A 288,358-nucleotide genomic window follows, 5' to 3' on the forward strand; every position below is an offset into this window, starting at 1 on the left:
TTTGCCAAGGCAGTCTCTTATTGGAGCTGCTGTTCCAGAAATGTTTTCTTTTTTTCTATTTTTATTAAATAGTCATGATACTTTATCTGCCATCACATGAGCATTTGCGGCAAATAGTAATAAATAGGTCCCAAAATATATTTAATAACACACTGCATATAAAAGCAGCTAAGTATAGACAAACAAGCACTCCATCATGAACGTATTTTAGCTAAGCCACGTCACGATCCAGTGCAAGAATTCCTCTGTGGAGGACGGTGAACCGAGGGGTTCGGGTGACTAGGGAAGTGACTAGACTAGGTCTCCTAGTTGCGGCCAAACCCAGGTTTGGCTAGACCTGCCCAGAGGCGCGGAGTCTAACTCACTTGGTGGTTTTCTCCAGTGACCCCTCCAATTGGGATTTGGTTTTCAGCTGCACCAAGTGAGCAGGTCGTGGCCCTCTGGAAAGGTACCTGGGAATGGCAGAAGACCGGAAACTATAATGAATGCAATATGACTGGAGGTGAATGGAATGAATGAACTCTGGAAATGGAACTGAATGCTATAACACAGGCAATGACTGGAAACCATTAAGTATGCAGAAAAACACAGACATATACTGGGGATTGCAAAGGCAAGAGCAAAGAGGACTCAGGGAATATATGGAAATGCTGGAAATGATTGGAGCTGATTACCGGAGACAAGACACTGAGCAAAGAACACAGACATATACTGGAGATTGCACAGACAAGAGCAGAGTGGACTCAGGGAATATATGGGAACGCTGGAAATGATTGACAGAGACAAGACACAAAGAGAAGTCAGGCATACACTAGGAGAGTGCTAAATGCAAGTGCAGATTTGCACTGACAAGACACAGGGCAGATTGACACAGATATGTGCTGGGAGGTCCAACTGTGGGCTAATTAATACCAGCAGGTAATCTGACACCTCAGTGACAGAAGGAAGCTGCAATACTAGCAGCACATATACAAAGACACACAGACATAGAAAACAAAACAGCCTGGATACTGGGAGAGAACTACTCTCAGACTAAGAATAGCTTGGAAGCTAATACTGGAAACTGGAGAACTGTGAACAGGCTGAAGTAACTCTCTGAAAGATTAGCACAGAGCAACGCTGGTATCACTGGAACAGAGAAGAAGTTGAACAGCAACTTCCTGGAGTTCTGGTGTCAGATTTATACCCAGGGGTAGCAGATTACTGGAGCACAGCATCAGCTGACAAATCATGCTACCATAGGTTAGGAGTACTGTCACATGAGAGGAACTGTCATGGCGGCGCCCATGATGGGAACTCCGATCCCCAGCACACACAGCCGACCATGGAAGCTCGCAAAAAGCACCTAAGGCAGAATAACTCAGCCCCACATCCATCACTGCACCAGACGTCTGACCGCAAAGAAGTCAGGGGAAGCCGGCAAGGAGGTGAGAGAGGCTGATCCTAGGCTGAACCCTGACAGTACCCCCTCCTTTTAGGGTGGGCACCGAACACCCATAAAGACTCAACTGGAACTCCTCAGAAAGACACAAAATATATATTTGAAAAACACAGGAAATTCGAAAATCTTGATTGAAGATACAATAAGAACTGGAAAATTTAGAAGAACAAGGTTCTCAATACCAGATGGATTCTGAGACTAATAATTGGAAGAAATAGTCAACTTGGTCCAAGAAAGGTTGGTCACCAGGAAGTCATCGATTCTTCTTCTTTTTCCGAGACTTTTTCGAACCACTTGAAGAAGACTTAAGTTGCAAAGTGTCTTTCATGGGAACTACCGAAATTGTTTTTCATCGTACTCAGGATCATAGTCAGAATCTGTGTTATAATTCATCATCCTTATTCCTCCTTGAGTCTTATCCTTCTGGACAGGTTGTTTTTGTACTGGATCTTTTTGAGGACTCAAAGAAATGCATCTGAGCTTAATAGCAGTACCCCAGCACTTGAGACTTTGTTGAGATGAGTATCCTCAAGAAAACTGTAAGGATAAGTTGGACCAAATTCTTTAATGACTGCCGCAGTAAAGGCTACTAAATCTGACAGCATTGGATCCTTTGAATCATAAATAGGCTCAACCCAGTCCCAAGCTTTACCTCGGAAAGATGAAATTATAAATTTTACTACATTAGTAGGCTTGATTTCAGACCATGGAGAGGATTTCATAATAGCGATGAAATGATCCACCAAAGCATAATACTGCGTTATATCTCCATCAAAAAAAAATGGACATAGAAACATCAGATGGATCTGAGGTATACCTTTAAATGTAGTGGTAGCATCATCTTGTGAACCTCTTAACAGATTGGGCACTAAAACATTTGACTTTGACACAACACTAGAAGATTCTTCCTTGAGTAAAGAACCGGAGATCTTTCCTTGGGATAGATTTTGAAATCCCTTTTTGAGATGTAAAACTTGAGACTTTCCCCTGGACTATGAGACTTGATACCCCCTGCCGGGGTACATAACTAGAAACCTCCTCTGGAGGTATAATGCTTGAACCCCCATCTTGGGGAGTAACACTTGGAAACCCTTGTTCTTGGGGTACAAGACTTGAGACCCCCTCCTGGGGTAAGACACTTGAACTCTTCTTCGGAAATGTAATACTCGAAATCCCCCCTGGGGGATGGCACTAGGAATCCCATCCTGGGGTGAGACACTTGAAGTCCCCTCCAGGGGAATAACACCACGAACCCCATCTTGGGGCATTACACTGGGAACCCCGTCCTGGGGTAAAACACTTGAATTCCCCTCCTGGGGTATAACACTGGGAATCCCATCTTGGAGAATAACACTTGAAATTCCCCCTTGGGGCACAACAATGGGAACCCCATCCTGGGGTGAGACACTTGAATTCCCCTCCTGGGGTATAACACTGGGAGCCCCATCTTGGGATGAGGCACTTGAAATCCCCTCCTGGGGTATCACACTGGAAACCCTATCCAGGGGTGGAATACTTGAAATCTCTTTCTGGGGAAGAATATTTAAGGCTCCCTCCTGGGGCGTAATACTAGGAACCCCCTCTTGGAGTATAGCATTAGAGGCCCCTCCTTGGGGTACGACACTTGAAACCCTCTCCTGGAGTATAGAGTCAGGAAACCCCTGTTGAGGTACTTGACTTGAGGCCCCTTCCTGGGAAACAAGATTTGAAATCTTCTTTTGGGGTGAGAGACTCAAGGCCCCCTCCGGGAGTACAGAACTTGACACTCCCTGTTGGAGTATGGGACCTAAAACCCCCTTCTGGGGAAGCTGACTTGGCTTTTCCTATCGGGGTACGCAATATGAAACCCCCTTTTGGAATGCAAGAACACAGACTTCCTCCTGGGGTGAGTGGCTCAGAACCCCCTTTAGAGGTATGGAACTTGAGACCCTTTCTTGGGGAGTAACACTTGAAATTACGGCCCGCTCCTAGGGCATAACACTCGAAATGAAGGCCTCCCCTTGAGGCATGAAACTCGAAATGATGGTCTCCTCTTGAGGCGTGTAACTCGAAACGAAGGCCCCCTCCTGGGGCATGAAACTCGAAACGAAGACCCCTCCCTGGGGCGTAAAACTTGAAATGAAAGCCCCCTCCTGGGGTACAGCACTTGTAACCCCCTTCTGGGGTGAGAGATTTGAAACCCCCTCCTGGGGCATGAAACTTGAAACGAAAGCCCCCTTCTGGGGTGTGGAACTTGAGACCCCCTCTTGGGGTGCAAGACTTGAGACCCCCTCCTGGGGTGCGAGACTTGGGACCCCCTCCTGGGGTGCAAGACTTGGGACCCCCTGCTGGGGTGCGAGACTTGGGACCCCCTGCTGGGGTGCAAGACTTGGGACCCCCTGCTGGGGTGCGAGACTTGGGACCTCCACTCGGGGGAAAGAAGTTGAGACTCCTCCTGGGGCTACTGACTGGAGTCCGTATTGGGAAAAGCAGAATCCAGACTGGGACCAATGGAAATGGAATCCGGGCCGTGACCAGTAGAAATGGAATGAGTAGTGTCCCTGACTTTAGAAGGTTGAAATATCCTCCCAATATTTCTTAGATGAGGGTTGAAGCATCTTGTAGCAGGGCCCCAATCAAAAAACTTGTCCACTGAGCAAAAGAAAGTTCATCACCTCCTTATCTGTAACTGAAGAAACGGGAATCACTGATGGATGATGGGGAGCACTGAAAACGCAGACATTGGGAGTCACACACTTGTCACCACTTCTCAGTGGGCGCAGAGTACAGTCCTTAAGAAAGTGATTGTCATAACCGCAATATAAACAGAGATGCAGTTCCCGGCGTCGCTGACGTTCAACCTCAGTAAGTTTAGGGCGCAGGAAACTTTGATGCTTTACTTTAGTTTGTTTGGAAAAGCTGTTAGTCAAGTCAGGAGTAGCACTAGAAAGCTTGGGAATAACTTGAAAAATTTTGGGACGGAGATTTTGTAGTTGTTCTAGAAGCCAGTAGAAACTCTTGAAAGGTTCAGGGTCACGCATATCAGAAAATTGGGAACCAGAGGACACTTGAGAGGTTCACTAGCTTGCACAGAAAAATTTTAATCTGTAGGTGTAATTGAAACTTCAGAACAAAACTGTGGAGAATTCACTGGTGGAACTTGTGGTGTGTCTGGGGACAAAGCATCTAGAACTGAATGAATAACCATCATTTGACTAGAGAGTTCTTGCAGCTGCTGTCTGATGGATTGCAAAGCTGTCTCCTGTGCAGTCACACGAAAGAGTAAATCCTAAAACCCTGCATCACCCTGGAACCCGGCGGCTTGCATATTGGGCTGTTCAAACTGTCACGATCCAGTGCAAGAATTCCTCTGTGGAGGACGGTGAGCAGTGGGGTTTGGGTGACTAGGGGAGTGACTAGACTAGGTCTCCTAGTTGCGGCCAAACCCAGGTTTGGCTAGACCTGCCCAGAGGCGCGGAGTCTAACTCACTTGGTGGTTTTCTCCAGTGACCCCTCCAATTGGGATTTGGTTTTCAGCTGCACCAAGTGAGCAGGTCGTGGCCCTCTGGAAAGGTACCTGGGAATGGCAGAAGACCGGAAACTATAATGAATGCAATATGACTGGAGGTGAATGGAATGAATGAACTCTGGAAATGGAACTGAATGCTATAACACAGGCAATGACTGGAAACAGTTAAGTATGCAGAAAAACACAGACATATACTGGGGATTGCAAAGGCAAGAGCAGAGAGGACTCAGGGAATATATGGGAATGCTAGAAATGATTGGAGCTGATTACCAGAGACAAGACGCTGAGCAAAGAACGCAGACATATACTGGAGATTGCACAGACAAGAGCAGAGTGGACTCAGGGAATATATGGAAATGCTGGAAATGATTGGAGCTGATTACCGGAGACAAGACACTGAGCAAAGAACACAGACATATACTGGAGATTGCACAGACAAGAGCAGAGTGGACTCAGGGAATATATGGGAACGCTGGAAATGATTGGCAGAGACAAGACACAAAGAGAAGTCAGGCATACACTAGGAGAGTGCTAAATGCAAGTGCAGATTTGCACTGACAAGACACAGGGCAGATTGACACAGATATGTGCTTGGAGGTCCAACTGTGGGCTAATTAATACCAGCAGGTAATCTGACACCTCAGTGACAGAAGGAAGCTGCAATACTAGCAGCACATATACAAAGACACACAGACATAAAAAACAAAACAGTCTGGATACTGGGAGAGAACTACTCTCAGACTAAGAATAGCTTGGAAGCTAATACTGGAAACTGGAGAACTGTGAACAGGCTGAAGTAACTCTCTGAAAGATTAGCACAGAGCAACGCTGGTATCACTGGAACAGAGAAGAAGAAGTTGAACAGCAACTTCCTGGAGTTCTGGTGTCGGATTTATACCCAGGGGTAGCAGATAACTGGAGCACAGCATCAACTGACTGAAATCATGCTACCATAGGTTAGGAGTACTGTCACATGAGAGGAACTGTCATGGCGGCGCCCATGATGGGAACTCCGATCCCCAGCACACACAGCCGACCATGGAAGCTCGCAAAAAGCACCTAAGGCAGAATAACTCAGCCCCACATCCATCACTGCACCAGACGTCTGACCGCAAGGAAGTCAGGCGAAGCCGGCAAGGAGGTGAGAGAGGCCGATCCTAGGCTGAACCCTGACAAGCCATACTTAACTACTCCAACATAATTTGTAGAAGACTTACACATTTCTCCCAGCTCCCAGGAGAGGAAGCAACCCTTACACATCGGCATCCCACCCACTTCTCTTGTAAAGTGGGCAGAGGGCAAGATGGAATGATTCACTATGCCACACCCCCAACCCTCTCACCTTGACTTTTTCCTTGTTGGATCTCCCTTAAACCAGAGGGGTCAAATTGGTAAGTATGAACTTATCTCTGTTAATATTACTGAGTTAAAACTGGGCATTTCCTGGAGGATCAAGTGAGACAGTGCAGCTGCTTAATGAATAGGAAAATAAATAGTAGTCGGACAGCTTAGGCTTACTGAACACCATATAATCTAGGCCACTGGCAAAATGACCTAGGATGTTTAATAGCCAAAAAAGCTGTGATAAAACAGGAAAGCACAGTAAATACTGTAAATATATGCTCTTTATGTATTTTTCTGACTTCACAAGAAGCTGCAAAATGTGGAACACAGTGGGAGGGCCACAATAAGTTTTAGGGTTAGGCACCAAGGGGAGGGTTAGGGTGAAGATTAGGGTTAGAAAGTAAAATTAGGTTGACCATATGCATGTCAACCTTTTGACCCTGTCGACCATTTGTAACTGTCGACCTTTAGTATGTTGACCTTTTGTCCCTATCGACCTATTGTCTGTCTAATATCTGGTGTCTATCTAGACATTGTCTACCTTTTTACTGTAAATCTTTCAATCCATAACCCCCTACTGCTACAATGGCTGTCACCGCTGTTAACTCTGTGTACATCGCTGTTGCCAAATAAACCATCCAGACTAGTTAAGGAAATCTGTGTGGACTAGCATCCATTTCACATTCTGTTGACACCTATTGCAACCAAACAGGCTCTACCCACAGATTATTCCAATAGGTTATGTGAACACTGCCACGAGTGTGAATAATACACAAAAGTCCTCTATTTGGATAAAGATAGAAGATGCACAGTGCAGTAGCTGGTATGAGCTTTGTAAAACTGAGAAGCTCAGAGAATTATGCCAGGTGACAATCCAAATTCTGATGAAGTGGATAGAGCCATGGGAACAATTGGCCTAGCTGTAGAACAGAACGTTTATTGCATCATTCACGGGAAAGTGTCAACACATGATATGTGGATAGCCCTGCAGGTAGCGTATGCAGATAAAGGTCTGATGATATACCTGAGGCATACACTGTATGGTATCAAACTGGGTGCATGCAGAGACATGAACAAGTACATTTACAAGATGTCCATATATCAGAAACTGATACCTGTAGGAGTCCATGTGGACAATGAGGAGATTGCAATGGAGATCCTGCAAAATATGACCCCGAATGTGAAATCTTAGTGGATGGTGGCTATGGAATCCTGTGCAACGAAGCTATCATTGGAGATCGTGAGGACTAAGCTGCTGCCCTGCTGATGACCATCGCAGCAGGACCTGGTAAGTGCATGCCGCTGTCCGGTGAGCTGTGACATTACCCTTTGCTCTAGGGGTGCGCACCCCACAAATGGCTTGCCAGGGAACTTCTGGTACAATTTCCGAAGAAGTTGAGGTGCATGAATACCCGAGGCCTTGACCCAACAGCATTCATCAGGGCCATATCCTATCCAGCCAACCAGGTTTTGAACTTTACCTCGAGAGATTCTAGAGTCCAAAATTTGTTTTACCTCATATTTCTCTTGGTAATTTACTGGACTAGCCACAGGAGGATTACCAGGTGTCAAAAACCGATTTATGACCAGTGATTTGAGAAGAGAAACATGAAACATATTAGGTAGCCTGAGAGTGCCAGGAAGTTTCAAACTATATGCCACTAGGTGAATCACTTGGAGGATCTGAAAGGACCAATACACCTGGGAGCAAATTTCATAGTGGGTACTTTTAGGCGCAGATGTTTGGTTGATAACCAGACTTTATCACCAGGACTCAACAAAGGAACCTTCCTCCTCTTGTCAGCAGAAAATTTGTACCATGACGACAGTTTGATCAGATTCTTCTTTATCTGTTTCCAGATGTTGAGGAAATGATTCTCAGTACTACGAACAGCTGGAAGCAATACTGATCCATAAACTGGCAAATCTGGTAACACTGGGTGCAGACCACGCAGAATAAAAATGGAGAGTGACCCGACGTTTCATGAAACAAATAAGTATGGACGAATTCAGCACATGGTAGAGAGACCCAATTATCTTGATTGGTGAAAACAAAAATCTCATTAAATGTCTCCAAATTTTAGTTCACTCACTCTGTCTGGCCATTACTTTGGGGATGGTACGCTGAAGAGAAGTTCAGGTTGACATCAAAGCACTTACATAGTGCTCTCCAGAATCTGGAGGTAAACTGTGACTCTTATTTAGAGAAAAAATCCTTGGGGAACCTGTGCAACCTGAAGATTTATCCTATGAATGCTGCTGCCAATTTTGGTGCTGAGGGTATACCCCTTAAAGGAACGAAGTGAGCGGCCTTGGACAATCTGCCCACCACCTCCCAGATAGTATTGATCCCTTGGCGGGAAGGTAGATCCATCACAAAGTCCAAGGAGATGTGGGTCCAAGAACGATTAGGCGGCGGAACATTGTGCTGAGCGCAGGTAAGAAAGGCTGCAACAAAATCCTTGACATCTCAACGGACCATCGGCCACCAATAGCCCCTGAGGATTAGCTCCAAGGTTATTTTAACACCTGCATGACCACTGAAGCATGATGAATGTGCCCACTGAAGAAGCTTTGCATGATGTTCAGCTACTATAAACATTTTTCCCCCGAGGAACCTTGCTTGTTACCGCTACAAAGCAAACAGGATTAAGAATGGGCTTATCCTTCTGAAATTCATTCTACTCAGCAGAACTGAACGCCCGAGACAAGGTGTCAGTTTTGGTATTGTTGTCACCAGGACAGTATGTGATGACCAGGTTGAAGCGATCAAAAAATTACAACCATCTGGACTGATGGTAGTTCATGCAGCAGGCTGTCTTTAGGTACGTAATATCTTTGTGGTCAGTATAAACCGTCACAGGGAAGTTTGACCCCTCCAGCAGGTAATACCATTCTGGTAGGGCCAGCTTGATGGCTAACAGTTCCTTATCCCCAATGGCATAGTTCTTGTTTGAAGCTGAGAATTTACAAGAAGTCACAAGGAGTACCATTTCCCCTCATCTTTTTGCAAGAGCACTATCCCAACCCCAACTGTAGAAGCGTCCACATCTAAGAAAAATGGCTGATCACAGTTGGGTTGTTTTAAAATGGGTGCTGAGATGAAACACTGCTTTAGACAAATAAATTCTTCCGCTTCAGAAGGCCATACTCTGGTATCTTGAGCCTTCTTGGTAAGAGCGATGATGGGAGCTGCAACAGACGAATAGTTCCTGATAAACTGAAGTTAAAAAGTTACAAAAACATAGAAAGCGTTGTATTGTCTTCAATCCCACCTGACGAAGCCAATTAACTATGGTGGAGAGTTTTTCTGGGTCCATTTGAAGTCTAGAACCTGAAATTATTTACCCCAGGAACGCCAGCTTCTTTTGCTTAAAGGAGCACTTCTCTAGCTTGCAGAAGAGCTGGTTAGGCCAGAGTTGTGACAGCACCTCATATACCTGTTTAAGCTGCCTCACTACATTTTCAGAAAACATCAGGATATCATCCAGATACACCACCACGAACTTGTATAAAAGGTCTTGGAAGATGTTATTCATGTATTTTTGGAATACAGCTGGGGCATTGCTTAATCCAAAAGGCATGACCAAGTACTCGTAATGACCGTTTTGAGTGCAGAAGGCAGGCTTCCACTCATCGATTGGATCCTGATTAAGTTGTATGGTCCAACATGGAAAAAATCTTTGCCCCTTTATGCAGTCAAAGAGTTCATGGACCAGGGGTAGTGGGAATCAGTCCTTGATGGTGATGGCGTTTAAACCCCGGTATTCGATGCAAGGTCTTAATCCTCCATCCATTTTCTTAACGAAGAAAATACCAGCTCCTGTGGGTGATTTGGACTCTCTTTTAAATTCGCGTTTCAAGTTTTCCTTGATGTACTTGGACACAGCCTTGGTTTCTGGAAGCAAGAGAGGGAAGATTCTTCCATGAGGAGGCATTTTCACAGGTAATAGGTGTATACTGCCGTCCCACTCTCGAGATGAGGAGGTAGTGTTTCAGCGGATTTCTTATTGAAGACATCCCTGAAGGACTGATATAGAGCTGGAAGAGTGTCATCTTGAGAGATGGTCGAAGTCTGGATGACACGATGTGGCGGTCGAATGGTTGGCATGCACCTATTATGGCACTGAAATCTCCATGACAAGATTTGCGGTTCAATCCAGTTTAAAGTAGTAGCGTGCTTGTGTAAGCATGGAAGGCCTAGGATAATCAGACTCTCAACTGATGGGAGAATATAGAAAGAAATCAACTAAATGTGGAGAGCGCCAATCTGCATGGCCACCTCTGGAGTCCTGAAGCGGATGGTAGCTATTGGAAGTTTATTCCCTTCCACTCCGATAATACAGAGTGGAGTCTGAAGAGGCACATTAGGAATTTCCAACTCCTGGACTTTCTTGGCTGTAACGAAGTTTATTCCCGGAGTTTATTCTCCCGGCGTCCGGCGACAATGTGGACACTTCGGCAGTACTGGAGCGGATGGCTAACATTCAATCCAGGACATTTTAGAAGTTGCCGTCAGATGCCAGGAGAAGTTGAACTACACAGCAGCGGGTGCCGAAGACTCCCCACCCGCTGCCCTGCTGCAGACCAGCACTGCCGGACCCGGTAAGTGTGCGTGCCATTATCCAGCAAGCTGTGACAAGAACTAGTTGAGGAAACTTGTATGGAACCTCCTGAGTATTATAATGAGGTAATGTTCCAAGAAGGAAAAGTCTGTGTTGTTGAAAAAGGCATTGTCTAAAACAGAGTGGCCATGAAAAATGTTGAGAGTACGCACTTGTGCTGTCTTCGCCTGTACAGTGACATGCCAGTGGGATGATGCCACTGCCGTGCTAGTGAGGATGTGTGAACTCTGTTCACACCACTGTGTAGAGTGCCACAGTAGTGCAGAGACTTACCATGACCAGTATTAAGACGCCCACAGGTAGATTGCAAATCCGAGCGACTGGCATGCACCAAACTCTGGGATGTCTTTGGCGGCCCGTGGGGGTACCTAAGGCCAGAAAGCGTCAGTGCCTCATCTGGTAATGAGGCTTGGAATCCTGAAGTGTGACACTGGCCCTTATCTCCTTACCTGAGATCTGCTGTTGTTACCTCTATTACGACTATTACGTGTTTACAGCTGTTAATCCTGTGCCTACTGTTAACTCTGTGTACACCCGTCACCAAAAAAAACCATCAAGACTGGTTAAGGACATCTGTGCGGATTAACATCCATTTCAAATTCCACTTAAACCCATTGCAACCAAACAGGTTCTATCAAAAGGTTATACCAATAACAAAAACACTGGAAAGGTTGTCAAGGCGAGATATATATGCCCCAGGTTTTTAGCTTGTCTGGTAGACAGAAGCTGATTAGCAGCCTTGATTGCCAGACCACCTATGGGAGGCTGATAAAGGGTGTGCCAATCTCTGTAGTCAGTATCTCACTTCCTGGGGAACAGGTCAAAGGCCTGTTGAGACACTGTAATTACTGAATGTAAGTGCTGTACTAAAGACTTCTGATTTGTAAGAAGGACATTAGGTCCTTCCACTTTGAGAGAGGGAATCATTTTGTTTAGTTAGAGCCAGGCAGGCCAGGATTTTCTTTCATGTTTTGTTTATTTTTGTGCTGCGAATAAAACTAGCTGTGTATACTAAGGCCCTGAACTGGTGCACTACTACTTGGCTGCTGAATGACAAGTGCAACTGTTTACCCCAGGAGCGGCATCCTTACCCTGATCTTGCCACACAATATTCATATAACTTCAATTCAGAGAATGTGTGGTATTATGGTTTATTAACAAATTGAATAAACAAAGTGGACCTGCCAAATCACATGTGAAAAACATGTGACACATAGTTTGGGACCATGTCACACAGTAATGTGTTGAAAGGAACTCGTCACAGGTCAAGCTTCACTCATAAGGAAAATTACAGATATGTGCCAGCTGCTCACCCTTGACAACACTAAGGATACTTACTGGTAACCAGAAAATGGCATCCATATTTCAGTGTTGGGGAGTGTGAATACTGTCTGTGCATAGTGACATTATACATTTATATGATGACATGGGACAATAATATATGGAGTTGTTGTATTCTTCTCTATATGGCACTATGATATATGGTGGCATTATTCAGCTATAATATTATTTATATGTTGGAAATATACAGGCTATATGGTGACAAAAATTCAGCTGATTGTGGTAGTATATGGAGTGGGTATTAACTTGTCTGTAGGCCATGTTACAGTATCTAGGGCTTGATTCAGATGTGGACGCAAATGCCATCGCAGCTGCAATTTCTCACGGATCACAACTGCTAAAATATGTTAATGACCCACCATCCAGTGCTTAGAGACACCCACTGAATATCACACATCCGCCGCTCACACACACAACCGGAAACATCGGAAACATAAAGTCTAATTCCGAGATTTACGTTTATGCAATCGCAAACTGCAATCTCTTACGGATAGCAGATGCTAAAATATGCTAATGACTTCTAAAGCTTATCCGAGCATAGGGACGATCCCCACTGTCCGACAATGTACAACAGCGTAACCATCGTTAACATTGACGCAGATCGGTCAGCAACGCAACTTGTACGTCAAGCATGACCTGCCTCAAACACTTCGGCACTCCTTACACCCAGAGAGCTCTCATTCTGCGATGGAGATCGCAATTGCCTACTTACGAGACTATGCTAATTTGAGAATCCGCTTTTATAGTATAATGACCAGAGCATCTGCATATGAAAGCCGATCCCACACACTGGGCCTGATTCAGAGAGGGATGTAGTTTCAATGTTTGTACAGATAAGCGATTTTCAGTTACTGCTATAGTGCATATGTACCACTGAGTGTACACAGAGATCTCTGTTGCGAATGGACTCGCTTGTAATAGAGCTGACAGGAGACAGCCACGGGCGTTCCTGGGAGGTGGCCTGAAATGAATGCAAAAAACAGGTTGTCTCATGGGCGTGCTATGGGAGTGTTTAGAATGGGTTAGTGAATGCGCCTGCATTCTCAAAGGCAGAGCCGCAGCTAAAGAGGCCATGATGAAGCTCAGAAGGAGACACTGAGCCAGCCATAGGGCATCGTGTGGTGTGCCCATTGTGGAGTGTTTGAGTTCAGCGGTAGATTTCTACTGTCCACGAACAACGAAAGGGGACGTCTCAGGGTTTTCAATTTCCGGCGCTCGCAATTACACAAGGGGTAGGCTGAGACTAGCATTTGCATATTATCGCAGCTGTGAATTTAAAAGAAATCACAGTCGCGATGGCATTAGCGTCCATCGGGCCCAGTGTCCTTACAACTGCAGCTGTAGTATTGGGGGTGCAAAATATCCACCTGGATCGAGCAAGGAAGTCGGCTTACACACCCACAACACGGAAGACTTACGTGCGATCGTACAGTTGCTACCCAGAAAAGTAAATTTCATGGAAAGTGTGGTAATCTGCATGCATAGCGATCTCCATCCATGTATGCAGAAGTCTATTTCTTTCTTTGCATGAAATCCGCCAATTCTGTTTACATCGCAACCTGTGTGCGACTCCAAATCAGGCCACATATATGTAATAACAGCAGGCAGCCTGCTACTTCATCCATACATCACACAGTCTTATCCCTGCTCGTTCGCCTTTAAGACTCTGGCTGCTGCTGCTGCTGCCGGCTCCTCTCTCTCTCTCTCTCTCCTTCCCTCTCACATTCTCCACCTCTGAACCTCAGTGAGTGACAGCAGAGAGGGAGAGGAGGGGGAGGGGAGTGACCTGTGAGGCCACCTATTCCAGGCCAAGGTGGGCGGTTCTCTAACCGTCATTGAGCCAATCAGCGCGCAGAGGGCGGGAGCTCCGTCTCCATTCTGTGTGTCAGCTCTAGAGGAGAGAGAGAGAGAGGGACAGACGCGGGCGGGAGGGAGGAGAGGAGCAGAGTCTCAGCCCAAACAAAAGCAGGACACCGAGCTGTGTGCAACTTCCTCGCTTCGGTACAGACCCCACCCTCCGGGAGAGCTCCCGGTGTCAGCCCGCCTCCGCCTGGATCATTCCCCTGCTCTGCTGGACTTCTCCGGATCTGGACGGATTCCTGCGCCCTGGGATTAAAAGGAGGGACCCACAACAAAGGCAGGAGAGAGAGAAGAACAATAAGAGTTCCCTGTGCGCTGCAACAGCACTGCACAGGGTGCTGCAGAGCAGGGCTCGCTCCTGGAGATGGATGATCAGCCCCGGCTAATGCACAGCCACCCTGGGGTGGGGATGGCAGGTCACCCCAGCCTGTCCCAGCACATGCAGGATGGCACCGGGGCCAGCGAGGGGGAGGGGGGCAGAAAGCAGGACATAGGGGATATATTACAGCAAATTATGACCATCACTGACCAGAGTCTGGATGAGGCACAGGCCAGGTGAGCACACCTTCCACATACATGTACTCCCCACACACTAGTATGTCCTGGGGATCTGTGGGTTTCCGATGACTCTTCTATTTCATTTTCTGTGCCTTTTAGACCCCTGTGCCTATAGTTTATACGACATGGTGCATACAGATTCTTAGCAGCACAGGATATTGTATGCATTTGGAGAAGGGAAATGTAGATGATTTATTGTATCACTCACATATGCATCTCATTACAAATAACACATTATACCAAACATATGGACACACTGGTTGCAATTCCTGACCAGCAGAGCTGACACTTTATTGGTAGGATACATTTACCAACACGCTGTTCATGTGCAAATAGGGGTCTATTGCACAGTCTTACGTGCCTGTTCGTATGTTATATTGTCTGTGTGGATACTTGAGCTACAAACTTACCAGAGGCTGGGTCACAAGTGAGACTTTCTGTAGTTCATAAATAAGTGCTGTGTGTTTTAATAGTCATTTAACACAAACTTGGCTGTGCCTTTACTATAAATAGGATCCTGAAATAGATGGTCTCCTAAAGTTTTAGTGCACTCATAAAAGTACTATAGAGGTCAAGTTTGCCGTCAGGCCTGTTATGTTGTCTTTGAGCTACAAAATGGAATTGTCACATAAATAGAAGAATCCGATGTAACAAAGCAGCACTCCATATGCTGGACATAAACAAGGGTTTTGTGTATTAAGGTATAGTTTAAACAGATCTGTAATTCCTGGTTAGTTACATACTATCCATAACGCATCTGTGCATGTGGTACAGTACATGGTATTCTATAGGGCAATCTGAGGTGATGTGCTCTGGAAGGAATGTATGACAACCAGCATCCTTACAAACTATATCATGTAAGGACTGGCATGTACTGTAATACAAGGGTGGCATATGGAGAAATGAATGTTTTCATTTAAAAGCCGTCGATAGTGAAGAGTGGCAAGAACTTTATTCAGACTATTTCAGTAGCGGTGTGGTGTATACAACTTTACGATTGTACCTGTATATAAATATATATTAAAGAAAGTTTTGAATGTTGATGATTTGCCAATCTATTCTTCTGCTACCAAGTATGAAGTTTTAAGGTGTTAGTAGGTTCGTTCTCTTCTCCACCTTTTTTTTTTTTTTTTTTGTTTTATGAAGTTGCCTCAGTCTTTCATGTATTATAAACAAGCAGCGAAATCAGTCTGGCAATGTATTAAGAAGTTTTTCATTAGTCTCAAAACTGAAAATACCCAGCCTGTGTAGAAATATATATTCTGGGAACTTATTTTTTTATTAAGAGTTCGGTTTTTACTGCACCTATTCCAGAACTAGGCCTTACCTGTATTTCTTTTCTTTATGGTATTTAAGGGTGCCGGCATTATACATCTTTTATTATTATTTTACCCGGTATGTTATGGTCTTCAACTTGTATAAAATAGTAATAATAGCAATTACTTTTTAAACTATTTAGCTATATGCTGTTATGAACAATTCATCTGTGTACAAAATGAAATTCACAATATACACTTCATAAACAGAATGTTGCTGTCTCTTACATGTTTTCATATTGGCCTATGCAACATGCATACTTTCTATGTATGGCACACCGCTATTTAGTGAACCCAATACAATGGAGAACAGTACTTTATCACAGCAAAGTGTATCGTTATAATTAAAAATGTAGCCATTAGTGTAATAAGCTTAGTACAGCAGCTTGCACCTTTTTAATATAAGTATCCCTATTATTTCTATGTATTTCTGGCATACGTTGTATGTTATTGCAATGTACAAATATGTAATATTAGTGTAAAATGTTATTCCTGGTTGATAAAATATATCAAATCCTTTGATTTTATGAGGATGTAAGTTTCCCTTTTGGTACTAAGGGATATTATAGAAGGCTGTGTCTAGGAATTAGACATAGGCTAAAATGGTTTATATAAAGTTCAGTAAGAAATACAGAATTTAGCACGTATTTATTAACAGCTGTTTTCCACAGTACCGTCCGCGCTGTGGCCTATAATACTACAATGTAGACAGTCACACAGTGACGGGTTGTTGGGACCATGTTGTCATTGGCAGTTACGTTAAATTAACTCATTTCCTCCAGCGTTATTTCTTGGGTCTAAGCTGAGATTTTGAATGACACTAAAATCGGACCACAGTGTCACCCTGTGAGTGAGCCATAAGAGCTACACAATGTAGATTTCATTGCCAGTGTATTTTGTCATGGCAGATTCATTGGCTGTCATTGTAAATAGAGCTAAAATTGACACATTGGTTGTTCAACTTTATATTCAATGTATATTTAGAGAGGTAACTGAGGTTTATGTGTCTGCTGTCTAGATGATAGATTCTCACAAATCAGGTTCTTTTTTGTGATTGAAGTTAGTTTCTACCTTGATATACAGCTTAAATCACATTTACCCTTTGGAGTGTACAAGCTTCAGAGTGATGCAATCATATTGTTTAAGTAGTTAATAATATCTCCCCCTTTTTATCTTTCCTAATAAAATATTCTCATTCTCTCTCTCTCTCTCTCTCTCTCTCTCTCTCTCTCTCTCTCTCTCTCTCTCTCTCTCTCTCTCTCTCTCTCTCTCTCTCTCTCTCTCTCTCTCTCTCTCTCTCTCTCTCTCTCTCTCTCTCCCTCTCTCTCGTCATAAATAGAACACTAGATATATATATTTATTTTTTTCACTTCACATTTTGAAATATAGTGCGAACATGATGGACAGTATATGAAGAGATATATATATATATGTTGGCTCCATTGTGGATAAGGGACAACAAAGCAATGTGTTTTTTTTTTTTTTTTGGTTTACTACATTTTAAATATTTGCCTCTTTAATATTGTAAATGTTCCTACATGATTAATACAGTGTACAGAACACTAATGTGGCGTTGTACTGCACTTTTAAAGAGACATTGTGTAATGTAAGTCATATTCTAGATGCATAGAATAGTTACCACTAACATCACATTGCAGCTTACCAAGGGAGATCTACATACAGTATGTAAAGTACACATTGTTATTGGACACTCTCTCTTTATTCATAAATATTTATATTGAAAGCTAGACCTATTCTAAGAGAGCCAACATCTGTTTCAAAGAAATGATTGATAAGTCCTACACAATATCCTTAAATCTTTAAGACCATTACAATCTCTGCAGTACAATGCAATTGATGGTATGTACATTAAGTAATCAAGATAGCTTTTGGAATACTTTTTGCTCCCCTTGTAGAGGTCTATGTGTACTTGTTTACGTATAGATGTAAAAAAAAAAAATGTTATATATAATGTGTGTTTAAAATGCTCATACATCTTATGTTTGTTATGTGGGGCGCCCCCAAAAACGTGATCCACGATAACCTACATTTTGATTTACGACGAGTTTAATACCTTAGACTATTCTAGATAAGCTCTTGAAGGTTGCTTACTTTGATCTCCAACAAAAATCAGTATACTTTTGTTTAGAAAAATAAAGCAATATTAAGTAATTGTGGTTTAGTGTATCAAACATCAGTTTTGTTGTGCTTTAAACTGGTAATACAGTGTGTATTTTATATTTGAGTGAGTTCATATTTGTACAGAGTTTTAGAAACCCTTTAAGAAATGTTTTAAGTGAAACAACTATTAGCAGCATAGAGTATAATTCATACTATACATATATGAATAGTCTGTTGATGGGGGCTGGGGGAATCCTTATGTCCTTTTCAATTGTGGAAGCCTCTTTAGTACTTCGCTATTGTCCATTTTGCTTCTTGTTGGGGAGGAAACCTGTTACATTCCGCGTAGTAATTTGTTAAGGGCACTCCTAATCGGGGTGGTTACTCTATTGCAAATATGTAATATCATAATTCTTTTCTTGTTGGGCTAAAAGGTGCATAAAGATAATAAAGGTTAACTAAATAATAATGCTCTATTTCTCTGAACTCTTTTAAAATTCTATGTAATGTCTATATACCGTACCAGCCGTGTGATGTGAAGCACTTGTATCTGCATGGTGCAAGTGAGCAGGTTTGTGTTGCTGAGCCACTGTGACTGAGGGGGAGAATGTGAGCTCATTATAAGTGGGTGGCGAGTGCACTTTTGCTTGCTGTATGCGGGTGTAAATCACTTGGATAAACATTCAGGTGTATGTTATTGAAGCTCATGCTTCTGAATTGGACAGAACGACAAGGTGCAAAACTGTAAATAAAATATATATTATTACTAAAATGTTTGCTTCATATATCTATTTCCTAAATTCAGAGCTACACAGAAGTGTTTGGAACATAAATTTGTACAGTTTGATAGGTTTTTTTTTTTTTAAGATATTGTAGGATGTGACGAGACCCTACCGCAGGGTCTCGTCGCAAGCCCGATGGTCGCAATGGTCTTGACCATCGCGACCATCTTTTTGGCCGCTCGCATAAGCTGTGGGTGGTCACCCACAGCTATGCGAGCGGCCAGGAGGCCGCTTCAATTTTAGGTAGGAGGGCCCTTTATTCAGAACGAGCGCTCTTGTCAGAGCGTCTGGCTCTGAATCAGGCACTGAGTCGGTAAGCGTTGACTCTAGGGAATTCTGCAAAGGCTAGATTAGGTGGCATGTAATATTACGTTATTAAGTGGTGCTGCTCTGGAAACTCAAATATGGTTAAACAACGGGCTCGATTCAATTCAACGCAAATTGAATATCGCCGGGAGGGAGCTCCCGTAGCTACTCTATTCGGTGCGCTGTATTGTCGGAGAATGCTGGTTCCCGCGCCTTAAACATATTTAGTCGCGAGAACCGGCATTCTCCAATTAAACTGCTCTGTTTCCGTGGCGCTAAGGGCAGAAAACAGCATCGCGCTTTGAGTTTTGTCGGATTTTGGCTGGCACCCCAGGAGGGATGCGAGAAGTAATCCTTAATAGTACGCTGCATTGAATAGCTATTCAATTTGTTTTGAATTGAATTGAGCCCAAAGTGTCTAGAATTCCCTAAACTAACGCCATTAATTAGTGGTTGATATTTTGCTAAACCCTCACATGCGTTGTAGAAAATTGTTTAATTTGGCCTACGATTAGAATTTTTTAAGGATGTAGGAACTTCAAAACCATAGTTACAATAAATGAATAGTGGTGCTTACCATATGGGCAAAAATGTGTTCTATCCATAAAGTTCACTTTTTTTATTAATTTTTTTATTTTTTTATAAATAGTGATTTTTTTTTTTTTTTTTTTTTCTTGTCATGAGTGTTGAAAAGGTCATGTCAATGAGCTTGGCCTTGGAATAATCCTATCCAGTCTGTGACATTGTTTAGGTCTTTGGTCTGTCTTCCTTTTGAGCTTTGCAAATTATCAATCAGTTTTTGTACTGTATACAGTGATAACAGACTGTTGCTATACAGAGCAGCTGAGCTCAAGATCCACATCGTACAATGTTTACTAAATCCCAAATGGTCCACATCCAACCAGATCTACATTGTGTAAAAAATATGTATTGTACTTATTAACTTTTTTGCATTTCTATTTATTTTTTGGTGAAGTTTAAAATTGATTCTTTCTTTAAAAAAAAAAAAAAAAAAAAAGTTATCAGGTAAATAAATCAGATGGGGATTTACACAATCTCAGCGGGTGCAATCATGGTTTTATTTATTTTGGCCTTTCTAGAAAGGCCATGCCCCCTTGGTTTTAATATGTGACTGAAATTAGCTGTTCACGAGAGTTGTTTAATTTCCCCAGTGACTCAAACAGAGCAGTATCTTTATGGTAATGCATGTATTTTGTTTATCTGTCATTTCCCCTGTTATTATATAAAATGAATTGATAAGTTTGGTGTGGAGCAGAAATAACTAATTATTTTTATTGTGTTAGTCTTAACGTCTTAATAAGCGGCAGATGTTCACAAATTCATGACCTGATCAAATTTTAGGTTTTGGAATGAGTCTTTACATGTGATCAACAGGCTATTTATTACCATTTATTTATATAGTGCACCGCACATGTTCCACAGCTCATTACTGACAATATTTTAGTTATTTTTGTTTTTGTCAGGTCAGTCCCTATCACATGGACAAACGCTAGGGTAATTTTTTTTTTTTTTTGCTGCTCAGAGGTCAGTTAACCTACCAGTGAGTGTATATAATTTTTTTTTATGGAGAACCAGAGCACCCTAGAGGTGTGACATGCAGCTCTACTCTGTTGGGCCGTGACTAGGATTTGTACTCGTGACCTCAGTGCTGTGTGGTAGTACTACGCCATGCATGCAGAGTTTAAGTACAGTGATGTGCAGAGTCTGTATAAGTCTGCTAATTTTAGTTTACACTTTTAATAATATTATATATCATTTTCCACTTCAGGGTCCATAGGGTATCCACAGGATACCTTGGGGTATAGGTGTGACGTCAGTCGCAGGGCACCAAAGAGTTAAGCTTTCAGCCTCCCAGGATGCACTAGGTCCCCCTCCTATACCCCGCCCCCGGGCCAAGGCACCTCAGTTTAGTTTGGTGCCCGGCCGGAGTCGGGTGCACCTGTTGGAGTGGGGGCTAGAAGAGCCCCTGAAGCTTTTTCTTCATGCAGCTGTGGCTGCACATCTGGATGAACAGCATGGACAGTCAGTCCTGACGTCCATGCTGTCTTCCCTACACCCCGCCGGTACCAGAACGCCGGTACTGATCCGGGGATGCTGGTGGGCGTCTGGGGTCACAGCTAGCGATGACCCCAGATGCTCCGGACCATGGCCGGATTCAAGGGGGACAGAGGTAAGCAGCGGGGTCCCGCGGTGGGTCCCCGCTTATCACATGGTCCTAAGTCCCCAGGCAGGGGGTTCCCTGGGGACTGGCTGCAGCGTGGAGCCAGGCGACCAACCTGCGCTTCCACTACCCCCTGGGACAGCGGACCGCAGCAGAGCGGTAGCGCTGCGGCGTCCCAGGGGTTAAATGCATGCCAGGGGAGCGCGCCTTCCCTGTCTCACAGCCGGCGCCTCCCCCGCTGCACACAGCCCTCTCTGCATGCTGCCGACTGGTCCTGTGGCAGCGCTCCTCCCCCAGGCCAGCCTCCTCTCTGCTCCTCGGCGGCCATCTTCTCCAGAACGCATGGTGAACGCTGCTGGAAGCGCTGGACGGAAGCATCGTGGTCTGGGTCCCCCCGCATACCTCTCCTCCGCTGTGGCTCAGGTCTGTGTATGCAGCGCTGTGTCCTACCAGGCCCTGTGTCTGTGTAGTTGAGTAATCAGCGCTGTTAGTGCAGGAATTGTTATTTCTCTGCATTGTATGTGACTGTGCTAGCGCTGCCTGTAACTTTTCTTCTCTAAACTGTCAGCTTTATTACTGTCTCTGTTCTTCTGCTAAAGCCCTTGCGGTGCGGTGCTGCAGGGTGGTCTCTCGCCTATTTAATACTTAATTGGTGAGAGAGGTCACATACGTGGTGCCATCATGTCTGAAAGTGATTTTCCCCTCCGGCTACAGTGTACCACGTGCAAAGTACCGTTAGCGGAGGGGGAGGGTAGCGCGGAGGGCCTTTGCCGGCAGTGTTTGTCCATGGCGCGGCCTATTACGGTTACAGCACCGGTACAGGAGCCGCCCTGGGCTTGTTTCGCTCAGGCGTTAACAGCTTTAGTGGGCCAGTTAGCTCCGCAGCCCGCGTTTACTCCGAGGGGTTTGTCCCAGCAGTCTGTGGTGTCGTCACCCATGCAGGGGTTCCCACGACAATTGGTGGTACCCCACAGTCTCCCTATTTCCCCGCTCCCGGGTTCTCAGGAGCCAGCGTGGGTTAACTCCCTGATGAGTTCTGTACAGCACTTGTCGGATGTGTTGCAAGGGGAGTCTGTGATGCGGCCTCATAAAAGGCCGGTGGCGTCTCTGTCCGCTCCTTATGAGGATGACGAAGGGACGTCTGATGATGGGGAGATTCTTGATCCTTACGATCAGGAACCTCTCCATACTAAGGACGCTGATGCTAAGTCCAAAGTATATATTCCTGGACTTATTCGGGCGGTCCGCACAGCCTTGGTGATTGAGGACGAAGTTCCCCCAGCGGCTAAATCTAAGTATGCCTTTTTCAAAGATGTGAAGGGCGATGCCACAGTCTTTCCTCTTTCGGGTCAGTTGGTGGACCATTTAGAGGAGGCGTGGAAACAACCTGGCAAAAGATACCAGCCGCAGAGACGCCTGGCGGTGGCTTATCCGTTCGTGGATAATTATTTTGCTAAGTGGGAATCCCCTCCACAGGTGGATTCTCACGTGACCCGTCTTGTCCGTAGTGCCACATTGCCGATGCCATCCATGTCCTCCCTTAAGGATGCTACGGACCGCAAGGTAGAAATCTGCCTGAAGTCCGCTTATTCCCTTGCAGGGGGGGCAGCACGGCCGGCTATGGCCATTTGCTGGGTTGCCAGAGCGATGGAGCGCTGGGCGGATTCATTAGAGGCTTCTTTTGAATCCGACTGTCCGGCCGAACAGGCGGAGTTGATTGGCAATCTCCGTGATTCGGCCACCTACATCAACGAGGCGGCTCTAGACATTAGTACTCTGGTGTCTAGAATTTCTTCAGCAGCGGTAGCTGCTCGTCGCACCTTGTGGCTGCGATCCTGGAAGGCGGACGCAGATTCCAAGAAAGGTCTGGAAGCGTTGCCGTTTACCGGAGAAGTTCTCTTCGGTCCGGATCTGGATAAGATTGTGGCCACGCTGGCGGCAGCCAAATCTGCTTGTCTCCCGTCGGCCGCTGCTCCTTCTGGTTCGGGACCATCGTCCTTTCGGTCATCTAGGGCCCAGGGCAGGCCCAAACCACAGTCGTTTCCTCGACAGGCTGGCCCTAAGAAATCGGTCAAGCCCCGGAAGCAGGCATGGAGTACCAGACGTCCGGCCCCCAAGCCAGATGACAAGCCTGCGGCCTGACGGTCCGGGCCTCCCTTTGGGGGATCCCAGGGTGGGAGGCCGCCTGCTACAGTTCGCCCAGTGTTGGTCGACCACTACGACAGACACTTGGGTTCTGGAGGTGGTTTCCCACGGATACGCCCTCTCCTTCCGGCACAGACCCCGGCTCGCTTCTTCACCACGGGTCTCCCATCAGACCGGAACAAGGCTACGGAGCTGCGGAAGGTATTGCACACTATGCTCCAGGCTGGAGTTATAGTGGCGGTTCCATTCTCCCAGAGGGGCCAGGGTTTCTATTCAAATCTATTTTTGGTACAGAAACCCAATGGGTCATATCGTCCGATTCTCAACCTCAAAGCACTCAACAAGTCTTTGCGGGTCCCGAAGTTTCGGATGGAGACCCTACTGTCCATCATTCTGGCGCTGGAACCTGGGGACTGCTTACCTGCATGTCCCTATTCTTTTGCGCCATCAACAGTTCCTCAGGTTTGCAATCCGCAGCGACCACTTCCAGTTTCGGGCGTTACCTTTTGGCCTGGCAACAGCACCACGTGTTTTCACCAAGGTGATGGCGGTCATGGCGGCTTCTCTGCGGCTGCAGGGAGTCCGCATGTTGCCGTATTTGGACGACCTGTTATTGGTGGCAGGATCTCCAGAGCTCCTGTTACGCCACTTGGACTTGACCATTGCACTGCTGCAACGGCACGGCTGGCTAATCAACTGGCAGAAGTCCACTCTAATCCCGTCTCGGAGGATTCTGCATCTTGGAGCCTTATTGGACTCGGGACAGCAAAGGATCTTCGTGACGGAGGACAAGATCTCTGCTTTACAGTCAAGGGTGCGCAGTTGCCTGCACAGCCGCCGGGTGTCCTTACACTCGGCGATGAGGTTACTGGGCTCCATGGTGTCGGTGTTCGACATGGTGGAATACGCCCAGTTTCACTCCAGACCTCTGCAGCACCTGATCCTGTCCAAGTGGAACGGGCTGACTCAGTCTCTGAAGTCCCAGACGATTGTGCTCACCCAGGAGGTTCGCCTGTCCCTTACGTGGTGGTTACAGACGACCCACCTCAACAAGGGACGTCCGTTCTGGGTTCCAAATTGGGTCCTGTTGACAACGGACGCCAGTCTTCGGGGCTGGGGAGCAGTTTCGGGTCCACACTTGTTCCAGGGCAGGTGGACGCCGACAGAAGCGGAGCTTCCAATAAATATCTTGGAACTCCGTGCGGTCTTCAATGCTCTCCAGCAGGCACAGCGGTTTCTCCAGGGTCGCCCGGTGCAGGTCCAGTCGGACAACGCTACCACCGTGGCCTACATAAACAGGCAAGGAGGAACTCGCAGTCGGGCGGCTCTCGTAGAGGTCTCTCGGATCCTGGTTTGGGCGGAGCGCAATCTTCCGGCCATATCAGCGGTCTTCATCCCGGGAGTGCTAAATTGGGAGGCGGACTTTCTAAGTCGCCAGGACGTTCATCCGGGGGAATGGTCCCTGCACCCGGACGTTTTTCAACTACTGGTGGACAGGTGGGGTCTTCCAGAAATCGACCTCATGGCGTCCCGGCACAACAACAAGTTGCCGGTGTACGGGTCTCGCACAAGAGACGAAGGGGCGTCTCTGGTGGATGCTCTGTCCGTCCGGTGGACGTTCCGGTTCGCATACCTGTTCCCTCCGGTCTCCCTTCTTCCACGGGTAATCCGGAAATTCAAACAGGAAGGAGGGACGCTCCTGTTGATAGCTCCCGCGTGGCCCAGACGGCACTGGTTCTCAGACCTTCAGGGTCTGTCCGTGGACAGTCCTCTGCGGTTGCCGCTACGACCGGACCTTCTGTCTCAGGGTCCTTGCCTTCACCCGGACCTGACTCTGCTGTCTTTGACGGCGTGGCTGTTGAGACGGCCATGCTGAGGTCCCGGGGGTTTTCCAGCTCTGTGGTGCGTACCATGTTACGAGCTCGGAAACCGTCTTCCGCGAGGATATACCATCGCGTGTGGCATACGTTCTTCCAGTGGTGTCGACCGAGAGGTTATGCACCGCGGGAGTTTGGTCTGTCTCGCCTTCCTGCAAGCGGGACTAGATCATGGGCTTCGCCTTGCTTCTTTGAAGGTACAGGTTTCGGCCCTATCTGTCTGGTTTCACCGTAGGATTGCTACAATCCCGGATGTGCGCACCTTTATGCAGGGTGTTCTCCGCATTCAGCCGCCCTTTGTTCCACCTGTGGCGCCTTGGGATTTGGCTGTGGTCCTGAGGGCTCTCCAAGGACCGCCGTTTGAACCACTGGGCTCAGTGGATCTTAAATGGCTAACAGCTAAGACTGTTTTCCTTCTGGCCATTGCTTCGGCCAGACGTGTTTCTGAGTTAGGGGCTCTTTCTTGTAGACCCCCTTTCTTGGTTTTTTATGGGAACAGGGCAGTGCTCCGCACTCGGCCCGAGTTTCTTCCCAAAGTTGTTTCCCGGTTTCATGTTAACGAGGAAATAGTTTTTCCGGCCTTTAACTCACCGGGTCTTTCCGTGGGTGAGGCCTCTTTGGATGTTGTGCGGGCCTTAAGGACTTATGTTGACCGCACTTCTTCGTTTAGGAAGTCGGACGCTTTGTTTGTCCTCTATGGCTTCTGTAAAAAGGGTTGGCCTGCTTCAAAGCAAACTTTGGCAGCCTGGATCCGTATGGCTATTTCTGAAGCTTATCTCCATGAAGGCCTACCGGTCCCTCCTTCTCTGAAGGCTCATTCCACTAGGTCTGTGGGTCCTTCGTGGGCAGCTCGACGTGGTGCCTCGGCAGTTCAGATCTGCAAGGCTGCTACGTGGTCTTCTGTCCATACCTTCGTGAGGTATTACAGGTTTGACACCTTCGCCTCTCAGGATGCTTCCTTCGGGCGGCGGATTCTCCTTTCTGCACAGGAGCGTCCCCACCCTTAAAGGATACTGCTTTGGGACATCCCCAAGGTATCCTGTGGATACCCTATGGACCCTGAAGTAGAAAATATGAGATATGGTAAGAACTTACCCTTGTTATCTCTATTTCTATGAAGTCCATAGGGTTCCACAGGACTCCCGCCCTGTCGCACCTGTGCTGCAGATGGGCTTTGCTCTGGTCACCGGTTTTCCGTCTCCCTCTGGTGAGAATGTGATTCTTGTATGTGTCCAGATCTTTGTTCTCTCTCTTCCTTCTCCTCCTCCGGTCTATGGCTTGGTAACTAACTGAGGTGCCTTGGCCCGGGGGCGGGGTATAGGAGGGGGACCTAGTGCATCCTGGGAGGCTGAAAGCTTAACTCTTTGGTGCCCTGCGACTGACGTCACACCTATACCCCAAGGTATCCTGTGGAACCCTATGGACTTCGTAGAAATAGAGATAACAAGGGTAAGTTCTTACCATATCTCATATTTTAATATTTCTTATGGTTTATCACAACTGCCCATGGGGGGGGAAAGCGTATAGTTGATGGTGTGTTTATGGCCTTTAAAAGCCATTAAATTGCTGTAGGTACATTTTACTTTCTATAATTTTATATTTTCTGTTAAGTAATTATGTTATACTTAATTATTATAGCTTTTCTTTTTTTTTTCTCATCCTTTCTTGTTTTTGCATCACTCCCTTGTCCTAGTATGGGCAACCCCTAAAGTGTAAGTTCCATAAAGGCCGCCGGGTTTCCATGACAACCCCAATGCACCCATAACTGGGAATGCAATGACTCAATATAACGGATAGGTGGAGATATAAACTACCAGACAAAAAGCAAAAATTATCAGGATTGGTGAGTTCGAGTTTTTTAACGCATATTTTATTTTTTTACCAATTCAAATAATTGATTATCAGAGTCAGCGGATCGGCATCAGGGAATCATGGACTTTCCTGTTAGATGTATGACCTGCATTATGTAGTATATTGTGAATGATATTGTTAAAATGAGAAACACATTGGTACCTTGTAAACTGAGATGGGCCAGAGGGATGACTGGAGGGGTTGCTAAACTAAATGGGAGAATTCTGTATTAGAACGTGCCCATGAGACAGAACCTCAGTAATTGTTTGTTAACACTTGAACTCTGGAATATGCAGGTAAGCATCTTTTAAGTCCAGGTTGGCCAACCGGTCTCATGATTTAACACTTATGTTGCTGATGTGATGAATTTCATTCTGAATTAACTTCTTTTTAAGAACCCATTGAGGAAACCAAGATTAAAAAATTACTCTGGCCTCTTTATCAGAAGTTCTCTTATATCTTGGCTGGTGTTAATTTATCAGTGACCTTTTTACTCATGGTTTGAAGAATTTCTTGTAGAGTAGGTTGGACCTATCTATATTTTGAAGTACTTGATTCTATACTTTTTTCCTCTCTTAGATGCCAGATATCTACTGTTTTTAATCCACAGATCAATATCATCATCAGCCTTTATTTAGAATTACTACATGAAACAAATACATATGACGTTGACAAAGACGTGGGAGTTACTTGTGAGTCTTAGGGGTCAATCCAATTAGGTGCAAGGTGCGAGTTGCTATTTTCTCTTCGAATTTGCATTTTATAGAATGTACTTTATAAGTGCTAACTAGAAGTTGTTTTTTTGCTATGGACAACTTCTCCACTCTTTTTAGAAACTTTGGTACATTTCTCCCTTAAGGAGAGAGTGATGTGGTGAGCAGGATTAACAGCATTCTAAAATCTAGTTTTAAACTTGCTGCTCATTGACACCAGCAGTTGGCTTTTGGAGGGTGACTTACTGTGCCTGCTCCCCTTCTCTATGCAGTACCTGAACTACAACAGCTATGCTTCTAAAAGGCTGGGGGGGTTATATAACAGACTTAAGCAAAGAGCAGAGGCTGAGGTTCTACCCAAAGCACTTTAAAGGCAGACCGATGTGTATTGTGAGGTACAAAGATTTAGGAATAGGGGAAATGAGGCCACATGGCGGTGGGAATTAACCTGTACCACTGCAGAGTTGGATATCAATGGAACGTTGTATATCCATATGTGTGTGTTGATTTCACAGACACCAATTGTGACTGATGCCTCGGTGTACCTGAGTCTGTAGTGGTGTGAACACTGGATTAAGAACTGGGTTCCAGCAGGTTACTGACTATATGTGAATAGTTTTCAGAAACCATACAAACTGTGTTTGGTTTAAAAATATTACATTTTTATTTGACATGGAAAGTGAGCGCTCAGATTAATATGAATATAGTAACCACATTAAGGAAGGTTAAAGTGTTTCATTGTAAGTTCCCCAGAGTAAGGCCCTCCATACCATTTTTCATTAACCTGTGTGTGTGTGTGTGTATAGCGAAACATTATTACTTTTGTGCCCAGCTGTACAGTGCTATGGGAAATGGTCTATAAATAATCCAGTTTTTAATTTCAGTCAACAAGGAAGTTGTTATATATTGATATGCTCTAAAAGGGGAAACATCACTGCTAAACAACCGGTCTTTTCTGAATTATTGTCACCTTTTTCCTTTAACTCAAATCCCCCCCACTTGTGTTTACCATGTCAGTTTTTTCTCCGTGATATCTCTGATGTTTAATGGGTCACTACAACTAATATGTATCTATTTTGCTATGGGAACTTTTTCTAACATTCTTGATTGTGTGGGGGTGATTCAAATGTTTTGCTGGCGGCTATATTTTTTCTTAAGACGCCTGACTGAGCAATGCAATTGTTGCTCCGCCTGGGCGCGATAGCCTCCGGCATTTCTGCTCGCACCCTCAGGAGGGTGTGAGCATAAATGTGTGAGAAACCCCCTGGCTAGAGCGTGCTAACTGCTGTTAACCAGATCTTTAGACTGGTTTGGCCGTTTTACACAGCTAAACTCGGTCTCATAGGGGGTGATAATGAGTGCCCAGAACAACTGAATTAAGGGCCTGATTCAGAGCCGGACGCTCTGAACGAGCACCCGCTCTGAATCAGGGCGCTTTTTATTTTTTTTGGTGCGTCCTCCTGGACGCTCGCATAGCTGTGGGTTACCACCCACAGCTTATGCGAGCGTCCATGATGATGGTCGCGATGGTCAAGACTATCGCGACCATCGGGCTTGCAATGAGATCCTGCGGTAGGGTCTCGCTGCCGCAAGCCCTGGAGTGATTTCTAGCAGAGCCAAAATCACTCCCACTGGCATCACTAGTGATGTCAGTGGGGCCGGACCCAGACGGTAGGCGTTTCTATGGGAACGCCTCCGTCTGGGCAGCCACGCCCTGGCACGCCCACCAAAGGGGGCGTGCTGTCACTCACCCCCCTTTGGTGCGAGACCCCGAGCTCGCCGGGTCTCGCGCATGCGCATGATGGAGCAGCCTCCGTCGTGCACATGTGCATTTGGGTACCATCGACCCGCTTGCGAGCGGGTCTGAATGTGACCCAAAGTCTATAAATGTATGGCATTTCCAAAATCTGGCTCCCCCTCCCCCCCCCCTCCCCCCGCCCTTTTCAGCCAAGTCAAAGTATAGACCTCAGCCCAACTGGGTTGCTCTAACAGGTCTTTAACAGAGCTATGCATGGGTAAATGCCCTCAAACATCTATGTACTAGAGCAGTGGTTTTCAACTCCCAAGTTTTCCCAGCAGGTCATGTTTTTGAGGATTTCTGTCTGTGGAAGCAGGTGGGATAGTAACTGACTCAGCAAAATCTATTAACCATCCTGTACATGATTAAAGAAATCCCCAAAACATGACCTGAGTTACTTGAGGACACGAGGTGAAAACCACTGAACTAGAGCGGTGTTGTAAGTGTGGCCATAGTAACAATGGGGCAGAAGGAGCTACAGGTCCAGGCCTCCACATAAAAATAGGTCCATCATCATGACCGCATAATTGACAGATGTCTAACGTAAACAGATAGAATAGTGCACCTTTTAATGTTTTGAGCTACTTCTTCTTTATAAATAATAGGAAGTGAACAATACAGGTAATGGGAAAGCGCTGTGTGTTTAATTGAATTAGAGGGTGTGACGTATAATAGTATGTCGTAAATTGGTTGAAAATGTATAAATGTGGTATATTTCATGTGTGAGAAATTGGGTAATGAGTGAAATGGTAGTCATCAAAATACAATATGAGGAAAGAAGAAAACAACATTTTTTTTTTTTTTCTTAAAATCTCATAAAACCTACTTCCAAATTATAAAAAATAGGTGGTGGAAAAACAAGGTTATAAAACAAGTTAAAAAAAAAAAAAAATGCCAATTTTTTTCTCCTAGGAAATGTACCATATAATGTTAGAGCTCTTTTTGCAGGGTGGGGAGATTCCTGCTGCTGTAGTGCAATGCTTCAGGAGACTATCTCTCTCTACCTTACCCTAATTGATGCCTTCTCGTCTCCATTGGTAGTGTGGCTGATACTTCTGCCGCTGCTTCGGTTCTCTCCCTGGCGCTTGTGTCTTAAATAGACAAGCTGCTGTGCAGTGTGCGCTCCGTCTTCAGCGCAATGGATGAGGTGGCATACAAAGAGTGCTAAACAGATCGCCCAAGCAACGCGAGCACTGTGCTTTTCCCGATCTGCCGGTGGCTTGGTGCTTGCTAATAGATGCAGGCTCCAACTAGTTTAGTTCCTGTATGGCCTTCTGCGCGGCCAGGACACTGAAAGGCAGGGCGTGCAGCGAGGCCACACCCCGCGACTCGTGGCATGCCCCCATGAGGTGAGGCCACACCCCCTTGAGTGAGGGCACGTCCCCTTTGTGGGAGAGGAGGACTATTAGGCTTGCAAGGTAGTTTTTCAAGCTACTAAATCATGGGGATTGTTAAATTTTTGGATGTGGTGAGGAGTAGACGATGTTAACTAGTTTATTATGTGCTCATATGTTAATGAAGATGTGAAAAAGGAACACCTTTTTTTCACATCGCTGTTGTATGTATAAATGTTTGTGTGTGTATATTTTATATATTATTTTAGAGAGAATGTGTGTGGCATAATTTTAACTGCAGAAGAGCATGGGCATGTAATACAAATAGATTTCCCTACTAACTCCTTTCCCCCCTTGTCACTGTGGTTTGCAGCCTTATACCCCTTTTCCACCTAAATTCCCGAGTCAGCGCCGCTCACACCGCAGTCGGATCTGCATAGACCCGGCTTTTGCGTAGTGAAAGTGGTCGCTTGGAGATGACGTCATCTCCAAGCGCCACTGAAGCCGGACCAATCGGCCGGCTAGCAGCGCACTCCAGGTCATTGTGACCCGGAGTGTGCTGTTCTCACAGTAGGGTTTCACGGGCTATGCCCGTGTTAAACCCTGCTAGTTACCTGGGTTGGATTGCCGGGTCACTCGACCCGGCGATCCAACTCTCTCCCCTTTTACACCAGGGAGCTGCCCGTTAACCCTTCAAAAACCCGGGTTTTACCTCTGGTTTAAAAGGGGTATTAGTGATGCTAGCACAATGGCACAGCTGGGGATGTGGACTGTATATTCATTCCTCCCTAGTATTAATCTTTTTCCATGGAAATTGTTACTAAAAGAGGGAAAGAAGCTGTAAGATGCAGTTTATTGGAGTTGTATCTCAGGGGTGCACTTAGGGACATTTCTAGGTACACCCTACTTTTCTTATTACTTAAACTGTGGGCAACCCCAAAGGGGAGAGGAGAGACTACCATTTATTTATCACAGTCTTTCAAATGACAACAGCTGATTGGTTGCTTTGGGCAACTTCTTCACTCTAGTAAAGACTTGATACATCTCCCCATTGCAAGGTGGCATGATGATGCAATTTATGTCTTAATGAACCTGATCCTACTGCTTAATGATATGTATTATGCTGCAGGGGTGGGGGTGTAAATTGCATCTTCAAGGCTTGTTATTTTAATTAGGTGTGAGGGAAGATTAATATTGGCTTTATAGACTAATGTCAATTTGTTAATCAGTTTTATTTAAATGGATTAATATGATTCTCTTTTTTTTTTTTTTTTCATTAAGGTACTGCTTTATACAGATGTGTCCTCATACATAGCCCTTATAGGGGCACCAGGTCTGGTACAACTATTGTTACGTCGGGCATCCTTTTTGTTTGGGTGTACATCTTTGCGCAGCAACAATGTGACAAAACAGCTTCCTGAGACTGCACTGATTCATTTGCTGTGACCCTTATATTCAGACTCTGTCGCATACAGATATACATGAAGTGCTCTTGCTTCTTTCACACCAAGTTCCATTGTACAGATTTAGATTCCGTCGCACACAGCTATACAAGTGTTTCATTTAAAAATAGTCGGCACAGTCTTGTGAAGCAGTGTCGCAACTATCGCGCACATTTCAGTGAAAAAGACGCTACATCGCTTGACGTAGCTCACAGTCGCTGGGTCTAGCGTCTCTAGGTGTGTCAGGACACATCAGTATCTTTTTTTTTTTTTTTTTTATTGATTAAATTTTAATTTTCTTAATCTAGTTTTCATATCTGACTACTGTCTATTTTCTGCATGCAATTCTGAAAGATTTTATGTTTTTCTTATTTATATCTCACAGTAATAAGTAATAATGATAATGTTGATATAGCACTTTTTTCCAAAAAGACTCAAAGCACTTTACATTTTCAGGAACCAAGCCATATTACATAGAAGGCAGCCCATAGGTTACAATGAGTGGGATCAACAATATGTGGAGATGTGATATACTTTTGGCAAATACTGACTACAGAAAGTGACATACTACATACTGAATACAGAAAGCGACGTACTAAAGGCAAGATAAAAACAATACTAATCTTTACATATTGGAAATGGCAAGATAAACACAACCTTAAAATACATTAAAGCCAGAAGAAGAGGCAGTCAATTATGGCACTCCATATTGGTATAGAGGACAAAATATGGATTTCCTAGAACAGACAAAAGGTCCAGGCTAATATTGCTGCTGCAGGCAAAGGTATTGTTAGAGCTGGGACCAAATGTTAGACCTTGAAGGAACTGTTAAATGCACAAGTCTTGCTGAATCAGGGGCCTAAGGTGGTGTGAGGGGACCTACGTTGTTTTATAAATAAAATAAAAAAAGTTTACAACAATGGCATAATAGCTCCAGTGCCACATTTCTTGTGTCCTTTTCATTCGCTTTCTTGAATAGTCAAGTGCATTTCCTTTGTTCTGCAGTATTTTTTTTTTTTTTTTTTTTTTAATGTAGAATTGTAGCTCTATGGAGGCTCCATGCTTGATATTTGCTCTGAACCTGTTCTGTTTCTTTAACTTTGTAGTAGGTCCAGCTGCTCGTTGCGTGGACTGAGTTTACCCATCGGAGTATAAAAGAACTTCACTGTCTAGATAATCAATAGGCTGACACTAAATGGTCGACAGGCTTAAAAGGTCGACATGGACTAAGGTTGATAGGGTTAAATGGGTAACACAGAAAAGGTTGACACATGGTTTTTATGTATTTTAACCTTAATCCTCGCCCTAACTCTCCCCTTAGTACCTAACGCTAACAGTCCTCTTCTGCAGCCTAATGCTAACCCAAAAATCATTAATTACCACGTGTCAACCATTTGATCCTGTTGACCTTTTGCCTGTTTGCCATCTGGTGCTGACCTATTGACTGTCTATCTATACCAGTGGTGTCAAACTCCGGCCCTTCAGCTGCAGTGGAACTACATGCCCCAGTATGCACTGCCAGAGTTTTGCTATTAGGGCATGCTAAACTGTGGCAGGGCATGCTGGGATATGTAGTCCCACAGCAGCTGGAGGACCCGAGTTTGACACCACTGATCTAGACACTAGATACTTCACCTGGATAACTACCCCACGTTCACACGGAAATCTCTGGCAGTGGGCAATCGCGAAGCTCTTTCAAGCAGAGGGTCACCTGACAAATATATTTGTCTACAGGTTTTCTCCTATACATGAGTTCGGACACATCATGAACATTCTTTAGTAGCTAATTCTGCATGAGTTCTCTTCTCCGATGTAGTCACTACAATCCTGTTGTTGTTGTATGACATCTTTCACTTTTTTTCTTTTTTTGTAGAAGCAATGACTCAACCGATCTTGTAGTTTACCGAAAAGCAATTTGACTGCAAAATACGGTCTACTGCAGGCTTATTGCCGCAAGTTCTTTGCTAAGTTCTAGAATAAGCGCATTTATTCATGCAACTAAATCTATTCTTTAGAAGAATGAAAGATGCAAAACAATCAACCTTGTAGGTAGTGGGGGTGGACATTTTCTCTGGCAATGTACTCTTTGCATTAGGTTTACCATGTATGATGTACATTTATAAGTAACTCTGGTGGCGGAACCTCCGCTCCTGTGTGCAAGAATCCCAATGAAACTTGAATTTTAAAAAAATGAACAGAAGATACTATGTGATGCTATAATTGGGTATGAGATATATATATATATATATATATATATATATATATATATATGTATGTATGTATGTATACTCTCTCTCTAGCATGGATAGATCTTTAGACACATTCCTATTTGCTTTGCTGTATTCTTTAATCCTGTATTACACCGGAGAGCTCTGAATCTACAGCACTATAAATTATGTGCAGTTTGTTTGTGTCTTGTGGAGGTCTTAACGGAAGTGTGTGAGGCGCTAATAACCACGGTGTGATTAATGATAATTTCTCTGTGTGAGATTTCCCCTTGGTATCATCTGGCAATGTCCTGGGGCACAAAGCAGTAAAAATGAGAAGTACTCGTCTTTCTGTGTGATTGTCCCATTTTTGCAGGGGCTGCTACCTTTCCTGTGATGTTTGTACTTCTTATCTGTCTAGTATATAATTTGAGAATATTTTTGTTCCTACGTTTTCCCCAGAAGTTTGTTTTGATGCATTAAACAGGGTGTATGTAATGATAACACAAATACCATGACTATTTGTAGATTTTAAATCTACTGAATTTGATAATATTTTTTGAAATTGCCTTATGTGCTCTGTTTGTGGGAGTCATCTATATTAGTCTGTACCTGCATATATGGAAATAGAACTCTGGCTTAAGGTAGGTACACACCTGAAAGATATATCTGCAGATCGAGTGATCTGCAGATCTATCTTTTTAGATGATGGTCGTTCATACACACTGAACGGCCATCATCTATCCCGCAGCCATGGGTCCCGCTGGCAGGGAGGCGGGGCCGCTCCCCGCGACTGCCGCTGTGTGGGTACAGGCCGTCTGCAGTCCGCCAGTACACACTTGCTGATGGACAGGTATGTCTGCAGACATAACTGTCCGTTGGCTGTGCAGCACAGCCAATGCGATATGTCTGTGAACGACGCTGTTCACAGACATATCATCTGTACACACTGGCCGACGGCCAGCAGTTATATTGGCCGATCAGTTGATCGGCCAATGTGTACCCAGCATTCGCTTCATCAACGAGTGATAATCTTGATATCACTCGTTGCTAATCTTAAATGGTGCTCCAACCAATCGGCTCCTAACTGTCAACTGTTATGTGTTTGAAAAATAACAGGAGCTGATTGGTTGTAGTACCATTTTAAGATCAGTAATGAGTAGATAAATCTGTGCCTCGGTGTGTTAGATACGTTTTGCTGCACATGGTGAGATTTTTATTCATACTGCTTCTATTCCAATCTGTGTGGATGAAAAAATCGGGGCTATAAACTGAGTGGCCGCACCCCCTCCCCCCTTGCAGGTTCTAGGCTGCAAAAAACTTAAATTTTTTTAATTGAATACTGCGGGTATCAGGAGCGCGCATACCTGCGGTAATTAAAATATGATGCAGGCGATTGAATATTCCCCTAAAGCTGGGTACACACTTACCAATGCGTGTACCCAGTGATGCAACACCCAACGGGCCAACCAATTGCGCAGGCGGTACACATTACATGATCCGGTGACACTGACCTTTACATCGGCAGCTGGGCCGTTCTGTCGGCTTGCATGTAGGGCCGACAGAACAACCCCGATGGACTACGAGCGGATGCGAGCGTGGTCGTCCTTCGTGGGTACACAATTGCTGATGTGGACGATATGTCGACCCGATCCGCCGGATCGGGTGACATCAATTAAGGCAGGTGTAGCCACCCTCGGTCCTCGAGAGCGACTAACAGTTCACGTTTTCCAGACCACCTAGCAGCTGCACAGGTGTAATCATTACTCACTAACACATTTGAAAAGATCCACAAGTGGAGCTAATTAGATCACTTAATTCTGTGAGGAGACCTGGAAAACATGCACCGTTGGTAGCTCTCGAGGACCATGGTTGGCTGTCCAGCAGTTGTGTGCTACATGCAAAAGCAGTCTATATTTACCATACATGCAAATAAATAAAATGTTGCAATGCAAGGGGTGCAAATACATGTCTGTTTTCCCTTTACTCCCAATTCTGAATCAGCCAGAGTCTTCCGTTACTATGGCATGTATGAGCCATATGTATGAATATTTTGGTGTTTCTTCACATATGTCTATTTCTCCATAGACTGACAAACATGTATATAATTTATTTAGATAAGTGTGTAAACATTTTTTCTGTGTGAATGTGTAAAGTGCTATCACCTAGGATGTTGCTAAGATTTTCTGAGCTCTATGCAAATGAGTCCTGTATTTAAAGAAAATAAAAAAGGAAAACCCTTTCTGCGTAAAATACAGCTTAATTTCAAAGCCACCAAGGGAAAGTACCAAATAATTTTTATTTTATTCTTCCTCATATTTAGAAAAGAACTCTATAATTTTCTCTCAAATTGTAGCTGGGCTAATTCCCCCCTTTTTTTGTTTTTTTGGTGGGTCGGGGTGAAAGAAAACTTAATAGATGCAGATGTAAGTGGAATTGTAAAGGCACTAGTTAATAGCTATGTTAACCAATAGCTGGTATATCTTCTTAGGTGTCGGTGCTCTGTATGTGTGCAGCTTAATTAATCTTCCCCTGTGCTGGTGAATACTTGAGCGGGCATCATTACCGACTGTTGTAAGGTTGGACCTTGTTGAAATATGATTTATCTACCATAGTTGTATGGGATCGTTTACACAGGCATTTCATGTGATGTCTGCTGCTTTCCGCCTCTGAAGCCTGTGAGAGAGCGCAGCCCCCATCTGTCCCTCACATCCAAGCCATGTTTACAAGGTCTTGTCATACTGCCCAGTATGCCAGACTCCATAGATATTACTTTATAAATGGCAAACTGGAACAGGGATAGCTTTGTAAAACAAAAGAAAACGAGACAGTGAATTTTATGTTTGACTAAACATAAATTAATTTTCATTGCTGCCCTAGGCCTGTGCCACCTGGGACAGTTTAGCTTTAGTATTCTGTAACGGACCTCTTTATTTTTCTTATCACATACCATTGGCCTATCTGTAATGGGTGTAGGGTGTGTGATGCACACGTGCCCCTGGGTCAAAGGGGACTTAAACCGCACACCCTGCACAATTGCGTTTACTTACCTGTCTGGCTGTGCCCTTATTCTGGCGCTTTCTTTGCACGGATTCCATATTTCTTGAGTGTTTTTATTTTATTTTTTTAAGTGTGGGAGGAAAATGGGCATCTGCACATGAGTTCTTGTTTTGCATGCATATTTTTTTTCTGTCTGCAGAATCGGCAAGCATACAGATGTGCCCACCTTCATCTATCCTCCGTGTGCTAAAGTCGTGCCACACAACGCGGGAGCTCAGTGTGACTCTGAATAATTTCTCGCTCACACGTGCGCAGTGCCCGGCCATCGGCCCGCTTGCGAGCGGGTCTGGATCAGGCCCAGTGTTCATGGAGTTGGAAGAAAGCACTAATCTCTGAATTTGTGACATTTTTCTGGCTTTATAGTATACGCAGCTACTTTTTAAGTTTGTGCTTATATGTGATCAGTATAAAGTTATTATTTTTCATAACTGCCATTCAGAATTGAAAGTAAAATTATGGTAAAAGTATACTTACTGCTGCAAATTTTTAATATTTAAACCGGTATTGTATGGACACTGCCACCCGCCTATGAAACTATTATATTAACGTCCCCTAGCCGCAGCCACGAGGGCTGCTTTATGCAGCGTCTTGCGGCCCTGGTAGAAGTTCTATTCTCTCCCTCACATGTTACTTCAACCATATATTGTTAAAGCAATAACTAATAGTTCATTACATTTATTATCAATTACTAATGGATACATACTAATTTCTATTTAATTTGTTCTGTCACCTCTGCTCCAAAGTCTTTTCTTTATAACCAAAATTGATCAACACAATAAAAACTTTTTTTTTTTTTTTTTTAAATATTTAACTTTTTCTTTTTAAGGCTGATTCTTTTTACTCTTATTCTGTGAATCTATCTTTTGGTTGTTTTACTATAGGAGTGGCCATGCCAGAAATATTACCAGGAGATTCCAGGTTCTATTTCCAATGACCAACACACAAATAGATTTCTCCAAAAGGAGTAGGGACTTCTGGGTGATTCCTTGTGATCACCTGGCCTTGTTTAGAATGTGAGGTGCTAGTTTACAGGGAATGGTAATTTAATAAATAAACACTTGATACCCTTTTGCATGTAAACCAGTATCTACTCCTTACGTGTCAGATGCAGTAAACATAATTCAGATTAGTGATCATAGTGTGTGTGTAAATGTCACGGGTGTGTTGTGACTTAAAAACATTCACTATGTCGACACCAGAATGTCATTAGGTTCTGAATATCGACAGTCAGAATTTCTGCATGTACTATAGGTTGACAACCAATATGTTGAATAGGTTCTGAATATCGACAGTCAGAATTTCTGCATGTACTATAGGTTGACAACCAATATGTTGACATACAATTAGGTCAAAACATTCAGAATGTCGACACCAAACTTTTTTTTATTTTTTAGGTATAGGCTAAATTAAGAAAAATGTCGACAGTCTGATGTCAACACGTTAAATGTTGACATTCTAAGCGTATTGACATTGTCTGTCAACCTATGGTACATGTAGACATTCTGACTGTCAAAATTCAGAACTGGTTGACATTCTGAATGTCGACTTTCTGACTATAGCATATGTCACCTGCTAGATGCTAATTAACTAAAGAGTTTGCTTCCGACGTGGGCATTATGTACGGATGGGCTCTACACAATGAGTCAATGTGTTTTTGTTGGCGCTATTTTGGAGTTTTCTTGCTAATACGTTCCTATTGCTTAGCAATCAATAGTCGAGTTGGGGGATATTTTGGTAATGTGGAATGAGAGGAGTAGGAGGGAGAATGCTGCATATGTGATGAAACTGGCGGAGACTCTTCTCTCATGGAGAGTTTAGCGGCAAAACACTGGACTCATTTGCTTATGTTGGAGAGTCCATGATCTGTGTAATGAGGATTTAGCTATAACCCAGTAGCAATAAAGTCAACAAGGGACTATTTTCACTGACACTCTTACGAAACTTTCTTTTCGCTGCCTGCAGTGATTGCTTTTCACATTTGTTCATTTTTATGGCGTTGGACTTGTTTTGATTGCCCCATTTTCAGTTAATGGAATTATATTCTCACCTGAGACTCCGGTAATTCTTCATGTAGCATTTTTATGAGGTATCTAATAGCATGTATGGAATGATATGATCCACCTAAGCTATATGCTCACTAGCGCCTGCAATGCTATTTATTTTTAAATTTATATTGGCTATGCAAACTGCTTTGATTCTCTTTGTGTATTTTCTACACCTTTTTAATAGCTTGATCTGCAAATACATTCATTGTTTGTGTGTATCTTTGTTTTTTTAACATAATGGTGCGTACACACTGTACGATACAAATGCACGATATTAATGACATCTATCATAGCGTTATCGTTGGTATCGTGCATTTTTTTGGTGCCTCCAACCCACCAACGACCTGCGATGTGCTGGCACGTATGGACGATAAAGATATCGTCCATCGACACTGCATGCAGGCCAACCTGGTCGATATCGACCAGGTTACTATAGGGACCCTCGTTGATCGCGGGTCGCTGGCCGTGGGTGGGTTGGTGGTGTGCTGGATGATTGATCTTGATCATCCAGCACTGCAGGAAGGTGCAGGTTGATCAGTCAGTGATATCGTTATCGCTGACTGATCGTACCGTGTGTACGCACCATAAGTCTGTAACAAACCAATTGTTAACCCCTAAACTCATATGTAAACACTTCTTACAAATGAAATGATTGCAAGTTGCCAACTGCATTTATGAACTGAATAAAAAAAATACTTTAAAAAAAATATATATATATTTTGTGTGCTTAGCGAATGTATATTACAGTAATTGATATGTGCAGCCATCTATATAATGAGCATTTGTTTAAAGCAGACTTGCAAAGAATTCTCAAGTAATGTATAAACAATATTGGCAGCCATTTTGTGACATAATCATGAGCCAATATTCATGAATATGCCGTTATCGAGAACTGCAAAATCTACCCTATTATCTGTACAATAGTGGTTCTCTAAGTGCAGATTTTAATTTCTTTTTATTTATATTTCATTTTTCTTGCATGTGACAGAATTTGGGTATGCTCTCTTGAACTACAATGTGTTTACTTCTTGCAAGGTTATTGGTTGAATGAATGAAAGCCTGCACAGTGGTATTTGCACATGGGCAATTTGGAAAATGAGTGTGAAAGGGAAATGTGATCAACATTAAAATGTTCCAGGGGAATCTAGAGGGCACCAGAGTGAAGATAAGAACTGGCACCTGACACCCCCCTATTATGAGAAGGGAACAGTGCCCTGCTGCAAATGCGTGACTGGAATGAGGGAGGGTTGCCTCTTTAAATAAGTGGGTAAGATCCCATATTAAGTCCCCCCCAGCAGCAAGTAAGAGGGGCTCACTACTGGCAGGAATGTATGTACTCTGAAGCACCATGTTACCAGCAAATTCTGCTGACACAAGTGTAGAGGACTGAGGCAGGGAGAAGGAACCCCCAGAGTGAGGTTGGGAGACAGTTTGGCATCCAAGTTATTGATATCTATTGTGCAGCGCTGCTTCATCAAGTCCACATGTGTAAAGCTTGCAGGTGCGTGGATGACCTGGCCACTTATTGCTCACAAGGTGAGGGCAGACAGGAGTGTTTGGTAGCGTTGCGATGCCTACCCATGTACTCTCAGGCTTCCTATGCAGTAACGGGGTTACATGTAATCTTTAATAAATGGCCTAATGCCAGTTGCGCAAACAATAAGATTGTATTGAATTGTTTCTATACAATTGAATTTGTAAAAGGAAAGCTGGTTGGCTCAGTATGTGAAGGGAAACTTGCAAACCTTTTCTAATCACAAAGATTGAATTGAACAGGTCACAGTCATTGACTTGTTTTTCTATTCTGCGAGATTGGATCCAGTCTAATTGTTTAGAATGTGGCCTCACTGCAATAGGCTGGGTGAGAAAAAAACTGCTACATTGACTATATCAATTCATACTGTATGTTGCCAGCATAAGTGCACCAAGTAAACCTCATGCTTATTTCAGAAATCTATTTTTCTTGAAAAATGAACTTTTGTAGAGTAAAATAATTGTTTCTTGAAATTAATTCTCAAAGTGATGGATCTACACAAACTTGCTTGGTTTTAAATAAAAGTAATGAATTTCACATCTGGAAGGAAAGTTTTATCAAGATTATGTTTTGCTGATATCTGCACTTTTGGATCCAGATCTGATCTTTCTTTTTATGCAATTTGCAGAAAGCACGCCCTGAACTGCCACAGAATGAAGCCCGCGCTCTTCAATGTGCTTTGCGAAATCAAAGAAAAGACGGGTAAGGTCCTCTTACTGCATGCTGTTACATGGGGTCTGCTGGGTGTTACCAGGTGTTTAACCAAGGAGCAGGGACACTTATCGGACGGACACTAACCCAGAGTATAAGCCTTTGCTTAGATGCATAGTCAGTCTCCTTTAATAAAGCAATGATCAACATCCATGATCAAGAGGAAGGTCATAGCTGTGGATGTGGTAAAGGAGGACGCTGTTCTAATATAGAATACTTTCTAGTGTGAGTAAGTCTGCCACTGGCTGTGATGTTATTATGTTGCCTATTTTGGGGCTATACCGCATTCTGCATTCAATTTGGAGTGTAAATGAACAGTGTGATAGAATACGGACAATGAAAATCAATACATGCTTCTTATTTAACATAAAATTTCCAGTTCTAACTCTGCATTCATATTCAGGAGTTGGGTTGTCCTGGTCCATGTCCTCTTTATATCTCAATGGGATCCCCTTTTGCAGACTGCCCGCAAATTATGATTGTTGTATGTGACTGGCTCCTGCTCTGCATTGATTTCATTTTTGGAAAATGATTTACTAGATTGTGTTTGGCTCCTGATAGCTTGTCACCTAACACCATTTAAATGTCTACTGCTTAGGTATATTCAGGCTTGCAGATTTATTAATGTTTTTCTGTTTTGTTGTATTATGTATACAGATCTGATTTGAAGCTTAAATCTGCTGCTGCTGGGATCATGAATGTAGACTACTTTGTGTCTTTTTGTTTTGTTTTTATTTCAATACTAGTTTGTTTCAAACGTTTACCCTTATTAGTGACAACAAAAACGACCCCCCCGCCCCCTCCCCTTTCTGGTCAAGGCAGCTGCACACTGCCTATCTGTCACCTCGTTCCCAACTTGCGCTGTATTTCCCTGCTCCCATAGCGAGCTGCAGGCTGAAGGCCAGTGTTTAACATATTTGGAAAGGTTATTTATGACAGAACATGGAAGTTTAGAGGTTATAAGCTGGTTATGTGCTTAAGCTTTGTTTTTACCCTCAGCCTTGAAGTCCCACAGTGTCCCAAATTGCAATGCCTCTCTAATACTCCTGTTCCCAATTGTTTCTTTTTTTGTACACCCACCAGCTTTTTTTTTTTTCTTTTCTTCTAAATCTAGTAAAGCAAGTGAGTATTTAATTGTATATCATGTGCTAGGACCCCTAGGGGAGATATCAATTCCGCGTAATGGACCTGATAGGCCCTTCCAGAATGGTCAATCATGTCCATCTACATCTCAGGTTTTGCCTTGCTCTACATAAGTGTTGTTGCTGAAATGTGTGTAGCTGGGCATTGCGCCGTTGTCGGTCGGAACATCACCAGTAATTGAATTCCCAACTAATAATGCCATTTCTAGGTAGAAATAATTTTATATCATCAGGGGACTCGTAAAACAGATTCTGAAACCCCACTTGGAATACTGGCCCACAGGTTGCCCACTCTTGTGTTAAGTCTTCATTGTGAACCCTACTGTAATTTTATATGTGCACTTTTTCCATACCTTTCCCTGCTGTCTTGTAGAATTCTATAAATTGCTTAGAGCTTTGTCCCTGGCAGAATACAAACCCCTGTTATTTACTATCACGGTTGCTCTCTCTTTCTCTCCGTGACTCATTCTCCTCAACTATTGCATTGCTTACTGGTCTCGCTTCATTATCTGATCGTGCATTTTGTTCTCTCCATTATATACTTTTAGTTCCCTTCCATTTTCTCCTGCTCCCACATTACGCTTATGCCTAGCCTTCTCTTCCCTCCTATCCATTCTCTCCCCCTGCAATTGCTAATAGTAAGGCCATCAGTCCATTGGAGTCAGGCATGATTTAATGTGTGACAGGCAGCTCGCAGGAAACGTTACCTGTTTCTCTACATTCCAGGCTCTCGATTTGCCTCCAGCTTGTTTAACCCTTTTATGTCAGAACATAAACCACTAATGACAGTGTGTGTATAATATGCTGAAATGTGTTCTTTAATATAAATGTAAATCTGTGGCACAGAACATGGACATATATTACATTTGCTGAAGAGGGGTAAATCAGACATCTAGTACTTCTAATGCGTTACTGCAGCATTTGTCATATATCTTATGTGCGCTCTGCAGTGTATGTGAGGGCTCACATTGGTTGCTGGTCATTATATGTGGCCTGCTTGTGATTTGCTGTGTGTAACCAGTATATATTGTGCAGAATATGATGCTTTCGTGGTGCTTATTGAGGTACAAGGTTAATAATCACACATGCTTAGGCTATTTTGGTAGTGATGCTATCAAAGTTGATCATGGGAAGGTCAGAAGCTTGATATTAGGGCAGAGTCATCCGCTCTCCGCCTGTCCCTCTGGGTAGCAGGTTATGCATGGACATGTAGTCCCACAGCTTCCACTAAGCTTCAGCTTCTCTATCCCTATTCTAAAGCACATGTATAGCCAGTGAGCAACCAGTAATTCATTTCTTAAAGGAACACCCTCCAGCAGAGCTGTTAAAATTTGCACTTAACTCTATACTCAATACATCAGTTGTTTTCTGTAGGCCTCTTTACACCTATCAATCAGGTCCAGTCGTCCGAAAATAACTGCCTTTGCTACTTATTGGTCACCATGCGCACTAAGTGATCTCTAAAAGGAGAATTCAATTCAGTGCAATGCTGCCACAGTGTTCGGCTGCGCACTTCATGTTAGAATACAATAGCTCAACACACTAATGAGATAGGGGTCTATTTACTAAGCAGTGTTTGGAGACAGAGTGAAAAGTGATAAGAAAGTGATAAGGTGCCAGACAATCAGCTCCCAACTGTCATCTCACAGGCTGTGTTTGAAAAATGACAGTTAAATCTCTCTGCGCACTGCTATGGGGTGCTAGGGAGAATTGGCTATTTGCTCTCTGCAAAGTGTCTTCCATCTGCTCCAGAAACACTTTGCAGGCAATCTGCTTCATTGAATCCCACCCCCTCCAAAAAAGAGAGTAGCTCTGCTTTTCTTGACTTCGTAGTCCCCTTGACCGGATACTTGCCTTGGCCTGGCAGCCATGGGCACAGTTTCCCCCCACTATTCCTGGCATCAGCATACATGTCACCATCCCAGGTGCTATATTGCACATACTGTTACTGTCCTGTATCCATGGAACCTGTCCTGTGTTTGTTAAACTCCCTCCCCTCTCTTTCCAGTGCAATCCTTCTTATTTCACATATCAGGATTTGGAGAGATTTAAAAGCTGTTATTTTGCAGCTCCCAGACTCTCCTCCTCTCCCTAAGTTCATCCAGAGTTCGCTTGTGGTGGTTTAGGCTTTTCCCTGACTTTTTCACCTTCTGTCATCATAACTCAAGGGCAGACAGAGCTCCATCCAAAGAAGGAGAGGGAACCATTGCAGGGAAATATGTACTCTTTACCTCTGTACAGGAGTGATCACACTGAGTCCTGCTTTATTCTACTCATTGCTTCACAATCAAAATCACTTTAAGCTTTTTTCTATTAGCTGTGCATATTGCGATTTTATAGTTGCTTATAAACAGAATGCAATACCAATTTGTTAATACGTAAACCAAACTTGACAATTCTACCCCTAATAAGGGGGTAGCATACTCTCCACCTTTTGCAGCATGTATGGTGATGCAGCCGGGCAACTGTCCAGTAGCTGGGCAAGCCTGGTGGTCGTTTTCATTACATCCAATGAGGCAGCTTGTACAACACATTGCTGACCAGGACAACCTCCATGCACTAGCAAAGCCCAAGCTGGCCACAACGGATATGTCTTCAGGCGGATGTTCTGTGTCGTCAGATTTCTTTGTCCTGTTTTAAAAACCCGGTGGGAGAGGGTTATGGACTCCCAGACCTGTCATGTATTTTGCATTTTCCAGAAGTCCCTTCTGATTTTTCCAGAAAGTTATTTGCATCTTATTACAAATAATGCAACGTGGCTCTGCTGTATGCTACACAAAGCCATCCTAAACCTTTCCTGAACCTTCCTGTCAAATGTTTTATGACCAAGTCTCAATTTATAGAGCAGCGAAATTCCAAGACATAACAGAACACAGCATCCAAACTTTTCAAAGTTCCCTAACTCCCCCACATAGTTTAATCCTTAACTGTTTCTGTCCATCTTCTTTCCTTCCAAATCTGTATTTCAAGGCTTGGTCATAGAAAGGTTTTAGAAGAACTTTCTCATGAGGGCTTTGTTCCAAATGGAAAGTAATTGAGTAAGATGCTGTAAACCTAGTGCATACGCACTGCCTCTGTTCACATGAATGGCAGTATAAAACGTGCATGATTTTCCAATTTTTCAGTCATGCCTACGGTTCCTGTAGCTGTCCACGTGAGCAGCTATAGTTCTGTAATGGTTTGGAACAGCCACCTGAACAAACTCTAAATGCCTAATTTTTTTTTTTTTTACCAAGTACTGATTATATGTCACTGTGCTTGTTATTGTTTACAAATATGACCACTCTAATTGACAACTCTTGAATATTTAAGTACATTGTGTATTTGTATTTCTGTATTCACTTGGTAACCTATTGATGAGAATATTTTAAGAGCACTATGATGTGCATTTTTGTGCATGTGGTCATGAGAACTTTTAAGCAGATTCATTATACCTTCTTCATATGTAATCTGCATTTATTCTTGGCTTATTGACACAAGGTCTTGCCATTCTTGATGATAATTGAACAGTGTAGTTCTCTTGGATTGTATAAACCACAATTTGTCCATCAGCAGATTTGTAGCCCTTCCTTCTGACGCAGCTTTTTATTCTCACTGTCCATGTCATTAGGCAAAGTGAAGTCTCCACTCCGCCTCATATATGTTCTTTCATGACCTTATTGCAGTTTGTCTGACGTCCAAACTCTATGCAGTTTCACTGCTTGTTACACTGGTGAACATTTCGGTCAAAAAATAACGTCGTTGACTTGGATTTTTTGGAAAGTAATGTTAAAAAAAAAATACAAAAATTAAAGATCACCATTTACATTCTAAATCCAGTTCTTTATCTGGCCAGCATGTTCTACAATTGTGAGGCCTAAGCCCGTCATTTAGTTCCTAGGCTGTGGTTAGGACTCAGTGGGAGTCATTGCCTGCTCTTACACACGATGTAATTCTGCAGATCAAGAGCAGAGCCTGATGTATAGAATGTGCTTGGATAATGGGGCTTGTGAGAGAGGCAGCTCCCGACGCTGCATTGTTATGCTAATAGGCTCTCTGCAACACTCATTGTGAGGGCTGAGTGTTTTATTAACACCATAATATTGTTATTAATACATGCAGAGAGCAGCCATGGAGAAGCTCGGATCCCTCAGGCATCGGATCAGTATTCCAGCTGTGCTAGCCACTAAAGAAAGAAACACAAAGGAGACAGTATCTCCCATATCTTGCATTTAAAACTCCAACACACTAAATAGCTAGGCCCATAGTAATGCTTGAAGAACAAGGTGCTTGCACATGAGGGCTCTTTGCTTATATTAGCTGGAGAGTTGTGAATGACTGATATGGGTGTTTATAGAGGTGCGTTGTGAATGAGGGTTCTCTGTAAGTACAGCATGAAGTGAAATGTGATGTTTTGCGTGATTAAACTACAGTGTCTTTTGGGTGTTAAATGTTACACCACAAGGAGGATACGTGCTATGCTAGAAATTTATGTAAACTTTAATACGTGGGCTCTTTGTGGCAGATGTTATAGATATATTATTAGCATAACTAAGCTGCCTATATTGAAAGGAAACCATACTCTTGTTATGTGCACTTATCTCCTTACTATACAGGACTGTGTGTTTACCACACTGTGGTCCTCAATATACAATATAAAGGGGCACATTTCAAGACTCCTCCAGTTTGATGTAAAATGAAACCATTATTCTTCCTCTTGATCTGTTTTACTAAATAGATTCACCTGACCGTAATAGTTATGTAATCTTTTGCCCACTTCTAGTGTGATTATGGCGCCTTTATAGTTTGGTGAACCCAGACATATTATTGGCTTTAGAAGAAGAATGAGCATGCGAGTATAATGAACTTCACAGAGTAGCTAAGGTAGCCTGGCGCATGGCCCTACAGCTGAATGACCTTTCCTAGCCCGACCAGATCAGCTGCAGAAGAAGCAAGCTTGAGTGGCAGGGCTACCAAATGGGCTTAATACTATACAGCGGTAATCTGTTTATTTGTATGCAATTTTCCTGTTGGAATGTGTGTAGTTTTTCAATAGTCTGTTTTGTATCCTATTTAACAAAAAGGTTTGTGGATGGATTGTTCATATTAATTTGTTTAGTGTGCATTATAAAGTCGTTGTCTCAAGGATGAGTGCTATTTGTGCTTACTTTACCATGTCTGAATGTGTACTATGCATCAATGTCTTGCACAAAATCTATGTAATGGATTTGGATAGTGAATGACCAAATAATAATGTCGCAGCCTTAGGGTAGTGTGCATTTGTGTAGTAATGTCCATGTATAAAGGCCTATATGTGCCTGTGGTTTGTCAGTGTGTGTGCTTGGCACCTGTATCCTGTGTGTCAAGAAATGGACTGTTTGCATGTTCAGTAATAACTGAGTGTAAGATCTGCTCAACACACATATATAATATACAATGCTGTCTGTATAATGTTGGTCATTCAGAAAATGTATAAGGGTGTTCTTATTATATGTTTACTGTGATGTTTGTTGTAAATCTCTGTATGACTGCATAGCCAAATCTAAAAACAATAAATTAGCTATATGCCTATATAAATAATTTACAGCGGTTTATTTTAATGACAGCCCTTTGGGTCATAGCTTTTGCCAATGTTAAGATCTTAACCCGACAGTCTTATAGTGATACATCTGTCCACTTACAAACAACTTGTTTTACCCTTGTTAGGACTCCTGATTGTAGGATTATGTATGGTTTACATTTGAAAGACAAAAGCGGATGCTTTATTAAAATAATGTAGGTCAGGGAGATCACCAGTATGTACCCAGCTATATATGGTGGAGACATGCAAAGACGTGTCTAGTAGTGTCCAAGAGATGGTTCCAAGGGTTGGGTGCGCGATGCTAGCCGTCAGAATTCCGACGCTGGCATCCCGACATGGTTAGGATACTGATACCTGTCGGTAAGTATCCTAACCCTCCACCCTGCAGCTTTAACCTAATTCCCCCCCCCCCCCCCTCCCCAGTGCCTATACCTAACCTTCCCCCCTAGTGCCTAACTTTAACCCAAACCTTCCCCCTAACCCCACTACTTACCGCCGGGATGCTGGCTGGTGATGGGATTCTGGAGCTGGCATTCTGAGCGCCGGCATCCTGACAGTCGGGATTTAAACTACATCCCGGTTCCAAGAGCAATAAACATCTGAAATAAGCTACAACCCTCGTGCTTTTCCTTATACATTGCAGCTCTAAGTTGTGTTTTATCTATTCTATAATATTTACTGTTGGCTTTTTCTTTTAAGTTTGAGTGCCTTTATACAGCATCTTTATGTTTATCGTACGTTATGGGGAAGTGAGCAAAGCCACCATTTTAGCAGGCACATGATATGGCACACTAACACACCTCCCAGCGATCCGTCTGTTACCCACTGTCTCTGGACCTTTTTTGTTCCACATTGTCCTACATGTAGAATGGGCCTCATTTGGGCTTTCAGTAGAGGTTTTTTTTTACCTCTTCTTAAATTGATCCAATAAAGTTTTTTGTGAATTCTAGATAACTAATGCTGGCCATACACTGCTACACGATTTCAACACGATTTATCGCCCAAAATCGCGCTATTTAGGTAGGAATACGATCCGATGTGCGCTCCCGCAGCTCTTAAAATGTATCATTTGATCAGGTGTGCAGCCCATAGATAACTATCGTGATCGTATGCCGATCGTGCCATGTATTTGCGCATGCAATGCATCGTGCATCCGACCGGCATCATTTGTGAAAAAAAAAGACTGATGCACGCACGGTTGAGGGAGATCTTTAATAAAATTAATACAGATGCAGAGATGGTTCAGTGAGAACCATCCATGCATCTGTGAAACCCCCCCCCCCAAAGAGCAACCAGCCCCGGCTTTTAGTGACCCAGTGCTAGTTGTGCAACATACGGGGGACAAACAATGTAGGGGTCCCCCGTATGTAAACACAACCAGCACCAGGCTAGTCAGAACCAGCCCTGGTTGCCAAAATACGAGGGGGCAAATGACGTAGAGGTCCACCGTATTCTGCCCAACCAGCACTGGGCTCTGATCCGGTCCTGGTTCTGGAAATACAGGGGGGGAAATGCGTAGGGGTTAGCCTGTATTTTCCAGAACCAGCACCAGACTTTTTCTAGCGGGGGGCTGATGCCACAGCCCGGGGAGCCCTTTCACTGGGTTACCCAAGCTGAAGCATCGACCCTGACCGCTAGTCAACCCAAGCCGGGGATCCGTGGGCAGCTGGGGACCGCCCCCTATAGAGGTTCTGACTAGCCCTGTGCTGGTTGTGCTTACATACGGGGACCCCTATGTCGTTTGTCCCTCATATGTTGCACAACAAGCACTGGGTCACTTAGAGCCCACTCTTTGGCCGTTTTATTTATTTTTTCACAGATGCAAAGATGGTTCTCACTGGACCATCCCTACATCTGTGTTTATTTTGTTAAAGACAGATGCATGCATCACGGATCTCCCTCACCCATGCATCACTTTTTTCTTTTTTTTTCTTTTTTAACAAATGAGACAGGTCGGACGTACGATGCATCGTACGGGAGATCGTATGTACATCGTGTGTCAATTGTGTGAACGGGACTGCCAGGGAGCTACCGGCGAGTTTGTATCAAAATGTCCAAGAATTGCATATAATTTAAGCATCCGCACAAATGAATGCGAGAGTAACGAAATTGTATAGTAAATTCTGAAGCCGGTCAGAATTTTAGGTGACAAATCTATTTCCATCCCCTAAAATAATGGCCAGAATGCTTTGCTCCCTTCACTCATTTAGCGTTTGCTTTATTCCTACTCACTTCTTATTGTTAAACATTCCAGGAATTCAGGAGGCAGAAGAGGCTGTCATGGAATTATAAACCATCTGCTTCCAAGTTTCTGAAAGCATTTTTGGAAGAAACAGATGCAGCTTTTTTCCTTTCTGTGTGTAAACGGCTACACAAGGAAGCGTGTTACCGATGCTGTCTGCTCAGAGTGGGAACTTCTTATGCACCGTCACATCGGTATTTCCTAGAGTTATATTGAGACTGGCATGATGCACTGATATACATGTATTACAAACTTGGGGTGGGCAGCCTAATACAATCACTTTCAAAATACGGTGTTTTGCTGCCATTTCCGACTCTCTCAAATACTATTGAGAAGACAGGAGCACACATGAAAATGCGAAGAACATTGCTTTGCTCTATATGAACAGATGCAATATACAGGTTGAGTCTCCCATATCCGAAATGGTTGGGACCGGGGGTGTTTTGGATATCGGAATATTCTGTATTTTGGAATATTTGCATACCATAATGAAATACCTTGGGAATGGGACCCAAAGCTAAACACAGAATGCATTTGTTTCATATACACCTTCTACACAGAGCCTGAAAGTTATTTTATACAATATTTTTTATAATTTGTGACTTAAACAATGTTTATGTACATTGAACCATCAGAAAGCAAAGGTTTCACTATCTGTCATACTAAAAATATTCCTTATTTCGGCATATTCCGTATTTGGATATGGGAGTCTCAACCTCTATAGATAGCATTGCAGCTTTGTTAGGTTCTTCGCATAATTTGAGCTAAGACACCATACTAAATGAAACTGTACACATATTAAATGCAGCAATATGGCTTTGTTAGGCAAATGAAAACATCTGTGGTCTGACAGAGAAAGGTGCTAAAGCATAGGTGGACAGTCGTGGTGCCTAGACTTAAAATGAATGAAGTGTCCATTGCATACGTTCTTTCATGTTTGTTTAATCTATTTCTATTTTGGGCTGTATATGCGCTGCAACCGCTTTAGCGTCCTTTGTTGTAGACGCGTCTGTGATTATATACAAATACTAGTATAAGCCTTTCCCCTGGTGTTCGCGCGTGCGTCTGACTGTGGCATACACTTTCAGCGTCTATTGATGCTGTAATTCTCCTTGATGTGTTTTTAGCTTCCCCCATCGATTGCACAACCAACTTTTGCACCAGCACTATGGGGGCAATTCAATCCAACGCGATCCTGAAGGGGTTCCCGGAGCTATTCAATTCACTGCATTGTCAGCCAGACTAAAGGTTTTCTTTTTACACCCTCCTTACGGCGCGAGCAGAAATCTGACTAATGTGCTGGCTACGATGCTGTTTTTCAGCTTTGCGCGGCGCTAACAACATCGCAGACAGCACTTAAGTCAGATAATGTCTGTTGGCGCGTCTAAACCTCCCAGTTTAAGACATTGTAACCACTGACTAAAGCTGGCCACACACATGGCGATGTGCACATGATCAGCCGATGTGTACGATTTCCCTTGAAACTCTCCCCGGCAGCTCTGCACACGATCTTCACACGATTTGGTTTCCAATCTTCATACGATCTCTCCGGCAGTCAGACTTTCACAGTGCATCGCCTCCTAGATTGTCAGATCTGCCCTACTGCACGGCAGATCTGACGATGCGATGTGCGACCAGCGGGGACGTGTATCGCATTGTGATCGTGAGTGGGGACTCATGATTGACTCAGGATTTGGCCATATTTTACACAATCTGTCATTCCAATGTGTCAGAATCGGCCAAATCGGGTAAAATATTGCCATGTGTGTGGCCAGCATAAGTGCCAGGCGTGGGGGAAACAATTGAATAGCTCTGGGAACTCCTAGGTGAGCAATTAAGTGTCTGTGTACGCATGTAACAATCCCGTAACACGTCTATAAGATGGACCATCTCCGAGCTTCTGAATAGCCACCACCCAGCACATTTCCAATACATTTCTAATACGGGGTATCTCAATTTGCAGCTACGCTTCTGTGTGGTCCACACAGTAACTCATGCACCATAACAGTTTTCTAGGGCTTTTGCACATGCGCAATAGCAGAAGATCACTTAATGCCATGAATTTGGGTATTGCATGCAACTCGGGAATCAGGCACTTTGATCAGGAATAATACAACCTTTTTCTAATGCTGGGCAGTGGCAGTTTTAAAGGCGGGCAAGCAGGGCAACCGCCCAGGGTGCTATGGCTTGAGTGCGCGGCCGCAGTCAACCCGCCGGCAAAACTGACTGCGCCGGCCACACTTAACTGCTGGCGGTGACTGCCATCACCTTCCCCGCTGTTGCCCGCAGCCAGCTCTGACTCGGGAGTACCAGTCACCCATTAATCCTCCCAGAATGCCGTGCGTGACGACGTTGCGCATCGCATTGTAGGAGCGGGCGCGGAGGAAGATGGAGAACTGGTGGCTGCAGTTAGAAGAGGGCCCGTCTACCTTCAGAGGAACCCGCCGCCTGATAAGACCGGCTCCTGCTGCCCCCTACTGCAGACTGTGCACCCTCCCCCTGCAAACCCGCTGACTGCCCGTACACTTGCTGCAAGGACCTGCGGGCACATTTAAATGCCGTCCAGTTGTGATTTCAGTCCAGCCGTGAGGAGGGGGGCAGGACACGCCCCCTGGTCGCTGGGACCTGCGGGCGTGCGCAGATGATGGTGGTTCAGTGTGTACGAATAACCATCATCTGCAGATATATCTGTATAGTGTGTACCCACCTTAAGCCTGCATCACCCAGTAAATATTTACCAGATTAAAAAACCAACACTCGAGTTTAGCAGCAGGATTGTACTATATGTGACCAAGGTTAGATTATCTGCAAGACGAGAAAAGCATTTACATCTTCACATTTCTAAAGGAAAAACAAATACTCGGAGTTTGTACATTTAATGTGTGCTCAGGAGTTTATTGTCCTAAAATAGAACAAGAAAATATGTGGTTTACAAAAGAAAAATCAATCTTGAAAGCAAATGCTGTAAATGTAATTATTATTTTTTTGTCATGTACAGTAGTCTCTTTACGTATTGGCAATCTTGTGCAGCACTTTGCAATCTGAGAAATGTTTGTGAAGAATGAGAACCTTTTGATTCAGTGGTGGTGATTCATTTGTTTACGTGCTCTCCCCCCTTCCACACAATTTCCCGTCACTTTGGACAGGAGATCGGAAAAGAGAGAAAACATTTGAATATCCCTCAGTCTTTGGCAAGGGTTGTATGAGTTTGCATATAAGTTTTAACTGATATTCCGTTGTATGGAGTAAATGTATACTAGTCATAATCCATAAAATTACTATATATGTGCTCTAGCATTACATAACACTTTTATATTCACAATTCTGATCTTCAGGAACCATTTTATTTCTTAATTCAAAATCACTGCACTCTGCAACAGCCTTTGGGAACTGGGGTCTCAATGTTCGGCTGCACATATCCCTGAGAATTACTGTAGGCCAACATTGCACATTTGAAGTCACACCATTTAGAGTTAATTGTGCTGTGTTACTGGCCGTGGGTTGCTGAAACTGCTACTCCATCCTAATTGCGAACATCACTTTCAGTTGAATTGCTTCCTACATATCATGTCTTGCAGACTAGTAATAGTTTTGTTTCCATATTAATATGAGCACCATGCCACTTGACACTTTTTATTTATTCTTTAAATGTGGGTAAAACCAATCCGTAGAGTGCCCACTACGCATGTAAGTATATAAATATGCTTATCAAACCTCCTCTTATAATGACTGGTTTTGTAGGCTTATACTTGTCTTTGTATTGGAATGTTCATCCGGCTGCACCTGTCTGTACTGTGGTAAGGAACTTTCCTGACACTGGATCCATTGTCAATGTTTTGGAGTGACATGCTCTGTTATGCTCAACCCCTTTTTCTAAGTACAGTTTTTATCTATCAACTTATACAACGCTGAGAACATAAGCACTGAGTATCCAACATCAAAATGAATATGGCATCCTCAATTCCTTATGTATGTATATATATATATATATATATATATATATCTATGTGTGTGTATATATATATATATATATATATATATATATATAATGTATATATTATGGATTGACTATTTGAGCTACATTATGTGGCTTGAAGTTCATGAATGAGAGGGAATAAGGAATAAATATGTGTAGTAATGAATTACATGAGGAAGAACAGCAGTGAGTCAAATCATTAACCAGCCACCGGCCTCTGAGCTTAGGCTGCTATTGGAAAATAGTGGGTAAAACGGCGTGAGGTCCCCCTTGTTTTTTCCAATGGCCAGCACCTGGGGTTCCCCTGTCAAAACTGCAGCCATCCCCAATCTAGCCAATCCATTGCTGGAATCCCTATGGAAGTGGGGACCCCCCCCAAAAAAATAGGTTTCAGTCTCCCCATGGACAACCAGTAGCCCAGAGCTCTTCTCCGCACTCCTTTTACATGTAGGCTACAAGTCCCTCCAAGGCTGCCTGGGCATGATGGCACTTGTCGAACCACAAGTGCCAGCATGCCTGACATTAAGGGTCCGCTGGCACCGGTAATCCACCTGTAAAAATAATTATTAAACAAGAGACGCACACTGTGAATATAAAGGGGGGGGGGAATCCAGGCAGTAAGTACAAACATCAATGAACTAGAACAGTGGTTCTCAACCTCAACCCTCAACCCTCAAGTTTTCCCAACAGTTCGTGGGGTCTATTTACTAAGCAGTGTTAGGAGACGGAGCGAAAAGTGATAAGGTGCCAGCCAATTAGCTCCCAACTGCCTTTTTTTTTTGTTTTGTTTTCAAACACAGCCTGTGAGATGGCAGTTAGGAGCTGATTGGCTGGCACCTTATCACTTTTCACTCTTCACTTTTCACTTCTCCTAACACTGCTTAGTAAATAGACCCCTGAATCTTAAATGGTCATGACAGTTAAGGACTTGTTCACACTTGCTCTTTTTCTCCTAACACTGCTTAGTAAATAGACCCCCATGTTTTGATTATTTCTGTCTCTGAAAACAGGTGGAATAATTAATGACCCAGGAAAATAGACTACAGGCCCCCCATACATCAGCAATTGATTGTGGCAATTCAGCAATTTGCAATCGATTGTGTATAAAAATCTTTCCCTTTTTCAATCGACTGCAGATTTGCCGCAATAAATTGCTGATGTATGGGGGGGGGGCCTTACCTCCCCTGTGCGTGATAAAAGAAATCCACAAAATATGACTGATTGATTGGTGGTACTGGAGTTGAGAACCCCTGTCACAATTTATTAAATCTTCCAAAATCATAACCTTTTAAATTTATATATGAATTAGGGATGTGCAGGCTCGGATAGGTTCGAGTTTGCACGTTGAGTTCGGTTTTTTCCCTCCAAAAAAACGGAACTCAGAAAGAGGCTAAACGTCATCTTACATTGACGAACATCATCATTCCTGGACAAAAGTCCACCCCCCCCCCCCCCTCCAAATCAGGATGACAGATCAAACAATCTTTTTAGATCTAGCACCATCGTATATGTCAGGGAACTTTTTTACCTTTTACCCCTAAAATATATTTAGATACTCCGACGTTACCCCCTTGATTTGAAAGGAAGGAAATCCATATAGTAGTGCCCCCATATAATGCCCCTGTAGTAGTGCCGCTTGTACAAAAATACCAGTAACCTTAATCCCCGCTCCTGCATCCGCCGCCGTCCTGTACGCCCGACTGCTCCTCGGAACTATGGGAGAGACGTCATGACGTCTCTCCCACAGTGCGCATTGAGAGAGGCAGAAGCTGAAGTTCAGAAGAGAACTCCAGCCACCGGCTAACACGGCGCTGCAGGGAAGAAGCCGGGCGCTCGCTGGTAATATCTCAGCGGGCGTCCGGCTTAGCCGGGCATGCATATGAATCATTCTATATTATAGACTGATTCATATGTGTGCCCTGCTGTCCGTCCATTACCCCCCAGGAATTTCATTATTACCCCATGTGGGGTAATTTACCCCTGTTCCCTGACCACTGGTATATGTAATAAGTCAGACTATAGTTGAACTACATCTCCCATAATGACCTGCAATCAGAGCTTAGTGTATCGTTAAATTCTTGTTTGGCATACTCAACAGAGTTTCTCGATCCCTCTGTTGTTGGGTATGGTTTTATGTTTGCACAGTACCAATATCCTACTTTTTTTTTTTTTTTTTTTGTCTAGAACCCCTAGAATCTATGAGGTAACCTGTGGTGTACAAACCAAGTTGAGAAACTGTGTATAGATTAAATCTCTATGTTTTCAGAATGTTCCAAGTGTTCTGTGTCACTCAGAACCTAACTACAATCTTTTCTTCATGAATACGGATATTTAAAACTTTGTATCATGCACTTAATCACTTTATATGATAGAAAGTTAACTTTCCCTTTATGTATATTGCATTATAGGCTTTGGTAAATATATATTCTAGGTTTCCTTCTACGCAGTACTTTTAATTTACATTATGACCAAACAGCATGATCATCCCAGTTTTAGCGTTTTTTTATTATTTTTCTCAACTTTCTCTTTAATGTGTTACATTTACATCCCATTCATTTCCTCTGTCATAGGTCTTTGGGTCCTGATGCATGTTGGGATATTTGCTAAACCTCTGTCTGAATTTTCATTACCCACTTAACAAACTCGAGGCCTGTCTAACCAAGGACGCCTCATACATTATGCTAATGATCAAGAGACATGTTAATGATATTTTAGGAGCCTAATTAGTGGAATATATAACTATATGCAATTTGGTAATGGGCTGTGAAGCAGTTGAGAGGGCGGCAGGAATCTGTGAGGAAAATAATGTGGGGGATGGGGGCAGGGAATGTATTCTGGGTGTGTTCCAGGTCATGTTCAGTTTTAATACTTCTGTCGAAAATAGACAGTAGGGGAAGCTAACAAGGTGAATGGAATGTTATTTTTGTGGAGGGTTTGTCTTACAACTAAATTCAGGTAACATTTAGTACTTGGCGAAGAACAAATTAGCTCCAGGATAATCTACTATTCTATGCATAGGAGCTCATTTAGGAAGCACGCCCCCCCTGCACTCTGGCTTTGCACTGAAAGTGCGGCTCGGTGTATGGAGAGATGATAAACTCTTCAATATGTGCACTGGTAATGTCACATCAATGTCCAGCCATGGACCACATTTCAGTTATAGAACCCTTTCCATATTTGTCTTAAAAACTTTTTTCCTTGTTAAATTAGTATTTTAATAGGTTATTAGGTCAGTAAAACTTTAATGTATATTAATGGATTTTCTTTTTTAATTGTGATTTTTTTTTTTTTAAATATGGTCTTAGGCCCTCATTCAGAGCCACTCGCTAGCGGCAGTACGCTCGTTCCGAGCGATGTTCGCACATCTGCACATGCGTACGGTTTTTAGTACGCATGCGCGAACCAGTCAGTGCGGCCGAAAATCGTTGGTACGCAATATAGCGAGGGCCTGCTATTTTGAGTGACAGAATGAGGCATATGTGGGTGGTAACAGGGGAAGGTGCTTGAAAACGGGGAGTGGAGATCCGAACGCAGGCGTGCTTAAAGGTCAAAACGGGCGTTTTAAGGGAGTGCATAATTAATACAGCAGCGTCATTGACCACGTCACTTGGTTTTTTTTAACTCAGAACTGCTCGCAAAATAGCGGTTGAAAACACCAACCACAAGAATAGCGAGCAGTTCATACGCTGTACGATGTACTCGATTAATCTAATAAATAGCGGACATGACGTATGGTGCGTGCGGCCAGGGGGCGTTTTTATCAAAAAAACGAGCGTATGTTTTGCTCGCTCGTTCAGACTTAGAGGTGGGAACAGACTGCAATTTGCGAACGGATCATTTGAATAGCCACCCCTTGTTTTTGAACGAACGACCACAAATAGCGAACGGCTCTGAATCAGGCCCTTAGTCTTGAGTTGCAACTCCAAGGTTTTCAATCTTATCACATCCCGTATAGAGACCATTCTTTTTGTCACAGTGCACTGTGTGGGAACTATTATTCTGTCTCATTAAACGTGTCCGATGAGTCCCAATCTACTGCAACTATAAAGTTGCGCAGAAGGCCTTTTTCTAGGTAGGGTAGTGCATAGGTATGCCGCTTCCGTACATTAGTTGGGAACACCTCCACTCCATCCAACTTCTGCTCTGTCACAAATGCTCTGCACACCTATTTGCAATATCTGGGAGCACAGCAGGTCGAACTGCTGTTTTGTCCTTTGTAAAGGACCTAAAACAAATAATAAAATTAAATAACATTATTTTTTTTTTAGTAGTGTGATCTGTAGGATTTAGTGTGCGCCAGAAAATATGCGGCATACACTCAGACATCTGCAAAGTAATACAACAGTCAATATCCCCTTTAGTTAGCGCTATACAACCTAATGGGGGCAATTCAATTATTTTATAGGGTGCCTAAACTAATGGGCACCCGATGGAGCAATTGAAATGTTTCTCTGTTCAGGCGCGCATAGCCGTGGTTAGACACCTTTCTGCTTGCAGCCTCTTGAGGTGGCGAGCAGAAATGTGCAATAAGTCGGCTGTTTGGGTTCCCAAAGCAGGGCTTTAGACTGGGTTAGCTGCTATACGTGGATAAACCCCACGGGTGCCCAAAAGGAGCACCAATTGAATTACTATGTTGGGCACCCATTATGTTTGGGTGCCCAAAAAACAATTGGATCGTCCCAAGCTGTTAAAATAAAACAACAAGACTTGTCTGCAATGATTTGTCATAGCCAACAAAACGTTTATACGGCTCTGTCCAGGGATATGCAAGCTTTTTCCATTAAAACAAAAAAAAAGTAATTAACAGACAACTTAGATTTACTAAGAGGCTGCAGATTGTACCCAAGGAGGCCCTAGATGATGAAGCCTAATGTAAAATGAAGAAATATAGTAGCATATAATTTTTGGTTTAGAAAATCTGTGTAGAATTATGCATTATAGTATGAAATGGAGAATTACAACATAATAGAAGTCTGGAATAAAATTTTTACTCCGCTGGTTTCTATCGTCTCCCACAGGAATAAATTTACGAGATTAAATGTTCCAGAGGCGCACAAAAGGAAAGTTCCCTGATAGAACTGACTTCCAACTTCACAGGAACAGAACATTCTCCAGCTTCAAACACCAGTAGAAAATGCATATTTATCAGTGTGGTGTACTGTACACAACTCCTCAGGAGTGGCCCTGTAATGTGTTTTCTGATGCAGATGATCATCTGATGCCGCACTGAAAGGGTCAAATTATAGCCATTAAGGGAACATGGAAAAAAGAGGTTTGGGAAATGTGTCCATCACTTGTAATAAGAGGGCTTTGGGCTGTCCTTTTTACTATGGTGTAGTATTCTTATTTGTTTAGAGTATCTGCGGAATGTTTCTCCCAATACTATGGGGTAGATTTACTAAAGCTTCTAAAACGGACAAGTGGAGGTGTTGGCCATATCACCCTAACAGATGCTGTCTGTCATTTTCTAGATTGCAATAGAAATGATAGCTAGAATCTGACTGGTTGCTATGAGCACTTCTCATTTTTAGTAACTTTAGTAAACTAATAACCCTATACTCCATAGATGGTTGGCTATAAAGCATGTAAGGAAGAATAATTAATTTATATAACAGAAGATAGATGCACTACAGTAATACAATTAAAGTAGAAGTTGTCTCATTATTTGCTGTTTAGAAATCTTACTTAAAAATAAATATATATATATATATATATATATATATATATATATCTATATCTCCTCCTAAGAGTGTATTGTATCCTTTGTAAAGTCACTGGGAGTTCCGCCTATTGAGATATATAGATTTATTATTATTATCATTTATTTATATGGCGCCACAAGTGTTCCACAGCGCCATACAAAGTACAAAAACAAATTGTATACAAGTGCCTTACAGAACAATTCAATACAGGACATGGATAATATATATTGCTACATTAGCGACCATATCACCCAGATATGCAACAGAGCATAAGCAACCAAGTGTTAGGTGCCCTAGTGGTGAGTAAGAAGTAAATTACACTATAGTAAGGAGAAGCACAAGAGGGTAGCTGGCCCTGCTCGTGAGAGCTTACAATCTAAAAAGGTGGGGGAAGACAAACTGGGTTGACACAGATGGGGTAGATGGGGAGGAAGGAATATGTAGCAAGGAGTTAGAATGATAGCTGGAAGGCTTTGATGAAGTAGTGGGTCTTGAGAGCCCGTTTTGAAGGATTGCAAACAGGTGGAGATAGATAGATAGATAGATAGATATATATATATATATATATATATTTTCTCTCTAGCAAGTCCCAAAAATGCCGGCACTCTGCACTGTCCTAATGCATCTGGTGCTAGGTATCCAAGAATCCATACCATCCAAAGAAAACAACACCGCACTCCAAAGGTTCTGTAATGATGTCACTCAACAAGTGTATTTATTGAACCATGTAGGTCAACGTTTCAGGGCATCCACCCTTCCGCCAGGACACTTACATATAAATGATACAGTACACCTCTCCTTAAAATGCCAGGTGACTGGCTTGTCAATCTCTCTGCCCAAAAATGAAGTTAATGGCAGATCTATGTAGGGCCATTCTATCCCGGAATTTCCGGGTAGTCTGGCCCATATAGCAGAGACCACAGAATAATGTACACTACATGAGTAGTATTACATGTCTTTTCTACCATTCGTGCTTGCAGAACGGGACTTCCGGCAGCTGGTGGGCGCATCTGTGGTGGATCGCAAGCCGGCTGGTTGTTGAGCAACGACCTGACTTGCTGGTCCCGGAAGTGCGTCGCAGGCGGAAGTATATGTAGTAGGTAAGTGTAATGTATCATTTATATGCAAGTGTGTCCTGACGAAAGGGCGAATGCCCTGAAACGTTAAGCTATATTGTTCAATAAATATACCTGGTGAGTGACATCACTACTGGAGCCCTTGGAGTGCTGTTGTTTTCTTTGGATGGTGTGTATATGTATATATGTGTGTGTGTGTGTGTGTGTGTGTGTATGTATATATATATATATATATATATATATATATATATATATATAAATTTTTGTTTTTAATTGCTTTGTGGAGATGGGTTGCTAGGCAACCTTTTATACTCGCAGTGTTTACCGGCGTGCGCTGATGACTTGCAAGGTTGTGAGTCATGTGATCACAACATATTGCTCCATGTGGGCACACCTTGCCGGCTTGGACAGCGGGCGGGTGACGTCATTAGTAGAGGCCAGGATTGATCAGGGCGCTTTGCCGTGAGTGATCGTGCACGCTGGTACACAGGTGAGTTCTTTTACATGATGATTAGTAAGGGTATTTATGTCTGTGTATCTGTGTATGTATTGTGTGTACTGCTGTCCCAGAGGAAGGGGGGTTACCCCGAAACGTCGGATGATTAAAGGACCGTTTTAAATTACTAAGAAGTCTATTGAGTGCCGTCCTTTTTTGGAAACTTATGTGGGAGTGTGACTAACGCTCAGGAAAGGCACCTTAGCAAGTACTCTCTACCCCGTTGGTGAGTGCCGGGTTCTTCTTTGCTTTATATATTGGTCTTTATATCTATTTACACAGATTATTGTATCTACCAAGGCACCTAAAGGGAGATTTATCATTATCTTCAGTATTGTATACAGCGGACTATTACCATTGATGTGTGTGCTGAGGCAACAAATGATATTTTAGGATTGTCTATTCTTCTGACATTCAACAAATTGTTGTTTATTATATTGATTATCATGGCGGCTGGAGTGGATGCGGATCCTTTATTGGACTTTTTGACCCTAGATGTCAGAGAGATGTTAAGTTTCTCTGACGCAGAAGCTGAAGCGATTCTTAACAAACAAAAGATGGATGATGATAACTTTGATTACACCAGAAATATTGTTCCAACAATTATTGAAATTAAAACAGAAAGAATGTGATTTTTTATACCACAGTATCAGTTTATCTGATTATTATCGCAGTAAACTGATACCACGTGGTTTTCGTATCAAAAACATGCCCACCATCGGCAGGTACAATCTAAATTTTTGCCGCAAATGGATAGCGGTGTTGAACAAATGTTCAATGGACTTGTTACTTTTAGTTGTGGATGAAGCCACGAGAGAGTTAAATTGTATCAAACAAAAGATTTCTGAATTTGAAACATCGCACAAATCTGTATTAGTTCAAGACACTAACAATCAGTGGATTGAGAAAATCAATACACAAATGGAACAATATAAACGTAACTTGATTTTATTTAAGAAAGAAAAATTACGCAAGGTACAAGCTGATTATGATCAGAGAAAAGTCTATACTTGGGCCAGCAATTCGTCCACATACAGTGATCGTCAAAAACAACCTTTTAGAAATCGGAAACCTCGTCACAGACGTAACTTTTTTGATGGTTCTAGTACTTCCCAAAGTGAATCTGAACTCATTCCATCGGATACTTCGGCAACTACACTCCCTTTAGGAACACAAACGCGTTCTATGATACTAACCCCTACCATAGGTGGACAAGGAGGGGCAGGCAAAATACGCGGCAGACCAAACAAAAAGCCACCACGGAGGTAGAGAGTTTGGTGTTCAATTTAACAGATACACCTTTATCTATTTCTGAACACAGCGTATTGTCTAAAGGACTTTCCTTTATTCCTGTCACTGGCATTGATGCCTTCCAATGGAAAGTGGACACTTATCGATTAAATCGAACTTTACGTTTGAAAGATCATTTTGGCACTAGGAGCTCTAGGATTAATGATAACATCGATAATTCTATATCACCATCATTAAGACTTATTACAGCACGATCAAAATTTGATCCAATATCTCAAAATGCTTCCATAAAAACCTTCACCCGGCTGATGGACCATGAGGACATATTTAATCCTCAAGGTCATCCTTTTCACCATAATTTAACCAGGGATGAAAATTTAGCTTTGAAATCTCTTGCCAAAAGAGTGGACATTGTAATAAGGAATGCCGATAAGGGGGGAGCAGTTGTTATTCAGGACATTGAAAAATATAAGACTGAATGTTATCGTCAACTACAGGATACCTCCACTTACGAACCCTTAAACATAGATCCCACTGTTATGTATAAACGTGAATTGGATGATGTTATTAATCATGCTTTCTCAGAGGGATTGATTTCGATGGATTTAAAAAATGCATTAACGGTGGAGTACCCAGTCACTCCCCTGTTCTATACTTTGCCTAAGCTTCATAAAGATGCACAGAACCCCCCGGGGCGGCCGATAATTTCTGCCCGGCGGTCTCTATTTCATCCTATATCGGTATACCTGGATGCGATTTTGAACCCTTGTATCCAGCAGTTGATATCATATCTAAAGGAAACTAATGCTTTATTATCGATTTTGAGAGATTTGAGAGCTGATGATGAACCATTAATACTGTGTACGGCTGATGTCACCAGCCTCTACACCTGCATCCCGCATGATGCAGGTGTTGAGGCTGTTAGACAGTTGATATCTGATAATCCCAATTATGTGGGTCCTCCAGTGGATTTGTTTATCAAATTACTTTGGCTAGTCCTTACTAGGAATTATTTCCTATTTAATGGTCGCTGTTACCTTCAAATAGCTGGGTGTGCGATGGGGTCCTCTGTGGCCCCATCGTACGTGAATGCTTTTATGTATTCTATTGAAAAATCGTTGTTGTTTGATCATGACCGTCTTAAACCAGATTTATTGATGATTTACAAATTTTTTGGTCAGGGTCTGAGTTGGATCTTGTTGCATTGCTGGAGGGGCAGAATTCCTCCAACAGTGTAATAAAATTAACTTCTTATATTGATTCTGTTCAAGCTAATTTTTTGGATGTACACATTACCCGGAGGGGCAATTCCTTTATGACATCATTATATAGGAAACCTACCGACAGAAATACTCTATTGAGAAATGACAGCTTTCATCCCTTACCATTGAGGAGGGGTTTACCGTATTCCCAGCTACTTAGGGTTAGGCGAATAACTTCAGATGAAAGTCAGGTTGAACAAGCCTTACAAGATGTAGTTGAAAAATTTATTTGTCGAGGTTACCCACAGAAGGACTTAGAAAAAAATAAAAAAAGGGTTCTTAGTATACCAAGAGATGAGTTGTTGAAGCCAAAATCTATTACAGGTAATAGTTTGGATGGTAATAGAATTCCATGGGTTAATCGTTTTGGTTTGCATAGCCCCCTTATGCTGAAAAAAGTGAAACACTGGTGGCCGATCGTTCGTTCCGATAGTGACTTGCCGGCCTTACATAATTCTAAACTTCTTCCTAGTTTCACTAGGAATAGAAGTATTAAAGATCATATTGTACATTTGGACATTACAGGTATGTGTCAACAAAAAAAACAACCACATTTTCTTAGCATTAAGACGGGATGCCATCGATGTTTGGGCTGCGTGACATGTAGGTCCTTGATAGTTGGCAATTCTTTCTGTCACCACCATACAGGAAAAAGATTTAAAATTAATTATGCTTTGACTTGTTCTTCCACGTATGTTATATATTTACTTACATGCCCTTGTGGCTTGACATACGTGGGGAAACCTCAACGCCAGTTTAAAGAGCGAATGGCGTTGCACCGTTCAGCGATACGACAGGCTATTGAGAGCGGTTGCCGTGAACAACCGGTTGCTCATCATTTTGTACAATTAAAATATGGGGTAGCTTCTTTAAGGACAATTATAATTGATCATGTGCCACCCTTATTGAGAGGGGGCAATAGAAATAAAATACTTATGCAGAGGGAATGTAAGTGGATTCACACTTTGGATACCATTTACCCAAAAGGGTTAAATGAAACCCTGGGTTTACAGTGTTTTCTCTGATGTATGTGTTTCTGTTTTTGTATAATTTTTTGAGTTAGTAATATTAATTACATTATACTCATATATATATATATATATATATATCTATATATATATCAATATCATTTCTAAGATTGAAATACAGCTGTGTTTGTTGTTGGATTGGATATTTACTGGTGTTTTTTCAATTTTTGTTTTTAATTGCTTTGTGGAGATGGGTTGCTAGGCAACCTTTTATACTCGCAGTGTTTACCGGCGTGCGCTGATGACTTGCAAGGTTGTGAGTCATGTGATCACAACATATTGCTCCATGTGGGCACACCTTGCCGGCTTGGACAGCGGGCGGGTGACGTCATTAGTGGAGGCCAGGATTGATCAGGGCGCTTTGCCGTGAGTGATCGTGGACGCTGGTACACAGGTGAGTTCTTTTACATTATGATTAGTAAGGGTATTTATGTCTGTGTATCTGTGTATGTATTGTGTGTACTGCTGTCCCAGAGGAAGGGGGGTTACCCCGAAACGTCGGATGATCAAAGGACCGTTTTAAATTACTAAGAAGTCTATTGAGTGCCGTCCTTTTATGTGGGAGTGTGACTAACGCTCAGGAAAGGCACCTTAGCAAGTACTCTCTACCCCGTTGGTGAGTGCCGGGTTCTTCTTTGCTTTATATATATATATATATATATATAATATAAATATATATATATATATATATATATATATATATATAATGCACACAATGGACTATATACACTGCTGAGACACTATGGAGTCTATTTATCAAGCCTTGGTTGAAGATAAAGTACCAGCCAACCAGCTCCTAACTGCCATGTCACAGGCTGTGTTTGAAAAATGACAGTTAGGACCTGGTTGGTTGGTACTTTCTCTCTCCAGGGCTTAGTACATAGACCCCATGACCCTTATTTTTTATATTCTCCTGTCTCCACCGTGCCGCCATTTTGCTTTACGAGAGCCCATTATGACAACCTACAGTGGTAAAAGATGCCTCTTGCATGCTTACCAGCATCTCCAATGGCCATACCGTGATAGACTCCATGTGCTTAAATGCATGAATGTTTATGAATGAGCATAAAACACCATATAAATATCCATTTGCAGTGTACACTACACAAATATTATGGATTATGTAGCTTTATTTGTGGCAGGATGACTTCACTGAAATTTGTCTTTCAAATGGACCATACACACGGTCAGATCAGACAACGTCTGATCGTCTAACATGTGCTGGATGAACGTTATCGAACATCCAGCACATGCACCATTCCCCCAACTACTATAAAGACCCCCGATCAATGATCAAGGGTCCCTATATTAACTAGGCTAACCTGGTCGATATCGTCCAGGTTGGCCTGCATGCACGGGCGCTGGTCAATATCGACCATCCGTGCCTGCGCATCATTTGAGGGGGCAAAAACAGGACGATTTAAACGATAAACGTTATAGTTTAAACCGTCCTTTAAATCTGACCGTGTCAATGCACCAAAAGATCTTTGAAAGATCTCTTTCAAGTCGTTGGTGGTACAGATCGTACAGTGTGTATGCAGCAGTCTGGCAGACATCCATCCAACTCACAATCAGTTGTAGGTATTCAGAAATTCGCATCAGCGCATGTGCTGTATGGTAAAAATCTCTTTTTGCGTCTGTGAGGTGATATTTGTTCGACTCCTATATGTAATACTGTTTGTCATTTTTCTTCTTCTATACTTTTCTTTCCATTTTTTTTTCTACTCTGTTTATCTTGTTTTAATTTAAAATTAATGTCCCACATTTGTAAATATATTGGGGCAGATGTACTAAGCTCTGGAAAGTGAAAACTTGGAGAGTGATAAACTACCAACCAATCGACTCCAAACTTTAAATTTTCAAACACAGCCTGTAACATGAGTGGCTGGTACTTTATACATTTCCAATTTCTCTCTCTCCAGAGCTTAGTACATCTCCACCATTGTGACGTGTGTGTATGTTTGTATATATATGTGTATATATATATATATATATGTGTATATATATAATGTGTATGTAAACATGTATAAATTCCTACAAATATTAGTGTGTATTAATATTGCTTCATCATTCATTAATTAACGAATGTTTATTATGGGTGACTGTTACCTTCAAAGTTTCTAACCCTTTGTAAATGCACGTTATTACCTATGCTATTGAGGCTTTCCACGGCAACTGAACTCCTTAGAGACACCTTGCAATATTAGAATATGCAAAAGAAATTCATAAGCACATTTATCATGTCATATTTACGTACTCCATTTAAGGTTATGGCAAATGGTCTCTACTTTTATGATATGCTTACAATCTTTTTCAGGGGTCTGCTATCATATATCCGAATATGCACAAGTGATAAAACATGAGTTACACACATACGCCACTGAAAATCGCTGTGACACCGACTGTCCACCTTATGGCCTGTGCACACAGTTTGTTCGCCCCGTTTTCTGTGTGTCTTATCTTGTTTTGCAAAAAAACATATACTGCAGTTATCCATATTAAAAATGCAGCTTTGTGGGGGTTATTTTTTCGCATGAAGTCTGTGGGGACACTGTTAAAAAACAAAGGCCCTCATTCAGAGCCACTCGCTAGCGGCAGTACGCTCGTTCCGAGCGATGTTCGCACATCTGCGCATGCGTACGGTTTTTAGTACGCATGCGCGAACCAGTCAGTGCGGCCGAAAATCGTTGGTACGCAATATAGCGAGGGCCTGCTATTTTGAGTGACAGAATGAGGCGTATGTGGGTGGTAACAGGGGAAGGTGCTTGAAAACGGGGAGTGGAGATCCGAACGCAGGCGTGCTTAAAGGTCAAAACGGGCGTTTTAAGGGTGTGCATATTTAATACAGCAGCGTCATTGACCACGTCACTGGGTTTTTTTTAACTCAGAACTGCTCGCAAAATAGCGGTTGAAAACACCAACCACAAGAATAGCGAGCAGTTCATACGCTGTACGATGTACTCGATTAATCTAATAAATAGCGGACATGACGTATGGTGCGTGCGGCCAGGGGGCGTTTTTATCAAAAAAACGAGCGTATGTTTTGCTCGCTCGTTCAGACTTAGAGGTGGGAACAGACTGCAATTTGCGAACGGATCATTTGAATAGCCACCCCTTGTTTTTGAACGAACGACCACAAATAGCGAACGGCTCTGAATCAGGCCCAAAATCCTATGTGTTTTCAGTTTGTTAATGCATGTGATTTGACATGAAAAGAAAAATACATTTAAAAAGGAATTTTAAAAAATCAGAAAAAGCTGTGCAGAAGAATTTTGTCAATGTGGGTTATACACACACATCTAATCCAGTAACATGAGGTTAATATCAGGGAGATACCTGTTGAATTTACGTGAGGAACATGATTGGTGACCAAGCATCTTCCGCCAGTTCTTATTGTGTTTTTTTTTTTTTTTCCTTCCGTAAATGTTCTCCTCTTGTGTATTTTGTAGAAACGTTTTCTTTTCACTTAAATATGTGAAGTTCTGATAGGTGTAATGTAAAAGGCACAATGTACTTCCTGTATGAGTAAAACAAATGTTACATATTTGATCAGGTATTGCTTGTCACATGTAGGTAATAGTTCTTAAGCTTATTGGAGAAATATTTGTGAGAAATGTTGGAAAACTTTCTGGCCACAGTTGGTTATCCGGATTGACTTATGTATCTGAGGGTAATAGCAAGTCTATTAAGGGACGCTCCTTCTGGTGGTGGTGATGAGCATTGTGTGACATGTAGTTCAGCAAGATGAAGAATTGCATTTATTTTGGTTATTTGGGTGTATCTCTTATTTCTACTTCAGGGTCCATAGGGTATCCACAGGATACCTTGGGGTATAGGTGTGACGTCAGTCGCAGGGCACCAAAGAGTTAAGCTTTCAGCCTCCCAGGATGCACTAGGTCCCCCTCCTATACCCCGCCCCCGGGCCAAGGCACCTCAGTTTAGTTTGGTGCCCGGCCGGAGTCGGGTGCACCTGTTGGAGTGGGGGCTAGAAGAGCCCCTGAAGCTTATTCTTCATGCAGCTGTGGCTGCACATCTGGATGAACAGCATGGACAGTCAGTCCTGACGTCCATGCTGTCTTCCCTACACCCCGCCGGTACCAGAACGCCGGTACTGATCCGGGGATGCTGGTGGGCGTCTGGGGTCACAGCTAGCGGTGACCCCAGATGCTCCGGACCATGGCCGGATTCAAGGGGGACAGAGGTAAGCAGCGGGGTCCCGCGGTGGGTCCCCGCTGATCACATGGTCCTTAGTCCCCAGGCAGGGGGCTCCCTGGGGACTGGCTGCAGCGTGGAGCCAGGCGTCCAACCTGCGCTTCCACTACCCCCTGGGACAGCGGACCGCAGCAGAGCGGTAGCGCTGCGGCGTCCCAGGGGTTAAATGCATGCCAGGGGAGCGCGCCTTCCCTGTCTCACAGCCGGCGCCTCCCCGGCTGCACACAGCCCTCTCTGCATGCTGCCGACTGGTCCTGTGGCAGCGCTCCTCCCCCAGGCCAGCCTCCTCTCTGCTCCTCGGCGGCCATCTTCTCCAGAACGCATGGTGAACGCTGCTGGAAGCGCTGGACGGAAGCATCGTGGTCTGGGTCCCCCCGCATACCTCTCCTCCGCTGTGGTCAGGTCTGTGTATGCAGCGCTGTGTCCTACCAGGCCCTGTGTCTGTGTAGTTGAGTGATCAGCGCTGTTAGTGCAGGAATTGTTATTTCTCTGCATTGTATGTGACTGTGCTAGCGCTGCTGCCTGTAACTTTTCTTCTCTAAACTGTCAGCTTTATTACTGTCCCTGTTCTTCTGCTAAAGCCCTTGCGGTGCGGTGCTGCAGGGTGGTCTCTCGCCTATTTAAATACTTAATTGGTGAGAGAGGTCACATACGTGGTGCCATCATGTCTGAAAGTGATTTTCCCCTCCGGCTACAGTGTACCACGTGCAAAGTACCGTTAGCGGACGGGGAGGGTAGCGCGGAGGGCCTTTGCCGGCAGTGTTTGTCCATGGCGCGGCCTATTACGGTTACAGCACCGGTACAGGAGCCGCCCTGGGCTTGTTTCGCTCAGGCGTTAACAGCTTTAGTGGGCCAGTTAGCTCCGCAGCCCGCGTTTACTCCGAGGGGTTTGTCCCAGCAGTCTGTGGTGTCGTCACCCATGCAGGGGTTCCCACGACAATTGGTGGTACCCCACAGTCTCCCTATTTCCCCGCTCCCGGGTTCTCAGGAGCCAGCGTGGGTTAACTCCCTGACGAGTTCTGTACAGCACTTGTCGGATGTGTTGCAAGGGGAGTCTGTGATGCAGCCTCATAAAAGGCCGGTGGCGTCTCTGTCCGCTCCTTATGAGGATGACGAAGGGACGTCTGATGATGGGGAGATTCTTGATCCTTACGATCAGGAACCTCTCCATACTAAGGACGCTGATGCTAAGTCCAAAGTATATATTCCTGGACTTATTCGGGCGGTCCGCACAGCCTTGGTGATTGAGGACGAAGTTCCCCCAGCGGCTAAATCTAAGTATGCCTTTTTCAAAGATGTGAAGGGCGATGCCACAGTCTTTCCTCTTTCGGGTCAGTTGGTGGACCATTTAGAGGAGGCGTGGAAACAACCTGGCAAAAGATACCAGCCGCAGAGACGCCTGGCGGTGGCTTATCCGTTCGCGGATAATTATTTTGCTAAGTGGGAATCCCCTCCACAGGTGGATTCTCACGTGACCCGTCTTGTCCGTAGTGCCACATTGCCGATGCCATCCATGTCCTCCCTTAAGGATGCTACGGACCGCAAGGTAGAAATCTGCCTGAAGTCCGCTTATTCCCTTGCAGGGGGGGCAGCACGGCCGGCTATGGCCATTTGCTGGGTTGCCAGAGCGATGGAGCGCTGGGCGGATTCATTAGAGGCTTCTTTTGAATCCGACTGTCCGGCCGAACAGGCGGAGTTGATTGGCAATCTCCGTGATTCGGCCACCTACATCAACGAGGCGGCTCTAGACATTAGTACTCTGGTGTCTAGAATTTCTTCAGCAGCGGTAGCTGCTCGTCTCACCTTGTGGCTGCGATCCTGGAAGGCGGACGCAGATTCCAAGAAAGGTCTGGAAGCGTTGCCGTTTACCGGAGAAGTTCTCTTCGGTCCGGATCTGGATAAGATTGTGGCCACGCTGGCGGCAGCCAAATCTGCTTGTCTCCCGTCGGCCGCTGCTCCTTCTGGTTCGGGACCATCGTCCTTTCGGTCATCTAGGGCCCAGGGCAGGCCCAAACCACAGTCGTTTCCTCGACAGGCTGGCCCTAAGAAGTCGGTCAAGCCCCGGAAGCAGGCATGGAGTACCAGACGTCCGGCCCCCAAGCCAGATGACAAGCCTGCGGCCTGACGGTCCGGGCCTCCCTTTGGGGGATCCCAGGGTGGGAGGCCGCCTGCTACAGTTCGCCCAGTGTTGGTCGACCACTACGACAGACACTTGGGTTCTGGAGGTGGTTTCCCACGGATACGCCCTCTCCTTCCGGCACAGACCCCCGGCTCGCTTCTTCACCACGGGTCTCCCATCAGACCGGAACAAGGCTACGGAGCTGCGGAAGGTATTGCACACTATGCTCCAGGCTGGAGTTATAGTGGCGGTTCCATTCTCCCAGAGGGGCCAGGGTTTCTATTCAAATCTATTTTTGGTACAGAAACCCAATGGGTCATATCGTCCGATTCTCAACCTCAAAGCACTCAACAAGTCTTTGCGGGTCCCGAAGTTTCGGATGGAGACCCTACGGTCCATCATTCTGGCGCTGGAACCTGGGGACTACTTGGTGTCATTGGACATACAGGACGCTTACCTGCATGTCCCTATTCTTTGGCGCCATCAACAGTTCCTCAGGCTTGCAATCCGCAGCGACCACTTCCAGTTTCGGGCGTTACCTTTTGGCCTGGCAACAGCACCACGTGTTTTCACCAAGGTGATGGCGGTCATGGCGGCTTCTCTGCGGCTGCAGGGAGTCCGCATGTTGCCGTATTTGGACGACCTGTTATTGGTGGCAGGATCTCCAGAGCTCCTGTTACGCCACTTGGACCTGACCATTGCACTGCTGCAACGGCACGGCTGGCTAATCAACTGGCAGAAGTCCACTCTAATCCCGTCTCGGAGGATTCTGCATCTTGGAGCCTTATTGGACTCGGGACAGCAAAGGATCTTCGTGACGGAGGACAAGATCTCTGCTTTACAGTCAAGGGTGCGCAGTTGTCTGCACAGCCGCCGGGTGTCCTTACACTCGGCGATGAGGTTACTGGGCTCCATGGTGTCGGTGTTCGACATGGTGGAATACGCCCAGTTTCACTCCAGACCTCTGCAGCACCTGATCCTGTCCAAGTGGAACGGGCTGACTCAGTCTCTGAAGTCCCAGACGATTGTGCTCACCCAGGAGGTTTGCCTGTCCCTTACGTGGTGGTTACAGACGACCCACCTCAACAAGGGACGTCCGTTCTGGGTTCCAAATTGGGTCCTGTTGACAACGGACGCCAGTCTTCGGGGCTGGGGAGCAGTTTCGGGTCCACACTTGTTCCAGGGCAGGTGGACGCCGACAGAAGCGGAGCTTCCAATCAATATCTTGGAACTCCGTGCGGTCTTCAATGCTCTCCAGCAGGCACAGCGGTTTCTCCAGGGTCGCCCGGTGCAGGTCCAGTTGGACAACGCTACCACCGTGGCCTACATAAACAGGCAAAGAGGAACTCGCAGTCGGGCGGCTCTCGTAGAGGTCTCTCGGATCCTGGTTTGGGTGGAGCGCAATCTTCCGGCCATATCAGCGGTCTTCATCCCGGGAGTGCTCAATTGGGAGGCGGACTTTCTAAGTCGCCAGGACGTTCATCCGGGGGAATGGTCCCTGCACCCGGACGTTTTTCAACTACTGGTGGACAGGTGGGGTCTTCCAGAAATCGACCTCATGGCGTCCCGGCACAACAACAAGTTGCCGGTGTACGGGTCTCGCACAAGAGACGAAGGGGCATCTCTGGTGGATGCTCTGTCCGTCCGGTGGACGTTCCGGTTCGCATACCTGTTCCCTCCGGTCTCCCTTCTTCCACGGGTAATCCGGAAATTCAAACAGGAAGGAGGGACGCTCCTGTTGATAGCTCCCGCGTGGCCCAGACGGCACTGGTTCTCAGACCTTCAGGGTCTGTCCGTGGACATTCCTCTGCGGTTGCCGCTACGACCGGACCTTCTGTCTCAGGGTCCTTGCCTTCACCCGGACCTGACTCGGCTGTCTTTGACGGCGTGGCTGTTGAGACGGCCATGCTGAGGTCCCGGGGGTTTTCCAGCTCTGTGGTGCGGACCATGTTACGAGCTCGGAAACCGTCTTCCACGAGGATATACCATCGCGTGTGGCATACGTTCTTCCAGTGGTGTCGACCGAGAGGTTATGCACCGCGGGAGTTTCGTCTGTCTCGGATTCTCGCCTTCCTGCAAGCGGGACTAGATCATGGGCTTCGCCTTGCTTCTTTGAAGGTACAGGTTTCGGCCCTATCTGTCTGGTTTCACCGTAGGATTGCTACAATCCCGGATGTGCGCACCTTTATGCAGGGTGTTCTCCGCATTCAGCCGCCCTTTGTTCCACCTGTGGCGCCTTGGGATTTGGCTGTGGTCCTGAGGGCTCTCCAAGGACCGCCGTTTGAACCACTGGGCTCAGTGGATCTTAAATGGCTAACAGCTAAGACTGTTTTCCTTCTGGCCATTGCTTCAGCCAGACGTGTTTCTGAGTTAGGGGCTCTTTCTTGTAGACCCCCTTTCTTGGTTTTTTATGGGAACAGGGCAGTGCTCCGCACTCGGCCCGAGTTTCTTCCCAAAGTTGTTTCCCAGTTTCATATTAACGAGGAAATAGTTGTTCCGGCCTTTAACTCACCGGGTCTTTCCGTGGGTGAGGCCTCTTTGGATGTTGTGCGGGCCTTAAGGACTTATGTTGACCGCACTTCTTCGTTTAGGAAGTCGGACGCTTTGTTTGTCCTCTATGGCTTCCGTAAAAAGGGTTGGCCTGCTTCAAAGCAAACTTTGGCAGCCTGGATCCGTATGGCTATTTCTGAAGCTTATCTTCATGAAGGCCTACCGGTCCCTCCTTCTCTGAAGGCTCATTCCACTAGGTCTGTGGGTCCTTCGTGGGCAGCTCGACGTGGTGCCTCGGCAGTTCAGATCTGCAAGGCTGCTACGTGGTCTTCTGTCCATACCTTCGTGAGGTATTACAGGTTTGACACCTTCGCCTCTCAGGATGCTTCCTTCGGGCGGCGGATTCTCCTTTCTGCACAGGAGCGTCCCCACCCTTAAAGGATACTGCTTTGGGACATCCCCAAGGTATCCTGTGGATACCCTATGGACCCTGAAGTAGAAAATATGAGATATGGTAAGAACTTACCCTTGTTATCTCTATTTCTACGAAGTCCATAGGGTTCCACAGGACTCCCGCCCTGTCGCACCTGTGCTGCAGATGGGCTTTGCTCTGGTCACCGGTTTTCCGTCTCCCTCTGGTGAGAATGTGATTCTTGTATGTGTCCAGATCTTTGTTCTCTCTCTTCCTTCTCCTCCTCCGGCCTATGGCTTGGTAACTAACTGAGGTGCCTTGGCCCGGGGGCGGGGTATAGGAGGGGGACCTAGTGCATCCTGGGAGGCTGAAAGCTTAACTCTTTGGTGCCCTGCGACTGACGTCACACCTATACCCCAAGGTATCCTGTGGAACCCTATGGACTTCGTAGAAATAGAGATAACAAGGGTAAGTTCTTACCATATCTCATATTATTCATGTAATGAGAGGGTGATGAATAGTAGCGAATGTATGGGGAGTGCACAGTTTCTAAATTTATCACACTTGTTTTCTTAATAGCTCAAGGTACTACACACTTTTAAATGTATCATCATTTTGAGTACATTTTTTTTTCTTTCTTTCAAGAGGAGATATACTAAGCCGTGGAAAGAGAAAGTACCCACCAACTAGCTCCTAACTGTCAGTTTACATGCTGTGTTTCAAAAATGACAGGAGCTGATTCGTGGGTGCTTTTATCTTTCTTCACTTTCTCTCTCCAAGGCATCTCCCCCTTAGTCTTTTTTTTAAATTGTTTATTTACTTGCTGTTTTTTTCTTTAGCTAAATTGTCTTGAATTTGCAGTGTTCACTCCTCTTTTATCTTCTGTTCTCTCCTCTTCTTCTCTCATTCCCTCCTTTGTCGTTCTCTGTCCCCCACTACCCCCTCCCGTTGTTCAGTATCAGCGGCTCTTCTCCCTCTAGGCCTTTTATCTGCTGCTGCTTTTTGTTCCTTGTAAAGGAAATGTTAATTTCTTAATCACTGCGTCCCCCCTTTGCTCGCGGTTGCTATGCCAACACCCCGGGAGTGGATTTTGCTAATTCATGGGAGCTTTGTGTTGAGTCCTGGGCCCTCCTGCTGTTTCCATTTGAATATCCCCGTGGTCTGGATGCGGAGGGTGTGGGGAAAGCAGCGTAAGAGCGAATCTGTAACCGTCTCCCCGCGACTTAGTAAAAATGACACAAATTAATATACAGTATTTAAACCAGAGCGAGATTAATGGATCCCTTCACTGCATCTTAGCTTAACTGTCACTCGCTGGGTGTTTGAGCCCCTGGGTTTGAGAAGACTGGGAATCCCAGCACACAGGCGGAAACAGTGACCGTCTTTATTTCTGACAGGAAAAAATAGCCAGGCTCATATAAAAGCATGAACTACAAATCGGGAAATACAAGCATTATCCCATTTATGTTAATGACATGTGGAAGATGTGTACAATGTTCTGTCAGCAATGCAGTGTCTATACCTGGTGGTCGGTAATGCAGATATACACATAATATAGTGCATTCAATCAACATTTTAAAAAGATTACGCAGTGTCATTTTATAACCATAGATTCCACTGTATTGTATTTTCTGACCGTATAATAAATTTGGAAGAAGCCTGTTAGACAAAGCATGCAGTGCATATAAACTGTAAACCTCTTTTTACCATATCTGTAATTTACATCTAGAAACATCAGGGGTGTAATAGTAGCCCAAGTGGTCTATGTACCTGGTGGCGTGCAGGGCCATGTGAAATGTAGGCCCTTGAGGCTAGTGACATATGAGCAATTTGTGTACCCATGTATATGAGCCTAGGGAACTGCGCTTTTGCGCGGGCTTTTCCTGCAGCTATTAGTCAGGATAAGTGCTAAATTCCTGACACAAGCACGGCTTTGGTCTGTGATCATTGCAAACAGCATTCACATGAATCCGTGTCTATGGTGCCTATGTAGACTTCCTGCTATGTGCAGGAAAACAAAATGTAAGTGCCTAGATTATTACATGCGGCTGTGTGGGGCGCCCATATGCTGTGAGCCGACACCCAGAGTTGTGTTTATAGAGGGGAAGCCCCTTCTATATAGTGAAATGAGGGCCTGATTCAGAGCCGGAAGCTATTTGCGCTCGCTCGTTCAGAAAAAGGGGCCGGATATTTAAATAGAGCGCTCGCTCTTTGCGGTCTGTTGACTCCTCTATGTCTGAACGAGCGAACGAAACATGCGCCCCCTGGCCGCTCGCATCCTACGTCATCTCCGCTATTTATTAGATTAATCGAGTACATCGAAAGGCGTATGAACTGCTCGCAGTGCTTGTGGTAGCATTTTCCTACCGCAATCATGCGAACAGTTCAGGCTAAAAGACAACCAAGTGACGTGGTCGATGATGCTGCTTTGTTAATTATGCACACCCTTAAAACGCCCGTTTTGACCGTTTGGCACGCCTGCGTTCGGATCTACACTCCCCGTTTTCAAGAACCTTCCCCTGTTACCACCCACAAACGCCTCATTCTGTCACTCAAATTAGCAGGCATTCGCTATTTTGCGAGCACACAATTTCCGACCGCAATGACTGGTGCGCGCATGCGTATTACAACCCATACGCATGCGCAGTTGTGTGAACATCACTCGGAGCGAACTAGCGGCCGCTTACGAGCGGCTCTGAATCAGGCCCTGAGCTCCTTTATTTCTAGTTTTTACACATACAATGATTTTTCTGTATAATATGGATTTGGGGTGGCTGTTGAATTGCTAAAGCTAGGTACACATTGTCCGATTTTTATTTTTTTTCGCTCAGGAAGACAAACCCGGTGATTTTTTTGCAAATTAATAACCCCAATATTTGTGCTACACATCATGCTAATTTTGTTTTGTAGAAGCTAGTGATTTGCTGCCACACCACACTGAGTTTGCATATGTCCGCTCACAAGGAGGATGACCTAGTGGCAGGAAATCATAGGAAATATGGGGAGATTATTGAGAATGCACACAATGCTCTATATCGAGAAATTGAGGACGAGATTTTCAGTCTTGACCGTCAGATCGGATAATCGAAGGCATGCATTTGTGGATGTTTTTTTAACCATTTTATCGTTCGTTCGTACACATTACAATAAATGATGCTGATAACCTGATTATTCAGCCCAATAATTGTTTAATGTGTACCTAGCTAAATGGTGCATACACACAGTCAGATTTGTCAGATTAATGATTTGAACGATTTTTGACTGCATTAAAATGAATGGAATCGTCCAAGTTTGACTGCAAACACATCAGATGTCAGATATCGTTATCTGACCATCGGGAACGCGCATCGTTCATCGTTCAGGCATGTCAGATATGTCAGATTTTCCTTCAGATATGAACAATTGAACGATTTTTTTAAATCGTTATCGTTCAGATCTGAAGAAAAATCTGACTGTGTATGCACCAAAAGAGTTGAACCAGTGGTTCTCAACCCTCACATTTTCCCAGCAGGACATGTTTTGAGGATTTTTGTCTGTGGAAGCAGGTGGGATAATTACTGACCCAGCAAAGTATAGTAACTCACCTGTGCATGATTAACGATGGTAACAAAACATGACCTGTTGGGGGTTCATGAGGACTGGACTTAACTGCCGTAGGTCATGTTTGGATAATTGCTATTTCGGATTATTGATGTTCTACTATATTATATATTACTTAGATAATGCATATTTACATTCTGTATTAGGACCGTTCTGAAATGTTCACTTCATTGTTTATAAGAAAAATGTGGATGTTCTAAGGAGTAATGCACCCCCTACTATAAAGTAAGGTAGTCACCTCAGAATATGACATGCAGACTTGTGCCTCTCATATGATTGCAGAATGCCTCCGTAATTTGTAATATCCTATGTATTACTATTGGTATTGTGTAACCAGAAGGTCATAGATTAGAAAAGTGCTTGTAATAAATGTAAGTGTGTGCTAGAAGGGACGTTGGTGACCGTATCAGCCGCGATCGCTGTAAGATGGGCTGCCTGCCACGTTTTGTGAGCCATTCATTGCTTTGTTGTAAAAGCTGTACTGTAATTCAAGGTGACATCTTAAGGCCAGTGTACATGTATGGCTGCGCATGTTTTAGCGATATATTTGCGAATGCTTACAGGGCTGTGCGACAAAAACACCCATGCCACGTGTTGGGTTGTTTGGTCATGATATAAACCTTTGTGGCCTGGGCTGATCTTACAGTTTTTCCATTTGTCAGTGTAAATGAGAATAGTTTACCTAAGGGAATATTACATTGAGATTTTGGGGGACAGAAGGGACTGTCTATTTGTTATTTGTGGGTTTTACTTTGGTTTTATAGGAGAAAAGGACAGAAATAAGAATCATCATTCCACCCAATATTTTAGCATATTCTATTTACTTAATTTTACTCTTTTTTTTTTTTTTTTTTTCCTTTCATTTTATTCTTCAGCTGTCTGGGGGTAACACATGAAAATCATAACTGGTTTTATTAGGCCATGGGGTTGTCCGCCCTGTCAAAACAATATGACATACTACAATAGATTTCTGTGTGCTGTGTCCAGATTTGTACACAAGTGTTTCTAATACAGGGTACACACTCAACGATGTGTACCCAGCTGATGTCTTGTGCAGCAGGTGCCGGAATCGGCAAGTGCGTACACATTTGTCGATGCGGGAGCGACTGCGCGACAGTAGGTGCCGTGCTGCATTCGGCGATGTTGCGCGCTGTCAGCGAACTAGCTGGTACGCACTGCCCGATTTGGACGACACATCGGCGGATAGGACGACATACAGTCTAGTGTGTACCTGACTTAAGCGTACATCCCACTTTTGTTTGAATTATTTGTTTTCCATGCAAATGTTTACTTGCACTCATATGTCAAGAAGAAGAGTGCGTATCCATAATGTAGAGCACATTGGCGCTATCATGTTGTGCAAAGGCTCAGCGAATGCACAGTAGCTCCTACATTAAGCATGTGGAATGAGGTTGAAGACTAAATAAAAAGGAAAACAAGCAGCAGAACATCTGTGTCCTAAAACAAACCTGGTGACTTACTTGGCTGTTCAGTTAATTTGCTAGATCCACAATGAGCTTACAAGTAAACAGCCTTTGAGGCCTCATAGTGTTGCCTGACATAATAAACTGTAATGTGTGTGGCACATCACGCTGATTTGAATCGCCCACCTTCTTTTTGCTGCAATTCATATTTTGTATTATGCAGGTTTCTTTATAGGGTGTTTAGGTGTGTGTATGTGGCACAATAACCCTTTCTATTTTCTTCATGCTTACCAGATCTTCTCCCACTCTCCTTCCCCAGCCCCCCACCCTCTTTCTGTCTCTCCTCATATGCTAGGGGGATGGGAGAAGACTCCTCATTAGACAGGACACATTTTCTGTTTTCATTTCCATCTATTATGCCTTTCTGATCCCCAGGAGACTGGAAAATGTCCTGCCTTTACACATCCCTCTGAGGGTATATGCACTAATACATCCCACAGTGTCTGTCTTTTGTGTACAGCAGGGCCCCAGAACAACAGCATGCAGAGTGCAGTTAGGAGCCTGTGCACACTGCTGGATTCCAGTAATGTACTGTGCTGGTGATGTGATCCGGTGTCACTCCTGGCTCTGCTCTGCTACTATACAGCCTAAGGCTGCTGGGACTTCTGACAATTATTCCTACAATCCCTTGCAGTCTGTCAAAATAGGTGAGGCCCATATCACCTATTGAGAGTAGGGAAGCTTTTATTTCTTACATCAGGCAATATTGTAACAATGGTTCCTACTAACAAGGAGTTCCTATGGTTGTATTAAAGGACATGTCTGTGATTCTATATATAAAATGTTTATTGGATAGTACATTTGGATTATAACCACTTCTATATCAGTGTCATTTGAATAGCTGGCTGGCACAATAGAATATACTGCTCAATGCTCTGTCTTTTAACTATCTTTCGTTTGTCCTTCCTTTGTTTGATTTACATTTTGATATTTTATTTTATTTTTGTTTCCCCATCTCTCGGGTCTTTAATACTAATAAGTGCGTAAACCTCTTTAGGGATTCTCAGGAGGATCTGATTCTCTACATCTCTAGAACCTAGTCCCTTACCCTATTTTCTGGGGGCAATTCAAAACCAGGGGATCACCTCCGCATCACGCATTGTGCCTCGCCCCCCTTCATATTTATGTGGGCTACCATATATATGTACAGGTGATGTGCATACTGCATGTAACAATACCTGGAATGGAATTTCCCCCTCTACCAGCATTCACACCTTTTAAACAGGCCTATCAACTCATTACTCAGTCCCCCTTTCCACCTACCTACTGTCTATCCCAGTTCATCCTCCTGGTTTCGGGGCCTATCCATTAGCAGATAAACTGAACGATACATCGCGGCCGATTTTAAATTTTATCTTTCGTCTCTCCAACATGTTGGTCAATTATTGCATAATGCTGCCAGATATTAGAAATATCTGGCAGTTTATATGCGGTAAACGACGAACGATATTAACAGCAGCTACAAAGCACTGAAGAGAAACAAATCCACTCCCTGAATGATGTCATGCAATATCGTTCATCGTTCGTCTTTTGCAAAAATCTGTCATGTACATGACCGATATCTTTCAGCACAGCCACTGGAATTTTCAATAGATATCTTTTGTGTTTCATCGTTCAGAAAAACATCTGCTAATGGATAGGCCCCTTTAGAATGTAAGATCTAATGGGCAGGTCCCTCTTCCCTCATTCTCTCCTTCTCTTCCTGCTGTTTGTTCTACATTATTAATGGATATCCTATATTATACCATGTATTGATATATAAACGCTTTAATCTCTGTAAAGGCACCCGATGTTGCCATATAATAAAAGATAATGATAATAATAAAATGGTCATCCTGGCCCCCATCATCATCAGTATTAACTTTTTTTAAAATTTTTATTGATTTGTGGAGTATGGCCCTCATTCAGAGGCGCTCGCAAAATGCGAGCGGTAGTTCTGAATGAGGGCGGCCGCTTGGCTTTTGAAGTGCGGCCTCCTGGTTGCTAACTAAGCTGTGGGTTACCACCCACAGCTTTAACGACCGACCAGGTTGATGGTCGCGATGGTCAAGACCGTCGGGGCTTGCGACGAGACCCTAAGGTTGGGTCTCGGAAACCGCAAGCTCCAGGGAGCTTCCTGCTCTGATCAAGCAGGAAACTCCCCACTGACATCACTGCTGATGGAACTTAAGGAACTCCTCCGTTTGTGAAACCACCCCCCCCCGCCACGCCTACAAAATGGGTCGAGCTGAGCTGTCGATCAACATCGACAGCCGCCCCTTTTGTAGTGCGCTCTGGAGCTGCATGTGCGCAGGGCCTAAACATTGACCCGCTTGCGAGCGCTCAGTGCTTGCAAGCGGGTCTGAATGAGGTCCTATGTGCCTTTACTAAGTACTTGTTTGTTAATTCTGAAACGTATTTGCTGCATCTATAAATATTTTTCCTTTGTGTGCACAGCTGGTTTTCATTTCCAACAATGAATTCCTATTCATTGGTGATATAATAATTAATTGCTAGCAGTAGGCATAGCTATTTGTATTTTAGTTGCATTTTTGATATTTTGCCTCTGATTATAGTCCCCATTGCAGATGCACTGATGTGATGTTTTATTCATGCATTACGAACAGTGTTCACATGACCAATTGTATTCATTGGTCTTATGGTGCGTACACACGGAGCAATCAGCCAGCGATATGATATAGCTGGCTGATCGTTCTGCACCCTCCCTGGTGTGCTAGATGTTCGATATCGATTATCCAACACACCACCAACGACTATAGCCATCAACGATCGTGGGTCCTTTATAGTAACCTGCTCGATATTGAGCAGGTTGGCCAGCATGCACGGCCGATGGACGATATTGCTATCGTCCATAAATGCCCGCGAATCGCTGGTCGTTGGTAGGGACCAAGAAATGAACGATAACGATAGTTATCGTTCAAATCGTGCATATAAATCGCTACGTGTGTACGCACCATTAGGCAGAAAGGTGACCTCTGTATTGCTGACATATTGAAAAGAATTGGAGGAACATCTGGTTGGCTTAAGGCTGTGACCTGCTCCTGTGCAGCCATCAGCCAACAATGCAAAGTCTGCCTCATGTGATTTAGTTGCTTTGCCTGAACACCAAACATTCAGAAGTGTACATTTGGTCTCCCTCATGCTGTCTTCTGATCATGTATGCGCAGGCTAAAATGTATGTAAATGTAATTAAGTTATGTAAGGGGCAAAACTAATTTTGCACAAAATTAAAAATTCTGAAATTGTTGGCTACATACTGCCATATTTTTGTAATGTGTACATCCCACATCCTTTGTCACTGGTTTTAATCAATAAAAATTGTTAACAGAGAATGATGTTAAGAACATCTGCTGCTTTCATTACATTTATACCAGAGTAATAATTTTCTTCTCTGTATAAGCAACATGGAACTGTCCACTATAAAACAGATGAGTCTTGTAACTGCTATAATGCAGTGTAAAATACACATCTATTGCTTTCCACCTGTATGATGATTTTTCTATGGAGCTACTATTGTCCGTCTTTAGGTTCACTATACAATTAGAAAAAACAGGGGGGTAGGTTTGTGTTGTCTAGGCCTAATATAAATATATATATATATTTATTATTATTTTTTATTTTTTTTCAACAGGGTAGATAGTGTTCATTACAAGTTAAAGTTGTATTAATTTTGAAATGAGGATATTTAATTTATAAATTGATATTGGCGAACAGTGCAATGTGTACATTCATGATTTAAAAGTAAAAGTTTTAATGACTGGGGTTTAGTTGTCTATGTATAGTACAAATGTGATTCTAACATATCCATAAATTACTGTAAATAATATCTATATAACTGGTGAGTTGTGATGTCATCACTTTCCTATGCCTCAGGAAACCAGCGCGTAAGTGGTCGTATTTATCATGTGTCAAATGGGTGTCATACTTTGTCAATAAAAGCTTACAGTAAAAAAGAATTGCTGCTTGATCGTGAAGGGATAGTTAGGCCATAGACGTTGTACAGTGCCTGCAAGTTGGAGCTGATGTCTTTTGGACAACAGTTGTCATGCATAGAAGGGGTGGTAAGCCGCACATCCACTAGGCGACTAGGGAAAGACAGTACGATTACAACATCATAATCGTACCGTCGTTCCCCATCCCCTGCAGTGCCTACACTGAACGATTAGCCTTTCAGTGTAGGCACCCCCCTTCATCATCCCCGAACATGGGCAATCTGTCGTTATCACCAGATTTACCGGCATGTTCGGGTGAAGATTGATATCGGAAACAGCCAGCGGGAGCGTGCATCGCTGGTCATTTCCGACATTATAGTGCACGATGAGCGATCGCACGATTATGATGTCGTAATCGTGCAATCGCACATTACTATTGCCTAGTGGATGTGCGCCTTTAAACTCTTAGTTCTGGTTGAATTCAGCAGTGAAATGATAATGCAATACATTTCTCTAATTATTTCCTATAAAGTAAGGGGGGTAGTTTTGTTTTACCAGATACTATGTAGGTTTATTTTTGTTGCATAACCAGGCATTGTAATCCTTTCCCTACTCTGTCTGATAAATCGTCCCTAATACCCCTCCCCACCAGACCTGTTGAACTCCCCCGAACCCCCTTTCCTTGGATTGCCTGCATCCTCCCCTCATTCTGGCACAGCCCTGCTGCTCGTTAGAATGAAAGAATGCTCAGTTTTAATTAATGATATGTAAATATCCTTGAATGGGCCGCATTTGCATATTAAGAGAGATTTGCCGTATCTGCGGAGTAATATATTTTAATTAAGGATTAATTAAAAATAATGTGGATTTCATTCTGTCTGGCAGGAGCATTTCAGCTGTGTGCATGTGTGTCCCCCTAATTCTCTTGTCTGGCGGGGGTGATTGAGAGAGTTTATACATGCAGAGGGGAGTCTGTATCAATGTGGGGATCTGTGCCGTTGGATTCCTGCGTATATGATTTATGTGCAGAAACTGATTTAAGTGGCTGTCTCCAGCAGTGCTGATAAAGCAGATACCTGAAGTAGGTGTCTGAGGGCTCTGTGTACGTTGGACAATTGGTGAGTTATACATAGATTGCACTGCACAATGAATTTCGTGTATAGTCCCCTGACACTTGCAGTCAAAACATGAGCTAAGTTTAGGCATGTATGTAAGAAATGTTGTTAGTGGGTGACTTGCAAAGAGAGTTTTAGCTGTGTAAAATTTGTATTGGGAAGACACACGATATCCTATAGAGTTCGTTTTAGCACCCTACACCTGTCACAACCTGTGCAGTTCCTCTTCCTGCCTTAGATGTCGCTCTCTGCTCTGGTGCTTCTAGCACACTCTGGTCTGTATGGCAGCAGTTTTGTTGCATTAGCTGAGTGTGCTAGAAGCCCCAGAGCAGAGAGCGACATCCAAGGCAGGAAAGGAACTGCATGGGTTGTGACAGGTGCAGGGTGCTAGAATGAACAGTAGTTATACATCCAAAAATTCTGCTTAGCTTAGTCTAATTTGTGACTCAACTTAATTATGACAGTGAAGGGAAGTAAACTATCCTATGTGGCTGTCTGTACCCATATTTGTACCTACTCCAATAATAATTTCAGCTTTTTGAGCTGTACTAAGTTTCATGTAGTCATTGTTCTAGTGGCTTCTGCTCAGTCTTATAATTTTGCTATTTGAAGTGAGACTCTATTTCCATAAAGTGAAAATTTATTAAACCCGTCCCATTATAATAGGTTACAGTCCTTCATTTTAGTTGTCCAAAGTTTCATGAAAGAAAAGACGTTTTGACCACATTGTTGGGGAATCAGTATGATTCTATTCCTAACAGCAGCGGCCCGTCAGAGGAGGAAATCCCGATTGTCCTTAGGGTAAGTATAACTAACCTAATTCCCCCCCCTAATCCTAACCCTCCTTTAGGGGTACCTAACCCTATCCTCCCCGTAAGTTCCTAAACCTAACCCTCCCCTTCCCTTCAGCCTAACCCTAAGTCTCCCGGGGGGGGGGGGGGTGGGGGGGTGCGCCTAACCCTAACGTTCCCCTGGCCTAACCCTAACCTCCCGGAGGGGTGCCTAACCCTAAGTCCACCCCGGGAGCCCCTAACCTCAGTTATGTTACAGAATCTAGTGACTTCTTGTTCTGTGTTTTAAATTTCCAAATTATTTTCCTCTTGTTTATCTTGCCTTAACCCTTCATTTTTATTGTTTGTTCTACTAAGTTGCCTTGAAATTTCATATAATATCTATTCTATCCCTATCATTTCCATTTCTTTAAATCATCTCACCTTTAACCTATTTAGTGGTCTTTTTGGCTGGCACCTTATCACTTTTCACTCTGTCTCCTAACACTGCTTAGTAAATAGACCCCTTAGTCTAAAGGCTGGTATCCACTACCTGATTAAACAGAGCGATTGAACGATAATAACATCGTTATCGTTCAATCGCTCGTTAATCGGGCATGCAAATGTCAGAAACGATCAGCGATGCGCGATCCCGCTGGTCGTTTCCGACATCAATCATCGCCCGAACATGCTGGTCAATGTGCTGATAACGACAGATTGACCACGACTGAACGATCTGTGTAGGCAGTGCAGGGGATGGGGAACGACGATACGATTACAATGTCGTAATCGTACTGGCTTTCCCTAGTCGGCATGTTGATGTGCGCCTTAACCAACGCTCCCAAATTCTATCCTTCTTGCTTCCCTTACTCTTTCTACTTATCTGGACGCTCAGCCTCACTCCCCTTTCTCTTACCCCAGCTGCAGTGCTATCTAACTTACCCCCTTCTTCCTGGCTGGCTCATTACATTAAGTGGCAATAAGATAATCACAGAAAGGTGATGCAGTGAGCACTGCTTTGGATTTGCACGGCTTTGATTAGCTGTGCGTAGAGAAATCTGTCTTCTAAAATGCAGGATGTTGACATTAAATATCACAGCTTTCTCCTTCTCCGTTTATTTATCTGATTTATGCAGCATAAATCAGAGTCTTTGATTAATGACGGAGATCATAGCGGCTGCTCCAGACCCTGTTTCTCTGACTTGGGTTACAAATTGTGCAACGTACCATGCAGATAATTCTCACCTAGCTGCATGTGTCATATGCGCCCAGACATGCATGTTATGTCTGTCTGTCTATCTGTCATCATTGATGGGTAACTGTTGGCATTCCAGCTGTTGCTGAACTACATCTCCCGCAATGTTCAACCAGATGTTCATTCCCCGATGACCCATCTCCATATTTTATTTATTTCTTATTTACGTGCGAGTAAGGGACATACCGGGGGGTAAAATAATGGAACTTGCATCTGCTGTCGTTTACTCTCGAATTTCATGGGAATGCACAATGTGTGTGTCTCTTAGCCTGACATACCACTTCACCCTGCTTATTATCTATTCTGTCACACTACGGTGACATGCCACAATCTCCTCTTCGAAAGCACAGATTCCTACCTGTCATTAATGTGGTGCACAAGCTGATAAGAAACACCAGCAAACAGAGGTGAAATGTTCCAAGCAGATCTGCCCCACCGGTTCTATTCTACCTGTGCTTGTTTTGTGCTGGGAACAGATGTGTTCCTTTTGCTGCTTCTTAATATATTTCAAAAAATCACTGCAGCATATCCAGCACAAAGACTGTATAGTTGTTATTGTCACTCTTTGCACATGGACCACTGACTGCACCAGTCTTATGCATCTCCCTCCCCCCAATACTGTTAATGTCTCTATTCTTACGTGAACCCTGTAGACTGTTACTATTCTGACTCACAAATCTCCGACTGTTGTTGGCACAAGCCTGGAACAGGACTCCCTCCCTGTCACTCACAATAAGGAGAACTTCCTGGCGTGTATAGACTCCTGCGATATTCTGTAAAATGCAAAATGACCTCAGAAATAGTGTGTGTGACTGTCTTCTCTTCTGTATTGGGTTTCTTCTCTTGCTCACTCTCTTCCTCGCTCTGTCTTCCTCTCTTGCTTGCTCTCTCTTTAGGCTTCTTTATGCATATTTTTGGTTGTGCGAAAATATGGATATGTAGCAGCCGCCGTGATTTGTAGTGGCAGCCTAAGTCCGACGCTTGCGTACACACACGAACCATCAATTACACCTTGGTCAAAGCAGTGATGTTCTGGGCAACCGTATGGTCGCTCAGAATGATCAGCAGAAGTAAGCTGCCGGTGCCTTTTAAACTGCATACAAAGTGGCAGTTGCAAAAACACAGGCCTGATTTTGAGTCTCCACCCGCCCAGTAAAACAAACACTCCCTGATTGTCAACAACGCTGCTTCCAAGTCCTAACTGCATGCACAGTGCAACTCATATGCATGCACATAAAACAAATCGCTTAACACTGCAAACATCGGCGTTGCGTTCAATTCTGAATCTGGCTCCTTTCTCTCTTGCTAGCTATTCTCTCTTCTTTCTCTCTTGCTAGCTCTTTCTCTCTTGCTAGCTCTTTCTCTCTTGCTAGCTCTTTCTCTCTTGCTAGCTCTTTCTCTCTTGCTAGCTCTTTCTCTCTTGCTAGCTCTTTCTCTCTTGCTAGCTCTTTCTCTCTTGCTAGCTCTTTCTCTCTTGCTAGCTCTTTCTCTCTTGCTAGCTCTTTCTCTCTTGCTAGCTCTTTCTCTCTTGCTAGCTCTTTCTCTCTTGCTAGCTCTTTCTCTCTTGCTAGCTCTTTCTCTCTTGCTAGCTCTTTCTCTCTTGCTAGCTCTTTCTCTCTTGCTAGCTCTTTCTCTCTTGCTAGCTCTTTCTCTCTTGCTAGCTCTTTCTCTCTTGCTAGCTCTCTTGCTAGCTCTTTCTCTCTTGCTAGCTCCTTTGCTTTTTTGCCCCTTCTTTCTCTCTTGCTCTTTTGCTTTCTCTCTTGTTTGCTCGCTCTTTTGCTGGCTCATTATTTTTGCACTCAAACTCGCATTCTTTTGCACTTGCTTTATTTCTTTGCTGCCTTGGCATTATACCTTGTCTGTCTTGTGTTAACATTCTACTCTATAGGTTTCAGAAGAGACTTGCTCTGCCTTATTCTTACCTTCAACATATTTCTTTCTGTTTATAATTTTCTGTCTCCTTTTTTTTGTCTGTCTGATCATCTTACTCTTTCTATATTATCGTATTTCTCCATTTCCCTATTGCCTGCTCCTTTTATAAACTGTCAGTTCTGTTTCTACTGTTCTTCAGCTGTACACCACTGTTACCCTTACCGCCCTGGCCTTGCTGGTCTATATTCTGCACCTCATAGCCCCCTCTAACTCAACCTCTGGCTCTGCTTTAATGAGAATCCCTCCTAATTATTTCTCGGGCTGCTGCAGAGAAGCCGCAGAGCTTCAGATCCTGATATCGGGAACGTGACTGTGCTACTGATGGGGACGGGGGATCAATAATTTAGGACGCTGCTTTAATAGCAAAGCTGACAGAGCTGGAGGAGGCAGTGATCAGACCCTGCCTGTGTCTCTGTTCTAAACCTAAAGATGCCTGTTCTCTAAATAAATGTGTATGGTCTGTGTTCTCATATAATTGTATTTTTTATATAGACATGTATGCACATATCTAATTAGTGGAAGAAAGGGTGGTACTCATACTTTGATCTGTTAAAAGAATTCTTTCTTCTAATTGTAAATTGTATTTTTATTTTGAGTTTTGAATTGATGTATTTAGTATCACTGATAAATTCACAAATGGCCATACTATTTGTATATTAAAATGAGAGAAACATTGGGATGTTCTAGTATTAATGTGATTTAGATTTTGTCATGGCGAGGTGTTTTTTTTTTTTGTTTTTTTTTACAAGGCCCCGGCTGCCTCAGTACACGACCCCCCCCCCCCCCCCTCGATAGCATGTCTGTTGTAGGTTTCTATTCTGTCTTGCGCAACGGGGAGTTAGCGACTGTTTAACAGGCAGAATTAAAATGAATTGGGTGTGAGGTCCACTGTGCTGACAGGACATTAAAAACTGCACCTTTCAGAGAGGAATAGATTGATATAAAGACACATGGAATATCTATCACAAAGTGGGTGTAATGTGGAGCCCTAATGAAAGCAGAGGGGAAGGGACAGAACTACTGGGGCAGGGAAAGGGTCAACTAGGATACAATTTATCATCCCTTAAAATTGGATAGAGAAATTCTGTTATGACTGTGGGGCTTACTATGTATAAAATGTGTGTATATATGTGTGTGTATATATATAATATATATATATATTATACAAAAATTTCTACACACAAACACTTTTTCTGGTGGAGCTATAGAAAAGCAAATAAGATTTTGTTTAGCAGTGCAAGAACATGTAAATATGCTTACGGAGTGGAGCAAGAGCATTTTTAGAGGAATTCCTTGGTACTTATATACTATTGCCAAAGTTGTACCAAACGGCTCTTGCGCCTAGTGTTTTTTTTGCAGATTTTTAGCTGGAATATGTATATAAGTTGCGATGCGAAGAAACCGCTTAAAGACACTACACTGATTTATTTGATATGTGATACTGTGTGTGAATGAGTATGATCTCTATACCAGTGGCATAACTAGGGTATTTGGAGCCCAGGTCAAATTTGAAAATGGAGCCGCCAGTTGTGCGCGCGCCTGTGTGAAAAATGGGCGTGGTCACTGAAAAATGGGGCGTGTCAACATGACACACACCCCTTTCTTGTCACTGGGAACATTTCTTTCAATTTGCACCTTAATGCAGTGCCCCTTATACAGTCCCCCCCCCTATGCTGTGCCCCTAGTAGTGGTCCCCCTTATGCAGGCCCCCAGTAGTGGTCCCCCTTATGCAGCCCCCGATTAGTTCCACTTATACAGGCCCCCAGTAGTGGTCCCCCCCTGTGCAGTGCCCCCTTATATAGTGCCCCCAGTAGTAGCCCCTCCTTTATATAGTTCCCCCAGTAGGAGTCCCCCTTGATGTAGTCCCCAGTAGTGGTCCCCCACAATGCAGTGCCCACAGTAGTATTCCCCCCCCCAGTAATAGTCCCCAGTAGTGGTCCCCCACAATGCAGTGCCCAAAGTAGTATTCCCCCCAACCCCCCCAGTGGTAGTCCCCAGTAGTGGTCCCTCCCTGAATCAGTGCCCCAGTAGTATCCCCCCCCGCCAAGTAGTTGTCCCCCACGATGCAGTGCCCACAGTAGTATCCCCCGCCCAGCAGTAGTCCCCAGTAGTGGTGCCCCTAGCAGTTCCCCTCCCAGTAGTATCCCCTCCCCCCCCCATGATGTCATGACGTCTCTCCCATTACCCACTGCAGGAGCCAGACGGAAGCCCGGCTCTTGCAGTGGGCGCGCAGCAGTCAATGAGAGTCTATCTGACTCTCATTGGCTGCTGATTCACACACATATCGCCGCCGCTTGGCGGTGATGTGTGTGCAGCAGCCAATGAGAGTCTGCCTGACTCTCATTGGCTGCTGATTAACACACACATCGCCGCCGGCGATGTGTGTGTTATGCACAGCCTGAGCCCGCCTGCCACCCTCCTCCTGGTGCTATTGGGCAAGCGTTCAGGGGAAGGAAGGGGCTCAGCTGTGCAGCACAGGACCGGCGCTGGAAGCCTAGCGCCGGTCCCGTGTAAATGTGTAGCGCTGACTGCTCTCATTGCGGTTGGCGCTACACTGGCTAACAAGGGCGGGCCTGTACCGTGGACGGCGGTGTGCCCTGCTCGCCATGCCCTAGTTACGACACTGCTCTATACAAAGTGCTATGATGCAGTGGCCACTGCTTCACCCCCTCCCTCCCCCAATTCAAGGTCCGTTGTGCTTCATCTGCGACTCTGTACATATTTAAACTAATTCCTGTGCAGTTAGTCACAGCCCGGTGTCTCTGGGACAGAGCGGTGTTTTGCTGTGTCTGCGAATAAGATGCAAATTTAAAGGAAAAGTCGCTACACTATACCGCTCTCTGGCGCCAGACATCTCACACTGCATGGCGTGAGCCTAGGTGTATGAGATCATATCTGTACATGAGAGTTCACAGCCATTTTCACTCCGCAAAAGGACTTTCTTTGAGCACCAGCCCTGGGATACAACCATACTTTTAATGAGACACAATTAATACTGTTTTAAGTTACATTTTGACAAACAGTGCAAACTGCGCTCTTTGGGCCTGATTCTGAGTCAGACAGATCTCTGTACAAAGATGCGAATGGCGAGGCTTTGCATATAAGTGCATGCACATTTTAGTATGTGTCAGTCTTAATCGGAGTCGGACGAATCTGTCTCTCCGTGAAATTGGATGTTCTGGATGGGATCTGAGAGACGACGATGCGATTGCACGGAATCACCGTGACTTGTGGGAGTGTCGTGGGCATGTATCTAAAGTTCCAAACAATTTTGAGTTGTGCGTATTGAAAAGGGAAGCCTATTTCTGATGGACTCTTGCACTTAGCTTGGGGCTGGTGCAAGTACCGATACTAATTATAACGGTTGCAACAGCTGGTGCAAAATCATTGGGCGGCACAGCTTTCCACTTGCAGACACATGGACCTTCACATTTAGTTTATTAGAATCTCTTATTCGCATAAGGTAGCAAGTCAGGCTTCCACGGCTGCCCACAAATACAGCAACTTCGCGTGCGACTCCGAATAAGCCCCTTTGTCTAATGTACAAAAGACCTGCCACCTGTAACAAAGGTTTTTGTCCCTTCATGGTCATTAATTTGAGTCACAAATTAGAATAAACTAAGCAGAATTTTTGGATGTATAACTACTGTTCATTCTGGCACCCTGTACCTGTCAACCCGTGCAGTTACTCTGTCCTGCCTGTGGTGTCGCTCACTGCTCTGGTGCTTCTAGCACACTGCTGATTCAACAAACGGCTGAGATGCAGACCAGAGTGTGCTAGAAGCACCAGAGTAGAGGGCGACACCCCAGGCAGGTAAGAGGAACTGCACAGGTTGTGACAGGGGCAGGGTGAATGAACACTAGAGAACTGAAATATGATTTAATTAAAGGGTGGTAAGCGGCTCGACCTTTAATGTGACAGCCACATATTTGCACAATAAGTCTAGAAGTTTTTCTGCCTCGTCACTTCTGGTGTGCAGAGAGCAGGGCCGGCCCAAACCTAATTTTTTTGGTAAGCGGATATAGATTTTGGCGCCCCTTGTTGAAATAAAGCCTCATATATCGGTGTGTGAAATATCGGGAGTGCATGTAATAATATAACGATGACAAAATGGAATCTGTAGATCAAAATACCAGATTTATATACACATGGTTATAATTTAATACTAAGTGGCGTCACTAAGATTGGTGTAACCGAGTGCAGTAACTAATGGTGTCACCCCACATGGACTTTCTCCTGCATCAGAAAATACAGAATCCTTAGTAATAATAAACAATGGACCCAAAAGAGGGAAAAAAAACACATACATTAACCTCCACTGTGTGGGGCCCCACGTGATAAATAAAAAACATACATAGGCTTTGCATGAAAAAAACACATATAGGCCCGCACATGAAAATAATAAAACACATAGGCTCCGCATTAAAAAAAAATCAAAACACATTCTGCCCCCACGTAAAGTTAAAACCGATATCGCTTTGCAGAAAAAAAACGCACATAGATCCCCACATGAAAAAAAAAAACATACACATTAGCATCCACATAAAAGTAATAAAACATATAGGATTTGCATGACAAAAAAAACACACACACATAGGCCCCTTCATGAAAATAATTAAACACACACATAGACACACACTCAGACCGCTACATAAAAATATATGAAGTGTTTTATAGGGCCCCTATACAGCAGGACCACCCTGGGTGTTAAGCTACAAATACACCCTAAGAAACATATTCATGGAGAGGGAGACAGCCAGTGGGTGACAGGAAAAGGGAGACAGCCAGTGGGTGACGGGGAGAGGGTGACGGAGAGAATGATGACAGGGTGAGAGTGACTGAGAGAATGACGACAGGGTGAGGGCGACAGCACTAGGTTGACAGACAGAGGGTGACAGGGAAAGAGTGACAGAGGGAGACAGCACCGGGTGACACCAGGAGACAGTGAAAGCAGTGGGTGACGCCATGGACAGTGAATGCAGTGGGTGACAGGAAGAGAATGACCAATGGGTGAAAGGGACAGTGTGACGACAGAGTGAGGGCAACCACACTAGGGGACGGGGAGAGGGTGACGGCACTGGGTGATAGGGTGACGACAGAGTGAGTGCAACCGTACTAGGTGACTGGGAGGGAGAGGACAGGGAGATAGTGACAGCACTAGGTGACAGGGAGAGGGTGACGCCAGGAGATGGTGACAGCTGTGGCTGACAGGGAAAGAATGACCAATGGGTGACAGTGACAGGGTGACGACAGGAAGAGGGCGACGGCTAGTCCATGATAAATACAAAGTCATTAAATTGTTTTACCTGGGACTGCAGCGCGTGGATGGCTCCTCCTAACCTTGGACTTCACGCCGGGGATGGTCACGAGTTCGTGACTTCAGATCCCCGGCGTCCAAGCTGTAGCAGAACCAGAGGAAGCAGGGATTGGAGGGGAGGAGCGGGGAGAACGTGGCCCCTTCTCCTCTTCCACCCGGGCACAGACTCTTAAGCTGTGTCACTCTGAAGGGGATGAGCTCAGGAGAGGGCAGGAGAAGAGAGCGGCCACTCCTCCCCCTCCAGCCGTGCCTGCTGTCAATCAACAAAGTATGGGCCGACCTTTTCTACTGCGGCGCCGATCCGGATTATTCTCGAATCAGCGCCATTCACACTGCACACTGGTGCACTGGAACACTTCTCCCAGCGCTTGGAGATAATATCATCTCCAAGTGCCTGAGAAACCTGTAAGTCCCCATGCTGTAAACGGGACACGGGTCGAATGACCCGGGGTTCCCCTTTTACACTGCAGGGTTTCACGGGTTGTTCCCGTGTAAAACCCTGCAAATTACCTGGGTTGGATTGCTGGGTCACTCGACCTGGGAATCCAACCCTGGCCCCTTTTACACCTAGGAGCGACCCCGGTTAACCCTGCAATAACCCGGGTTTTGGCTCTAGTGTAAAAGGGAATTACTGGATCAGTCTGGAAAGAAATCATTACTTTTTTTTTTTCTCTTCAATTTAATTTTCACATAAGTTGAACATTGTGCTACAAATGGGGAGGGGGTCAGGATCCTTTACTCGGAAAACCCCAATTCTTCAATATTGTGGATAATAAATCCCATTTACTACACTGGTAGTGGGTCAAACAAAAATAATCAGTCACTCTGTGTAGGTGATAAATAAATTGTTAGCAGTTGCAGGATACAGTGGCGTAACTTCATCCCAGGTGCACGGAGGCAAGATAAATATTGGTACCACCCCCCAGCACCTATGCCAGCCCCAGCTGCCGCCGCCCCTCTTATGCAGTTCCTTTTATATAATGCCCCCAGTAGTGGTCCGCCTATGTAGTGCTCCCCAGTAATGGTCCCCCTATGCAGTACATCCAGTAGTGAGGCCCCTTGTAGTTGCCCCCAGTAGTGAGGCCCCTTGTAGTTGCCCCCAGTATTGAGGCCCCTTGTAGGTGCCCCCAGTAGTGAGGCCCCTTGTAGGTGCCCCCAGTAGTGAGGCCCCTTGTAGGTGCCCCCAGTAGTGAGGCCCCTTGTAGGTGCCCCCAGTAGTGAGGCCCCTTGTAGTTGCCCCCACCGCGCGCGCACACAAAAAAAATAAATAAAAAACACTTTATCCCTGCTCCAGTGCTGCTGCCGTCCATCCCCGGCGTCAGCTCCTCGGCACTATGGGAGTGACGTTATGACGTTCTCCATGCAGCTCCCGGGGACAATGGAGCCAGGTGCCCCCTTCAGGGCTGATGCCCGGCGGCAAATGACTCCATTGTCTCCGGGAGTTCCGCCACTGGCAGGATGGAAATTTCAATCTACTATAGGGGTGTATTGTTGAAGCTGACAAGCACTTATTTAAAGGATAATTGAGTGTCGCAGTGCTGACTTATGCTGCATACACACGGTCAGATTTTGTTTCCGATATTAACGATTGTAAAAATCGTTCACATCTTTGACATGTGGGGCATGCATCGACGAACGATGCGCGTTCCCGCATGTCAGATAACGATCTCTGAAATCTGATGTGTTTGCAGTCAGATTTTAACGATTTCACTCATTTTAGTACTATCGGAAATCATTCATCGTTGATGAAATCGTTCAACTGTTCATAGTTCATCTGATAAATCTGACTTTGTTTGCACCTTAAGAGTGCTGTTAAATTCTGACTTGTTCACTGTCTGTATTGAGTTTGTATGTTCTCAACATATTTGCATAGGTTTCATCCAGTTTCAAAAACATACTGGTAAGTATATTGGCTTTTGTTTCAATGTACCCAACTGCATGTGTTTGTTTGGTATGAAATTTAGACTGAAGGCTCCCATGCAGCAGGTACTGATATAAATCATTACATATTCTCCTGGAAATCGCTGCATAATATGATAATATACAAATGACACATGATGTGTTAAAGACCTTTAGAATGACCATATATTGTTAGCACATCTATGTCTACTTGCACATGCATCATGACAATGCCTTGGGGAATTTAAAAATTGGCCATGAGCTAATTAACTGAAGACCACAATTTAATTAACTTTGTATCTAGAGAAACCTACTAAATTTCTCTGTACTTAGATTAAAGTGTATGACTTGCTCACAAATACATAGTGTTTTAACCACAGAGAGGACAACTACATTCTAAATTATTTAGTCTGTTAGATAAGCCACACACAACAATGTATTGTTAAGTTATTTATATAGTGCACACATTATGTAGTACTCTAAGAGACTATATGTATTCATTCAAATTTGTTCTTTCCATGGGGAGCTTAAAATCAATATTTCCTACCACATACTAGGGTTACATTTTGACCAAAGCCAATTGAACTACAAGTTATGAGTTTGGATTGTGGAAGGAAGCTGGAGCATCCAGAAAAAAAATCCATACGGACACCGGGAGAACATTCAAACTCCACACACACACAGACAGTAAAGCAACCATTGTGCCCACATTCTGCCCCCAGTTCTTACGGGTTTACCAAATAAACATCATTCTGATTGTTGGCCAACCAGAATAGTCATCCCTGTCTGATGATTTGTTTTTCAGTGTATCCTATCCAGCCTTTAATATTGTTGCAATGCCAGAGATTGCCATATCACACAGCACAGGCATAAACATGCAGTGGTATTTCTATGCAGGACCCTTGAATAATGTTGAATGGCCGTGTCAGATATTACACTGCTGGCTCTTATAGCAGTGATTTGCTATGGAAATGTCCCCACCCAGCAAAATAAAAACTCTGCATCACAGGAAAGTAGTTTCAGTTGCTGTGTATTGAAGTCCTCAATGCAGAATGTCCTTTTAAAGCAGAGGGGAGCAAGCCATGATTGACAGCAGATGAGGACAGTAATATAATAGTAACTCAGGCCAGCACTTAAAACAAGTTGCAGACAGTGAGTGTCTGTCTCCAGTAGGAGTGGTCACTAACCGCATTGGGCAGCGTAAACCTATCCTGTCACAACCAGTGTTTACAAAGCATTTTCTTTGACTTCAATATGACAGTGAATAGGACAAAGCTGCCTTACGAAACAATGCAGTGTAATGCAAAGCACTTGGAATGTATAAAAACCTGACTGCACTCACTAGCCAATTCTTCTCTATGTACTATGTTCGACAAGTGAACAAAACTTAGGGATTATTTTTACTTTTTGTATATTTGTGCCATACAATTAAATGAGGATATCTGTCATGCTGCAATTTTTGCTCATTTCGGGTAATATTATATACACTTTAGCAGAGAGTATAAGTCTAGCCAATTGGTGTAAATAGTAGGTAGGACAAAACTTATTGACATCATCAATGCATGAGATGGGTGTGGCACCATGCGCGTGGCCGGTAAGGGGTGGGGGAGAGGTGCTTTGGGCCCACGGTCACTTGAATAGTATAGGCTTCATAGCAATCTGTGCACAGGGCACACAGTGACATTGGTGTGAGTTGTGGGTGAAGGCGCTGCTGCCACCAGTCTGTATGGCGCTGCCGGTCATGTGGGCCACTCCCACGACAGAGCCCCTATGCAAAGCAATACAACTACAACACCTCAAATAAATAAATAAAAAATGTTGGCAGAAGCAATTTCATTGTGCATGAAGCTGCGGGCAACAGCTAGTGTATATGTATGTGTGTGTTACATAAAACTTTGCTTATCTTCAGTAGCAGCTTTTTTTTCTGCTGCACATGTGCACCAGGAGTTGCCATTCAGGTTTGTGTAATGCAACCCTCCCTATGTTCAGGGGGGAGGGATAGAGGTGCTCTGGTGCCACACACCTTTTGGCCAACGTGGAGGTAGAACATATGTTATAAACAAAATGACTGTATACTGCCCCCGTATAACAATAGGCAGCGTGTGACCAATTGTGCAGAGAAAAGGGAGGCTGCCCTGCTGCCACTCCCTGCATGCTGCTGTGCCCCTGGGAAGCTGCCAGTTGACTTTGCTTTGAGCAAAAGTCTCTTGGTATGTAAATAAAGCCATATGATAATGAAGATGCACACTCCAATCCTGGTCTGTAAGTGTACTTTACTGTAGATATTAGCTACTTTTGCCTGAATATCTAATGCTGGGCATACACTATACAATTATCTACAAGATAGCTGTCCAATCTGGAAAACAGACAAAAATGGACATTCAGCCAAATTGGTTAAATAAAACAAATTTGAACAATCGTTTTTGTATGTTTTCCAGTGTTTAAAACCATATAATCTACTGTCATTTGCTCCCAAACATTACCAGATTTTCATTCCAACCAGCCCGATTGGACAGATATCTGACAGATAATTGTATAGTGTATTCCCAGCATAAGTCGTAGGATGAGGTGGCCTGAAAAGTAGTCTATGTAACACAATGCAGTGAAAGCTTTCTAAAGACAGGAAGTATTCACATTCTCGCTGTTACACCTATTAATTAATTCACACAATAATGATCAACTTAATCCTCGTGTTTTTAGGTGAAGCCATACAAATTACTGATGTAAATTAATTGTGTAAAGTCATGTACCTCCTGCTAACTACTCATCTAGTATTGTTTTTGATTTTTAAATTTATAAAGGAATAAATATCGCTGGTAGTAAGTTGCTTTTGGCACAAGTCCTACCAATTGAAAAGTCCGTATCACTCAGTTGAAATGGCTTCAAGTTTATTAAAAGTTCATCGCATATAAAGATGACACTTACTATTAACTTTTAATAAACTTGAAGCCATTACACCAGAGTGGTACTAACTTTTCAATTGGTAGGACTTACGCCCAAAGGAACTTTCTAACTTTGGATCTGTCTCTTTAAAGGTAGCAAACACGACCAATTGGCTTATAAATACCTTTTAGAGAGAGGGTGTGGATCACTTTCTTCAACATAACTATCAGTATGGCAAAGATAATAGATGACATACACGGATGCCATTCAGTTTCTACATTAGTATAAGAAAAATCTATTTATTGACTTTGTTCATTCAGTAAGTAGAAAGGAATATCTACGATCTATTAAATCTTATAAATGTATGAATACGGTTGACGTTCTAATGCTCTGTTGCAGGTTGCACAGCTGGTAATAAGTCTACCAAGCTTGGACCATATGTTTGGTGATTAATGGTCAGAGAATTGGCTATTTTGCAGATTTGTCAATAATGGGCTTGATCCGATAAATTGGTTTGGTCTGGATCTGTTTATGTTCACAGCCTGGGCAAGAGTATATTTTATATACATGCAAGTTATACCCCTTTTACACCGGAGCTAAAACCCCGGTTATTGCAGGGTTAACTCGGGTAGCTCCTTGGTGTAAAAGGGGAGAGGGAGGGTTGGATCGCCAGGTCGAGTGACCCGGCAATCCTACCCAAGTAACTTGCAAGGTTTAACATGGGAGTAACCCATGAAACCCTGCAGTGTGAGCGGCGCGCTCCGGGTCACAATGACCTGGAGCACGCTGCATGCCAGCCGATTGGTCCGGCTTAAGTGGCGCTTGGAGATGACGTCATCTCCAAGCGTCCACTTCAACGCCGGAAATGCCAGGTCTTTGCAGACCCGACTCCGGTGTGAATGGCGCCGACTCAGGAATGTCATGGGTTGGCGCCGGCTAAATTCCGGGTCTGATCAGGATTGGAAACCTGTTCCAACTCCGGGTCAGACCCGGAATTTAGGTGTAAAAGTGGTATAAATCAGCTGCTATGAAAAAAACATTACTACAGTTTTTACAGATTAGGTGACTTGCTATAGTTAAAGGTAATATTAAATGTTTATACCAGGAAATATGTGAATACTTATGTTTTTAATAAGATTTACCCCTAAAAAGTAAAAATTTTAGTTTTGGATGTGTACACTATCCCTAAGATGAACCAAATATATTTAAAGATCCACTTAATCATGTGGTGTTACTCCGATTTTCGCGGTTCCCGGTCGCAAGCGATGTGCGCTCGCAACCGGGTCGATGGTGGCCCAGAGCACGTGCGCATGACGGAGCCGGCTCCGTCGTGCTCATGCGCGAGACCCGTATAGCGACTGGCAAGCCGTCGCTCCGGGTCTCGTACCAAAGGGGGCGTGCTGTCGATGTTGAGTGACAGCACGCCCCCTTTGGTGGGCGCGCCGGGGGAGTGGCTGCCCAAATGGAGGCGTTCCCATGTGAACGCCTCCGTTTGGGGCCGGCCCCACTGACATCACGAGTGATGTCAGTGGGAGAGATTTCGGGAGAGAGCCGAAATCTCTCTGGGGCTTGCGGCAACGAGACCCTACCACAAGGGTCTCGTCGCAAGCCATCGCGACCATCTTCCTGGCCGCTCGCTAGAGCTGTGGGTGGTGCTATGCAAGCGGAAAATAGCCCGGCCCTGATTCAGAGCAAACGCTCTGTCAGAGCGTCCGCTCTGAATCAGGACTTATTCTCTTTTCTCCATCTCCTACATCCACCAGCATATCCTACATGGAGCCAGCGGCATGTTATGCAAATACAGTGGAGGTGACCAATTGAGCACTTGCACAGAAAATTGCAGACATTTAGGCACATAGTCGGAGCTAGTGTCTTTGCTATTTTCCATGCAGTCATTATGTATCCGGTGCTCTGTTTGGAGATGTGGTCAGGGGACTTGAATCTGTCAGACTCTGTGAATGTGGTGACACACCTTGTAACTGTTAGTAACCATCGCAATCACTGGTAATGCAAGAATTACAAGCCCTCAGTCAACCATCTCTTCGTATGAACAGGTTGGGTACGGGATGCCAGCGGTCAGAATGCCGACAGCTGCATCCCGATAGTCAGAATCTCAACAGGATTAGGTAAGTATTTTAACCCTACCCTCCCCCATAACCCTCTGCCCTATCCCACCTATCTCGCAACATCAGCCTGACCCTCCCCCTAGTGCCTAACCCTGACTCTCCCCCTAACTCTAATACTTACTGTCGGTTTGTCAACGGTCAGGATTCTGGAGTCTGGATTCCGGCACTGGTAATCTGGCATCGGTATTCTCTCCGCCGGCAACCCGACTGCAGGGATACCGACTTCATCCTGTAAAAACACACAAGGCAAAAGTCTAAGTATAAATTGTTTATTCTATTAGTTTTTTCCTTCTGTATGCTAGTATTTTTATTCACACCTTTTATAGATGTCATAGCATTGGTTGTTATAATATGGGGTATCTGTTTAATATAATTCTTGGCTATATTTCGTAGTAAAGAAACTAATTGGGAGGCGTATTTTACTGGTATAAAAAATGTACTGACTTCACTGACATTTGAACAACCTTTATAAGTATTATGAGATTCTTTGTATTAATACTTTATAAACGCTATGTTAATATTTGTCATTCCAAAGGGGAGCATATTAAAAAGAAACATTATTATAGGAGTAAGAACTAATCAACACCTGAGATACGTCTGTCTCATTTCTATCAGATTCCCTAAAAGCAAAAACCCTTTGGAAGTCTGTCGCAGGTACCTTTCATGCAAACAGTCTGAGCCTCAAATTAAAGTGCTGGGAAATCTCCCTGATAGAAGGCAAGGGTGATTTTGTAGCTGTGCAGCATCAGGTTTAATCACTGGGAAGTAATTGTCCTTGTGTCCCCCCTGCTTTGTAAGTAAGCAGTGTGGGTGGTATGAAGAGACCTTCACAGGTTTAATTGGGTTACTAGACACTAGTGAATTGTGGGTATTATAAACTAGTTGTCACTAAAAGTTTATTATGCATAATCTGGTTTACCTCTTTGTAGAGCATTGTAGACGGTCTGTCCCTAGTACAGCATGGGTTTTATAGACTTCCCATAAGTGGTGTGTTGTGGTTTCTCTTAATGGTCATTGGTGTTTTGTAGGGTTTATGAACTGGTAGTGACTGTGTTATGCATGGCATGCTAATTCAATGCCAGTTTGTCTAGGATACTAATATGTGCCTACATATGTTTGTTTTTCATTAGACTGTACAATTTGGCACTTCACAAAACACTGTCCTGCTATCTAGTACCTATACTATAATTGCTATTGCGGAGCTGTGGATCAACTCTTCTAGTCCTCTGTATTTCCACCATCATTTTTTTTATTTTTATTCCTTTGCACTTATTTTCTAACTGGATGAGGGTGATGCTAGGTACACACCTGTAAGATGAGAGGAACCAGCCACAATTGTTTTTTTTTTTTTTGACATCTAAAACAATCCACATAACATCCGATTTCCTGTATTCTCACTACACATTTATCGTTCCTATATTACCTAGCACACACTATGTAATGACATAAGCTGATTGGTTGCTATGGGCATCTTCTTCATTTTTTTTTTTCTCTCCAGATGGTTTCATACATCTCTTCCTGTACAATAATTGGACAGACAAGTCTAAGAATTGGCTGATCAGCCCGATTATTGCACAGTGCGTTATTAGCTGAAATTAATGATATGCTCCATGAGCGATATCGTTGAGTTGTTCCCTTGCACTGCCGGGCTCAATGTCGTTAATGACACTGAGCATACACACTGAACGATATAGTTCAGTGACTGCACCCTTCCCTCATCCCCGTACTTGCAGTACCTGACAATATCGTCAGGTTGCCCTGCAAGTACAGGCGATGAAAGACATCGTTAACGATTCACTGGAGTGCGCATCATTAATGATGACTTGCATACACACTGGACATTATCGTACGCGATGAACGATATCGTTCATATATCGTCAAACTTGTCTAGTGTGTTATCTTTTTAGTGTACTTCTATCACATTTGTTAATCTTTTCCTGTTTAGAATGAACTACTTCTCTTTTTTTTTTTTTTTTTTTTTTCCTTGCTTGTTGGTTTCTGCTCAGTTACTCCCAATAAAGTATTTTACCTCATTCTGCCTTTTTTTTGTACAGGTTGAGTCTCCCATATCCAAAATATGTAACATTCAGAAATACATTATTTATTTTTTTTAGCATGACTGAGATTATGAAACCTTTTTCATGGTTCAATGTACACAACCTTTGTTTGAGGCACAAAATGTTTAAAAATATTGTATAAAATGACTTTTAGACTTTGTGTATAAGGTGTATAGGAAACAAATGAATTTCATGTTTGTACACAAACTTTGTTTGAGCCACAAAATTATTTAAAATATTATATAAAATTACCTGCAGGCTGTGTGTGGAAGGTGTATATAAAACCGGGGCCCCCACACCCACCAGGAGTTAAAGTGGGCCGGAACAGGAGACGGAACCATTTCCGCCTCCTCCGGCCCACCTAACCCCGGCGCAGTAGGGAGGCTCCATTTGCCGGGCGCCTGCTAAGATTTTGCTACCAGCGGGCGCCCGGCTCCCTCCCTGCAGCGGCAGCCAGAGGCACTATGGGAGAGATGTCATGACTTTTCTCCCATAGTTTCATGGAGCTGCCAGCCGGATGGATGCGGGGCTTAAGGTAAGTATTGTGGGGGGGGGGGTTTCGTGTAAGCGGCTTCACTACAGGGGCCACTGCTACAGGGAGAATTATTACTTGGGGGCACTGTATAAGGGACACCACTCCTGAGGGCACTACTACTGAGGGCACTGCATAACGGGCGCCACTGCTGTGGGCTCTGCATAAGGAACACTACCACACTGGGCACTGCATATGGGGCAATACCACTACTGGGGGCACTGCATAAGGGGCACTACCACTACTGGGGGCACTGCATAAGGGGCACTACTGGGGGCACTGCATAAGGGGCACTGCTGTGTGTCATAACATGAATAAGGGACACTGTGGTGTAATTGAATCAGGGGCAGTATGTAGTGTTCCCGCTAGGCTGTTTTAGCGGGGCGCAGCGCCCTGCCCTCCTTCTGGAGGGCAAAAAGCACCCTGCCCTCCAGGAGGAGGGCAAAAAGCGCCCTGCCCTAACAGCCTGCGGGAGCCGTTCTCACCCGCGGGACGCAGTGTCCCGCGGGTGGACAAACATGCGGTGATCCGGTCACCGCCGGAGAATAGACGCCGGGCGCATGCGCCCGGCATCTATTCTCCCTTTCTGCAGCGCTTGGGGGCTGCCCGGCATGTCCGTAAGCGCCGGGCACGCCCCCAAGTATGACGAAAAGGGGACGCGTCTTATAGACACGCCCCCTTTTCATGACCACGCCCCCTTTTCGGGGGCGCGCACAAGATTGCCCTCACTAGCTCCGGCGCCCTGCCTGCCACCGGAGCTAGAGGGAACACTAAGTATGTGCAGTGTAATGTGGATAAGATTGCGCAGCTGGTGAGTAATATTTCATGTGGGTGCCCATATGTGTTTATTTTTCATGTGGTTGTATATTGTGTGGTTATTTTTTTTCGTGTTTGTGTGTTTTTATTTTTTTTTCTTCATGTGGAGCCCATTTCACCATGAAACATAACCACTTTAGCACTCACTAAAGGGGTTATGTCCTGCTTTCAGTATTTAACAATTGCGCTAAGCTTGGCTTATCGTGTTTGTCAATGTACCACTTACGAGCGTTATAGCCCCATTGCGCATACCTCCATTTCGTCCATATTTAATAGGGACCCCCATAAATTTGTTGCCCAGGGGTCCTCATAGACCTTAACCTGGCCCTGCTAATAACTGCATGTTTACATTACTTGGTTATAATGTAGTACGTAGCTTTTAGAATACTCCTATTCAATAAATACTAGCTTGAGAAGTCCAGAGAATTTGCAACACGAAATATGTATCTATTATACTTAATGGGAATTGTATTGTTGATCAGTCTTGAAAAATAGGGACATTTAAAACGTGATATTAAGGAGAGTTGGCAGCTATGTAATCAGCATATGTTTTTCCGTATAATGACAAGGTAAAATTAACTACTTGTAAGTGATTAGAGGGAGATTTAATACATTTTGGAGAGAGATAAAGTACCAACCAATCAGCTCATAACTGTAATTTTTCAAATACAGCCTGTAAAATGAATGACAGAAGCTGATTGATTAGTACTTTATCTCTTTCTACTTTATACAGGATCTCTCCAACCTTCGCTCTGGTCTCTTGACATGCGCATAGTGTGGGCAGCCATTGTATGTGCAGAATTAATTTGTATAATCTCCTGAAACTAGTGACAGCAAGGAGGCATGAGACACAATGTACCTCATATCCCATTGTTAAGCCACATACACACTCTGTGTATGCAGCGATATCATACTCTGCGGAGGTGCCGGCATCGGCAAGTGTATACACACTTGCCGATGCCGACCAGCGACGGACTATGGCGGAGGGGGGAGTGGGGCCATGCTGCATTCAGCAGCATGGCATCGCTCGCAATAACCCCAGATTGTGCTGCTTGTACAGCCGACTGGGGTTATCGTAAACAATCAGCGGGAGCATGCATCACTGGTAATTATTCGCATACACACTAGCCGATATTTTGTACGATAACGAGATCATTGTTGTTCAAAACATCATCTAGTGTGTGTACGCGGCTTTTGACTTTCTATTGAATTGATATGCGTTATCCTCATGTATACTTGTTCAGGTCAAAACACAGCTGCCAAAGCAAAGTAAGCTACATAAACACTGCTTACATGCCATTGGTTTGATGTTTTTTCTTCCTATTATATAGAATCCATTATCCTCTGTAAGCAATCTATAGCCTATCAACGACTGAAACTTTTCCTTAAATTACCTATAGTTAGGCCGCAGAGTCAGTAGTAGGCATATTTGTACACTTATTGTATTGTATATTCTATAATTGGTGAGTTGCTTTAATATAAAGTGTTGGTGCATGAACGAGGGTATGTCACAGTTATCCATATATTATCAAAGTTCAATAAATTGGTCCCAGGTGATAATAGATTCAGTTGAGGACCACTTATGCTGGGTACACAATGAGACGATGGATCGGTCAATAGACCGATTCGCCATCAGAGCGGTGAATTGTTATGCGTGTGTATAGTTTACCAATCGACCGCTCGATATGTCTGGGCTGACATCACAACTGGGTGGGCTTTTAAATTTGCTTGACCAGTTGAGATGTCAGTGTCTGCAGTCCCTGCAGCCAGTGTACGGGCGGTCGGCAGGTTGACAGTACACCCCTGCCGAACGAACTTGATATATCGACAAGTGTGTACCCGGCATAACTGTACTGTACTAGGTTTGCAGCTGCTTACTTAAAAATATAATGACATCACTTATTGACCGACCTCAATATTTGCTTGGTGTTTTAAATTTATCCTGGTTTCTTTGAACCCTAATATTTTTAGGAAAGTACACACTCTAGTGTGGAAAGAGGGGCTAAAATTGCCATGGGTATTACAAAGAGAGGCTCATTTTATGTTTCAGGGGTCTATTTACTAAGCAGTGTTAGGAGAAGTGAAGAGTGAAAAGTGATAAGGTACCAGCCAATCAGCTCCCAACTGTCATTTTTCAAACACAGCCTGTGAGATGGCAGTTAGGAGCTGATTGGCTGGCACCTTATCACTTTTCACTCTTTACTTTTCACTTCTCCTAACACTGCTTAGTAAATAGACCCCTGAATCTTAAATGGTCATGACAGTTTAGGACTTATTCACACTTGCTCTTTTTCTACTTTTGTGACTTATTTTGCAAGCCGTTGGCGCGCCTGTTACCCGATGGGTAATCTGTTGTGTATTCTCTTGGTAATGCATTTAAGAAAAACAACAAACTTGTAAATACTCACACATTTTCTGTTTCATCGGCCAAACTGCTGTTGCATTAAATAATTATTATTCTGTGACTGCCACTTTGTTCTAAAAACAAATGTGTTTACACAGAGGTTCTGGAAGGTGTTGTATCAGAGCATGCTGCTTATGCAGTGTCAGACTAATTTGCACAGAAGCGGGCCCCAATTGTTACTGGTGCTGTAGAATTAAGGCAGTCATAAGGGGAGTTATGTTATATTTATTTCCCTCCCTGCTGGTCTTGCTGATAACTCACAGCAAAGTGGGGAGGGAACCGGCTGGTAGTGGGGGTGCAAACTGCTGACAGCACAGAGGTGTCATGCGAGAGGAATTGACACTGGCCAAGGGGTCTTGTGGGGAATATGATAATAACAATAAAAGAGATATATCGCTCCCCCGCCACAGCCATTCAAACCTTTTTACAGTCAGTTCAAACATATAAAACTTTATTGCTCCTGCGGATAACGGGAAGACTTGGAGGCAGCGTAGAATCTCGGGGCTGGCTGGATACGCTCACTCTTATAGCTCTGTAGTGGCATTTTAAACTTTATTGAACAAGACTTTTAGAATTGAAGGAAGTATATAAAACCGTAAATTTATTAGATTCTTTTTTCCACCCCCCTTCTCTCTCTCACATGCTCTTCTCTGAAAAGTGGCTGGTTTATCAGCGCTCAGATCCCAGAGCCGCCTCTTACTGAAGTGCTGACATTTTGGGTTCTTGAGTTAATGTGAAAGGAGGTGACAGACGTTCTATTAGAGTCAGCGCTATTTAAAGGGATCATGTAGTATTTACAGCAGAAATATGAGGAAGTTCCATTGTTGAGTGAAATGTGAATAAACGTGCATTAGACCATTGGTTTATATATAATGTTATTTTGCTGTAGAGTTTTTGAGTATGGTAGTGATTTTAAAAAGGTGGATAAATCACCTAGTAACCTTAGTGCCAGCAATTCTACTGTGTACCCCAGCTTGTCTAGCCATTTTCTATATATAATATATTTTTTTACTTGGTAGTGTTTGTTTATCCACACAAAATTATATTAATGCAAGGGCCCCTGTCCAATAACACATGTCTCTATCACTTTATTCTGCAGTTCGCATGCAATCTTCTGGTGATTAACTGATTTCCAATGTCATCGTAATCTTACACTTTTCTGACAACCATGATTTGATGTTTGCATCTCTAAAGCTGGGTACACACTGCAACGATGTCTGGCCGACGTGCCGTTTCATAACTGCATATAGCCTACATAGCTCGGTGAATACGCATGTTTGTGCGCTCCCACGGTCACTAACGATGGTCGCCAGGTTTGATGTGCTGCACATTAAACCTAGTTGCTAGCAGCCAGTGCGTTGTTAAAGAATGACGGAACGGTGATAGTTAACATCGTTCATTTAAGTCGCCCAGTGTGGACGCACAATCACTGTTGACGGGCGTTCGTTCCAGTGTTCTACCTTGCTTAAGAATGTAAACTGAGGAATTTGCTAAAACCATTGGTATTAATACAGTTTATTTATACAACGTCAACCTATTACATAGCTCTGAACATTAAGGGGATCATGATATCAACAAAGTACATTTAATGATATGAAACAGCCCAGGTGGTGTTACACTCAAATTGGTGTGGGGAACACTTGATAAAGCCAACAAAAACCACTTCAACTGCCCATTACAAAATAGGGGCATCTGTTCAATTGGTCGACACAGAAAAGGTTGACACGTTTTGAATGTCAACAGCCAAAAGGTTGACATGGTCATTAAGTTGACCGTCATTCTGTAGACATTTATTTAGATAGACTGGGTTAAATGATCTACACCTTCAACAGGTTCGACAATAAAATGTTGTCATGGTTTTTTCATCATTGTTGGGTTATTTTGTTATTTTAGCCTAACCCTATGTGTCAACATTTTAGTGTCGACATGTTAATTGTTGACATTTTCTATGTGTTGTCCATTTAACCCTGACAACCTAAATACATGTCTACAGAATGATGGTCAACATAATGACCTTGTTGACCTTTTGACGTCGACATTTCAAACCAGTCAACGTTTTGGTGTTGACAGTCTGAATGTCGACCTTTTCCCTGTCGACCTTTCATACCACTCCCCAAAATAAGTGGGCAGATTTATAAAATTGGTTCTGCCTTTTTATGTTGGCTTCCCCAACTTATGCTCTTGCTTCATGATTCTCATGTTTTACACTAGTAATATGGAATAGGAAATAAATCCCATATACTGTATACAGTGTTACCAGTATGATAAGCAACCGGTGCCCCTAGGGCCAGGCCATCTGAGCTTTCCTCACGGCTCATTCTTGCTTTGCTGACATTTTTTGTTATAGCTTATATTGCTCGTCTTAAAATTCTAGCGGCTATGGTATTGCAGATAGCGTTCTCTTGCTTTGAATAAATGTATTTATTCAATTTATTTCTCAGATTAAGAGTAATGTGCAGCCCTTTTGAAGGCGAGAGGGCACCCAATACGGATTGTACTGGGATAGAACATCCTATTTGTGGTTGGCCATCTCTTCTGTCGGTCAGAATGTAAACTATACAGTACCTTCCCTTCCTCCACCCACCTGTAAAATCACTCATGGGTTTAATCTGGTGTAACTTTGCATTAAAAATAAAGCAAAACATACAAGGGTGTATCCTTTTTGTTTCTTAACATGGATAAGTGTTTTCCTAAACATATGTTTCTATATATATTATTTTATTTTTATTTTTTTTAACTTCACTCCTAAATAGGTTTTAAGGTTTTGGGCCTGTTTCCTCATGTGTTTAGTTTTTCTGCTCTTCACCTGAGAATTATTATGCTCCTTTTAGATATTGTGCAGCTTTTATGAGGTGTAAGTTTGTGCAGTGTTTAATTAGTGCCCCTGCTCTGCGCATCTCTGAATACCTTCACTATTGTTCTGATGCCGACTTTCCTCCTCAGAGCAGCATGTGCCACCTGGAACTACAGTGGCATGTGGCACACACTGAGAGACGGATGGTATTCTAATTAAATATGGTATTTTGTTAGAAATTATCTGGCGCCCTACTTCCATACACATGGCACCTATTTCACTAGACGCCTAAATTATACGCAGCCTAGGTGTACTTGTGTTGATTATTAACCCTTTGGTTTCAGAGCTACGATGCCTCTGATGGTATATCTTCCTGGAAGTGATGGGGTTAATAGCAGTTATTTTCTTCAACTTATTAATATTCCCGTCTCTCTGTGTGTCCTGAGCTGACGTTCTGTCTCCCGGTCGGGTGAAAATAATTTCCTTGTCCAATTCCCTCCTGAGATTTATTTGTCTGACCCACACAGGAGCCAGAGCAAGGGAACAAAACAGAGAGAGAGGAACGCGAAGCTGAGAACATGAACAGAATAGCAAAGAGGCTCATGGCACTGTAGAGCGACTCATACCGTGGACTTTCCCCTCTCTCCCTGTGTAAAGAGAAGAGCGGGAGAGAGATTGTCTAGGGCACAGTGGAAGTCAGTATGTGTTGAATGTTTCATGAGGTGGATATTCTCGTTGCAGCTCCTCTGACAGAGAGAGATCAGAATACAGATTATAAAATGGATTTGCCTATGACGTCCTTGCCCGTCTATATACACCTCTTCTTTGTCTTTCTCCTCCCATTTGTTTATGTGCTGCTTGTGTAATCTTTGGGGAGAATGGGTTCTTCCTATTTTTTCCTGTTTATTTTGCTGCCCTTCGATTGCACGTAAATTATCCTTCTTTACAATGTTTTATGATATACACATTATTCCACAAAACACTTGTGGGCTATAGGTTGCCCGTTGGGAATATTAAAATGGCTAGATCGTTTTTCAGCAAAAGAGAATTGGCTGCTCCATGTGGTCCCCTGCTTTTTCTCTGGCATCCTCCGTCATTATTCTCTCCTCTGTCCATAGTTCCGCTCAATATCTCTAGCCCCTGAGCTAATTTCCCATCCATAAACCTACTGAATTACTCCGGGGAAGCTGTGTGAGTTGAGGACTCTCTGCTGCTTCTCAAGGCTTGGATTCCCATTCACCCAGCGGACACAATTACTGCAAACACTTACAGTGGCAGGGCACTGATTCCTAACCATTCCAGAGTGTGACCACTTACTCATTTATCACAGAGAATGGGTAGAAGGAAGGAAGAAAGATAGACAAAGAGCCAAAAAAAAGTGACGACCAGTAGTTAACATTGCAATTTTGAAATCAAGATTGAGATGAATATATAAAACAAATGTTTAATTAAATGAGAAGGATATAAACCATGCAAAGGGAAATAAAATAACCAGGATACACACATAAACGTAAGTGAGAATGTGCAAGACTGACTCAAGATAAAATGCACACAGATTTTAAGAAGTATAGTAACAATGTACTTTTTTTATAAACTTCAGTTCTAGGAACTACCAATTCTAATCGGAGTGAGACTGATCCGCCGTCCTAGTGGCTGATTAGTAAGTGTGTATAGCTTACCAATTGGCGGCCCGATATGTCTGAGCTGGGGCATTTCAATTTGCCCACCCAGTTGTGTCCGTGTCGGTGGGTCACCTGTACACATAGCCAGACCTACCAATATATCTTTCAGATAGATCCGCATTGGCTGTGCTCAGGGCCGACCTGATATGTCTTTTGAACGACATCGTTCATACACAAATTGGGTGTACACACCCTCTATTCCGCTACTAATAAAATATTTCCTTTTTTATTACTTCATACAGGGATGCACTGCTCATCAGTATTCTATGATGGTTTATAATTGAAACTCTGTCATAACTTGACAATACTATAGTGTAAATTGCCATACTGCATATGCCACATATCAATCAAATCACTAATAATGTATATAGGGGATTGTAAATAAGTATTGGAGATTTTTTTTTTTTTCCGGAGATGTACTAAAAAAATTTTTAAAAACAAACCAGAACATGGTGTCATTGGACACAAAACTGGAACAGTTAGGCTCTGTGAATACATTTTATATGTATAGTAGAACTGTAAAAGATTATTATCAGAGAGATGACTGCTGTTCTTAATGTAGTATGCATTTCTGCTGTATTTGTATATGTTAAGTAGTTTTTTGACAGGTATCCGCAGGTAAACCCTATTGCCTTACTGCCATTCCGTTCTGTCATGTGAAAAATTGTATTTACCAAATAGACCTAGCAAGTGCATTCACTGGCTTCACAGAGGGTAGTGGAGAGAGATTTGGGGTGGGGGGGGGGGGGTTAGTTTACTTTCTACCTCTATGTTCTGCTGATTGGTTTGTGGAAGTCGCCCAATCATCCTGTCAGAATTGTGGAGGTATTAAACAATGTTTGTTTGCATTTGCTTATTTAGTAAATAATGTTTATTGTAAAGCACAACAGAATATGCTGGTGTTTATTTAAGTAAATGTGAATAAATAACAATATTAAAAAAAAAAAGGCTGCTAAAATAGGAGGACAGATCAGGCTGCTGTACGAACACGTTACTGTATTTCTTCTATACAGTGTGCTTGATGTGCCGAAGTAATTGCCATAGGATATGCCACACACACAATGCTGCTACTCCCCACAGGGTGACCCAGTTCATTGTGTGACTAGGATTCTGGGATCAACCATGTGGTCCATCCACAAATACAGGCTGTATTATTGTGTCCTAGGCACCCTGATAAAAGCTGTTTATAACCTTGGCTCAGACCATGGCCTAATCAGACAGCAGCACATTTCCAGTGAGCTGCTGATAAGAAGTCAGTCTTATCGCTAGCACAGAGGCAGCATCAGAACAGCATTATTATGTGTGATGCTCCTGTCCCTATATCACACCCCTTTCCCAGCTTCAGGGAGATCTTCCAAAACTCATCAATCTGCTGGGACAGATGGGCTGTTAAGATGATAGACCCCTTCACAGCCAGAAATTCACAGCATAAATGTATCTTCAGTATAAAATGTGCATAGAATTGACCCTGAACCAAAATGGGTCAAGTAAAAGACTGAAGCGTACCATACTGTAATAACCAGCTGTCGTGCATTGGTTCCATGTTTTATTATCCTTTTTATATATGTAGTATTCTGTGTGGTTAACATTCACACAGCATAATCTACAATGTGGGTAATACCCTAATGACGCAGGGTTAAACACTGTTCTAGCGTACATCCTGGCATTCTTGCAAATATAGCAATATATTTATTAGTGCATTTCCCAAAGTCTGTTCTGTGCAGCGCTAGTTTCCCAAACTCCCTATTTACATTTACTTCTGTCCGGTATTTATCTTCTTAAGTTTGTGCAGCTGTGTTGCAAAGATTTAAACTGTGCAAGGTTCCATTTTTATTCTGTTTACTAACGCAAATTTGTAGATTACATTGTTACCAAATAAAATTGAATCTACAAAATTACTATTAATCTTCCCTCACACTCAATTAAAGTAATAGAATATCAAAATTAGTGTTCTAGTTACTCCTCAAATGCTTCACATCAGGGAACTGTAGAGGAGCACAGGTAGTTTTATTTGTTTTTACATTATAATTTTCTGTCTGAAAAACACTAGAACCACTGGATCCAAAATTGTAGAAATAAATCTGATACGAAAAGTATCAGTGATTGTGGCCATTTTTCTAAAACCAGTGTTCATTGAAGCATATGCAGATTCTCATGAAAATGTGGTTTTAGGCTGCAGACAATATGTTATAGTTCATATAATGCATCTACTAACTGGGAGGTTCCTAGCGACTCATTTGACTGGAGTAAGGTTTTCGTTTTTTTTGGGGGGGGGGGTGCGAGGGAATAGGGGTTAATAAAAACTGCACTTTGCGGATGGGCTGGAGCATTAGTGCAGACAGGCAGTAAATGCTTAGCAGTGTTTTAAAAACCCTCTTGGCGTGTTTTAGCATTGGACATGTTTGCTTATTTGTGCTGTCATTTTGGGTTTGCATAAAATTAGCTGCATGGTACATGTTCCTGTAACCTGTGCTGCGTATGCATCCTATACTTGTGCACCTTTGCATTTGGAGAGGTGGATCAGGAGCTTTGAAATGCGAGTGCAGTATAGTAATAGTCTCTAGGCCCAGGGTAAGTAGGCCCCTTTGAGATTAGTCTTATTTTGGGTTGCATCTACAGTATCTTTTGAAATTTTATTTTCCAAGTGCTGATTGTGCTTCTACACAAGAGTTCAGTTTTCAGAAAAATGATGGTTGCTGTAAAAATACTCCCTACACATCTGTAGTCGAGGTTTAAGGTAGCTGAATCTTAAGATGTGTTACTCAAATCATAGACTTATGCCGCATATCCACTAGGAGACATTACTGAGCGATTACACGGTTACGACATTGTAATCGTGCAATCGCTCAGTAATCTGGTACAAATCGCACACATTAATGTCGGAAACGACCAGCGATGCGCGCTCCCGCTTGTCCTTTCCGACATCAATCATCGCCCGAACATGCTGGTCAATCTGCCGATAAAGGCAGATAGACCATGTTCGGGGATGACTGATGTGCCTACACTGAACGACTGAATGTTCAGTGTAGGCACAGCACAGACTGTGAAACGACTGCATGATTACGACATTGTAATCGTGTAGTCATTTTACAGTCTGTGCTGTGCTGTTTCACAGTCTGTAAGTGGATACGCACCTTAAGGAACAGAAGTTAGCGAACACACATTTGTGCATATGAAAACGTTTTCTTCTACATTCAACTCTTAGGGGTAAGTTTACTAAAGTGTGAGTTTTTAGAAGTAGAGATGTTGCCCATAGCAAACAATCAGATTCTAGCTATTATCTTCTAGAAGGTGCTAGTTACATGTTAAGTAGAATCTGATTGGTTGCTATGGGCAACATCTCCACTTCTAAAAACTCTCCCTTTAGTAAATATACCCCTAAGTCTCCCCTTTTGTGTAAGGTGTTACTGAGCACATTAAAAATAATTTTGTATTTGTGATGTGCTCAAGCTTTTTACTATTACAGGTTGAGTCTCCCTTATCCAAATATTCCGAAATACGGAATTTTTTGAGCGCGGCTGAGATAGTGACACCTTTGATTTCTGATGGTTCAATGTACACAAACTGTTTACTGCACAAAATTATTAAAAATAATGTATAAAATTATCAGACTGTGTATAAGGTGTATATGAAACATAAATGCATTCTGTGTTTAGACTTGGGTCCCATTCCCAATATGTCATTATGGATGCAAATATTCCAAAATATGGAAAAATCCGATATACAAAAAACTTCTGGTCCCAAGCATTTTGTATATGGGAGACTCAACCTGTATGTGTAACTACTTTACTATCATCCGCACCCCTCTGTGATGTGTCCTCATACATCCAGCCTCAATACACCATGCAGCGCTACTTGCCTGGTGCAAGTGAGCCGCCAGGTTCCGTGCTACTCTGCTAGTGTTTTGGTGTTTTGTTTTTTTTGACGAAAATGCATCCAAGTCGCAATGTGATGTGACTAGGGCGCACCAGCAGACTTTGCCTATTTATTTTGATATGTGACAGTTGTATATCTGTGCGCCTGTGAGTCTGTATATAAGCCATAACAAAACTTGGAATGAAAAAAGTAATGGCTGCTATATTATAGCACTTCGTATACAGATTCAGAGACTCTGTTGCACACAGATATACAAGTGTCACATAACAAATTAATCAGCACAATCTCCTGTTGCGCCCAAGTCACATCGCAGTGTGACTTAGGTGCACAATCTCCTGTCTCCAGTCACATCGCAGTGTGGCTTAAGTGCATTTAAGGCAAAAAGATGCAGAAAAGACGCTCGGAGCTAGCAGAGTCTCTAGGGACCTGGCGCTCTGAGAGGGGCTTTCTAGCGCTACTGCAGCAAAGATATGTAAGCACATATCTGTATACCATTCTGGCGCCTCAAATATATTCAAGGGGTTCTCTGTTTCGGTATGATTTGTTGACATTCAAAATGTCGGCAATCATACTGTCGAATGCATCATTCCTCGTCTTGTCTATGAATCCATTGTCAACAAGTACTACATGTGCAGAGTACATGTCGACAAATGATGTCGACTTGCAACATGTTGACTTTGACTTCAAATCAACATGTTCACAATAACACTAATGCTAACACTAGGATCATTGACATTGTGACTTTATAGACATGTCTTGTGTTGACATTTTAATTGTCAGCATATGGTACAGGTGTCAGATCTGGGCATTCGTCGATTGGGCAGCTAAATGAAAAAAATATATACAATAAACTGAGTTTTATTTTCCCAGTAATGGAAAATCCTATTCATAGTTACACAACTAAAGGTTTGAGGTTTTTATAAGAAATGTACAGTGTCTGAAGTTATCACACTCAATATGTCTTTAAAAAGGTAAATGGGTGTTTGTCGCTTACTTGTATTATTTTTGCAACAGTGCTTTTAGGTACCATAAAATCATAGTTGGTGACTCTTCAGAAGACCCGTACACGAGGGGCAGAGAGTAGCGATACGAATTTAGAGGTATGCTGGAATTATTTGTGACATGTCCTAATGCCCAACCTACTGCAACACCTGATGCTAATAATTGTGCTGGACTCTGAGCCCCAATTCTCTCACCTGGCTTCAGTGAGATTGCAAGTCATCCTCAGGAGACTAGGAGATCACCCCATATTTTGGAACGTCTCCCAGACATTCTGGCCATGTTGGCAAGCATAAATAGAGTCTACAGGCATTTCAGAACTGTTACATTTCCAACTGAGCACTTTTTTCTAGTTAATATTAAAACTATGACTTTGTATAAACACTGCTGAACAGACAATCTGACACTGGTTTCTGTAATCCTGGCTTGACGAGTTGCAAGCTGAATATATTTTATGGTTAAGATCTCTAAAGCTTGGCATGTTCATGGCTTTGTATATTTATTCAAGTATGTGTATTCTTAAAGAGATTTATATTGCTCTGCTAATTATTGCCTTAGTTGCCAACTAATTATTTTCACTTGAAATGAGTAATTAAAATTAGTAAGTAATTACATTTTGTGTGTAGTTAGCATGTATGTAAATCCCACTCTGGAGACACTTAAAGACAACTGCTGTTAATGTGTCATTATCGGATGTAATGCTGTTATGTAGTCTCAGCTGTAATCTGCACAATGAGGCTTTTTGTCCCTAAAGTTGCCCCCATACTACTTCCATCTTTCCCACATACAAAGCAAAACACTGAATGGTTTCAGTGGATCTTGAGTTTTACAGTGCAAACATAACTCATGGCATTTATTCTCTCAGCACTGCTTATAAACAGACATGTTGCTGTTCAGTGCAGTATACTTTTATACAGAGTTGTATTGTACTTTGTAAACCTGTGTTTAATACCTATGTCAAGGAGGAAGTCCAAAATAACATAATGGTGTGATTGTCCTGAATAAGTGTGTGTGTGTGTGTGTGAGCATTGTGATTGCGTTATTAAGCTTTGCATCTTGTTCTTTGTAAAGCCGCAGAACCAAAATCTGAAATAGGTGTACTTTAGGGTCAATATCTACACAGTGCATTCTAGCCTCAGATTGAAATTATCTGTAGTATCCAGGAACATGTAGATTTAATCTAGAACCTGCTGGGTGACCTTGGCAATATCACTATTTCCATGACGCAATTAACAATTCAGGGTACTTTAACTAATATTTTATATTGTTGGTGTTTTCTATCTGAAAATGAAATACCCTGCAGTTATGCAAGCCAGAGGACCTTCTCTGCACATTCTTTGTAGGAATGGTCATGGGTTATCTATTGATCAATATTGTACCTCATTTTATTTTGTTTCGTGAGTCACTTTTATATTAGGTGCGGTTTATTTATGACCTGTCATAATGGATGGTTCTTTTCAGTGATGTTAGCATCCATATAAGAGAGCTTTGACTATATGACCCAAATGCCATCATATAGTCCTTGTACGAAGTCCTGATATAAAAGATGGATTTCAGTAATATCTGTTACACTGAAAAGAATAAACAACTATCACCGATTAACCTTTTTAAAATGTCAGAAGTCATCTGTTTCTGTTCAGCCCTACATACTCCTATTATAGGCCTCCACCAGTTCTTTATGCTGCATAATGTTCTCTGTCACTCTATTGGCAGGTCTGTGCCAGATCTATAAATCAGGGTTTGTGGCATGTACACATTCCTTTACACTACTTCTAACTGTTGTGTAGACATAGCCTCCATCCGTGTTCTGGCCTCCATAACCACAAGAACAATGTTGGCTTCATTTTCCTACTGTCCTCTTAATCATTCAGTTGTGATATATGTAAAAACTATGGCAGGAGCCCAAGCCTTTCACAGCAGGGGCGAAGCTGTGAGTGAGGAAACCAGTAGGAAGATCTTTGTTGTGAATGACACCCCTACCTAGCACATTACAGACCTATTTAAAGTGTCTTATAATACATAACAAAAAAGTGTGCAAAAGAATAAGCCCTCAATGCAACATATTTTGATATTGGCGGATGTTGTGACCTGAGAGTTGGCATTCTGCTATCCTAGGAGGATGCCTCATTGACACCTTGTACATGTGAGTAAACTTGGTGTCCCCAAGAGCTTACATAGGCACCCACTATTTTGTCCTAGTCAGCTTTTGAAATGTCCGTGTGTGATTTGCGTAATGAGTATCTATGGTTGTGTATCCAGTGAGAGCCGCAGCCTCTCCAGGCTCTGACCTTTTCACAGCTCGTTATAATCAGACGTTGTTGTGTCAGTAACGCCTCCTCACGGGATGTCTCCTACTTTAATTGTGCTACTACCCTGAGGCTGGGATTATAGGGTTGATTCATTTCCTCACCTCAACGTCCCAGGAGCATGTACACGTTCACTGTATCCTCAAAGGATATCCGCATTGAAAGATGCAGTGACACTTCCAGCTCCAGCACTCGGATAGATTGTTAGCTTCTCTGCCCTTGGGTGGCTGACTGTAATATGCTATGACATATTCTTGCTGTATAGAATGGGTCACCGCACAAGGTCACAGCCACTCTAAGGTCTCACATGACATCTGTCATTCCCAGGCCATGGTGGTCTCTGAAGGCGGACGAAACAAATGCAGATATTAACATATTTATGGGTTATGGGCACATACTGGAGATAGCACAGTCATGACCTGGGTCAGTTCACAAGGGCAATTGCGATATATTATTGTCTGCACGGAAGTTGAATATTTCTATGTTTGGCAATTGCTTCTGCTACTCTATTAACTACAAGTGTAAAGGTATGCGCCCAGAAGCAGGACGACTAGTAATAAGATTGCACATTGTTTATGTTAGGGTTGGGTTGTAAAGGAATAAGCATAATAAGAGCATATTGTGTTATTGAGGCCTGTGCTGAGTATTCTCTGCCAGGGAGATAATCTGATTATTGCTCTCACTATTTAATGCCGGTCTGGGAGGCAGCTGGTGATGTTTTAATGAAGCTGGAATTGTATAGTCTGCAGCGCAGGATAATCAGAAGCTGCAGAGTCAGAATCAAATTAATAATTCATGTCATTAAAGTGTGTAATTAATTCGAACAGTCCAGATGAGGGAAAACCTTTTCAGCTTTGGAAATGTATCCCGAGGGTTTGCAGCGATGTGCCAGGCGGACACACAGTCTGTGGAGAGGTGGGGGTGTCTGGTGGTATACGCACCAGCCCAGGTCCTTTTGTTCCAGATGTTATTTCATAGATTTAACATTCCTTTAGTTTACAGGAACAGTCCCTCGTTTTTTAGCTCCCTGTCCCCTCTGTCCTTTCATGTAGTTTCCTGCTTAATAAACTCCTCATTTGTTGCATTTGTAGCTGTGCACAGTAATCTGTGTTTTATCACCATTTTGTAATCGAGATGTATGTAAATCGTCTCAATTCAAGAAAAGGGGTGTTTGTTTTATTTATTTATAGATGCGTGTTGCTCTTTGGTCATGTACCGTATTGGGATGACTAAGCGTTCTCAAATGAAAATGGGTCATCTGTATACTCCATTACATTAATTGTGTGTAACTCTGAGCCCGCCTCAAAATGAGTAAGGCACTTTGTGGAGTTATTAATATTGTGGTAACATGGCTAAGAATAGTATTCTGTAACTTCACAACTGTGTGTGTATTGGAAACCATAAAAACCATTACAGATTGTGTTGGTAAAGTAAGGCTGAAGCCTTTGTACTCTACTTATAAGAGTACATAGACATATTTAAGGGCCTATGTATTAATAATCTCAGGAACTGCAGCGATTATGAAGTATCCCTTTCATGGCGGATATTTTCATTTTAATGAAATTCTCCCCGCTGTGTACTAAGTGAAACTCGTTGGACAGTGGCAGCAATAACCAGGGCCTTAAGGAGAGTGGTGCAGCCGGTGCTGTCTCACCGTGCACGGGGTTATGGTGGTATGGGTGTCGCTCAGGGGGTGGGTGCCGGACAGGGCGCACCAGTGCCCTGTTTACGGGGCTGGCAATAACTGCTCTCTGCGATTAGCATCCCTGGCATTTTGGAGGAGACTTTCACATTTGTGATACTCCTCTACGCTGGAATATGATACTGTGCATGTGCACAGTGTCAGTTTACACCGCCGCTTATCAGAGTTTAGTACCTAAGGCTCAGATCGTAGTCCCCATTGATAATAATGGGGACTGTGATCTGCAGTGCTAATAGGCATTCTGCCTGAGATTTCTGTGAAATATTCTGCATTGTGCGATTAGTACATAGCAACATACCATAAAATTATGCAGAAACTGCAGTGTCTCCATATTTTTATGAAAATTAAACTTGATAACATAGGCTACTTAGGATTAAATGTTTTATTTTATTCCATTCCATTGTGATTCTTGTGACTACTTTCAAAATCTAAAGATAAACAGGGGTGAGGGGATTCTTTTCATTACAACATTAACGGTGCTGTTTTACAGCATTGTAAGGCACAATATTGGGGCTTATTTAGACCAGACGGGGATGCCCAAACACATTGAGGGCCCCAGTGCTAGAGAAGGGGATGCAGCCACGGTACTGTGAAAAGATTCCTTATAAAGACAGTGCCATGACAGGCTCTGCCTGAGAGATAGATGGGATTACGGCGTGGGCAATTGAATAGTTCCGGGCACTCATCAACCCCTTGCTTTCAATTGATAACTTCTCACTTTGGGGTGAATTCAAAGATGAAGGGTACAGTTAAAAATAAGTTGTTTGTTAATGTTATTTTTAGTCTGTACTATTCACCTCTTCATTACTGCAAAATATCTACCAGATGTTTATTTGCACTGAACTCAAAAACAAATCTTTACCTCCCTTACCGCTCACTCCACCTTCCTCTGCAATGGACCAACTGCTACTGCAGTTCTCCTTATTCATCTCTTCATAGGTCTGAAAGAGTACCAGCATCGTTATTCTAATATCCCCTCCTTACTAGCCTGTAGCATTCATGCCATTCGGAAGCCCTCATCTGTTCCAGATGTGGCTTAATTTACTGCGACTCTACTAATTACTGTAATTAAGGATTAATTACTGTTAATTACTTTCACATAAACTCAATGCCAGTCAAAAGTGCATAGCCTTGTAAAGCTGCCACACACATACATATATACACATGATGCTGCGTATTACCCATAGCAGGAGAGAGGGTTCAGGCAGCTGGGACACTGTGTCACTTTACTGTCACCTCTTCATGTCTTGTGCAGTGACTGGTGACAAGTAGGCTCCCCCCAGTGCCTCCACTCAAATGCCAGGAAACTGCCTACCTTTGCTAACAAGATACTTGGCATTAACGAGACCAATCCAGTCGGAGGACAGGGCCCAAAAACCTGCTTCTGAGAAGAGGTCCATGGTGTCTTCTTACAGTGAAGTCAGGCTATTTAATAACTGTTTAACATATTCTTTGTGTGTATGCGTGTTATATATCCACACACTTTCAAACTAAGATATACAAGTTGTGTGTATAGATTGTATGCAGTTGCCAGGCATTTTAGTGGAGACATTGTGGGCTGCCTTTATGACATATATAATTTTAAAGTTTTGGACTTATATCTTAGTTTATAGTCATATTGTTAATTTATATTGTGTTTTGTGGTGCTCTTGCCCGCTGGGTGTCTGCACTAGTGGAATCCTACACCACTATTGCCGCTCCATGTGCTGTTCGCTTGGTATGCACCATTGCAGAACCCAGATTATATGTGCCATTAGGCCTGTGAAACACATATGCGTTTAGTCACCCGACGGAACGTCTTGTAATATGCATTGGACACTAAAATAATAAGAGAAAAATAAAACCATGCAGTCTGTTGAATGTTAGTGCACGTGTGGTAATTTTTTTCGTGAATCTTTAAGGTACTATGGGGAGCATTTGGTCATAGGCTTTTGTTTAGAGCAATGTTTTCCTTTCTAGTCTGAAGGCATTCACAGCATGTTCCCTGATCTAAGTAGGAGAGGCAGGAGGAGGTGAACCTAATAAAGTTGGCAACGATTGTACTCCTGTCCTCATTTAATAATCTAGATTTAGCTCTCTTTCTGACTAAACACAAAGTCCTTATGTTCTCTAAAGTGCCTGGTGCATAATTGAATCTGTAGCGTGCCTCCATGTTAAGTAGTGTGCATGATCTGCGTGTTATGTTTTTGAGGTTCCACAGCTGTATGTGAGGTATGTTTAACTTGTTGCCTAATATAAAACGCACAAAGCAGTCTTGGGACACGATCTTGGAGTGGTTGTGGTCCAGTCTGTTCTTTATGATATTTCTGCATCTCTAACTCCACTACTGACTTTGGTCCTGCCTCCCTTTAGTTTAACACAGCTTGGAGTGTTTGTCCTTTTTTGTTTTATTTGCTTCCTACCTCTCGTCTTTCTCCATCTTTCTTTCTGTTTTTCTCCTATTCCATCTTTCCCCTCCTCTTTTATCTCCCTGCTAATCCCCCGTCTCCCTCCCTTTTTCCTTCTCCTCTGGCTGGATATTTTCCCAGCAGACGCCAGTAATACAGTATGTAGCGCTGTGCCCCAGCTCTCAGCATGCAGCAGACCAAATTATTCTCATGTATTCATGAAAAGCTGCCACCGATCCGTCCCTAACACAGAAATGGCCTTTGTTAGTGTTTCTCAAGTGGATTGGCACAGAGAGCGACCCATGCAATTTGGCTTCAAAAGAAAGAAAAGATTTAACCGCGTCACCTCAAGGAAATTTTATTCCTAACACGCAAAAAATACCGATATAGCAATTTGCCTAAATTGCTAGGCTTTTTTTTATTGTACAATTATGATTTTTTTTTCTGTTTCTTTTTCTCCTTTTTGACACCAACACGAAGAGTTTCCTGCAGGCAGCGGTCGGTCTGTTCTGGTATGTTATTGTCTCCAGATACACAAATGCATAATGACTGGAACAGAGCAACTATGCCGGTTGGGGGTGTGGGTAGCTTTCTATCCATTACAGAACCTGCCTTCAAAATGAAATAAACATCCAGGCATAATGTATATGTATTTTTTGTATATATTTTCCACCTTAGAGTTACAAGAAAAAAGAATATTCGGGACAGTTCACACATACTCAGGAGTTCTAGCCACCACAGCCTCTAAACATGTCTCCTCACATGACTGTATGTGGGCATGAGACTCCAAAATTTCAAACAGCCCTTGGTCCCACAGCACAAATTGTAACAGTATTTACTGTACAAGCAACTACCTTTTGGTGCAGCTGCTAAAAGTGAGATGGGGGGGCGGCTGTCTTCCTGGTCTGTCCCATGTTTCTATAAGAGTTTATTTTTTTTGGCATTGGGCAGTACATGAAGCCCTTACATATGTTGTGATGAGGCCCACAAATTAGTAGTTAGTTCCCTGTTGACAGAGCCTTAACAGGGCAGCATTGTGGGCTCTGCCCCCTGGGGGCAGGGCCGTCTTCTCTAGGAGGTGGAACACTGCTCCACAGGATGCTCCAGGCGGCTCTGCAGTATCACTACTGGCTGCAGGGTGTCGTTCCAGGCACTCTGCAAGTCACTTGCAAGTGCAGTGAGGCAGGGACGGTGCCGCCCCGTGGGCCCTGCGCAACTGCACATGACGCGCACCCCTAGTTACGGACCTGTCTGTCTATGCCAACACCTTTTGGCTTCTGATTTTCAAAGGGATTTAGCGCCTTCAGATAACCACCTTGTAGCTTAGTTTTTAAATTAGGCAATATAGTTATTTTATTTCGCTGAGATAACACATTGCTGTGTTCTATTTCACTTTTATGCAACAGTATCCTAAGGGGTCGTTTCAATTAGCCGTGAAGGGTGCGAGTTGCTGTTGCAATGGTGTTAAAACACCGTCAACTCACTGGCACCTCGCACCCTTCACAGCCTGCTCTGAGCCAGAATTGGTAGAATTTTGCTCGCAGCCCTACAGGGCTGCAAACAAAATGCCGCGAATCCAGGCTGCTGTAGAGTGCACCCATTGCCGCGATGATTTGCGCCGGCGAGATCGCCATGGCTAATAGGATCGACCCCCTAAGAGAAGTTTTTCCTATCTTTTGTATTTTGAAAATGAAAGGACTGTGTGAAACAGCGTGCCAATGCTTGTAAGTGCAGTACCACGTAACTGGAATATTGACCACTTTACCTCGTACCCCTGTAGAGGTACGTGACCAGTAAATGGAGTAATGTTGGGATAAATATCGGTGAGATATGCAGCTTCACATAGTGCCAGAAACATCAGGTTTAATTGAATATACCCCACTCACTGATTGTATTCTGACTACAAAGATGCATTCACAACCCTTTTTTGACTTTTAAATCTTTTACATCATGGAATCAAAATTGATTTAGTTCAAATATTTTTAAATATATTTAATCAACACCAGATTACAGAGTAATTATAATTTAAAAAATAAATAAATCTTAATTTATGTATTTATTTGTATTCACCCTATTGTTTTAATATAAAAGAGTTCATTTATTAAGCTGGGGTGATAACATAGATTTTAAATTGCTGCTTATCGCAGCAATAAATGTAGTTTCACCCTGATTTATGAAAAAATGCTGTCCAGACATTTGAGCGTTGCTCAATATTTAAGAATAAGTAAAAAATAAACACATTACCACCATTGTCTTTGTTAAATCAACTATACATGGTAAGCCTTCAAGGAGAGCGATACTCAGCCATAGCCTTTAATAAATAGAAAGAAACCATATCTCTGGCATAAAGGACTTTTCTGCTCTTAATAAATATGTCCTTTTAAAGTGACTTGCACTTGGGGCACCTTCTTAAGGTGTATGGCCATCTTTAGTAAGGTTACCATTAAAGGCAAATGATTGCATCAAGGTTTAGTCATGTAATCACACCTTTGCAAATGTTCACCTAAGACAAGTCATCAATTGTCTGTTCATTAGAAATGAAGAAAAAGAATAAGCAGTTTTTTTTTTATGACCGTTTAGTTAATCAGGATTCCATAATATATTTTGATCCCATGATTTCAATTGAAATGTGAAAAATGACACAGGTGAATACTCCCATTATATATAAGCTAAACCGTACAAAAGGAAGCTTCAGAGCTATAAAGCAATAATATTTGGTGAAATTCTCAGTAGGGCATTCTTTAGCCAATATATCGTTAAGACGTGAATTAGAACAATATTGTACACATTGTATAGTGTGTACGCCGATCAGTCGTTTTGGCCATTGTCCCATCTGCTGTTCTGCACGACAGGTGGGACGTTGCAATGAATGACGTTTTGCTGTTACATGCATGTAACGACACATCACGCCATCATACACCAGATCGTGCAGTGTGAACGCAGCACGCGATGCATTGTTGCACTGCAACATTGCTGGGTCGCAAACCAGTGGCAGCTCCAGAGGTGGGGCTGCAGCACAGTCCAAAATTGAAATAGTGGAGCCACACCAACTTCTATCCTGAATGCTGCCAAACATTGCCGGCCGGGACTCACTAGCAGTCGGTGTGGTTCCCCTATTTGAATTTTGGGTTGCTCTGGAGCCACAACTGGTCGCAACCATTGTATGGTCTGAACCCAGCTTTAGAAATGCAGGCAACAATGGTAGTCTCTTTCAATCGAGGGTTGGGAGAAGAGCCTGGTAAAATAACAGCATGGTTTAGAACACTGGCAACATTGTATCATTCAATAAACATAGGTGGCTTGGATGGGATGTAGTCAGGAAGCCGACAGTCTAAATACCGACCGCCGGCTTCCCGGCTGTCTAATCCCGGCAAGGCACTAATGACAAGTGTCGAAATCCCGACACCTGTCATTAAACCTACGGCGGGAGCCTGGCGCCTAGCATATCGTACGTAGGTTAGCCGGGCGCGGACAGCCGCGCAGGGGGAGGTGTTAGGTTTAGGCTAGGGGAAGGGGGGGTTAGGGTTAGGCACCCCCGGGGAGCGATTGGGGTTAGGCACCCCCCCTCACTGGGGAGACTTGGGGTTAGGTTTAGGCAGTTAGAGGGGGTTTGGCACCCCAAGGGAGGGTTAAGGTTAAGGGGTAAAATAGGGTTAGTTATACTTACCTTATTAGCGATCAGGATCTTCACCTCTGCCGGGCTCCTGCTGTCGGGATTTGAACCGCCGGCCACGTAATACTTACTACACCCGCTTGGATAAATTATTATTGAAATTGCCTTTTTTACCTACCTCCACCATGTGCAGTGCTGGCCAGTGTGACAGTGAGGTAAGAAATAGATGAACGGCCTGTGACGGGGTCGGATCTACCATTAGGCAGCTTTAGGGCGCCGGGATCTGGGGGCTCACCCGAGTCTGCCCATCACAAAATGAAGGATGTATGACTGTTGGTGGCTTCTGAACTTCTAAGATGCCACCTCTACACTTTCACCTGAGGGGCTGAAGAGTGGGTATTGCTGTGTGTGTGTGTGTGGGGGGGGGGGGGGGGGGGGAAGAGGGACAGTAGGTTGAAGTTTTGCCTAGGGTGCTGAGAAACTGTGCCCTGGCCTGTGGGTATGCAGTCGGGAAGCCGATGGACGTAACCCTGACAGACGGCTTCCCGACTGCTTTATCCCAGCGAGGGTTAAATGACAGGCGTCGAAATCTAGACTCCTGTCATTTTACCGATACCGGCGCCCGGCATCCCGATCGAAATGATGCCGAGCACGGACAGCCGCGGTCTTAGGTTTAGGGCTCCCGGGGGGACTTAGGGTTAGGCACCCCCGGGAGGTTAGGTTTAGGCGGCGGGGAAGGGGGAGGTTAGGTTTAGGCATTTGGGGGAAGGTTAAGGTTAGGGGGAGGAGGTTAGGTTAGTAAATACTTACCTGGGGACGATCAGGATTTTCACCGATGTCAAGCAGCCGCTGTCTGGATTTGAACCGCCGGACGCAAGTTCATACCGATACCGGCCTGTGAAGCACATAACTGCCCCTCATTCCCCACTCCTCCCAGCTGCTCATATAGCAAGCAAATGTAAAGCACCAGGTTAGATAGACACAGTAGGGATCAGTTGGCTTGCAGTAGGTGCATTCAAGCATAATGTAAAAGTAGTGTCTTTGCAAATTAATGACAAAAACGGATAGATATGGAAGCAATGTACATGCCAAATTTATTGCTTGCAAAAGTAAGAAATAAGGCCTGCAGTTGTATATTCAGGGTGCATCTGTTCTTTTACTGTTGTAGCTCTGCATCAGATAGGTCCTGCCAATTGCTGTCAACCTCCCTGATTCCTCTTTTCTGATTTATCAACGAGAAGGGACTGGGCATTTGGATTTGCGCACGCTCTTTCCTGGTTTTTCACAATAAACCCAGAATCAAATTTTCTTTTTCTTTTTTTTCAACCTATTTTTAATTAGCAATACTTTTTTTTTTTTTTCCTCTTGCAAATTGTTCTGTAAAAGCTAAAGATCTTGGCTGGAACATACCTTTTCTCTTTAAATAGCTTTTCTTTTTTTATGGGTTCCAGTCTGGAGGATGCTTGCTAGATTAGTGTGCTGCAACCTTTTAAAGTGCATCTGTCCATTTTTAGATGAATTGATTCTTGCATGGTGGTGCTTGTACTATTTAAATGTAAAAAAAAAAAAAAATATGTTGAGACTGCTGTCTGTGCACAGGAGAGAACTTAAAAAACTTGCACGTGCTTCGTGCAAATGCTCGGTCCCGTGAGGCTTCCTCACAAGTGCCGAGAGACTCTAGGAGGAAATTTCCTGGGAGCGGGCATGACTCCAAATTTGAAACTACCATATGACATCCCACTGAAATATAGTTGTCTGTTGAGAGTCCCCTCACGGAGATCGCACTATTGCTGTTTCTGACAGTGTGGGGGTGACACTGCTGTCACTGCTGCTGGGTCAGATATTCCAACTCCTTGCTCTGCAGATATGTTATGTATGTGGCAGCTGATTATACAGAAGCCATAGGCAGTTTAATCATCTGTATCATACAATGCACAATCTTGCAACTAGAGTAGTTGGGTCAAGTTGGCTACAACTGAAAGCTATAACCTATGTCTACTGTCAAGCAACAGAAGGGAAGGTAATAGATGTTGATCCAGGAGGATGCTGGGGCAGCCCCACTATTTGCTGGCTAGCGTTGGATTGCTCACTAAAGGAATAAGATAATCAATATGAAATGCCCTAATATTCATCTAAGTAGTATTACGTTTTATTGAGCTTATGTTTTCTGAGTGCAGCAGGGGGCTATGATGGGTCACCTGTATACCTACCAACTGTCCCGGGTTTAGGTGGGTCAGGTCCAATATAAATGTATGTCCCACCTTCCACAAGTCCTAACTTACAAGGGAGTTGTAATGGTATTTCCCTGCTCTCCATGGTGAGTGGATACCATGCACATATGATGCAGGTGACTAGTGCCATGGTAACTGATGTGGAAGGGAGGAGTGTTGGGGGCTACTTCAAACTGGGCCAAGCCCCCAACGTAGTATGACTCTCCACCACTTTTATGCGTACCACCTTTACATTTGTGTTCCTATTAGCTTGAAGAAGATGCTGGAAGGTATGTAATTCAGTGTTCTCCCATCCATTACACATAAGACATGTAATGAGCTCTCTGCCTGGGATGGCCCAAGGCAAATGTGCATTTTTTTCTCCTTTACTAAAACAGGCCTGGCTTCATATTTTAATGTATCTCAGGTTCAGCTAGTTAAGACAGCTATGTTCTATTTCAAAGAGTTGTTAATGAAACACTTAATACTTTGGGCTCAGATAATTGATGAGCACAGTTAAGAAATGTTAAGTCTGGGGCTCAAGCTTGCAACAATTCTGTGTGTCATTCTAGTGTTGTAATTTTCCAAATGTTGCCTGCACCATTCAGTGCAATGCGAGCTACACTCAGTGAGGTGAATGGGGTGAGTGCCAGCAATCTCTTGAGCGCTACATGTCATTGTTTTCATGTGACATTCACTTTCACTGATGTTTTGAACTTGAGTTTTTAGATAGAAATCTAGCACAAGTGGGTGCCCAGCCTGATGTACCTAAGTTCTGACACACAGGTGCTATTTCCTATTGCTTTGTATTTGTATTCTAGCCCTGTGTGTTAATGCTTCATACAGAGTTGCTGAGTTGCTGTATTTAACATATAATTAAATACAACAATAATAACATGCACTTTATTTGCTGCTTTATGAATGAAAGCTACAGTTAAAATAAAGTTTTTATTTACTGATCAGTGTTGCGGAGAAAATCACAGATCCATAAGTGTTTATATATACTGTAGTGTAATACGATGTTGGAAAGCTAGTTGTTTAGAAGAGTTCCAGAGGGGAGTGTGTTTGTATAGATATATATCTATCTATATTATATACACACACACTTGGACAGAGACGTGCTGGTTTTGGGATGTGATACCCTTATTAAATTATTATGAGCCTTGTGGTTTGTGAGTGCGCGTCACTGTTCTGTGAATGTGATTTCAGCGATCTGGTAGTGAAGGAGACCCCTAGTGGAGGTAAATAAAATAGGCCTAGCAATGGTTTTTTTTTCTTATTGTTTAAATAAAAGGTGATGGTAAGTATTTTAAATAGGTAAAAAAGATGATTAATGATTGATATATTTTCAGTATTTTAAATGTACACTAAATTTAGCACTAAACGTAAATTATAATATCCCAGAATTAGATGCCTGAGTGCCTTGAAAGTTTACAATAATTTCGTACACACAGCTTGTTATTTCTGTGGCTTACCCAATAACACAAGACTTCTTGTTAGTGATTTGTTACATTTTATATGTCTAGCTCTTGTTTTGCATTGATTTTATACTAAAAACATTGCGTAATATACTGTTAACTCTATACTTTTATCATCTTTTGCAACATATACATGATAGACAAACGGTACATTTTACATTTGATCTAAAGTGTCATAATGATTGCATCATTTTCGGTGTATTGATATTCATTTACAACAGAGTTGTAAACAGGTAATTTTATTGTAATGTATTTTGTTTTTTCAAAAGAGCCATGTATATATCCTTAGTTACAGTGTATATAATAGTACAGTACATAATCTACATGGTTACAGAACATTCTGAATTGATTATACACACAATAAGGTTGTTTAGTCCAGGGAAAAATATGATGATGATTTGTAATCTATAGTGTCTCCTGTTGATATCTATAAGTTTTCCCCATCAACCTGCTGCCCACAATACAAAGCTCTTTATAGTACATTTCAACAAATGGAATTAATAAGACCTATAAATGTGGTGTATGGTTTTTCACTTATACTGTCTCTCCCTTTCTTTCAGTGCTCAGTATTCGGGGAGCACAAGAGGAAGAGCCTCAGGATCCCCAGCTGATGCGATTGGATAACATGCTTTTGGCAGAAGGTGTAGCAGGTCCAGAAAAGGGAGGCGGTTCGGCAGCAGCCGCAGCAGCAGCTGCCGCATCAGGTGGAGCAGGGTCAGACAACTCAGTGGAACATTCAGATTACAGAGCCAAGTTATCCCAAATCCGACAAATCTACCACACAGAGCTAGAGAAATATGAACAGGTAACCAGACCATGATACTGTGGCTATAACCGTCCTTACAGCTGCAACATGTGCTTGGTTTATGTTTTCCAATTATGCTGAAAGTTCTCAAAGGGCTGTCTAACTTTTTTACAAATACATATAACATCTGGATGATACATCTATAATCATGTCTATCGTTTGAATATTGCTAAGGTAGATTTAGGCTGGTTACACACTAGATGATATGTCGTCTGATCTGGCGCATCGGACCGACATATTGGGCATATCTCCTAATGTGTACCCACTATGTCGGTGATGATGCACGCTCCCATCGCTGCTGATGTTGGGCTGGGTACACATTGTCTAGTGTGTACCCAGCTTTAGTAAGCACCACTGCATTGAGCATTGTTTGACCCATCAATACAACCACTAGGGCCACAGATGAAGAGTTTCTTCTTCAGGGTCCATAGGGTCCACAGGAACTACCTTGGGGTATGTGGGTGGAGAGATCCAGGCACCAAACAGTCAAAGCTTTATCTCCCAGAATGCACTGGTCCTCCTCCATATATACCCTGCCCACAGCCACAGCCATTCAGTTTCTTGATTGGTGCTCAGCAGGAGTTTAGACGCTCCTTTTGAACAGGGGACTGCTCTGGCAGTCCAAAGCTTTAATTTTATGATTTGTTTTAGTTATTGTTTTACTGGGTTAGCTGTGCTGAGCGTCCTAATAAGGCACATGTACTGCGACTCCTTCTACCTCTTCCGATGCCGCAACACCAGTAACGTCTCTGGTGATTTCTGCGGGTCACAGCGGAGCTTAGCTAGAAGCAACGCTGAAGGCCCGATCTGCAATCTAATGCACAGAGATGTTATGTAAGGCGATTCCTCGTTTACGGGGAATCTCATATGGTAGTCCTTGCTTCCGGCGCTGGAGACGCACCGGAAGCTGCTGCAGTGAAGACACGGCCACTCCCCCGCTTCCTCACTAGACCACCGGGACCTTACTGCCTGACGCCGGAGATGATTAGTAGACGCATCTACTGCCATCAGACCAGCGTACCTGGTAGGCTTGATGTAGCTTAGGGGAGAAAGGCTCTCCCCCGGCCTCTCCTCCTCCGACCCAGACGCAGACTCTACGTAAAGTATTCCTGTGTTTGGGTTGCTGCTCCTACCTATGAGGCGCTCACTTTCTACCATCGGTGCTCTGCTGAAGCTGTTGTTCTCAGACGTTTTGGTGTCTTCCTGTATATCTCTCCCCTGGGTCAGATATATATAGTCCTCTACATCCTACCAATCCACCAAGCCTTGGGTGTTGTTCAGTTGATTCAGAGCTCATTGTGATTTAATTGCATATGCATTGTATGTGACTTGTGCTAGCTGCTGTTTGATACTACCTCTTATTTCTGACTGTCAGTTATAACTATCACTGTTTTTCTCCTAATCCCTCTGGAACAGGGTGTGTGGGGTTTTCTGTATAATTCACAAATACTGGTACTTGTGAAGACCGTCACATGCATTTATACATTGATATGTCAAAGGTTAAGGATAATCAGGAGGCTGAAGCTCCTGTGCTGGTGTAATGTAAATCCTGTTTAGCAGGCCTGCCTTCTCAGGATTTCATACAGGATGGTTTGTGTGCTCCTTGTCATAGGAGGCAGCTATCGCACCAATCCAGTGCACCAGCTCCTGTACAAGAGCCATCCTGGGCATCCTCTTGGTCTCCGGTTATGGCACATTTAGTGGACTGTGCAGCAGCTTCGGTACTGCCTCCCACTATGGGGTTCCCACAGCAGTTACATCTTGCTATGTATATGCCCCCTGTGCATCCTTTCTGCATGGAGGCCTATGCTCACTCAAATCAGAGTATGTTTCAACCATCTACGGTTGCTCAGAAAGTAGTGCAAGTGGATAGACCAGTTAGTGATGAGCATAGGCACAAGAGAGTATCCCATCAGGCACAGCCTGGGGATTCTAACTCATCGTCAGATGATGATACATATGGTTCCTTTTTCGAGTCTCTCACAGCTGGGGAAGACCACCAATCCTTTGTGGATGTCCCTTCTCTGGTGAGAGCGGTTAGATCCATCCTTAGTATAGAGGAAGGGGTGGTCCCGCCTATATCTAAGACTCCGGTCTTTAGGCGTCAGAAAGTGGTGAAGTTTTACTTTCCTCAGTCTGAGCAGCTTACAGGCCTCATGACTGAAGCATATAGCACTCCTGATAGATGTTTCCATGCTACAAGAAAGTTAACATTTTTGTACCCGTTTTCATCTGGTGAATGTACCAAGTGGGAAGTTCCTCCGGCTGTTGATGCTCATGTGACACGATTGATCAAGAGTTCTACATTACCTATTTCATCTGCATCCTCACTTAAGAGTGTTACAGATAGGAAACTTGAAACATGTTTGAAATCAGTTTTTTCATTGTCTGGAGCTATTACTCGGCCGGCTATTGCTACCTGGGTAGCCAAGGCGATGGAGGAATGGGCAAAAGCTCCGGAAGACAGTATGCTACAGGCTACCAGTGAACAACTGTCCTATCTCTCCCAAATGCAGGAAGCGGCTGCTTATGTGGGAAAAGCGGTAATTGACGCAGGACTTCTGGCTTCTAGAGTATCGGCAACTTCGGTTGTGGCTCGTAGAACCCTGTGGTTAAGGTCCTGGAAGGCAGATACAGGATCTAAGAGCCCTTCAATCTCTGCCTTTTGCTGGAAAAATTTAGTTTGGTACAGAATTAGATGACATAGTGACTACCTTGACACCAGCAAAATCTGCAGGATTCTGAAACTACCTCTAAATATAGGCAGCCTTCGTTTCAGACCTTTCGCCCGCAAGGAAGGGCAAAGGGACAGTCCTTTTCCAGACAAGATAATTCCCGCAGGAAGGCCAGTACGCAGAGCAAGAAATCATGATCGACCAGACATCCGCATTCCAAGGCCAACTTCTTCAGTTTTCTTACGTCTGGCATCAAACAACAGATGCTTGGGTTCGAGAAGTAGTCCCTCAAGGATATGCCCTCACGTTTCAGAGGCATCCCCCTCAGAAGTTTTTTTTGTACAACTCCTCCATCAGACCCGGTCAAGGCCCTGACCCTTCTAGAGTCTATTTGTGCCCTGTTGGTTGCAGGGGTAATAATCCCCATTCCTTTGGCCCAAATTTATTTTTGATTCAGAAGCCAAATGGGTCTCACCACCCTATTCTGAATCTGAAATCTCTCAACAGGTTTATCCATGTGCCCAGGTTTCATATGGAAACCCTACGGTCAATTATGTTGGCAATGGAGCCTGGAGATTTCATGGTGTCCTTGGACATACAGGATGCATATCTGCATGTGCCTATTGCACAAAATCTGACCAAAAGTTTTTGAGGTTTGCTGTTCATCAACAACATTACCAGTTTCAGGATCTGACCTTTGAACTGTCCACAGCATCTCAGGTGTTTACCAAGATAATGGCAATCATGATGGCTCATCTCAGACGACAAGGAGTCAAGATACTGCCATACTTGGACGACCGTCTGATATTGGCACAGTCTCCGGAGAGGTTACAACATCATCTCCATCTAACCATTGCATGTCTACAAGAACACGGCTGGATAGTCAATTGGAAAAAGTCTTCTCTTTCTCCAACTCAACAGATGGTACATCTGGAGCTGCTACTGGATTCTCTGGCTTAAAGGGTCTATCGACTAGGAGACAAGATTTCGGTTCTACAATTGTGGGTGCGCAAATTATGAGTATCAATTTTACTCAGCAATGCAGGTCCTGTGGTCCATATAATACGCCTTCGATATGCCCTGTTCCATCCCAGGCCCCTGCAGCGATGGATTATGTCTCAGTGGGACGGTCCGTATCATCCGATAAGGTCTCAAACGATCCTCATTTTGCCAGAGGTTTGGCTCTACCTCTAATGGTGGCTACAGACAGCCCATCTAAACAAGCATATGGATCCCAAATTGGGTTCTCCTCACACGGACGCAAGTCTTCGATGATGGAGTGCGGTGACAGGTCATCACACCTTTCAGGGAAGATGGACGGCTCTGGAAGGTCACCTGCCCATAAATATTTTGAAGCTTCGTGCAGTGCACAAGGTGCTCATTCTGGCACAGGACCTCCTTCAGGGCAGGCCGGTCCAGATGCAGTCCGACAATGCGACCACAGTGGCCTACATCAACCATCAGGGAGGTACACGAAGTCCGGCAGCCATGGGGGAAGTGGCAAACATTCTGGTATGGGCAGAACGCCATCTTCCAGCAATCTCTGCAATATTCATCCTAGGAGTCCTCAACTGGGAAGTGGATTTCCTAGGTCGTCAGGACATACACGCCGGAGAATGGTCTCTCCATCCAGACGTCTTTCAGCTCCTTGTCGACAGGTGAGGACTACCGGACGTAGACCTGATGGCATCACGTCATAACCACAAGGGACCCCTCAGCCACCTTTGTGGACGCTCTGACAGTGAGTTGGTTTCAGGTTGCCAGATCTGTTCCCTCCAATCTCCCTCCTGCCATGCGTCCTCAGAAAATTCAAGCAAGAGGGCGGCAGGGTGATACTAATAGCCCCGGCTTGGCACAGGCGACATTGTTTCACCGATCTGACCTGTCTATCCATAGATAGCCCACTTCCTCTTCGGCCTGATTTGTTAGGGCAGGGACCCTGCCTACATCCGGAACTACCTCGTCTGGCTTTGACGGCGTGGCTCTTGAGTCTTCCGTCTTAAAGGCCAAGGGTTTTTCCACTTCTGTGATTCAGACGATGCTCAGGGCAAAAAAGCCTTCCTCTGCCCGCATCTATTACAGAATTTGGCATTCCTTTTTTCAATGTTGTTCCCACAGAAAGTACGACCCTAAAGTTTTTTCAGGGGCTCCCAAGTTCCTGCTTTTCTACAGGCTGGACTAGAACTTGGTCAAAGCCTGGCTACCTTGAGAGTTCATGTTTCTGCTTGTCAGTTTGGTTCCAGTGCAGAATTGCTCCTCTGCCAGATGTTAGAATTTTATTGCAGGGTGTTCTCTGCCTTCAATCTCCATTTATCCCTCCGGTGGCACCGTAGGATTTATCCTTGGTTCTCAGGGCACTGCAGGCTCCTCCCTTTGAGCCCGTGGACACAGTGGACCTCAAATGCTTGACAGCAAAGATGCTTTTTCTTCTCGCTATCTCCTTAGCTTGCAGAGTGTCTGATTTGGTAGTGCTTTCATGTCGCTCCCCATATTTGATTTTTCATCAGAATAGAGCTGTCCTCTGTACACGGGCGGGTACCTTCCAAAGGTGATATCCCGTTTTCATATGGATTAAGAAATTGGAGCCTCGGCCTTTCAGTCTTCAGACCTTTCTACAGGAGAAGCTTCCCTGGATGTGGTTCGAGCCCTTCGTATCTATGTGGCTCGTACCAACTCAATCAGGAAATCAGATGCGCTTTTTGTGTTATATGGTTTTCACAAACGAGGCTGGCCAGCTGACAAACAGAGACTGGCTCGCTGGCTGTGTCCGACTATTACTCGGTTTATACACAGGCTGATCTCCCTGTTCCTAGCACGGCGACAGCATATTCGACTGTCTGTGGGACCATCGTGGGTGTTTAGACATGGCGCCTCTGTGGAACAGTTGTGCAAGGCGGCCATCTGGTCTTCTGTCCAGGTGGCTTTTGCATTTGATACTTTTGCCGCCCAGGATGCTTGCTTTGGGTGGCGGATTCTCCTCTCTGCTCAGGAGCGTCCACACCCTTAAGGGAACTGCTTTAGGACATCCCCAAGGTAGTTCCTATGGACCCTGAAGAAGAAAATAAGAGTTATCGTAGACTTACCTTTTGTTAACTCTTTTTTTTATCTTCAAGGTCCACAGGGCACCCCCACCCTGACACACCTGGCCTCAGTTGGGATCTATTCCTCCTTGTCACTGATTCCCTCATCTTTGTGTGAGTGTGTTTCTAGTGTATTTTGTACTTCCTTCTCCACTTTCCTTCTCCTGCCAATTAGGCTTGTTTACAAACTGAATGCCTGTGGCTGGGGGAAGGGTATATATGGAGGAGGACAAGTGCATTCTGGGAGCTAAAGCTTTGACTGTTTTGGTGCCTGGATCTCTCCAACCACATACTCCAGGGTAGTTCCTGTGGACCCTATGGAACTTGAAGAAAAAGAGTTAACAAAGGTAAGTCTACCATAACACTTATTTTTGTTGGGCAACCACTGTCAGTACGCCTCAGTCATGTCATAGAATGCGGACTATAACAATATAATATTACAGCTGGTGTCCTGAATTCTTTCTATGATAGCCCAAAGTATTATCAGAATTGGTACCACTGTTTGGGGTGAAGTGGAGCTCTGTATTCACAATTTTATTATCTGTGAATTGGAAGCTGCATTTGGGTCTAGCAAAAGCTGTGGTTGCACACATATATACATAATTTTTTTTTACCACCAATACACCTATGGTCTGGACAGGATATAAACTGATATGTATACATCAAGGGCTTCCATGGGTTTACAATCGGGAAGCTGGCTGCCTTAATACCGGCAGCCGGCTTCCCGACTGTCATATTCCGGCGAGGGATGAAATGCCGGGCGTCTAGATGTAGACGCCTGATATTTCCCCGAAGGCGGGAGACCGGCGCCCGGCATCCCGATCAAAGGGATGCCAGACACCGCGAGCGGACAGCCGATTCCCTTCCATGACCTGTATAAAAACACTTCACCTGACTCTCTGTGCTACACAGGAGTCTCTGTAACTTAAAATATCTCTATTGTAGTTAATGTCATTCTAAATGAATGTTAGAGAGAGTGCAAATATTAGGCTATGAAAGAACATGAGAACACGAGGAAGGGGATCTATTTTGGCCCACAATGTACAGTATAAAACACACTTTAACTCTTTAGGTTCACTTGTTCTCCTGAAATTGACTACATCTTGTTTGCCTGGATATAGGGAGAGAGTGATCAGGAATGAGTGTATCAAATCAATCAATTGTACATGGAGATAAAACCTGAATGTTAACTGTGTATAAAGCTTGCTTCATCTCCGCTGAAAAAAACTAAATAATAAGAAATAAATTTGTATGTGCATGCAGAGTAAATCTCAACAATGTTATTAACTTCTAGGCCTGTAATGAATTTACTACACATGTGATGAATCTGCTACGGGAACAGAGCAGGACCAGACCCATCTCTCCCAAAGAGATTGAACGCATGGTCGGAATTATCCACAGGAAGTTTAGCTCCATACAGATGCAGCTCAAGCAAAGCACATGTGAAGCCGTCATGATCCTGCGTTCTCGCTTCTTGGATGCACGGTGAGGCCCATAGTGGATCGTCCCACTGCATATCTTATGTAGGCGGAGGTTGTACAATTAGTGTGTACTGAAGCAGCTGAGGCTTAATAGTCGCTCCACCGTATTTTCATGGAGCACCTATTCACCAAGCCCAGCCCACCTCCTTTTCTATCTTGTCTCCAAGTCTCCAGAAGCAAAAAATATAAAATTGGCAAGTATGTGTTAGCGATAGGTTTATCAAACCTTCCAAAGAGGAGAAGTGGGTTGTTGCCCATAGCAACCAGTCAAACTATAAATATTTAGAATGTACTAGATCAGGGGTGGCCAACCAGTCATAGGCAAAGAGCCCAAAAATATATATGTAGTCAAGCGAAAGAGCCGATAGCATTGCAAAAATGGGGCGTGGCCTAGCTGTAACACGGCCATGTCCCATTTTTGCACGCACGCCTTTGGTATGACATTTGCAGGAGCATGACCTTGTGTCACACACACGTTTTTAGTCAAGCTGGGGACGAGCCCAGCACACTGGGAAGATTATGTAAAATGTGTATTTTCAATCTACATTTTTCACTGTTGACGGGAAAGAAAAAGCAAGAGCAATATAGAAAACCTTGAAATAGCCACGTTCACATAAAATACACAGAAACCAGCCAGATCCACATTAAAAAAACATTTAAAATACACATCCACATGAAATACATAATGAAATCCAGAACCACATAAAATACATTGAGAATGCCAGTGCCCATTATGCTGTGCCCCCTGTAGTTGTGCCCTATATGCAGTGCCCTCCTGTAGTTGTGCCCCTTCTGCAATGCCCCCAGTAGTTGTGCCCCTTCTGCAATGCCCCCAGTAGTTGTGCCTTTTCTGCAATGCCCCCAGTAGTTGTGCCTTTTCTGCAATGCCCCCAGTAGTTGTGCCTTTTCTGCAATGCCCCCAGTTGGTGTGCCCCTTCTGCAATGCCCCCTGTAGTTGTGCCCATTAAGCAAAGCCCCCAGTAGTTGTGGCCCTTATGCAATGCCCCCTGTAGCTGTGCCCATTATGCAATGCCCCCCAGTAGTTGTGCCCCTTTTGCAATGCTCCCTGTAGGTGTGTCTATTAAGCAATGCCCCCAGCACTAGCTCCCCCTCCCCGCCCACACCCCTATGAAGAAACTTACCTTCATGCTGGCACTGCTTCACGCCGTCAGGGCTCCCGAGACACGCCACCTGATGGATCTAACTGCATACAGCAGACGCGTGGGATCCTTACATCGCGGGTGACGTCATGATGTCACCCGCGCACTGCATTACTGGGGCTTCTTTAGTCTCTGATGACTTTAGAGACCAGCGTTCTCAGTACTAATGGGGGTCTGACGAGCCAGGAGCGGCATTAGAAGCTCAAAAGAGCCTCATGCGGCTCGAGAGCCGTGGGTTGGCCACCCCTGTACTAGATAAATGATAGCTAGGGCCTGATTGGCTTCTATGGGCAACACCTCCATCTGTCCTTTTTAAACATTTGGTAAGTCTCTCTCAATATTCTGGATTCGGGATTACATTTCTTTAGGGATGCATGATTTTTACTGCTTTAGTTATAATTTTTCTTAAAGGTTTAAAGTGGTTAATACTATATTTTTACAATGTATCTAGTCATGTAGAGAATATTTGATATTGGGATTTATCTTTGAGGGAACATCCTGTAAATGCTGATAAAGTAAAAAATTTATTTTTCCCTCCCTTAAATTAGCACATATACCAGAGGTTCCCAAACTCCGCCATTACAGTCCAGGTTTTAAGGATATCCATGCTTGTGCACAGGTGACTTAATTAGCACCTCAGTCAATTTGATTTAACTTATTGATCTCAAGCATAGATATCCTTAAATCAAAATGACTAAGGTGCTAATTAAGTCACCTGTGCACAAACATGGATATCCTTAAAACATGGACTGTAATGGCGGAGTTTGGGAACCTCTGACAAATACAGTTGTCTCCTTACACATCTTTGCTGCAATTGCGCTAAAAAGCCCCTGTTGGCGGTCAAGGTACCATGAGACTCTGCTAGCATTGGGCATCTTTTTTTGGCGATGCGATGCGACTAGGATGCACCAGCAGACTGTGCTGATTAATTTGATATGCAATACTTGTATATCTGTTTGTGACTGACTCTCTGAATCTGTATACGAATTACTAAGTAGGAACTGCAGGTATTTTCATTACAAGTTCCGTTGTGGTTCATATACAGACTCAGGTGCACACAATTATACAAGTGTCGCATATCAAATTAATCAACAGAATCTGCCGATGCGTCATTGTTGCATTGCATTGCGACTTAGACATTTTTCGCCAAAAAAAGACGCCCAACACTAGTAGAGTAGCACGGGACCTGATGGCTCACTCATGCCAGGTAAGTCGTTCTGGTGTATTGAGGCTAGATGTAGGAGGACACATCTGTAGAAGTAAATGTCAGATATATTATTTTGTGTATGTGTAGGATATTTCACCACAACCATAATGTTCCCGCACTTATATAGTTAAGCTCACAGGGTCCTGCTGCTAATGCCTTAATAAACTATAGAAGAATAAAGGAGAAATTTCACAGAGCTGATCCCCAGGGAAAGTCACTAATCCTATAACCGTATTTACTTTCTCATTAACACAACAGAGCGTTGGTTTCTCTAGTAAAAAAAATTAAATAATTATAGTAAGTTGTATTAACAAATATATAACAAACGAAAACAATATATAATAATAAGATCTAAATGATCAAACAGTGTCGGTCTAGGCAGATAAATACAGTGCATCCGGAAAGTATTCACAACGCTTCACTTTTTCCACATTTTGTTATGTTACAGCCTTATTCCAAAATGGAATAAATGCATTTTTGTCCTCAAAATGACAACGTGTAAAAAGTTTTTTTTTCTGTGTTTTTTTTTTTTTTTGCGATTTTTGCAAATTTAATTAAAAAAAAAAAAACCCTAAAGCTGCATACACACACAACCTCTAGAAATCACATGTACATAAGTATTCACGGCCTTTACCATGAAGCTCAAAATTTAGCTCAGGTGCATCCTGTTTCCACTGATCATCCTTGAGATGTTCCTACAGCTTAATTGGAGTCCACCTGTGGTAAATTCAGTTGATTGGACATGATTTTGAAAGGCATACACGTGTCTATATAAGGTCCCACACTTGACCGTGCATGTCAGATCACAAACCAAGCATGAAGTCCAAGGAACTGTCTGTAGACCTTCGAGACAGGATTGTCTCGAGGCACAAATCTGGGGAAGGGTACAGAAAAATATCTGCTGCTTTGAAGGCCCCAATGAGCACAGTGGCCTCCATCATCCTTAAATAGATGAAGTTCGGAACCACCAGGACTCTTCCTAGAGGTGGCCGTCCGTCTAAACTGGGCGATCAGGGGAATAGTGCCCCTGATTTTTCAGCGCCAGGAACTGGGAGACTAGTCAGGATAGAGGGAAAGATCAAGGCAGCAATATACAGAGACATCCTGCATGATAACCTGCTCCAGCGCGCTCTAGACCTCAGACTGGGGCGACGGTTCATCTTTCAGCAGGACATCTTTAAGCACACAGCCAAGATATCAAAGGAGTGGCTTCAGGACAACTCTGTGAATGTCCTTGAGTGGCCCAGCCAGAGCCCAGACTTGAATCCGATTGAACATCTCTGGAGAGATCTGAAAATGGCTGTGCACCGACGCTTCCCATCCAACCTGATGGAGCTTGAGAGGTGCTGCAAAGAGGAATGGGCGAAACTGCCCAAAGTTAGGTGTGCCAAGCTTCTGGCATCATATTCAAAAAGACTTGAGGCTGTGATTGCTGCCAAAAGTGCATCAACAAAGTATTGAGCAAAGGTTGTGAATACTTATGTACGTGTGATTTTTTTTTTTGATTTTTTTTTAATTACATTTGCAAAAATCGCAAAAAAGCTTTTTACACGTTGTCATTATGGGGTATTGTGTGTAGAATTTTGAGGACAAAAATTAATTTATTCCATTTTGGAATAAGGCTATAATATAACAAAATGTGGAAAAAGTGAAGCGTTGTGAATACTTTCCGGATGCACTGTACATGTCACAAAACCCATGCGACTGTATCATGCAACTTGTATGTTGTAATATAACAGAACAACTTTTAAATGTTTGTAGCTGACACAAATAGCCAATAGAAGTTAATGTCTGTTAATGTTAGAATTATTCTAACACATACATGCCTACCCTCCCGGTTTTCGCGGGAGGCTCTCGATTTTTCGGGTAACCCCCCGCACCCCCGGAAGGGTAGGCATTTCTCCCGCATTCTGCCCACTTCCTAGTGAAGTGGGCAGAATGAGGAGAATACCGGCGGCGATCGCGGGTCTCCTCGAAGGGGGCGGGGCTTAACATGTGATTCTGCATGAATCACAGCATTTGGCCCCGCCCCCTATGTAAATTTTACCCAATCGCGAAAGTTTTACCACGAGGGGGCGGGGCTTAATGATGCGAATCATTAGGTCCCGCCCCCATCGGCCCCCTGCTGCTTCTCTTACCCGGGCTTCTCCCGGGAAGAGATGATAAAAGGTAGGTAAGTATGTTCTAACATTAACAGGCACTACCTTGTATTGTGCTGGCTACTAAAGTGGTTTTACCCTGTATGGAGAGGGTGAGAGACAGGGGTAGGGTAAGTACATCTATTTCTACGTGGGACTGCTTATAGTGAGGAAAGACTTTTCCTGACTATTATTAGTAAGTATGTGTTATTAAGAGCTCTTGCTGAATAGGAAAAGTCTCTTTCCTCACTATAAGTAGTCCCACGTAGAAATAGATTTACTTATCCTACCCCGGCCTCTCACCTTCTCCATAAAGGATCATTAAAAATCACACTCCGCGTGGAGTCGTTGATGCAGCTGTATAATGGATATGTGCGGTCTATAAAAGGTCACAGCATAAGCACTCCGCTCAGTTAGGAGGGTAACATGAATGGCCACACAGCTTCCTCTTGCGATATTAACAATAGAAATTCCACTTTCACACATGCTGATGGGACTCACTGACGTGTTTTTGGCCAAGTTACACTGGACTTTTTCAAAATTCGTCTATAGGTTCTACGTATGGAACAAAACTTTCTCTATACGGCATGAGCTCCAAACAACTCATGTAATGTCTAATCTTCCTAAAAACAGGCACTAACTTATATTGGCTATTTGTTCTAGCTACTAACATACGCAAGCTGCTCACGTCTATGTATTACTTCATACAGGTTGTAGGATACAGTCTTTGCTCACAATATATTTACAAGTTTATGGTCCAATTTCTACATGTGATATCTGTTTAACTGCTTAAGTCAACATTTTGTTTTAATGATAAATGTACAATGCTGTATCAATGAGAAAGCAAATACAGTTCAGTTATAGGATCATTGACTTCCCTGGGGACTGTTTGTCAGACGTCTTAATTTCTGTCAAGATATAGGTTTTATGATGTACATATTGATCTTATAGAAGCGCTTATGTCACAGGAAGCACCCTGTTGTACTTAACCATTGGACATGTTAAGTTCACAGCATTAATGCATTTCCTATGAGGTATACTGTGATACTATGTCGACACTGACTATATCTACACCACAATTCAGGCACGACTATGCCGACGTGGTTGTAATGCTATTTAAATAATTTTAACCTGATTAGTATTAGAATCTTAAACATGTTGCTGTTTAAAGTTTAGACCAACCCGGTAAAATTGCTTTAAACAACATTACAACCACGTCGACATGCTGGCACCGACATTGTGGTGCCAAAGTAGTCAGTGTTGACATACTGACTTTCGACCTGTATTCAATCTATAGAATATACAGTTTCCGTTGTATAAATCTGCAAAAGTTTTTAAACTTTCAGATGTGATTGCCATTTCATTGTGTGTATGACATGGATGTAACTCCTAAGCTCCAATGCAAAATATAAACCCATGCCTCAAGCCAACAGCGCCATGGATGTTTCTCCCCATTGCATGTCTTACCTGGGGTTCTCCGAAAATAGTTTCCATGGTTTACAAGTTTAGTGGTTCAGACCCCATCATTTTGCAGATGGTTCCCCTTTGGACATTATCAGGGCTTATATTCCCATTTTTATCACTATAACTGCTTCCTAAATGCTCTAATGAGATTCTGAACTTTGTTTCACAGGCGGAAGAGAAGAAACTTCAACAAGCAAGCTACAGAAATCTTGAACGAGTATTTCTATTCACACCTCAGCAACCCATACCCCAGCGAAGAGGCCAAAGAGGAGCTAGCCAAGAAGTGTGGCATCACCGTGTCACAGGTAATGTCTGTCTTAGGTCATCTAATATAATTCATTATGCACTGTGTAGGCAGGGCATGACCATATTCTATACCAGTACAAATTGCAGGTCTTCTATTGTGCTGGAATGCCTATTAACACATGTTTCATTTATACCTGATATATAACGGGACAAGGAAGAGATTTTAATTTTATTATTACCACTGCTCTGAATAGTAAACAAAAAAATTTTTTTCTTAAAAACAAGCACAAATTTGGGATTCAAAATAACATGGAAGTTTCATCCCGACACAAATTCCAATTAAGACAGTTTGCCACACACACTCATTATCAGGAGTATATGGCAGCCTGGAGAAAAACAGACCTGTGTCTTAGTTTTTCTTTTTATAAGAAAAAAAAGCAGCATGTATACACAGTTTATGGCACGTCTGCTTACATGCAACCACACTTCAAACTTTAATGTCTTCATAATATTTGCTGTAACATAGCTCGATATCTCTCTTACGCTCACTACAGGTTTCAAACTGGTTTGGAAATAAGCGAATCCGCTACAAGAAGAACATAGGTAAATTTCAAGAGGAAGCCAATATTTATGCTGCCAAAACAGCTGTGACTGCTACCAATGTGTCAGTTCACGGAAGTCAAGCCAATTCGCCCTCAACTCCCAGTTCTGCTGGTTAGTTTGTTTTTTTTGTTTTCTTTTGTTTGGTGCTGCTTTTGGTTTTATCTTTTACCTTCAACCTTTCTTTACTATGCTCTTTGTTCGCTTTCTCTACTCCCATTTGTCCTGGCTCCAGTGCCTTCCCCTCTTATCTTCTCTCCTACACCCCCTCTCGCTCACATTTCCGTCTCTGTATTTTTACTTTTTTTGTTTTTACAAGTTTTTTTTTAGTTTGCTTTGCCCTGCTTGTTTTATGGATTAGCTTCCCACTGTTTCTGTGTTTTTAGATATTACCATAATGTTCAATGTCTTTTATTTTTTTTTATATCTGTAATAATTTGTTATATTGAGGTTAGCTTTATTAAAACCTCATCTAATGTCCCTCAGCAGCTGCCATTTTGTGGCTAAAATAAATTTTCAATATTTTAAAATGCCCTCGTGACTTGCTTACCTTCTTCTCTTTACATTGAAACAGTCTGGCCTGTCTGAAATGACTGCTGTGCTGTTTGTAAAGGGTGGCCACAAGTTTGACCTTTATTAAAGGGTAAATGATCTGAGAAGTAACTGTACCATGAAACTCCAAGCTGATACGTGTCATTAAGCAGCATAATATTGTTATTGTTGCTCTGAAATATTTTGTTCATTTGTGGTATTAAATTATCGGTGGCATCCCATCCTAATCTTTCAGATCTAGCCATACTGAATAGAATGCAATTTACATGCAGGTTGAAGCTCTTTAATCCAGTAGTATTTACTTGGTTGCACAGATGTTGTGTGTGTTGGGCCCCAGGAGTTGTATCTCTTAATTTAGCAAAAGACTGGGTTGTTAAATAGTTTTTTTTTCCACTCTATACATTTTTAATAAGTACAGTTTTTAGCTTAATTTTATGATTTTTAAGAAACGCTTATGGCAATAATGTTATTGGCTAGAAATGTTTTTTCAACCACAATAGTTTACTGCCATTATTTCCAAATATTATTTAAAAAAAAGCAGTTGGCATATAATATCCAAGGGGTGGTGATCCTTTTGGGCAAAATGTATGCCAGGCTTATTTTGTAAACAAGGAAACTACACATAACCATTATTATCTTCCTCCTAACTCTTTCTTTATTTTAATGTCCCATTTATTTCATACGCAAGTCAATGACCCTAATGTGATTGTTTTTTTGTTTTTTTTAATAATTATTTTCGCTACCAATAGTATGCTGAATTATAGGGATTCAACCTGTATTAAAAAAAGAAATTGATTGTTATTTGTCTTTAAAATATGGTTATTATGTATTTTGAGACTCTATTTATACACTGACTAGTCACTTTAAGAGATCATGTGCAAATCCATTCTAGAAAGTGCTGGTAGTGGCTTGAAGGGCTAAATTGACGAATTTGGAGGGGAGGAAGTAAGCAGTGTGAGAATGACATTACCAAAACTCCAGTAATATGATCTCTGTTGCGTTGTCGTAGACTCCATCAGAATGATTGGTGTAATTTATTGCCGTGGGCTGTACAATAATTAGATCTCTGTAGTTGATCACTTGTTGATGTCATGATTAAGTCATTTGGCTAATGAAATCTCCAGGAATTGATTCAGGGATAGTTGGCAACTCTCCAGAAAAGAGATTAAGGATGAAGCGATGGGGAATTAAGCATAACAGGGATAGAGTTTATGGATGATAGGCGAAGAGTGGTAGCAACCAAGAGATCTGGCCTGTTGGTAAGGGAAACATCTGCACCGACAGTACAGAGTATGATTTTAATGTGACATAAGAGTGAGCTGGGTGATAACAATGTAGGCATGAATAAGGCATGACTAGCTGATAGAGAGAATTGGTAGTTGATTTCACTTTAAGAACAAATGTCTGTTTCAGAAAAATAGGTCCAATGCACATATATGACTCTCACCATGCTGCAAGTGGTAGATAATATGACTATGGGCAAATTACAGAAGCGTTCTTAATGTGGACTTTTTTTTTTTTTTTTAATCACCTGTTCTTTTTGAAATCCTACAAAACCATTTAGGTCATAATAATTTTCTGTCTACTACTTGTTGTGGCTGCATAGGAGGCAGTCATCTACATTTACTATGCCTTATGTTTAAAACTTCTTTATCCCTTTCCCCCTGTTTCTTTAGGTAGACATTTAGTTTTGTGCTTCCTGTTGTCAACGCACAAAAGTTAAGTGAGCGGAATTGTACATTTTAGGAAGGAAAAAGCACGCAGTTTGGTTTCTCACACAGACAGTAGAAGTCTAAGGGATTAAAATAAGACCCAGTAATATGTAGCTGCTTTTCAGCTAAAATAGCCATCCCATGTAGAAGGGTTTTTTTTTCTGTTAATGGCAAGTTAAGCATGCCTCCGACAATCATTTTTCACAACTGAGTTTCTACAAATCATCTCCTTTTCAAAATCTCTCAGGAGGGAAAGATGTATGGCTGTCAGGCACAATCAGTCTGCTACACAGACGCTAACACAAACAGTTCTCAACATGTGGTGGCAGACATGGGAGCGGATGGCAAGCATGTCACAGTGCAGACAAAGCTCATAAGCCTCTTATCTCATAACATCATGTGACTGTGGTTGCCATGGTAGTCAGTGCCACTTTGTAGAATTAGCATTTTTCTTCACTCTGCTATGAATGAATTATAAGTGAAAATGGTAAATGCAAAAGTTCTTCTTATAACCTAAAAAAGTCATTTTTGTGTTGAATTTGTTTTTATTTTCTTGGATTTGCTGCTTGAATAGAATTGTTGTACATAAAGACTTGGAGCTCTATTTATTAACATTATTTTTACTAAAATACAGTGAAAAAGGGTGTTTTCACACCCTTTTCACATTATTTTAGTTTCACCTACAGTTACTATAGGGCAATTGGAGTAGAATTCGTAAAATTCTACTCCAACCCCTAATTATCACTTATTTTTAGTAAGCAGATCGCATTTCCCATAATTGTAATGGGAAATGTGATCCGACCAAAGTTACTAAAAATAAAGTGTAAAAAAATACCGGGGAAAGCCCTGTGATAATAATGCCACCTGGAGGTGGCGCTATCCAGGGTCTCCCCCCGTTACCAGACTCCTCCCCTGCTCTAACGGGGAGAGCGGAGCAGGGAGTCGGCCCCAGTAATCAGCTGTGTGGTTTAAACAGAGCACACGCTGATTCACTGTATTTTCAAGCTCTGTCTCTGCAAGGGATTTGTAGTAAATCCCTGTGATGTTGCCTAAATTCGCAATGCGAATTCAGTCGGTAATATCACACTACAATCTGCATTACTAACGCAGATTGTAGTAAATAGAGCCCTTGAAGTGAAATACAATTATTAATAATTCTTACTATAGCTGTAATTATATTTTTATTGATGAACTTAGTATTTTCATATTGTGTCAACTTATTTGACTCAAATTTATGTATTTATTTTAAAGCTATCCAGTGGTCAAGCCCCTAAAAAGTCAATAGATTTGTCTGTATTACACATTTTATTTACACACATTGTTGTATATAGTATTTTTATTATGTACCACCAAGCTCTTAAAGTAAATCTTCAAACCCTTAAATATTTTTTTTGTCTGCAGATTTAAAAGAAAAAAAAAACTTGCTGCCGGCATAAGTATCTAACCCCTGTGCTGTTAAAGCTCCAAGTTTACACAGATAAAATATATTGCCCTAATCATTAAAAAAAAAAAAGTCAGCTTTTATTGATAAAAACCCCTCTAATTCAATAATACTAGTCATACTGTGAGTCTGAAGGAACGTGGTGAAAATGAGGACCGTTGAGCATTCTAAGAAAAATAAATTTAAAGTTATGACCTGCATAAGATCGGAAAAGGCTACAAAATAATATCCGTGTTTGCATATCCCATTGGGGTCTGATGGATCAATTGTGAGGAAATGGAATCTGCTTCATACTACGAATACACTACCTGGACAATGCCGTTCCTCAAAGCTCCTTGCTCTGATACGATCAGAGAGGCCAACTATCACTTTAAAAGAGCTACAGAGGTCGGTCAACATTATCCATGCTCTGCATACAACTGTCTTGTATGGGAGTTGGCTAGAAAGAAGCCATCATTACTGGAGTTTGCCAGAAAACATCAGCATGACCTAGCTAAAATGTGGAATAAGGTTTTGTGGACAGATGAGATAAAAATGAAGATCTTTGGAACCAATTTTAAAATATATTTGTGGTGTAAACCTAACACTGCCCATTTCTTAGCAAACACCATCACAGTAATGAAGTTTGAGGGTGGCAGCATCATGTTAGGATACTTTTCCTCAATGGGGACTGGGCATCTTATTAAAATTGAATGGATGATGCAAGACACAGGGAGACACTGCAAGAAAACCTACTTCAGTCTGATGGAAAACTAAAGCTTTTGGAAGAAAGTTCAGTGTGAAAACTTTGTAGAAACTTAACCCAAAAGCAAAAGTGGTTCTACAGAGTGCTAGTCTGCAGGGGATGACTACTTATGCAAACAACTTTTTTCAGTTTTTATTAAAAAAAAAGAAAAGTCTAGAAATTGTGCATTTTTAAAGTGTACCTAATGGTTTGCAATAAAAATGCTGTCTTGTCTTGAGCAGTCTTTAAGGTCTATTGACTTTTTAGGGAGTTGTATCCTTTAGCAAGCCATATTTGTATTTGAAAAAGAGAAAATAACAAAGTCCCCCAGCACAGTGCCAAAAGTCAGTGATAAGCCAGTGGGCCTAACTCTAAACAATGAGTCTCATACATTCAGGTGTTTTTAAATTGAGAGCGAACTTACTAAGATGTACCCCAACAGCCTCTATGATGGCACTACATGGACCAGCACTCATTGCCTGCTTCTGATCCTCTATATGTATTCTGAGAGTAACACACTGTATGGAAGCTGCTCAAATCAACTCATAGGCTAAAATGTTTTTTGTAATGTTGGGGTTATCATGGCTTTCTCTTTTCATGTTACTTCTGTGCTATTTTATATAAGTCAATAATTAAAAATACAGACAATCATACTCGAACAGTCACTTTTTTATTGTTTGTTATCATAGGGGGTATTATGGTTCAAATAGAAATATTGTCTGCTGTTGGCTCATTTGAGAAAATTTTCAACGCAAAATAACAGGCAGCTTCCTGGCTATACTGGCAGCAGTAAGAGTGCATAAAAGCCCATACTTGGCCATCCATTTGCAGATTCTATATAAACATTAAAACCACTGACAAGTGAAGTGAGTAACATTGGTTGGTTCAGAGCAGTTTAAAAATGTCAGGTCTTGTGGGGTGTTCTCAGTATGCAGTGGCTAGTACCTACTAAAAGTGGTCCACTGAAAGACAAACGGAAACAGGGTAATGGGTTCCCATGGCTCATTGATGCGCCTGGGGACTGAAGGCTAGCATGTCTGTAGCACATATTGCTGAAAACGTTCATGCTGGCTACGATAGAAAGGCGTCAGAATACACAGTGCATCACAGTTTGCTTTGTATGGGTCAGAGTGCCCATACTGTCCCCTCTTCACATCCTAAAGCGTCTACAATGTGCATGTGTCTATCAAAACTGGACCATGGAGCAATGGAAGAAGGTGGCCGGGTCTGATGAAACATTTTCTTTTGCGTCATGTGGATTTCGGGGTGCCTGTGCCTCGTTTACCTGCACTAGTATGGCACCAGGATGCACTATGGGAAGAAACCAAGCCTGCGGAGGCAGTGTGATGCTCTGGGCAATGTTCTGCTGGAAAACCTTGGTTCCTGGCATTCATGTGAATGTTATTTAGACACATACCACCTACCTAAACATGGTTGCAGACCAAGTATACCCCTTCATGGCAACAGTATTCCCTGATGGCAGTGGCCTCTTTCAGCAGGATAATGCGCCCTGCCACAGTGCAAAAATTGTTCAGCAGTAGTTTGAGGAAAATGAGAGTTCAAGGTGTTGACTTGCCTTCCAAATTCCTCAGATCTCAATCCGATCGAGCATCTGTTGGATGTGCTGGAAAAACAAGTCTGAGTCACCTCTCAACTTATAGGACTTAAAGGACCTGCTGCTAATGTCCTAATGCCAGATACCAGAGGACATCTTCAGAGGTCTTGTGGATTTCTTGCCTTGATGGGTCAGAGTGTGGCGGCACAAGGGGTCCTACACAATATTATGCAGGATGGCAGAGAGGACTGTCAGCAGGCAGCCCTCAGTAAGCATGTGATGTAACACATCAGTGTTGGTCCCGGGCACTCCACTGGTTCACGCTCACCTCCCCAGCCTTCCGGATATGCAAAACCTCCATCAATATCAGGTGTCATCCATCTGTCACCGACGCATTTCGACCCTTATTCCGTTGGTCTTTTTCAAGGTGTATCCAAATCGTGAAGGTTTTAATGTTACTAGCAGATTTCATGCCTTCAGTTTGTCTAGGTGGAATTAACATATGCTGCCTGCAGTAGGTATCCCTGCATTTGTTAGCTAGATGAGAGGTATATGGCTCTTTAATATACATAAAGATAATTCCCTTCTATATAAGAGCTCGCAATGTATTTATTAGTAATAGGAAAAATAACAGAAAAAGGAGTATATTTAAATAAAAAAATTTTTTTTATTCAAATCCAGTACGCCAGCCTATCAGGGAGGTGTTAGTCACTGGTACTGGGGTTCGAAAAATTGGCACTTTATAATGAGTTTTATACTGTGATAATAGAGATCTGAGATTGCAGAGATAATACAGAAGAAATGTATATTTGGCAAAAGATGTTGAAAGAATGCAATGTGTGCCAGAGCCGTAACTAGACTTTTGGTGCAGTGGGCCAGAGAGAGGATCTGCCTGCCCCGAACCACCACCCATTTTTTTAAATGGGGACATAAGACATGCACCCTTAAAAGGGATCTGGCATCATGGGGAAGGGACATGACAAATCTGATTTGTCCCACACGATGATGAAGAGGTACCTATCCCATTGTACCACTGTTATCCAGGTGTCTCTGCCGAAAACAGTGTGAATCCAGTGGCAGCAGTGATGATACACAATAACTATGTTGTATAACTCACCAGCTCTAGATGTAGGAGAGCACTGGTGAAGCTGCACCTGCAGCAAGATTTTGTCTTGTCAGTACAGCCGTACACGAGCCTAGAGCCGGCAGTGTAAATCACTGACTGAAGATATAGAAAACATGCTGCTAGTAGTGTGTGTGCAGCAAATATCAGCGGCGGGGAGATCCATGTATGTACACTACACGGGCAGTTGAACTTACCAGTAAAGGTACTCAAGCTGTGCTAATAGAACCTGTGTCGGGAATCTGTGTCTGTGATTATGGCTGCCATCAGAAATGTGGGGGACGTAGCTCCCTGTGTAAAGGTGTGTGACTGCCATGTGAGAGGTGATAGGTTTGAGTCCTGGGTATTACAGTATTTTAAAATGTGTTTGTTAAATAAAAGAGGATGTGACTGAAGGTGCTTGGGGAGTTGGCCAGGGAGGAGATATGGGCGGCCAGGAGATGATGGTGATAAAAGAGGGAGCTACAAGAGAAACTGATTATAAACAGAAAATGAACAGGCCTGAGCAACGCCCCCCTGCCCTGCGGTGCCCTATGGTGTGGCACATGTCGCACCACCCTAGTTACGGCCCTGGTGTGTACAATGAGGGAGGGTCACAGCTTTATTGATTAGTTTGCTTACACAATTATAGTACATGTGTTATGAACTGTATATTGTAGTTATACCTTTTAATATGGTTTGACCATTCATATTAGATTGTTAAAACTGCATGGCAGAGATATATACTTGGAGAGAAGTGCATACACTTTAATATAAGGCAATATAAGATACCCAGTGCTTCTCAAACTCTGTGCATTAACAGTGCAGGTTTTAAGGATGTCCATGCTTCAGCACAGATGGTTGGATCAAAATGACTGAAGTACTAATTAAGTCACATGTTCTCAAGCATGGATATTTTTAAAACCTGCACTTTTAGTGTGTCTTGAGGACCAATGGCCTGATTTTGAGATTTACGCTAATGCAATCGCAACTGCGATTTCTTACAGATCACAGGGAAAATATGAGAGAGAGATGAGAGAGAGGTGATGGTGAAAATGAGATTTATTACTACAGTTACTTGTCGTGTGTGTATTTGTCTTGGACAAATACACACACATTTGTCTTGGACAAATACATCACAATATAGAAAGTGGAAACAAAACCTAGTATTGATATAAGTAATAAAGGATTAGTTAGACAACATACTGGAAACACAAGCACAGAACAGTATGCAAACAGATTAAAAGTTAATAGTGCAGTAAGGAATTAGGTAACTGAGGAGTAAGTAGCTTTTTCCAAAATGTTTTTTAAATACTTTATATGATAAAACATAGTTAACTATGTATACTTCAATAGCAAGCAATTGAATGGACCTGATAATGCAACATATCTCATTCCAAAATGAGCATGATGTGGTCCTGATTGAAATTAATCACATTATTATGATGACATATGACCCCTTTCTCCCATTACTAAATGCTCTGCCTCCAAATTTACCATTTCTATAACCATTGCCCAATTAGTTGATGGCAACAGTGTGTATAAACTAATTAGTCACATGGGGCAAAGCGTTTTGTATTAGTCAAAGTGACCCTGTTGGAGGGTCTGTTATCAGATAGGAAAGAGCAGTTGGAAGGTCACGATCAGTCTGTATAGGCATCTGGCTGTCTGGACCAAATGCCAGAACTTGTCCAATTTTACTGCGCGTGTGGTTAAATTGGACACTGATCTTATTACTCTGCACTTATGCCAAGAGCCAGGCCCAGGATCAACTTCTGTGTGATACACACATATATTAGTACACACTGCAAATGATGAGCAGCATGTTAAGGTTTCCGATAAGACTGTTGGGAGGATGTATTTTGGAATTTAGAAAATAGTGTTACGCTAGTTATTATATCTACTTTCCTTTAGAACACCTTAAATGAGACATTACATAATAAAGGGATGGCCGCCTCAAATTTGTATTTATGGCGTGATTTTATTGTGTAAAAATAGTGGCTTTGTATTTATATTGCCACACCACCTCTGGTGCTTCATGTGTGATCACTAGCTGCTTTTCAAATGGTTTCCAACTGGTGCCACGTGGAATGCATACACACAGTGGAAGCAATCTTGCCCCACACTTCTCCTATTTAAGTGGTTTTCCAACAATGAAATAAATTGATTGTTCTGAATAACTTCTTTCACCTGGAAATGCACAAGAGTAGTGTAAACGGAGAAAGCATAGGCCTGTAACATGCTGTATCTTGGCTGAGATGTAGATTCATTTGTGATATCACATTCTCAGTCCTGTATTTCTGGTAAACCATGGCAGGATCTAGGAAGCGTCACAATTTAAAATGTTTGTGTGTATTTTATAAACTAGGCATACTTGTTTTCAATACTAATAGATAAACTACACAAGCAAACCTCCCAATTTTTTAGATCCATCAATTAGGACATTTGGTGTGACCACATGCGGGGATGTAGTCTGGAACCCGACGGTCTATATGCCGACCGCCGGCTTCCAGATTGCTTTATCCCGACTAGGGACGAATGACAGACGTCTAAATCTAGACACCTGTCATTTCCCCGACGTCTGGAGACCGGCGCCCGGCATCCCGATCGAAACTGCATGGCAGAGATATATACTTGGAGAGAAGTGCATACACTTTAATATAAGGCAATATAAGATACCCTAGCCCAGTGCTTCTCAAACTCTGTGCTTAAGAAGCACTAACAGTTCAGGGTTTAAGGATGTCCATGCTTCAGCACAGATGGTTGGATCAAAATGACTGAATTACTAATTAAGTCACATGTTCTCAAGCATGGATATTTTTTAAAACCTGCACTTTTAGTGTGTCTTTAGGACCAATGGTCTGATTTCGAGATTTATGCCAAAGCAAACGCAGCTGCGATCTCTTACAGATCACAGGGAAAATGTCTTCCAAAGCTTAGCCATACATAGGGACACCCACTGCTGCCTTCTGATATGCGTCAGCTGACGTGCATCAGCGTAAACATCAGGAACATCGACACACATCGGGCAGTCACGCAGCTCCTGAGTGAAGTCTGACCTGTCTCAAACACTGAGGCTCTCATGCTGCGAAGGAGATCGCAATGGCTAATTTATGCACGCCCATGAAACTGCTCTTAAGCGGTCCTGACAAGCCTGCGTTTAACAGCCACACCCCCCCCCCTGCTGACTACCTGTCACTTACTTTGCGATTGCAAGCGTTGTTGCAAAGTAATCGTTGCAAGTGCGCAGTTTGGCTTTCACACATGTGTAATCGCTAAAATCGCTCAATCTGTGTAAATATTGCCATTGCATAAATCAGGGAATCGGGCCCCAAGTGCGAGAAGCGCTGCCCTAGCCTATCTGCCTACAGTTTTCCTAACACTCTCCCATAAACAAGTGTCCAGTGCAATAATAATTTAGGGGGAGATTTAATAAAGCTTGGAGAGAGATGCAATTGTGAAAGATAAAGCACCAATCAATCAGCTCCTAACTGTCATTTTTCAAACAAAGCCTGTAATGTGACAGTTAGGAACTGATTGGTTGGTGCTTTATATTTCACAATTTTATCTCTCTCCAAGCTTTATTAAATCCCCCTTATTGTGAAATGACCAAAATTAATTCTGCTCTGAGATGTACCAGCCCTTTCTATATTTCACATTCTTGCAGGGTAATTTAGTTACTAACAGGTTACATGAATACACCGACCATAATTTGACTTTCTGGATCACTGATCCTTAAACAGGCCACCTTTTTGTTGGTGTATTTCCCTTGTGGCTAAGTGATCCAAATCAATCTCTTAAATGTTTTAGTAGTAAGTGTACTGACAGCAATCTTTATTCCTGCCCTAAGACTAATGCTGGGTACACACTTTGGCCCTGATTCAGAGCCGGACGCTCTGACCAGAGCGCTCGCTCTGAATCAGGGCCCACCTCCATAAATATGGAGCGTCCTCCTGGATGCTCGTATAGTTGTGGGTCACCACCCACAGCATATACGAGCGTGCAGGGTGATGGTCGCGATGGTCTTGACCATCGCGACCTTCGCCACTGCGAGCAGAAGCCTGCGGTTGAGTTCCTCAACCGCAAGGCCAGGAGTGATTTTGGCTCTATCAGAGCCAAAATCACTCCCACTGACATCACTAGTGATGTCAGTGGGGCCGGCTTCTGACGGTAGGCGTTCCCTTGGGAACGCCTCCATCTGGGAGGCACACCCACCAAAGGGGGCTTGCTGTCAGTCAACATCGACAGCACGCCCCCTTTGATCAGACACTCCGAGCGAAGGAAAGTCCTTTGCTCGGCGCGTCTTGCGAATGCGCACGACGGAGCTCCCTCCGTCGTGCGCATGCGTAGTGCAGACCATCGACCCACTTGCGAGCGGACAGCCGCTCGCGAGTGGGTCTGAATCAGGCCCTTAGTCCCACCGACCTATCTGACTACTGGTAAGGGCTTTTACATTTGTACGCATAGTTGAGCTGTCCCTCACCGCCGGGTCTCTACAGCATGTGTACGGGTGATTGGCAGGTTGCCCATACACACCAGCAGAAGCACTAATTTATCACCCAGGGTGTACCCAGCTTACGATTGCTATGACAATGTCCATCTACAGTGATATAATCTTCGCCTTCATCATTTTAAATGCTACAATTGCCCAGGGATGTCCTTATTTAGTAATTTTCTTGAAAGTTGAAACATTTTTTAAAACTGTACAAAAAAAGTGTCACCTATTTCATAGCATTTTGAGCGTTAAAAATGTCATTAATTGTACTATACTTTTGAGAATGGAATGTATGTCCCCATACTATAGGGTAGCCTTAGATTTTTGATGGCCTTTTATTTGCTTTCTTCATATATTACTTTTATGTCATCAGTAACCACTTGGTATGATTTAGCACAAGGTGGTCTTGTTTATGGAAGTATTGGAGATTTCTATGACAAAATAAGTTAGAAAAACTAACCTTTAGACAACAGAATAATGCCCTGAAAGTAATATATTTGTGATTGTCGATACCTTTTTGGGTAACATGGGGTTTGTTGTGCTCTGCAAATACCACCTTAAATAAAGGTTTTGAATGTACTCCAAGCATTACTGAACTGTTGTGATAAGCATTAGGTATCAAGGGGTTTTTACATACAATAGAATCTGAATGTAGGATAAGCATGTCTATTCTACATCTCTCCTAATTTGCATTGACTGAAGATCAGACAAGGTTCACATGAAGCCATTTGGTCAACCAGTCTCCAGCTGCACACATTGCTTGCTAACCCTGCAGTTAAATCATTTTTCCCTGTGCCGATGAAAAGCTAAGGGCTGATATCCTTGAAATTGCTGGTTTTGTGTTGTGTTTCATTCAGGAAGCAAACAGACGGAACGCGGGGCAGTGCAACCACAAAACAAAGTGCAGTTCCTGTCACCACAGAACCTCGGTTAGTACGCATGGTCCTCGGGACACGTGCACATCACTTTTGGTTTCACTTTTGTGGTTATTTGTGGTATCAACTGTTTGTTGGTTATTATATATATATATTTATAAAACGTGTTATTTTGTTTTGTTTTTTATCAGTTTCCTATTTCCATCCATTTGTTTTAGTTCATAGTTCAGTCTTGGTATTAGGAGGATGCTGATTTATTAGCAAGCTTAAGATTGCTCGGGGAAATATAAGGTCCCACAGGCAACCTTCGTGATTCCTGAGAGATTGAATGATTTGTGATTCCGATACATTAAATGATCTAGACCACAGGTTCTCAAACTCAGTACTCAGAACCCCAAACAGTGCATGTTTTCCAGGTCTCCTCACAGAATCACAAGTGAAATAATTAGCTCCACCTGTGGATTTTTTTATAAAATGCATCAGTGAGTAATGAATACACCTGTGCACCTGCCAGGGGACCTGGAAAATGTGAACTGTGTGGGGTCCTGAAGACTGAGTTTGAGAACCACTCATCTAGAGCGGTATTTCCCAACTCCAGTACTCGGAGAACCCTATGTGCATGTTTTCCATATCTCCTTGGGGCATTACTTATGCTGGGCATACACTATTCAATTATCTGTCAGATATCTGTCCAATCTGGCTGGTTGGAATGAAAATCTGGTAATGTATGGGAGCAAATAACAATAGAAATTTGCTCCCAAACGCTAGAAAACTGACCAGATTTTCCTTCCCACCAGACAGATTTGACAGATATCTGACAGATAATTGTAGAGTGTATGCCCAGCTTTACTGACACATTTTAAAAGATTCACAAGCAGGTTCTAAGTATTTCCCTTGTGATTCTGTGAGGAGATCTGTGAAATCTGCATGGTTAATTGGAGTTGGAAAACACTTATCTAGGGAAATTTCACTTATAGGTATAAATGTTGGGTGAATATACAAGCGCTCTCAATATCCACTGTATCCAGGAGTTTGTGTCATGGTATTGCTTGGGTTCTATGACCACACACACAATCTACTCACTGTGATAGCAATTTTCATTGCCAAATTCAGCACAGGAGAGTTCAGCCAAACACAGACAAGAGAAAACTAATCACACCAAAAAAGGCTACATGAAAAAAAGGCTAAGTTGATGAATAAATGTAATACACTTAAAGGTGTAATATAACCTACATACTTATTTTCCATCTATTCCCTTTTTAAATGTTTAACAAAATATAAAAAAAATAAAAATTCTTAAAAGTGACTGAAACCTTTACATATTTAATTGCAAATTTTATTAAAGAACTGACGACATTTGAGATAAAGTTGTGATTTTAGGAAATATTTTGATGCTATGCACATCAAACTTCCTGTAAGTAGATACAATGAAAGAATGTTGCAGGCAGTCCTCTTAGAATAGAAATCGTTGCATCTAGGTCTCCTTTATTCTCTACCTGGTAAATAAACTTAAATTCCAGTTCCAGTCTTTGTCAAATCATAGTTTGTGACCTTAGGCTGCACTACACTACAGTGTGATGTTCTATCAAAGTATGTATACAATCTTTTTATAGACACAGAATATTTGTGAATGTTATTGGTAGCTCTTTAATAATATGTAGAAATACATGCCTTGATAATAGGATTTAGTTTAGTAGTGATGATGGCAAATAAACTCTCTAAATTTTTGTAAGAATAAAATTAGCCACCGCTATCTCAGCAGGTTTACCAACACTGTGTTTTCAGATGGATTGTAACCACACAGGATGAAGCATTTTGACTGGTTGCTTTGTGCAATGAATTCTTGGTTATTCAATTAGTGTAATAAATATGTATGTAGTGTATGTACCGCAACAAGCAGCTGGTGTGATAGTATGTTTCAGGTTTATGGCATCATATAGGTCTAACATTTTCATCTCTATTCATTATGTGGAGAAAGGCCTCATCTTTTAATGGGGTGTTTCAACAGAGATAGGTATTCATCTTATCCATCAAAGGCTAAAGCTTGTCATGATAAGAAATCTTCTTGTGCTTTCGCCATCTGAGGATATCCATAGACAAAATCATAGAACATATTTTGGAAATTTCCTTTACTGTAGTTTTTTGTACAAGATGACTGGTAAACCCAAGTCATTGCTTCTACTGTTCATACATGATCTGACAAGTCGGGTCACATATGCACCGATTGACAAAAGATTTTCGGTTGGTGATTCCAGTTTTTGTTATCGTCACATAATAATAAATGGGGACCTTTATCTACGTATTCTCAGTCTTTGGAACTAGCTAATTTTAATTTAATTGTATCTTTATTTTCACATTTGACATTTTAAAAGGATGGAAGAAGCGACAAGAGTGGACTGTACTGTCAGATGGCTTTTTCAAATATATGTGAATTCTAGTTATGTCCAAGGAGCTTACAGCCGGGATCCCATACCCATCCCCTTACACAATATAGTAACTTCAGTCCGGTTTTCTTTTGGCTTGCCAAAGAGTGTTGTAATTTCCATATGCAATTCATTTTAAGTAAGCAACATCCTGTAATAATGCATATAATAAATTTGTGGGGGAGATGGGTCCACGCTCTGCCACTTAGGGAACTTAATTTTTTTTTTCTACCAGCTTACACACAATAATCATTTTAAGGAGAGGATTCCAGAAACCTCTTAGTGTGTTTCCAGGCAAAATGTTCCTTTTAGGCGCAGGTTTTACCAGATAGCATTTTATGTTAATATACATATATACAAATAGTTCTAATATCCGTGTAGTACATAATATTTGATGTTAACAAGTGGTCTATAGCTTTCACAAGAAAATATTCTGAGAATATTTTTTTTTATTTGAAATTTACATTTCTAATATGTAGCTTTAATATGTAGCTTATGACTACGCTAATGATTTCTCATTATTTATGCTCTTCAATTTTGGCTTTCTCATTCTAAACCAGTTTCGAGTTTAATTATACAAATATGAATCTGAACAGCCTATTGTCTGTTACGTTTTACATCCATAACATGTTTATTTGTCAACTGAGAAAAAGTCAATGTGCAATATTATTTTTACAGGATGCATATATACACTTTCTAGTGGAAGCCATGTATGTTTTTATTTTTCAGCAGTACTTGGTTCCTTATATGGATTTAAAATGGCCACTTATGTCTTCCACCTCTCCCTCCCACCCCAAAATAGACATAATCGTGGTATACAAATTCACTTAATGTTTGCACAAATTGTCTTACCATATAGCATAGCTTGTGTCTGTCTGCACTCTGGCAATGGGATCTCACTCATCACTAGGCAGTAACTACATGTTATTATGTAGTGTTACAGTTCACATGAAGATATTAATGATGACCAAGGTGTTTGTAGTGTAATATACGTTGCAAGAGTGTTTGTGAGTGTGTGTAATAAATTTACATTTGAATTAATTGGTAAATTAGGTTTAAGCAAATTGTCCTGGTCTCTTATGTACCAGTAGACCATGTTGACAGTTCCAATTCTGGTGCTCTTCTACAGATGCAAATTCAGTGAACAAATCCTTCATACTAACCTAGCTCAGAACACAATGCCTGAGATTAATTCATCCTCCTTGTACTAAACATGGACTCCCATCACTTGTTGCTTTTTATTTCCATAATATGTAAAATCTCCTCTTCTGGTTTTCTTACTTATCTCCTATACTAACTCTTCTGGTTATGTTGCTCTTCCTTCATGTTGCTCTTCCTTCATGTTCACCAGCCTGTCTCGCCTCAAACTGTGCATGTCAAACCTCCTCTCTCTGAGGTTTGAACTTCCTTCTTTTTTGATTCAGGTGCCTCACTCTTTCCTTTCCAGGTTCTTCCAGTTCTTTTAACATGTCAAATTCTGGAGATTTGTTCATGAGCGTGCAGTCTCTCAATGGAGATTCTTACCAAGGTGCCCAGGTTGGAGCCAACGTACAGTCACAGGTAGGGACCATCAGATGATTTGCCAAATGAAAAAGGCACTGGTCATATGATCTTTAGTGGAGGAAGGAGCCCATGGGTAGAGAAGAATGCTGGTTTATAATCTTATCTACCTGGGTAGAAGTAGTTGATGACTGTTCTGGCATCATGGCCTTGGGCAGAGAAACATGATCTCAGTGTCTTGCCCATGAATGAGGAATGATGAAGGACATATACATATTGGTAAATTGTTGAGGGGGGAACATTTATTTTATAAAATATATGTATGAGCAGTTTAGAAAAGAAAACACAACTGAACACATTGCGATGTTGCACCCATCAGCTGTTGCTAAATGTGCCTCTTAATCTCTCCAAAATAAGTGGTTGACACTAGAAGGGACGGTTGAGGCAAAGTCATTGTTTGAAATATTTTTCAAAAAATTGGGATTACTTTTTAGCCTTTATATTAAGAGCAGGCCTTGTATACTGTGTCAAGAGGTAATGGTGTACAAACCTCTACCCCTGCAGGGAAACAGCCATTGTCATGTTTTCTTCCTTTTGACAGGCTGTTGTAGCACACTCATTGTAGTGCCTACACAGGTGCCGTTTAATATGATTTAAAATAGCAGCAAAAGCGAATGTCTTATAATCTCGTAAGTGAATATTTCAAGTGTTGCAGGAGATACTTGGCAGTGCAGTGATGCTTTCACAATCTTTCTGGTGCGATATTGTTTTCTTTCACATTATCGATCACTCACATATTGTATCTACTCTACAATTGTCTGGCCTGCATCTGTGGTGTACTTCTTCAAACTCTGCCTTTAGAAAGAGAGCCATGAACCAGTACCATGTCATGATCTTGCACCCGTGAGTGTATTGGGGCAGGGGGGAGGAGGGTGATGGTGTATGATGCTACCAGTGATCTGTATCTCGCTATCAACTTCACATTTTGGTTTCCATGACCACAAAAGACTGTATAATTGGTTAAAGTATTACAAGTGCAGATACCTTGGGAAATAAAGGTAGCTTTTGATTCAGCAAATCAGATGATAAAAATAGGGGACAGGATTTGGAGCAACAGAGACGGCCTGAATTGTCCTGCTGAGAAGCCAGAGTCAACATCTAAGAGTATAGTAAGTGTTTTGAGTCAGTGGATAGCTCTGTGCTTTTGGTTTGTGGAGAAATGACTTGTCACTGTGTAAATATGTACACAGTATGAAGCCTCGATCATATGTACGTAGGAGATAGCATGGTCCAAATCTGAATAATCCTAATTGGTTTGATTTATCTTTGGGTTTGCACATGATCTGAAAAGACCAGTCACTGTATCATACAGGATTGTGAATAGTATTTTTAAAAGCCCCTTTAACACAGTCTGACAGACTGGTTGCTGCTGTTTGATGCTTACATAGTAATCAAGTTAAGGGTTAACATAATGAATTTGCTATTCTCTTGTTGCATGTCATGATTTATTTGCTACACCATTTTTTGGTCTGTGATAGCCATGCATTGTTTTCAGTAGTTACCAGGTTGTACTCCACGGTCTCCCGTTTTTGCCCTTCCCTAGGTGTCACCTTCCATTCTTTTCTCCCTCGCTTTCATTTCCATATCTTTTCCTTTCTATGTTACTGTACTCTCCTTTCCCACTGACCGTTATATCCTTTTTATGTGCAAACTCTAATCCGTTCTCCTGTTTATCCTGTATCTGTCATTTCATAACTTCTACACTTCCCTTTTCCGTATCCCCTCTTCCTCACTGTGTACCCCCAGTTGCTTTCTTTGCCCGTGACAACTTTCCTTGTCACTGTACTGTATGTCTGCTCTGTCTGTATCTGAGGCTGTGTTGTCTCCAGCCTCGTCCCCATCATGGTACCCTCTCCTCACTAATACTACGGTCTGTCTTCCAGGTGGATACCCTTCGCCATGTTATCAGTCAGACAGGCGGATACAGTGAGACTCTGACAGCGAATCAGATGTACAGTCCGCAGGGCATCAGTGTAAGCAAAGAAATCTCTCGTTTCCTTTCTGTCTTCCAATTATTTTAAGTCCACGGGGTCCTGACTGCCACATTGCACATTCTCCTTTCCCTTTCACGGTCACCTTTTTTTCTTTGTGCCGGTGGAGCCAGCGGCCAGCGCTCAACCCACAAATGATGCTCCGTACAGGCGGCTGGAGCCCATGCCTGTCACACATAATCAGTTTCCTTGTGCCATCTGCGGACACTTATAGTCAGCCGAGGGAAACAGCCAAACAGGTGACACATAGCGTGGCCACAGCACAACAACCGTGGAATACATCTTTGTTAACCTCTTCAATACTGTGCAGCCTTTTCTCCATGTGTATGGCCAGCAGCGGTTAAGATGAATTACAGTAGTAGTCATTGCATAACTCAGTGGCAGACATTAACTATGATTCTGTCATATGTCGCTGTGAAATATGTTGTACACTGATGATATACATTATATTTTTATAATAACCACTCCTAACTCACATCTGTGTATTAGTTCACAGATGCAGCCGTACACATACATGGACATATTTTTGTGTGTGTCGGAGGGCGACAGAGAGGAGCAAATATTCCTGGCAGAGCTTGCGGCTGGGAATGACATGTAAATTCATAGCGACAAGCCGTGTCGTATGGAGTGAAATCAATAAGACAGACACAGGGAGAGCGGCTGCAGATTTGGGACAGCAATCCAAATACATTTCTCAGATCAGCCATCCACCATCCAAAGGCCATGACAGAGGGAGGGAGGGAGGAGGGGGAGATCTGACATAAACACAGAAATAACACAAGATGCACACAATGCAGTGGGAGGGGAAAGCCACAGTCTTACATAGGTATGCAATTGTTTTATTATTTACAATTGTGCATTTGTTTGCTAGTGTGTATATGTGCAGTGTTATACATCAACTGCTATGTATTTAATTATACACACATCAGCAAAATGATGCTCACTCCTTACATTTGCATAAGAGCTTGTAACCTTCTCACCCAGCGAAGTGCTCCATTACCAAGTGTTGATATTGCTGTCACAGTTTGAGGTTTCATGAAATGGCAAATACTTGTCAATGAAAAATAAATTAATGTTTCTTAAAGAGCCACAATTAGTCATTTGCATTTATGTTACTGTTTTTTATTTATTTGTATAATTAGAGCACATTTACTTGCCCCAACCCCTACCTCAACAGATCACCTTACTGCAATTAGTTGCATTGCAGTTATTTTGACAAAGAGGATAAAACATTGCATGAAAAAGACAAATGCATCAAAAGTAGTTCTAGGGCAATCCAGCAGCAAATAATTAATAACGATATCTGTACCTTAAGTGAGTCTCTTCCCAGGGCCACATATCTGAAGGATGTACTAGAACATATCTGTCTCATATTACAGTATGGTTTGCGCTAATAATAAATTAATTAGCTAATTGGGCCTATGGTCGTCTGCCGAAGTATTGGGGTTTGGGTGCAAATGACAGGCTGTACCTGTAAAATAGGAATGAGTTACACCAAAAATGATATATACCTTGGGCAAAGTTGACAGGGATGCATTCCAGGATATGAACATTAGAATTCATTCAGTGATATGTTTTCTGAAAAAATCACCTCAAACTTCATGGAAGATTTAGAGTACCAGTGACCTCATTTTCATGCACCATTGCAGTGTGTTTTTTTTTTTTTTTAAATTATTTGTATTATGTGATAAACAGATGCAGCTAAAAGCAGACAATACAAAATGGCTGAGTTGGTTTGCAGGGTGGTGTTCTAATGCACAGAGGTTATGTACCTTTAACATACCAGTCAGCTGCTGCTACATGATATGTAGATTGCAGACGTTGAAATATACAAAGTTCTACATAATTACGAATGACCTATAATAAACAACTTGCAGTGCTTTTGAATACTTGCTCCATCTCTTGCATCCAAAGTTCTCTTTGTTTGTACACAATGACCCCTCTTAACATGAAATGTCATTTTTGTGCATTAAAGAGATGCTGAAGAGAAAGAAACGAATGATCTTGTGACATGGCAATTACAGTTGTGCGATAGACGGGGGACGTAAGAGAGGAGGGGACAAGACCAGGCCACTGTGATTACAGATAGTGGCGGCAACAAAATGATAGGCTGGGAAATAAGAGGCTGCCAGCTTTTGCTCAGAGGTGGATCCAGAAATTCAGACAGTGTCCTTGAATCAAGAAATGAGCAGCATTAAGGAGAGGGTCACCCCTTTTATACAGCTAGGATGGAATTAGAGGAATAGTCCATTATCCTCTATCTACCTCAAATCAAACAATGGTTGTACATACATGAGATTAGGAATACTCTGTTCATAACACGTGTTCCCCTGTAATAAGGATGTTTAGTTAGTTCATTGCTTTGGAACCTTCTCGGAATCATCCATTTAACTTGTGTTTTCAGCATCTCCGATCAGTCAGTAAAGCCAGTTTTAAGAAGCAGAACACCACAATAATGCAGCAACATTAGTTTTCCATGTCAATCTGGTCTCAAATCTGCTTTTTAAGCTAGAAGTAAAAAAAATAAAAATAATATATGAATGTGGTGGCATAATTTGTAATTATTCCAAGCTACATTTGGTTAACATCAGTGCTGGATTTAGGGATGCGGTCAATATACCTTCAAAGGGGATGCCGGCACTTAGAATACAGGTGCCGGAATCCTGACACTGGCAGGATTACGGCACCGGCATCCCGAAGGTAAGTAGCAGGGTTAGGGCAAGGGTTAGGTTCTAGGTGGAGAGTTAGGGTTAGGCACTTGAAGGGAGGGTTAGGTTTAGGGTGCAGGGAGGGGGGAGGTAAGGTTTAGGCAGCAGGGAGGGAGGGTGGTAGAAGTAGGAGTTATCATTAGGCACGTGCCTAGGGGTGACACTTGTTGAGGGGACAGAGAAGACATCCCTGCATCAGAGTCCTAGCACAGTCTATCTGAGATCACCTTGTCTTCGCATGGCGGACTCTGTTGTTCAGTGCTGAATGGGGTGCGATTTGTAATATAAATGTGACCCTTGTTAATAATAATTTTCAGTATAAAATACACAATACGCAGCACTTTAAGCTAAGCAGGGGACTTAAACACCAAACATCATGTGCTATAATCAAACATTTAACACATGAGCTAGTTTGTGGGACATTAACATGCTCAGGGTTTAGACCAGATATCTATACAGTGGTCTTCTGCCTTTGTTTAAACAGCATGCATGCATGAACACTAACAATGTGCAATAAATGAAAATATTGAGAGAGACACCACACATACTCTTGCACATTTTTTCTTCCGCCACCATGCCCTACATATTATGTTGCGGAGTGTGGGGCTGCAATGATGTTCATATTAAGCACTCCCTGTACCTCCCACCTGGACTTCCTCTTCTCTGGATCCCCTGTAGCTTGAAAATTTCATTGAGTGTGGAAAAAGATCACGCACCAGGGTATATGGCGGATTAGCCTCTTCAGAACTATGTGGCATTTGAGAGAAGGAGAATTGGTACAGTAAATCTTTAGTCAACCCATGGCTTTCTAGCAGAAACCACAGTAAATATAGGACATGGTAAATCACAGTATCTCCCAGTCTGAATGGCCGGATAATCTAACCGATCATTCATTTAGATGATCAGTCTAAGAGACTCTTTCATTCATTTAATGCTCTTAAAACTACATTCAGTTTAGCTGTGAATTTTTGGCCTGTCTATGCTGGTATGGTTGAAATTCCCAGTATCTGTTTCCTTTTTGCATGAGTAGAGAAACTCCCACCGCCATGCTGTAAATGATTTTCCTTTATTGTTCATCTGGGGGATGCCATTACTCTGGGTTATGCGTAGTGAGGTGTGGAGTCGGACACTAGGTTAATTTAAACTGGCTCCCACTCCCTATATAACCCCACCCTTTCCACCCTAAGCTCAGTCTTGTTTTTAGAGCCTTTGGAGTAAGGCATTGGTTAAGTAGATCCTAGCTTTTTTAGGTAGGTTTTATTTATTTTAATGTTTAAACATTGGGTGCTTAGTTTCTGTTAAACAGATAACAAGCGATAGCAGAGTGGGAGTTAGAGGATTTATGTGAATCCATTTCCCACTCTAAAGGACGACCCCTGAGAGCGACAACAAACTACAAATGTCCCTGGGTCTCTCTCCGGGCTAGACACACATCTGAGAGGGTCACAGGCATTAAAAAAGTAAGAGACTATGTATGTATAAAGATCTGCATTACCTATATATGCCAACCCAACACACTGTTCTAAACAGATGGTCTGAGTTGTTGGAAAATACTCACAGTTGGAACCGGCGTGCTCACACCTTCTGAGAGTTTGCAGTTGTGGCTTTCAGACCTTCAGAAGGAGGTTACAGAGCAGCAGCAGGACAGCTGACTATTAGGAGAGAGGGAAGGTCTTTTCCGGTACGCGGCGCGCTGTACATGGTGGCGCGCAACGGTTGACGTCATCATCATTGTGGGCTGAGAAGCTCCGGAGACGCCGGAGTATGTAAACAAGCAGCTGTTCAGAATGAAGACAGTGCGGTCGGCCACACCTCCCTCTGATAGACAGCAGCTGAGTGATTACAGCTGCAAGGCTTACCAACCACAGCAAACCAAGTGGAGCAGCATACAGAGGGGATGGATGAGTACATTAGCAGTTACTAATACAAGAAGTATTGCTGGTGTGTGTGTGTGTGTGTGTGTGTGTGTGTGTGTGTGTATATAATATATATATATATATATATATGTCTGTGTGTATATGTGTGTATATATATATATATGTTTGTAGAAGGTGTATAGACCGGCGCACTGGTTAAAGTCCTTAGAAACGTATTGCACTGTTTGTGCAATATATGTGTTTCAATACAAAGTGGAATCCATATAGTGCTAACACGTGTGACACTTTGATCCCTCTGGTGGAGGTGGCAGCAGTCTTCCCAGGTTCCTGAACGGCAGTCAGGATAAATAGGATCTGGAAGTGGAATTGGGAAAAGGCATGCACCTAATAGTGTAGTAGTTAAAACAATAATGTACGTGCTCAAAATATAATGTGCGTACCAAATAATAAATCTTTAAGGCTTATCTGTGATTCTTTCACTGGGATTCCATATGGTGGGGTAGGTAAAGTCCTCCAAAAGATCAGGAAAACCTTGATAAAAGAGGCTCCAACAGAGCCAGATAGAACACAAATATAGTGTAGTATTTTGTTTACAAGCAGCGCTTATAATTCAATGTGTATTGCGTACCAGAAAGATACTTGAACAACTGCGTGTAGTATTGTGTACTCTGAAAACTCCTCTAAGATCCCATGGAAACCCCCATAGTCCGCACACAGGTGGATAAGGTTAGCCTCAAACAAGCAGAAATGACCCTTGTCACAGGTGTGCTTTTTCACAAAAGGGGGTTTTTAATTACATTTATAGGGATACAGAGTATACAGGGGTTAACAAAACATAAAAGTTAGAAATAGTAAAAATGCTTATCTGCAATGTATTCAGCAGAGTGGAGAGACACTGGAGCATATATCTGTATGTGTGTATATATATTTTTTATTTTTTCATATTCTCTAAACCAAAAAAATACCTAAATTTCACGCTTAGAGGATAAGTAGCACTACAGGAGGAAACCAATACAACATAAACAATTCCTAAGTGCGCTTTGTGCAGACAAATTAAGACAGTTTGAGTTAGCAGGTTGCTTGAATTTGAAAGTCCGTCCTCTGAGCATTTAAATAGGGTGTTCTCCTTTTGAACTGTATGACATTAGACTATGAGGGATCCTGTGGGTATACCCTCCACCAGAAAATCACCCAGCAGAAGGCCAAAAAGGCCAATTAAAGATACCAAATGTTTATTTTTGATAAAAACTTAGGTTCAACATTTTAAAGTTCTGGTTCACATAAACAAAGTAAGAAACATAACATAGATCCAATAAATCAGTGAGCCAAGGCCAGCGTAGAGGATATGTTTTTTTGAGCCCCACCCTCACCTTTAAACAGGTGTGAGCTCAATAGTGAGGGAAACTTCACACAACTGGTCAATGGAACCAGACACAGCGATTATACCCTAACTTTGCAACAAGACTCTGCAATTTACTGCAACAACCAAGACTTTCCATCACCCCCCCCCCCCCCCCCCCGACGTGCATACCAATTGACTTTACTAGCCACCACCATATCCTGGTCAACAAAGATTTATGTGCATTCCCATCAGCAACAACTTTCACCTGAGACTTTCATATGATCTCAGACACGTATAATCTCTTAACTACAGAGTGGTTCACAGACCACAGGATTAGGAGACATTTTTATCTACAAATATATATATTATATTTCTAAGAATACATGTTGGTAAGTGATTTTTATAAGTAGGCAAATTTACCACCAGCGCGGACTACCTCTATATTTTCTGCAGTGATGCTCCTATCAGTCCCTGGATGAATCCCATGATTACTGGTTTTCAAGCAGGGAAGATGTCTGAACCTAGGGCCTGATACAGACCCGCTCGCGTGCGCATAGCGCTCACAAGCAGATCAATGGTGGGCCAATGCGCACGTGTGGCGTGCCCGAGCCCCGGAGCGAGTGAGAAATCGCTCGCTACAAGACGAGGCGGCTGTCGATGTTGATCGACAGTTCGCCCCATTTGTAGGTGGGGAGGGGGGGTGGCTGCACAAACTGAGGCGTTCCCGAAGGAATGCCTGCCATTTGTGGGCGGCCCTACTGACATCACTAGTGATGTCAGTAGTGGACTTCCTGCTCTATTAGAGCAGGAAGTCCACTCGGGCTTGCGAGACCTGAGATCCTACCACAAGGGTCTCCTCGCAAGCCCGATTGTCGTGATAATCGTAACCATCGCCATGCCGCACGCACACGCTGTGGGTGGTCACCCACAGCTGTACAAGTGGCCTGGAGGCCGATCAAAAAAAAAAAAGGGACGCTCTGATTCAGAGCGAGCGCATGCAAATAGCGTGCGCCTCTGAATCAGGCCCTTAGTTCCTTAGCTGATCAGATTTTGGAAGCTTTAACCTATATAGGCGACGCTTTGATAGATACTATTCAGGTACAGTCTCAGATTTCATTGCATTGTCCATTTCAGCCAGGCGTTTGCTGTGGCTTAAATCATGGAAAGCAGATGTTGAATCTAAACATGCTTTCAGATGTAGAATCTAAAACATGCTTTAGAGTCATTGCCGTTTGAAGGAGTTTCTTTTTGTCCAGAATTAACCAAGATTATTTCTCAGATTACAGGAGGAAAGAGTCCATATCTTCCTGTAACTACTCCAAAAGTTATAACTCCTAGGTTTCGGTCCTTTAAGTATCAGGGTAGAGGAAACTTTCAGGCCTTCCAGGTTGCACCTAGGGGTTCCTGAAGAGCAACCTTTAGCGGGACGTAAGGTCACAGGCATCAGTCAGCCTGCTAATAAACCAGCAGGTCAATCCACATGACTATCATGGGTCTGGGCCCATCCTCTGGTTGGAGGTAGTTTACTCATATTCTGGGAACATTGGATTCGTTCCAATCTGGATTTTTGGGTAAATCGAATGGTCACCAGGGGTTAAATGTTTGATTTGGAAGGTCCCATTCCAAGAAGCTTCTACCCCACCCCTCTCCAGGTAGATGGTTGCAGAAAGGCGGCTCTTATACAAGCAATTTCTGTGCTCTGCATTTCCGTAGTAATTCCAGTCCTGGTACTACAACAGGGCCAGGGGTTTTACTTCAACCTCTTCTTGGTAAACAAACCAGACGGGTCATTTCGACCCTTTCTCAACCTCCAGGAGGTTAAATGGTTATCTTCACTTGGAAAAGTTGAAGATAGAGTCCATAAGGTCAGTCCTTTTGTTCCATGGAGGAAGAAAAATTTCTAGCCTCTATAAATATCAAGGATGCCTACCTTCATATTCCTATATGGAGGGGACATCAGCCTCTTCTACGGTTTGCAGTAGGCCATCAGCATTTTCAATTTCAGGCTCTAACTTTCGGTTTGGCCACCAATCCCACAGTTTTTACAAAGGTTATGGCACACATGATCTCCCTACTCAGGAGTAGGGGCGATAAATGTGTTGGCCTATCTGGACGCTTTGTTGGTAAAGGCACCTTCACGGGTCCTATTGCAACAAAATCTTCAGGTTACCTTAGGCATGCTCCAGAGATTCGGCTGCATCATCAATTTTCCAAAGTCAAATTTAATTCAGTCTCAGAGGGCGGTATGTTTGGGCTTTCTCTTCGACATTCAGTGTCAGTGTTTCTTCTGCAGGCGAAGATTCAGGATCTTAAATCCAGAATAAGGACCATTTTACAACGATCTCATCTCGGTGCTCAGAACTATGCAGATACTGGGAAAAATGGTAGCCTGATTCAAAGCAGTTCCTTTTGCCAGAATTCGCGCCCGACCTCTACAGAACCAATTGCTTCATCGATGGGTAAATACAAACCCTCAATTAAATAGACAGATGTTCAGATTATCTCGACAGACCCGGCAGTCGCTTAGGTAGTGGCTACGAGATACAAATCTGAACAAGGGTTGCCCATTGTCAGTAAAAGACTGGATCAGTCACCACAGATGCCAGCCTTACAGGCTGGGGAGTGGTGATTCTAGACAGACACTTACAGGGTCTTTGGTCTGTTCAGGAAACTGCTCTTCCCATCAAAATACTAGAATTAAGGGCAATTCGATATGCATCGATTCAGGCCCAGTGCTATCTAAAGGTTTTTCAGTACAAATCCAATCAAACAATGCCACAGTAGTTGCTTACATAAACAAGCAGGGTGGCACATGCTTTATTGGGCAGAAAATTGGGTCCCAACTATTTCAGCAATTCACTTTCCAGGGGTGGACAACTAGGAGGCGGACTTCCTAAGTCACCACAGTGTGTATCCAGGGGAATGGGAATGACACCAGGAGGTGTTTGCAGAGATAGTGGTCAGATGGGGATCTCCAGACATAGATCTATTGGCTTCTCATCTAAACGGGAAACTTCCAAGGTATGGATCTCGGTCCCGGGATCCTCGGGCATCTCTGGTGGATGACATGACAGCACTTTGGGTTTTTCAACTGGGATACATCTTTCCTCCACTGGTATTGTTACCAAAGGTAATCCAGTGGCTTCGACTGGTGGCACGGCCGGTCATTCTGGTGGCTCCAGGCTGGCCACACCGTCGTTGGTACACAGCTCTTCGGAACATGCTGGCAAACATTCCGTTTCATCTGCCACTGCATCCAGATCAGTTACTTCAGGGTCCATGCCGTCGCCCAGATTTGCCTCTATTGGCTTTGATGGCATGGTACTTGAATCTGATATTTTGAGAGCCAAAAGGTTATCAGTCTGTGGTGAAAACCATGATACAGGCTCTTAAACCAGTTACATCCCGGATATATCATCGAATTTGGAGATATATATTTCCTGGTGTGAACAGAACAAGTTCAAACCAGAAAAGTTCAGAGTGTCTCGCCTCTTGTCTTTTTTACAAGAGGGGTTAGTTGAGGGCTTAAAATTGTCTTCTGTTAAAGGACAAATTTCGGCTCTATCAATTCTGTTTCAGAAGAAATTGGCCACCATTCCAGAGGTTCAGACCTTCTTTTAGGGGATTCTAACGCAACCAGCCTTACTATGTCCCAGCAGTTTTTCCTTGGGACTTGAATTTACTTTTGGAGGCACTTCGAAGGCTCCATTCGAGCCTTTGGAATCTATAGAATTACAATACCTCACTCTGAAGGTTGTTTTCCTTTTGGCCATTGCTTTGGCCAGAAGGTTATCTGGATTAGCGACTCTTTCCTGTAAAGATCTGCTTCTAATTTTTCATGAGGATAGGGTAGTATTACGCCTAAACCTTTCTTTCTGCCAAAGGTGGTATCGGCTTTTCACATTAACCAAGATATTGTCTATCCAGCTTTTCTCCAGAATTCAGTGGCTACTGAAGGTTTTTCATTACCATTGTTGGATGTGGTTACGTGCATTACGCATTTGCTTGGACCGTACTGCGTCTTTAAGGTGTACGGATTCACTGTTGAAATTGATGCACCAAAAAGAGGCAGGCCTGCCTCAAAAGGGTCCATTGCTAGATGGGTCACTTCTGCCGTTAGGCAGGCATAATTGTCCTCAAATGTCACAGTTTCGGCCTCAATTCGAACTCATTCGATTGGAACTTCTTGGGCGGTACGACATGGTGCCTCAGTGGAGCAGCTCTGCAAAGCAGCAACCTGGTCATCCGTACATACTTTGACAAAGTTTTACTGCTTCCATACATTTAGCACAAAGGATGCTCCTCCCCCTCCCCTTAATTGGCTTGCTTGGGTATATAAGTATATCACCCAGAGTTATGGCATCCCCCAGATGGACGATAAAGGAAATACTATTTTTTACATACCATAAAATCTCTTCCTTGATGTCCAGCTGGGGGATGCAGCAATCCCTCCCTTGTTTGTTTACATACTAAGGTACCTGTTGGTTTCTGGTTTCTCAGTCCCTTTCGAGGGTCTCCTTCAGCTTTGTTAAACATAGACTGAGCTTAGGGTGGAAAAGGAGGAGTTATATAGGGGGTGGGAGCCAGTTTCAATTAAGATAGTTTCCGACTCCACACCTAAGAGTAATGGCATCCCCCAGATGGACTTCAAGGAACAGATTTTACTGTAAGTAAAACATCATTGTTTTTTTTTATATATATTTTTTTGAATAAAGGTCCCACGTTGTGTTGTTTTCTGTATCCCTTTTGTAAACTATGCACGTTTTACAACATTCTTGTATAGTCGCTCATTGTTCCCCCTAACTGTTCCAACAAAAGCATAAATCTAAAGTAAACAGAGTGGTCTTATTCTAGTGAGACCTTCTCCTTCCAGAACCCTCTAATAATGACGGTGGGGAGATCAGTAGCATTAGCACACAATAAATCAATACTTTATTTGGAGGCTTGTTTGAATAATGTGTAAGTCAATGGTTGTTATTGTGGTAAACATTGAAAGTTAGTTTCTTTTTTTTTTTGTTGATCGTGTCTCTATAAAAAATAATTCAGCTAGTGGAACTTACTAGTCTATTATAACTCTGAAATGGGGAAGGAGGGAAGCGGTAACCCATAAGCCTAATGCGGCATTGTCTTATTGTGGTCACACATGCTGCAATATTGTGGGTAATTGTCCTATTGCCACATTCATACAGTGCCTTGCAAAAGTATTCACCCCCCCCCCTTTGCTTTTTACCTTTTTTGCACCATTACAATCTGTAATTTATTTTTATTTTTTTGCAATCTGAATTTTGTGATGGATCTGCACAAATTAGTCTAATTTAGTGAAGTGAAATGAGAAAAATATATATAAAAAAGAATCTTTGTAAATAAAAAATTCAGAAATCGGCATGTGCATATGTCATCACCCCCTTTGCTGTGAAGCCCCTCAAAAGTTCTGGTGCAATTACCTTCAGAAGTCACATAACACTGTACAACAAATTAATACTTTTAATTTGTTTCCTTTCTAAAAATAGTCATACATTACTGATTTGAGGTCAAGAAAAACTAAAATGATTTCAGAATGTATTTACCAGCTCTATTTTTGGAGCTACACTACTTGCACTATACTGTTTGTACATTAGTAATATAGTCATAGTGAAAAGTTATTTTAAAATAATCTGATATTTTCTTGATAGAAAATAAATAAATTGTTTTAATTCAATCAATTACAAATAAGAACACAAAACGAAACAAACATACAGCATACAAAATTACTATCCAATATAGTGGCCTATTCATGGAGGTGCTTTCTCTTTGCTTGTAACTTGTACTCCTCTTCTGGGGTATCTCTTGTCACTGTCCAACAGTAGTGATGCACCTACCCTGATATCTTTGTTCCATTGCTGAAATGTCTTGGTGGAATCGCTCACTATGCTTGTCACTCAGTGCACCACAGTTATCTTGTGTGGGTAATCCGTGAATCGCATATATTTGAATAGGGGAGGGGACAAACAACTGACTCATTTAAGTGGGTCATTAGGCCCCACCCCTCTGCGAGGAACGCAGATTGCTGGTAAGATTCTCTCCATTCTGCCCACTTCACTAGGAATACCCCTACATCGTCATAAATGGGCTATATCTCGGAACTCAGGGCTAACAGAGTTTTACATGTCATATTCATTCTTTGCATGCTGAAATCAATTAGAAGTAACTATTTTCACATCGGAAACATTTTCATTGTTGTGCAGTGTAATTAGTGAAATGAAGTCCACCTGTGTGAAATCTAAGTGTCACATGATCTGTCAGAATAAACGCACCTTTTCTGAAAGGCCCCAGAGGCTGCAACACCACTAAGCAAGAGGCATCACACCATGAAGACCAAGGAGCTCTCCAAACAAGTCAGGGACAAAGTTGTTGAGAAGTACAATTCTGGGTTGGGTTATAAAAAAATAAATATCCAAATCTTTGATGATCCCCCGGAGCATCATCAAATCCATCATCATCAAATGGAAAGAACATGGTACCACAAAAACCTGCCAAGGGAGGGCCGCCCACCAAAACTCACAGACCGGGTAAGGAGGGAATTAATCAGAGAGGCAGCACAGAGACCAAAGGTAACCCTGAAGTAGCTGCAGAGTTCCACAGCAGAGACTGGTGTATCTGTGCATGTGACCACAATAAGCAGTATAGTCCATAGAGCTGGGCTTTATGAAAGAGTGGCCAGAAAAAAGCCATTACTTAGTAATAAAAATAAGAAGACACAATTTGAGTTTGCCAAAAGGCATGTGAGCGACTCCCCAAATGTATGGAGGAAGGTGTTCTGGTCAGATGAGACTAAAATGTAACTTTTCAGCCACCAAGGAAAACGCTATATCTGGCACAAACCCAACACATCCCATCACCCCAAGAACACTATCCCCACAGTGAAACATGGTGGTGGCAGCATCATGCTGTGGGGATGTTTTTCAGCAGCTGGAACTGGGAAACTGTTTTGAGTCGAGGGAAAGATGGATGGTGCTAAATACAGGGATATTCTTGAGCAAAACCTGTTTCAGTCTACCTGTGATTTGAGACTGGGACGGAGGTTCACCTTCCAGCAGGACAATGACCCGAAGCATACTGCTAAAGCAACACTCGAGTGGCTTAAGGGGAAACATTTAAATGTTTTGGAATGGCCTAGTCAAAGCCCAGATCTCAATCCAATGGAGAATCTGTGGTCAGACTTGAAGATTGCTGTTCACAAGTGGAAACCATCCAACATGAAGGAGCTGGTGCAGTTTTGCCTTGAAGAATGGGCAAAAATCCCAAAGGCAAGATGTGGCAAGCAAAGCGACTTGCAGCTGTAATTGCTGCAAAAGGTGGCTCGACAAAGTACTGACTTTAGGGGGGTGAATAGTTATGCACGCTGAAGTTTTCTGTTATGTTGTCCTAAATGTTGTTTGATTCACAATATAAAAAAAAAAAAAACAACTTCCCGTTTTAGTCATGTACCTTCAAACAATCCATTTTAATTCCAGGTTGTGAGGCAACAAAACATGAAAGATGCAAAGGGGGGTGAATACTTTAGCAAAGCACTGTAGTTCTAAACACTTTGATGCCGAGTAAGATTCTTTAGAAATCGTTAAGATCATTATGTTGGTAAAAGTGCAGAGCAGGTGACTAAAATCAGTCTGTGTGCGCAGTTACTGTTTCTTCAGTCCGTGCTAAAGGACCACAGTGACACCAGAAATATTACCCCTCAGCCTGAGCTCAACACTAGCAGGTTTTGGCAAGTTTGGCCCCTCGCATGCCAAGCAACAGGATCACAATATGTGTTGTTGGTCAGCTACAGTGTTTGAAGCCTCAAATCTCTGCAGATTATTTCCAATATCATACACTCCTTTGTTCTAGTAGCCTTGAATAACGATACAGGTACACGTGTCACTATTGAAAGATTGAAAAGTTTTCATTTTGTTTATGATATGAAGATAATACACAAATTTAACTTGTCATTCAATTTAACAAAAGCATTTTTTTAAATTTAAAACGTCATCAGTTTAAAAGAATAAAACCTTTTTTTCCTTAAAAATAATTTGGCAAAGACCCAAATAATTTGGCAAACACTGGTTCTCAAACTCTGTCCTCAGGAACCCCACACGGGTCACATTTTCCAGGTCACCCACAGGTGTATTCATTACTCACTCACACATTTTAAAAGATGCACAGGTGGAGCTAATTATTTCACTTGCGATTCTGAGGAGACCTGGAAAACATGCACTGCTTGGGGTCCTGAGGACCGAGTTTGAGAACCTTTGCATTAGTCATTTGATGACTTAATACACCTGCCAATGCAATTATTTCTCAGCAACCTGAAAACTTGGGTTTTACCTACCATGTGTGTCCAATGAAATTATTTTGAACCCATATTTTTGCATGCAACAATTATTGGTTATTTTCAGTGGAATGTACTATGGTGGTACCATACCAGTAATATCGCGGCATAAAGGTGAGGTAATGAGATCTGCGCTCCCCTCATATTACCTTTTTTGTTCTGCACAAACACAATCATCCAATGGAAACTTTGCTGTAATATTCAGAAAGTTTAGTGTTTGCAAAGGTTTATTTTTGCTGTAATATAAAGCTCAACATTTAATTGCAAGACCTTAAACATTGCTTTGTTTCTATTTTGCAGGCTAACGGAGGGTGGCAGGATGCGGCCACTCCTTCGTCTGTGACTTCCCCCACAGAAGGACCTGGCAGCGTCCATTCTGATACCTCCAACTGAGCAACCGGCTCCTGAATTTCCACTATTGAAAGCCAGATTCCATCCCTTCCCTCTCACTCCAGATGGCCACTGTGGGAATGCAGAGAACAAAGCAACCTCTTTTGGCATACTCCATTAGCAACTTCTATCTCCCTTTCACTAGTAACAGCCTCTTCTTCCCATTTCAAGCCTAAATTTGTGTCAGTGATTCACGGTTATATCCTTCGCACTCTTAGCTGATTTTCCAAATTATACACAGAGATTGGGGTCAGAAGCAGTTGGCTCCCATGCATTAATTAACATTATTTAGTGATTTAAATATGGCTGCACATTTGCACAGGGGCAGACATGTTTAAATAATCTAAAATAATTCATTACATGCCTATAAATATTTCTAGGGAAAAAAAACAGTATGCTCCTGACTCATATACCATGCTTTATTAACTTACTTTTGGCATTTTATTCCCCTACACACACTTAAATTGTAGCTGAGGGACACAAATTCCAAAATGTAGTTTCCTTATGTAGAAGAATATACTATTGGATAATGTTACAGTACTGAGCCCTGGATACTACCACACTGGTAACCAGCTTTTCCAGAATTCTCACTCCGATCATTTTTGACTGGTGCCATCTGTCCTCCAGGCTCCTTGTTGGTCATCTATTTGCTGTAAGATATATCGACCATCATGAGGAACCTTGAGAGAATGCCGTCTTGAGGAAACACTTGATATGCATTAAGTACACTAACCAAAGGCTGTTTACATTAAAAGAACATGGACAGGTGAAACGGTTTCCATTATGCGTTGGTACTAGAAGTAGTTTGGACATAAAACTTCTTTTTACGTTGATCTCAAACAGTCCTGTTCTCCAGATAGCAGGTGTCTGGCTTGAACAGTCTCATCTTCTGGTAGCTATCTCGCTTGGACAACTGTATACTAAAAACCTTGGCTTCAAGTCACAGCTCCGTCCACTGAAAATATTCTCTGAATTGAACATTGGACCATATCTATTCTCAAATCACCAGGATCTATTTGCTATCATCATGCCTTGGATGTCTAACTGTACATACTGAACTATCTTCTAGTCCTTTCACTACCAGCTTCTGCACATGGCTATTATCTTTCCCGTTTTCATAGAAGATATTCATGAAGACAAAAATGGCCTCTCATTACCCTTCTGTCCAGACCACTTTATTCCACAGCTTCTGTCCGTCCCACATAGATTGTACTTCCCTAAATCACTATTTCCAAACCTTGCTTCATCCGGTGACTTATGATTTCTTTCAAGGAATTGTTGCCCAATGTTGGTTAATTTTCTGGACATCATTACATTACTGATTAATCTTCCTGTCTGGCAGTTTTTTATAGGCACCTGTATGGGGTGTCCTAAATTCATGTTTGATACCAAAAATCCGCATGTACTCACACAGAGGAAAGACGGACACAGAGGGAAGTGCTCAGCTTTATTAACATTCACTGCGGTTTCACATAACCTGTGTATCGTCGATTGTTATATTTGAGATAAACATTTGATGCTGGATGTTCTTGTATATTCTGAAGAAAAAAAAAAAAGACACAACATAAAGAAAAAGACATCGAGCAGCCAAAAAAAAAATCGTCCTGGGTTTAATAATGTTTATTACTAAAAAGAGAGAAAACAAAATGTAAAAAAAAAAAAAAAAAGTCCTGTTGCAGAGATCACACCCGTTTAGCATGGAAATAGGTTGCTGATTTCTATTTTATGTCTTTCATATTTCTTGCTTAGTTTTAACACAAAAAAAAACAAAACTACCTACATGTGATTTTATTTTATTCTTTTAACACCGCGCGTTTGTGAGTTATAACGCAATGCTAGATAAATGTAGTTGGGCACCTTTTTATTTTTTTGTTTTAATTTGTTTCTTTTCTAATGGGTGGGGTGAGTGGGTGGGCACAGGGTTTGGGGCAAATTGGGGATGGTTTCGGGGAAAAGGATGGGGTGATTTTCCAAATATGACCCCTTTACAGCCAGAGGTGTCTGATATATATGCTGTTATTTGCCCCTCTGGCAGAAACGGGGTTAATAAAGCAGACTCCAAGATTCTGCTAGTTAAACCCATTTTGTAAACTAAAGTTAAAAAATAAAAAACAAAAAAGTATGAAAAAATGTTGGAAAAAAAAGTTGGAATAGTTAAACATTAATAGGTACATCATATAATGTACATTTAATAACTTTTCTGAGAACCAGAAATAAATTCTTTTTTTCCTGTTTTCAGCTCTTATTTTGTTAAAAAGCACATGATGTGATAATTTCTGAAACTGTGGCAAATCATTTCATGAAGGTCAACTGCTGAAGTTTAATCACAATGAAAACAAAAATATGGACCTCATGTTTACCAATGCTCTTTCAATGGTTCGTTAAAGGCAGACTTTATTTGCTTAGTTGTGCTACAGAATGCTGGTTTTGTACTCTGTGCTGCACTTAGATTTATACTATAGCTCTGTACTGGCCGTGGGCAAACTTACTTGTGGCTCCTTTACTAGTTGTCATCCATGTTTTTGGAGCTCTGACCTGTCCAGATGACTCCACACCCATCCAGTAGAACTTAGCCCCACTGCTAACCTGCTATATTCTCAGTTTCCATTTTGGCCATACATGTGAGTGAAATCCCAAATGTATGTGCAAAATTGCTATACTGTGAATGTTTATGATTTTAGAGGTATAATCCATGTCACTATTGAAGAGGTTAAACCAGCCTTCGCCATAAAAAACACAATTTTAAACTTGCATAATGTTTACAGGTTGAAGATCAATATAGTATCTCAAGAGGGAGTGGGGAGTCTGTCAGATATTACATGACACATTCAATGTGAGCATGCCTAGCATTTTTGAGGGGAATCAGTATGACATACCGGCGGATGTAATAACGACGCCGGAAGAGTGAAGATCCGACAAGATAAGTAACTATACTATCCATAACCTAAGCTTCCCCCCCAACAACCCTACTTTAGGAGTGCCTAACCTCCCCCCAGGGGTGCCTAAACCTAACACCCCCCCTCCCCCGCACCCTAAACCCAACCCTCCCTGGGGGGGGGGGCGCTGCCTAACACCCCCCGGGGGGTGCCTAACAGTAATTCCCCCCTGGGAGTCCCCAAACCTAACCCTCTTCCCCCCCCCCCCCCTTCCCCCCGCGGATGTCCACTCCCGACGGCCGGCTTACATTTGCTTGGTATGTCGGGCTTTCGGCGGGTGGATAATGATAGGCATCGGGATTTCGACGCCTATCATTAGTCCCATGCCGGGATTTGACAGCATACCCTTTTGAGGTACAGCCTCAATATCTCTAAATTTACCAGTGGATTGCAGTGCAATGTGCAACCACTCCTCCATGATGAGTCTGGAGACCCTTTCCAACAGTAGCAGGATAGTCCTCTAGTTTCGGCACTGTCCTGCCTAAATCAGAATAGTTGGGACAGATATTATATTGTTTGTTTTTCGTGTGTTATTTTGTGATCTTATTGCTACACCTTTTCCACCAAAATTTCAGGTTGTACCCGGCATATTCCCGGGTCGTACCCGGCTTAAACCCAGTTTCCACTGAACCCTCATCCTGGGTTTTTCCTGGGTCACTTCAGTTTCAACTGAACCCAAGTAAGCCCAGCAAAACCTGTGGATGTCATTACAAATGGCCTTCATTCGGGACATTTTTAATGACATCCTTTAATTAGGCATCTCCCTGGTCTCTGGGTGATTACATCAGCAGCCAGCACCCTGGAAGGACCAATCAACGGCTTTTGCACTTACCTGGGTCAAAAAACCCAGGTAAGAGCTGTTTCCACTGCAGTATTACCAGGTTTTACCAGCTAAAAACCCTGCTACATTCCCTGGAAGAAATCCTGGTTCAGGAGACCTATGATTTTTTCCTTGGAGCCGTTTTCACTGAGCAGAGTCCCAGGTAGACACGACAATTACCCAGATTTTTTAGGCAGTGGAAAAGGGGTATAATATTACATGAATTCTGAAAATAGATTGTCATCACAGGAGAACTGCAGCATGCGTGATGGTATTGTATTTTGACAGTGTGGGATTAAAATTTTAGTCTTCATTTTTTTTTATGACATTGCAGAAATCCCATCACACACGTTAATATACTGCCAGCAATTATTCGGCTGGAATGATATGTCTAAAATATTTTCTAAATTAATTTAGTGTCTATACAGTATATCTTATTAAATTCCTGTAATTTTCCTTAACCTCAAAAAAACAGAAGAAAGAAGTTTGCTTGGTAGTGCACTTGGAACTTTTGAACAGATAATACATTTTTTTAAAACTCAGCTTTTATTAGTAAATCTTTAAAAATAATTGTATGTTCTCAGATATTGAATTAGTATCCTATATCCAAGTACTAAAACCAAAATATTTAAAAGGATAGATATGAAAAAAGTGCATTGAAATGTGTGTATATTTAAAAACAATGCTGTTACTTCCACCAGTGCCTTATTGGCTTCCTGAAGGTAAGTATCGCAGGGAAGGGTTAGGTTTAGGGTGCCTGGAGGGGGCGGTTAGGCTTAGGCACTAGGAGAGGGAGGTTTAAGGTGCTTACCTACAGGCGTCGGGATTCTTACTGTGGAGATGCCACTGTCTGTAATCCGAACGCCGGGATCCCATATCCAGCTATATGGAGTGTAGACTGAGATATGCTATATATTTCCATAGGGGCCTATACACAGCAGTGCCACAATTATTATCATTCCATATCGTGATGAAAGTTTTTTCTTATTTTTGACAAAGCTATCCCCTTTATGTACTAACATAATTTCTGTGAAATCTGCATTAGGCTGTTAGTACATAGTGGGGATACATAAAATGATGCAGAAACTAGCTTAATAAATATGTCCCAAATAATAGACCGTTTAGTTAAAGTGAATAACAAAGTACCATTTGGCTACAATATCAGTGAAAGTCCTAAACGTATTGAAACATTGTTTAATCTATCATGCTTGTGGGTGAAATAAATAACTAAAATGGAAATAATTTCCCTGGGATTGTTAGTTTAGTTATATAGTAGCAAAGAGAGTCAAAATTCTTAAACACGGAGTGCAATCTACTATATTACGAGTCATCTTTAAACATTACTAGTATGTAATACACATTACCTCTTTATTGTGATCTGAATTAATCTTTGATTACTGTATATGACTGATGCAAATCAGAACTGTATAAATAAGAACTCACAAAACAGTGGCTGTAGCTGCTGTAAATATATCTCGGGTATTGAGGCTATATACCCAGGGCCGTAGCTAGGGTAGTGCGGCCGGTGCCATGGCACAGGGCACCACAGGTCAGGGGGTGCTGTTTGGGCCTGTAAAATTTCTGGTTATTATTCTCACTTATAACTTCCTCTTATTTCATCCCCAGCATCTCCTGGCCTCTCCTATCTCTTCCCTGACCCTTCCCCCATGAGGCCATGGCCCTTTTTTGGGTGCATTATGTCCCTTTGAAAAATGAGGGTGGCGCCAATGCTCTTTCTGGCACAGGGCACCAAAAAGTCTAGTTACGGCTCTGTATATACCTATACCATCAGCTATAAAACACACCTACATTTACACTGTGTGTTAGTAGTAAAAACTTATTTTTCTATATTGAAGCTGCTATAGCTGGGTAGCTCTCAAGTACAGTACTAAGCCAACTACTTTCTTCTGTTTTGTGTTATTATCCTTTTTCAAGCTTAGGTGGTACAGTAGCACATCTGAAGAGTGATCAATAACTAATAAAATTGATAACTGACCATTTGGATAAAGGGACTTTCATGACCTGGTGTGGGAACTGTTTTTGTTGACTTCTATTTTCTGTAACCTGTCTGCATTAATGTGAGAACCAATGTCTGTGTATTTGTTTGAGCAAGTGGTAATTTTGTATAGCACTGTCATGTGGAGGGAGGTGGGTGGGGGTTGCAGAGCAGTTTTCTATACAATGAAACACCTTGCTATAGAATGGACAATGAGGGAGGAGCAGATAGTCCCCTGACCATACACAATCTCCAGACACTGCTCCAATATAAGACTTCACTAAACCCATATACACAGCTGCATATCACGTTGGCACCTAGGAGTGTAGTGCCCAACCCTTGTAAGTGTCTGGCATAGGCCCCCTCAGTTTCTGTTAGTAAGGGGGTAGCTGTTGCTTAAATGAATGTGCACATCTAGGGGGTTTTCTGCTTACCCACTGTTATATGATGAGAATAATATGACATGGCAAAGATTAAGCCAGATATAAAATAATAGATCTCTTACATCAGGGATGGGGAACCTCAGGCCTGGGGGCTGTATAAGGACTGCAGAATCATTTGGTTTGGCCCTCTGAGCTTTTTTTTCTGCTAGCCTTTTCTGGCTAGCAGGGAGCCTAGAATGGCAGAATCTATGCAGCAGTGCCGCCTGGAGTGTCCTTAGGACACGTCAGATGGTCACACCGCTGCCCTTACAGCTCCTCGGGGCATCGCTGTAATCACTGCTGATTGTGGCACCTGCCCCATGTGACATCACACTGATGGGCGTGGCTTGCACTGAGCCCACAAAATGGCCTTCAGCAGAAAAAAAGGTTCCCCACCCCTGTCTTACATGGTATGCTCTGGAAGCAGAAATGAACGTCTACAATAGGGCTGTTGTTAATCTTTTGGCATTTACATTAGACAGACAAGAATGTAGCAAACCTTCTACAGTGGACAAGTTGACCATAACAACCAATCCGCTTTTAGCTAACATTTATCAAGTAGATTCCACAAAATTATTGGTAGAATCTGGTTGGTTGCTACAGGCATTTTCTGACCTTCTCCACTCTTAGGTTTTATATATTCCCCCCCTAGAAAAATGATTGGTGCTCTGTTAATAATACATGGTTCAGACACAGGTCAATTCAATACCTGATGAGCTCATATTAAATTACTGGTCCTAAGCGATCATTGGAAATCCTCCATTATTAGTTGTTGTTTTTTTATTAAGATGTTCACTAAATTCACTATCAGTTGTCTTTAATATCACGTAAATGGCTCTGAACTGGATCTGCTATGTCCTTGAAATGCCTGCATAATTTTCTTATGTTCATTAAAAAAAAAAAAAAAGTCTGATCTGCTTAGGTGGAGACTTATCCCCCCACAATTTGTCTAATACGGTCACATCTGATGAGCTCCTGGAGCCTTTATACATACATTTATGTCGATCTTTCAATATACAGAAAGTGATATTTTAGTTTTTCTTTAAAATGGCGGTCTGGGCAAGATTGTATACGTGTAGAATATGATGCGTTTTTAGAGAAGAGGAGCTAAAGACAGTAAAACGACTGGATGAAAGTAAAAGATGAAGGTGGAGAGGCACTTGGAGTGTCAGTAAATGACAGGCGTCAACCAAGTTTATGTTGGTGTATGTGCAAAATATGTCCTGCAGACCTGCTCAAAGTTGATAGAAGCCAGACATTGAACTTCACTGAACCCAATTTTCCAGACTTTATTTTCGAGCAGCTGAAATTTATAACTGAAGTAGTTTCTTTCTGGAAAAAGGACTTGAAAGGGGATTTTTCAAGTGCAGCAGAAAGGGACAATACCTTTTCTAAGACAGAATCCTAGACATAACAGCAACTGGATATAGACTAGTTCTTGTAAGGAATCAGGGATTGCATTTTGTTGTATATTTGAGATAAATATTTTAGGGAATATTTAACTGGCAGATGACCAGATTGAAAAAATATTTGTATAGCTATATAAATGTATATTCCAATTCACCAGGTTCTAGAACCAAGCAATCTAATAAAGGATAACTCCACTCAAGAATGTTCTTTTGGGAACTCTACTTTTACTTCCTGTCCCAAATTAATTCCTCCGGATAAGGAGAACAGCAACAGCCTACACACTGCTGTGGCCATTATCCAGGTACCTCTCAAACTGAATTGTTCAGTTAAATGTTTGTAGCTGTGGAGCAATGAGTGGAGATTCATTTGAGATTAGTTTGGTCTAAATTTCCAGGGGGATCTAGAGTTGTCTCATGCCAGAGATGTATAGGAGGGAAAACACACAAAGTTGAGCTCAAGGTAAAACTCTATCCGATAATATGTGAGATACTGTATATAGGAGAAGTGTGGAAGCAGAAGAATAAAGTGAGAAAAACACATGAATTACATTAAGAGACAAGTGAAAATTAAATGTGATGTTTTGGAGTTTCCTGAGTAGAAATAGGTGATTGAATAGGAGGAATGTGAATGGGGGAGAAGAGACAATGTAGTGAAATGAAAGATATGCCACAGGGTACAATGTGGTGACGTGGACCCGACTGACGGCATCCGGGGGAGGTGGCTCTCTACACACCGGGTGTTGTTATGGAATAAAGGTAAGGATTAGTTTGTTTGTCTTTGTCCTGATTAAATTTTGCAATAAAATGAAACATTGATTGTTTATACTGACTAGGTATTAGCCATTAGCTTGTTTTAGCAACTTGCAAATCCCGTGAGCTGGGACCCCGTCGGAAGCTCGATGACATCACTGTGTGCGCTGCAGCGCTGGCCTCCCGGCATCTCCAAGGGGCGTGGCTATCGTGTGTCATCCCGTCACCATAGTGACTGTAGCTACAACAATAAAAGGCCATATATAAAAGTCAAAAGACTATTAAAACAGAAGTAAGACCAAACCTGAAACAGATGAGACAAATGAATAAAGACAATACTAGAACCTGCAAAGAAAAAAATGTCAATACAAAACAATAAATAGTAGGACAAGAATCAGTAATGAACATGGCATATAGAGTGGGTCAGATGTAAAAAACAATTAGAAGGCACAATAAATGCCCATGATACAAAGTTCAATTATCTAGAAAAAAGGCTATTTAAATGAAATGATACAAGAATACCATATGTAATGCTAATATTGTAGCCCTGTGTATATAACAGGACAAAATGATATATACCAGTCTCAATAAAATATTTTTATAAAAAACTGGAGAAAGTCAAGATCTCATTAAGACCATGGGGATTCACCATCTGTAGAGTGTGAATCAACCAAGCTCTCTGGAGCAGAATACGGTTACCATCTCCTCTAGAATTAGGTGATATCCAGTCTATCATTTTATATCTTATAGTGGACAAGTTATGCTTATGATCAAAGTGCCTGACTACTGGATGTTCTGATGTTTTTCCTTCTAGGGCTGCATGTATGTTGGACCTATGTAGTGCCATCCTCTTTAAGTTGTCTGGAAGTTTTCCTATATACATGAGTCCACAAGGACACCGTATATAGTATATGACAAATTTACTGGAACAAGTCAAGGAATATCTGATCTTATAAATTTTTCCTGAATGACGATGGGCAAAGGTGTTGCCTGTTTCCAAAAATCCACAAGTGATGCAACCCGGACATCTGATTCCCTGGTTTATGTCTAAGGAAGTGCTCCGTGGTAGGTTTTTTCAATAAAGAGATGTCATTATGTACCACAGAATCTTTGATATTGTGGCCACGTCGATAGGACAATAAGATTTGAAAATCTTTGAAGCCAGGTAGATGATGATCTGATTTTATAATAGGCCAAATCTGTTTGGCTTTTCGAACAATTTGCTAGCCCCATAAATTCCTGAGTACATGGAATCCTTTTAAGTTCTTGCTTGGGAGTTACACCTGACGATAATGCCTCTAAATGTGTCATGTTTAATGCCCGCAATTTAGCTTTTTTCAGATTACTTGGTTTGAAGCCTCGTGTCAAAAATGTATCCATCATTATATCAATATGCATCGCAGCATCTTGTCTGTCGCTGCATATGCGCAAGGCTCTTACAAATGGGGAAAAAGGTAAACCCTATTTTGATGCCTTTGGATGGTCACTTGCGCCGTGTAATAGAGTGTTACGGTCTGTAGGTTTGAAATCTAAACTGGTCACAATTTCATTATGTGAATTGACAGAGATTTCTACGTCTAGATAATTGATTTTAGTTTTGCTAAATTGCTAAGTGAATTTAATGGTATCGTCCACTGTATAGATGTATTTGAGCATAGATATCTATATAGCGGCAGTACCAACTAATGGATTTAGAAATGTCTTGATTAGCAAAAAAGATGTCATTTTCATCTTCCGCCATAAATATATTTGCGAAGCTCGGGGCCACACAGGACCCCATAGCACAGCCTGATTTTTGTAAGAAAATAGCTGTATCAAATAGTAAGTAATTTCTCTTCAGGGTGATTTCTAACAAAGAAAGAAAAAACTAAATGTCAGGACCTTTGTATGTGTGACTGTTTTATCAAATTCCTGCGTATAGCCTCCAATCCCCTAGTGTGTGGTATGCTGGTGTACAAATTGACCACATCTGTGGTACACATAATGGCATCCGTCAGTGGAGACAAGGGCCCTCATTCAGAGCCGGACACTCTGAGCAGAGCGCTTGCTCTGAATGAGGGCCGTCCTCCATAAAAATGGAGCGTCCTCCTGGACGCTCGTATAGCTGTGGGTCACCACCCACAGCCTATACGAGCGTTCAGGTCGATGGTCGCAATGGTCTTGACTATCGCGACCATCGCCACTGCGAGCCGGAGCCTGCGGTTGAGTTTCTCAACCGCAAGGCCCGGAGTGATTTTGGCTCTATCAGATGTCAGTGGGGCCGGCTTCTGACGGTAGGCGTTCCCTTGGGAACGCCCCCGTCTGGGAGGCACGCCCACCAAAGGGGGCGTGCTGTCAATCAACATCGACAGCACGCCCCCTTTGATCAGACACAACGAGCGAAGGAAAGTCCTTCGCTCGTCGCATCTGGCGCATGCGCACGACGGAGCTCCCTCCGTCGTGCGCATGCTCAGTGCACACCATCGACCCACTTGCGAGCGGACAGCCGCTCGCGAGTGGGACTGAATCAGGCCCAATGTGTCCAATGTTACAAGAAACTGGGTGGTGTCTTTCAAAAATGTGGGTAAGGCTTGCACCACTGGCTGTAAATAATAATCCAAGAATTGAGCTACAACATAATATAAGGAATTCTTTGCGGCAATTATGGGTCATCCTGGAGGATTCAAAATACTTTTTTAAGTTTGGGAGTCATATAGAAAATCTGAATAATCGGATACTCGATAATCAAAGAATCCTTAATTTGTTTAGAAATAATCTGCTGTTCCACTGCTAAATGTAAGATCCTATGTAGTTCTTGTTTAAAGCTTTCAGTGGGATCAAACAACACTTTTTCATAAACTTCAGTGTCCTCTAGCTGCCGATATCCCTCTATTTTATACATATTCAGGTCCATGATAGCAATGCCCCCACCTTAATCGGTGGGGCAAATGACAATATCCTGGTACGTGCTTTAAACGTTTCAATGCTTTCTTTTCCTTTGACGACATGTTGGAATAAGTCGGCTTAAAGTTAGTGATCACTTTGGTGATCATATGTTCCGTGTTGGTGCTGAATGATTTCATCTCTTGATTGTGCGAGAGGGGGTTAAAGGAGGATTTTTTTATGGAAGGGTAAGTATTCTCTTGTCGAATTCTTCTGTAAATTGAAAGTATTCCTTAAGTCTCAATCATCGATTAAACATGTGTAGGTCTACTTTAGACCTAAATATGTCAGGTTTACAGAAAGGGAGAAAAGACAGTCCCTTATTAAGCACTGTATATTCTACATGAGAAAGTAGTCTGGAGGAAAGATTTTATATAGTAATGAATATAGAGGCGGTCAGATAAAAATGATGATAATTAATATCAGTGATTACTAAAACCATATAAATTACACTCCTCATATGGTCAATGAGTGGCTGCTGATTCACCCAATAAAGACGTGCTGGTGTACACATAGAAAAATCCACATACAAAGTGAAGTGTAGTATAAGCGCCTAATCGTGTCCAGTGAATACAAACAAACTCGTGCAAATAAAGAATCAACACTACTTATCTGGTAGTATAAATTTCGGTCACATGACCACCATTGGAATTATGGTATATAAAAAAAAAAAGGGGGAAATAAAATGTAACATAGTGTGTATCGTTTTTAGTAAAGCATATATATGGCAACAACAAGCCTTATTAGGAACACATCTGTCCCAGAATTAACCCACATCACAGATAATGAGTAAAAAACATCAATTTAATTCCACAAATAACAAACAACGGCTGAAAAACACACGTACAAGATATATAATAAAAATAGCTTATCTGTTCATAAGAAGTGTACAGGTACTGTAGTCCCAATGCGTTTCGTCTTTTATCTATCAGACTTCATATATCTCATTATGGTATGCAAATATTCCAAAATATAGAATATTCCGATATCCAAAATACCGCTGGTCCCAAGCATTTTGTATATGGAAGAATCGACCTGTAGAATGCTACCCCTGCATTTGGTCCTGATTTGGGCCCCGTCCCATACAACTGTCTGTCACAGACAGGATCCTATCCCAAAATAATTCAGTGTGTCAGCGTTCCTTTCTCGTATTTAAAAAAGCTAAATATATATAATATATATTTTAAATATCATAAATACTCTACTAAAATGTTTTCATTACTGCATTATTTTCCTTGGAAAATTGATGTATTAGTTAGAAATCATTGCAAATTTCCATGACCCGTTTAAAAGCAATTCTGCTCCTGGAACTTCTCCGTTGCTTGATATATACAATAATTAACCATAGGGATGCACCACAAATGGTCCGCAGCTCTGTACAAAGAGTGAACAGATAACACATTTAACAGTATTAAAAAAAAATATCAGGCATAAACACAAAGAGAAGGGTCTGGTTTTACAACAGACACTTTGTTACTAAACCCTGAAGTGTTCAGATTGAAAACCCAAGAGTAGAGGGCCCTGCTCATGAGCATTTATATCCTAGAAGGAAAACACGAAGAGCTTGGAAAGTAGAGTTGGTAACATAGATGGAGAAGTACTCATAAGGCCTAAATGAAGAGGTGAGTTAAAAGGCCATGGTTGAAGCCTCGGAGACTAGTGGCTGTATTCCTATAACTTGTCTGTAATGGAGAATGTATCCTGTATTGTAGATTCTAAGGTTATTGTAAAAGTATGTGAGGATATACTTTTTCAAAATATTTGATTTCAATGGGTCCTAACCTTACAATACCCAAATGATCTGGACATACGTAAAATATCTTGTAATATTCCTATATTTGATGGACAGAGATATAATTTCTGTGGCATTATTTTGTTAGTGCTTGTGATGGAATGAATAACTCTTGGGTAATACACCCCTGGATATGATTGTCTGAAACAATTGTAATTAGTTTTATAAGGAATAATATGCTAGAAAATTAAAGTTATTTTGTTATACAATAGGGGGAATAATATTTCCATTATAACCATTATAGCATCTATCCCACATAGAATGTTGTTTTTTCTCTCTTTTTCTGTAAATAGCAAGTTAAGTACCTTTTTTTAATGATGCATCTAATAATAATTTTTCTTAGTTATCCTACAAATCGTTATCTCCATTTCCATACCTCTTTGGAGGGCCAACAAATATGGATGTCACCAGGTCACAGCTTCAGCATGTCATGTGATGGCAGAGGGGGAGGGAATGTCACAGTGCACAGAGTATACACAGAATCCATTGCCTGGCTGCCAGAGACAGTCAGTCTGCTACATAGATACAGGCATTCAGACTGTGTCAGCATGTCATGCAAAGGCAGAGTGGAGAAATGGAAGATATGATAGTGAAACAAATCTCAGATAGGCATTTTAAAGCCTCTCTGCTCACTGCATTATGTGCATTGCAGCTGGTTACCATTGTCAAAGAACAATATCAAATCTGCAGAAATATCATTAATGGTAACTGGAAAAAACAAGCCAATAGAAAAAAAGGTAGTTGCCAAGCTGCCCCTTATAAGTCTGTCCAAGTGATATGTTGTAAAAAAAATTTACGCACACCTAATGTGTTTAATTGAATTGCTGCTTTAAGTTCTGAAATCACAACTTTATCATAGTTATTTTTGCACAGAAAAGCATATGTACATTATTGTCTAATACGTATGTTATGACATTTTTCACCATGGTATTCATTTTATGACATATCCATGTCTAACAAAATATATTTTATTATGCAATTATTAACAGCACGTGAATATTCTAGAACAATTTTATGTCAGTGACACCATTCAATGCAGTATTTTCGTTAATAAAAATTACATTTTCACGATCAAGAGGTGGGTCACTGCTAGTAAATTTAAAAATGATAATTGTATTTTGTTAAATACAAGAGTTATATATGATGGAACAATGAGCACACTGTATGATCTATAACAATTTTCTCACTAGTGGCCTGTGCGTTTCTATGAACCTCAGTTTGAGATCTGTGAGCTGGTATTACCCTCTCTATATTAGTCACAACACAACCAGTTTTTAGCAGTTGGGTGTAGTCATTCCATTGTGTTTCTGCTTTGTGTCTGTGTATTAGCGATGTGTCCTGCTGATTAAACACAGCTGCACTTGGGTTAAAATACCAATAGTTAGAACGTAATTTTACTATAGTTGGAACTGTATGATATACAATGTAGCACATGTACCCTGGATTTTGTAGACTTTCAACATATCTATGCATCACATTAATAAATGCTGAAATGTTACAAATCTGTAAAACTAAAGTCCTATTTATTTATTATTCCTCTAGTAAAATTGACCTAGCCATTTCTTATTACATTATGGTTTTGAAAGGAGTGGCTGGGCCTATTTGAGTGGCTTGTTCATAAAGCCAATCCACAGTCTCTGGCCTGATTCAGAGTTGTACGCCAACCTGGAGTTGGATACAACTCCGATGGCGTGGGGACTGAGCATTCACATGACCCATTCTGCGCATGTGCAACATGGGTCCTGTGTCGCAGCACGCAGTTTCCCCTAAGCCGTTTGGTGGTGGCGCCTTGAATGCTGCAGCAAATCATAGAAGTCGGCAGGAGGCGTCTATTTACATAAGACGCCTCCTGCGGCATTAGTATAACCCTGGATAAGGGTTAGAAGAAATACAGTATTAATAAAGATATTCTGAGGTAATGTATACGTGGGTTGACAAATGTTATATATTATTTATGTATAGTTGTATATTGAGGTAAAACATGCCTAATTTATTAATTGGCAAATGGCCTTTTCAAAAGGATGTGTGTACAATTTGCGAGAAAAAAAAGGTATATATTTTTATGTATTTAATATTATATGACTGTTTGTGTGACACTACTTTCTCTGATGTGCCTCAGTGTATGCACTGTAGAAGAAGGGGCGGAGTAATATAGCTGGGAGTGATTTGGTTTCTGTCAGGGAAAGAGGGTCCGGTTTTGAGAAGGGTATATAAGAGCTGTCAGTCAGTCGTAATTAAATAAACACTGTGCTAGGGACAGGTCAGCTGTCACAGATGGGAACGGGAGTACAGTCCTCTGAAGCCAAAACCAAGAGTCAGTTAAGTTTGGACTCTCATGTTCAGCAATTTAAGAATATAAATATGTAGCTTTTGGAAACTACCTACGGAGGAAACGCAGCTATCTTTCAGCCAGCAGCATAACTGATACAATATATCAATTATTTGTCAGGAACACTAAAGTGCAGTTGGACATCATTAAGGACCTCACTACAATTTGCTTCTCCAGAGGGATACTTCTAGGAAAGGATTTGGCTTCATTGTTCTTACAATACTAATTTGTGAACATTCTCAGCGATATTAAAGGTAATTTGTGTATTTATATAATATATATTGTTTAGTTAAGGAGTAGTATGTTCTTGTAAATGTAACAGATTGTGACATATAGGTAAATACATATTAATAATATATTACCACTATCTATATAAAGAAAAGGTGTTAAGATATATCTAATGTTTTACTTACCTGGAGGAGTGATGAGGGGAATTCTAGGTCATCGAAATCCATAGACACAGATGGTTTGTTATTATAACTGTACAATTGTATGTTGGTAACAGTATGCAATATACACCGTATCCTACACGATAGGAAATAGAGGGTATAGCACTTGGCTTACCCAAGCGATCCCCGGTGAATAGAATACCAGTTAATACAGCTTGGGTGGAGGCACTGATAGAGAAAAGGTACACCACTTAGAGAGGGTAAGGGTGGGTACAGTAGATTATATAGGACTTGGTAACTCTGTGTCCCTTTTAGAGCGTAAAGGGGGGTTACATTAGCATATGTTATAAACGCCGCTGTGTCCAAAGACGTATCAGCGATGCCAACAGTGTACAACTCTAAATCAGGCCCTATATTAACAAGAACACATACTACTGATCACTGAGGTATTAATAATAACTTAACCCAGGGATTAGACCTATTTGGAAGTAGGTTAGGCAGAGCTGGGGTAGGGCATGGGCATACTTGCCTACTTTAGAAAAAGAAAGATATATGCGATCAGCGCTCACAAAGTAGGTGAGAAGGTGGAAATGAAAAGATGCCACTAGCAGCTGCCTCAGGGAGTGTCCCGACTCCCTCAGGAATATCAAACAAAATCAGACTAAAATAGTTAATCTTAGAGGAAGCGCTCTGTGGTATCTAGCTATTTCTAAACTATATGTCAGTCCCACTGAATGTGTACAATAAGGGGAAGTGGGGAATGCTGCCAAATAGGTTTATAGGTTCTAAAGTATTGTTCTGTCTCTATGTATATCCACCAGGGGAAAATAGTTCAGGTAAGCAATAACATGAGGCTGGATCTTGTAGTTAATACTCTAATGTTGTATCAAAAGACCAATAATAAACATTGTTTGTATCAGTAAATAGTTCAAGTGGGCAAAAACTTGAGGCTGAGTCTTGATCGTTAGTGTTAATCCACAATTGCTGCAGTAAAGTTAATGGATAATCACCAAAAGATAAAGTATATTAATCCCAACGGAGTGGGGGGATAAATCCTATGTAACCACGTATCAGCTCGGCAAAAACGTTTGGCAGAGTGTTGTTTAGTTATACTGCAATCTTTCCTTCATGAGGGATGGAATAATTACCTCCGTCTCAGCTCCTCGGGACCTCAGAAACAGGGAACGCAGTATTAGGAGAACTTATGGACACTATTTGGCAGTGATTTAGGTAAGTAGAAAACACACTTACCCTAGATGTATAGACTGCTGGTCCAGTTCCTCCTTACGTCCTCTCTGCTGTGTGGGTCTGGGCACAGGGCCCAGTGTTGGGAGAATGTTGTGAGGATTTCTCAAAAAGACTCTGATGTTTAATGTACCAATTTGTGCATTCCACAATAAACTGTTGTGGTATATTATGGTATAACAGAACCAATAAAAAATCAAATAAAAAGGAAAATAAATACAAAAAATAGACAAATATCGGGGATCAAGTCTATGCAAATAAATATATAGTCCCAACGCGTTTCATCCCTATAGGGGACTTTATCAAGGGCAAATGGTGGTGACTAGCTTCTAGAATAACTTTAAATAGCCCCCGTTTGCGCGGCAAAAAAGCCGCACTTCCGGGTTGCCGTCTGTAGGGCATGCCCAATAGTTTGTTGTTGTGCGCTGTTATGGAGACTGAGCCTTCCGTCGGAGATTCAGTTCTGCTAAGGTGTTGTGGCTGGGTATCATGGAGACCAAGCTCTCCATCAGCAGGTCATTGCTGGGACAGAGATCTCCGTATGTTGTAATCTAAAACGCCCATCACGTGCACTAACTAATGGCTGGTTGCACACTGGAAAGTGTCTCTATTACTGGCGGTGGCCATTTTTGATGCTCTATTTCCAATGCGGATTAGATGTGACTGTGCTCCTCTTTCTAAATAGATCCTATGGCATGGAGGCAGCCATTTTGGGTGGGATCAATTCGGCTCCTTATACTTCAGCCATATAACACGTTAACAAGACAATCATTATGCGGCTCAAGCCTAATTAAATTAATATATTAAGCTAAATGAAGGAATAAGGTAACTATTTCCCATTATTCTACCAATCATTATTGAGTTGGCTAAGGTTCCATAGGGGATTAAGAATTCTATGTGATGGTAAATTTATGTATTAAACACACTATCAGCAGCATGGAAAATTAAAAACTTAATAAAATTGAGAAGGATCAAAAGGACAAAGTTAAAATTGAGGATATATGAAAAATTGAAGTAGAATATGAATAATGATCAACTGACCATAGATATAGATCAGAAGAATAAGAAATGAGTACAAAAGATAAGGAAATTAATGATATGCACTAGGAGAGTGGAGCTTTAAGGGTCAATATTAAGACCTTCTGGTTGTAATGTCTGTAGATCATAGATCCATCTGCTTTCCACCCTATCTATTTTATCTTTTACTGCCACCTCTCCAGTTGTACTTGATCTTTTCAATAGCTGTAAATTTTAAACCTATCGGGTTGCAGTCATGTATAGTTTTAAAATGTTCCGAGATGCTATGTTTCTCAAAACCTATTATGTTGTTTCTAATATGCCTGTAGATCCAAACTTTCAAGGCTCTGGTTGTGCATCCTACATATTGAAGCCCACAAGGGCATTCCAGTAAATAGATAACTTCAGTACTATCTACTATCACAGGTTATTGTATTTCTAATTTTGTATTCTTTGCTTGTTTGATTGGATATAATGAAAGTTGTTGGTTTTGTACTTTTATACCCCAATTTCTTACAATTGCCACACCTACCACAATGGAAGAACCCCTCCCTTGTTTTGGTTCCCTCTAGTGTCATTTGTGAGGTTTTACTGTTTTGTTTAAAATGATTGTGCACCAATTTTTTACTGATATCAGGAGCCTTGCGAAATACTATATCTGGCTTGTCTTGTAGTATGGTATTAAGGCTATCATCCATCCTAAGGATGTGCCAGTGTTTTTTTAAAATATTGTTGACTTTCCTAGAGGCCCCTGTATATTCAGTCACAAAGAAGGTCTTCTCTTTTGCTGTTAGACTCTTTTGAGGGATGATTCAAAAAAAATTCTCTAGATGTAGCTTCTAGAGATTTAAACGCTTCCTCTTCTTCTCCCATGTGATGTTTCTCCTCAAATTTACGTTTGAGATCTGTACCTTGTTTAATGTAATCTGAAAGGTTGGTGCAGTTACGCCTGAGCCTGGTGAACTGTCCTTTGGGAATGCTTTTAATCCAGCTAGGGTGGCGGTTACTTTGTGCCAGGATATAACTGTTGACATCAACCTTCTTGAGGAATGTTCTGGTATGTATCTGGGATTCCTTAATAAAGATCTCCAGATCTAAGAACTCAACCTTTGTTTTACTTTATGTGGAGCTGAATTTAAGGTTCCTATCATTATCTTCAATGTAGGCTAGGAAGTGTAGGAGGGAAGCTTCATCCCCTCTCCAGATACATAGTATGTATCTTTTCCAGAGGACCAAATTCACCCCAAGCTCCGCATTGGACCAGATGTAATTGTAGTCCCAATAACTCATAAAGAGATTGGCGTAGCTAGGGGCGAATTTGGTCCCCATTGCTGTTCCCCTCTGTTGTAAGTAAAAATTCTCATCATGCCACATGTAATTATGCGTAAGAATATATTCTATACCTTGAAGAATGAAATCAATTTGTTCCCTCTCAAGTACTCCCTCCTTGTTCAAAAATTGGTAGAATAATGGGAAATAGTTACCTTATTCCTTCATTTAGGTTAATATATTAATTTAATTAGGCTTGAGCCCTATAATGATTATCTTGTTAACGTGTTATATGGCTGCAGTATAAGGAGCCGAATTGATCCCACCCAAAATGGCTGCCTCCATGCCATAGGATCTATTTAGAAACAGGAGCACAGTCACATCTAATCCGCATTAGAAATAGAGCATCAAAAATGGCCGCCGCCAGTAATAGAGACACTTTCCAGTATGCAACCAGCCATTAGTTAGTACACGTGATGGGCGTTTTAGATTACAACATACGGAGATCTCTGTCCCAGCAATGACCTGCCGATGGAGAGCTTGGTCTCCATGACACCCAGCCACAACACCTTAGCCGCACTGAATCTCCGACGGAAGGCTCCGTCTCCATAACAGCGCACAATAACAAACTATTGCGCATGCGCTACAGACGGCAACCTGGAAGTGCGGCTTTTTTGCCGCGCAAATGGGGGCTATTTAAAGTTATTCTAGAAGCTAGTCACCATCATTTGCCCTTGATAAAGTCCCCTATAGGGATGAAACGCGTTGGGACTATACATTTATTTGCATAGGCTTGATCCCCCGATATTTGTCTATTTTTTGTATTTATTTTCCTTTTTATTTGATTTTTTATTGGTTCTGTTATTACATAATATACCACAACAGTTTATTGTGGAATAAACAAATTGGTACATTAAAACATCAGAGTCTTTTTGAGAAATCCTCACAACATTCTCCTGACACTGGGCCCTGTGCAAAGACCCACACAGCAGAGAGGACGTAAGGAGGAACTGGACCAGCAGTCTATACGTCTAGGGTAAGTGTGTTTTCTACTTTCCTAAATCACTGCCAAATTGTGTCCATAAGTTCTCCTGATACTGCGTTCCCTGTTTCTGAGGTCCCGAGGAGCTGAGACGGAGGTAATTATTCCATCCCTCATGAAGGAAAGATTGCAGTATAACTAAACAACACTCTGCCAAACGTTTTTGCCGAGCTGATACGTGGTTACATAGGATTTATCCCCCCCACTCCATGGGGATTAATATACTTTATCTTTTGGTGATTATCCATTAACTTTACTGCAGCAATTGTGGTTTAACACTAACGATCAAGACTCAGCTTCAAGTTTTTGCCCACCTGAACTATTTACTGATGCAAACAATGTTTATTATTGGTCTTTTGATACAACATTAGAGTATTAACTATAAGATCCAGCCTCAAGTTATTGCTTACCTGAACTATTTTCCCCTGGTGGATATACATAGAGACAGAACAATACTTTAGAACCTATAAACCTATTTGGCAGCATTCCCCACTTCCCCTTATTGTACACATTCAGTGGGACTGACATATATTTTAGAAATAGCACAGAGCGCTTCCTCTAAGATTAACTACTTTAGTCTACTTTAGAAAAAGCATTTCAGGGAGATTGTGAAAGCAACACCTATGAGCGCTACAGTAAAGTGGGCGTGTACTGCTACATCTAAAACTCTTCAGAAAATACATGTGGCCATAGGGATCATTGTGCCTTATAACCAATGCAGGGAAATGATACTAATGATCCCATTTGAATGTATATATCTGTTATTTTTAATATTACAGCATTATAATTGGGGTAAGGTGCAATCAGGGAGATGGCTACTATTTCAGGGAGTCTCCCTGAAAATCAGTGAGAGTTGGCAAGCAGTGGCGGGCTGGGCCGGGGGGCAGGGTGCAATGTGCCCCCCGGGCCGCAGCATCATGCGGGCCGTGGGCCGCAGTGCAGACTGTCACTGTGACACAGTCTGCACCGCGTGTGTAGCGCTGACCGGACGGAGCCGGCAGCTGTGTGTTTGCTTTAGCAGCTGATGAGAGTCAGACAGACTCTCATCGGCTGCTGCTCCCACTGCCAGAGCCGGACATCTTACGGCTCCCGCAGTGGGTAAAATGGGAGTGACGCGTCACTCCCATAATGCAAAGCGGCGGACGGAGGAGCAGATCTCGGCGGCGGGACCAGGAGCGAGTGTCAGGTAAGTGTTTTTTTTGTTTGTTTTTTTTATTATGTATCTACTGTGGGGGTGACGGACTACTGGGAGCACTACAAGGGGGGGACTCCTGGGAGCACCTCAAGGGGGGGACTCCTGGGGGCACTACAAGGGGGGGACTCCTAGGGGCACTACAAGGGGGGAGGACTCCTGGGGGCACTACAGGGGGGAATACTACTGGGGGCACTACAAGGGGGGGACTACTGGGAGCACTACAAGGGGGGGGACTACTGGGAGCACTACAAGGGGGGGGACTACTGGGAGCACTACAAGGGGGGACTCCTGGGAGCACTACAAGGGGGGACTCCTGGGAGCACTACAGGGGGGAATACTACTGGGAGCACTACAAGGGGGGGGACTACTACTACTGGGGGCACTACAAGGTGGGGACTACTACTACTGGGGGCACTACAAGGACAGGACTACTACTACTGGGGGCACTACAAGGGGGGTACTACTACTGGGAGGGGACTACTACTAGGGGCACTACAAGGGGAGGGGACTACTACTAGGGGCATTGCATAGGGGGGAGGGGAATACTACTAGGGGCACTACATAGGGGGGAGGGGACTACCACTGGGGGCACTGCATCGAGGGACCACTGCTGGGGGCTCTATATAAAGGGCAATAGTGGGGGTACTGCATAGGGGGAAGATTACAACTGGGGCCACTATTTAAGGGGCACTGCATAAGGGTTACCACTACTGGGGGCACTATATAAGGGGCTTACTACTGGGGGCACAAGGGGCACTGCATAAGGGGGATCACTACTGCGGGCACTACTCGAGGCCTGCATAAGGGTGTCCTCCTGTGGCACAGGGTGGCACTGCATATGGGCACTACGACAGGGGGCTGCCCCATATCTTTATTTTTACCTTACATTAATCCCATATGGACCCGCCGCCTCCCTAGAACACTTGAGGGGGGGGAGGGCGCCGTAGCACGCACGTTCTTTCGAGCACCCTGGCTACACGCTACTCCTCTGCCAGGGCCGCCTGCATGCATTTGCCCCCCAGGCTAAAAGTTGCCAGCCAGCCCCTGTTGGCAAGTATAAGCATGGGGGATTGGCGATAGCAAGGTCTTACCACTCTGGTTAATCGGGAAGGTCTGAGCTGGACGGCTGAGTCTCAGTATAGTCTGTGTATGCAAGTTGAGTGGGGATGTATGGGAAGGGTTGTGTACTGTTCAAAAGCTGTGTCCACATTGTAGCATGTTTTTTTCACTTTGCTTTAGTATTATAACATACAGTAGCTCTGTTGCTATGGATACATGATTTGTGTGTGTTCGCTTTCTGTGCTTTATTTATTTTTTACTTTGAGATTTTAGATTTGTGATATCTGCTTGCAGAGAACTATGAAATTCCCATGGCAATGACCCTGGAGTACAAGAGACCTCAGCCCTGTCAATAATACTTCTCTACTTATTAAAACCAGGTGAAAGGAGGTAGAAGCCCCTCTAAGTCAGTCTTCTACCATGTTAACTATCAGCACCTGCTGTACAACCAGGTACACACTGTTTACATCTAAACTGTTCCCAGTTTCCCACGCAGTCAGACAGTCTGATTGTTGAAGTCTGTCCATTCATACCAATTTAATCTTACTCTCAAGACAGTTGCCTATTCACTCCTGACCCTGTTTATTTTCCATCAGATAAAAATACTGCCTCTTACAATATAAGGAGGTAACGATACTGACTTTGAACCTCTATAAACTCCTGCCTATACCTTCTAATATCCTGCCTATAAACCTCTAAGGTTGACGCTATTTGCGTACGCAGTCATACAGTAAATAAAGACTTTAGACCTTGAACCTGTGTGTCCAAAGCACAAAGTATTATTCAAGGAAAAGTACAGTCAGTTACACGCTATGATCTAAGTACAATTTAGCGCAAAGAAATTATACAGACCCAAGTACAGTTATACGTACGCATGCGCTCTGGACAAGATATTGGCATCAGCAAGAAACCTCCGTCAATCAGCATTCAGCAAGAAGACTCCCGACTGGGGTCACAACACACACATTTATACCCTCACAGAAACAGACAACATAAAAGAGAGGCTTGTCACTGATGCCATTGGTTCCCAGGGGGGATGCATCTGTTACAGTGCATTTAACAGGTTGATTCAAATAGACACAGTCCAGCCTCCGACAGCTGGTTGCCTCTGTTTCCCGCCTCATGCAAATCTAAACAGTTGGTCATATAATGTACATTTCGGTGCTTTAAGTCTCTGCGGTCCATAAGTTGCGAATGCATGTTGCGATCTTCACACCAATGATACCGGGAAGCTGTTGAGATGGTGCAGATCAGTATACTACCAAGCATGGCTTACTTATGTATTAAACCTGAGCTACTAAATAACCTTTATTTCACAGCAATTATAATAAATGAACAAACTTGAATCTTTTTAAAGAACTTTTAAAGCTTATGGAACCTTTTATGTAAATATGTACTGTGTAAGTATGTGAGCTTTGATAGAAAGACGCTAGTTAACTTGGGGCAGATGCGTGCACATGAGGCTAATAAACAGCATTTACATACAGGATCTTATGCATTCGCTAATGTGCGACTAGTTAACAGCGCAATTGTGCGTATTTATGTGTGTATGAGAAATGGTGAAAGATGCAATCGCATGATGCTAATAGTAACATCGCCATATGTACTTAAGTGTGAGTTTAGCTAAAATGGCGCTGGGCGGCCGTTCGCAAAATGGCGTCTTGCAATCTCATTTTCAAGATGGCGTCCTGCAGCCAGTCGCAAGATGGCATCGTTACGATCTAATTTTAAGCTGATCTTGTCTCAGCCAATTATCCAGCTTCGACAGAGCAGAGGCGTTTCCATAGGTGGTGCTGCAGCACAGTCCGAAATTCAAATAGGGGAGCCACACCAACTGCCATTTCAAACACTGCCAAACATGGATGGCTGGGACTCGCTGGCAGTTGGTGTGGCTCCCCTATTTGAATTTTGGACTGCGCTGCAGCCCCACCTCTGGAGCCGCCACTGATAAGGAGGGAACTGTATCAAGCCTTGGAGAGATATAAAGTGAAGTTACTCAAAGCAGCCAACCAGCCTCTGTCATTAATCTAGCAGAGGGGCCTATTCCTCAACACTAAAATTTAAGGACATTTTCCTTAATTACTGTCATTTTATTATTCATTAACACACTTAACCCAAAAGATATCACTGATATCTCCTGGTTTAAGTCCACCTGCATTAATTTCCACACTCCCCATACATTAGTACGGGGATGTAGAAATTGGGCTATTCATCAAATTCTGAAAATTGTGTATTTTCTGAATTTTATGGTATTACTATACGCCACTCTCAGGTGACGTATATCGGGTTATACTTACCTGCTTTCAGCTGGGCAGCGTTGCTCTGGCTGCTGCACTGTGTGTTCTCCCCTCCGCAATGCTACTGCTGCTGGGTAGCGTCTCCCCTCTGTTCCCTGGTGACACTTGTAAGTGCTTCTTCAATTAACTGAACTTACAAGTGCCACCGGGGAACGGAGGGGAGACGCTACCCGGCAGCAGCAGCATTGCGGCAGGGAGAACATGCTAAAGTTTGGAAAAAAAAAATAATCTTCAGACGGGAGGTCCGGGGTCTGCGGCTGCAGCCTGTGTACCAGGCAGCCAGGTAGGTGGGGGAGGGAAGCAAGGGGAAGGGGGGCACACAGAATTACCGCAGCTATAATCACTGCTGCGCATGCGCCGCTTTTGTGAACGTAATGGCCCATGCGCAGCACTGATTACACCTGCGGTATAGTAGAGTAGATAGGGGAAAGTATCTATTTCCTGACAAGCTGTCATTGCAAAAATGACAGCTTTTCAGAATAGATACTTATGGAGAGGAGGAATGATGAATTCCGCCGGTAATTAGGTAGAACTTCAAGCGAGTTCTAAACCTAATTACCTCCGTCGAGTTGTAAGTTATGATGAATAGGCCCCATAGTCTTTTGACATTTGGAAGCTGATAGGTTCCTTTGGGCAGCCACTTGACTCTATGGGCTCTATTACAATCTGCATTGGTAATGCAGATTGTAGTGTGATATTACCGACTGAATCGCTTTGCGAATTCAGGCAATATCACAGGGATTTACTACAAATCCCTTGCAGGGACAGCGCTTGCGAGAAAGCCCTGTCCCCGCGAATCCCCTCCGCACACTAGTCACTGTATTTTCACAAAAAAAGTACAGTGACCAGTGCCCCGCGCATGTGCCTACCAGCCGCCACTGCTACCCCGCCCCGTCGTTAAGCCCTGCAATCGCAGAACCACCCACGACCCCCCCTCTCCCTTAATTACACTTATTGATGTCTTCCATGTCCTACGGTCAGGTGATATCCCATATTGCACCTGATGACCGGGTCGCAGTGCAGCATGGGACACCAGCTAACCGAAGGGAGGACATCACCTGGAGTCCCGACCATCGGTCCCTGGAGTCAGGCAAGTAAAAAAAATTTATTTTTTACCTTTTTTTTTTTTTTTTTACACACTATCAGTGTGTGGTCTGTTTAGACCACACAGTTGATCACTGGGGCTGACTCCTGGCTCTGCTCTCCCCGTTAGAGCAGGGCAGAAGTCCGGTAACCGGGGGAGACCCTGGATAACGCCACCTCCAGGTGGTGTTATTATCACAGGGTTTTCCCCGGTATTTTTTTACAATTTATTTTTAGTAACTTTGGTCGGATCACATTTCCCATTACAATTATGGGAAATGCTATCTGCTTACTAAAAATAAGTGATACTTAGAGGTTGGAGTAGATTTTTACGAATTCTACTTCAATTGCCCTGTAGTAACTGTAGGTGAAACTAAAATAATGTGAAAAGGGTGTGAAAACACCCTTTTTCACTTTATTTTAGTAAAAATAATGTTAATAAATAGAGCCCTATATCTTCCCAATTGTCAATTCTTAATAAAAAACAAAAATAGAGTATAGTAAATCTGCATACCAACGATATACTGTAGTTACCAAAGGTTTTTAGTGATTGCTCTGTATAAATCATCTGAATAGCATATTGAAGTTACACCAGGGCCGGCTCCATCATATGGCGCCCTCTAATCGCGCACGGCTTCGCGGCTAATTATCATACGCCACACCACCTATGTGACGTTATTTGGAGGCGTGCCCGCATGGCACGCTTCCAAATAACGTCAGGCTGGGGGTAAAGCCCAGCAATCTGTCACTGGCTGGGCTTCCCCCAGCCCTCTTCCGTCAGTGAATGGATGCCGCGCACATGCGCGCGGCATTCATTCACACTCCGGGGGTCCCCAGCCTCCCAATTAGACCACCCGTGGGCCACTTCGGCACGCGGATGGAGCAGCAGGACTGTACTGTCCCGCTGAAATCGGGATGCTGGGGAAGGGTGCCGCCCTCTAGGGGTGGTGCCCTTGTGCGACCGCACTGGTCGAACACCCCTAGAGCCGGCCCTGCCTTACACACACATAAACATGAAGGCCTAGAAATTCATAACTAAATGATTTGAATGGAATATTTCCAGATAAATTCTCAGGTTTAAATGGCCAAATTGTATAGACCTGAACTATGAATCTGACATAAACACTATACATTTTTATCGTCTGTGAAATCACAGCATAAATGTTTTGAGTCCTTATATACAATATATTATTGCTTAAGAACCCTTGTCCCCCTCATAAGGATGATTATCAGGGGATAAGAACCAAAATTGCTCAAATACCATTTAAAAGTCAATATTTGTATAATTATTATTTAAGAGACCCCATATATATATTTTTTTAAGAAAAAAATCACCTCCTGGACCTATTAGAAGCAGATGAAAGGAGAATGTCGATCTCTGGACACCACCTGTTCAGTTCCCACAAAATGTATATTCATTTTTATTCAGTCTCATTTGTGACCTTTCCATTCTAAATAACACAGCTGTATCACAGGGAACAGCCACAGCTGAGCAGAAAATAAACTGTATCAGCCGGGAAACCAGAGGGAAAAATCAGCACTGGGTATTATCTGTGTCCAACATACCCCATCTAATACCAGTCTAAATATCACCAAAATCCCAGCTGCTCTCCCCGCATAAACACTCATGTATTCTAGTACAAAACAAATGTTACATCTCAGGTGGCACCAGTGCTTGTTTGGAGCTCTCGTTTTCCAGAACTACTGATAATTCGCGTGAATCCATAGTAGTGAGACTGGTAAGCAATGTAGTGTACCTGTATCAGCCTACATGTCATACCATTAATAACTTGTAGAAATATACTGTATGAGGACGATGGGGATTTTTTTTTAAAAACTGTAGGATGATGTATTCTGAGACTATTTGTTTTTCTTTACAGCAATACACAGCTTCAGGCGATTAAACTTGCTAAGGGATGTACTGATCAGTACCACAGTGTTCTTTGCATGAAAAACCTACAGTAGGAATGCGCTTACTTTGTAGTTACCATTAAATCATTCCACATCACTATTACAATGTATGTTTTATGTATTATTATTAAAAAAAATTTGGAACCATATGTGATCTGCAGCACCGTACAGAGGGCAAGGATCGCAAATGCATCTAAGTATGCAGATCGAGCAATTGTTAGCCATTGCGCATGCATATAAGCTAGGGGTGAGCGGGTTCGGATTTCTGAAATCCGAGCCCCCCGATCCGAGGCCGGCTTGACTTTTCCCGCCTGACTCTGATCTGAAATCGAGGCAAAACGTCATCATCCCGCCATCTGGGTCTCGCAGGTTTTGGATCCTATATAAGGTACCCGCGTCAGCGCCATTTTCTCACTCGGCTGTGGACAGTGAAGAGGGAGGGTGGGAGTTAGGGCTGGCTGGGCTATGTAGTGTAGTGTAGTGCAGTGCTGTGCTGCTGTTGTCCATAGGGGCTGTGTCCACTACTTCAAAGTCCATAGGGGCTGGCTGGACTGTGTTGTGCAGTCAGTTGTCCATAGGGGCTGTGTCCACTCCAAAGTCCTGTGCAGTGTCCCAGTCCTAAAGGGGTGCTGTATTGTTGTCCAGGGGGTGCTCTGTCCGTCAGGGGTGCTCCCCCCAAGTGCTAAAAAATATATTTTCTGTGTTTGTGAATTGTGTGCACTGTGGCAGCACGTGCATCAACAAAGGAGCAGCGCCAAGCGTGCGCCTGTGTCCCATAAGTAAAAGGCCGGCTGGCTTGTCCGTTAAAGGGTGCTGTAACCCCCAAAGAGCACTCCAAACAAAATAAAAATATATATTTTTTGGTGTTTGTGAATTGTGTGCGCAGTAGCCGCACGTGCATCAACAAAGTAGTGCCAAGCGTGCGCCTGTGTCCCATAAATAAAGGGCCGGCTGGATTGACCACTAAAGGGTGCTGTAACCCCCAAAGGGCACTCCAAACAAAATAAAAAAATACATTTTTTTGTTTGTGAATTGTGTGCTCTGTGGCTGCACGTGCGCCAACAAAGTAGTGCCAAGCGTGCGCCTGTGTCATAAGTAAAAGGCCGGCTGGCTTGTCCGTTAAAGGGTGCTGTAACCCCCAAAGGGCACTCCAAACAAAATAAAAAAATATTTTCTGTGTTTGTGAATTGTGTGGGCTGTAGCTGCACGTGCATCAACAAAGGAGCAGCGCCAGGCGTGCGCCTGTGTCCCATAAGTAAAGGGCCGGATGGCTCATTTCTTAAAGGGTGGTGTAACCCACAAAGTGCACTAGTCTCCAACAAAAATTAAAAATTATTTTCTGTGTTTGTGTGCGCCTTAGCCGGACGTATATATCAATATAACATAAATGGAGGACCAAACTTTCTCCAAAAAAAATAAAATAGGGAAAGATCAAGAACCACTTCCTCCTAGTGCTGAAGCTGCTGCCACTAGTCATGACATAGACGATAACATGCCATCAACGTCGTCTGCCAAGGCCGATGCCCAATGTCATATTAGAGGGCACATACAATCCCAAATGACAAAGTTCAGGAAAATGACCTTGAAAAAAACATTTAAATCATCTGAAGAGAAACGTAAACTTGCCAATATGCCATTTACGACACGGAGTGGCAAGGAACGGCTAAGGTCTTTCCCTATGTTCATGACTAGTGGTTCAGCTTCACATGACGATGGAAGCCCTCCTCCCACTAAAAAAAATCAAACGAGTTAAGCTGGCAAAAGCACAGCGAAGAACTGTGCGTTCTAAGAAGATATCACAAATCCCCAAGGAGAGTCCAAGTGTGGTGGCGGTTGCGATGCCTGACCTTCCCAGCACTGGACGGGAAGAGGTGGCTCTTTCCACCATTTGCATGCCCCCTGCAAGAGCACCCACAGTCCACTTGCTGATATGCAAATTGAAGATGTCACTGTTGAAGTACAACAGGATGAGGATACTGGTGTAGCTGGCACTGAGGAGGAAGTTGGCGAGGAGGATTCTGAAGGTGATGTGGTTTGTTTAAATCAGGCTCCGGGGGAGACAGTTGTTGTCCGTGGGATGAAAAAGCCCATCACGGTCATGCCTGGGCAGAAGACCAAACATTCCACCTCTTTGGTCTGGCAATATTTCTATCCAAATCCGGACAACAACTGTCTTGCCATATGTACCATATGTAAAGGTGAAATAAGTAGGGGTAGGGACGTTAACCACCTAGGAACATCTTCCCTTATACGGCACCTGCAGCGCGTTCATAAAAAGTTACTGTCAAGTTCAGAAACTTTGGCTAAGACCGTAAGCAGTCCAGGGACACCTAATTCCCTTTTTCCTGTTTTATCCAAGGAATCGGTGGATGAGGACGACATCTTGCCTCCGTAGAGCCAGTTTGTGCAGGGACACATTAATTGCCAGCTTGTCTTGTGGGGGCCCAAACGAACCAATCATTTCCGCCACAGTCATGTGGCAGACCCTGGCGCTGAAATGATTGGTTTGTTAAAGTGTGCATGTCCTATTTATACAACATAAGGGTGGGTGGGAGGGCCCAAGGACAATTCCGTCTTGCACCTCTTTTTTTTCTTTGCAGTATGTACTGTTTGGGGCCTAGTTTTTCAAACTGCCATCCTGTCTGCCACTGCAGTGTCACTCCTAGATGGGCCATGTGTTTGTGCCGCCCACTCGTGTCGCTTAGCATAGTCATCCAGCTACCTCAGTGCAATGTTTTGGCCATAAAAACAATATTGTGAGGTGTTCAGAATAGACTGGAAATGAGTGGAAATGAAGGTTATTAAGGTTAATAATTGCATAGGAGCAGAAAAACCCACAAATTCTGTGATTTAAGCTGTTTTTATGCTTTTTTTCAAAAAAATACGGATCCAAAACACAAAACCCAGAACCCAAAACACGGAAGGGTGGTTTTGGCAAAACCAATCAAGATCCAAAACACGAAGAAAGATCCAGATCCAAAACCAAAACATAAAACACGAAAAGTGGCCGGTGCACACCCCTAGTATAAGCCACACTGTGCATGCTCTGTGATCACATTACGACTATGGACGCATAGTGGAATCCATCGCATAATGAGTGACAGAATGTGAGTGTTTGGGGGTTGTGACAGGGGAGTTGTAGAAAAACGCAAGTGCGTCTGTCCATTTGAGCGCAGTTGCTTGGGCGTACATAAATTAGCCACTGCGATTGCATACGCAGCTTGAGATCCCATTGTGCGAGGAGACTTGCAGTGTCTGCGGCTGGTCAGACTTGGTGTAAATGCTGCATACCTGTGCGTCGATGGTACCGATGTTTATGTAAAAGAGCGACATTGGGAGGATGTGGGAAAGTAGTAGTGGGCGTCTTTATGCCGGCTGAGCTTTGGCAAGCATTAGCATATTTTTACTGCTGCGTTGCGTGCAAATTCGCAGCTGCGATTGCGTATACAGTTAGGAGCTTACATACTAAAGGGAAAGACAAATGGATGACACAGGGGAGCTGAGGGCAGGAAGCCAGAGTGGAAGAGAGAGAGGATGAAGGAGGTGGACTATGTGGTGACATGGTTAATCAGTGGGCGAGTTTGCTTTTATGAACGAGTGGGTTTTCAGCGCCCTTTTGAAGTTACTGTATGCAGGCTAGGGGATAGCCTAATGGAACGAGGGAAATCGTTCCAGTAGCGGGGGGCAGCATGAGAGAAGTCTTTGATTAGAGAAGAGGTTCCCAAACGCGGTCCTCAAGGCTCCCCAACTCTTCAGGTTTTAGAGATATCCATGTTTAACCACAGGTGGCTTAATTAATACCTCAGTCAATTTGATTTTACCACCTGCACCTACCTACATACAAACAACAGCATTAAATAGCTTACCAGTCTGGACGCATGGTGCTCCTCCCACTTGTCGCGCTGGGGACAAGACCGGAACACGGACAGCAAGATCCGCCGGAAGTTTTATGCGTGTCATGCACCGGAAGTCCTCTGCGTGTCAAGCGTGGGCTTAAAATAAAATATATAAAATACAATAATGACATGACACTGTGTTGGAATGTGGCAATGCTTAACATTATACAGAAGAAGACTATGAAAGCATGAGTACTAAAAAAAATAACAAATAAAAAATAGTGTGGTGAAAATACATGACTAAAAAACAGTGACATCTATGAATAATAAGTGAAAAAATGAATAAAACAAGTGACCAAAATGGTGAGAAAAAATATGGAAAATGCACGCCTAAGCACAACCTAGAATAACCAAAAAATATCAAAATAGATCTGAAAGTTATGCGTAAATAAAATAACTGCTAAGACAAAAAATATGTGTTTGACCTAAACAATGCTTATACCAGTGGGATAGGCATAAAACCTACATTTGGCTTGATGCATAAATCTATGAGTCCCTTAAAACATTGCAAAACACGCTTATTGTAAAATAGTACAAGTGTCAATAGTACTCATGCCTACAAGAACAAAAAAAAAGCTAACCAATATTTAATAAACTAACATGAAACTATCTAAGAACAAATATATGATCACACCTACAGATCTCAATGATATATGGACCAAACGAACAGGCCATAAGGTCACAAAAAAGCCAGTAAAAATAACCATAGAAAAAAGGCGACTATCCTTACTTGCAGCAAAATTTACCAAATGATGGCATGTCAATAACCCCTTAGAGAAAATAATTTAGACCCAAAGATTCGTTAAGCCCTCACGGTGACAAAGTATCCAACCTATGTATCCATGACGATTCGAGTTGCAAAAGCTTTTTAGATCGATTACCACCCCTTAATGAGGCTGGCACATGATCAATAGCTTTGTAGCGAACCGTAGCGATACTATGTTTCATTAAGGCAAAATGCCTCGCTACCGGCTGTTCGCTCTGGCCAGAGATAAAGGCTGCTCTGATGGCTGCACGATGCTACGCCATCCGTTCTTTAAATTGGCCCTCTGTCTTGCCCACGTAGTATAAACCACATGGGCAAGACAGAATGTATACCACAAAACGGGAGTTGCATGATAAAGACCAATTGATACTGAACTTTCAACCTGAATAGGGATGTGATATGTAAGAGCCCACCTGCATATAACTGCAGGTGGTGCAGCCAAGGCATTTGAAACAGCCCTTTTTTACTGAGAAAATTTGTAACTGGTGTCTTGAATGTTGAAATATCAGACTTCATGACAATGTTCTTGATGTTGGCACTCCGTGTGTAACTAGGCATCAAAGAGGTGTCATGAAGTAAAGATATATCCGGATCTGTAGCAACCATCGGCCACAATCGTTTAACCCTTGGTGGTATAGCTTTACTCTTTACATTGAATTAATTAATCCAAGGTATCCTATGCGAGAGACCTTTCTTGATTTTTGGTTGTAACAATTCAATCCTATTATGTGAAAGGGCCTTTGCTCTCATTGATACCTTCAATGGGTAAACTTGTTGGTCATAATGTCTAACTGTTTGCGGGTCTCTATCTCATCACTAGTGATCCTACAAACTATCAGATAGTGAGACTATGGTAACCCATGTACGGTATTGCGAGGGTGGAAACTATCGTACCGTAAAAGATTATTCCTGTCCATTGGTTTAACATATAATGAAGTAATTATCCATGCATTTTCAATTTTAATGGTGATGTCAAGGAAATTAATCTCCTTGTGACTGTGATGGACTGTCAGTTTAACCGGACTAGATGATATGTTCTGGCTCTCGATGATGTTTAACAACACATTAACATCACTTCACCAAAAAAGCAATAAATCATCAATGTATCGGTAATAAAGAAATACACACTCAGATATAGTCATATCAGACAAAAAAAAATAATTTCTACCTCACCCATGAAGGCGTTGGCAAAAGACGGGGCTGCAGCAGAGCCCATAGCGCATCCCGCCCTTTGCCTATAAAATACACCATCAAAAAGGAAGTAGTTGTAATTCAAAGTAAATTCAAGAAGGGTTAGAAAAAATTTTAAATCTGGACCTTCATACTTGGGGTTATTGACCAATAACCTTTCTAGAGCCCGAATACCTGCCTTATGCGGGATGCAGGTTTATAGGCTGGTCACATCACAGGTGACCAACACAATATCAGACGGGAGTGACTCAATCAAAGCAAAGTGTCTTAACAATGCTGTAGAATCTTTCAAGTATGAAGGCATATTTTGGATACATGGCTGCAAATACGAATCAACATAAATGGCGATGGACTCTCACAGAGACCCCCTGGCAGATATGATGGGTCTGTCAGGAGGCCTCTGTGGATCCTTGTGGACCTTAGGGATGACATAAAAAAGTGGTACAACAGGAAACTCTGTCACCAATTTCTTACACAAAGACTTAGAAATAATGCCCTCCATTTCAGCCTGAGATAATAAAGTATCAATATGGTCTTTATATTCCACAGTAGGGTCACTAGACAAAACACAATAAGTATCGACATCCCCCAATAACCTAAGACATTCCTCTCTATAAAATGTGATGTCCATCACTACAATGGAGCCCCCCTTATCCGCTCCTCTTATGACGATGTCTTGTTGTTTTCCCAAAGATTTAAGAGCCATTTGTTCATCTTTAGACAAGTTGGGCTGGACAAAGGGAGAAGAATTATATGATTCTGTGGAATGTTTTTATAGAGGCATTAACAGAACTCGGCTCAAAAGTGGATCTAGTCCCAATATTGGAAAGAGAGGATGGACCTGGTGTTGCAGATTTAACAGGAGGATTTTTACTGAAATATTCTTTTAATTTTAAAGTTCTTTGAAATTTATAATTATCAATTTTCCATTTGAAATTGTCCAGGCCTTTCATGAGGATGAACGAGAGACCCTTACTGAGGACACTAATTTCAGCTGGTGGGAAAACCGCTGAAGACAAATTGAATATTAGATCTTCCTTCCTCTCGGAGGTCTTCCTGCACTTCTGCCTCCACGTTTGACCACCCCGTCGATTTGGTCTTTTCTTCTTGTGGTCATGCCCCTCGTTGGGCCAACCCCTAAAGGGGATTCTTGTAATATGGTGGGCCTCTGTGACTGGTGGGAATCCTCAGTTTCACTAGCTGAAGTGCTGGCATGCTGTTTGAATGTCTGGAACTGGCGTGAATAATGTCTATGGCCAGTTCTCTGAGTGCTGGTACTAGATCCCAACCAGGAATACACTCTGTGGAATTCATAGTCTTGTTGAACTTTGGTGTGGGTTTGCTTCTTGTACCTTAATAATTTAACCTTATACTGTTCCATTTGTCTAATGAGCTTCTCATTCCAATCTACGGTGACATCAGCAGTTAGAATAGGTTTGTACTACTTTTCAAATGTTGCGATCTTGTCACGAACAATATTCACCTCTCATGTGGACTCCTCAATGATCAAAAGATTTAAGTCCATCGAGCATTTATTTACCGGAAGTCCACTGCGTGTCAAGCGCCCATGTGATCACATGCAGAGGACTTCCGGTGCATGACACGCATAGAACTTCCGGCGGATCTTGCTGCCCGTGTTCCGGTCTTGTCCCCAGCGCGACGAGCGGGAGGAGCACCATGCGTCCAGACTGGTAAGCAATTTAATGCTGTTGTTTGTATGTATTATTTTTATTCTGTACTGTGCATCCTGAGGAAGGGACGGGAGGTTTTTAGTACTCATGCTTTCATATAGTCTTCTTCTGTATAATGTTAAGCATTGACACATTCCATCACAGTGTCATGTCATTATTGTATTTTATATATTTTATTTTAAGCCCACGTATAGTCACACCATGCATAGTAAGCAGACTTTATCGGTCTGACATTTTTTATAAGGTATTTGAGTTCACTGTTATTCGTGTTTTTAGGCATGTTTGTATTTTTCACATATCACACAGGTTTGTGTATCTTCAGCAGGTTGTCATGGCAACCGCTGGGCTTTGTGCTGTCTCAGTCAGCCGCCACGCCTGGGGTGATCACATGGGCGCTTGACACGCAGTGGACTTCCAGTGTGTGACACGCATAGAACTTCCGGCGGATCTTGCTGCCTGTGTTCTGGTCTTGTCCCCGGCGCAATGAGCGGGAGGAGCACCATGCGTCCAGACTGGTAAGCTATTTAATGCTGTTGTTTGTATGTATTATTTTTATTATGTACTGTGCATCCTGAGGAAGGGACGGGAGGTCCCGAAACGTTGATAGATTAAACTTCTATTTTTGCATATTCCGTTTGAAGGTCTCTGAGTGCCGCCTCTGTGTACTATATGCATCGGGGGCGCTGTTCCCTGTAAGGAGGGCACCGGAGCAGGTATACTTATACTACTAATTGGGAGTGCCGGATCAGCTGTGTTTTACTATACAATGTCCATGTATGCTCCATGATAGGGCATTGGGGACAAGATCAAGGCACCCTATTCTTCAGCTCATCAGACCAGGACGCTTTTCTCTACAGTTAAATTTTTTTGTTGATTGACACTGTGTAAAAGTTTTTTATTGTACTTGTGGTATAAGTATATTTACATTGAAACACATTTTTCTTCAGACATATGATTATGGCTACAGCACCTGATCCCAATGAGATCACATCCTACATGCTTCAATGTGATACATCTGATACCTTCAGCTTTTCTGATGCGGAGGCTGAGGGAATCTTACTTAAGGAACCGGTTTTTGACGCTTCTTGTAATATCTCTAATGGTGACATTTTTAGGGATTTGCTTAAAATGAAAAAAAGAGAATTGGATTACACTTTACATGGACGTACATTATCGGACTACTGTAGAGCTAAGCAAATCCCTAGAGGTTTACGTATCCACAATACTCCAACTATTGGCAGGCAAAGTATTCCTTTTTGTAAACGATTGATTTCTATCCTAAATAAATGCTTGATGGACTTAAATCTTTTGATCATTGAGGAGTCCACATGAGAGGTGAATATTGTTCGTGACAAGATCGCAACATTTGAAATGGAGTACAAACCTATTCTAATTGCTGATGTCGCCGTAGATTGGAATGAGAAGCTCATTAGACAAATGGAACAGTATTATACTGTTCCATTTGTCTAATTTGTATTGAGGTACAAGAAGCAAAACCTCACCAAAGTTCAACAAGACTATGAATTCCACAGAGTGTATTCCTGGTTGGGATCTAGTACCAGCACTCAGAGAACTGGCCATAGACATTATTCACGCCAGTTCCAGACATTCAAACAGCATTCCAGCACTTCAGTTAGTGAAACTGAGGATTCCCACCAGTCCCAGAGGCCCACCAATTTACAAGAATCCCCTTTAGGGGTTGGCCCAACGAGGGGCATGACCACAAGAAGAAAAGACCAAATCGACGGGGTGGTCAAACGTGGAGGCAGAAGTGCAGGAAGACCTCCGAGAGGAAGGAAGATCTAATAATCAATTTGTCTTCAGCGGTTTTATCACCAGCTGAAATTAGTGTCCTCAGTAAGGGTCTCTCGTTCATCCCCATGAAAGGCCTGGACAATTTCAAGTGGAAAATTGATAATTATAAATTTCAAAGAACTTTAAAATTAAAAGAATTTTTCAGTAAAATTCCTGCAACACCAGGTCCAGCCTCATTTTCCACTATTGGGACTAGATCCACTTTTGAACAGAGTTCTGTTAATGCCTCTATAAAAACATTCCACAGAATCATATAATTTTCCCTTTGTCCAGCCAACTTGTCTGATGAACAAATGGCTCTTAAATCTTTGGGAAAACAACAAGACATCGTCATAAGAGGAGCAGATAAGGGGGGCTCCATTGTAGTGATGGATATCAAATTTTATAGAAAGGAATGTCTTAGGTTATTGGGGGATGTAGATACTTATTGTGTTTTGCCTAGTGACCCTACTGTGGAATATAAAGACCATATTGATACTTTATTATCTCAGGTTGAAATGGAGGACATTATTTCTAAGTCTTTGTGTAAGAAATTGGTGACAGAGTTTCCTGTTGTACCACTTTTTTATGTCATCCCTAAGGTCCACAAGGATCCACAGAGGCCTCCTGACAGACCCATCATATATGCCAGGGAGTCTCTGTGAGAGTCCATTGCCATTTATGTTGATTCGTATTTGCAGCCATGTATCCAAAACATGCCTTCATACTTGAAAGATTCTACAGCATTGTTAAGACACTTTGCTTTGATTGAGTCACTCCCATCTGATATGTGTTGGTCACCTGTGATGTGACCAGCCTATATACCTGCATCCCGCATGAGGCAGGTATTCGGGCTGTAGATAGGTTATTGGTCAATAACCCTAAGTATGAAGGTCCAGATTTAACATTTTTTCTAACCCTTCTTGAATTTACTTTGCCTATAAAAATACACCATCAAAAAGGAAGTAGTTATAATTCAAAGGGCGGGATGTGCTATGGGCTCTGCTGCGGCCCCGTCTTTTACCAACGCCTTCATGGGTGAGGTAGAAAATATATATTTTTTTCTGATACGACGATATCTGAGTGTGTATTTCTTTATTACCGATACATTGATGATTTATTGCTTTTTTGGCGGGGTGATGTTAATGTGTTAAACATCATAGAGAGCCAGAACATGTCATCTAGTCCGGTTAAACTGATAGTCCATCACAGTCACGAGGAGATTAATTTCCTTGACATCACCATTAAAATTGAAAATGCATGGATAATTACTTCATTATATGTTAAACCAATGGACAGGAATAATCTTTTACGGTACGATAGTTTCCACCCTCGCGATACCGTACATGGGTTACCATACTCACTATCTGATAGTTTGTAGGATCACTAGTGATGAGATAGAGACCCACAAACAGTTAGACATTATGACCAACAAGTTTATCCATTGAAGGTATTAATGAGAGCAAAGGCAAAGGCCCTTTCACATAATAATATTGAATTGTTACAACCAAAAATCAAGAAAGGTCTCTCGCATAGGATACCTTTGATTAATGAATTCAATGTAAAGAGTAAAGCTATAGCACCAAGGGTTAAACGATTGTGGCCGATGGTTGCTACAGATCCAGATATATCTTTACTTCATGACACCTCTTTGATGCCTAGTTACACACGGAGTGCCAACATCAAGAACATTGTCATGAAGTCTGATATTTCAACATTCAAGACACCAGTTACGAATTTTCTCAGTAAAAAAAAGGGCTGTTTCAAATGCCTTGGCTGCACCACCTGCAGTTATATGCAGGTGGGCTCTTACATATCACATCCCTATTCAGGTAGAAATTTCAGTATCAACTGGTCTTTATCATGCAACTCCCGTTTTGTGGTATACATTCTGTCTTGCCCATGTGGTTTATACTATGTGGGCAAGACAGAGCACCAATTTAAAGAATCGTGCAGCCATCAGAGCAGCCTTAATCTCTGGCCAGAGCGAACAGCCGGTAGCGAGGCATTTTGCCTTAATGAAACATAGTATCGCTACGGTTCACTGCAAAGCTATTGATCATGTGCCAGTCTCATTAAGGGGTGGTAATAGATCTAAAAAGCTTTTGCAACTCGAATCGTCATGGATACATAGGTTGGATACTTTGTCACCGCGAGGGCTTAACGAATCTTTGGGTCTAAATTGTTTTCTCCAAGGGGTTATTGACATGCCATCATTTGGTAAATTTTGCTGCAAGTAAGGATAGTCGCCTTTTTTCTATGGTTATTTTTACTGGCTTTTTTGCTGACCTTATGGCCTCTTCGTTTGGTCCATATATCATTGAGATCTGTAGGTGTGATCATATATTTGTTCTTAGATAGTTTCATGTTTATTAAATATTGGTTAGCCTTTTTTTGTTCTTGTAGGCATGAGTAATATTGACACTTGTACTACTTTACATTAAGCGTGTTTTGCAATGTTTTATGGCACTCACAGATTTATGCATCAAGCCAAATGTAGGTTCTATGCCTATTCCGCTGGTATAAGCGTTGTTTAGGTCAAACACATATTTTTTTGTCTTAGCAGTTATTCTATTCACGCATAACTTTCAGATCTATTTTGATATTTTTTGGTTATTCTAGGTTTTGCTTAGGCATGCATTTTCCATATTTTTTCTCACCATTTTGGTCACTTGTTTTATTCATTTTTTCACTTATTATCCCTAGATGTCACTGTTTTTTAGTTATGTATTTTTACCACACTATTTTTTATTTGTTATTTTTTATTTTTTTTTAGTACTCATGCTTTCATATATTCTTCTTCTGTATAATGTTAAGCATTGACACATTCCATCACAGTGTCATGTCATTATTGTATTTTATATATTTTATTTTAAGCCCACGTATAGTCACACCCTGCATAGTAAGCAGACTTTATCGGTCTGACATTTTTTATAAGGTATTTGAGTTCACTGTTATTCATGTTTTGTAGACATGTTTGTATTTTTCACATATCACACAGGTTTGTGTATCTTCAACAGGTTGTCATGGCAACCGCTGGGCTTTGTGCTGTCTCAGTCAGCCGCCGCGCCTGGGGTTATCACATGGGCGCTTGACACGCAGTGGACTTCCGGTGTGTGACACGCATAGAACTTCCGGCGGATCTTGCTGCCCGTGTTCCGGTCTTGTCCCCGGCGCAACGAGCGGGAGGAGCACCATGCGTCCAGACTGGTAAGCTATTTAATGCTGTTGTTTGTATGTATTATTTTTATTATGTACTGTGCATCCTGAGGAAGGGACGAGAGGTCCCGAAACGTTGATGGATTAAACTTCTGTTTTTGCATATTCCGTTTGAAGTTCTGTGAGTGCCGCCTCTATGTGCTGTATGTATCGGGGGCGCTGTTCCCTGTAAGGACGGCACCGGAGCAGGTATACGTATACTACTTATTGGGAGTGCCGGATCAGCTGTGTTTTACTGTATAAATATAAATATATATATATATATATATATATATATATATATATATATTTTTTTTGTGTGTGTATTTATATGTGTATATATAAAGTGGGAATGGTCCTTGCATTCAGTGTAAAATTAATGATTAAGTGGCAATATCTAGTGAAACTATTCCAATATGGCTGCCTTCTTAAAGATGTCTGTTCATACATAAAATGTAGTAGTGTTTAGAAAGACCAGGAGGCACCAAATATACATAAAACTCCCAGCACAGTATGGATGACACTAGCCTACATTTGTCATCCATCACAGTGCCATTTTGGTGTCACCCGGTGCTGCTTGCACTGCCCTAGTGATACCACTGCAATGCAAACAGGCTACTGTGTGTTTGTCAGACATAGTAGCACCTGCAATCTAGTGATGTACAGCAAACAGACTGTTGTGTTTGTTTTGTGTATGCTTCTTAAAGTGAACTTGTATTTGTTTTTCACAAGGAAATATCAGTATCTCAGATCTCTACAATGCAGTACATGATATATATTGTGTCAGTCACTTGTGTATGAGGGCTTGAAAAGTGTGATTTCAACTACAAAATTATTTATTCAAAGTTTGTACTGGGTCTCTCTGAATGAGCTGTACCTCAAAGAAAGAAAACCTCTTTTTCGGTTATTAAAAAACTAGCTGCGGTACCCGGCATTGCCTGGGTTTAAATCTTCAAATTATTAAGTTTTATTATGTGATGTCATCCAAATCCATCCAGTGGAAGGCCCAGAACAGACTCCCCAGGTCAAAGTTTTGCCTAGCGTACACCAATGTGAGGTCCGACCGGGACCCTAACCCCCCAAAAAAACTTTGGCAGGATTCAACTGGCCCACTTCATGCTGGTTTCATCCCAATCAGTGCAAAGGTGTATCTTCAAGTTATTAAGTTTTACTATATGATGTAATAAAAACTCATCCAGTGGTAGCCCAAAATGGCTCACTGGGTCAAAGTTCTGTCCAGCACAGTCCGCTGTGAGATCCGACCACAGCCACTCCACTAGGCATTCCCGACCAATTGCCACCCCTCCATGAAATTTTCATCCAAATACATCCAATGGGAGGTCCATAACAGGCTCCCCAGGTCAAAGTTCTGCCCAGCGTACATCAACGGAAAGTCCATCCAGGAACCTCAACCCCCTAGTATGTCTTCTTCGATCCAATTGTCCAAAACCATCCAGTGGATGGCTCAGAACAGTCTCCCTGGGTCCAAACAGGCTCCCTGGGTCAAAGTTCTGGCCATTGTCCCCGGGTCAAAGTTCTGCTCAGCGTACACCAACAGGAGGTCTGACCAGACACTAACACCCCTAAAACCTGGCCAGGAGCCAACTGGACCACCTTGTGTTGATTTCATCCCACTTGGTGCAGGGGTGTCCGAATGCATAACCAGACGGACTGACAAAAGCTATGTGGTCTGATGGCTTACTTTTTCTATTCTAATTAACTATGTAAAATTTGGCAGCTTTACCTTGAGAGCTGTGGAAGATATTCACCAACAAACAAATAAACAAACTTCTTCTTTTATACAGTCCCTCATTTCAGTATCTCATTGTGCATTCACTTGGTCTGGTGGCATTTAAATTCAACAGTAGCTTTACTTCTTTCCTGGTGTAAAAAATAAATATATCATAAATCAGTCAATAGAAGAGCAGGAGTGGCCAAGTACTAGTGTTGCCAGTCATATTACTTCTTTAGCATCTACTAAAGGAGGTCAATGGAAAATAAAGTTTGAAAAAGGGTACCTCAAATCTAAAGAGTATTTCACAATCTTAAAGAAAACATCACCTCTAATTAATTGTGTGTTCACAAACTGCACAAATCCCTGAGGAGTGTTCAAGGGTATTCACGAGTAATGTGTGTGAGTTTGACATTTCTGACACTAATCTTAGAGAAGTCTCCTTCCACCATTTCTGAACCCTCTGCAAATGTGAGGATGAGTAGTTGTAAAAGTAATGATGATAACCTAGAAATTGAGGATGCTACCTTGGAAATGCAATAGGAAGACAGGGATAATTGTGTATCCAACTATAATGAGGATGTTGATGAATGTGTTGGACAAGAATAAGTTGATCAAATTCAAGAAGATGTTGTTGTTAGTGTCAAAGTAAGTCAGCCACCTGTGGCAGCAGTTCTTGCCAGTGATAAGAAGGACATTGTCATGCCTGGTTATAAGACCAAAAAAGCCACCCCTTTTGTGTGGAATTATTTTTAACCAATCCTGACAACATTTGTGATGGCAAAGTAAGTAAATGTAGAGACGTTAACCATCTAGACACCTCCTCCCTGTTGCATCATTTGCAGTAAGTATTTACCAAAATCGGCAAAATCATGTAAAATAATAACAAGCAGTCCAGCATCAGCTACCAGCAGCATGAAGAGACCAAAGCACTTGCATTCTCTACCTCCAACACCTTCATCATTAATCTCCTCATTAATGATTAGAGGTGTCAGGGCTCAGCCGGGGATCGGCGCCCGCTTACCGCACCACCGGCTTCCCCTTTCATCCTGGGTGGTCGGTCGGCCTGCGCGATGGCGGGGGAGAAGCTGAGTATTCTCCCCGCTTGCTGTGGCTTCCTGGAGGGCTGGTGTCCGGCATCACAAATCCGGACATGGGCGCCGCCATGACAGTCGGCCCATGTGACTGGATCCTTCTCCATGATAGGCCCGTTTTCAGCTGATGCTGTGCACCTGTCTAAGGGTTCCCCTGGGTATAAAACTGTTCCACAGGTTATGGGAAATTGCCTGAACAACGGTTGTCTCCTAGCGTGCTTTAGTGAGTTCCCGGTCCAGGTTCCTATTCATCCGTACAGCAGCAGTGTTACCACCTTTACCTGTGTGCCTAAACATCTCTGGTGAATACCCGTGCAGCAGTGTTACCACCTTTACCTGTGTGCCTATACGTCTCTGGTGAATACCCGTGCAGCAGTGTTACCATCCCCACCTGTGTGCCTTACGTCTCCAGTGAACATCCGTGCTACAACGTATACCGCCTCTACCCATGTGCCTTCTATCTCTGGTGACGTCTCAAGTAACCGTGAGTCGCTTCCCACTTGAATCCTTATTGACGTTTTGATCCTTGTGTCAAGGTGTTTTCTATACAGTATTTTAAGGGACTGTTTTGTGCCTAAACAGGCATATCCTCACTGGGCCACGGGTGTAGTGTCTCTATCCCTGCAGGGCTTGGGTACCTGGTCAAAGGACCGCGACCTGCTCACGGGGTGCAGCTAACCCATATCCCAATTGGGGGGGGTCACTGGCGAACACCATCCTGTGGGTTAGACTCCGCACCTTTGCCCAGGTCTCGCCAACACTCAAGACCTGTGGATGAGGAGAACGTACATCCAGGCCCTTCGTCTCTGCTTCTTTCCCCAACTTAGGCCCACCACGTCCTCTTCTCCAGTTTCAGACGTGACAGTTTGTTCAGGCCAAATGGAGGCTGCAGGATCCCAAGGTACTGGGTCTCTGCAAGAGTTGACCTCTCGGATGGACAACCAGGAGGCGCAACTACAAGTGGCTCAGTATTTACAGGAGCTCTCGAGGCAACTGGTTTCGATCCAAACCACGTTGGCTTCTATTCTCCCGGTTCCCCCGCCTGCGGTTCCTGTACCTTCTCCATCAGGTCCTCCACCAGTGGTTCCTACTCCCAAACCCCGACTACAGCTTGCCACTCCAGAAAGGTTTGATGGCGACCCCAGGTGGTGCCGCGGGTTCATCAACCAATGTGAAATCCAATTCGAATGTCTTCCCCAGAACTTTCCCACGTTTCGGGCCAAAGTAGCATATGTGATTTCATTATTAACAGGAGCAGCGTTAGACTGGGTCTCCCCTTTATGGGAACGGGCCGACCCCATCGTATCTACCTACGAGGAATTAGTTTCCGCATTTAAGAGAATTTTTGATGAGCCAGGCCGTTCTGCATCTGCATCCTCTGACCTCCTCCGAGTGCGACAGGGCACACGGTCCGTGGGGCAGTATGTAGTCCAATTTCAGACCCTGGCATCTGAATTAAAAGGAATGAGGAAGCTCTTAAAGTGCCCTTCCTTCATGGACTCTCTGAGAGGATGAAGGATGAGCTTGCCTCCAGAGATTTGCCAGAATCCTTCGCTGACGTCATCTCCCTCTGTATCAAAATTGACCTTCGCCATCGGGAAAGATGGGCTAGTAGGGGAAGAGGTGAATGTTTACCAGTCCGCTCTTCTGCTGTTAGTCCGCCTATACCCACCCTAGCTAGTGAAGAGGAACCGATGCAGGTCAACAGAGCCAAACTCACCCCGGCAGAGCGCAATAGACGCTTCCAAAATAAATTGTGTATCTATTGCGCTGCACCTAACCACATTCTGAGGAATTTTCCTTTACTTGCGGGAAATGCGAAACCCTGACTGAAGTAGGGAGCATTCAGTTGGGGGTTATTCTCAAGCCATCCCAATTATCCGAGAGTCTTTTAGTAGTGTCGCTTTCCCATAAGTCCAGGACAAGAAAGGTTCACGCTTTAATTGATTCTGGAGCCGCTGGTAATTTTATTGCAGAGAGATTGATTCACACCTTGGGTGTTGCAGTCGTTTCCCTACCTAATAAATTGTTACTGTCTGGTCTAGATGGTAAAACTCTGGTGGGGTTACCCATTTCTTCACTCTCTCATCCTGTGTCTGTCCAAAAATTGGGTGCCTACATCATGAAATGCTGGAATTTTTTGTGTTACCCGAATCCTCCTATGAGCTGGTATTAGGGCTGCCCTGGTTGAGAAAACACAATCCTGTCTTCGACTGGGATGCTATGCAAATCCGATCCTGGGGTTCACAATGTTTCCAAGATTGTTTGACCAAGGTCGTTCCAGTATGTAACCAAGCGACGGTTTCCAACCCGTCTAAGAAGCCCCTTCGACCAGAGTCTTCTAAACATTCCCCCAGCCGGGCTTGCCCGAGGCTTATCAAGACTTTGCTGACGTATTTTGTGAACAAGCCGCAGATAAACTTCCTCCGCATCGACCTTGGGATTGTGCCATCGATTTGCTTCCTGGGAAAAGTCCTCCACGTGGCCGTGTTTACCCTTTGTCTGTGCCTGAGACCGCGGCCATGGAGGAATACAATAAGGAAAACCTTGCTAAAGGATTAATTCGGCCTTCTTCTTCTCCTGCAGGGGCAGGTTTCTTTTTTGTAGGGAAAAAGGATGGTGGACTCCGCCCCTGTATAGATTATCGAGGATTAAATCAAATCACCATAAAGAATCGGTACCCTCTACCTTTAATTTCAGAACTGTTTGACAAGGTTCAAGGGGCTCAGGTTTTCACGAAGCTGGATCTACGTGGTGCGTATAATCTGATTCGAATTAAAACCGGGGACGAGTGGAAGACCGCGTTCAATACTAGAGACGGACACTTTGAGTACCTCGTAATGCCCTTCGGTCTTTGTAATGCACCAGCTATTTTTCAAGGTTACGTCAACGAGATCTTCCGGGATATTCTTCATAAATTTGTTGTGATTTATCTCGATGATATTTTAATCTTTTCCAGAGATTTACAGAGCCATCGTCTTCATGTACGGGAGGTATTGTTCCGCCTTCGCACTCATCACCTCTTTGGGAAACTTTCCAAATGTATGTTTCACCAAACTTCAGTACCTTTTTTAGGCCATATTATCTCCGGGGGGAGTCTCCAGATTGATCCTGATAAACTAAAAGCAATCTCTGAATGGCCCCTGCCTACTTCTTTAAAAGGTACTCAGCGTTTTCTAGGATTTGCAAACTATTACAGGAGGTTTATTCCACACTTTTCTACACTGGTAGCACCCATTACCTCCCTCACAAGGAAATGAGCCAATCCTTCTAAATGGTCTGTTCCAGCAGTACAAGCCTTTCAAAACCTAAAAGGTGCCTTTTCTCGAGCTCCCATTCTCTGTCAGCCTCAAATAGACAAACCATTCATTGTGGAGGTGGACGCATCCTCCGTTGGAGTAGGCACGGTATTATCTCAGTCTGCTGAAGATGGGAAGATGCATCCTTGTGGATTTTTCTCCCGTAAATTTTCCCCTGCTGAGAGAAATTATATTATAGGCGACCAAGAACTTCTAGCCATGCGCCTAGCCTTAGAGGAATGGCGGTATCTTCTGGAAGGGGCCAAATTTCCTGTCACGATTATTACAGACCATAAGAATCTGATCTATCCGCAAACTGCACACCGGTTGAATGCCAGGCAGGCACGATGGTCACTTTTTTTTTCTAGGTTTGATTTAAAACTCCAGTTTCGTCCTGGTGTGTTGAACAAGAAGGCCGATACATTATCTCGCTCCTTCATGACTAACTTGGAGGAGGAGGAGTGTTCTCAAGTTCATTCCATTTTTGACCCAATTGTATTTGCTCCTACTCAAGTAGTGTCCTTGCCACCTGGGAAAATTTTTGTACCTCCTAATTTACGTCAGAAATTGCTGGTTTGGGCTCATGCATCCTTGTTCGCAGGTCACACTGGAATCACCAAGACCTACCAGTTCTTACTTCGATCGTACTGGTGGCCGACCATGAAGAAGGATGTCACGGAGTTTGTCCGCTCCTGTATCAAATGCGCCCAACATAAAACTCCGCGTAGACAGATGGTTGGTCCTCTTCGTCCCTTGTCTATCCCAACTGCTCCATGGACCCACATCTCAATGGATTTTATTTCTGAATTACCTCGGTGCAAGGGACATAACACGGTATGGGTGGTCGTGGATCGCTTTTCTAAAATGGCACATTTTATCCCGCTCGTTGGCCTTCCTTCTGCTCCTCAATTAGCAAAAATTTTTATTCGAGACATCTTCAGATTACACGGTCTCCCCAGGGAAATAGTCTCTGATCGAGGTGTTCAGTTTACAGCCAAATTCTGGAGAGCCCTGTGTAGTACCTGTGGAATCAGCCTACCACCCACAGTTGAATGGTCAAACGGAAAGGGTCAATCAAGAGCTAGAGACCTTCATTAGGCTTTTTGTGTCATCTTCCCAGGATGATTGGGTGGACCTCCTGCCATGGGCAGAGTTTTCTCATAACTTTAAATTCCATTCTTCCTCTAAATCCACTCCTTTTTTTACGGTTTTTGGTAGACATCCACGAGTTCCAGATTTCCAGAAGCTTCCATCTATAGATGTTCCAGCTGTGAATCAAGAGATTCAATCCTTTTCAGTTTTATGGAATAAAATTCACTTATCTCTAAAGCAATCTTCTAGGAATTACAAGAAATTTGCGGACAGGAAACGTTTGGCGGTTCCTCTGTTGAGAGTCGGGGACAGGGCCTGGTTATCTTCCAAAAATATTTGCTTAAGAGTCCCGTCCATGAAACTCGCTCCGCGTTTTATCGGTCCATATCGTATCATTAAGATAATCAGTCCAGTAACTTATAAGTTGGAACTTCCTCCTCAAATGAAGATTTCAAATACTTTTCACGTTTCTCTCTTACGGCCCCTGGTGCTCAATCGTTTTCAGAATTGTTCCCCTAAATTGCCTCAAGTCAAGACATTACAAGGCACTGAATTTGAGGTGGAAAAGATCTTGGATTCCCGGCACAGATTCCACACCCTTCAATATCTCATCGATTGGAAGGGCTACGGCCCCGAGGAAAGGGCCTGGATCAGAGCCTCTGATGTACACGCTCCGCGACTAATCCAGAGTTTTCATAGGCGATTTCCAGATAAGCCTGTTGGGTGTTCAGTGCCCACCCTTAAAGGAGGGGGTACTGTCAGGGCTCAGCCGGGGATCGGCGCCGCTTACCGCACCGCCGGCTTCCCCTTTCATCCTGGGTGGTCGGTCGGCCTGCGCGACGGCGGGGGAGAAGCTGAGTATTCTCCCCGCTTGCTGTGGCTTCCTGGAGGGCTGGTGTCCGGCATCGCTAATCCGGACATGGGCGCCGCCATGACAGTCGGCCCATGTGACTGGATCCTTCTCCATGATAGGCCCGTTTTCAGCTGATGCTGTGCACCTGTCTAAGGGTTCCCCTGGGTATAAAACTGTTCCACAGGTTATGGGAAATTTCCTGAACAACGGTTGTCTCCTAGCGTGCTTTAGTGAGTTCCCGGTCCAGGTTCCTATTCATCCGTACAGCAGCAGTGTTACCACCTTTACCTGTGTGCCTAAACATCTCTGGTGAATACCCGTGCAGCAGTGTTCCCACCTTTACCTGTGTGCCTATACGTCTCTGGTGAATACCCGTGCAGCAGTGTTACCATCCCCACCTGTGTGCCTTACGTCTCCAGTGAACATCCGTGCTACAACGTATACCGCCTCTACCCGTGTGCCTTCTATCTCTGGTGACGTCTCAAGTAACCGTGAGTCGCTTCCCACTTGAAATCCTTATTGACGTTTTGATCCTCGTGTCAAGGTGTTTTCTATACAGTATTTTAAGGGACTGTTTTGTGCCTAAACAGGCATATCCTCGCTGGGCCACGGGTGTAGTGTCTCTATCCCTGCAGGGCTTGTGTACCTGGTCGAAGGACCGCGACCTGCTCACGGGGTGCAGCTAAGCCCATATCCCAATTGGGGGGGTCACTGGCGAACACCATCCTGTGGGTTAGACTCCGCACCTTTGCCCAGGTCTCGCCAACACTCAAGACCTGTGGATGAGGAGAACGTACATCCAGGCCCCTCGTCTCCGCTTCTTTCCCCAACTTAGGCCCACCACGTCCTCTTCTCCAGTTTCAGACTTGACAAGAGGTTGTCCTGCACCCAATTTGCAAAGGCAAACTGACTCCTTCCACATGAAAATCTTTGCATGCTGAGGCTGCTGCTGGGAGCAAATCTTCATCACAGAAGGGGACCAAGAAGACTAGTAATTTCAAACAACAATTGACTGTAAAACAATAATTTGCAAGAGGAGCCAAGTATGACAGCCGCCATCCTGTTGCACAGTGCATCATTGAAGCCATGATGGCTATGCTAGTATTAGATCCGCATCCAAAAAGCACCATCAATGTATTTGGTTTTAGACAATTTAGTTGAGGTCATGTCTTTGCTACCAAATTCTATCTCTATTCCATTTTACAAGAACAGCAATTCCTCAACTGTACTGGGACATAAAAAAAAAAATATATGATGCTTGGTCTAGAAAATGCCATCGGGGCGAGTATTCACTTAACTACAGATATGTGCACAAGTGGTACTTGTCAAAGGAAAGATTACATGACTCTGACAGCCCACTGGGTGAGTGTATCACCTTCAGCGACAGTAGTATCTAACACAATGCTAGCTTGTTCAGACAGGCTACTATCTGTATCACTGGCTTCACTAAGAGGCTTACCGGTGCCAATGTGTTGGAAAAACTCAGGGATGTGAGCAAAATTTCTTACCCCCGCTAAGACTCTCCTCAGGATGTGTAATTTCTGATAGTATAAGTAACATTGTACAATCATTACAACTGGGTGAATTTCAACATGTATCATGTTTTGAACACACAGACTTGGTGGCTCAGAATTTCTTAAAAAACAATAGGACAGTAAAAAGAGGCTCCAGCCATTGGAGAGGTCACAGCTAAAATTTGGCACATTCACTCTATGGAATACATGACTAGTATCCTACAGGGCTCATCTAAGAGTTTTACTAAGATATGATAACCTTGGACCTTCCACTTTCAGGTCTCCCCTTTATTTAACTGATCTTTCTGAATTAAGCCAGGTCCCCCGTGATTTGTACCCTGCACCACTCATGTGTTGGTGGATCAGTTGAGTCTACTCCCCTTTCCCTCCCTCCCCTTCCTCTTCTCTTCTTGCTTCTTCTTTCTACACTTTTTTTTTTCTGATGCTTTGTTTTATTTAAAAATTGGCCGAGACTATTGAATTGTGGTCATATGACTATTTGCCTGATATGTGTATATATATATATATATGTTTATATATTTGACAACTTGTTGGTCTCACATGTACAATTGTGTCTTTTTTCATTTATTGGACCTTTACGCAGGTGGTTTTTGTATTGCCTCTCATCCTCCTCAATAAAATATGTCTTAAACAAAAATGACAAGACAGTACAGGAGATGCTATCAATGGCCCTGAAATTTTGTGACATTTTCAGCATTCAGCAAGCGCATGTAGAAAATTGCAGCAACAGCTGCAAGAATTTGCCATGCCACCAACTGAAGCAAGAGGTTGTACCATACTTTTATATCCTTCAGCGACAGGAAGAACAGCAACAAGCCATCTAAATGTACATTTAATGCAGGCAGAGAGGTAGGGGGCATGTTACCTTTTTCCAGCACACTGTAGAATACTCTGTGTTATGCCAGCTACTGAAGCCATTTGAAATTGTAATCAATAAAGTAAGCTCAAACACTGCCTGCTTGAGTCTGGTCATATCCTTAAAAAAAAGTTGGAAAAGCAGCTAGAGAAGTTGAAGAAGGAGATTAAATTAAGTGATTCCGCTAAGTATGTTGGATTTGTTGATTAAGTTCTTCACTTTGCAATGACCAAAAGGTTTGCCAAGTCTTGCAATTGGATCAGTACATTTTGACAACAATGCTTGATCCTAGGTTTAAGTCCTATGTGATGTCTTTCCAACTGACTGATCTTAAGAGATGCAAAGAGCTCCTTGCGAGCAAGTTATCAGCTCAAGTGGCACATGACATTACAACGTCTCCTGCTGCCAGGAAAAAACTGCCATTTTTCCATGAGACGCACTGGTGATGATGATGAGTTGAGTCAAATTAAAGTAAAACATTATTACATCTGGTCAGGCTTAAAATAATTGGCCACATATATTGACACATACCATGACTCAACCTGAAACAGTAAGCATCAATAGAATGAGGGATGTTTACTTTAATGATAATGTACGAATTACCATCTCACACAGTCCTTTTGATTACTGGGAGGCAAAAAAATCAATTTGGAGACTCTTGTACAAACTACCTTTGGTTAATACCCCCTTCACACAGAAAAGCACATTACCGGGTAAAACAGTTTTACCTGCTAATTTGCTGAGCAACACTGGTCCTTTTTCTGTGTGCAAGGGTTAACCTGGGTCATAATTCCTTTGACTTAGACCCTGGTTTTTACCAGGGTCAGTGACCCGGCAATTTCGACCCGAGTTGACCCTTTCACACAGAAAAAAATACCCATGTTGTTCAGCAAATTACCAGGTAAAAGTGGTTTACCTGGTAATTTGCTTTTCTGTGTGAAAGGGGGGTCTGGCTAGAACCACAAAACGACCTGCCACTCAGAGGCCAGGTAAATGCCAGGATTTGAAAAAAATTATGTGTGAAAGGGGTATTACTTAAGCTGCCCACCCTCCGATGTGTACTCGGAAAAAGTGATTAGCACAGCTGGGAACTTTGAGAACAATTGACATAGAAGGCTACTTCCAAAAAATTTGGAAAAACTGATGTTCATCAAAATTAACTACTTTTTCTAAGAGGAAAATCTTTGCCGCCAATTTCAACAGAGACTTCTGTAACTGTGGATCCAGTGAGGATGAGCTAATATTGTGTGATGCTGATATTAACAGCAGTAATGAGAATGATAATGACATCTTCCAACTGTGATGATGATTAACAACACTGTTCACCTCATTAAGTGGCAGTCCCTGTCACTGAAGTACTTGGGGGAGATGCAGGGAGGTGGAGCAGAGCAGAGGTGTGCAGAACAGGTGATAATGTGGGCCGAGCTACAGTGGGGCAGCACTTGGTGAGTAACCAATTTTTTTTTTTCAATGTCAAAGTTTGGGCTGTGAGTGTGGGTGAACATGACAATCTATCACAAGTGTATAGAACTATACAAATACAGAAATATAGGAAAGAAAACTGCTGTAAATTCACATACACACCAACCGAAAACCAGAATTTATACTACATGTACAGGGAAAGCCACATCAACATATATATAGTGTGTGTGTGTGTGTGTGTGTGTGTGTATATATTATATATATATATATATATATAGTATATAAAAAATAATAAACAAATGATCCCTTATCTCACTCTAAAACTGGAAGAAGCACATCAAGTGAAACCCCTGTTAGTGGGCTCCAAAAAATACCTTGACTCAATAGATACTTGAGGGGTGCTATTACATAAAAGTAACACAATCCTATCATGCCAATAAAATAATTTTTTCAGATGGGGTAATCGCCCAGGGAAGTTATTACCTGGTTTGGCGAGGCCCTTTAATGTTCATAAGCAAATTATCTTCCCTCAGGACTGCTCAAGGTGCGACTTTAACTGACCCAGAACACATTAATAAATTATTTTTGCAATTCTATGAATCTTTATATAAATGCTCCTTCTGACGATCCTATTCAAGGTTTAACATTCCTGAAACAAGCAGAACTCGCCACACTCACTACGGCATATAGAGAATTACTTATATCTACAATTACTGAAATGGAAATAAACACAATTATCAAGTCTCTACCCACCGGGAAAACGCCAGGTCCTGATGGCCTTTCGGCCGCTTATTATAAAATCCTTTCTTCCCAGATACAATCCTATCTCTCTACACTATTCAACTCTATTCTCACCAGCAATCCTGCTCCACCAGATTTTAACACTGCCAGATTAATATTGATTCCCAAACCGAACAAAGATTCTACGCTTGTTTCCTCATACAGGCCAATTTCTTTGGCCTGTATGACTTTAAAATCTTTACAAAAATGATGGCTTCTCGCCTCCAGTTGATATTACCTAAACACTTGCACCCAGCACAAACTGTTTTCCTTAAAAACAGACACTCTGTACACAATGTGCGCACTCTACTGGCGGCTATGCTTCACACACATTCACTAGAACAAGAAAACATCGTTATCAGCTGTGACGCTGATAAAGCGTTTGACAGAGTCTCCTGGTCCCATTTAACCAGAATCTTCCAACTTCAGGAATTTGGCTCTGAGTTTTTACATGTATTTCACACACTATACCAGACACCAAGGACTTTCCTGACCATAAACGCTCAGAATACTAGTTATTTTAATTTATCCCGAGGCACGAGACAGGAAAACATCCAAGAGGTACTCTATTTAAGCTGCAACAATCAAAAGATATGGGAGGCCTTAATATTCCTTGCTTACGCACTTTTGCGCTGGCAGCTAATTACAGAATTGCTATAGACTGGATAGGAGGATACAATACATATACAACATTAAGGGCCATATTCAATCAGAAGCGAAAAGTCAGAATCGGCGAACATTTTTCGCCGTTGACGTCATTTTTCGCCAATTTTCATTATCCCCGTATTAAATTACATTGACATTTCACCGGCCGGCGAAAAGTTAATGTAATAAAAAGGGGATAAATATTCACCTGCCTTTAGCAGGCAAAAAAAAATGCAGAATTGGGGTTTAGGGGTACAGGCTTAAAAGAAATTAGCCTGCACCCTTGAGAATGACCCCTTAAAATGATCTGTGTAAAAAAAAATCGTAAAAAAAAATCGAGACACCCCAAAAAAATCACTTTGAATTTGGGGGCAAAAAAAATGTTGGGGGACGAAGTTAAAAACTAGCGAGCTTGACTCTGAGGGGGTCCCCAAGTATGCCCCAGGTGTTCTTTTTTCATTGCAGCTGCTTGCGGCAGGTGGGTTTTTCACGATTTTTTCAACTCACTTTAGCAACTTTAAAATATGCTGACCCCATTTTCAAGTACCCCACATCTGATGGGCACAGTTATTTTCCCATAAAAAAAACCTTCTAAATACTCTTCTGCATCACCTTCTTCAAAGCTGCATTTATAAACCTATTAGAAACCCTGACTTCCTTCAGGAGATACAAATTTGGGGTACCCATAGTGATCCCCCATGTCTACACATCTTTAGGGGGGTCCCTGGAATATTTTCCGAAAATTCCCATTGTGTTGTACCTGTATGAAAAAAAACGGGTTTAAGTTTTTTTTTAAAAAGACACAGGAAACTGTCAGGTGGGAAACTGTCACGTGGGAACTGTCAGTAGCCGGAGCCAATCAGCGGCCGCTCTAAAGTCAGCGTGGCCGCTGATTGGCTGTCGGGACGTGCAAGTCCTGTGCAGTCCCGTCAGCTGGCATTCAGGAGGGATCTGTATGTGTGGCAACACACATACAGATCCTGGGTATGTGGATCGTGAACTCGTTTTTTGTTTTGAGAAGTTCATGGATTACTGCGGAGACCAGCGCCAGGATACAGGTGAGTATGAAATCTTTTTTGCAGGGATCTTCTACTGGACAAGGGGACAAAAGCATCTGGTATAGGTAAGTATCTGTGAATGGGTAGGTGTGTATAATAAAGTTATACTAATCACGGTGTGTGTGTTTTGTCTTTATTTAACTTTTTATTTTACAGCGAAGTTACAGGTGCCGCATGTCTGTTGGCACTTGTAGTTCCACAAGTGCAAAGTGGCAGGCATGCTGGCACTTGTAGTTCCACTGTAAAATCCAATAGTTTTACATTATTTGGCCCCCCATACCCACCGCTCCAGGGGTATGGGGAAGAGCCCTGGGCTTCAGCGTAAGCCTGTGGTGCTCGGGAGGGGGGGGGGACCCTCCTTAGGGTCTTTTTGGGAAATATTCCAGGGAACCCCCTAAAGATGTGTAGACATGGGGGATCACTATGGGTACCCCCATTTTTGCAGAATTGTGTTTAGGGACTTAAAAATATGCTAGTACCCATTTTCATGTACCACAAATTTGATGGGACCACTTAAAAAAATGAAAAAAATACTTAAGTGCTCTTCTGAATCACTTCTTCAAAGTCTGGAAGAAAAATCTGCCTCGGATATTTAAAAACCCTGACTTTCTTTTTCAGGCAAAAACGGGGGTACCCATAGTGATCCCCCTTGTCTGGACATCTTTAGGAGGGTCCTAAAAATAATTTCCCGAAAATTCCATTTTTTTTCGAGGATCCAAATTTCGCCGGTTCCCGATTTCGCCTACTTTGGAATTGAATACAGCGGGCACGTGCGCGATACTTTTTCGCCTGGAAAACAGGCAAAGGAGGCGAAAAGTCTGGCCTCTTCGCCTCAAACTGAATACGGGCCTAAGTCTGGAACAAACCTTTCTACCACATTGGGATTTAGCATCGCTTCTACACACACACCCCCACAGAACATCCCAGAAAATGTTAAAAACATTATGTTATTGTCAACTACTTGCATGGCATGGAGAGCGATGTGCCTAAAATTAAAAGCATCAAGATATTCCTCTATTTTTCTGTCATTATGGGGCAATCCTAAATTTGATCCACATATATCTTCCACTATTTTTAGGACATGGTATAAAGGGGGTCTTCGCTTACCAATTTTTAAAAGATGAGACCCCAGCTGGCACCCCCACCTCCTGTCACCCAGGGCAGATGCCCTGCATGCCCTTCCTTAGCTGCAACTCGGAATCAGGAACAGAAAGTGTTTATTTTCCATCAGTATAGTCAAGTCAAGAATTCTTTTTATGGAATACTTTTTTTTATTTTATTATTTTTATAGGGAATTTGGCTAAGGTCTTGACATTTTGAACTTCTTCAGAAGGGACCGTTCTAAGGAGAAAATTCAATAACCAGCCAAATTACTTGCGGCCGTTAAGTGTAGCTATATGCCGCACTTGCGGAACCTTGGGCTACCAGATTTTTGTCTGCAGCCCCAGAAAAATTGCACGAGTCCAGGCCTCGAGGTTCACGAGTTATGCCAGTGATACGAGGAAACACCATACAAGTACAGCTTGCGCACTTCATGGGTAATTGAATCAATCCAATTCCCTAAAAAATTAGAAATAGGAAAACTTTTTCATTCTGGGAAAGCTCTTTATAGGTGTCATGGGACTTTGAACCTCCTCGGGAGGGACAGTTCTAAGTTCGAATACAACTGTAGGGAAGTGGGAAGTTTATCAGAATGAATAGGGTTTCTTTTTTTTCCTTTCTCATTTTTTTTATATAATTTAGAAAAGCATTTATATGCCTTACACTCTCTACCCATTTTTCAGGAAGTTAGGAGCAAATACAGCTGAACTACTAAAATGTGTGTAATCTTGAGCCTTCGGGGCATATTTTTTAATCATTGGTTTCTCAACCCAATTATTGTAACTTATCACAGCAGTTAGAAATTACTGTATGAAGAAACACGTGCAGGGACAGGGGCTCTGAAAGGAACCTGTCCGTGCAATGTGTTAGAAATTAAGTTGATTGCTTGTGTGCCCACTTCACTTATTCTTCGGGACCCATCCTGGGTTCATGGTGTGGAAAGCATTCAATAGGCTTTGCTTTCCAGAGCTTGACAAACTCACAATAAAGCAGACCCCATAAAAACCTTGGGGGGGCTGCTTTTGCTTTAAATACAGAGGACCACATTAGATATCTCCGACATCTGCTGCAGTTTCCTGTACTTACTATCGAGGATACTTAATATTTGCAGGTATCCCCCAAAAATGGTTGTTTTCAGGTCATATCCCACAAATATTAATTGACAAATAGGCCCTTTAGTAGCAGATTCTGACATATCCGCTCATACCAGGCTCTTTTTGCAATAGAAACATAAAGGATTGTCCAGTAATTTGTACTGCAGGACCAAATGCTTCAATTGGTGGAAGCTTAGAGAACTAAAGTCTCATTAGTCCACAAAGGTTGGGATATCCCCCTAGTGAACACTACTGCAAATTGTATTTTATAAATCTGGCCCCTTCCCCTTCCATACCCCCCCGCTCAACACAAAGCAAAAAAAAATGCTACTATGGTTGTTTGGAATATTTCTACTGACCTCTGCAGCAATTTATTGGCAACTTCTTTCCACAAACCAAAAGTGGTTACATGCACTTTGCTTTTTATTGTTGTGAGTGTTCTGAACCTGAACATTTGCTGTTTCTGTTTTCTTGTTATAGGCCATTCGGTGTGGACCTTGACAGTATAATCTGCACATAAACTAAGGGCCTGATTCAGAGCTATACGCACATACATCTCACATTTTTGTGGGTCTGCACAGTCATGTGTGTAAAATGAGTCCTTGTTAGCATGCAGTGTCCCCAAGCCACAGTATGACTGACTTAATGGGTAGGGAGGGGGTGTTGTTGGCCTCCGTGTCACCCACGTTTTCTGGGAGTGTGGAGGGTGCAGATTTCCTGGCCCCGCAAGTGGCAGAAGGCGTCCAGTCCGAGTCCATCTCTGAATCAGGCCTTAAGTACATTCAGACTACAATCTCTTCCTTCTATTCTAACATGATCCAGATCACATGTACAAACTTTCTATTCCCCTTTCTCTTTTACCTTTTATTTTCATCTTGCTATAACCCATGCTAAATTACTTCAAGAAATCATTTATCTACATTTTTTTTATCTAGAAGACAAGACGATTACAATCAGCCCTAAATTGGGTATATAATTAGGGACTGCAATGTGGAGTCATTGCAGTATTAAAGATTTTCGCTCTTTGTTAAATGAAGGTGGGAGTAACAGGTGTTTAAATATAATACAGCTTAAGGAGCTGATTCAGCATTGCACGTAACTGCAAGGCTGAACACAGATTCCCGATTATTAGGAATATGCGTTGTTGAAGTGAAATAATTGGTAATGATCATTTGTAATTACTATCTGACAATCTAGTCGTCTCTGGCCTGATGGGGGGTAGATCGGATGCTGTCCTGCATCAGCGCGATCTGATGCGCACGGGTGTATATATATATATATATATATATTTATATTTAAAAATACAACTTTTAGCCAGTGTATAGGAGACAGGTTCTGTGTATGTCTGTGGCAGATAATTGAAAAGCACACACATACTGTGAGGTGCAGAAGACTGTTTTAAATGCAAAATTAGAATCCATTGTCAGAAGTCTGTCTACCATTGTAGGCCTAAACGAACTATTGTTTGCATGTCACATAGGCAGAAGAGGCCTTTGATTAGCCATCAGACATTGTGACTCCATCAAGTATCTATCTGCTGGTCATCTCTGATCAGAACAACTTCATTGTCTATCATTTGTTGAAATTAGTTCAGACAGAGATATAATATCAAAAATACCAGTTACTGGATAAGCTATATATATATATATATATATAAACGATACTGGATCAGAACCTCTATACACTCCTTCCTATACCTTCTAATATCCTGCCTATACCTTCTAAGGATGATGCTAATTTGCGTACGCAGTCATACAGTAAATAAAGACTTCAGACATGGAATCTGTGGTTCCAAAGCACAAGTATTATTCAAGTAAAAGTCAGTTACACGCTATTGATCCAGACACAATTCGGCGCAAAGGAATTATACAGACACAAGTACAGTATACGAACGCAGTGCTTCCGGACCAGATGTTAGGCATCAGCAAGAAACCCCTTTGTCAATCAGCATTCAACACGAAGACTAAGACCCAGTGTTGGAGCACACATATTTATACCCCCCAGAAATAGACAACACAATAGAGAAGTTTGTTGCTGATGCCATTGGTTCCCAAGGGGGATGCATCTGTTACAGAGCATTTAACAGGATGATTCAAATAGACCCAACCCAGCCTCCAACAACTGGGGGTCTCTGGTTTCCCGCCTCATGCAACATCCTAACAGTTATTCATATAATATAAATTTTGTTGCTTGAAGTCTCTGCGGTCCATAAGTTGAGAATGCATGATGCGATCTCCACACCGATGATACCGGAATACTGTGGAGAGAGTACGCATCAGTACAATACCAAACACGACTTACTTATCATGTGTAAAACCTTAATTACCAAATAATCTTTATTTCACAGCATTTAGACGAAATGAACAATCTTATACCTTAAAGCTTATGGAACCTTGTATGTGGATATGTAATGTATGAGTATGCAGGGTTTGATATAAGGACGCTAGTTAACTTGGGACAGATGCGTGCGCATTTAGCTAATAAACAGCGTTTTCATTATGCATTCGCTAATATGCGACTAGTTAACAGTGCAATTGTGTGTATTAATGTGTATATGAGAAATGGTGAAAGATGCAATCGCATGGTGTTAATAGTAATATCGCCACATGTACTAAAGTGTGAGTTTATCTAAAATGGCGCTTGAGTGGCCATTAGCAAGATGGCGTCTTGCGATCTCATTTCCAAGATGGCATCTTACGGCCAGTCGCAAGATGGCGTCGCTGCGATTCAGTTTTAAACTGATCTTGTCTCAGCCAATAATCCAGCTTCGACAGTCCACCTTTTGATATCAAACATGCTATCGCAATCTGATTTTAAAATATAATTTAGGCTTACATTTATATACTATTTAGTGTTATTATGGGATGGCACAAGGTGGTTCTTAATCCATCAATAATGTGTCTCTGGGTGGGGGCATAAAACTACTATTATACATACACCGCGGATCTTGGAAGATCATGTGAAAGGTGTGGGGATGCACCAGTCTTATAAAGGCAGTCTTGAAGGGGATTGAGACATTACATTGTCTGAGGTGTTTTAAAAATAACAATTCAATAATACATTCTATGCACGTCTAAATATAATACATTAAATGATGGTATTTCCTAGTTCAGGGTTGTAATGCAGTTCTATATTTACCTCCGTATTCATATTGTCATTACTGACCACCATCATAGTTTCGTTCTTGCATTTTACTCTATCTTTACATTTTCCACACTTCAACACAATAGGAACACACCGGACGCATATGCCAATTATTATGATGGCAATCAGTATAAGGATCAAGAATTTGCCTATGCTGGCGATCACTTCCTGGACCCATTCCCCTAGACCTGAGAACCATTTTACTGGGTTCAGCCATGAAACCTATCCTTCTATCTTTTCCCCTACTTCAGCCACTGAAGCGTTATGGTTCTTACCAAACTCCCATTTTAGCTGCAGATTTTCATCCATCTTCCGGTCTATCACCTCCTTGGGGTCGCTGGTATCATTGGTGACATAGGTGCAACATTTTACTCCAAATTGGGTGGCCAACGTTACGCAATACCCTCCAGTAACAGCAGTTAAATAATTCAACACTAGCCTGTGTTGCACCAGTTCTTTCTTGTACGCTTGCAATTCTCTCCCTGTATACCTGAATGTGTCATCGTATATCTCGGTGATGATATCTATCAATTTAGCAAGTTCCTGAATATACCTAAAATTTAATGTACCCCGAGCAATCCTGGTGGGATCCAGTGCAACTAAAACTTGCAAGCCAGTTGTCTCACTAATTAACTGAGTGGCTTTATGCAGGTCACCAGGTATCATATTTCTTTTGCCTCTGTGTTCATATTGTATGTGAAGATATGGTGATGGTGTGTTCTTATGTATACCAAGCATTTCAACATGTGTGAGGGTCATAACTTCTGGGACTACTCTTCCTAGGTAACACAAACCTTCGGAACTCGGGGAGAGCCACTTATACGCTTTTCTTCCACATATAAAATATACAATATCAGGGAGAACATAAGGAATGGTATGCATCATTATCATTGAGCACATTTCCCTTGCAAACAATCCTATTTCTGGGTCTTCCATCTGGTTCATGCAAGTCTCTGGCTGTATTATTTTAGCACAATAACCATCTGGCACCTTACCAATAATTTCTTTGGTGGAACTCAATGTATACCGATAACTAAAATGTTTCCCACAAGATTTAATTGAGTGAAACAGATCATGGTTTATGGACTCATTATCAGCTCTTTGTGAGAAGGTCATCGTCTGATTATTCCCAGTCACTTCCCAACTCCCGGGTTTATTGGGGTTGGTTATGTTTAAACACAAAAGTGATCTATCTACTTGGAATTGATAGACTTTGAAATGAGGTGGTTTGGATGAGAGGAATTTTCCATCCAATGTTTTCCCTTTTTGTAATTCTAAAATTTCCGTGATATTCAGCGGAAATGGCACCAACCCTACGTTATGCTGCCCCTGTGGCACATGTGAGCACACCCAGCAATCAGTTTGATTTAATACTTTGCCTACCATGCTATGATAATCCTCTAAAGGATACCCACCCCAGTACGGGTTATATTTAGGTTGGCACCATTGGATACAGTTATCATCAACTAGGGACCCACAAAGCTCACAAATACAGGAATCTTCAGACGATAAACCTCCACACCGTCCCCGAGTATCTGGAATGACAGCTCTCTTAACAATAACAGTACTAAGATTGGTCAGACACTCCCCTGATTGGCATTGCACTCCTCCTGACTCCACTCCATCAGCACTGCCATCAGCTCCCACTTCCTCAATCGATCTCCCATCACAAAAACTGAATATTCCCGAACCGACCAGGATGGTGAACACTCTAAAAGAGAACATGAAAATGAACACAGCAGGCCTGTCTATTGTCACAACAAGACCTGCAAATTTCTCTTAGTTCAAGTATCCCACTACGACCTTTTCAATCCTCCCGGAACAAGCTCGCGAGTGACAGGTCCACGCTATCAGCCTTGTCTCCGACTTGTTTCTCCACCGGTTGATTGACCTTTTGCAGTGAGTGGAATGGACCCAGGTATCTCTCTCAGCCACCTTCAAAGATGTAGTACTTGTCAGCAGCACCTGGTATGGACCTTCCCACCGATCAGTCAAACAACCTGAACGCAAGAAATTTCTGATCATAACATATTCTCCTGGTTCAACATCATGACAGTTAGTTTCAGGCATATCATGGGATAACAATTTCAATTTCTGCTGCTGTTGCTTTAACTGCTTACTCATTGATATAAGATACTTTACAGTTACCTCGTTGTTACCCTTCAAATCTTCCTGTGGACTTATAATCAAATGAGGTTGTCTACTGAACAGTATTTCAAATGGGGACAGATTTAAAGGAGGTCTAGGAGTGGTCCTTATGCTATGTAGGACCAAAGGTAACGCTTCTGGCCATCCTAGTCCAGTCTCTGCCATGATTTTACTTAACTTATTTTTAATAGTCCCGTTCATCCTCTCTACCTTGGCACTGGCTTGCGGTAGGTAGGGGGTATGAAGTCGGCTATTAATACCCATTAGCTTACACATATTTTGAAAAACATCACCTGTGAAATGAGTACCCCTGTGACTGTTGATGATTTTAGGGACACCGTACCTGCATACAAATTCCTGAACTATTTTCTTGCAGTAAATGCAGCAGTATTAGTGGCCGCTGAGTAGGCCTCAACCCAATTAGAAAATACATCAGTGCACACTAATACATACTTAAGATTCCTGCAGGGTGGTAATTGGATGAAATCAATTTGTATCACCTGGAAAGGTCCATCGGTCGGTGGAATGTGGGACGGTTCGGTAGGGATCGCTTTCCCTATGTTCTTCCTCAAGCAGGTCAAACAGGACTTTGCTATCTTTTCTGCTTGTGAAGAAAAACCTGGTGCACACCAGTATGCTCTCACCAACTTGCACATACCTTGTTTTCCCAGATGAGTCAGACCGTGTGCTGCCTCAGCCAGGCTGGGGCAATATGCCTTGGGGGCTACTGGTTTACCTTGTCCGTCCCTCCAGAGCCCGGAGGACTCCTGCCCACATCCCTTGGACTTCCAAATGGATTTTTCTTGAATTGAACACATTTTGCATCTCAATTAATTTCAGCATATCAATTGTTTGGAAAGACATAATTTTTTCAGTTGGAGAAAACATTTTTAACCCTGCTGCCCATTTTGCAGCTTCATGGGCTCTGTTGTTGCCCAGTGACATTGGATCATCCTCACATGTATGGGCTTTACATTTAATCACTGCCACCACTTTGGGCAGTTGGATTGCTTCTAAAAGATGTTTTATGTGTCAGGAATGTGCAACTGGTGTGCCTGCTGCTGTCATAAAATTTCTCAGATGCCATAGAGCCCCAAAATCGTGCACCACCACGAACGCGTACCTCGAGTCAGTGTAAATGTTAGCAGATTTGCCTGCTGCCAGTTCACATGCTCTAGTTAGTGCTACTAACTCTGCCACCTGGGCTGAGTGAGGAGGACCAAGAGGTTTAGCTTCTATGATGTCTGTGTCATTTAATTCACCTGAGTCTGTTTGTCTATGACAACTCCCATCTGTATAAAAAGTCACATCCACATTCTCTAAAGGTGTGTCATGTATGTCAGGTCTAGCAGTAAAGGTCTGATTCAGATATTTCATACAATCGTGCGTATCATTATGTCCGCTGAACTCACCTCCCACCAGCAACTCGCCTCCTTCCACCCTTTGTACATCATGTTGTACATATGGTAAACATGTTGCTGGATTCAGCGTGCTGCAACATTTAACAGTGTTGTTTGCGGGTGCGATTAGAGCTAGTTCCTATTTGGTAAACCTAGCCGAAGAGACGTGTCTGGTTTGAGCTGAGTTCAACAGAGCAGATACAGCATGGGGAGTGTAGACAATCATATCATGACCCAGTACTACGTCCTCACTTTTACTCACCAATAGAGCGGTAGCTGCTACACTTCTCAGACAAGTGGGGAGTGATCTTGCTACAGTGTCCAATTGGGCACTGTAGTATGCTACGGGCCTACTGGCATCACCATGTTTTTGTGTAAGGACACCTGCAGCACAACCATCAGCTTCCGTACAATACAAATCAAAAGGTTTTTCATAATCAGGTATTCCCAATGCAGGAGCTTTTGTCAGACTATCCTTAAGATTAAGGAAAGCCTGCTCTGATTCCTCTGTGTGTATGACCCGATCGGGCTTTGAGGAAGAGACTAATTCCTGTAAAGGTAAGGCCAAAATAGAAAAACCTGGGATCCATATTCTACAGTATCCACACATTCCCAAGAAGGTACGAATTTGCTGTTGATTCTGCGGCAGTGTCATGTTTTGTATGGCCTGGATTCTATCATTTGTAAGATGTCGTAACCCCTGGGTTAGGCAGTATCCCAAATATTTTACTCTGGATTGGCACGGCTGTAGTTTGTCCTTAGCCACCTTGTGTCCTGTATGCGAGAGATGAAGTAACAAAAGTTTAGTTTCATTCAAACATGACATAAACGAGTCAGAACATAGCAATAAATCGTCCACATATTGAATTAGAACAGATCCATTGGCAGGTTGAAAGGATTGTAAACAGTCGTGTAATCCCTGGGAGAAGATACTGGGGCTGTCTATGAAACCTTGGGGTAACCATGTCCATGTATATTGTACACCTCTGTATGTAACTGCGAATAGATATTGACAGTCAGGGTGGAGAGGCACAGAGAAGAAAGTGGAACAGAGGTCAATGACAGTGAAATGGGTTGCATTTGGTGGGATCTGCATCAGGATGACAGCTGGATTTGGCACTACAGGGAATTGGCTCTCTACCACCTTATTAACACCTCTAAGGTCTTGTACCAGCCTATAACCCTTCCCACCATTCTTCTTCACTGGAAAGATGGGACTGTTGGCTACACTAGCTGTCCGAACTAAAATTCCCTGTTGCAATAATCGTTCAATTATTGGAAAAACCCCTAACTCTACCTCCTGTTTTAGTGGGTACTGGGGAATTTTTGGAGCTTGCCTACCGCTTTTTAAATTTACCATTACAGGGCTTACGTTTGCCATTAATCCAGTGTCCTGTCCATCCTTAGTCCAAAGAGAATCTGGAATTTGGGACAATATTTAATCTACCTGAGATGGATTTTCATTTAAACTTGTAGAGTGATACATTATCCTTTGGGGAGTGTCCAAAATATCCCGCACCTCGTGTTCAACTCTCTCTGGGATATCAAAAAGTACACCATCACTGGTGCAATATATAACACATCCCATTTTACATAACAGGTCTCTACCCAGCAGGTTAGTAGGAGCCACAGCAGCCAGAAGGAAATGCCTGGTATGCAACGGCCCAATAGTAACCTCTGTGGACTTTGTTAAAGGATAATGTTCCACTTTACCTGTTACACCCATTGTTGGTACTGTCTCGTTGGTCACCTGTAAATTAACGGGAGATTTTATCACTGACCTGGTCGCCCCTGTGTCTACAAGAAAAGGATTTCCAGTACCAGCTACATCGGAATGGGTATGATATACCGCCAGCCGCATGGCCGGCGGTTCGATTCCCGTCAGCGGCAGCCCGACAAGAGCAGAGTGTGATGCAGTGGAAGCCCGACAGCACTGGAAATCCCGATCGTGGATAGGTAAGTATCCACTAACCTAACCCCCCTAACCCTCCTTAGGGGTGCCTAATCCTAACTCCCCCCCCCCCAAGTGCCTAACCCTAATCCCCCCTCTAAGTGCCTAACCTTAACCACCCCCTTCCCCGCTGCCTAAACCTAAGTCCCCCGAGGGGGTGCCTAACCCTAAGTCCCCCCTGGGAGTGCCTAACCCTAACCCTCCCTCCCCCTAGCCTAACCCTAACCCTCCCGGGGGGGTGTCTAACCCTAAGTCCCCCCCGGGAGCCCTAAACCTAACCCTCCCCCCCCCCCCGCGGCTGTCCGCTCGCGACGCCCTTCATCACTACGATCGGGATGCCAGGCGCTGGTCTCCCGCCGTTGGGGAAATGCGGGCATCTACATCTAGACACCCGGCATTTCACCCTTGCCGGGATAAGACAGTCGGGAAGCCGGCTGCCGGTATATAGGCAGTCGGCTTCCCGATTGCTTCCCGCTACATCAACCATCATGACCGGTTCTTCCCTAGTACTTCCCGTTAACCTGACTATCTGTAGACTACAGGTATGACCTGACCCCTAGCATTGGCTACCATTCTCCAATAAAGCATTTATGGCCACAATTGGAGCTGGTGCCTGCTGGACATTTGCTGGTCTCTGTGCATATCCCTTATTGGGATATCCAGGTCTTCCCTGATTTGGGGTTCCTACTCTTTTTACTGTACAGTTTCTACTTAAGTGTCCTGTTTGTTTACAATTAAAACATGTTCGTGGATCGGGTGAAGACGTGTTGTTGTGAGGTTTGAGCAGAGGGTAAAGGTGGTGGATATGGGTAAGGGTATTGTGGGTGATATGAAGTTTGTGAGTAGTATGGGACTTGTGGTTGTATTGGGTTAGTGGAATAGAGCTGTGTTTGTTGTTGCGTGGGGTTAGTGAGGGCATATATCTGTTCAGATGTAAGTGTGTGTGCCGGTGCGAGTGTGTCTGTTGGCTGTGATGTTACCGTCATTCCCTCCAGAGCTTGGATACTGACAGCCATTAGTTTTTCGCTCTGGGCCTCTCTCTTCTTTGAGATGTTTTTATCATGTTCTATGGCAGATTCTATGAGAGTATCTATTGTGAGTCCCCTCCTGCCAGGCTGTGAGGTCTGAACCCGAGTCTTTAAATTCTCTTTCAGGCCGTCCATGAGTACTGTGACTATCATTCCCCTGTGATGAGTGCTATCTTTAATCTCTTCTATCCCAGTGTACTGGGTGATAGCCTGCAGAGCCCGGTCGCAATAATCTTATACAGATTCACTCTCCTTTTTGCTTAATGGTGAGAATTTTGTTCCAGTTAACTACTACTGGACAATATATACCCAATTGAGTTACAATGCGGGAAATATTACCTTGGTTTACTTGGTCTGTTAAGGGAACGTCACCATCCAATACACAATCCGTGATAAATTTTGTCACGTCGGTAGTGCATGGTAGACAGGCCCTTAACACCACACACCAATCTTTATTGGTTGGCTCATGTGAACTACCCAAATTTCTCAAAAATCTTTGACATTTGGCTAGTTCCTTTTTGGGATCGGGGAAATCATTTATGATGGAATTTAGTTCTGCTCTTGTCCAAGGACAATGCATTACTACTTCCCTCGTGGGCACTACACCGTTCGCATCTGCATTTCCATTCGGAACAGTTATCGTCCAAATGGGATGCAGACCGGTAGCGCTGCTATTTTTGACCTTGTTACTTGGCCCCTGAGTGTTTAATCTGTTGCTGCTACTTATGGTATTAACAACTTCCTCTACGGGTTCAGAGGGTGTTAGCACTTCCCTTGCTGTTATCAATGGAGATGGCGGCACCACTCGTGATTGTGGTGATGCAGCATCTATCATTTGCACACCATAGGAAATGGCAGACATTACAATAGGCTCATCATCCACATTATAAACATTTTCTTTATGGTTGCTTAAGAGAGGGTACAAGTTGCTTGTTAAATTTTTATGGGTAATTTTGGTAACTGTACTTGCACCTCCATTCACATAAGGTGGGGGAGGTGAGCGTGAACTGCTGGCAATACTCTCCACAACGTTACCTTGCTGCACATGCGCGCCATTTTGCGGTTCGCCCATATTGCAATTTAGCGTCGCGGATGTATTCTCTGGCACTGCGCTCGCAACGCTAGTTTGCGTCGCTTGCGCATTTTTAAGCCACGCATCCCCTTCATGCTGCCACAACTTTAAACATTCATAATATTTAACTTTTTTCTCTCGGGAGCACATCAAACTGATGTGATCTCGGACATTTTTATCAAAACTACCAATTCTGGGAAACGGTCTAACACTCTTCCTCGTCATTTTAAACCATACATCACAATACCTTATCGCATAAGTACCGTACTTAGTATGCATAATACGACGGGCTGATCCAATCGGCGCTTCCATTAGCAGCACATCTTTGTCTAACATCTCTACTGTTAGCGCAGCTCCCATTCTGAGACAAATCCTGCGCTTTTCAATAAAGATTTAAACTGGTGAAAGAAAATCAAGATACTTTCACTTACCTGTGGACGATTTAAACGGCGGCACCCACACACCCAGATAAGATTTAGTAAGGCAACTTCCACACCTATGGAAGTTTGTATGTTGGCTACTTCCACGCACCTCTTTACAACAAAGACAACATGTACACCTGCTACTGTGTATAGAACGGTAAGCTGCTTACCGAGCGACTAGCACTTAGCCCTTAAAGGTCATACGGTACCTTTAACTGTAGGGAACAAGTTACCCCTACCAACAAATACTCACTGTTACCCACTTTTTCCTGCGCAGAAAAATACATGTTAACCCAGATATTGCTAACAATTGAAAAAAATTTAAAACCTCAACGGCTTTGTTTAGAACACGTGTCAGCACAACCGGAAGTACGTATACGCTATTGTGCGACCAGTCGCATACACAATAATGCGACTACCACACAACCGTATGACAACTTTTTAGCTGCGTACGCAAAAGTGCGTCTTTGCTGTGCGCAAAACTGCAACTCAGCCGCGTACTCAATACTGCAGCACCCCTTTAAACATTAGGTTCTATCAACAAAGGAAAACAAACTTTTTCCTCTCTTGTCCCTGGATTCTAGTCAGCTTCCTTGGCTCACACGAAAACGGATAGCGATCTTTCAGCACAAAGCAGTTGCAGGTAAACCCTGCATGTGGCCACTCCATCCTTTGCTGAGATATCGATAGCCGTATGTACCGTGTGAGTAGGTAAGTTACTTCACTACGAGCCCCCAACTAATGATACTGGATCAGAACCTCTATACACTCCTGCCTATACCTTCTAATATCCTGCCTATACCTTCTAAGGATGACGCTAATTTGTGTACGCAGTCATACAGTAAATAAAGACTAAAGACCTGGAATCTGTGGTTCCAAAGCACAAGTATTATTCAAGTGAAAGTACAGTCAGTTACACGCTATTGATCCAGACACAATTCGGCGCAAAGGAATTATGCAGAGCCAAGTACAGTATACATACGCAGCGCTTCCGGACCAGATGTTAGGCATCAGCGAAAAACCCCTTCGTCAATCAGCATAAAGACTAAGACGCAGTGTTGGAGCACACATATTTATACCCCCCAGAAATAGACAACACAATAGAGAAGTTTGTTGCTGATGCCATTGGTTCCCAAGGGGGATGCATCTGTTACAGAGCGTTTAACAGGCTGATTCAAATAGACCCAACCCAGCCTCCAACAACTGGGGGTCTCTGGTTTCCCGCCTCGTGCAACATCCTAACAGTTATTCATATAATATACATTTTGTTGCTTGAAGTCTCTGCGGTCAATAAGTTGAGAATGCATGATGTGATCTCCACACCGATGATACCGGAATACTGTGGAGAGAGTACGCATCAGTACAAAACCAAACACGGCTTACTTAGCATGTGTAAAACCTTAGTTACCAAATAATCTTCATTTCACAGCATTTAGACTAAATGAACAAACTTAAATCTTATACCTTAAAGCTTATGTAACCTTGTATGTGGATATGTAATGTATGAGTATGCAGGGTTTGATATAAGGACGCTAGTTAACTTGGGACAGATGCGTGCGCATTTAGCTAATAAACAGCATTTTCATTATGCATTCGCTAATATGCGACTAGTTAACAGTGCAATTGTGTGTATTAATGTGTATATGAGAAATGGTGAAAGATGCAATCGCATGGTGCTAATAGTAATATCGCCACATGTACTGAAGTGTGAGTTTATCTAAAATGGCACTTGGGTGGCCATTCGCAAAATGGTTTCTTGTGATCTCATTTCCAAGATGGCGTCTTGCGGCCAGTCTCAAGATGGCATCGCTGCGATTGAATTTTAAACTGATCTAGTCTCAGCCAATAATCCAGCTTTGACAATATATATATATATATATATATATATATGTGTGTGTGTGTGTGTGTTAATCCATGACATTAGCGAATAAAATATAAACTCACAAATACAGCACCTATTTGCATGATACACGACACATACATGCAGCGCAACGTTTGCACTGCGTTCAGACGTACAACGCACACTGATGAATTCCTGTAAATATCTCACATTCATTTATGCAAGCATACATCTAAAAGGTTCCCTAGCATTGAGCGTAATATTAGAGATTTTGTTAGCTAATCATTATGGTGTAAAATGTACATATATGATATGTTTGGTATAGAACTTAGTAGACATGTCATGTTTGGTATCATACTCACACCCTGTTTAATTCCAGATATCTGAATCTATCGGCGAAGGAGTCGCATCTTGCGTTTGGTGGTTATGGATTATAGGGAATTATTGGTTAGAATATGTACTTTCTATGTAGTGTCTTATCCAGTTATATCCCGTCTGGAGGGATGGACCATATCCCTGTTGTCACCATATGAACTGTCCTATGACCTGCATCATACCAGAATGACAAGAACAAGAACCAATGGAATTATGCCAGCGCGTTCCTATTGTGTTGTCCACTATATATTCAAGCGCTCTCAGTCCTGTAGTCAGTCATCTTCTTTCTTTCTTATGACGGAAGCTTCACATTTGATCCCGGGAATCTGGATTCAGAGTGCTTGCGTATGTATTGGCTGTACCTTTTGTATTTAATTGTCTTGGCGCTAATTATGATAGATCAAAGCGTGTAACTTACTTTTTGTTGCAATAAGAACTTTTTGTGCTTTGGAACCACAATGAAAGTCTGGAAAGCAATTATTTCTGTTTAGCGATATTCAGGTATTCATAGCGCGTGCGCAGGATCCGGTCTGCGAATGGTCAGAACGGGTCCCGCGTGATTGCACGCATTTTCCAGAAGTGGTAAGGCCAGGGGCTGCGTCTACAGACAGTTTCCTGGCCTTGCAAGCTGAGGCTTATTCATCTGGCCGGCGCTGTCCACCATTGCAACCAATAGTCGCGATCAGTGGCGGGCTGTGCTGGGGGGAGGGAGCCATGTGCCCCCCGGGCCGCAGCGCCATGCTGGCCACGGCCAGTCTGTGTCTCTGTGAGACAGGCTGCACAGAGTTCGGTCAGTGCTACACAAGTGACAAACACACAGCCGCCGGCCCCGGCAGCTGTATGTTTGTTTTTGATCAGCAGCCAATGACAGTTTGACAGACTCTCATTAGCTGCTGCTGTGCCCACTGCAGGAGCCGCTCCATCTTCTGGCTCCCGCAGTGGGTAAATGGGAGAGGCATCATGACGTCATATGACGTCTCTCCCATAATGCAGAGTGGCCCGGCCCGGGAGGACAGACGGAGGAGCAGATGGCAGCGGCAGGAGCGGGTATTCAGGTAAGTGGGTTTTTCGTTTTATTTTTTAATTACGTGTGTCTACTGTGGGGGGGCTGGCCCTAGCAGGGGGAGACCACTACTGGGGGCACTACAAAGGGGGGGACTAGTACTACTACTGGGGACGACTACTACTGGGGGCACTACAAGGGGAGGACTACTACTACTGGGGACTACTACTACTGGGGGCACTACAAGGGGGGAACTACTACTATTGGGAGCACTACAAGGGAGGGGACTACTACTGGGGGCACTACAAGGAAGGGGACTACTGCTACTGGGGGGACTACTACTGGGGACTACTATTACTGGGGGCACTACAAGGGGGTGCTACTACTACTGGGGGCACTACAAGGGGAGGGGACTACTACTAGGGGCACTACAAGAGGAGGGGACTACTACTAGGGGCACTGCATAGGGGGGAAGGGACTAACACTGGGGGCACTGCATTGAGGGACCACTGCTGGGGGCTCTATATAAAGGGCAATACTGGGGGTACTGCATAGGGGGAGACTACAACTGGGGCCACTATTTAAGGGGCACTGCATAAGGGTTACCACTATTGCGGGCACTACATGGGGGGTGGACTGCTACTGGGGGCACTATATAAGGGGCACTACTATTGAGGGCACTATATAAGGGGCTTACTACTGGGGGCACAGGGGGGACGACTACTGGGGGCACTATATAATGGGCTTACTACTGGGGGCACAAGGGGCACTGCACAGGGGGGACCACTACTGGGGGCACTATATAAGGGGCTTACTACTGGGGGCACAAGGGGCACTGCATAGGGGGGATCACTACTGGAGGCCTGCATAAGGGGGTCCTCTCCTGTGGCACAGGGGGGCACTGCATATGGGCACTACGACAGGGGGCTGCCCCTAATCTTTATTTTTACTTTACATTAATCCCATATGGACCCGCCTGCTCCCTGGAACACTTGAGGGGGGGGGGGGGGCGCCGTAGCACACACGTTCTTCGTGCACCCTGGCTACACGCTACTCCTCTGCCAGGGCCGCCTGCATGCATTTGCCCCCCAGGCTAAAAGTTGCCAGCCAGCCCCTGGTCACAATGGTTATCCCAGCCTGCAACTTCGCAGTGCTGGGATTGCAAATGCAGCAGGGGGTGTCAGACACATCCTGCTGTATTTGCATATTTGCAAGGATGGAATGCAAAGCTGCTTGCATACAGCTTTGCAATTCCGTCCTCTGCTGAATTAGCCCCAAGTCTATAATAATATAATAACACCTGCAACAGAATGATATCTTGCAGCTAAAATCCTATCATCTGTAGTAGAATTTAACCACTGGTGTGATCCATCTAATTAAATGAGTCTGTTGTAATTAACTTAATAAAAGTAAGGTGGTTATTGAAATCCACTTAATTATAATATCCAAAAACTGCTATTATGACATAGTAAGTCCATTTACTGCAGTTAAAACTTTCCTGACAAATGCACTTCCAGTTAATTAACATTCAATAAATGACTCTTATGCCAATTAAATAGTTTGTGCATGCACAGCCCCCTCCCTAAGGATTGTTTTTTTGTTTTGTGGATTGACACGTAATGTGAATGTAATCCCCTGTGGTATATTCATTAAAGCCTTGCATAATTAGCGGCCACTGGATTGTTAATTGCCTGTTTTGTTAAGCGCTGTATTGCTATAAGTGACGGGTAAGGGTATCCTAGGTTCACAGATGCACATAATGTACCAGTGATACATTTCTTCGTATGTTTCTTGTAGGTAGATTAATTTTGATGCCTCCTCCATTTATTGTATTGCTATTAATAGGTCTATGTTATAATTTAATACAGTGCAGCTAATCCCCTCCCCAACTGGCTAAAGCGACAACATTTTGATGTGGATGTATACCTTGTTTTCTCTTACATTCTTCATACTAGCAGAGTGGTACAGTTTTCTCCTATGGAACAGCAGGCATTATAGAGCTACAGAAGATTTCACTGAAGCCTAATTGGATGGACACATGGGCATAACTAGAATTTCTGGGCCTCATAGCAATGTTCTACAGACCCCACCTCTTCTAACTGTTGTTAATTTTATGCTCCATAGTAGTGCCATGGTTAGTATTATGCCCCATAGTAGTTACCTAGTTAATTTTATGCCGTATAATAGTTACCCTAGTTCACATTATGCCACACAACACACCCTGTTTTAATTATGCCACATTGTAGTGTCCATAGATCTTATAATGCCAGATTGTAGTGCCCCAGTTCACATTATGACAGATTGTAATGCCCCCTGTTCACTTTATGCCACTTTATGCCACATTGTTGTGCTCACGGTAAACTCTGCTGCCGCTCCCCTGAGACCAGAGAATGTTTTTCGTTAGCTCTTCGACCTCATGCATGCTGCATTTGCACAGGTACTTCAACAAGGCTAGTAGAAAGGGACGTAGGGACAGTCTACAAATTACTCTCCACAATCTAGTTGCTTTAATACGCAGTATTGGACACACCAAGGGGTCTATTCATGTAGAACATGAAGTGGCTACTGAAAAATATCACTATATAGTGCATCACATCGATGCAATATATAGTGATGTTTAGTAGCCATTGATGAAGACTTACCTATCCAGCGCCTTCGGGCGCTGTCCAGCCCCTCTGCAATCCTGGAAAACAGTGAGAATACAGACATATTAGGAGCCCGATATGTCTGCTTCTCACTGCGCCAGCGTCCGAGAGCAGCAGGTCAGACCTGCTGCAAAGGACACTGTGAAAAGGGAGAGGAGCCAATGCCAGGTGCCGGGCAGACAACAGGGAAGTATACAGCTTCCCTGCTCTGTTCGGGTTGCGGTACAGATAACGCCATCCTCAGATGGTAAATTTGTACTGCAGTAGAGGAATAGAAAGCAGTGCTTTCGGTTCCTTTATGAATTGCACTCCCCATACAAAAGTATGGTGATGCGATTCATAAACGAAGCGGGCCCGCCGCTCAAGAAGGAATACCCTTCTTCATGGTAACCAGCCTCTATGAATCACCAAAAGCAGTGAAAAGCCCTGTTTTCAGCTAAAAAGGACTTTTCACTGCTGTATGAATAGACCCCCAAGTATTATGTAAGTACTGTAGTTTGTGGACTGTCTCTTTCTGTAGTGTAAAAAGTACAGTGTTGAATACAGGTAAGATGAGTTGTTCCCGTTAGTTATTCGTGCAAACCGCTACTACCCCGAGTATTAAGACCAGGCGGCCATCTAAGTACTGGTGAACGTGCCTTGTACTAAGGGAACAATGGGTGGCTGTTTGTTGCGGAAGACCTCACTACCCTAGGTTTGCACGGAGCAGCCTTTGGGACTCATAACATTATAGTCGGCCTAAAAAAGAGGAGATAACATGTAACAGGCACAGAATCCTGCCCAGGTGCTTGCTGTACAAATTCAAGTGCTCACTCAGAAGGTCCAAGAGCTCTCCTTGCGTGTCAAAGAGGTCCGGTCTCCTGTTGCTCCAGTTCCTCTCATAGAGCCTAAAATGAATCTGACGGATCGATTTTCTGGGGATCGCCAACAGTTCATTAACTTCCCGGTAAGCAGTATTTCAGGTTATGTCCTGTTTCCTCAGGGACAGAATCCTAATGAGTGGGGCTGGTTATTTCGCTTCTCCAGGGGGATCCTCAGACCTGGGCCTTTGGGTTTCCCTCAAACCGTGCCTCGCTGCACTCCGTCAATGCCTTCTTTACAGCCATGGGGTTATTGTATGACGACCCAGATAGAACTGCCCTGGCCGAATCTAAATGGTCTTCCCGCAAACAGGGTCAGAAGGCAGTGGAGGATTACTCTTCTGAATTCTGCAGGTTGGCATCCGATTATGGTTGGAATAAGCGGGCCTTGCGCAGCCAATTACATCTTGGTCTCTCTGAAGCCATCAAGGATATCCTCGTCCAACATCCTCCTCCAGAGTCCTTGGATGACGACATACATAAGGCCATCAGGATTGACTAACATCTCCAGGAAAGTAGACTGGAACATAATCTCACCACCAAGTCACCTCGCTCTCATACTTGGGTTCCACCATCTGATGCAGAGGATCCAATGCAAATTGGTGCATCTCGGTTATCATCTGAAGAGAGACGCAGGAGATGATTCCTAGGCCTCTGCATGTATTGCAGTGACAAGGTGCATAGTGTGAGCAACTGTCCACTCAGGCCAGTAAAAGGCAAGGCCTAAATGTCCAGGAGGAATTGCATTTAGGCCTGGCTCCTATTTCCTCCAAGAACATGGTACTAGACCCTGCAGCCATCCAACTTGTCAACTCCTCTCTAACCACTTTGCCATTTCTGGATAGTGGGGCAGCTGGCAATTTTATGGATTTTCTTTTTTTCAAGTCACTGGGTGTTCCCGCCATTCAATTGGATCAGGAAATTCCTATCTGCGGACTGGATGGAGGATTGGTTTCCAGTGGTCACATTAAATTTAAAACATCTCCTCTCTGTATGTCAGTCGGAGTCCTGCATTCAGAGACTATTTCTATCTTTTCCAGTGTCATTTAGCGCCAATTGTTCTCTGTCTCTCTTGGCTCAGGGATCATATTCTCGTCATTGATTTGTTCTCCGGGGAAATAGTAAAGTGGAGTCATGCCTGTCAAACTCGCTGTCTTGCATTTTTTATTCGGGCAGTTCAACCTGTGGTTGCTGAAACTCCTCCCGCCATTCCAGTCCAATACAGTGATTATGCCGATATCTGTCTTTTTCAAACACCTGGCAGATGTCATTCCTCCACATCGACCATACCACTGTGCCATCAATTTAATTCTAGGTGCCAAACTACCTAAAGGCCGGTTGTATTCTCTATCGCAGAGGTTCTCAAACCCTGTCCTCAGGACCCCACACAGTTCACGTTTTCCTGATCACCCAGCAGGTGCACATGTGTAGTCATTACTCACTGACTGATTTTAAAAGATCCACAGGTGGAGCTAAATATTTTTCTTGCGATTCTGAGAGGAGACATGGAAAACATGCACTGTTTGGGTCCTGAGGACCTAGTTTGAGAACCTGTGCTCTATCCGTTCCAGAGGACAAGGCGATGAAGGAATACATCGAGGATGCATTGGAGACAGGATTTATCTGCCCCTCTAAGTCACCAGTTAGGGCTGTTTTTTTTCTTCATCGAGAAGGACGGGTCCCTCCAACCTTGCATTGATAATAGAGGTCTGAATAACATCATCGTGAAAAACTCATGACCACTACCTCTCATCTTGGTACTTTTCGATCAGCTGCACCAAGCCAACATCTTCTCTAAGATCGACCTTCGAAGAGCGTACAATCTGATCCGTATTTGAAGTGGGGGTGAGTGGAAGACGGCCTTCAGTACCCACTCAGGACATTTATGAGTAATTGGTCATGCAGTTCGGCCTATCCAACGCTCCAGCGGTCTTCCAGGATCTCATAAATGATGATTTTGTCATTGTATATCTTGATGACCTTCTCATTTTCTCCCAGTCAGTGGATCAACATCATAAGCATGTACGCCTAGTTCTGCAGAAATTACGAGAGAATCATCTTTACGCAAAACTGGAGAAATGTGATTTTGACGTCACCCAAATCTCTTTCCTAGGCTACACCATTTCCTCCCAGGAATTATCCATGGACCCTAGTAAAGTCGAGGCCATACTGAAGGCTGTTCAACCTACTACCCTCAAAGCAGTTCCGTGCTTCCTCTGCTTTTCTAATTGTTACGGTAGGTTTATTAGGTCTTTCTCTACTATAGTGGCACCCATTGTGGAATTAACCAAAAAAGGAGCTGACACCACAAATTGGTCATGTAAAGCAGTTCAGACATTCAAAGCTCTTAAGATCGCTTTCGCTCAGGCTCCAGTGCTTCGGCACCCCAATCCAGATCTCCCGTTTATTTTAGAAGTAGATGCCTCCGAAGTAGGTGCCATTCTGTCCCAGAAGGATCTGGTTGATAATAAATTGCACCCCTGTGCATTTTTCTCTTGGGAGTTCACCTCACCAGAATGCAACTATGACGTGGGAAATCGGGAGTTGCTCCTGATTAAGTGGGCCTTTGAGGACTAGAGGCACTGGCTAGAAGGGGCCAAACACTATCACATTTCTTACTGACCATAAGAATTTATCTTACATTCAGTCTGCTAAAAGGTTGAACTCCCGACAGGCAAGCTGGGCATTATTTTTCACCCGCTTCAACTTACTCATCTCCTTTCGTCCTGGTTCGAAAAACATCAAGGCTGACGCTCTCTCCAGGAGCTTTGGTCCAGAGCAGCAGACCACCAGTTCGGACGAGCCTATTATACCTGATTCTTTCTTCCACTGTGGTATCACCAGGAATTTGGCGGAGCTCATTCAGCCCTATCAATCGGAATCACCTCCAGAGAAACCCTCCGGTCTTTTATTTGTTGCAGAAACATTCAGTTCAATCTTACTGGACTTTCACGCTCATCGAGCTTTTGGTCACCCGGGTATCAGTAAGACCTTAGAGTTACTTTCATGCTCTATCTGGTAGCCTACCTTAACCAAGGATGTTCATGAATTTGTCCTGGCATGTGAGGTCTGTGCCTGAAATAAGACCCCTTGGACAGCTCCTTCAAGTCTACCTAAGAAACCTTGGACTCACATCGCCATGGATTTTATTGTCAATTTCCCAGTATCTGTTCGATGCTCCGTGGTCCGGACTGTGGTGGACCGATTTAGCAAAATGGTGCACTTAATTCCTTTGCCTAAGCTACCCTCTGCCAACGAACTCTCCGGCTTGTTCCTCCAACACATCTTCCGCCTGCATGGCTTGCTGATGGATATTGTGTCAGATCGAGGAAAGCAATTTGTGGCACAGTTATGGAGAGCCTTCTGTTCTTCCTTGGGTATTGGCCTCAGCCTTTCTTGAGGGTACCATCCACAATCTAATGGGCAAACTGAGCATGTTAACCAGTCTCTGGAGCAATATTTACGCTGTTATGTCTCCAAGTGTCATAACGACTGGGTGTCCCATCTACCGCTTGCTGAATTCACTTTTAACAACTTGTGCCATTCAGCATCATCAGTGTCTCCTTTCTTTTGTGTCACTGATTAGCAAACCAGAGTGAATTCATTTGATTCCAGTTTGCATAGTTCACCCACTGTCTCTCGCCTCCATTGCCTGTCGCATTTGGAGCAAGGTTCATCAAAGCCTTCGGAAGGTCTCTCTCTACTCCAAGGAGTCTGCTGATAGACATCGGAGTCCATGTGTATTTAAGAAGGGTGATCTGTTATGGCTCTCCATGAAGAACATTAAGCTTTGCCAACATACTCAGAAGTTGGGTCCAAGGTTCACTGGCCCATTTTGCATCATTGCTCAGGTGAATCTGGTAGCCTTCAAGCTTCAATTACCCAAGTCTCTCCGTATCAACAACACCTTCCACTGTTCATTATTCAAACCAGTCTTCAGTTCTGCTAAATTCAAGTCCAAGGTTACATCCAGACCTGCTTCAGTTGTGGTCCACGGTCAATGCAGATTTATTGTCCAGAAGATCTTGGACTCTAAGATTTCCAGGGGTCGGTTGCAGTTCCTGGTCCGCTGGAAGGGCTATGGCCTGGAGAAATGTTCCTGGGTCCCTGAGAGTGCCTTACATACTCCTAGACTGAAGGCCCTTTTATTCCGTGATTTTCCTGATAAACTGGGTTCTGGTGTTTCTTCAACCCAAGCGTGAGAGGGGGGTACTGTTACAAGTCACAAGCACGATTTGTCCTTCTCTAGCATTTTACCTCCTCCAGATGCTGTTGTTCCTATTCTGTCAGTTGCTAGGCGATCTGGACGCCACAGGATGTCACATGTTGATCATTGCATGGCGTGATTGGCTTCCTCTCCTATTTGTGCACACTGACCTTTTGCCGCTTCGCTGACTATAGCGTTCCTTTTGGTTCTCTCGGCTTTGCTGCATGGTCAGCATTCTGTGTCTTCTCGCTATACTGTATCCTGGTTCTCCAGCTATATTGTCTTTTCACCGTTTATCAGCTTCTCAGCCACACCAGCAGCTTCCATGATGCCACCGGCTCCCAAGCTACTCCATCGGCTTCCAAGCCGCACCAGCAGCTTTTGTGCTGCAACCGGCTCTCAAAGCCACATCTTCAGTTCACCAATTTGTGTAAAGGCTTTCAAGCCACATCACCGGCTGTAAGCCGCACCATCGGCTCTCAAAGCTGCTACAACAGTTCATCAACTTCTGCTATCGGCTCTAAGCCACACCATTGGCTCTCAAAGCCGTATTGTCCATTCACCAACTTGTGTACCGGCTCTCAAGCTGCATCATTGGCTCCTTAGCCGCACCATCGGCTTTCAAAGCTGCTACAACAGTTCATCAACTTCTGCTATCGGCTCTAAGCCACACCATTGGCTCTCAAAGCCACATCTTCAGTTCACCAATTTGTGTAAAGGCTTTCAAGCCACATCACCGGCTGTAAGCCGCACCATCGGCTCTCAAAGCTGCTACAACAGTTCATCAACTTCTGCTATCGGCTCTAAGCCACACCATTGGCTCTCAAAGCCGTATTGTCCATTCACCAACTTGTGTACCGGCTCTCAAGCTGCATCATTGGCTCCTTAGCCGCACCATCGGCTTTCAAAGCTGCTACAACAGTTCATCAACTTCTGCTATCGGCTCTAAGCCACACCATTGGCTCTCAAAGCCACATCTTAAGTTCATCAATTTCTTCTGCCAACTCTCAAGCTGCACCATCAGTTCTTAAGCCACACCATTGGCTCTCAAACTGCTCCAGTAGTTCATCAACTTCTGTTAAAAGCTCTAAGCCGCACCATCAGCTCTCAAAGCCACATAGCCAGTTCACCAACTTGTGTACCAGCTCTCAAGCCACACCATTGGCTCCTTTGCCATGCCATTGACTTGTTGCTTCCTTTTCCTCACATCACCACTGGGTCCCGTTGGTTATTCATGCAAACCACTACTACCCCGAGTATTAAGACCAGACGGCCATCTAAGTAACGGTGAACGTGCTTAGTTCTAAGGGAACAATGGGTGGCTGTTAGTGGCGAAAGACCTTGCTAGCCTGGGTTCTCGGGGGTTTGCACGGAGCAGCCTTTGGGTCTAATAACACCTAATCAGGCTTTTGCAAAAGCAGCTGAGAAACTGAAGGAGGAGCTGAAACGGAGTGATTCCGCTAAGTATGTCGGACTTGTAGATCAAGCCCTTCATTCTCTTCACCAGGATCTAAGGGTCGTCAGTCTGTTGAAATAGGTTCGCTATATTGATCCTAGTTTTAAGTCATACCTTGTGCCTTTCTTTCCGACGGACATAAATCTGAAGAGATGCAAAGAGCTGTCGGTGAAAAATTGTCAGCTCAAGCGGCATGTGATGTGGCAGCATTTCATCTGTGGCTGCCAGGAAAATACTACATTTTCCTAAGAGACCTACTGCTGGTGATGCAGATTAGTCAGCAAAACCTAATGACATCTGGTTGGGTCTAAAATAACTGCCTAGTGACATGTCTACTGTGACTTTGTTTTGATATGGTCACCTTTCAGAGAATGGTGGATGATTATATTAGGGAAAGCATCCAAATAGGCATGTCAGACAGTATGTTTCACTACTGACAGGAAAAAGAGGCAATTTGGAGTCCCTTACAAACTGGCTTTGCTGTACTTAAGTTGCCCACCCTCCAGTGTGTACTCTGAAAGTTTTTTCAGAGCAGCCGGGAACCTTGTCAGTGATTGGTGTAGGATGTTACTTCCCCAAAATGTGGAAAACATGATGTTCATCAAATGAATTACAAATTCCACGAGGAAGACCTTTACCAGCAATTAAGAAAAAAAATACAGAGGTGCCTATAATGGTGGATTCCAGTGGGGACTAATTAATATTGTGTGAAGAAAAGGATGTACACACTGATGGGGATGACTATGACGCCATCTGATATTACAGATGTTGTAAAGCCAATTTGTGTATGGGATCATTGCCACCAATTTCCACTGCGCATTGGTAGCTTGTTTTGTGGGGGTCCAAACAAACCAATTATTTCAGCCACAAGTGGCAGTCCCTGTCGCTGAAGTGATTGGTTTGTTAAACTGTGAATGTCCTGTTTCATATATACAACATAAGGGCGGGTGGGAGGGTCCAAGGACAATTCCATCTTGCACCTCTTTTCCTTGCATTATGTGCTGTTTAGGGCATTGCTGACATTTTTAATTTTATGATTGTCCAGAAATTGTAATGGCTACACACAGCATCTCCTGTATGTCCCTTTCATTTAAAAAAAAAAAAATCTGAACCACCAAGTTGATGGGGTGGGCAAATATGAGCAGCAGCAGCACAGAGCATCTTCCTGCCACGATGTGTGCAATAAAGTGCAAATACGTTTAATACAAAAATTAGTTGTGTATATTGGTCACATACACACTTATGTACATGGTATATACTGTGCGTAAAGCAGGCTGAGGTAACCTGAAGCACGCCACCTTTTGTTGACAAATTACTTCCAGTAGGCCCAGTAAACATCACAGATGCTGGGAGTTCTAGTTCAGCCGGAGAACTACAGGCTGCTTTCCTCTGATGTAAACAGCAAGTCTTGGTCCCATTATCCCTAACAACCTCCATGAGTACAAAGTAAATATCTGTTTACAGTATGTTCTAGCAGCATCTCCACAAGCAAGGCCACCTCATTTTTAATAGATGTATAAAAAAAATTAAAAAAACCTCCTCCAGATCAAAGATGTCTTTTAGGAACTGAAGAACTTGATCCTAGAATGATCTTCTCTCACAATTTTTTTTTAAGAACCAAAACATTAAAATAAATAAATTAAAAACTAATCAATCCTTCCGTCCTTTCCCTGTCCTCAGTCCATAAACATATTCCAACTACGTCGGGCCTCTGACCTAGTTAAGGAAAACATTATTGGTTTTTAAAATTCCTATGGGTCGTATAGTTTATTAAACTGTCATCCTGTCTACCACTGCAATGCCAGTCTGTGTCATGTTGGAATCTGAACTGCCACATGTTGGTGCCGCCCACTGCTGTTGCTAAGCTTAGTCAGCCAGCTAGCTGGATGCAACCTTTTGGCCCTAAACTTGATGAAAAAAACAATATTGTGAGCTGTGAGGTGGTCAAAATTGACTGGAAATAATGGTTATTTGTAGGAACAAAAACAGGCCGAAATTATGTGATTTTAGCTGTTTTTATGATTTTTGTAGAAAAAATACAGAACCAAAACCAAAACATGCAAGGGGGTCGGCGCACATCCCTAGTTTTAAGTAGGGATCCTGGCATGTTTGACTATACTTTTGAACAAGGCACAATTCAGGTAAGTACTATAAATTTATATAGTGCAGCAATGGGTTGATTTTTGGGGCATGGGTCACCTGGATTGCTTTGCATTTTTAGCACCTTTATTGTTTGTTTATTGTATATGTAACAAGTTCACATTTATTTTTCACCTCACTTCTAACATATGCAGTAGTTGCTCCTATCTATGTAACACTCTTTTACACTTCACCTTTCTCACTAGAGTGATGCCCTGGGGTGGCTCAGCTGGGCTGGTTTGGGGGTGTCCCGTGCTCTGGACTTTAACCCCAGTATGTTAGGGACCTACACTAAGAGGTTACCTGGATGTGGTGGGTAGGCCCATAATCTTGGCCATGATTATGCTAAAATCTCTATTTATTGCAAAATGTATTATATATGTAATTAGTAATGTTGGAGTTGTGCACTTGCATTTTTTCCTTTTGTGTCTGTAACTAAACTCTTACCCTCCACTTTCAGAGAAAACAAACAATAACAATTAAGCAATACATGAATAATTACAATTAGAGATGTGAGCAGGCCCCCATGTTTTTGTTTTGGTTCTAAATCATTATCATGTTTTGGCAAAATTACCCTATGTATTTTGGTTTTGTGTTTGCTTTTGCATCTGGATTTCTTTAAAAAAAAAAGAAAACTGCTACAATCATGTAATTTGGATCTGTTTTTGTTATTGACATCAATAACATTAATTTCCAGTGAGCCGGCTGGCTAAAATAAGCGTCAGAGCAGTGGCACAAACACTCAGAACCTAAAACTTATCCGAGGTGGGATTCGGTTCGACTAGGAACCCCAAAGATCGGGTGTGTTTGGTATTAAGCAAAAAAGAGCCGCTCATCTCTAATTACAATACTATCACTTATTTTAAGTGCCTATCACTTTAAACTCTCTTCAGACCTTCCTTTATTTCTATACATATAGCTGGCCAAATCTTCCCTAATCTGGGGCCTCGTGCCCTTCAGATTTTTATTATGTTGATTATTTGGGGCTACGTGAAGTTTAGGTAGGAACAGGGAAACGGGGGGCAAAGGGGGCAAGAGCCCCAGAGCAGTGTCTATTCATTGGACAGAGGGACTGGGGCAATCCCAGCTGCTCCCAGAGATCTGGGCACTCAATGTGATGAAAATGGGGGTGCGTGGTTTGTGGATATATTTCCCATGAGGCCACACCACTTTTCCCCCTCATGCCTAGCGCCCATACTACGAGTGTCCCGCGGGTCTAGTGCCCATACTATGAGTGCCCTTCAGGTCTAGCACCCATACTATGAATGCCCCTCAGACCTAATGCCCAAACTATTAGTGCCCCAGGTTTAATGCCTGCACTCCGTTGGTCTAGATGTATGTGGTGGTGGCCCAAGGTCTCCTACTTGGTTCGCAAGAAGAGGCCATTTTACATCCCTCCGCCGCGGTCCTCAGCTTCTTCTTTTAGGACTGCCGCTTGCTGCCATCCTCAATGCTCTTCCACATTCTTGCTGCCTTCTCCCATTGAGCTTGGCATTTAATTTCTTAAGGGTGGCATCCACTACACGATTTTAGCAGGCGATTGAACGATAATGTTATCGTTCAATCGTTTAAAAATCGTTTATAAATCGTGTAGTGTTTGATTGTTAATGATCAACGATGCGCGCTCCCGCTGGTCGTTTGATCATCTCATCAGTCGACTGAACATGCAGGTCAATTTCACTTGATCTATTAAAGATTGTTTGCAAATCAAGGGAAAATCGTTTAGAGATTGGACAGGGAGTAGATCGTCTAGTGGATGTGCCCCATTAATTGTAGCATCTTCTGGCTCTTCCCAGCGTTCCGGATCTCTCTGGCATTTTCGGAGCTCCTTCCCTGACTCTCGCTGCTAACGGACTGATTGCTCCAATCTCGCGGCATCTAATATAAAGGGCCATGAGGAGGCAGAGCAATAAAGCAGTTGGCTCCATGCAAAATCTCCAGATTGGCAAACCGGCCATGCGATTGGCTCATGGTCAGTGAGTGCCTGAGGAAGCAGACCTGCCTGCGAAATGCATTGCAACTACAAACTTAGTAAGACTTTTTATATTTCATGCTTTATTGTTATTACCTGTTCCTAATGTTTTTTTTATATACATCTACATATTTTTACTGTATATTGTGCCATTATATATTTTTAATTTTTTTGATTTTTTGTTGTTGTTTTGTCTATAAATTGTGAAGCAATTTGAGTTCATTGTGCTATTTATATATATTTTTAATAAAACCACTTTATATTTTATGATATTCATATGAAATGGACATTCACTTGTTTAAAAATAGTTCATTATTGAATAAGTGGATTGCCTAACAAGAATACTATAATAATAATATTAGTGGTTTCAAAACACCCTAGTTAGCATCGGAGAAATAACCTATTGCTACAGAAATTCATTGAGGTTGCTGGGAAGTCCCTATATTTTCCTTGGCTGCAAACTAAGGTATATTCTTCCACTATAATAGGCATTCATCACTAACCTTTCTGCGTTTCTTACAAAATACATAAAGCCTTAAAGTACCCATAGCAGTCTCATTTGTCTGCAGGTAAAAATGATCCTCGTTAATTTAAGCATTCCTCAAGAAGAAAATTGTAATAAGTAAAAAAATATAGCTGCAATGCCAGTCTTGTGCTTAATACACAAATCAAATGACTTATAATTTGTATATATTGCCTGTGTGTATGTATATGTGTATATATATATATATATATATATATATATATATATATTTGTATATATGTGATTATTTATGTATATATATATATATATACAGGTTGAGTCTCCCATATCCAAAATGCTTGGGATCAAGAGTGTTTTGGATATCGGAATATTCCGTATTTTGGAATATTTGCATACCATAATGAAATATCTTGGGAATGGGACCCAAATCTGAACATAGAATTAATTTATGTTTTATATACATCTTATATACACACAGCCTGCATGTAATTTTATGCAATATTTGTAATAATTTTGTGCCTTAATTAAACAAAGTTTGTGTACATACATGAAATTCATTTGTGTTTCATATTCACAAAGCCTCAATGGATTTGGACGAAAACTTCACCGGGTACTTCAGCTACTTCGATTAGTATATATATTAGAGATCTGCTGTATGGTTTTACCTGGATCTCAAAAACGGCATCATCAGGCCACGTGTTTTGGATAGCCATTAAGAGAAATCCGAACTTGCAATAAAAACCGAACCCGCACATCTCTAATCATTTCCAGACTGGGGAACTGAGCAGTATGCTGAGAGACTGAAAATTTTGAGTCTAGGCTAAAAGCTAACGTTCCTGGTGGATTTAAATCTCCAGTAGAAGTAGATAACCAGTTGCTAACAAGCAGAGCCGTAACAAGACTTTTTGGTGCCCTGTGCCAGAAAGAGCATTGGCACCCCCCTCATTTTTCAAAGGGGCATAATGCACCCAAAAAAGGGAAATGGCCTCATGGGGAAGTGCCAGGGAAGAGATAGGGGAGGCCAGGAGATGCTGGGGATGAAATAAGAGGAAGTTACAAGTGAGAATGATAATAAACAGAAATTTGATAGGCCCAAACAGTGCCCCCTGACCTGTGGTGCCCTGTGAGATGGCACCGGCCGCACTACCCTAGCTACGGCCCTGCTAACAAGACGGACTTATTGTTTGAGAGACTTATTGTTTGATCCAATGCTAATAGCTTGCATATCACCATCCTTAAATTGATTTTCCTGGTGGATATATACTCCAAGTAGAAGTAAATAACCAGTCCCTAACAAAGACTCCTGAGGAAGTAATTTATGACAAAACACGTTGGTTAACAAGATATCAAGATCCACAGTGAGCTCTAAAGGCTGTCAACCAACTTGTCCCTAAAAAGGGAGACAGCAAGTGTACGAACATCTGTCCCACAATGGTCAAGATGTCTATGTATATGTGTGACTAAGTTTTAAATGCGATTTTATGTTTTTTAATAAAACTGTGTACTAAAAGTAAAGAACGTTATTAGTTGTATTTGGGTGAACTCAGGTTGAAAAAGGTCTCTTAGTAGGCCCGATAAGAGGAATATAAAATTCACCATTATCACCTCACAACACTCTATGTATTATACTATATAACTGGGGAATTGGATCCCATATAGAGTTGTATAATCCAGTTTAGGTACTCCCCAAAAACCAACATTACCATTGTTAATTTATTCCATAGGTCCTTTCTGGCATTCTCAGCATGCTCCCGCGGGTACACACTAGACCAGGGGCGTGTCTATAATGGGTGCAGGGTGTGTAGTGCACATGGGTACTGCACACCCAGCACCCATAATATCTAAAAACTTACCTCTCTGAGGTCCAGCATCGGGTTGTCTCAGCGCTGCACAAAACACCGGAAAATGCCCACCACAGCCATTTTTCCAGTGTTTTGCGAATGCGCAGTGAGGAAATTGCTGGAAAAATGGAGGCTGCATCATTTCCAAGGCGATCTGCGCATGCGCAGTAGACTCTGGGCACACCCTTGTGCCCAGAGTCTACTGATGCTGCGGTGGCCGACCAGAGACATCAGTCTCCAGCCGGTCCTCAAGGAAGGGAGGAGGGGGCCCCGGATGGGGATTGCACATGGGCCCCCTCCTCTCTTAAGACACCCTGCTCTAGACGATGTGCCCAATATGTCGCCGTATCAGACGACATATCGTCTAGTCAGCAGTGGTCCCCAAACTTTTTTGAATCATGGTGCCCTAGAGTGTCAGCAATGTTTTCACGGCACCTCTAAGCCAAAAGTTTTGTTATTGAGAAATTCAGAAAAATATGTAGTAAAGTGAAGTACATTGTGCTTCCCTGTCATCCTTAGGTTCAGTTATATGGTGTTGGACAGGTTTGAGCTTTTGTTTGCCCACATATTTACATTACATTGACCATAAATAATTGTATTTGGTGCTGGACCACCAACCTGAGGCACCCCGGCAAGTGTCCCGAGGCACCCCAGGTGCCACAGTGAACAGTTTGGGAACCACTGGTCTAGTGTGTACCCAGCTTTAGAGTTTATTTAGGCCTGCCTGGGAGTGTGACAGCCAGAGGGAGGGCGCTTGGAAGCTGACATACAGGACTGCCAACCCCTGCTGTAGCTGGAGACAGGATTTCAGTGAGAGGTGTGCAGCAGAAATTGAAGTTGGAGATTGTGGAGCTGACCCCTTGGGAGAGCCAAGCCAGTATTTGCAGAGTAGGTGCATTTCAAATTAGTCCCTAATCTGAGAAGGAGTCTCTGTTTCTGTGTGAGTGCCAGATAGGAACTTCTAGCAATAAAGGGGTGAATGGTATTAATATACAGTACAGCAGTCACTGTATAAAATACAGATAAGTGAAGTACATGTATTGATATTTCCGAATTGATCTAAATTGAGAGAACGCTGAATTGCGATAAAGAATATATATATATAATATATAGATGTCTTCCCAAGACACCATACACAGTAGTATCGATTATCTATAAGTAATACAGAAGGATAGAGATTTGTCTTCATAATTCATAAAGAGTCTTTGTGACAGCCATAAGTCTTCAGAGACATTTGATGCATTATAGAGAGACGGCACCTGTAATTTATGGGCCTGACTAGAGTTGTACGCAATGTTGATGTTTGCGGAGTTGAGCGATTATCAGTAAGTCGTGCAAGCATCTAAGTTGCAATGCACATGTGTCAAGGTACATTACTGTAGTCTCTTAGAGCGACTTTTTACTTGCAGTGATCGACAGTCAGAGAGTGTTTGGAGGTAATGCTGAGTGGCTGCAAAGAATGCAAGCGGGGGTGCATCACTTCATGCGTCTGTGATCCTGTACAAAATAAATATGGCTCTGACATCTCAGTTCCTATGGGCATTCTGTGGGGCCAAAGGCTTACTCAGGACTGCTATAATCAAACAATCTGTCACCGATGCTACATCTTTGTATGCAGATGCCAGGATTTGCAAAGTTGTAGGTGGGTGTCTCAATACGTATCCCATATTTTCGCATAGCTGCATACAAAGACGCGGCATTAGTGTGCAACTTTGAATCAGGCCCTGTCTTTTCATGCACGCCAATGATCATGGAACACACCGACAGAGCCAACTTGCAATGATAAGTGATTGAACTTCTAATTATTGTGCTATCCCTTTGAATGTGTTTGTGTATGGTTGTGATCCTGTATTTGAATATTGGGGGTTTATAGCTGGTGAAACTTGCAGGGTTTAAAGATAGGAAATAGACCCTGTGCAATAGTGTGATAAGCTGCACCCTAAGCCGCAGAATAATTGACATGCTGTCAGCCCCGGTTTCCGGGAGTGCCAAGACCAGTGTCTGTATCTTCTGACGCAGCTTCGATGGCCCCAGCTGCGTGAAAACACTGGCCATACTACGTAACTCTCAGGGTACTCAGATGGCCAATGTTCACGCAAGCAGTCCTCGGACCCACAGCGCATCACAGAAGCCAGCAGGAGGCATCATTTTACACAAGACTCCTCATAAGGCATTAGCATAATTTTGCATCAACACTGTGATACAGGGTGTTTAGCTCTCTGGAAAGTGCACCACCTGTAAAGAAAGTGCTGGACTTTAAAGTTGCCAACAATTCATATGCATGTAACAAATATGTTTAGGTAATAAAAAAATAGTAATACGCTTGGTTGCCGGGTAAATTGTAGCGCAACCTTTTAATGTGTTTTGATCTTACCTATCTTGAAAGTTTGACAGGTAAACCCTTATGTTGTGTGATCAGTTCCATTTCTTCTTCATCTACATGTATAGTTGTTATAGTCATTAATTAAAATCCACAGTTTCCCTAATTGTTGTTTGCTTGGATGCAAGCAGTATACAGCTTTTTCCAGTGTTCCAGTAAATTAAAACTAAACCTTCATGCCTTTGGAAATGTGAGTTGCTAGCAAATGTATAACTGGTAACATTATTGAATGTCGTAACATTTTTTAACCCATATTAGGTCTCTATAATAAATTGTAACTTTAACTGAAAACCTGTGGTGGTAACTTCCTGTGCTAGTAGTACCCTCCTTACCTCTCTGAGCAACCAAGAGGAAGTAATAAACCAAACCTAACTTGGTGAGATTGGAACACGTAACACCATACTTGTCGGGGTGCCACAACTGCGTACAGAGATGCAGCAGCAATGCGATTAGTGTACAACTCTGAATCAGGCCCGTAGTTAATAAATGTACCGTGGTGGTTTTAGCAGCAGACCATGTTTGATTATTAGGGCTGTGAGCTGTTTGGGCATAGGCTTCCTGAATCTATTTGTGGTGGACAAAAGAGGCGCGGGCAGAAAATGAGAAAGAGAGCGATAAATAGCAGTCACGTTGTCACCACCACTACGCGGCATTACAGTTAGACGTGTATGAAAGGAGACTTACATAATAAAAATATTGCATCAGGGTACCAGGCTACTGCTAAATGCTCTCTCCAACAATCCTTAATTGAGAAGAGGATGAGGGAGTACGTTAAAGAGTGCCTGTAGCATGGCATATAAAGAAGATATACCCTGTAGCTGCCACTCACGGCAGTGAGGGAGTCATTGTTTCTCTGTAACCTGAACAACTCTCAGGGTGGAGAATAGTACACGCTATATACACAATACTGAACATCGATGCTGAGAAAACATTGAAACCTCACCATAGAGAGAACAAGAACATCACCATTGAAATTATACCATTAGTTGCGCAGATGAATCATCATTTGATTCCAATCCCTATTCCTCACTCTTACTGTTGACATGGCAGTGGTCCAGCTGAGCTATCAACCCTACGCTTAGGTTGGCTGTGTCGAAAGAAAATGTCCACTCCTTGCAGTTCTAGGTTGTTTAAGATTCTTGACCATCAAGCAGGAGCCATAATCCATAGCCAGTCCGGTCTTCAAGCTCCCCGGCTCACTTAGTGCACCCTGGAAGAAGTATGTGCTCATGGAATTTCTTGTAGTAGTTACCTCAGAATGGCTACAGCTCTTTTAGGGCACATGTCCATTATAACTGAAATAATATCACATTTACTCTTTATATTCAATGGAGATTCTGTCTCCAGCTACCTTTTGGGAGATAGGGTCCTGGGGGGCTTAACCTTTATTGATCATGCCAGGGATCCTCATTTGTTTGTAAATGGAGGCTACCTGGGGAAAAAAGGTTGATTAAAAAAAAAATCCTGCCTCAATCTTATCTACTATGGGAAACAAGGCACGTCAGGCAGACAGGCCTTAACATATGGAATCCTCAAACGAACTGTGTTGATTTTAAACCAGTGATTAATCTGATCAGGATAAGCTGGCCAATGGTGGGGCCAATTACTAATTGGATAAAGAGAATTTTGGAAAGGCTGCATGAGTGAAAATAGAGGTCTGCGGAGAGCAGATTCTTTCACTGTATACTCTGCCTGAATTATCCTGGGTAAGACATGCTTTCCAATTGTCTGCAGATAAGTATGATTAGCAATTCTGTAATGTAACATTAAGCAGCTAGTAAACCAAATTTAGCAGGAGCTGGCTGTGGTTCAGACCAGCTAATTGAATTAGCTATTGTTGCATTACCGATAAGGGCACTTTGGGGAGAGGAAAAGAAGCACAGGCTTTGTAACACAGACTAAACCGTGAAATGGGATCAACAGGAAATGAGCAAGTAAAGCATAGGAATTCTCAGACCCCCCATCTTAAGGGGGGACACTACCTCTGAGCTCGTATTGAGTGGATTCATTCTATTAAACACACATTTGTGCTCTGTAGCACTTTCATTCTGTAACAGAGGCACTGCTGCAACAGTCTATTAAACAATCATGAAACTGCTTCACTCTGTAACACACACAAATGTACTTGGAATACAACCTCTGGCTTTCTAACTATCACATTCATATACACTAGTGGGCACAAAGCTGCCTCCTGGTAATACTCATAAGGCCTACACACAGATCAGTTTAGGTTATTGCTTCTGCTACTTTGATTCAAACTATTTTGTGAGCCTGATTCACTAACCTGAGTAGCAGTCAAATATACCTGAAGGAATTAAAATTTCTCTCTAAAAAAAATTTGTATTGCACAACTTTCTAGGTAAAGACAAATGTCTGTGGCTGAAGATTTTTTGATCCAAAATGAAGTGTTTGCTATAGGGTCTTTCGCCCCTTTTACAGCTTGGCCCCTTAATTATGAGCCAGGTATACCTAATCCTTGTGTATCTAACATCCTAAGAGAAGGCTTATGTCCTATGAGTTTTCATGCACTGGGCGGGATGCTGTAATGCAGATTTTGTGGTCAAACCACCAAAAATAATGTATTCAGAGGTTTGTCTGCTGATCGCATATGCACCAAGCCCCGGAATGTGATACATTTTGGAGTATGGATGCGGTGGGCAACGCCATCTTTAGCTTGCATTGCCCAATAGAAGCCTATGGGCTTCTATTTGCAATTCTCCTGAGAGGAATGCAATCAAATCGCTACCAGCACCCCCCCACGGCGCGTGCGTCACTCGACACATGCACAGAAGGACTTCTGGGTCTTCAACCCGAAAGTCCTTTTATCGCAAAGGATAGCTTTTACTGGGAGAGCTGTTCTTGTTAGAGGGGCGTATTAAGAGAGGAGGGGGCCCGTGTGCAGTCTCTGTTCTGGCCCCCCTCCTCTCTCTCTAGCGACCGGTAGTGCACTGAGTGCAGTGCTGCAGCAGTAGACTCTAGGCACTGGTCTGTGCCTAGAGTCTACTGCACATGCGCAGGTCACTGGGAAAATGGTGCGGCAGCAATTTCCCTACTGCGCAGGCGCAAAATGCTGGGAAAATGGCTACGGCGCCCATTTTCCAGACTATTTTCACAGCACTGATACCGCCGACATGGGACTCCGGAGAGGTAAGTATTAAAAATATGGGTGCAAGGTGTGCGGTGTTGGCCCTGCACCCATTATAGATACGCCACTGCTTTGTTATTGTTTTTCAAACATACAGCGTTAATAAACACTTGTGATAAGTGGCGGAATGCATCGCAGCATCATGCATTCTGCCCACTATGAGCTGCAATGGCTGCCTTCACATAAACAACACAGTCCAGTTCCTAGTTGCAGCTAACAGTGGACTTCCTTTGAAGGGTCCCATCCATTTGGTACATTAAGGAGAACTGTCAAAATAAAGTGGACGGCTGAGTAACTAAAAGGAAATTAATTTTTAAGCCAAAGCTGGGTTTGGAAGTATGTTCCCAGGGATGGAAAAGGTAACCTTTCTGTATAGCCAGTAACTAAAGGGAAGTTAGAGTTTTGGTAAAGTCATGCTTGCTAATCTCTCAAAATGTTCGGAAGTCTCCCACATTTTCCCAGTCACCCTCTTTTTGGTGAATTGGGTGGGAAGGGGATCCTCAGCAAATTGTATTACAGCCCTGCCCTTATGTGTGATGAATTAATTTGTGGCACTGCAACACAGGAGGCAGGGACATACAGATGCAAATGGCCTCGTCCCCCATCATGGCCAAATGCCAGCTAGGAACTAAGCAAGTATGGGTAAAATAGATGGTCACTTTTGATTTGTTGCATATATACATACATTTAGCATGCAGCACAATAAAAAGCCATACACACTGCTTCCACAATTTCTAATAACACAGACTGATATAACAATGAAGACTAATACAATATTCTCAAGTGAGAGACAATAAGTATAGAAAAAGATGTTTCAGGTCTGCCAACAGGGGCACAATTACCTACATCCATTCATCCCTTCATTTGCCTGTTTACATCGGTTAAATTAAAAAAAACAAAAACTACCTTTTGAGATTTTTTCTTCAGGTTTCAGAAAACCAGAGTAAAACCAGTGTGTCCTGGGTGACATGTCATATTGGCAGGTACAATGTTTCATTGTTACATGATGTACTAGGTAGGGTGTCCTAGTAAAAGTAAGAGATCCTGATGACCAGGTGAGCAGAACTGAGCTGTGCATCCTGGTTTGATTAGCTCGGTCAAAGTTATGTTACTCAGTCCTCATGTTCAGCATATGCTCAGAGCCCTATTCTTGTCATTACCTGCACAACGTATGCTTGAGCTCTGGCACACTCTATGCCATATGGTTAATGGGGTTACACAGTCCCAAATTACAGACTATTCTGGTGAAAACGACTTGCTTCCTCCACTGCCAAGAGTGTTTATGGCTTTGGATTCGCAGAGCTGTTATCTCACAGTACAGCTGCCCTGTTACAACAGCAGCTTTCAGTCCAGAGTCATATTATCCTTGGATGGATGGTGAATTTCTGTACCATTGCAAAACTTTTAGCCACAAAGTTACATTCAATGACACAGAAGTTGGTGACTTCCTCAGCCCACAGCTCCTCAGGGCTGTAGGTACTTCTGCAGAATCTACTATGCTCATAGGACCTCATTCAGAGATTTACGCAATGGCAATATTTTCACAGATTGGGTGATTTTTAGCCATTATGCATGCACGAAATCCATACTGCGCACACGCAGTGTTTGCTTTGCGATTATGCTCGCACAGACGATTCACTCGCAAAGTGAGTGACAGGTTGTCAGCGCTTGGGGGTGGTAACAGGGAGTGGCTAAGGAAACGCAGACGTGTCTGACCGTTTAATGCATAAATGAGCCATTGTGATCTCCTTTGCAGCATGAGAGCTCTCACCATGTCAGGAGAGACGCAGTGTTTGAGCAGGGTTGCCTACCCTCCCAATAATCGGGTGCAGCTCCCGGCCCCCCGGAAAGGCGGCCGCCGATCTCCCCGACCCCCCCCCCCGCAACTTACCATTAACCCTCGCTGCGAGGGCGGCCAGTAACTCGATTCGCGCTGAATCGTGTAATTTTGGCCCCGCCCCCTGCTTTACAATGCCAGTATTATCAGCATTGTGTAGTGAGGGCGGGGCCAAAATTACGCGATCGCGTGACGCCTAGAAGCGCCAGGCACCCATCCAGACACGCCCCCTTTTCCGGCCACGCCCCCCGCTGCCCTGCCGATCTGGCTGCTCCCTCCCGGAAGGAGCAGCCAGAAAGTCGGCAACTGTTTGTTTGAGACAGGTCAGACTTAACTCTGAAGCTCTGTGGCTGCCTGATCTGCGTCTGTTACTGATGTTTACGCTGTTGCACATTGTCGGATGGATATGAGAAGGCAGCAGTGGACATCCCTATGCTCGGTAAGCTTTGGAAGGCAATCGCATATTTGCGATGCGTGAGAGATCGCAGTTGCAATTGTATTAGCGTACATCCTGAATCTGGCCCATAGCCAGCATTGATTTGTTGTGTTATTAAGGTATCCGGTCGATTACTCAAAATTATAAAGTGTCAACATATTAGGTTGACCACAATTCTGTAGACATGTTTTTAGGTTGACAGGTTAAATGGTTGACACATTCAAGAGGTTGACATTTAACATGTCAACACTAAAATGTCGACCTACTGTCTGTCGACATACAGAACAGAACCAGTTAACCTTTTAGTATCGACCTTCTGAATGTCGACCTTTTCACTGTCGATCTTGCATTACACAGCCGTCATTAAAATCCCTTTCATCTGTCATGGTCCTGTGGATCTATGTACAGAACCTTCTTTCAGAGACCTAAGTGGTTTCATACAAGTTTAGTCATCTTATTTTATAAGCAGGTATTTCTCAGATCTCTAATTAAAGTGCATTTTACAGATTAAAGGTAAAATGTACCAGGTTTAGGATAGTTTATTTTCAAGTTAATTTTAAAAATGATCAGACACTGGGCAGGAAAGATTGTAGATAGACCGGCTTTTAGTGTGAAGATTACAATTCCCATTCATCCAACACACCATATGTAGAGAGAATTGTACTTTGTACAAAGGGGCTGATACAGAGTGCACATGAGTACATTGGGCAGACGGATCTTGCAGTTTGTAGCACTGTGCAAGCTCCATAGTCGAGGATATGCAACTATGGGTGATTCAGGGTCATACGCAACTCTGTCGCGTCTCCACTTTCATAAGAAGTGATACTACTGGGTGGCTACATGGAGTTTGCCCGTAGGCTAAAGTGAGTGGGACCTGTCTGCTTTTAGAAGCATCTATTGCACCAGGTATTGGGCTGGTCTATGTGCTCACTGATAATGACGCTGCTTCAACAAGTGCATGGATCATGTTATTTGGTCACATAGATGTGTACAACTCGACATACTGTACAGGCCAATTACTACATTTAGTTCCGTGCACACAGTGCAAGTGGAGGTGTGGCTGACTAGAACATTTCACTGATAATAAGCGCTAGTGCTACTAATAATCCTCATAAGATGAATACTACTAAAAACTCTGCTGGGTGAACCCTCTGGTCTGCAGCTGCTAGAAAGATGAGAGATATAGCCTCATCAAAAGCATGAAAAATGGAAAGTAGAAACAGAAGCGCTGACCATAAAAAGAGCACAATTTAAACGTAGAAATAAAAAACACATATATATATTTCATAAATATTATAATAATCTCTGTAGGAGATATAACCACTGTATGTGTATAGCTAATATTTAATAATATTGAGCACCAGTGACATTAGCACAATTACAACATCAAACAATCACATATATTGTAAATACCATAGAATCCCTATTCTGAATATTGAAAACACACAATCCAATTTGGATCTTCTGTATAAATCCAACATGTGTTTGTGCAAAAAAGCCCTAATAGGTTCCAATTAAGCCCTCTGCAGGGTTAGGATGCTGGTGATGTATAGAAAGATTGGTCTCTGTGATGAGATCCAATCTAAATGACACCAGTAGAGCAACCACCTAGTCCTCATCCGTTATTGAGTCATTGGAGATGTAAATATCATCATATTGTGTGCAATTGTATCAGCGCCACAACAAAAACAAAACAGTAGTCTTTTTATAGATATGCAAGCAGTTCTAAGGACATTCACTGATTATTCATACTACAAACTAATACCAGGCTACCAGAACCTATGAGCAGCTAGTTCTGTATGCCTCTTCTGGCCAGTACTGCATGTAATATAACAGCCAGCATATAATATTAAAATATTAAAGCCCAAGTTGCTGAATGTGCAATTGTTTATGAACACATGTAATGAAGTCCAACAATTGTAAAGAATATAATACAGCCAGAGTATTCATTATACAGCACATTTATCTAGTATATAATGAAGCCTCAAATGGCTAACTTACTGTACAGCCTCAGGGACCACAATTGCTCTCTCCGCATCCTATTCTCCCTCTAAGATGCTGCCATATATAATGCATAATGCTTTGAATACTGTAACAGGTAATGGGAAGTTGAGCTTCTCTTGCTTATGTGACTGATAATCTCCTAGAGCAGGAGCTCTCTAAGAAGAGTGATGAGTTATTACTCAACTAGAGTTTAGTTTGTTGGCGCCTGCTTCAGAGCTTCTCTGATCCTTTGGTAATGGGTGTCAATGCAGGTGGAGCTGGGTGACCAAGTGTGCAGGGCAGGAGAGGCCACAACCCCTACTATACTGTGACAATTGGGGCCTATTGATCATCGAAAGCCGTATGGCCTCCGATGATGAAGGATTGATCTTGCTGCGAGGGATACTTAAGTATCCAACTCGCAGCGGGGGAAACTTTGCACCGGACGAATTCATCATTGCTCCGGTGAGGGGACAACTGCTTCGAAAAGCAGCTGTCCCTTCGTTAGTATCGCAGCTACAGAAGTAGCTGCTTTACCTACCTCCTCCCCATCGTCCCGGCTACGCATGCGTGACCCAAGGTCATGCATGCGCACAGCCGCTGGGTAGGTAGTGAGGAGGCGGTGGAGGGATCTGCTTGGATCCCTCTTCGCTTCCCTGGAACTCCTTCCCATACGAAGGAGCGGGGCTACGAGAGCAAGCACCGTCTGAAGATGGCACTTTCAGTTTTCGGAGTTTGCTGAATACCAAGGCGGTCCTATCGGACCCCTGATGATGAATGGCCCGGTAACTTAAATATGCAGACACTAGCATTTCTGCATTGTTACTGCGCCATTTATAGTTTGAATAGGCCCCTATGTCTCCTCTGCTCATGCGGCATAGCCTAATATAGGTTGTAGCCGCATCCCCACTGATGGCCGCTCTCACCCTCCTATATGCCTCAGCAGCCAAGTTCAGTACTGTCCTGGTATCTATGAGTTGTCATCATTCGTAAACCTGCAAGGTTGATACAGCTTTGAAATCACATGTAGCTAAATATTAACTACAACAGAAAATCTTTTAACTTAATACCCCACTCCACAAGTAATTTCTCCTGTGATTTATTTCTTTCTCTATCCTAGTGTGAGGCCCTCACTGGTCCTCGTACATGCTGCAAAGAGCAGAGCAGGGGCTTTTGGAGGGTGACCTGTCACCATTCACATTGGGCTGTAGTTCTGCCACTGAGGCATGAAGCTAATATAAGCAGATTGATGGCCTCAGTTTAGTGAGCCCTCTCTAGATATTTTAGTGCCATGAAAACACTGGTGCTGCCTTCCATATTGGTTTTGCACATTGCAAAAAAAAACAGCAAACAGACTTGAATGCTACATAATAGAAATTCAGAGATCTCTGAATTTCTGTTATGTAACATTCAAGACTTTTTGTTGGGTTTTTTTGCCTTGTGCTGGAGAGAAACATTTTCTTTGTTTTCTAGCTCAGAGTAAACCCCCTCCCATTACAAGCACCTGTGAAAAACCATTAGGTTGATTATGAGCAACCACTATTTTATATAACTGTTCTGAGAGGCATGGGAGGGTGTGCTGGTTCCTGTAGTGCTTTTTGGAGGCCTCTGGGGTACCTTCAGGTGAGTTGGCTCTTAACTTAAATATATTTCTGTATGTGCTGTTATCATGTACAGTAGCACTACAGTATGCAATTATATGACCCAGAGTATGTGCTATTATCATGTTGCGTTAGAGACGTTGGTACAGAGATGCCTTGACATGGCCCGGTGCTTAATCATGTATTTGCAAATATATGCAACAAAGATCTCTGAATTTCTGTTATGCAGCAATCAAGTCTTGCTGGTTTTTTTCCAGTGTGCTGGAGGGAAACCTTTTTTTTTTCTAGCAGCCCAACAGTTCCCAGAGCACTGTGCATGCCCCCAAAGTAATGAGGAACTGGGGTGTGTCGTGCGAACAAGCCCCATAGTGTGTGGCCATACCCCATGAGTACCAGGAAGATATAAAATCTACTTCCGGGTTGCTCCTTGTTGTGTATGAGTCTCCTGCTAGTTCATTAGAAAAGAAAGTATATCTTCTCCCTAAAGAGATGAACGATTGGACATTCTGTCATCATGCTTGTAATAAACAAGTGGTGGAAGGCGACCTGCAAGTGTTGCCATGAATTTAGCCTATATTATAAATATAATGTGGCCATAAATAAAGTTTCCCTATTCAGAGCTGTCTGCAGCTCTATCTAATAGGCAGGACGCCACCAAATTTCCTAAGGCATGGCGTGAAGGTTTCTTCAGTAGCAAAGAGGACACAGTTTGTACCGATCATATGTGTTCACAATTTGTTCTTACAAACTTGTGCAGCGCGTCTGACTCTGACAACTGCAACAAGTTTATGAATGAAATCAGCATTTCCAGCAGCAGCAATACCATGTGGTACTGTATATGAGTGCAGTGCTGTGGTTTTCCAGCAGGTGACCAGGCACTTTCTATGTAGCACAGGGTCTACTGTCTTCAGAATGTGATATATATATATATTAGGGGTGTGCACCGGCCACTTTTCGTGTTTTGGATCTGGATCTTACTTCGTGTTTTGAATCTGGATTGGTTTTGCCAAAACCACCCTTCCGTGTTTTGGGTTCTGGGTTTTGTGTTTTGGATCTGTATTTTTTTTTTAAAAAAGCATAAAAACAGCTAAAATCACAGAATTTGTGGGTTTTTCTGCTCCTATGCTATTATTAACCTCAATAACCTTAATTTCCACTCATTTCCAGTCTATTCTGAACACCTCACACCTCACAATAGTGTTTTAATGTCCAAAAGGTTGCACCGAGGTAGCTGGATGACTACGCTAAGCGACATGAGTGGGCGGCACAGACACGTGGCCCATCTAGGCGTGACACTGCAGTGGCAGACAGGATGGCAGTTTGAAAAACTAGGCCCCAAACAGAACATAATGCAAAGAAAAAAAAGAGGTGCAAGATGGAATTGTCCTTGGGCCCTCCCACCCACCCTTATGTTGTATAAACAGGACATGCACACTTTAACAAACCAATCATTTCAGCGCCAGGGTCTGCCACACGTCTGTGGCTGAAATTATTGGTTCGTTTGGGCCCCCACAAAACAAGCTGGCAATTAATCTACCCTGCACAACTCAGGTAAAATAGAGCCAGTTTGTACAGGCCTCCAAATTGCCTCTTTCTACTTCAGGGTCCATAGGGTATCCACAGGATACCTTGGGGTATAGGTGTGACGTCAGTCGCAGGGCACCAAAGAGTTAAGCTTTCAGCCTCCCAGGATGCACTAGGTCCCCCTCCTATACCCCGCCCCCGGGCCAAGGCACCTCAGTTTAGTTTGGTGCCCGGCCGGAGTCGGGTGCACCTGTTGGAGTGGGGGCTAGAAGAGCCCCTGAAGCTTATTCTTCATGCAGCTGTGGCTGCACATCTGGATGAACAGCATGGACAGTCAGTCCTGACGTCCATGCTGTCTTCCCTACACCCCGCCGGTACCAGAACGCCGGTACTGATCCGGGGATGCTGGTGGGCGTCTGGGGTCACAGCTAGCGGTGACCCCAGATGCTCCGGACCATGGCCGGATTCAAGGGGGACAGAGGTAAGCAGCGGGGTCCCGCGGTGGGTCCCCGCTGATCACATGGTCCTAAGTCCCCAGGCAGGGGGCTCCCTGGGGACTGGCTGCAGCGTGGAGCCAGGCGACCAACCTGCGCTTCCACTACCCCCTGGGACAGCGGACCGCAGCAGAGCGGGAGCGCTGCGGCGTCCCAGGGGTTAAATGCATGCCAGGGGAGCGCGCCTTCCCTGTCTCACAGCCGGCGCCTCCCCCGCTGCACACAGCCCTCTCTGCATGCTGCCGACTGGTCCTGTGGCAGCGCTCCTCCCCCAGGCCAGCCTCCTCTCTGCTCCTCGGCGGCCATCTTCTCCAGAACGCATGGTGAATGCTGCTGGAAGCGCTGGACGGAAGCATCGTGGTCTGGGTCCCCCCGCATACCTCTCCTCCGCTGTGGTCAGGTCTGTGTATGCAGCGCTGTGTCCTACCAGGCCCTGTGTCTGTGTAGTTGAGTGATCAGCGATGTTAGTGCAGGAATTGTTATTTCTCTGCATTGTATGTGACTGTGCTAGCGCTGCTGCCTGTAACTTTTCTTCTCTAAACTGTCAGCTTTATTACTGTCCCTGTTCTTCTGCTAAAGCCCTTGCGGTGCGGTGCTGCAGGGTGGTCTCTCGCCTATTTAATACTTAATTGGTGAGAGAGGTCACATACGTGGTGCCATCATGTCTGAAAGTGATTTTCCCCTCCGGCTACAGTGTACCACGTGCAAAGTACCGTTAGCGGAGGGGGAGGGTAGCGCGGAGGGCCTTTGCCGGCAGTGTTTGTCCATGGCGCGGCCTATTACGGTTACAGCACCGGTACAGGAGCCGCCCTGGGCTTGTTTCGCTCAGGCGTTAACAGCTTTAGTGGGCCAGTTAGCTCCACAGCCCGCGTTTACTCCGATGGGGTTGTCCCAGCAGTCTGTGGTGTCGTCACCCATGCAGGGGTTCCCACGACAATTGGTGGTACCCCACAGTCTCCCTATTTCCCCGCTCCCGGGTTCTCAGGAGCCAGCGTGGGTTAACTCCCTGACGAGTTCTGTACAGCACTTGTCGGATGTGTTGCAAGGGGAGTCTGTGATGCGGCCTCATAAAAGGCCGGTGGCGTCTCTGTCCGCTCCTTATGAGGATGACGAAGGGACGTCTGATGATGGGGAGATTCTTGATCCTTACGATCAGGAACCTCTCCATACTAAGGACGCTGATGCTAAGTCCAAAGTATATATTCCTGGACTTATTCGGGCGGTCCGCACAGCCTTGGTGATTGAGGACGAAGTTCCCCCAGCGGCTAAATCTAAGTATGCCTTTTTCAAAGATGTGAAGGGCGATGCCACAGTCTTTCCTCTTTCGGGTCAGTTGGTGGACCATTTAGAGGAGGCGTGGAAACAACCTGGCAAAAGATACCAGCCGCAGAGACGCCTGGCGGTGGCTTATCCGTTCGTGGATAATTATTTTGCTAAGTGGGAATCCCCTCGACAGGTGGATTCTCACGTGACCCGTCTTGTCCGTAGTGCCACATTGCCGATGCCATCCATGTCCTCCCTTAAGGATGCTACGGACCGCAAGGTAGAAATCTGCCTGAAGTCCGCTTATTCCCTTGCAGGGGGGGCAGCACGGCCGGCTATGGCCATTTGCTGGGTTGCCAGAGCGATGGAGCGCTGGGCGGATTCATTAGAGGCTTCTTTTGAATCCGACTGTCCGGCCGATCAGGCGGAGTTGATTGGCAATCTCCGTGATTCGGCCACCTACATCAACGAGGCGGCTCTAGACATTAGTACTCTGGTGTCTAGAATTTCTTCAGCAGCGGTAGCTGCTCGTCGCACCTTGTGGCTGCGATCCTGGAAGGCGGACGCAGATTCCAAGAAAGGTCTGGAAGCGTTGCCGTTTACCGGAGAAGTTCTCTTCGGTCCGGATCTGGATAAGATTGTGGCCACGCTGGCGGCAGCCAAATCTGCTTGTCTCCTGTCGGCCACTGCTCCTTCTGGTTCGGGACCATCGTCCTTTCGGTCATCTAGGGCCCAGGGCAGGCCCAAACCACAGTCGTTTCCTCGACAGGCTGGCCCTAAGAAATCGGTCAAGCCCCGGAAGCAGGCATGGAGTACCAGACGTCCGGCCCCCAAGCCAGATGACAAGCCTGCGGCCTGACGGTCCGGGCCTCCCTTTGGGGGATCCCAGGGTGGGAGGCCGCCTGCTACAGTTCGCCCAGTGTTGGTCGACCACTACGACAGACACTTGGGTTCTGGAGGTGGTTTCCCATGGATACGCCCTCTCCTTCCGGCACAGACCCCCGGCTCGCTTCTTCACCACGGGTCTCCCATCAGACCGGAACAAGGCTACGGAGCTGCGGAAGGTATTGCACACTATGCTCCAGGCTGGAGTTATAGTGGCGGTTCCATTCTCCCAGAGGGGCCAGGGTTTCTATTCAAATCTATTTTTGGTACAGAAACCCAATGGGTCATATCGTCCGATTCTCAACCTCAAAGCACTCAACAAGTCTTTGCGGGTCCCGAAGTTTCAGATGGAGACCCTACGGTCCATCATTCTGGCGCTGGAACCTGGGGACTACTTGGTGTCATTGGACATACAGGACGCTTACCTGCATGTCCCTATTCTTTGGCGCCATCAACAGTTCCTCAGGTTTGCAATCCGCAGTGACCACTTCCAGTTTCGGGCGTTACCTTTTGGCCTGGCAACAGCACCACGTGTTTTCACCAAGGTGATGGCGGTCATGGCGGCTTCTCTGCGGCTGCAGGGAGTCCGCATGTTGCCGTATTTGGACGACCTGTTATTGGTGGCAGGATCTCCAGAGCTCCTGTTACGCCACTTGGACCTGACCATTGCACTGCTGCAACGGCACGGCTGGCTAATCAACTGGCAGAAGTCCACTCTAATCCCGTCTCGGAGGATTCTGCATCTTGGAGCCTTATTGGACTCGGGACAGCAAAGGATCTTCGTGACGGAGGACAAGATCTCTGCTTTACAGTCAAGGGTGCGCAGTTGCCTGCACAACCGCCGGGTGTCCTTACACTCGGCGATGAGGTTACTGGGCTCCATGGTGTCGGTGTTCGACATGGTGGAATACGCCCAGTTTCACTCCAGACCTCTGCAGCACCTGATCCTGTCCAAGTGGAACGGGCTGACTCAGTCTTTGAAGTCCCAGACGATTGTGCTCACCCAGGAGGTTCGCCTGTCCCTTGCGTGGTGGTTACAGACGACCCACCTCAACAAGGGACGTCCGTTCTGGGTTCCAAATTGGGTCCTGTTGACAACGGACGCCAGTCTTCGGGGCTGGGGAGCAGTTTCGGGTCCACACTTGTTCCAGGGCAGGTGGACGCCGACAGAAGCGGAGCTTCCAATAAATATCTTGGAACTCCGTGCGGTCTTCAATGCTCTCCAGCAGGCACAGCGGTTTCTCCAGGGTCGCCTGGTGCAGGTCCAGTCGGACAACGCTACCACCGTGGCCTACATAAACAGGCAAGGAGGAACTCACAGTCGGGCGGCTCTCGTAGAGGTCTCTCGGATCCTGGTTTGGGCGGAGCGCAATCTTCCGGCCATATCAGCGGTCTTCATCCCGGGAGTGCTAAATTGGGAGGCAGACTTTCTAAGTCGCCAGGACGTTCATCCGGGGGAATGGTCCCTGCACCCGAACGTTTTTCAACTACTGGTGGACAGGTGGGGTCTTCCAGAAATCTACCTCATGGCGTCCCGGCACAACAACAAGTTGCCGGGGTACGGGTCTCACACAAGAGACGAAGGGGCGTCTCTGGTGGATGCTCTGTCCGTCCGGTGGACGTTCCGGTTCGCATACCTGTTCCCTCCGGTCTCCCTTCTTCCACGGGTAATCCGGAAATTCAAACAGGAAGGAGGGACGCTCCTGTTGATAGCTCCCGCGTGGCCCAGACGGCACTGGTTCTCAGACCTTCAGGGTCTGTCCGTGGACATTCCTCTGCGGTTGCCGCTACGACCGGACCTTCTGTCTCAGGGTCCTTGCCTTCACCCGGACCTGACTCGGCTGTCTTTGACGGCGTGGCTGTTGAGACGGCCATGCTGAGGTCCCGGGGGTTTTCCAGCTCTGTGGTGCGTACCATGTTACGAGCTCGGAAACCGTCTTCCGCGAGGATATACCATCGCGTGTGGCATACGTTCTTCCAGTGGTGTCGACCGAGAGGTTATGCACCGCGGGAGTTTCGTCTGTCTCGGATTCTCGCCTTCCTGCAAGCGGGACTAGATCATGGGCTTCGCCTTGCTTCTTTGAAGGTACAGGTTTCGGCCCTATCTGTCTGGTTTCACCGTAGGATTGCTACAATCCCGGATGTGCGCACCTTTATGCAGGGTGTTCTCCGCATTCAGCCGCCCTTTGTTCCACCTGTGGCGCCTTGGGATTTGGCTGTGGTCCTGAGGGCTCTCCAAGGACCGCCGTTTGAACCACTGGGCTCAGTGGATCTTAAATGGCTAACAGCTAAGACTGTTTTCCTTCTGGCCATTGCTTCGGCCAGACGTGTTTCTGAGTTAGGGGCTCTTTCTTGTAGACCCCCTTTCTTGGTTTTTTATGGGAACAGGGCAGTGCTCCGCACTCGGCCTGGGTTTCTTCCCAAAGTTGTTTCCCAGTTTCATGTTAACGAGGAAATAGTTGTTCCGGCCTTTAACTCACCGGGTCTTTCCGTGGGTGAGGCCTCTTTGGATGTTGTGCGGGCCTTAAGGACTTATGTTGACCGCACTTCTTCGTTTAGGAAGTCGGACGCTTTGTTTGTCCTCTATGGCTTCCGTAAAAAGGGTTGGCCTGCTTCAAAGCAAACTTTGGCAGCCTGGACCCGTATGGCTATTTCTGAAGCTTATCTTCATGAAGGCCTACCGGTCCCTCCTTCTCTGAAGGCTCATTCCACTAGGTCTGTGGGTCCTTCGTGGGCAGCTCGACGTGGTGCCTCGGCAGTTCAGATCTGCAAGGCTGCTACGTGGTCTTCTGTCCATACCTTCGTGAGGTATTACAGGTTTGACACCTTCGCCTCTCAGGATGCTTCCTTCGGGCGGCGGATTCTCCTTTCTGCACAGGAGCGTCCCCACCCTTAAAGGATACTGCTTTGGGACATCCCCAAGGTATCCTGTGGATACCCTATGGACCCTGAAGTAGAAAATATGAGATATGGTAAGAACTTACCCTTGTTATCTCTATTTCTACGAAGTCCATAGGGTTCCACAGGACTCCCGCCCTGTCGCACCTGTGCTGCAGATGGGCTTTGCTCTGGTCACCGGTTTTCCGTCTCCCTCTGGTGAGAATGTGATTCTTGTATGTGTCCAGATCTTTGTTCTCTCTCTTCCTTCTCCTCCTCCGGCCTATGACTTGGTAACTAACTGAGGTGCCTTGGCCCGGGGGCGGGGTATAGGAGGGGGACCTAGTGCATCCTGGGAGGCTGAAAGCTTAACTCTTTGGTGCCCTGCGACTGACGTCACACCTATACCCCAAGGTATCCTGTGGAACCCTATGGACTTCGTAGAAATAGAGATAACAAGGGTAAGTTCTTACCATATCTCATATTTTTTCCTGCCAGTACATGTACGGACTGTCTGACATGCCTACTTGGATGCTGTCACCGATGTAATCCTTTAACAGACAGACGCACGCTTGTCGCTGCTGCTTTAAGGATGCAGGTGTGGCTACAGCCCACACATTTCACAAAGACAGAAAAAAAAAGAAGAATTTTTTTATTGTGGAGCGCACTTTGAGGGTTACACCACCCTTTAACAGACAGACGCACGCTTGTCGCTGCTGCTTTGAGGATGCAGGTGGAATCTAGACGGGATTTGGAACCGGGGACACACTACCTCCATAAATTGTCTAAATCCCACTGCACTAATGGCGGATACCGGACGCACGTCTAACACCAACATAGCAGTCAAGGCCTCAGTTATACGTTTTGGTTCAGGATGACTGCTGTCGTACTTCATCCTCCTCGCTAGGGACTGTTGGAGGGTCAATTGTTTAGTAAAATTAGTGGTGTTCCTACTTCCTCTCTGGGATGATGAACAACTCCCAGCAGCAGCAACAGCACTAGGAGGAAGTGGTTCTTGATCTTTCCCTATTTTATTTTTATCGGAGAAAGTTTGGTCCTCCATTTATGTTATATTGATATATACGTGCGGCTAAGGCGCACACAAACACAGAAAATATTTTTTTATTTTTGTTGGAGAGTAGTGCACTTTGTGGGTTACACCACCCTTTAAGAAATGAGCCAGTGTTGATGCACGTGCGGCTACTGCGCACACAATTCACAAACACAAAAAAATATTTTTTTTTATTTTGTTTGGAGTGCCCTTTGGGGGTTACAGCACCCTTTAGCGGTCAATCCAGCCAGCCCTTTATTTATGGGACACAGGCGCACGCTTGGCACTACTTTGTTGATGCACGTGCGGCTATTGCGCACACAATTCACAAACACAAAAAAATATATTTTTTTATCTTGTTTGGAGTGCCCTTTGGGGGTTACAGCACCCTTTAACGGACAAGCCAGCCGGCCTTTTACTTGTGGGAGATAGGCGCACGCTTGGCGCTGCTCCTTTGTTGATGCACATGCAGCCACAGTGCACACAATTCACAAACACAGAAAATATATATATATTTTTTTCCACTTGGGGGGAGCACCCCTGACGGACAGAGCACCCCCTGGACAACACTACAGCACCCCTTTAGGACTGGGACACTGCACAGGACTTTGGAGTGGACACAGCCCCTATGGACAACTGACTGCACAACACAGTCCAGCCAGCCCCTATGGACTTTGAAGTAGTGGACACAGCTCCTATGGACAACAGCTGCACAGCACAGCACAGCACAACACTACACTGCACTACACTTCAACACTACACTACACTACACAGCCCAGCCAGCCCTAATTCCCACCCTCCATCTTCACTATCCACTGCCGAGTGAGAAAATGGCGACGACGCGGGTACCTTATATAGGATCCAAAACCCGCGAGACCCGGAAGGCGGGATGATGACGTTTTGCCTCGATTTCAGATCCGAGTCAGGCGGGAAAAGTCGAGCCTGACTCTGCTCGGCCTCAGATCGGGGGGGCTCGGGGGGGTTCGGATTTCAGAAATCCGAACCCGCTCACCCCTAATATATAAATATATATATATATATATATATATATATAGATATGTATATGTATAGATATGTAGAAGGCAGCGGCACTCACAGGACTTGGTAAATAAGACTCAGGTACACAAACGGTGTATACGTTTCGACGTTTCAGTCGGTGAGGACTTTTATATGTTGTGTGCTGCTGTGACTCAATTTCTCAGTGCCATGTTTGACTACCTCCAAAGCTATAAAAAAGCTGAGGTACACTGCACCGAGGTTTGCACCCTAAATGTTGCCTTTCTAATTCAACGATACAAACACCATAAACACTTGTATAGAAGTTGCATGGACTTTAAAATAACAATATAAATATTGTAATTTCCATCCAAATATAGAAAATGTCACCAGTTAACGAGACTAGGTGAAGATATTTATATGCTTGTAGCTTGTTTGAACAGCCATCATTAGGGCCCCAGTACACATGCAGCGTGATTTTGAAGCATTATAGGTAAAGCATCATCGCGATCCAAATACCGCCCAGAACTCTGCAATTTTATAAAGAAACTGCTGCATTTGCTTCTGACAAAACAGACCCTGGAATGTAAGTGTCCTATCAGGTCTGGATGGATGCCGCCTGTAAATAATATGCAACAGTAGGATTTCGTTAGAAATATAGAGCAGCACAACAGAGACGCCTTCTGTGCGCCACAGAATGTCAACATTAAAAAGAGGGAAACCCCTCTAGAATTACACCTTTTTAAAACCTATTTAGACAACTAGAGATTTTACATTTACAGAATGAATAATATAATTAACAAACAGCATTATATAATTCACTAAACCAGCTAAATCACCACACAGTCACTAAAGCTAGAACCTCCCGCGTGACCTCTCACAGCTGCAGACATAACAAAGCAATACAGCATAACAGCAATTAGCAGGGACAGTAAATTTCATCTAATTTGGGGAATAACCTTCCTTTCCCCTTTTAAGTTGTCTGAATTGCTACTGAATAAAAAATCTGATCTGAACTGAGAGAGAAATCCATTGGGGAAACAGACTGTGGCTTTTAATTATTCTTAACAAGCAGGAATTTTAATAACATACTAGAGAAATTGATGGGCCCTGTTGAATTTTTTGCCTGATTAAATGGGCTACTTGGTGCTATTTAGGATATGTGCCCATTAGCGGCACTCAGACAAAGCATCCTCATTATAAATAGAATGCTGCTGTGTGTTACGAGAACACAGTGTGTGACCTCATGGTGACATCATTTAACCTCTCTGTAGCCAGATTAAGATAGCAGTGCGCTAGGCAAAAATGCCTGTGGGTTATGGCAATGAATAGGTACAGTAAGGTATAATATCAGTGTACTAATGTATGGTAAGTTGATAATGAATAGATATAGGGGACTGTGTACAAATAGAGCCCCGATCATAGCGCTAATGCTGATTTATTTATTGGTTTATTGCCACTTACCATTTTTTTTTAAATAAAAAACATCATCTAAAGATATATTATTCAAAGAATAATGCAGTTTAAAAAGGGATTTCACATGTTATTGCTATAACAGAACAAGTATTGTGACCGTATACTTATTAAATAGGCTTCCCCATACAAAACGTGGGATAGCCATTGCTTCTTACTGCCGCGGTGATATAATTAGTGCCATTAGTAACCCTTTGTTGTATGTTGTAGGGTGAAACAAAGCATTATCGCCATGAAAACTCCTGTTTTTTTGTTTTGTTTTTTACCAGCAAGAGGACATTTTACCCTTTGATAAGATTTTTTGTGATATAGTTCATAGGAGTTGTTTAATCACAGGCAGTTGTTATATATATTTATTATATTAATATATAATAAAAGGCTAACTCTGCTCCTCACCTCTATGGGGGTAAGTCAAGTGTGTTGCACGCTGGTGGCCAGTAGATGGCGCCCGACAGAGCAATTAAATTGTTGCTTTGTTCCCCAAGCTGAAATGACCGAAATGTGGCCCGTTTGAGCGCTGAAACAGGACTTTTCGTGGGCGTGACAATGTCCCGTCATTTTGACGGGCTGCTAACTAGTGTGTATAAAAATATATATATATATATATATATACAGTAACAAACCATTCTAAAGCTCTTTTATAAAATGAGAAAAATGCAGTCCTCCAGTACAAATTTTGTTTTGTGACGTTCTCTATCTGTGAGAATTCACATGTATACAGGAACAGATTTAGGGGTCAGGCTGCCCCTGGGCACAATATTGTTGGCCACCCCTCATCCTCTAATTTTCAGCCTACTAGACAAAGTGGCAGCTCATTAGATATACTAAACACCTTTAGTATAAAAAAAATAATTAGAAATAAAATGTGCTTATGAAATAAAATGTCACTTATGAATGTAGAAAACTTGTAAAATATATATAGAATATACTCTGAGTTCTGTATAAATAAATATATATTACACAGTATTTACCTGTTAACTGCTTCTTCATCTTTGAAAGGCTTTAAGTTGAAGAGCTCAGTGGGTAGAGCAGCATCAGTAACAGGTAGCAGCAGGCTGCCTGTCACATAGACATCACGTCTCTGCCGGCTGCCCCCCTTTATGTCAAGTCCGGTCCCGATGCCTCTGAACAGCCAAGTCAACTCAAACCTTCTACACCTTAATTTGCCGCTTGCAAATCTCCCACCCCCGCGCAGCAGTTGCGAAGTTAAAAAGTAAGTTGCAATGACAAAAAAGATAAAGGAATCACCCGGCATCT

At 43.1% G+C, this 288,358-nt stretch overlaps 1 protein-coding gene across 8 annotated transcripts; it reads left to right on the top strand.

Annotated features, from left to right (window-relative positions):
* Positions 1–14,118: 14,118 nt before the first annotated feature.
* LOC148540759 (pre-B-cell leukemia transcription factor 1) lies at positions 14,119–180,423 on the top strand. 8 transcript variants are annotated; one of them, XM_088482003.1, is made up of 10 exons: positions 14,119–14,674; positions 42,019–42,092; positions 130,800–131,044; positions 138,094–138,284; positions 144,419–144,554; positions 145,050–145,098; positions 157,534–157,605; positions 161,422–161,534; positions 163,418–163,507; positions 164,015–164,578. In XM_088482003.1, exons 1-10 carry the CDS (start codon positions 14,484–14,486, stop codon positions 164,114–164,116), a joined length of 1,263 nt encoding a protein of 420 aa, XP_088338129.1. In that variant the 5' UTR covers positions 14,119–14,483; the 3' UTR covers positions 164,117–164,578. The 8 variants fall into 8 exon arrangements, with proteins under 8 accessions (XP_088338129.1, XP_088338125.1, XP_088338127.1 ...); XM_088481999.1 differs by having other exon boundaries at positions 145,050–145,209; positions 164,015–164,276; XM_088482000.1 differs by lacking the exon at positions 164,015–164,578 and adding an exon at positions 178,100–180,423 and having other exon boundaries at positions 14,121–14,674; positions 145,050–145,209.
* Positions 180,424–288,358: the final 107,935 nt, after the last annotated feature.

This window comes from Taudactylus pleione, unplaced genomic scaffold, assembly GCF_031769625.1.
Source record: "Taudactylus pleione unplaced genomic scaffold, aTauple2 ptg000017l, whole genome shotgun sequence".
Classification (NCBI taxonomy): domain Eukaryota; kingdom Metazoa; phylum Chordata; class Amphibia; order Anura; family Myobatrachidae; genus Taudactylus; species Taudactylus pleione.

What these genes read in the sequence shown, in the direction of transcription:
- LOC148540759 (XM_088481999.1), top strand. Translation starts at nt 14,484, where the DNA reads ATGGATGATCAGCCCCGGCTAATGCACAGCCACCCTGGGGTGGGGATG. An exon ending in CGAAATCAAAGAAAAGACGG is followed by an intron (nt 42,093 to 130,799) that starts GTAAGGTCCTCT and finishes CCTTTCTTTCAG; the next exon opens with TGCTCAGTATTCGGGGAGCA. An exon ending in AGCTAGAGAAATATGAACAG is followed by an intron (nt 131,045 to 138,093) that starts GTAACCAGACCA and finishes ATTAACTTCTAG; the next exon opens with GCCTGTAATGAATTTACTAC.